At 36.3% G+C, this 288,358-nt stretch overlaps 1 protein-coding gene across 5 annotated transcripts; it reads right to left on the bottom strand.

The window, feature by feature from the left end:
* Window positions 1-79,143: 79,143 nt before the first annotated feature.
* Window positions 79,144-279,372, bottom strand: COL21A1 (collagen type XXI alpha 1 chain). Of its 5 annotated transcripts, XM_065543895.1 has the most exons (30): window positions 279,179-279,372; window positions 212,254-212,379; window positions 202,462-203,013; window positions 193,534-193,702; window positions 193,223-193,439; window positions 190,691-190,864; window positions 189,440-189,517; window positions 187,362-187,370; window positions 186,972-187,055; window positions 179,463-179,525; window positions 164,453-164,506; window positions 164,308-164,361; window positions 147,212-147,265; window positions 146,687-146,738; window positions 145,384-145,439; window positions 145,208-145,261; window positions 123,330-123,383; window positions 100,353-100,397; window positions 98,246-98,299; window positions 97,016-97,069; window positions 93,546-93,599; window positions 91,876-91,947; window positions 90,147-90,182; window positions 87,447-87,491; window positions 84,506-84,538; window positions 83,762-83,908; window positions 83,612-83,666; window positions 82,880-83,080; window positions 82,019-82,096; window positions 79,144-80,393 (listed from the first exon to the last, which is right to left on the bottom strand). In XM_065543895.1, exons 2-30 carry the CDS (start codon window positions 212,339-212,341, stop codon window positions 80,206-80,208), a joined length of 2,874 nt encoding a protein of 957 aa, XP_065399967.1. In that variant the 5' UTR covers window positions 212,342-212,379; window positions 279,179-279,372; the 3' UTR covers window positions 79,144-80,205. The 5 variants fall into 5 exon arrangements, with proteins under 5 accessions (XP_065399967.1, XP_065399966.1, XP_065399968.1 ...); XM_065543894.2 differs by lacking the exons at window positions 187,362-187,370; window positions 189,440-189,517; window positions 190,691-190,864; ... (3 more) ...; window positions 212,254-212,379; window positions 279,179-279,372 and having other exon boundaries at window positions 179,471-179,525; window positions 186,972-187,071; XM_065543896.2 differs by lacking the exons at window positions 146,687-146,738; window positions 147,212-147,265; window positions 164,308-164,361; ... (9 more) ...; window positions 212,254-212,379; window positions 279,179-279,372 and having other exon boundaries at window positions 83,762-83,906; window positions 145,384-145,437.
* Window positions 279,373-288,358: the final 8,986 nt, after the last annotated feature.

Raw genomic sequence — 288,358 nt, 5'->3', positions numbered from 1 at the left:
TCAAGGTCCTTGCTGCAATAAATAATCAATTTTGTACTAATAGGTTAATAAAATTATTTAGTGCCTTTTCTTTTTATGTACTTCAATTAAATACATTTTTATGTTCAGATACTTTGATGATTTCTTTGCTATCACCTTTGTAAGGACCTCATTTCACTTTCTACCACTTTGCTTCTTACCATTATTATTATTTATCTATTTTAGAGAGACCATGAGTCCTTAAGGCAGAGACTATATCCTACTCACTTTCCCTTCCTCATTACCTAAAAGTGTGTGGAATTTAGTAACAGTTCAATAAATATATCTCAAATAAATGCATGCATGGAAAATGCCTATACTAACAGAAATTTAAAAATATAAAGCATAATAAAAAAATCTTGGTCTACTGCTATATATGTCAAACCTCAATTCCAGAAGATTACACATTTTCCCTATATCAGGTATTTTTAATTTTGTAAAATACTATTACATTTTCAAATGTAACAACTTGATACATGGAAAATCACTAAACAGAGAAATAGGGTGATACATGAATTATTTGAAATCATCTGACTGAAGTGAACCTGATTAGAATTATAAACTGTAATTGAATTATTTTCCCAGGAAGCTACTGCAAAAAGCTGTGAATACTACACAAATACTCTTTATTTATTGCAAATTAAGCTTAACTGAAGTTTGTACATTTTCATTACTTCAGAACTCTGTTGCTATTGACAACCAACTATTGGTTCATTCTATAGGTAAATACAGAGATAAAATAACATACAGATAAATAATTTTTATAATTCATTCTAAAAATTGGTGAAATGTTAAAGGATAGGGAAATACTTATAGTACAGGGATGTAGAAGTAAATGCAGTACGCTAGGGTTTTGTTTTTGTAATGTCCATGCATCCAAGAAAACACTGTAGTTGTTAATCTTATATAAAAGAGAAAGCAGATTTAAGATTTATTTATTTAATGTTATAAAGAATAGTGATTTTTAAATAGCGACATGTAAAAAAGATTACTTTCCCTCTTGCTATAAAATAGTATTATGAGAAATAGTGCCTTTTTTAAAAGAGAAAGTGTTCAGCTTATAAATATGATTTGTTTTTATAGTTCTGTATCAACTAGATGCAGGTTCACTGGAATCAGGAACTATATCATTCACCTTTTTATCTCCACGATGTAGTGTAGTGTCAATAATTGACAAATGAATGAACAGATCCCCATCATTAACAAAAGCTACATTCATGATGTATTATACTAATCTATTATTTATTTATGATAGACTTATTCTTTACAAGAAATACTAAATCAATTTGTGTGTTAAAACATATTAAAATAAATCAGAATTGAATAAAGTAGGGTTTAAATATTTCCCTCCCAATCCTTCTTCCTCCCTCCCTAGAGTCATTAACAATTTCCAGAATGTATATGGTCCCATCTTTTTCTATGCTTAAATACATATACATATATTTAAACAAAATACAGATATTTAAACACATAGACATATATGTACTTTTAAACAAAAATTGAACCTTGTTACACATACTTTTTAAATTTTATTGAGAATTAATCCATATGCCATAACATTTACACATTTTTAAAATCATTGGTTCTTAGTGATTATACAGTTTTGTACAACCATTATCTCAAAGTTTAGAACATTTTTGTCCACTGAAAAAGAAACTTCAGCAGTCATTTCCTCTTCCACCAGCCCCCACCCCCAAGTCACAGGCAACCACTAATCTATTTCCTGTCTCTGTAGGTTTTCCTAGTCTGGACATTTTATATAAATGGAATCACACAATATGTGGTCTTTTGTGTCTGGCTTCTTTCACTTAGAATGTTTTGGAAGTTTATCCATGTTGCTGCATGTATCACTACTTCCTTTCATTTTATTGTCCAATATTATTTCATTACATGGGTATATTTTGTTCATTCATCAGTTAATGGATATTTGGGTAGTTTCCACTTTTTGTTTTGTATGAATAATGCTGCTATGAACATTTGTGCACAAGTCTTTCATGGACATTTGTTTTCATTTCTCTTGGATAGATACCTAGAAGTGGAATTGCTGGGCCATATGGTAACTTTATGTTTAACATTGACAAACTGCCAAACTATTTTCTAAAGTGGCTACACCATTTTACATTCCCAGCAAATGTAAGAGTTTTAATTTTTTCATATGCTAATCAATACTTGCTTTCATCTGTACTTATTATTACTGCCATTTTACTGGCTATAAAGAGGTATTTCATTATGGTTTTGATGTGCATTTCCCTAATGTCTAATGATGATGAATAACTAGTGTGCATATTGAATATTCTTTTATCTTCTTTGAAGAAATATCTATTTCAAATAGTCTATTTTTAATTGGATTATTTGCTTTCCAGTTATTCAGTTATAGGAATTCTTTATGTATTCCAGATACAAATTCCATATTAGATACATGATTTCCAAGTATTTTATCCTAGTCTGTAAGTTGTCTTTTCACTTCATGTAGATGGTGTTGTCTGAAGCAAAAATTTTTAATTGTAATGAAGTTCAACTTATTTTTCTTTTATCATTTGTGGTTTTGGTTTCATATATAAGACGTCCTTAGCTAATCCAAGGTCATGAAGATTTGTTCCTATGTTTTGTTTTTTTTCCCTAGGAGTTTTATGTTTTGACTCTTACATTTTGTTCATTTTGAGTACATTTTTGTGTATAAGGCTCCAAATTCATTCTTCTGAATGTGGATATCTAGTTGTCCCAACATCATTTGTGGAAAAGAATATTTCCCCCATTGAAGTGCTTTATTATCTTGATGAAAATCAATTGACTACTAAAATAACGGTTTATTTCTCGACCCTATGTTGATCTACATGTCTATATTTTTGCCATCACCACACTGTCTAGTTTATTAGAGCTTTGTAGTAAGTTTTTTTTTTTTTTTTTTTTTTTTTTTTTGAGACGGAGTCTTGCTCTGTCACCCAGGCTGGAGTGCAGTGGCGGGATCTCAGCTCACTGCAAGCTCCGCCTCCCGGGTTCACGCCATTCTCCTGCCTCAGCCTCCCGAATAGCCGGGACTACAGGCGCCCGCCACCTCGCCCGGCTAGTTTTTTTTTTTTTTTTGTATTTTTTAGTAGAGACGGGGTTTCACCGTGTTAACCAGGATGGTCTCGATCTCCTGACCTCGTGATCCGCCCGTCTCGGCCTCCCAAAGTGCTGGGATTACAGGCTTGAGCCACCGCGCCCGGCCTGTAGTAAGTTTTAAAATTAAATGGCAGGGTGCAGTGGCTCATGCCTGTAATCCTAGCACTTTGGGAGGCTGAGGCAGGTGGATCACCTGAGGTCAGCAGCTCAAGACCACCCTGGCTAACAGGACAAAACACCCATCTCTACTAAATATAGCAAAAAAAATTAACCAGGTGTGGTGGCACGTGCCTGTAATCCCAGCTTCTTGGGAGGCTGAGGCAGGAGAATCTCTTGAGCCTGGAAGTTGGAGGTTGCAGTGAGCTGAGATGGTGTCACTGCACTCCAGCCTGGGTAACAGAGCGAGACTCTGTCTCAAAAAAATAAAATAAAATAAGAAAGTGTGAGTTCTCCAATTTTATTTCAATTTTCAACAATTTTTTGGTTATTCTGGGTCCCTTACATTTCCGTATGAATTTTAGGATCAGCTTGTCAATTTCTGGGGAGAAAGAAGCCAAGTGGTATTTTGATAGGGATTGTATTGAATCTACAGATCAATTTGAAAAATGTTGCTATTTCAACAATATTAAGTCTTCTGACCTGATTCATGAACTTGAAATGCTTTTCCATTTATTTAGATCTTCTTCAACTTTTTCAACTGTGTTTTGTAGTTTTTATGGTATAAGTCTTGAAGTTTTATTGGTAAATTTATTCCCTAGTATGTTTATTCTTTTTGATGCTATTGTGAATGAAATTACTGTGGTAATTTTATTTTCAGATTGTTAGTTGTGACTGTATAAAAATGTGATTAATTTTTTATTAATTTTGTGTCCTGCAATGCTGCTCAATTCATTATGTCTAGAATTTCTTAATTAATATATATTTTCAAAATTCCTTTTTTTCACTTCACAATATTTGGATATGTCTATCTCTACAAGTTCATATATGCCTTTTTAATTTCCATTTTAATAGTTGTTTGGTATTTCACATTATAACAAAATATATTTATCCATTCTTCTATTGATAAGCCTTTACACTGATTTGTCTCATATTTTATTTTGCTATCACAAAAATACTAAAATAAACATTTTTAATTATACCTGTAACTACTCACTTGTCTTACCGTTTTATAGGTCAGACTCCTGAAAAAAGAATTGACTGGTCGTAGTATACGTTTATCTAAAATTTTAGCAATTATTCCAAAATTGTTCCTCGAAAGAATCCAGATTTTTCTCTCATCAAAAGACAAGATAGATTCATTAAGAATGAACATCAAGGCTGGGCGCGGTGGCTCATGCCTGTAATCCCAGCACTTTGGGAAGCCGAGGCAGGCGGATCACAAGGTCAGGAGATTGAGAACATCCTGGCCAACATGGAGAAACCCCGTCTCTACTAAAAAAAAAAAAAAAATTAGCCAGGCATGGTGGCAGGCACCTGTAGTCCCAGCTACTTGGGAGGTTGAGGCAGGAGAATGGCATGAACCCGGGAGGCGGAGCTTGCAGTGAGCCGAGATTGCGCCACTGCACTCCAGCCTGGGCAACCAAGCGAGACTCCATCTCAAAACAAAAGAATGACCATCAAAACAGTGAGCAATTCCTCATAATTGTCCTTTAACTGGGTTTAAATGGTCCTCTCCAAAAAAGCAGCAAGATCTCTCCTGTGATAGTCACATTAGAGTGTAAGTATAGATATTCAGTATTGCTGATGAAGGCATCTTTCTTTTCAGACACTTTTAACTAGAAATAACAGAGAGGAACTAACACGCTGAGAAACTTTCGGACACTTTTGCTAGCAGATTCTTAGGGGAATGTGGCTCACTAGGTCTCAAAATATAAAGTACATATTTGGAATTCAGAAACACTTGCAAACTGGGTAGAGCTGTATACTCAACAAGGACTTCTCAAAATAAATGATTACTCGAGTTTGTATATACCTACAAACAGATACATATGTCATGTATGTGAATTCTGGCGTAAAATGGTTAAATCCTCATGCTGCTGCCATATTCCAAATTCCAATATTTTATTTGGAATTCCATATTCCAAATTCCAATATTTTAACCATATTCCAAAGAAAGTATGATGGTGTCACCCACCAGGAAATGCCTGTTAGTTTACACCCCTGCCTCCAAAGAGAGTTTTGAAGTACTTCTCCACTGCCTCACCAAATTCCCATACTTTAGAGAATTGTGCAGAAAAAAATAAACAAGAATGGGAACAAAATGTTTGATAGGAGTTACTTAACAAAGACTATATGCTGAGTAAGTATATTAGCAAAAACTAAGATCTTTCTGCCTTATTAGTACGAAGCAAGAAGTGAACTAAACCCCACGTAAGACGACACTGGAAAATGAGAAATGCAGACCATCCCAGCTCAGAACTTAGAACCTTCGCCACCAGATTCAGGTTTATCAGTGATTTTGTTTTTATTGAGAAATAACTAACTAAAAGTAGAATTCAAGGTACAGGATTTCTAGTTGAAACGTATGTATTTGGGGCTAAATTAACACTAGAGTAAAATCTGAATTGCTTACAATTTGTCAAGATTTCTTTGTTCTTAATCCAAAACGTGTGTTTAGCTTTCATCTCAGCTCCAAAGCACGTAACTGCTAAACGATTTCCATATGGAAGCCATTGCATTATGAGTTCTGGACAAAACATTGATACATGGTTGCCTTAAAGGAGTTTACCACACAGTTGGAGAGATAGGCATACAGATACATAGATACAACACAAGATCCTATAAAAGTCTATAAATCATTGTTTACAGAGATTTTTCATGCATTATACATTTAATAGAATATCTATAAACAATATAAAGCTGTAATTAACCCTTTAAAGCTATTTGCCAAAGTAAGTGTAAGTAATTACACTGCTTTATTTAATTTTTAAAGTAGTAAAGTCTTCCAACTGAGCTTAAATGGATCCATCTTGTTCACTGTACCTCCATCATTTATCACAACGCTTGTTATAGTAAGTATTCACTGTTCCTCATAAATATATAAATATATACAGTAATGTACCACATAACAATGTTTTGGTCAACAATGAACCACATATGCAACAGTGGTCTCATGACATTATAATGAGGCTGAAAAATTACTATCACCTAGTGGGCTAGTTATTATAACATCATAGAGCATGACCTTTACTAAGTTTAGATATGTGTAGGTACACAAATTGTGTAGTAATTGCCTACAGTATTCAGTAACATACTGAACAGGTTTGTAGCCTAGAAGTAACATAATCCAGTTGTGTCTATGCCATCTAGGTTTATAAAGTAGTTACATAAAGCCTAGATGGCATAGCCTACTACATAGTACCCTAAAGTTTACATAAATACACTGTACTTACATAGCCTACTACACAGTGTACTTATAGTTTACAGTACTTAGTACACTGTACTTACTTACATACTATGCCTAAAGATACATAACCGCCTAAGGTTACATTTCTTAGAAGAAATCCCTGTCATTAGGTGACACATGACTAAAATTATTATTTGTCAATTCAATGAAAATTTTAAAAGATTAGTGGAAATAATTTCTAAAATTCAGACTAATGCATGAAAACATAAAATAGAAAATAAAGACGCAAAATTCCACCAGCTTTGTAAACAATCTGAAAGTACATAGTTTTGCTCAGATTTGTGATGGCATTCTTAGAAAATTATTGTAATTGGAATTGCTACGTTTGAAGTATATTTACATGTTGCATTTCAATACTACTGTCAAAAAAGCTGACATTGCTTTATACATCATTCAAAAGTATATGAAATTCCTATTTCCCCAAAATGACCCAGAACTTTGTCAATGCTTCCTTTTAGGTCAACCTGATATGTGACAAATAATCTTGCATTGCTGTTTTCACTTGCATTCCTGTGATTACAAAAGAAAGCACTTTCTGTTCATTTTCCTTTAATACTTCTTTATGAATTGGCTCTTCTTGAACCTTCTCTCATGAATATGTAAGTTCTTTATACAGCACTATTATAGAGTACCTTTTCCATCATATATTGCAATGTTTTCTGTTTTGTACATCTGCTTTTAATGCCATACACTATGTTACTTATTATCAATATATTATTTATGTAACAAACTAACAAAAATTTTCCTCTTAGTTTGTGACTTTGATGTCATTTCAAAGGCCATTAACAATCCAAAATAACAATTATTTCTCCATAATATTCCTAGTTTTATTTTTTCTTCAAACTTCAACATTTCAAGTGTTTTAATATAAGCTTGGATTATCAATTCAAATTTGTTTCCAAGCAGCACAGTTATTCCAATGTCATTTGATAAATAGGCTAATAACCTTGAAATGCTACATTTGTAAGACAAAAAAAAAATTGTAGTTTTTTTAGTTCTATGTTATTTATCATTATGTCTATTTTGACAATAGTACCACATTTTTCAGATTACGGTATCTTTATAATATCTTTTGTATTACAATACCTTTTATATTTGTATTTTGTTGAAAGCCTCCTCTTTTTCAGGTGAGCATTCCAGAGTTTCCGGACCAATCTTTCATGTTTATTTATTCTGATAAATCTTAAAATTTTTTAACAAGGTATTTCTCTCCAAATCTTAATAGAATTGTTTCTGCAATTCTCAGAATATTGTTTAAAATTCTCCATGAGGTAGTTATTTTGTTCAATTTTAACGTAATTTGAATAAGTATGGAAGTCTTTGCAAGAAAAAAAGGAATAAGTAGAAAAACAAATCTGAATGAGAAAATTCACAATGTCAACAATCTTGTCAACAAAGACCCCTAGATCTTTTCTTTCTAGGGAGCCTTGGGGAAAACTAACAAAAATGAAAACAGTGCTTTTTAAACCACCAGAGGGCAGTGCGCTCAAAATAATGGATATCGGCTATCATGAGCTAAAGCCTAAAGTTTCCCTTCTCTTGAAGATAAAATTTACGTTAACAATAGACTCTAAGTTCATTTTAAACTCTGAAATAATTACAATCCTTAAATCTGATATTAGCAATATGACATTTATAATACTTAGAGAATATACACAGAAATATAGTCACCACTGAATTTTTCCATATTAATATTATAGTCTCTGCCTGCCCAACCACATTGCTAAAGATCTACATAAAACCTTAAGGTGTTCTGTATGAATGAGAACTCCTTGAAAACAGGAATTGTGCTTTCTCACCAGTTGTTTCTTCTGTACATAGACAGAACTCAGTTTATTGTAAAAACTCAATATCTAATGAATAAAAAACAAAATAAATGATTTGTAGTCTCAGCCCTACTCAATTTCTGCATTAATTCAAATGAAACCTGCATTGCACTATGAGCTATTGCTACCCTTAGGCAAGTGGGTTCTCTGCCCTGAACCCTGCACTTCATCTGGGCCTCTTCCAGTAACAACCATTCTCCCTCTGGCCAGGATTACTCTCCTTCTCCTGGACAGTGCAATAGGGCTACCTTTCCCATCATACTCTGGGTGTCTCAGACACAGATTCACTGAAGCCTCTGTGTAGTTCTACTTCTCTAGGCCCATGTTACCCAGAGCAGATTATGTAATGGGTGTGCAAGACCCAAAGAGTGACTGAAGGGATGCTATTTCTTTGGACTATGGACAGAATTTTATTGTGCAGTCTGGGATTTATGGACCAGAGAGATTCAAGGAGAATTTTTTCTCTTTCTTCCTTATGTTTCTGGGTTGTATAATTTTTAACAATAATTACATATTACTTGTATTGTTTTTAAAACACAGAGAGAAAGATATGGAAGTAAAACCCACTTCACTTGGGGACAGATTGGATCTACAGAATAATGGGACAACTGACCTTGTATATCTTTCTGGCATGAGGACTGGTTAAACAGCACTATCATCAAATGAAATTTGGAATTCTAGAAAAGGAATGGGTTTATGCATATGGCATAAGAATGCTAAATTCTGTGAAGAACAAGTTGTATTGAAGACCTGTGTAATATCTATGTGCAACTATCTAGAAAGCAGTCAGAAATTTGTGTGGAGATCTCAGAGGAAGGTTTTGACTAGATCATGCATTTTTGAGAGGTGTCTAAGCATAGCTAACAATACAAGCAAAGAGTCTACTGAGGAAAAGTATAGAACATACAAAAAGAATAAGACCAAAGTCAGTACCATTTTACAGAGAGAAGAAAATGACATGTTAGAATAAGAGAAGAAAATGACAAAGAGTCATTACTCAGGAGAAGGATCAGAAAAGCAGAAACCAAGGAAAAGTTTCAACAAAAATAAAGACTTCTTGATGTCAAATAGAACAGAAAACTCATACACAATACATTCTTTCAAGCACTGTCTGGATTTGATCATCAGGAGGCCACATGTGACCTTGGAGACAGTCATGTTGGTAAGCTGTCAGAGTGAGGTCAGAGAGCTGCAGACAGAAAAAGGAAAGAGAGAGAAAGAAATAAAGCTAATGGCAGTATCTACCTTTTCAAGACTTCTTCCCTGGAGATGATAAGGAGAGAAAGAGCACAATACCTTCCAGCTTGATGGGAGAGGCTACTTTCAGAAGAAGCTGTAGGTTAATAATAAGCAAATCTGAAAAAATTGTCAACCGAAAAACTGCTCACATTGGAAACACAAATGCAACCTCTATCTCTGCTCTTTTTCTGTTCCTTCTTGACTCCCACCCACCAACATCCATCATCAAGTGGTATCAATTAGAAATCAAACATTAAATCAAAGAACTACTTCCCGTCAACAAGGTAGAGTTTCTCTTCCATGAAGATTAACAATAACGTTGGGCTTTTATTCATCATCTTTTGATCATTTTCTTGGAAGGTAACTCTAATAACTGAAATCTCTATTAACAAGACAATAGACAACAGGGTTCTAAGCAGTAAGGAGTAAATTGATAGGCAAATTTGCTAATGCAGAATCAGAAACTAGCATAAGAATCCTTAAGGAAGTCAAAAAAACATTTAGGCTGACCAAAGTGTTTTAGTTTCCTTTGGCATTTTCATCTTGGCTTTAACTTCTCTTCTTACAACTAAATTTGTAAGTAATGAAGATTTAGTATTGATTTGTGCCAGCATGGCTTTTCATGGATTTATTATTGGTCTAATTCATACACCACTTCTTACCTCTTACCAGAGTCACTTTCCTCTGGCATATACTGCAAACTTCACCTGCCCTGCTCCTCATTGCTCTCCTCTCACAGCCAGCTTGAACCATCAGCCGTTACTAATTGAGCAGTCTACATCCTGCCACTGAGCGGACACTGCTGTCTTTATGTAGATGAGCACAGGAAACAGGGCTGTGAACTAAATCTGATACATTTTAGAGCCCAAGAAAGGAACCCTAAGAAATTGAATCCCATTCCCTCCTTAAGTGTTTCAAGCACTCTCCAAAACAATGCCTTCTGAGCTCTTCTGTGAGACTCTCCATCCTACTTTTTGAAACTCCATGTGCTTCTCATGATACTCAACCACCCTCTCTACCCACTCCCATCCTTCTAGCACAGTGCCCTAAATCTGATTCATTCCATCCATTTAATACTCTGGGACTGGGGACCACGGGACAGTCAGCAATATGACTAATGAGGAACATGACCCTCCTTTCCCAAAGGAAATACTATGTGAGTTGGGGAAAAGGCAAGTGGGTACTACAAGCCTCGCAGGGCCTTTAGAAGGCTTTGGGTGCCCAGCTGCAGGAAGACCTCAAAGGACACACCTCTAGAGGACAAATAAAAATGGTCAGACAGTATAGCTTGAACCCATAAGGAAACATGAAATAGTTTCCCAGCTGCCTCCAAGCTGCTTCATAATTTGGGAGGCACCTCTGCTTCCTCTGACACAGTGAGTCACAAGATTAAATAGAGCAGTAATTCTACTTCTCAAGGGTGGTTCCCTTAAGAAAAAAGAAGTTTGGAGATAATTGTTCTACCAAGTCCTTAATAAACTTCTTTGCCAAATGCCCTTGTTCTCAATTTCCATCGGTGGGGGGTGGGGCAGAAGGGGGTGGTTTATGCTCCACTGACTTCTGCTTATTTCATTTAGAAAGAAAATCCAAAATTCATTGTCATGTGATGCCTAGGATACCAAATGACCCATTTGACAGTCTTGATGAGCCATCTGTTTTAGTTGTAGCCAAAATCTTCTCATCACAGCATCCTATGGTGAGCAAGTTTTTAGATGTTATCCTTGTGCATTTATACAGCACCTGTGAAATGATTCAAGGTATCCTAAAGGGATTACCAACACTTGTTCGGTTATTCATTTAACCAAACTATTTGACTGTCTTGCTGTAGTTGTGAGAATTGTGACTGATATTGGGAATATCACGTTGAATAAGACATGGGTTCCTGCCTAGGAGCTTACAGAAAGTAAACCATTAGCCCCAAAATAGTGTGACTAGTGCTGTGATGGAATGAGGCAAAAGGATCGATGGGGAAAGAAAGGAAACACACTTGAAGAAATCAGAGGTAGCTTCTAGGAGGAATGATCACTAAAGCTGGGCAGGCACAACAAAAAGGAGTAAGCATTATTGTAGCCCAGAAAAATCAAAAGTATATTCTGGTAGTGGGATCAGCCATATAAGATAAAAGCCTCAGATAACCCGGTTAGAGAATTTAAAAAGGCTTATAATGACTAGAATGCAAGGTTTAACGTAAGCAATTTTACTTTCATCAAACAAATTCAGAATGTGTGGTAGAGATGTTTATTTTGTTCAAGGAAGAAAGTCAGTGATGGAATCTTCAATAGAATTATTGTATTTGATCTGTTAAGTTCAGAAATTTTAGCATATATAGTGTATTTGTTTTCACACTGCTATAAAGACACTACCCAAGACTGGGTAATTTATAAAGAGAAGAGGTTTAGTTGACTCACAGTTCCACATGGCTGGTGAGGCCTCAGGAAACTTACAATCATGGAGGAAGGGAAGGCAGGCCCATCTTACATGGTAGCAGGCAAGAGAGAATGTCAAGGAGGAACTGTCAAACACTTATAAAACCATCAGATCTCATGAGAACTCACTATCATGAGAACAGCAGGGGGAAAACCACTCCTATGATCCAATCATTTCCCACCAGGTCCTTCCCTGAACACATGGGGATTATGGAGATTACAATTCAAGATGAGATTTGGGTGGGGACACAGAACCAATCATACAGTCTGGGGATTTTGGCTACTGGCACTCAGAAACCCTCAAAATACATTTTCTGAATTATGAAAACTTTTCTTTATAAACTTTTTTAGAATAGTTGTAGATTTACAGAAAAGCGCAAGATTGTAGAGAGTTCTCACATATGCTACACTCAGTTTTCCCTATCAACACCTTGCAGTAGTATCATACATTTGTTACAATTAAAGATCCCAAATTGATACTACTAAGTAAACTCCATACTTTATTCAGATTTCCTTAGTTTTTATCTGAGGTCCTTTTTCTGTTCCAGGATCTTGTCCAGGATACAACATTACATTTATTTGTCATGTGCTTCTAGTCTCTTGTCTCAGATTTTGCATGGTTTTGATGACGTCGACAGTTTTGAGAAGTAGTTGTCAGTTACTTTGTAAAATCTGCCACAGTTTGGGTTTGTCTGATGTTTTTCTCATGATTAGACTGAGGTGATGGGCTTGTGCGAGGATATATAAACTCTTAAGCAGAAAACTGCATGGGTGTAAGGGAAGAATGTCCTTAGGCAAAACTGAAAAGTGGGTACAGTTCCCACTAGACAACCATTTCCCCACTACATCCATGCACATTTTCTCTCCACTTCCCCAGCCCCCAACACGCGGTGCTGTCTCTTGTCCATTTCTCCACGCCGCTCAGGTTCTTCCCCAAAGAATGCTTCCTCTACCTTTCCCTCACTGTCTGCACTAGGGCTCACTAGCTCACTTAAGAGCCTATATTATGCCTTCCACAATCCCCAGAGCACATTCTACTCTCTACCCAGAAATTTCTCCAGAATATTACCTACACCTCTAAATGGCCACCCCATTCCATTCTACACCCCATTGACCTCCCTTTCATACTTCCTGTCTCAGACAAATATCACCTTCTTGAGGAAGACCATCTATCCCTTGGCCACACCTTGCCTCTTGGAAAGTCAGATCCTTCTACTTCTAGGGAAGCTTGAGCTGTATTTTCATAGTATTTGTCTCAGGTTGTGATCAGATGCTCATGTGATTCTGTGATTAATGCCTACTTTCTCCTATTATTTGTAAGCTGAATGAGAGCAGAAAATATTTCTATTTTCTCCAACACAATATTGTCGGTGCCTTGCACAAGGCCTGACAGCCATTAGACATGCACTGCATATCTGTTAGAGGGAGGAAAGGAGAGGTGAAGACAATAGAAAACACCAGCTTGGTTCTCTGACTTGATTAATCTGTGTTCTGGGATCTTGAAGACTGTAGCAGTGTAACTTCAGTTTTCTGTGAGCATGGTAAGAAGCATTCCAAGGTAAAGTATGAAGGGAATGCTTTACAAGCACAAAGTTACCACCCTATGAAACAAAATATGGGGTGATAACACCTGTAGTAATTAGAAAATGTTTTTGCATTAGCGCATGCCATTCCACTTTATGAGACACAGGACATCCTCAGACTAACATCAGCTCTATATCTTAAACTATCTCAAACACTAGGAGTTACCTCTCAGGATTCATGGAAATTGAAACACATTAAAGATGTCCATTGTGGTGAGTAACATGTTCTGATTATCAGAGGCCATTAGAACAACTCTGCCTATAGCCAGTAACTTCCAAATTGACCTTCCACTAAAAATCACAAATTTACACACACACATACACACACACACACACATATATATATAAAGCAGCAGAGGAACCAGCATTAAATCCTTTTTTGGAATCTTAAAGGATATAAGTAAATATTTAAATAGTGGGGAATATAAGTCATTTTTATGTATTAAAATGCTCAACAAGTAATAAAACATAAACAATGCTACCCAGAAAGAAATGAATAACATCCAAAATGGTTTTTAATTTTGTGGGTACTTAAGAGGTATATATATTTATGAGGTATATGGGAAATTTTGACACAGGAATACCTTGTCTGATAATCACATCAAGGTAATTAGGGTATCCATCACCTCAAACATTTATCATTTCTTTGTGTTAGAAACATTCCAAATATACTCTATTTTTAAATGTATATTTTTATTATTGACTACAGTCACCCTGTTATCAAATACTAGGCCTTAGTCATTCATATTTTTGTACCCGTTGATCATCCCCACTTCCCCCAAACCCCAAGTCATCTTTTCCAGCCTCTGGTAACTATCATTCTACTTTCTATCTCCATGAACTCAGTTGTTTGAATTTTTAGCTCCCATAACTGAGTGAGAAGATGCAATGTTTGTTTTTCTGTGCCTGGCTTATTTCACTTCACATAATGACCTCCAGTTCCTTCCATGTTGTTGCAAATAACAGGATTGCATTCTCTTTATGGCTGAATAGTACTCCCTTGTGTGTATGTACCACATTTTCTTTATCCATTTTTCTGCTAATGGACATTTAGCTTGCTTCCAAATCTTAGTTATTGTGAATAGTTAAACAGTAAATATGGAAGTACAGTTAGGTCTTCAATATACTGATGTGCTTAGTTTTGGATATATACCTAGCAGTGGGATTGGTGGATCATATGGCAGTTACACTTTTAGTTTTTTTGAGAAACATCCAAGCTATTCTCTATAGTGGTTATACTAATTTACTTTCCCCTCAACAGTGTACAAAGGTCCCCTTTTCTCCACATCTCACCAGTATTTGTCATTGCCCGTCTTTGGATAAAAGCCATTTTCACTGGGGTGAGATGATGTATCATTGTAGTTGTTATTTACATTTCTCTGATGATCAATGATGTTTAGCACCTTTTCATATACCTGTTTGCCATCTGTATGTCTTCTTTTGAGAAATGTCTATTCAAACATTTTGCCCGTTTTTTAAATTGGATTGGATTTGGTTAATTGAGTTGTTTGAGCTTCTTACATATCTGGTTATTAATCTCTTGTCAGCTGGACAGTCTGCAAATATTATCTCCCATTCCATGGGTTGTCTCTTAACTTTGTTGATTGTTTCCTTTGCTGTGCAGAAGATTTTAAGCTTTACCTGATCCCATTTGTCTATTTTCTCTTTGAGTGCCTATGCTTGTGGGATATTACTCAAGAAATCTTGCCCACTCCAATGGCCTGGAGAGTTCCCGCCCCCGCACCCCGCAAAATCTTCTAGTAGTTTCATAGTTTGAGGACTTAGATTTAAGTCCTTAGTCCATTTAGTTTCAATTCTTGTATATGGCAAGAGACAGGGGTCTAGTTTCATTCCTCTGGATATGGATATCCGGTTTTCCCAGCACCATTTCTTGAAGAGATTGTTCTTTCCCCGATGTATGTTATTGGCACCATTCTTGAAAATGAGGTCATTGTAGATGTATGGATTTGTTTCTAGGTTCTCTGTTCTGGTTTTTTAGTCCATGTGTCTGCTTCTATGCCAGTATCATGCAGTTTTGGTTACTTTCACTCTACAGCATAACTTGCAGTCAGTCAATGTGATTTCTCCACTTTCGATCTTTTTGCTCAGGATAGCTTTGGCTATTCTGGGCCTTTTGTGGTTCCATAGAAATTTGGGGATAGCTTTTTTTCTATTTCTGTAAAGAAGGTCATTGGTATTTTTGATAGAGATTGCACTGAATCTGTAGATCGTCTGGGATAGTACGAACATTTTAACAATATTTATTCTTCTAACCCATGAACATGGAATATCTTTTCTTTTTTTTTTTTTTTTTTTTTTTTTTGCATGTGCTCTTCACTTTCTTTAATCAATGTTTCATAATATTCACTGTAGAGATCCTTTACTTATTTGGTTAATTTTGGTTAATTTCTAGGTATTTAATTTTATTTGTAGCTGTTGTAAAAGCAATTATGTTCTTGATTTCTTTTTCAGATTGCTGTTGGCATTTAGAAATGTTATGGATTTTTGTATGTTGATTTTGTATCCGACAATTTTACTGAATTTGTTTATCAATTCTAATAGTTTTTTCATGGAGTCTTTAGGTTTTTCCAAATATAAGATTATATCATCTACAAAGGTGATTTGAATTATTCCTTTCCAATTTGGATGCCCTTTATTTCTTTCTCTTGACTGACTGCTCTAGCTAGCACTTCAGTACTGTGTTGAATAATATTGCTAAAAGTGGGCATCCCTCCCATATTTCAAATCTTAGAGGAAAGGCTTTCCATTTTCCCCTGTCCACTATGATACTAGCTGTTGGTCTGTCATATGTGGCTTTTATTATGCTGAGGCATGTTCCTTCTATACCCAGTTTTGTTTTGTTTTGTTTTGTTTTGAGGGTTTTATCACAAAGGAATGTTGAATTTTAGCAAATAGTTTTCAGCATCAATTGGATCACATGGATTTTGTCCTTCATTACGTTGATAGGATGTGTTGCATTATTTGATTTGCATATGTCCAGTCATGCTTGAATACCTGGGATAAAGCCTACTTGGTCATGATGAATGTTCTTTTTAATGTGTTGTTGAATTTGGTTTGCCAATGTTTTGTTGAGGGTTGTTACATCAACGTTCATCAGAGAACACTAGGTTTGTTTTTGTTTTTGTTTTTGATATGTCTTTGTCTGGTTTTGGCATCAGGATAATACTGACCTCATAGAAAGAGTTTAAAAGTAGTCCCTCCTCTATTTTTCAGAAGAGTTTGAGTAGGATTGGTATTAGTTCTTCTTCAAATGTTTGGTAGAATTTAGCAGTGAAGACATCAGGTCTTGGGCTTCGCCCCCACTCTCCAGGGAGACTTTTTATTATCGCTTTAATCTCATTATGTATTATTTGTCTGTTCAGCTTCTGGATTTCTTCATGATTTAATTGTGGCAGGTTGTATATATCCAGGAATTTTTTCTATTTGTTCTAGATTTCCCAATTGTCATATAGTTGCTCATACTAGCCTCTAACGATCCTTTGCATTCCTGTGGCATGAGTTGTCATGTCTTCTTTTTCATCTCTGATTTTATTTATTTAGGTATTCTCTTTTTGTCTTAGTCTAGCTAAATTTTGTCAGCTTTGTTTAGTTTTTCAAAAACTTTTTATTTCATTGATGATTTGTATTGTTTTCCTCAATTTCATTTATTTCTGCTCTGATCTTTATTATTTCTTTTCTTCTACTAATTTGAGGCTCAGTTTGCTCTTGATTTTCTATTCCTTTAAGAATAGAAGTTTTTGAAGTTTTTCTTCAAAACTTCAAAACTATTTTTTGAAGTATTTGAAGTTTTTCTACTCTTGCTGTAGGTGCTGATAGCTATAAAATTTCCTTTGGTAATACTTTTGATGTTTCCCATAGGTTTTGGTATGTTGTGTTTCCATTATCATTTGTTTCAGAAAATTTGTAAAGTTCCTTCTTAATATCTTCATTGACCCACTGATCATTCAGGAGGATACTGTTTAATTTCCATGTTTGTATAGTTTCTAAAATTCTTCTTTCATCGATTTCTAGTTGTATTCTGTTGTTGTCAGAGAAGATACTTGATATAATTTCAATTTTTTAAAATGTTTTAAGATTTGTTTTATGGCCTAATATATGGTCTACCTTGAGAATGATCAGCATGCTGGGGAGAAGAAGGTGTATTCTGCAGGCATTGGATGAATGTACTGTAAATATGTCTTAGGTCCATTTGGTCTATAGTGCAGGTTAAGTCTGATGTTTCTTTGTTGATTTTACATCCAGACAATCTAACACTGAAAATGCATCTTGAGGTTTCTAACTATGATTGTATTAGAGTCCATCTCTCTCATTAGCTCTAATAATATTTACTTTATATATCAGGATGTCCTAGTGTTGGGCACATATCTATTTTAAAATTGTTATATTCTGTTGATGAATTGACCCTTTTTCACTATATAATGACCTTCTTTGTTTCTTCTTATAGTTTTTTTCCTTGAAATCTATTTTGTCTGATATAAGCATACCTGTTCCTTCTCTTTTTTGGTTGCCACTGACATGACATATCTTTTTTTATACTTTTATTTTCAGCCTAGGTGTACCTACAAAGATACACCTAGGCTGAAAATAAAAGGAAAGTGTGATTTTTGTAGGCAACAGATCACTAGGTCTTGTTTATTCAGTCAGCCACTCTTTTTCTTTTGATGGGAGAGTTTAGTCCATTTATATTCAATGTTATTATTGGTAAGTAAAGACTTGCTCCCATCACTTTGTGGGTTTTTTTCTGGCGGGGAGGTTGTTTCGTGGTCTTTTCTCTCTTATTTCTTTCCTTCATGTCTACTTTCTAGTGAAGGTGTTTTCCTCTGGTGGCATGTTTTCTTTCTATTTTTTGTGTATCGATTGAGGCTTGCAAACAACAGCAATTATTATGGCCAATTATTTTAAGCTGAGGACAACTTAATATTGATGGCATAAACAAACTATGAAGGAGAAAGGTAATAAAAACTACACTTTAACTTTGTCCCCCTGCTTTTCAGCTTTTTATTGTTTCTATTTGTATCTTGTACTGACTTGAAAAGTTGTAGTAGTTATTTTTGAACTTATCTTTTAGTTTTTCTACTCAAGATATGAGTACTTTACACACCATAACTACAGGGTTATAATATTCTGTTTATCTGTGTACGCATTATTAACTGAGTTTCTCATATGATTTCTTTTTGTTTGTTAACATCCTTTCTGTTCAGATTGAAGAAATCCATTTAGCATTTCTTGTAGGACTGGTCTAGTGTTCATGAAATCCCTTAGCTTTTGCTTGTCTGGGAAAGTCTTTATTTTTCCTTCACATTTGAAGGATACCGTCCCTGGATATACTATTCTAGGATTAAAGGGGCTTTTTCAATCAGCACTTTGAATATGACATGCCACTCTCTCCTGGCCTTTGAGGTTTCCACTGAAAAGTCTGCTGCCAGGTGTGTTGAAGCTCCATTTTATGTTATTTACTTCTTTTATCTTGCTGCTTTTAGGATGCTTTCCTTATCTTGACCTTTGGCAGTTTGATTATTAAATGTCTTGAGGTATTCTTCTTTGGGTTAAATATGCTTGCTGTTTTTATTAGTCCATTATCATATTGCTATAAATAACTACCATAGACTGGGTAATTTGTGAGAAAAAGATGTTTAATTGACTTATAGTTCTGCAGGCTATACAGAAAGCCTGGCTGGGAGGCCTCAGGAGACATAATCATGGTGGAAAGTGAGAGGGAAGCAATCACATCTTACCATGGCAGAGCCAGAGAGAGAGAGAGTGAAGAGGGAAGTGCCACACACTTTTAAACCATCAGATCTCATGAGAACTCACTATCATAAGAACAGCAAAGGGGAAATTCACCCCCATGATCCAACCATCTCCCACCAGGTCCCTCCCCCAACATTTGGAATTACAGTTCAACATGAGATTTGGGTGGGGACACAGAGACAAACCATGTCATTTCTCCCCGGCCCCTCCCAAATCTCATGTTTTTCTCACATTTCAAAACACAATCATGCTTTCCCAACAGTCTCTCAAAGTCTTAACTCATTCCAGCATTAACCCAAAAGTCCAAGTCCAAAGTCTCATCTGAAACAAGGCAAGTCCCTTCTGCCTAAAAGCCTGTGAAATAAAAAATAAGCTCATTACTTCCAAGACACAATGGAGGTACAGGCATCAGGTAAACACCCCCATTCCAAAAGGGAGAAATTGGCCAAAACAAAGGGGTCGCAGGCCCCATGTAAGTCTGAAATCCAGCTGGGCAGTCATTAAATCTTAAAGCTCTGAAATCTCCTTTGACCCCATATCTCACATCCAGGGCACACCAATGTAAAAGGTGGGCTCCCAAGGCCTTGGGTAGTTCTGCCTCACAGAGTACAGCCCCCATGGTGACTTCCAGAGGCTGGCATTGAGTGCCTGTGGCTTTTCCAGGTACATGGTGCAAGCTGTCAGTGGATCTACCATTCTGGAATCTGGAGCACAATGGGGCTCTTCTCACAGCCCCACTAGGTAGTGCCCCAGCAGAGACCTGTGTGTAGGCTCCAGCCCCACATTTTTTCCTCTACACTGCCCTAGGAGAGGGACACCATGAGGGCTCCACTCCTGCAGCAGACTTCTGCCTAAACATCCACACATTTCCATACATCCTGTGAAATCGAGGCCAAGGTTCCAAAGTCTCAACTCTTCCCTTCTATGCACCCGCAGACCCAACACTACATGGAAGCCAACGACACTTGCAGTTTGCACCATCTGAAGTCACAACCTGAGCTGTATCTTGGCCCCTTTTAGCCACAGCTGGAGCTGGAGAGACTAGGACACAGTGTACCATGTCCCAAGGCTGAAAAGAGCAGATAAAAACTGGCATGGCCTATAAAATCATTTTTCCCTCCAAGGCATCTGGGCGTGTGATAGGAGGAGCTGCTGTGAAGGTCTCTGAAATGCCCTAGAGACATTTTCCCCTTCGCCTGGGCTATTAACAGTTGGCTCCTCTTTACTTACGCAAATTTCTGCAGCTGGTTTGAATTTCTCCTCAGAAAATGGGGTTTTCTTTTCTATTACACCATCAGGCTACAAATTTTCCGAACTTTATGCTCCGCTTCCCTTTTAGATGTGTTTCACTTTTGGATAATCTCTTTTTCATGCATATGAGTATACACTTTTAGAAACAGCCAGGTTAAATCTTGAATGCTTTGCTGCTTAAAAATATCTTCTGCAAGATACCCTAAATCATATCCCTCAAATTAACAGTTCCACAGATCTCTAGGGCAGGGGGAAAATGCCACGAGTCTCTTTGCTAAAGCATAACAAGAGTGATCTTTACTCTAGTTCCCAATAAGTTCCTTGTTTCCATCTGAGACCCTCCCTCTGCCTTGACTTCATTGTCCATAGTACGATCAGTATTTAGGTCAAAACAGTTCAATAATTCTCTAGGATTTTCTAAACTTTTCCTCATCTTCCTGTTTTCTTCAGAGCCCTCCAAACTGTTCCAACCTCACCCATTACGCAGTTCCAAATCTGCTTTCACATTTTTCAGGTAACTTTATATCAATTCCTCACTCCTGGTACCAATTTTCTGTATTATTTAATTCTTACACTGCTATAAAGAACTACTTGTGACTGGGTGATTTATGAAGAAAAGAGGTTTAAATTGGCTCCCAGTTCTGCAGGCTGTACAGGAAGTATGGCTGGGAGGCCACAGGAAACCTACAATTATGGCAGAAGGTGAAGGGGAAGCTATCACATCTTACCATGTTACAGCAGGAGAGAGAAAAAGAGCTAAAGGGGAAGTGTCACACACTTTTAAACCATCAGATCTCATGAGAACTCACTATCATAAGAACAGCAAGGGGGAGAGATCTGCCTCCATGATCCAATCACCTCACACCAGATCCCTCCCACAACATTGGGAATTACAATTCAACATGGGATTTGGGTGGAGACACAGAGACAAACTATGTCACTGTTCTTTAACCTTCTTGTATTTGAAAATGTATATGTTCCTCTAGATTTGGGAAGTTCTGTTATTTTTCCTTTGAATAAACATCCTACCCCTATCTCTCTCTCTCGACCTCCTCTTCAAAGCTAGTAACTCTTCAGTTTGCCCTTTTGAGACATTGTTTTCTACATCCTGTAGGTGTGTTTCATTCTTTTCCATTTTCTTCTTTTCTCTCCTCTGCATATTTTCAAATAGCTTACTTCAAAGCTCACTAACTCTTTTTTCTGTTTGATTCATTCTGCTCTTAAGACATTCCTGGGCATTCTTCAGTATATTAATTGCATTTATTAACTCCAGAATTTCTGCTTGATTCTTTTTAATTATTTGAATCTCTTTGTCAAATGTATCTCATAGGATTCTGAATACCTTATGGAATTTTATTGAGTTTCTTCAAAACAGTCTTTTTTTTTTTTTAATTCTGTGTCTAAAAGGTCACATATATCTGTCTCTCCAGCAGTGGATCCTGATGCTTTATTTAGTGTGTTTAGTGAGGTCATGTTTTTTCTGGATGGTCTTGATGATTGTGGACATTCTGGAGGTCTGGGCATAGAAAAGTTAGGCATTTATTATCATCTGTCACAGTCTAGGTTAGTTTTCACTTGTCCTTCTTGGGCAGGCTTTCCAGGTATTCAAAGACACTTAAGTGTTGTGCTCCATGTTTTTGGTCACTGCAGTTGTTATCTGCAGTATGAGACACTTCACTCTAGTAATACTGTGGGTCTTGCAGACTCATAGAGGTACTGCCTTGGTGGTCTTAGATAAGATCCAAAAGAATTATCTGTATTACTTGGCAGACTCTTGTTCTCTTCCCTTACTTTCTCCTCAAAATAATGGAGTCTCTCTCTCTGTGCTGAGCTGCCTGGAGCTGGGAGAGGGGTGACATATGGACTCCTGTGGCCACCAGCACTGGGACTCTGCTGTGTCAGACCTGGACCTTACAGAAGGCCCATGATAACCACTGCCTGGCTACTGCCTATGTTCACAGAAGGCCCTAGGACTCTATAATCAGCAGGTGGCAAAGCCAGCCAGGCTTATGTCCTTCACTTCAGGGTGACAAGCTCCCCTCAATGCCAGGGAGGTGCAGAGATGCATCTGGAAGCCAGAGTGCAGAGTCAGAAACCTTAGGAATCTCCATGGTGCTCTCTTCTACTGCAGCTGAGTTGGCACCCAAGCCACAAGTTTTTCTTACTCTTCCCTGCCCTTTTTACAAAGGGAGGCATCTCTTCCCTGTGGACCCCACCAGCCCAGGCCCATAATGAGCACTGCCTGGTTACTACCAATGTTCATTCAACGTCTAAAGGCTCTTAAATCAGCTTGTGGTGAATGCCCCCAGGCCTTGGACTCTCCTTTAAGGAAAGTGAGCTCCCCTTTGGCCCAGAAAAGGTCCAGAAATGCCATTTAAGAGCCAAGGCCTGGAATCAGGAACCCCAAGAGCCCGCTTGCTGCTCTATCCTACTGCGGCCAAGCTGGTACCTAAGCTGCAAGACAAGGCTCCCTTTATTCTTTCATCTCCTTTCCTGAAGCATAAGGAGTCCCTCCCTGTAGCCACCAGAACTTGGAATGTGCTGGGTCACACTTGAAGCCAGCATGTCTCAGAGCCTCAAAGGCCCACTATATAAGTATTGCATGGATATGCTGCTGATTATTCAGGGCCCAAGGGCTCTTTTGTCAGGAGATGATGAATCCTCCTAAGACTGGGTCCTTCCCTTTAAGACAGCATGTTTCCTTCTGGCCCATGGTGTATCTAGAAATGTCATCCAGTAGCTAGGGCCTAGAATGGGAGTCTCACGACTCTGCCTGGTACCCTATCCTATTGTGACTAAGCTAGTATACAAGTTGCAAAACAAAACTCTCTTCTTTTTTTTCCTTTTTTTTTTTTTTTTTTTTTTTTGAGACGGAGATTTACTCTGTTGCCCAGGCTGGAGTGCAGTGGCACAATCTTGGCTCACTGCAACTTCCACCTCCCAGGTTCCAGCAATCCTCCACCTCAGCCTCCCAAGTAGCTGGGATTACAGGTGAGTGCCACCACACCCAGCTAATTTTTGTATTTTTAGTACAGATGAGGTTTCACCACGTTGGCCAGGCTGGTCTCGAACTCCTGACCTCAAATGATCTGCCCGCCTTGGCCTCCCTAAGTGCTGGGAATACAGGCATGAGCCACCGCCTGTAGAAACAGCCAGGTTATATCTTGAATGCTTTGCTGCTTAAAAGTATCTTCTGCCAGACACCCTAATCATCTCCTGCAAATTAAAAGTTCCACAGATCTGGGCAGGGGAAAAATGCCACCAGTGTCTGCGCCCAACCGACAAAGCTGTCCTTTATCTTCCCTCTCTTCTTTTCAAGCAGAAAGAGGAAATCTCTCCTGGAGCTATGAGTGGTGCTGACTGGGGTTAGGTGGGTGGGGTGGTGTAGGCACTACCTTGGCAACCCTGGCTGGTGTTTGACTAGGTTGCATGCCCCCAGGGTTCACTGGCTCTGAGCCCAGAACAGGACCAGGACTTGCCCAGGAACTTCAGTCATTGTGACCTACATTACCTTTCAAGTTTATTTAGGACCCCAGAGCACTTTGACCCATGGTGGCAGAGGTAGCTGAAACTCAAGTTGCAACTACTAGAATGGACGATTCCTCTCTGGCTAGAGCTGGTCTAAATGCTCCGTCTATGGGCACCAGCTGAGTTCTGTCCACTGTTACTTTCTGCCTTGTCAAGGAAGCACTGAGTTCAATATAAAGTTCCACAAATGCTGCATTCTCCCTCCCCTAAGCATACAGATTCTTTCTCCATGCCATGCAGCTGCTGCCAGGGGGTGCAGGAGGGGTGGTATTGGCAATTCAAGACCATCTTTCCTACTCTCTGCAAAGTTCTTACTCTTCCCTCCCCTTTTGTGCAAACAGAGGTGTTTCCTCCTATGGCCACCACTGCCTCAGACCCACACAGGCACTGCCTGGCTAGTTAAAACCAAGTTCTGCGATGGCTCACCTTATTTTTTGGCTCTTATGAAGGTACTTTTCTGTGTGGACAGTTGATCATTTTGGTGTTCCTGCAAGGAGGCTGATTGGTGAAGTCTTCTGTTAGGCCATCTTGCTCTACTGGAATCCTCCAAAATATATTATAGATGAAACACTATAACCATACATTCCATTATGATTTCTGCCTAGAATAAATGCTAATGTAAGGACTACATATTCTAATTATATTTTTGAAACACTGGACCTAATTCCAGTAGCCTGAGTTAACCAAAAATCCACTGCCTCAAAAGCATGCAATGTTTCCTACACATACACACCTCCCTAATCCCAGAAAAACAAAGAGTGGTTTCTGGAACTGAATCACTTAGCCATTGCTTTTTTGTCTACAGCTGATAATCTTGGAAAATGTGATTCTACCTATAGAATGGAAGCCCATAAATTAGCCATAAGGTAACAATTCCGATAATTTCAGATTTGTCATGAAAAATTCACAAAGCAGTTCTCTTTTCTACTCATTAATAAAAGTTCTATTTTCTTTGTTCTCCAGTTCACCAGAATTGTTCTCAATTAGCTAAACTGACATTATTTTATCTTTTATCCCTCAGTCAGTCAACAAACATTGATTGAATGCCTGTTATGTCCTGCTCACATACCAGCACCAAGGACAGTCACATTTCTTGCTCTCATGGAATTACAGAGGCAGAAGACAAATAAATACACAAGTATACATCAGTTAGAGTTTAAATGAGAAAGGCCTCACTAAGTTGGACATGAGTTTTAAACAAGGAAAAATTCAGCCTTGAGACATTGTAAAGAAAATGTATTCCAGGTGGACAGATTTGCAAGGGCAAGGCCCCAAGACTGCAGCAAGCTGAGTATGTTTGAGAAACAAACCAAAACCCAGTGTAGATGGAGCATCCTGAGTGAGAACGACAATAAAAGATCAAGCTAGGAGGTAGTCAGGACCCAGAACTTGTAGCAGTTTTCAGGCAGCAATAAAGATGATGATCAGGTTTTACTCCAATGAAAATGAAAAACTATTGGAGATTTTTAAGCCAGAAAGTGGAATTAAGCCATAATTTACATTTTTGAAATAGTATTCCAGCTACAATGTGGTTAATGGATTATACTGTTCAAAGTAGACACAGAGAGGAAAATTAGGAAGTTATTACAGTAATCTAAATAAGAGGTTATTATGGCCTGATCGAGGATTCTAACAGTTGAAGAGGAATTAAATTTAATTTGGGAAGTCAGCTGAGAGGACCTGTTGATGGATTCAATGCAGGGGATGAGGAAGAGACAAATGAGGGGTAACAACAATGTTTTACACCACACTTCCAATAGGGTGGAAGATAATAATACCTATTAAGAAAGGGGGAAAACAGTTCGGAGCACAGGGAGGAGGGAGGAAGAAGCAATCAAGTGTTCCTTGTTAAGCATATTAAATTTGGAATGCCTAGTAAAGTGATAGTTTACAGACAAGGAACCCAAAAACAATTACATGTTCTAGCATTTAAAGTTCAGTCCTTATTCCAAAGTGAATCCAACTTTAGAAAGGACCACAGAAATTATCTTATTCATCTTGCATTCACAGCACAGAACTAGCCTACTTACTTATCAGAGTTAACCTTGTATGTATCATTCTGCATCCTTGCTGAGCATTATTATACAGTAATAACAAAAATAATGAAAGTGTTACCATACAGAGATCTTCCTCCAGTTTGCTTAATGTTAAGAATCACTTAGCACTTTTTATGTTCATGGGTGATTTAGTTAGGTGAAACTTGATTCTAAGAGTTTGTCTTCCGAGAGGAGTTAACAAGGATAAATGTTCTAAATATAATTGAATTGGCTTCCAGTACATAAAAAGGACATTACTGAAAATCTGTTGAAATCCAAATAGAGTCTATAGTTTAGTTAGTAGTATTTATTGTACCAATGTTCATTTCTTAGTTTGGATGACTGTATTATGGTTATGCAGGATGTTAATATTAAGGAAAGGAGAGTAAAGATATACATGAACTCTCTGTAATATATCTTTGCAACTTTTGTGCAAATCTAAAATTCTTCCAAATAAGAGGTTATATAAAAACAAACAAAAGGATACTGATATATGTCATGTAACCAAAATGGTTGAAGTATCTCACAAGGAACTAGAACCAAGAAAGAAGAATTAAATAGTGCTGATAATCATATGCAGAATATTCGCCTTTGAGAGCAACGGAAGAAACACAAATCAACATGAGATAGAATGTGCTGCTTATAAAATCACCCAATATATAATGATAACCAACACTGAGTAGAGTTTGGGAAAAAGATCCCTTTATACATTGCAGGGGATATTTATCATGTCAGTATCTTCATATTTAAGCTAATAGAAAACTTGCCCCACATTGGAATAGGAAGGAATTCTTTGGCTCAAGAATCTGAAAAGTTTAAAGTTAAGTAAAGTTTCAAGTAAGAACTGGCCCGGTATATAAAAATTGAGGTTCTTTTTGTCTCTCCTGACTGCTTGACCCTAATGTTATCTCCACATGTGCATGGGACTGTAGCAATTCCCACAGCTGTATTTTTCCTCTTTGCACCAGGAAGCCAAGAGAATGATTTTTCTAACAGTTCTGAAAAAGAAAACATTTCTCACCTCAATGGCTTAAGTTATGGGTCCATATCCCTGAGCCATTCACTCTGGCCTGAAGGGTAACTTCACAGGGGTCAATCCTTCTAACACCCTCTAGATGATACTGTGAGAGGGAAGGTCCATTGAAGGATAAAGGAGGTGGAGAACACTATTAATAGTTCCTTGAAGGAATGCTATAATATAATGTAACTTTTATGGAAGCCTTTTAAAAATCATGAATTTCAAACATTTCCAGCATTTGCATTTATCTCAAGTAATCAAAGCTGTACAAAGAAAGAAAACATGCACAGGAGATGTTCTGGTAATTTTATACATGTAAATTCTGAAATAAACTAAATGGTCAGCTATAGTAAGTTTGTTACTTGAGTTATAATGCATTGCTCAATGGACTATCATGCATCTGGTAAATGTGATGTTTTAAGAGACTATTTACTAGTAAATAAAGATCATTCTGTACTAGTAAGTTCAACAAGTGAGTACTGATCGTCTACTGGGATAGATCAATGAACACAAGAGAAAAAGATGTCTTCTGTCTTGGATTTAAATAAAAAATTAATATCACAAAGAACATGACAAGTTTTTTAAAAAGCAAGATTCTCAGTCGCATGCACACATGAATATCTGCAAAACATGCTTTCACACACAAATATTTACAAAGTTGTACATCAATGTTAGGAGTAGCTTTCTCTGGCTTGTGCTTTAAATGAGATTTGTTTTTTGTTTGGTTCTTTATTTTCCAAATTATCTAACATAAAAATGTACACTACTTCCTTTTAAATCAGAAAATAAGTAACAAGTGTTTTGGGTTTTTTTTGTTTTGTTTTGTTTTGAGACAGAGTCTCACTCCATTGCCCAGGCTGGAGAGTGCAGTGGCACTATCTCTGCTCACTGCAAGCTCCGTCTCCCAGGTTCATGCCATTCTCCTGTCTCAGTCTCCAGAGTAGCTGGGACTACAAGTGCCCGCCACCACGTCCAGCTAATTTTTTGTATTTTTAGTACAGAAGGGGTTTCATCCTGTTAGGATGGTCTCGATCTCCTGACCTCGTGATCCACCTGCCTTGGCCTCCCAAAGTGCTGGGATTACAGGCATGAGCCACCGCGTCCAGCCAAGTATGTTATTTTTTTAAAGAGTACATATTAACTTCTGCTGATAACTTGCCATTTGTAGAACACCTGCTACGTGCTTATCTTTTTTCTTTTCATTCTTACATACTTTGGGGTTAGGTGAGGAAAATGGGAGAAGAGAGGATGTTGAATCCTATTATTCTATACTGAGAACTAGTTCTACCTAATTTGCTCAAATCAAACACTTCTTATATCAAACCTCATTCATTTTAGTAAATGATAAATTTATATTCTATGAGAGATTTGCTATTTTTAGATCTGAGAGAAACTAAAATTGGATGCAAGGAATGGACATTAACTATTTTTATTATCTAAGACATGATTGCAGAATTACAATTTCACTATTACAGAATTCCCACAGCATGACTTCTGTCATAGATTAAAAATGATTCTCATACTGTCCAAGACATTTTGTATTAACCTTGGTGTGTAAATTCCAAAGCCATTCCCAGAGTAGAGATTTTTTAAAGAAATTTCCCATGAGAAAACAAAGCATCTGACTTTTAATAATATGAAAAAATGAGACATTCACTCAAATGACCAAACTTTTCTGAGTTAAATACTCACTACCATCATCAATGGTAAAAACTTCCTTTGCATGTATGGGCTAAAGTTTTTAAAGAAAGCTTGTCCTGTGGAATTAATTCCTATACACAGATCATATTATATATTAAACTGAATTTGATGAACTTTGAGTTCTTGGGGTTGAACAATCGGTCAAATAAGACCATAAAGATTCTTGGAATTTGTTGAATGAGTGATGAGTGACTCCATACTTATTCCCAGGAGCATTACGACTAAGTTTCTATTCCATCACGTATTGAACAAAAATCTCTGAAAGCCCTTTATAATCTGGAAAATTTAGAAAGGTCTTATGCATGTGAGGTGTTTTCTGAACATTCTGACATCCTAGTTTGAAAGATTAATGACTCCCTCCTAATTCCCAGAAGATTCTGTTGCAAAGCTGGCCTCAGATTTATCCCAGGAAGAAACAAGAATAGGCTCACTTGATCTTTTGACACTTTTTTGGTTATTTTTTGGACACCATCTAAAGAATCTTGATTCATCAGTAATAAATATCAGGTGCCTCAGTTATTTTCATGAACAGGATGCCCATTGAAGTTATACAAGTATTAATTCAAAATGTGTTTGCAGATATTGGGTAATAACAGATTTCCACTATATAACAGATCCATAATCATTTAGTATGGGGGACTGTTCAAAATACGTGGAATGAAACAATCGTTTCCAGAGTAGTGAAGCACCCATTTACAAAACAAATGAAGGCAGTCTAGGCTTTCCATAAGATATTTAACTTCCTCTGAAGTAAGAAACTATGAAGTAACAAAGGCCAATGACAAGCCCATATCTACTTAATAGATCTTTTCTGCAAAAAAGTTATTAGAAATAAGATCAGGGATAAGTAGATTAAAATAATTTATTAACTAGATTGTTTATAAATTTTATTATCAATATTTTTATGAATTTCTCGGACATGTGAAACTTTTTTTTTTTTTAAATTGAGGCAGAGTCTCACTCTGTTGCCCCAGCTAGAGTACACTGGCAGGATCTCGGCTCACCACAACCTCCACCTCCCGGGTTCAAGCGATTCTCCTGCCTCAGCCTCCCAAATAGCTGGGATTACAGGCATGCACCATCACACTCAACTAATTTTGTATTTTTAGTAGAGGCGGGGTTTCTTCATGTTGGCCAGGCTGCTCTTGAACTCCAGACCTCAGGTGATCCGCCCACCTTGGTCTCCCAAAGCGCTAGGATTACAGTCATGAGCCACCATGCCCAATCAATGTGAAACTTTTAATAATCTATAATCTCAAGAATTGGAGAACACATAGCCTTTTTAAAAAAATTTTTTAAAGACTCAAACACAGTCCAGAATCAAGGTCCACAGAACAATAGCAGTCAAAAAGTCTTAAGTGTAATTTTTAAATTTTTCTGCAAAACATTCTAACAATAACATCCAACCATTTAATCCAGTGGTTAAACATAGAAATACTCAGCTGACAATCATGATTCAATATTAAGAAACCCACTCAGCAGAAGTCCAAGAAGATGTTCTGATGCCTAATACAAATGACAGTGTACAAATGGTAATTAAAACTGAAAAAAAGTCTATTCTGGCAGTCAGAAATCACATATTGTCCTTCTACTGCTGTAACAGAATATGCTATTAGACAAAATGTATGGTGTATAATTGAGTGACTTTATAAATATAAATTATTTAAGATTAAAATGTAGAAGGAACTAATTAACAATCAAGTAATTAACTGCTTAGTATCCACAAAGATGAGTATCATTCCTGGCACTGTGAAAAACACATTAAATTGTCCTGGCCTTGCTCTTCAGGAGCTTACACTCTGGGCAGTTCAGGTTAATTTGGATTTTGCAACTGCAATCATCAAATTCTATTGTCTTCTACCCAAATTATATTTACTGTAACACTAGCAAAACTTGAACTTCAGAATCTTTCATGGGTATGGATTTCGTTCAAGGCCCTCGAAGGGGCCCCTAGCAGTGTATTCACATGGTGATATGTTTTTTATCATTTAACTGCAACCAGGTGAAACTCCCGTTTCTTTCCACAAGGATCTTTTCTCCATCATACTTTTCCTCATGTTGGGTAGTGCTGAAGTGACCATGAGCATTCAGGGGATCTGGCTAAGGGTATTTTCAGTTGTTGAATTCCTTTAGTTTTGATTTGGTGGGATATATTCATGCAGTTCGAAGTCATTCTCAGGTATTGTTAAATACTCGTTAACCACCTCTGTGTACACATGATGTTCAGGAACTATCATACTACGCCAACTTATCCAGCATCAAGGCACGATGATGCAAGACATAAAAGTCGTGATTCAAAAATGTTCTGTGGCATCTGGCACTGGAAATGTGTGGGTAATAAATGAGAAACAAAAGTATTCAGTTTACTTGTGACGACATGAATATCTTAGATGAATTCATGCATAATTGAATAAAATGGCAATGTGGCTTTAAACTGTTCCAAAATTTTAAATGTATTATCTTAATAACATCCATTAGATGTTTATAAAGTACATTGTGTGTTAATATTTGTAGCTAACATTTTCACTATACCATAGTTCTAACCACTTTGCATTTGCTTGACTCTCAAACAGAGGAGATATTATTCCATTTTACAAAAGTAGAAACTGAGTGACTTAGCCTGCCTGAAATCACATTTTTCTAATACAAAATGGAACTAAATTTGAACACAACTTTCTTACTAATATTCATTTACTAGTAACATTTGCTTTTCTCTTTTTCTTTCTGCCCTTTGCTACCATAGCACTTCTCACCTCCTGTAATAGCAAACAGGGGTAATAAATATAAGTGATAAAATCAGTAGAAAGTCTTCAAACATTCAAAAGGAAGCTATTTTTTAAATTAGATACCTAGAATTTAGACCAATGTAGAAAAACTTCTTTATCATCTTCCTTTCCCAGCAGGTGCATTTCTTTTAGCCTTCCAAAGGATTTGACTTTATACTGAGACTTCAGTTTCAACTCCATAATCTACATGGACCCAATCTCCTACCACCACATAGATATAACAACCCAAGTCCCTGGAATATTAAGACAGCACACCACTACCCATGGCCAGAGTACTTGGAGCATTCCATGCAGACCATCAAAACTTCATTTTCTTGCTGCTAAGTATTTCCCTAACTTTCTTTTGAGCTCTTCTGTCTATTTTAAGGAATACTGTGTCTCTAGCATTTCCGTGTTTTACCAGAAGGATTATCAGGGTTTTTAAATTTAGAAACTTGTAAGAAACCCCCTTCTCATTTCTGTTTTCCTTTTTCCTATCATCCACTGAGTCCCTGCAAACACATTACTACTTCCTCTTTTTATTTGTTCAGAGCATTTCTCATGTCTTATTCACTTTTACTCAGGCCATAGTTTTGTTTTTCCTTGCCTGGAGAAGGGCAGAATGGTTGGTGGGAAACATGAATTTGGAGAGAGAAGAATGAAAACATATTGATGAAAAATGTTAACATTTTTTCCTTGTAACAGAGACTGACTAGATCTTCCAATCGGGTTTCCTTTTCCTGGGCAGTCAGGAAAATGGTATTTCCCAGCCATCCTTTCCATTAGGCTGAAGCCATCAGAGTTGATTCCAACCAATGGGGTGTGAAAGGAGGAGGATGCTGCACTTTCAGGTCTGGCCCAAAAACCTCCAGTGATATCCTCCATACACTCTCTCTCCTTTTTCTCAAATGTGACAGCCACCATACTCTTTCTTTGGAAGAAGTTTTGACCCCTGAATTACTGACCAAGGGCAGCCAACAAAGGAGCTGCCTGACTGATACGGTTTGGCTCTGCATAGTCACCCCAATCGCATGTTGAATTGTAATCTCCAGTGTTAGAGGTGGGGCCTGGTGAAAGGTGATTGGATCATGGGGGTGGTTTCTCATGACTTAGCACCATTGCCCTAGCACTGTCTCATGATAGAATTCTCACGAGATCTGGTTTTTTAAACGTATGCAGCACCTCCCCCTTCACTCTCTCTTTCTTCTGCTCCTGCCATGTTGGACATGCTGACTTCCCCTTCACCCTCCACCATGACTGTAAGTTTCCTGAGGCCTCCCCAGCGGTACTTCCTACACAGGCTGTGGAATCATGTGCCAATTAATCTCTTCTCTTTATAATTACTCAGTCTCAGGTAGTTCTTTATAGCATTGTGAGAATGGACTAATACATTGACCCATTCTACAACTGGGTATGATGTCATTGATGAATTAATTCTTATTGTACTTAGCCACTGAATTTTCGGAGTTGCTGGCATTAATTATCCAGATGAAAATATTCCTACTACAGCTATATGAAAATCATAGTTTTAAGCTGAGATGCTCAAATATATGGTAAATAAAATAAGTGACCCCATCTGGAGTCAGATATGTTCATAATTTTACTTAAAAATGCATATGTAGAATCTCATTTGTAAATTTATGTATCAATAATTGTCTATTGAATGTGTATTCCAAGTAAGACATCAAATTTCAAGTGCCCTTAACTTTTAGACATTATCCATTTATTTTTGCCTTAAGTATTGATTACAACATTTCTAGCAGCTGTATATTTGTGCAGTAGCAATCCAAAATATCTTCACTGATTTAAAATAAAATTGATGACTTCTTGGAATGTGAAGTAAATGACAAAAATCTTGAGTTGATGTCAGAAAGAGCATAGAAGTAAATCCTCACCCATTCCCAGCACCAAGCTAGATTACAAACTGGCCAAGATACACAGATGTGTGGATACCTCTCTGTGTATTCTCTAGAGAAGAAAGAACACAAATACCATCAAATGCATACAGATTAATTCTTTATCCAACTAATGTTTCTAACTAATGTTTATTGTCTGTGCATGTGTGTCTATATATGTATTTTTAATAAAAAGCAAAATGTTTAAAACTGAACTTAGTAGCATTTTCATATATTACAATAGCTTAAATTGACTAGCTCCAGAAAAATCTGTTCCTGGATAAGTAAGAGTTTGAATTCAAAATGAAAACTACAGATTTATTTTGTTTTTCTCACATTTCACTGTATCATGGCAATTGTTTGAAAGCTTTGTAACATTTTGAAATTGATGGCAGCTGTATTTTATTTCTTTGGAAAGCTATCTTTTGTTTCATAACATTAGAGAATTTTATAGTGGGGCAAGACTTCCAAAATTTTCACTTTAAGAATGGGGAAACAACAAGGAGATACCATCTCACACCAATCAGAATGGTTACTAAATCAAAAAATAACAGATGCTGGCAAGGTTGAGGAGAAAACAGAATGCTTATACACTGCTGGTGGGACTGTAAATTAGGTCAGCCATTGTGGAAAGCAATGTGGCAATTCCTCAAAGAACGTAAAGCAGAATTACCGTTAGACCCAGCAGTCCCATTATTGAGTATACACCCAGAGTATAAATTGTTCTACCACAAAAATACGTGCACGCGTAAGTTTATTGCAGCACTATTCACAATATCAAAGACATGGAATCAACCTAAATGCCCATCAATAGAAAACTAGATAAAGAAAATGTGGTACACATACACCCTTAGAATACCACGCACGCAGCCATAAAAATGAATGAGATTATGTCCTTTCCAACAACATGGATGGAGCTAGAAGCTATTGTCCTATGCAAACTAATATAGGAACAGAAAAATCAAATAACACATGTTTTTACTTATAAGTGACAGCTAAGCAATAAGAACACAAGAACACAAAAAGGGGAACAGACACTGGGGCCTACTTGAGGGAATAGCGTGAGAGGAGGCAGGGAATCAAAGAAAATACCCATTGGAAGCCAGGTGTGGTGGCTCACACCTATAATCCCAGCACTTTGGGAGGCCAAGGCGGGTGGATCATGAGGTCAGGAGATTGAGACCATCCTGGCTAACACGGTGAAACCCAGTCTCAATTAATAAACCCAAACAATTAGCTGGGTGTGATGGCAGGCGCCTGTAGTCCCAGCTACTCGGGAGGCTGAGGCAGGAGAATGGCATTAACCTGGGAAGCAGAGTTTGCAGTGAGCCAAGATCGCGCCACTGCACTCCAGCCTGGGTGACAGAGTGAGACTGCGTCTCAAAAAAAAAAAAAAATCCTATTCAATACTATGCTTATACCTGGGTGATGAAATAACCTGTAAACCAAACCTTAATGACACACAGTTTACCTATTTAAGAAACCTGCACATGTACCCTTGAACCTAAAAGTTTAAAAAAAAAAAATGAAGAAAGAAAGGCAAAGCTTAATTACCTTGCTCGAAGTCCTAGAGACAGCTGCTAGTGTCAGATCTGCCTATAAAACCTCGTGTCTTGCTTCCCATTTCCCTCCTGCTTTATGTCTTATTAGAGAGATCCTCCTATTCCCAAATAAATCTCAAAAGCTTCAAAAATCATCTTACATTCTACTTTTTAAAACTTTCATATACATAATATTAATATTCGAGAGCAACTTTCCACATTCACAATGTCATGTATTTTCTACTTTTGTGATTTTTCTAAATAAAATTACCAACTAAAAATTTCCTCAAACGTATGCCTACAGAAAGCTATGACTATTATTTCCTAATGGAATCCCAGGGTCATAAAATCTTTAATTTCAATGAAGAGATTTTCAGTTGTTCTTAATCTTTTACAGCAAAAGTGTCATACTTTAACATTAGGATGAAATTTGAATTTCCAAAAGCAAGAAGAAACAAGCTGAATTTTGTAAGCCAACTCATGTGGAAGTTCTTTTAGATAAGACAGTCTCGAGTTTTTAAACATATTTTTAAATTTTAATTGACAAATAATAACGATGTATATTCATGGGGTACAATGTCATGTTTTGATCTATGTATACATTATACAAAGACTCAATTAAGCTAATTAACATATCCATCACTTCACCAATTTATCATTTTTTTTAATGGTAAGAATGTTAAAAATCTGTCTCAGCAATTTTGAAATAAGCAATGCATTATTAACAGTTGTCACCATGCAGTGCAATACACCACTAAAACTTATTCCTCAGTAGTCTAACTTAAACGTTGCACCTTTTATCAACATTTTCCCTTTCCCAACCCTTACCCTCTCCCTCATCCTCTAGTAATGACCTTCCTACTCTGTTTCCATGTGATCAACTTTTTAGATTACACACATAAGTGACATCATACAGTATTTGTCTTTCTATGCCTAGTTTATTTTTCTTAGTATAACGTTCTCCAGTTCCATCCATGTCCCACATGACAACATTTCTTCCTTTTTTAAGGCTGCATAGTATTCCATTGTGTATTTATATTCAATTTTATCTATCCATTCATCTACTGATGGACACTTAGGTGGCTTTCATATCTGGGCTATTGTGAATAAAGCTAAAATGAAAATGGGAGTGCAGATATCTCTTCAAAATACTAATTTAAAATCCTTTCAATAAACAGTCGTGCATCACTTAACAATGGGGATACGTTCTGAGAAACATTTTGTTAGGCCATTTCACCATTGTGCAACCATAGACTGTACTTACACAAACCTAGATGGCATAGCCTACTACACACCTAGGTTATATAGTATAACCTATGGTCCTAGGTTACAAACTTTTATAGCAGTTACTGTACTGAATACTATAAGCAATTATAAGACAAAGGTAAGTATTGCATATCTAAACATATTTAAACATAGGAAAAGTACAGTAAAAATATGATATTATAATCTTAGGAGACCACCATCATATATGTAACTCCACTGTTAACCAAACATTGTTATGTGGTGCATTACTGTATATCCAGGAGTGGGACTGCTGGATCATATGGCAATTCTAGTTATAGTTTTTTAAAACCCTCAAAGAGAACTCACAGAAGCTGTTTAATTGTCATCTGACTATAATTTTTCCTACAGTTTAATAAACCACAAATTGTTTGGCTGCAGAATAGATGACTTCAGCTATTTTAGCATTAAATCTACATATGTCTAAATGGCATTCTTGTTTCTGTTGGTGACGCTAGCCAAGCAATGAAAATACCTTCAATGTTAAAGAAAAAAAAAATGTTTCTGGATTTAAACTTACTATTTAATGGGCTACACTAATTTTCAACTTTAAATATTAGTAGGTTAATAAATCAGTTGAAGGATTTTTGTTAGGTAGGTTTCACATCATGTGTTTCTTGTCTCTCAGGGCCCACTCTCCTTTGTTGCCTAATGTCCAGTATCTTGAAAACATTTGTTTCATAAATTTTGTCTGTATTTTTCTTTTTCTTGCTATTGTTCCAGGAGGGGAGGTAGTTTCAGACTCTGTTACAACTTCTAGGTTGGAAGATGAAGTATTTAAACACATTTTAACAAGAAGGGATTCATGAAAAGTTTTTGAAAGAGGGAAAGCGTTGAGACGAAATTATGCATGATGACGTACTAGTCATTATGATATAGCACAGAAAATAAGAATGAAAATTTAACTGATTTATTATTTAACCCAGACACAAGAAGATTGGTTTAACCTACTTAGAAAATATGTGGAAATTGACCACCTTACCTATCAGTAAGCTTAGGGTAATTTTTTGCTGCAGACACAAAGCAATCCCTCAAAAGTTTATTTATTGCTCCATCATAGGACCCAGGATGATGGAGCAGCCTCTCTCTGGAATATAACTAGTTTGATGGCAGAGATAAATCAGAAAGTGCTGAAACTACAAAATGTCTTACAGCTTCTGCTCAAACAGGAAACAAATCGTGTTCACCCATCTTTTATTAACTGAAACTAATGACATACTTATCGTCATCTGGGGAGGATTCTGCAAGGAGGGCCCCATACGTAAGGTTTCGGAATATTGAGAACAATAACGAAATCTACCATGCTCAGTAAATATTAAACTAGTGTTTCTTACCCTCTTTTGGATTCTTAGGGAGGTTTGGACTCCCTTTTCAGAAAAGTCCAAATACATAACAAATGTAAATATTTCACACATAATATCCTGGGCTTTGTGAAACCCCTGTAATCTACCCAAGAACCAAAGGCAATTGGCTCTAGGTTAGGAACCCCTGATTAAATAGTTTTGATGTTTTATAGTTTCGGACCTGGAGAAATTTTAGACAAGTGTTAATAATATTTTGTGAAATTGAAAGGTGGTATTTTGAGAAAGCCAGAATATAATCCTGCTGACTATAAATCATAATCTGTTTGTACACACATCAAAATATTCCATGGACTAAATATAAAGGAATATATTAAACATTTGTGATACATAATAATTAAAAAGTTTTTTAATCTACCATTATTCTTCACTTTCAGAAATATTCATTGAGTCATCTTAACAAAAAAAAAAGTTTTGTCTAAAGCAAGTTTGCTAAACTTCATTTGAACTTTTAAGTCAGTCACTTGATTGAGCCTCTGAGAATAACAGAACACCTGTTGATCAAGCAATGTTACTTCTGCTTCTTTTAAGGAATCTTGCCAAATTTGTCGTGCTGTGAGACTACACATGCTCCATTAAAAGAGAAGACCATGATAATAATGAAATAAAAAAATAAAAGTATTTAATTTCTGTTTTGATGAATGGCAAAAAAAAAAAAAAAAAAAAAAAAAAACCAAACCAAGAACAAGAAGTACCAAAGAAGCTAAAGAGTAAATTATTTCTACTCAGGACACAATTTTATTAATCCCATTTTGATCTGTATTTTTGCAATTTATACTGATAATCATCATAAAGCATATGAAAACAGGTGAGAAAATATCTACTGGTTTAAGAAAAAATATTTTCTGGTTTTTAAATATTTAATTAGATTTATATAGTTTAAAATTAAAAATTTATATTTAATAACAAAAATATACTACATGAATTTTCTTAGATCTTTTCAGGACAAGTCAGAAAGCAAATAAATGAATAGAACATGATACCATAACTGAAAGGACATCGCAATAATCAGGTTCCCAAAATTCAAAATAGAAACAGTCTAGGAGAATTTTATTTACAAATATGGAGGAAGCGATCAATACCCTGACCTTACTCTCCAGACTCCATCTAATCTACTAGGGCTTCTCATTGGTAAAACCCAGCTTGAAGAAGCCAGAAGTCAAGAACACCATTTGATGTGAGGACTGGATTTGGAAGGACAAATGGGAGGTATACAACCCAAATTAATAAATACGGAATTAGATGATTTTGAGAATATTAACTAATATGATCATATGAGTGTATCATACTCTAGATATATATCTTTTAATTTCAAAATAGCATTAATTCCTATTTCATCATTATTTTCCTCTACTACTCCTATGAAGTAAAAGGAGGGGTGAAGAGAGGGAGCAGCTCCTCAAAGACTGTCTCAATGGTCTATAAATTCCTTGCAGCAGGATGGTACAATTTATGTATCTTTCGATCCTAAACTTAGCATGTATTTATCACACAACAAATATTTATTGAATCAATTGAATGGATAAGTGAACGAATTACATTTAAATGGGATGGGATGAATGTAAATAAATCCTAACAGCAAAAATGAAAATCAATGTAACACAGATTGTTAATCCTAAATGTAACTTCTTTGGTGGTTTCTCATAAATGTATGTGGAAGAGAAATACTTTAATTCTTTAGTACCTTGCCCTAGGTTTCAAAATTATTATCCCTTTAGGCAATCTCCTACAATTTTCTACATATCTAAATATACAACATACCCTATGTTTTCAATTTGTTTTATGGTAAGAAGGTTCTCAAAATATATCATTACTAATTCCTCCAGTTTTCTCTGGATATTATAACATATGAATCTGTAAATGAAAACAGGGTGATTTGTTGGAATGAATGAGTACTCACTTAGGCCACCTAGAGAAATAAATCTCAACACATTCATGAGAGCCATGGGAGCCTTGTTCTCTTGGCCGCAACTTGGCTCACCCAGAGAGCAATCATCTTTAAATAATGTAAATAAAAGTCAAGGTCCCTCAGACACCTAAAACGTGTAGCTAAACCCATTTGTAAGTAAGTTTTCACTTGACTGAAAACACTACTCCATATGTAATTTACACTGTGAAAGTGTGTATCCTCAGGCTAATTATGAAATCATTCTTCTCTGTCCTTTCCTTTTTCTCTCTCTTTTCTTCTATTCCAGGCAACACCAATAAAATATTCTCAAATAACATAGTCACTTATATGGAAAAGTAAGGAAGGCCACAAGTATATGTATAATTTGCCAACTCTATAGACTTTATCATGGAACCTGAGAATTTCTGGTTTCTGTGTGTGTGTGTGTGTGTGTGTGTGTGTGTGTGTTTTGTTTTTGTTGTTGTTGTTCGAAGTTTACGTATTCTACCTTAAGCATAGGTATGACAAAAATATCATGTATAGGATGAATGGTGAAGGGAGAAATTGAAGAAAGCTAAGAAGTGCAAGAGAAAAGAAAGAAGGGGGGAAATGTAGAGAATTTTCTTCTATCTTCTTATTCATTCATAATTCTTGGATCAGATTTTTTTATATTAAAGTAACAAGTGAAGAAAACATGCAAGGGAACTAATACATGTCACCCCAAATCTTCCAGAATCCTAAATAGATCATGGTTGTAGTTTGATGGACTCCAAACTAAAAATGAAAAGGAGCTTTTATAATGCAGGCATTTCTTATTAATTTGGATGAACTCTAAAGCAGAAACAAGGATTTAGGGGAAAATATGTAAACTCCACAGGAAAGAAAGACCGTGGACTTTGGAGTCAGATTATGTAAGTTTGAATTGTAGCTGTGACTTCAAAGAGGTCTTCTGACAAAGAAACAGAATTCTGATCAGTTTCACAATTCGTATCTGCAAGATGAGGTAAAGACAATGACTAAATAGAAGATTTTCTATTTAGAGAGTTTCTTCTGAGTTTCTCAGTAAGAAGACATTTGGTGATGCAGGAAGAAACAAAACAAACAAAATATTATCGGTGTATGTGACCTGTAAGAATACTTTCAACACTTCCACAGTGTTCCAAACATTTGAGGGCTAGTTACTTCTTTAAATCAAAACATTCATCTTTGGATGGTTGCTTTCAACAATCAACCAATGTAATTAACAATCTTAGAAAGCAATTCAATGCAGTTTATTACCAAACGGTATATTTTGATGACTAGTTTATCTAAGAGATTAGAGTATGAAATTATATTGTTTAAAGCTAGGCATTCTTTGGGTGACTGAGTTCTTAATGGTAGGAATTCAATTACATCACTTTGCTTTAAAACTTAAAAAAAATTTTCAAACATACACATATCCTAGGATATGAGAAGCTAATGTGGGTTGAGCATAGTAGAATACTGGGGAAAACACAAGATGAAAATGTCAAAGTAGGAAGGTATAAGATAACACAGAACCTGCTTAGCCATGGTAAGAAATTTTATTTTAATCTCAGAGCAACACAAAGCAGTTGAAAGGTTTTAAATAGAGAAATATATTTCTACATTAAATTTATGTTAAAATCTTATGCGCTAGACTACAATTTTATAAGGGCAAGGGAAGGAATCTTGTCTATTTATTTGATCCTTAAGCATCTAACTAGTGCCTGATATTTGGTACTTGTCAAGCTAATTTATAAAGGCCTTTACGGTTGATTAACAGTGCTTGTGGGGGATGTGGCAAGTATCACTCTTCAACTATCCTTGCCCCCTGGTATTCATTATCTTGTGTAATCTTCTCTCTGAGTGTAGACAGAAACCATGACTTGTTCTAACCAATAAAAGATGTCAAATGTGATAAAATATCATTTTCATGATTAGTTTAAATAATATTGTAACTTTCATCTTCCTAGCTGACTCTCTCAGTTGCTTTCTTTGCTTGTATGCTTTGATGAAGCAGGGTGCAATGTTGAAGAGAGCTACATAATCAAATATAGCCAACAGCCAGCTAAGAAATGATATTTTCAATCTATCGACCCTTGAAAAACTGAATTCTGGCCAATTTATCCAGTTAGAAGTAGATCTTTCTGCAGTAGAGCCTTCAGATGAGACCCCAGACCTGGTGAAAATCTTGAGGAATGCATCATAAAAGACCCTGAAGCAGAAGACCCAGTGAAGTCATACCCAGATTCTTGACGTAACCAAAGTATACTATAATAAATGTATGTTGTTTGAAGCCACTACGTTTATACTAATACGTTATATAGTAATGGATAACTAGTATGGAAGGGGTGAAGCTCAATTCATAGCAACTCATTCTTTTCTGGGAATGTCTTTAACATACAGATGTGGGTGTTCTGAAACCATTTTTGGGCTAAGAGACCAGACACCGTGACCATATTATCAATTCACAGGTAGTCTTCTGACCTGAACTGGGCCATTCAGAACCTGTCTTCCAAGAATTTAATGCTTGAGAGAGACAGATAATGGGGTAAAGGTAAGTCACATCACTAGGGTCACTCCAGAAAAAAAGGCTGAAGAACTTCTATTTCTGAGGGTATAATTTAGAAAGTAATATTTCTGCCACTGGCAGTGTAGGTCAATTTCAAAAAAAAAAAACCCTACAGATTTAGACAAAAGAAAAAGAAAAACCTAGAATCTATCCATAAAATCTTTTCAACCATAATTCAGGTATAAGATAATGATTGCAGAAATTTATGCCCCCATAATCAAATTTCTCTAACTCAAGGAATATGCCAGTTCTGGCTGAGCACAGTGGCTCATGCCTGTAATCCTAGCACTTTTATGACTCTACAAAGAACTCACAAGAAGAAAAAAGAAAACAGAAGTGAGAAAACACCATTATCTATGGTGCTGCCACTTGATTCTTCCACAGAAGAGGGCAGCACTAAGGAATAGGGATGGAAGACAGACATAATAAGCCTTTTAAGTTCCTGAAGACCCAGTTACACGAATATTGTAATTAAGCCAAGTTAAAAGAGATATTGGATCCAAGAAAACCTCAGATAAAACATTTAGAAATCTACTTTTTGACACAATACAGGGGGATAAACCTGGATTATAATTTACTATGACTTTTCATGAATCTTGAATCATCTATCAATACAGTTACTCATACACAAAAATCACCAACAGTCTAATAGAGAATGTGAAAGCTTCCTTTCTAGTTAAAAGAAGCAATAATTTTAGTTCATAGTTAGGCACTAAATGATACTCAAAACTTCAGTTTCTATCCAGGGCGCCAGAAGGCAGCAGTTACCCTGAACAGAGAGACTGTAATCTAATTAGCATGGCATTCTTTGCTGAATGGTGAGACCATGGAAATTTGAATAGCCACTTTCCTTCTCTTAAATGTGTATTCATTATCACAAGAAATGGAGAAACTGACTTGTAAAGCTGGAATGAGATGAAAGATTGGTTTTCTGTGTGGTCTTTCTTCTTGGAGTCTAATTCAAACTATTTACAAAGTCTACCAAAAGCATAACAAAGAACAATGGCCAGAACTCTGAATTATTTCAACCCCCTTCTTTTTTTATCCTTCAAGTTGTACACAGATACAACTATCAAAATCTAAATCTCCCCCTTCATTTTGGAGAGAATGTCTTACTGAAAATCTCGTGTGCAACGAGATTTTGGCCCAACATCCTGTCTTAAGGGCATTCTGTTTTGTCATATTTTTCTGGTTCAGCAGCCATTACTTTACCTGCTGTCTGTTAATGTATCTGTTAGTATATTCTGGAGAAGACTAAAATTATAGAATTTTAAGAATAGGAGAAATAATTTCATTTTTAACGAAATAATGTGCTTTGGAAAAATATGAATAATTGGCTGTTTAGACACCACAGAAGTTGAGATTTACATAAAATGTTGATAGAGTCCGGATGGAAATAAAACATCTAAATTATCTGTTTAACGGTGAAAATTATGCTATAATAAATATTAAAATGCTGACCTGGAATTCAAGAGACAAAGATCTAGACTAGAGATAACAAATAGCTTCAACTCAAGTATGAATTCCAAATAACAAGGCGTATCTGGAACACTTTGTTGAGAATGAGTTAGGTGCCACATCATGTTCAGTAAGAAAAACACTGATTAGCAATTTTTGCCATGGATAGGTATGGAAAGCAGTGTGCACTGGGTAGAGGGAGGAAGTGGTGAATGTGTGGCATCCCTGTCCTAACCAACATTGCCCACAACTAACCAGCTGTGTGATTTTTTCCAAGTCCTTTTTCAGCTTTGTTATTTGTAAAACAACAGGGTTGGATTTTGTCATATCTAAGATTGTTTTCAGTTCTATAATTATAAATGTGTGCAAATTACACTCATGCATTTTAGGAATAAGTACTTAAGATTACTGATTACCATATACATTGTAAATATATAACTCATCTTGGAAGTTTTTTCAGAAAAATTTAATGAAAAGAACTAATTCAGGATTAACTGTCACAAAATCTGATTCAAAAGCTTGTTAAGAGTTGTGTTTACTGAATATTACAATTATATGCCACACATGGTTTTACTAAAACAAAATGTCAAAGTGTTTCAAGAAGAAATCATTGTTTCTTTTCACACCAGTAGCTAAAATAATCCCATAAAGAAATCTCATGACATTAACATAAAACATCAAACACAGTTACGAGGTCTAAGAAGATTCTGTCTATTCCCTTCCCTATTAAGGATTATATGCCATGTGTAATAATTGGAAGGCACTTAATACATCATTTTTTAAAATCCAAATCTATCAATTTTTTGTTATATCCAATCTTACAAAGGAGAAAAAAGATGTAGTCTATTTAAGGAAGGGATACCAACATAAAATAGGAAAGAAAAACTATTGTGACTATAGCAAGGCAAGGCATCTTAACGGAGAGTGTTTTAAACCAAAACTGTGTTACATTCAACTAAATGTGGCCTGAGGATGCCTCTGTAGTTGCAGTCCTTACAGAAGGAATTACAACCTTAGTATGTAAACTAATCGAAAAATCTACTTTAGGAGGTTACTTTTGTAACAAATAGCTGAGTCTCAGCCAATCAAGCAGCCAAGCTTTAGTTGATCACAGGTTTCCTACTGATTGGATCATGTTCAAACAAGGCAAATGCCTGGCTGTAACCAATCAAGCTGTAACCAGTCAGACTGTTTCTGTACCTCACTTCTGTTCTCCATCCATTAAAGCTGCCTTCTCACATTGCTGAGGGGAGCTCTCTGAGCCTCTTCTAGTTCTAAGGACTGCCTATTCTTGAACTGTTCTTTGCTCAATTGAACACTGTTACATTTAATTCATCTGAAGTTTTATTTTTGTTTTTAACACCAATTGAATTCACAGTATCTCGTCATCTGTGTTAACCCAAAACTAAAATTATGACTCCAACTAAAGTCTCAAACCTACTGAAGCCCTGGCAGTGGAATGAGAGGGGAGTGCCTGTCACTTCGACCTCCTTTTATCTGGTATTTTTACAGCTGAAAAGAGTAGAATATTTTTTAAAAACATTTTTCTACCTAACAATTGTTTTATTTCAAGATGATTAAAAATATTCAAAAATAAAAAATATTCAGAGAAAATTTGTGCTGAATATACAAACTAATTAACAGAGCAGCTGAAATTCTGCTCAGAAAACCAGGGCTAAAAATTTCAGAATGAACAGGAATCAGGATTAGTTAGTTGGAGGGAATAATTTAGAAACACTGCTGCCAAGGTAACCTTTTCCTAATTTGAGGAAGATCATCACAAGTTCGAACACATACAAAGAAAATCATTCTCTTTATTCCTTGTTATGAGAAAACAACCAAGAATGTACAATTAAAAGGGGAGTTTAAAACTAAGCCAAGTAGAACAGAGAAAGATCTGTGTAGCAAACAACTAAGTTTCCTCATATGCGGCGTTGATAAATAGTGGCAAGAGATGGAGTGAGGCGGGTTATGAAAGTTCTTAGTTCTTTTCCTCTGAAGTCTTAAGTAGGTTGTTACATGAAGTCCTTGATCCCTCTATGAGGTAGATAGACAAGGTATTTTCTCTAGAGTTATTCTGACTCTAAGATATAGAATTTTCCCTCTGAAGTGAAATTAAAGGGTGACTGATAATATTAGATTTGTGAGCAGAGAAGAAAGTTGTACTCAGATTTTTTTATATCTTATTAAATCATTTTTGAATACAGCTTTCATAAAATCCCTTTGGAAGAAACTGCTGGTTTTCATCAAAATCCGCTTTTCCTTTCCTCCATGACAAAATGTTGTCGCTGGGCACATTGTCTAGCTGGGAAGACATTTCCCAGACTCTTTTGCAGCCCAGTTTGATCATGTACATAGAGTTCTCTCCACTGCAATGTAAACAGAGATGTGAGCCATTTCCTTGTCTTTGTTTTAACACTGCTATTTATTATTTTTTCTCCCTTCCTGTGCACTGGAATGCACATACCTGTTGAAAGACAGGACTAGCTGGATTTCCTAGGCCGACTAAGAATCCCTAAGCCTAGCTGGGAAGGTGACCACTTCCACCTTCAAACACGAGGCTTGCAATTAGCTCACATCTGACCAGATAGTAAAGAGAGCTCACTAAAATGCTAATTAGGCAAAAACAGGAGGTTAAGAAATAGCCAATCATCTATTGCCTGAGAGCATACCGGGAGGGACAATGATCGGGACATAAACCCAGGCATTCGAGCCAGCAACGGCAACCACCTTTGGGTACCCTCCCTTTGTTTGGGAGCTCTGTTTTCACTCTATTAAGTCTTGCAACTGCACTCTTCTGCTCCATGTTTGTTACGGCTTGAACTGGGCTTTTGCTCACCATCTACCACTGCAGCCGGCCACCGTCACAGACCCGCTGCTGACTTCTATCCCTCCAGATCTGGCAGGGTGTCCACCGTGCTCCTGATCCAGCAAGGCGCCCATTGCTGCTCCCAATCGGGCTAAAGGCTTGCCATTGTTACTGCACGGCTAAGTGCCCAGGTTGGTCCTAATCGAGCTGAACACTAGTCACTGGGTTCCATGGTTCTATTCTGTGACCCACAGCTTCTAATAGAACTGTAACACTCACCGCATGGCCCAAGATTCCATTCCTTGGAATCTGTGAGGCCAAGAGCCCCAGGTCAGAGAACAAGAGGTTTGCCACCATCTTGGAAGCAGCCTGCTGCCATCTTGGAAGTGGCTGCCACCATTTTGGGAGCTCTGGGAGTAAGGACCCTCAGTAAAACTGTGACCCAGTTTTTAGCATACAGATGAGGACAATGCCCTGGGGGAAGACAGAATAATAAGGTAAAAGAGACCTGGGTCCCTGAATCACTGTGTGGATCTGAGATTTCTCAACAGTCCGGTTTATCTAAGGATCATTATGTGAGGGAAGACTAAATTAATTTTTTCTTTAATTCAAAATATTTGGGAGCTTCTTTGTTGTAGCAGCTTTTATGCTGAAAGATTTTCTGCAGATATTTTTAAATTATTATAAAGTACATGTGTGTATGTTTAAGTTAGATGTATAGATATAAATGAAAAAACAGTGACTATCCCTGTTCCCTTCACTTATAATAAAACATTACCAACATGGCTATATCTGTTGCCTACTCTATATTCGTCCAAATTTTCCCTTCCCCCAACTTCCAAAGTTACCATCAAGCAATCCTGAATTCACTGTTTATTATTACCACACATATTTTCATAGTTTTACTAAATATGTACATTTCCAATATGTAATGTGTAGCTTTATTTGCATGTTTTAGAGTATTATTCAAATGTTATCTTTATCTGCTTGGGATCTTAGTTGCAAACACAAAAGAATCGACTTTAGCTACTTTAACTACAAAAGTAATTTATCATAGAATATTATGTAGTTCAGAGACTCTCTAAGATCCTAAGAAAGTTAGCATCTGAAAATACACAGTCCGACATATCACAAAATCTTATCTAATAAAAACACTCATGCTTCTAATCAGCAACCATGAAGCTATGGGATGTAGAGGAAATATTTTTGTTTCTGCACTGTCTGGGCTTTCTGAATAAATTTCCTGAAAACTCAGCATTTTGGGATAAAAGCCAGGCTTGGGAAGTTAATTTACAGTGGAGTAGATGGTAAGAGAAGTCCAGAGAGATTTAGCTAACTCTGGATAGTTTACAACATTTTAAGAGAAAATGAGTCCCAGGACCTTGGAGATATCCATAGCTTACAAAAAGCCAGAGAGATATGCAAGGCTTATGCAGCCTCTGGAAAGATGTATGTGCATTCCAGAAGGTGTGAGTGAGAACTCAGGATCCTTTAGCACTCCATCTCTGCAGGGCAAAGGTTTTCCTCCCTTTTTAAAGGGGGAAACAGCTGTCTCTTTCTCCTGTGTGTAAGAGAATTCATTTTTCTCTGCTCCTCACTGAGCAAGTATCTAGCTACTCATATACAAGATTTTTCCAACTGGTTTTCATCATATCACCCCAAAGGTAAGGACTGAAGTAAGGGAGAATTACATGTGTATTTATTGTAAGGTAATAAATAAATTAAAAAATCTCTCTGATCCAGAACACTTCAGGTGCACATTCAGAATAAAATTAATAAAGATGAATAAAACAAGCCCAACAACATCTGGGACCAGATGCTAGAAATTCTCACACTGCTTGTCCCTAAAAGCACTATATGTCACCTCTCTGCTAGTCAGATGTTTACGTCAGATTACTGGGGAAACCGGCTCTGAGGTAGAGATTTCTGTGCAAGGAGTTTATCAGGGAACACTCTTAGGAACAACACCTATAACAGAATGAAGGAAGTAACACTGGGTAGAGAGAGAAAACTGTACCAGAGGCTGTAGTAAAGCCCTTAGGGAGCTTTGGACATTGAGTTATCCCCAATTTAGACCAAAAGGTTGGACCCCCAGAATTTACCAGTCATTAGATACAAGCTGTCTGGAGAGGAGACAGAGGCCGTTTCCTTTGGCTGCCCTCCAGGAACAAGGCTCAGAGACAGACTAAGCTGAGTGCTATCAGCAGCAACCCTCACGGCAACTGCAAGATGAGTGCCTTAATCTTGAAAAGGGAATCTTGGCAGTCCCCTATGACATCAACCACAACAAATCACATCTTCCAAATGCAGCTATCTCCTCACACTGCTCACTTCTAAATCTAAGACCTGCATGGATGTATCTGATGGAAGGACTTTCAGAAGCATGGTAGTCAGAAAAGGTGTATCTAAATCCATGTGTGTATTCCAGTGAGAGCAAAGGGCTTTCCTGTCTACAATAGAAAGTGTCCATCATATTAATACGTTATCAATTGGCTGCCAATCCTCCAGAGTATCCAACTGTATTTTGAAAGATCAGGAAATGGGAAGTGGGGAGGGAGGTGGTGTCAGCACTGGATACTACCCCTAAAAACTTAGGTACTTAGCAGTGTCAGTAACCTTGTGAGCTCTTACGAAGGAACATCCATGTTGAGCTGGAAAGCCTTCATATTAGAAAAGATTTACAGTCATTTCAGACTCTCGGTTACAGTAGACATAGACATAAGTAAAATAAGGTTTACTTATCTAAGTAAGACTTTCTTATCCTACTATAGAAAAAAGTGCAATCAGAATATTGCAAAGGGATCAGGACAATTATCCTTTAATAAACGCTGTTAAAAATGTCCATGTTCCCCTAAAAAAGAGAATAACTGCAGGTGAAAAATCTGACTAAAACTTATGTCAAGGTTTCTGGAAGCCCAAATGTTCCTCTTCCACCCCAATGGAATATATTTAAACCTTGAGAAGTTCGTCACACAGACTAATCTGGATAAGCGCCAGTGACTATACTACCCAAACCAGATAGATTATATTAATATTGATGCTATATAACATAAAATGTAAGACTACAGTATAGTTCAATCTGCGATTCCATTATCAAGGATTCATTGATCACCCTTGGCATCTCTAGTTTTAGTGCCTTCCTGAAATCAGGGCTAAGAAACTGGAGCAATGATTGTATCTATTGAAGCTATTCCTGTTGACCCTGAAAGTGTACTGCTGTCTCTGCTGGTTGGAAGCAACTCTTTCAGAACCAGTTATTGAAATGAGGAGTGGGGATGGGAATGGTGAGATCAGAATTTTTCAGATCAATAACTCTCAATCAAGTATGAAGGATTGTGTTAATTTGATCTAGTAAAGACTGTATTAGTCTGGTCTCATGTTGCTATAAATAAATGCAGGAGACTGGGTAATTTATAAAGAAAAGAGGTTTGGCTCACAATTCCACAGGCTGTACAGGAATCATCGCTGGGGATGCTTCAGGGAGCTTTCACTCATGGCAGAAGGCAAAGCAAGAGCAGACATCTTCACATGGCTGAAGCAGAAGGAAGGGGAGGTGGTGTGGAGGTGCCACATACTTTTAAACAAACAGATCTCATGCAAACTATCACAAGACAACTAGACTATCACGAGACTAGAGGGATGGTGCTAAACGTTTAGAGACTACCTCCATGATTCAATCACCTCCCAGCAGGATCCACCTTTAATATCGGGGATTACAATTTTGGCATGAGATTTGGGCAGGAACACAGGTCCAAGCCATCTCAGAGACCACATCTACAATGGAGGTACCACTTTACTAAGCCTACATACATAACCCTTATTCTCCAAGACCCAAGTAAAACAGGTGAGCTAAATGAGCGTGTAATAAAGATAGCCACATCTGCATCTTAGTTTTTGATAGTGGAATGAGTCTCTATAGTTCCCTGGAGTTGTAGTACTTCTTACATTTTGGTAGGGAATTAGTATTGCAGAATCTACTGCTTGACTCTTCTTCCATAATAATCTTCATGTCATTTTGGAAATGTGCTGAGTATATCTAATCTAACAATAATTCTTAAATAGAAGATAAATTGTGGGAGGCTAAGTTTTCACACCTGATAACTTAGGCCCACTGTGACATGGTCTTGGGCCAAAAGTCCATTTATTTCCATTTACTAAACCCCAGATGTAGTTTTATTTTTATTTAATCTTAACAACTAGAAGTAGGCCCATATTGACTGGTCTGAAGTCAGAAAGTTGGAAAACCAGGGCCATAATTCAAGTTTCCTTATGCTTAGTTCTTTTCTCTTTCACTTTATCAAGCATTAGTGATGACTATTATGACTTTTGACCCTAGAGAAGGCCATTTACATGTAATATGATGTAGTCTTAAGTACCAGGAAAGCCAAAATAAGATTTACATCTTTTCTAACAAGTGCTTCAGTCAGAACACCATTTAGATGTCTTTATCGTCTTCCATTGAGGAGAGTAATAAGAATGGGAGACCTCCTGATCCATAAATGATGTTCAGCCTGAAGATTTTTCTGACTACAATTTCAAATGTGAGAATGAGTATCTCTAACTTTCATGGCAAGATGTTGACTTGGTGATGCCAACTGCAATTGTGTCTTTTTAGCCTGACCGGCAGCCTCTATCCAGTGCAAGTTCCTATAGCACAACTGGGATCTAAACAAGCCCCGTGCCAGAAATATTTACCCCAAAGGTTTCTCCATTGAGTGCAAAATAAGCTTGCATTTAAGCAGCTCTATTTCAGTTGCTGGCTAATGAAACATTTAACAACAACAAAATGCTTTCTTAGCAAATATGTCATAATATAGAAAGAACTATGGTACAGAAAGATACATCATTTATGAGAAGCATGGTGCAGATCAGGAGGTAAATGGGGCAGTGCTGAGAGCTTATAAAAATTATAAAGAACGTTAAATATCTTTAAAAAATACTTGAGCAACAGGAGTTTGCTAAGTTTGTATCTTTTATGAGAACAGAAAACTTAGTCAAATTTTAAGAGTGAAACACTCACCCAGGAAAATCTAGTAGAAGAGAAATGGAAAACTCATGTCTTTGAGTAAGAAAACTGATGTTACGAACATGTTCAAAAGCAAACTATCCTGGTAACAGAGCTTTATCATTTTGTATGCCTTTGAATATAGATATGATTCCATATTTCAGACTGGCCCATTCTCCACTTTGAAAAGGAAAGAAAAAAGGAATGGCAAACTGCTAGGTTGGCTGGGACAAATTACTTCTCAATAAAGAAGCTGCACTTTGGTGGCCTTTAACTCATGGCCTAAGGGAACATGATGAGAAATAAAAAAATTATCCTTCTTTAGCTGCTCCCTACTCCATTTCAAGAGACCACCACCCTCTTTTACAACAATGTGTCCATGAGTAGAAATTATAAAAAATGTCCAAAAGAGTTAAAAATCAATCCAAGGACAAAAAGGGCTTGCTTTCCTACAAAAGCTGCACTTCTCCTTGCTGCTGATGTGAAGGACATATTTGCTTCCCCTTCCACCATGATCATAAGTTTCCTGACACCTCCCTGCCATGCTGAACTGTGAGTCCTTTAAATCTATTTCCTTTATAAATAACCCAGTCTCAGCTATGTCTTTATTGGCAGCATGAGGATGGACTAATACACATGGTATGCCTTTTTTCTATCCATCTACTTTCAATCTATATGTGTGTTTATATTTCAAGTGGGTTTCCGGTAGACAACATATATTTGGGTCTTTTTTTAAATCCACTTTGATTATTTGTGTCTTTTAATTTAAAATCCAATTACTTTTTAAAAATGATTGAATTAGGCCAGGCACAGTGGCTCATGCCTGTAATCCCAGCACTGTGGGAGGCCGAGGCAGGCGGATCACCACGTCAGGAGATCAAGACCATCATGGCTAACACGGTGAAACCCCGTCTCTACCAAAAACACAAAAAATTTGCCAGGTGTGGTGGCCGGTGCCTGTAGTCCCAGCTACTTGGGAGGCTGAGGCAGGAGAATGGTGTGAACCCAGGAGGCGGAGGTTGCAGTGAACCGAGATTGTGCCACTGCACACCAGCCTGGGCAGCAGAGCAAGACTCTGTCTCAAAAACAAAAACAAAAAATGATTAAATTAATATCTACTATATATGTTATTGTTTTCTATTTATTGCACTTGATCTTTATTCCTGTTTTTGTCTTCTTTATGCCTTTGTGGTTTCCATTGAGCATTTTTTAATGACTGAATTGCCCTAAAGTTTGCATTACACATTTATAACTAATCCAAGTCCATAATCAAATAACACTATATCACTTCACAAGTACAGTGAGTACTTAACATTAACAAAATGGTCCAACTCCTCCCTTTTTTTCCCTTTATATTACTGCTGATCCTGTCATTTATTTTTACATTAAAAATGCATAAGAAAACATACTATACGTAAGTATAATCAAATACATTATTGCTATTATTTTGAACAAATTGTTATCTGTTAGATCAATTCAGAAGAAGAAAAATAAATGCTTTTATTTTACCTCCACCTCTTCCTTCTCTGCTATTCTCTGTGTAGATCTAAGTTTGTGACCTACATTATTTTTATTTTTTCTAAGGAACTTATTTTAACATAATTACAAAGCAGGTAATTTCCTAATAATAAGTTCCCTCAATTTTTATTTGAGTCTTTGACTTCATTTTGAAGGATAATTTTTCAGCGTGAAAAATTCTAAGTTGGTGTTTCTTTCAACAACTTAATTATTTCACCCTACTCTTACTTGTACGTTTTCTGAGAAGTCAGATGGATTTATTATCTTTGCTCTGTATAGTTAAGGTGTTTTATTCCCCCTCTGGCTTCTTTCAAGACTATTTCTTCATATTTGACATTTTCTAGTTTGAAAATGATATGCCTCGGTGTAGTCTGGGGTTTGTTTTTGATGTTGCTATTTTATTATTTATCCTGCTTGGTGTTCTCTGAGCTTTGTGGATCTTTGGTTTCCGACATTAATTTGTAAAAATTTTCTATTAATATTGCCTTAAATATTTCTTCTTTCTCCTTTTCCTTTGGTATTCCAATTATGCCTGTGTTAACTTTGCAGTTGTCCCACAGTTCTTTGAAATTTTGTTCTGTTTTCCCTCTATGCTATTCATTTTTAGAGATTTTTATTAAAATATACTCAAAGTCAGAGATTCTTTTCTCAGCCATGACCAGTCTATTAATAAGCTCATCAAAGGCATTCTTTGGTCTGTGTTTTTAAAGTATCTTTATTACTTCTTTTTAGCTCTTAGAACTTCATCTCTGCCTACATTACCCATGTCTTCCTGTATGCTGCCTACTTTATTCATTAGCTCCCTTAGTATCTTAATTGTTTTGAAAATTTTGATGTGATAATTCCAACATAACTGTCATATCTGAGTCTAATTCTGCTGCTTGTCTCTTCAAATTCTGTTGTCTGAATTTTAGTGTGGCTTATAATGCTCTTGATAGCCAAACACGGTATACTACTGGGTAGAAGAACCTAGTGTCAGCAGGCCTTTAGTAATGGGCTGGTAAGGTGTCAGTGAAGGAACGTTTTCTGTAGTCCTATGATTAGGTCCTAGTCTTTTAGTGAGCATATTCCCCTGGACTGGGAACTTCACAAGTGGCTGTCAGTCCCCGACTCCTCATCCCTTTAGGTGGAACTGGTTGGCTAGAGCTAGAGTTGGATATTGCCATCTCCCAGGTCAGTTAGACTCTGATAAAATCCCAGAAAATTAGGCCCCAGTTAAATACTTTCTTTTTTCAAGCAGATTTTGTTAAGGAGGACAGAATGTATGGTGGTTTTTAAATGGTTCCATTGCCCCTCCCTCTGCTGGAAGCATAAGAGGATTTTTCTGATATTCACTGTGAGAACCTTATAGAGCCTCAGGTGATCAAAATCACGTAAGTGTGGAGGCCTTTTAACGACACAGTCCCCTTAAGAGTTCTTATCTCTGACTTGTCCACACTGAGCCTCCAGCAATTCATCAGTTATAATAGTCCAAGTTTCTCCTGGCACTGGTTCCCACAGAGGTTTCTATTAGCAGGCTCTCAAGTAAGCTGTGATTCTCTGTATTCTCCTGTCATTTTCTCCAATTTGGGGAGCAGTGGTACGCCCTGTTACCTCCTTTCTCTTATGGATCTAAAAACAGTTGTTGATTTTTCACTTTGCTTAGCTTTTTACTTATTGTTAGAATAGAGTGGTGACTTCTAAGCTTCTTACAAGCCAGACTGGAAATCAAAAGTTCCAATAGTATTTTTTAAGAGGAAAAACATAGTAAATCATTTTGTTATGAGCAGAGCATACTAGAAGCATTTAGATGCACAATGGCTACTCAAGATCCTTGTGTATTGTGGTTTTACATTTTGAATTTAAATGTAAACTCAGAACTCATCAGAAGACTGATATCATCTTCATCCTTTACTTCTCTAAGCCAAAGTTTCTTCAGTGGTAGAAGTGGCGTGGCAGAAGAAGTGGCGTGGCAGAAGAAGTGGCGTGGCAGAAGAAGTGGCGTGGCAGAAGAAGTGGCGTGGCAGAAGAAGTGGCGTGGCAGAAGAAGTGGCGTGGCAGAAGAAGTGGCGTGGCAGAAGAAGTGGCGTGGCAGAAGAAGTGGCGTGGCAGAAGAAGTGGCGTGGCAGAAGAAGTGGCGTGGCAGAAGAAGTGGCGTGGCAGAAGAAGTGGCGTGGCAGAAGAAGTGGCGTGGCAGAAGAAGTGGCGTGGCAGAAGAAGTGGCGTGGCAGAAGAAGTGGCGTGGCAGAAGAAGTGGCGTGGCAGAAGAAGTGGCGTGGCAGAAGAAGTGGCGTGGCAGAAGAAGTGGCGTGGCAGAAGAAGTGGCGTGGCAGAAGAAGTGGCGTGGCAGAAGAAGTGGCGTGGCAGAAGAAGTGGCGTGGCAGAAGAAGTGGCGTGGCAGAAGAAGTGGCGTGGCAGAAGAAGTGGCGTGGCAGAAGAAGTGGCGTGGCAGAAGTGTTCTGTAGAAGGCAGCTACTGTGCTGTCATTAAGATGTTTTTTACACCAGTGCCCCTTCTGAGAAAATTGGGGACCCACTTCTCTGACAATAGCTAGATGAAATTTTTTGTCCTAAAGAACTGTCTCCCCTCCTGGACAAAGAAGAAAAAAGAGGGAGAAAGACAGGAAAGGAGAAGTGCCTCAAATGAAATACACTAGCGCAGTCACTGCTGTTTATCCTCCACTGCATAAAATCCTCTTGGCACACCACACCATGCATGCACAGCTGCACGTATTTGTTTCAGCTTGCACCGGCAGCTGTTTTCTTCCTGCATCTTGCTAATCAGGATGTATCTTCTTGGGCTCCAGGAGAAGCTCAAGATCTTTATACTACCAGTATGTACATCTTACCTCTAGAAATTCTTTCTGTTGAGTCTGGTCAATGAACTTTTTATTTCAATTACTTTTTTCTTAGATCTTGAGACCCAGCACATCCTGGCTAGGAAAAACGTAATTGAAAGACCTTGGCCATGATCTTGAGAAACTGGTAGCTGCCAATATGGGTCTCCTCCTTGGCAGAGCTGGCTGGCAAACAGGCTTTGCAGCATATTGGCCTTACTCCTGGCTTAGAGTTAAGCTGTCCCAGGATTAGCTTAAGATTGAGAAAAGGGGGTGAGAAACTTGGTCCAAATCACCTCAAAAGAAAGTCACTTCCAAAGTCTACCTGACAAACCAATCTTTATAATGGAATCAAAACATAATGCCTCCTAGCACTTTGGGAGGCTGAGGTGGGTGGATCATGAGGCAAGGAGATCAAGACCATCCTGGTCAACATGGTGAAACCCTGTCTCTATTAAAAATACAAAAATTAGCTGAGTGTAGTGGCACATGCCTGTAGTCCCAGCTACTCAGGAGGCTGAGGCAGGAGAATTGCTTGAACCTGGGAGGCAGAGGTTGCAGTGAGCTGAGGTCACGCCACTGCACTCCAGCCTGGGACAGAACAAGACTCCATTCTGGAAAGAAAAAAAAAAAAAAAAAAACTCTACAATGCCAGACAAAAAATTCAAAATTTTAAAATGAGAAAAAGGGAAAAAATAACAGAAAAACAGAGAAAATATTAAATAAAAAATGAAGAGAAAAAGAAAAAAATAGTAAAATGACAAGTTTAAAAAGAAATAATATCCCAGCAAGGTGGTTCATGCCTATAATTCCAGCACTTTGGGAGGCCAAAGCAGGTGGATTGCTCGAGCCCAGGAGTTCAAGACTAACGTGGGCAACATGGCAAAACCCTGTCTCTACCCAAAACACAAAAATTAGCCAGTCTTATAACCTAGTCTCAAAATAGATTTAACATTTTTTAAAAAAAGAAATAATAAAATAAACAAAACCTCCACAATGCCAAGAAAAAAATAAGCCAACTTTCCTCCTGAGGGTCAAACCTATTCCAGTCACTGAAAACCAGCTTCTTAAGCCATGGAAAGATTTGAATGGCAGGGTGGAATTTCACAACAATGGCACAACAATAAGCATGGATCCATCAAGTCTGGGGATAATCCACAGTGATGTCCTTGCATTTTAGTCCCAAGAACACTTTACTGTTTTAAAAAAAAACTATTATCACGTACCATGCTCATTACCTGGGTAACAAAATGATCTGTACACAAAACCCCCATGACACGCAAACTACCCATGGAACAAACCTGCTTATGTTCCCCCTGAACCTAAAATAAAAGTTGGAAAAAAAAACCCAAAAACTAAAGACTAAATAAAAACAAAATAAATTTATTGAAGACCCCAAGGAGCATTTTGTTTATATGGGTTATAGCTATCAATATTTACTTTATTGGAAATTAAAACCTGTAGGATGTTTTGGTGACATCTTCATTTCCAGTTTGAAAAGCTACTATAATTTTCTGGCTTTTAAAGAGCTCATAATGTCTATACTTAAAATATTCTATTTCTATTTAAACTGTTCCAAAACAATGCCAATGTTTAATTGACATTATAAAATTATACAAAAATGTTCTGTTGTGTAACACACAAGGTATATTACATCGAGGAAGCTGAGGGGAAGCTGGGTTTCATCATATTTTCATTTCTTATTAACTGTTTTCCTCAGTTTCTTTGGAGATTTCTCCTTCCCACAAGTCACTGAACTATCTACCTTTCAGCATCTTGAAATGCAGAGATAACAGCTGTAGGTTGACAAAGCAAGTCTTCTCCTCTTTCCTTTTGAAAACTAACAAAGTATTAAGCTGCATGCAGCCTGGGTAGCACAGTCTGGGTGCTAGATACGGTACTTCTACCTCAGAATATGGAAATAAAGATGCTCCCACAGGATTTTTTTAATTCTTCACAGAAGTAGTATAGGAAATATAGGAAAGTGCACAAATAATCAATGGACAGGTTGGTACATGTGGTGTTTGGTTTTCTGTCCTGGCATTAGTTTGCTGAGGATAACAGCTTCCAGCTCCATCCATGTCCCTGCAAAGGACATGATCTCATTCCTTTTTATGGCTAGTTTTCCATGATATATATGCACCACATTTTCTTCATCTAGTCTGTCATTGATACACATGCTTTTCTTTCGGATATATACCTAGATGTTACTTGCTGGCTTGTAAGATATGCGTATTTTTAATTTTAGTAGATATCACAGTTTATACTGGCTTATACACTAATTGTTTCCCTTCTAATACCCAGTACTGCTTGCCTTTAAAATTTCAACCTTTCTGTGTAGGGGTAGAGTATTGTAGTTTTAATTTGTATCTCTCTGGTATCTAATGAACTAGAGCACAGTTTCAAGTTTTTACTGGTCATTCATTTTATTTCTATGAAGCACTTTTTCAAGTATTTTGCCCATTTTTCTATTGGGTTGCCTGCTTTTCTTTCCAGCTTGGAGGTATGCTATTCTCTTTATTTTGGATATAAATTTATTGTCACATACGGTTCTGAATGCATTCCCTCTCCTCCCTACTCATCCATGTTAACTCTGCCTCCTATTATTTTACCTATTTCTCATTCTTCCCAGTGGTCAGTCTTCACATCCTTTGAACATGGTAGGTATACTCACACCTCAGGGCACTGCATTAGCTTCTACTTCTGCTTGGAATGTTCTTCCACAGAGATTCACATAGCTCTCTCTTATACGTACTTCAAATCTTTGCTGTAAATTCATCTTTTTAGTGGGGCCATCTCTAATATCACTATTTAGTCTTACAACATCTTTTACACATTCCATCTGCCACCCCGATTCATTGCTTTTTATTTTTTAAGAGTTTTGTATTTGGATATTTTCAAACATACACCAAGTTAGAAATAATAGTATAAAGACTTCCTCATCTATCATCCAAACAATAATTATTAATATTGTTACAATCTTATTATCTTATAAATACTTCAGTCTACACCTTTAAATCTGTAATTTTATGAAACACACACACCATGCTGTCAAATTTAACAAATTAACAGTACATCAGCTCATATTCAGATTTCCCAGCTGTCCCAAAAATATCTTGTTACAGCTGGTATGTTTGAATAAAGGTCCAAAGTTTTTTTTTTTTTTTTTAAGTGATAAAGAATTAACTTTTTACTTTTTATTCTAACCTTCAAGGTGTATTTATGGTATCTTTTAATTTTGTTTCAAAGACCCGAAGAATTATATACATTTCAGAGGAATTGTAAATGCATGTTCTGAAAAGCAGTAGCTAAAGTAAAATTAGTTCCAAATATGATCTTCCTTCAATGTCATGGTTATTCACTGTTTATTGGAAGACAGAGCTACAGCTGTGCCAAGACTCTCATATCTTGAAAAATCCAAGTAAAAAATGACTTGTAATCCCCTGAGTGAACAGCTTCAAAGTTCATACAAATGTGCTACATTGTCTAAAATATACCAATAAAAAAAATCAAATGTGTTCCAATCCTGGTATTTTTAAAAATTATATAGTGAAGTTCACAATTGGAAAAACTGTTTACTTCAAGAAGTCAGCAGGCATACCAGTCTATTAAAATAAATGTCAAATTCTTATTGTTCAAATGCAGGGTCTATAATATGTGCTATACCTATTCAAAGGCTAGCAAAACTATGTTTATTAATCTTAAGTTAAACTCCATGATTTCACTAGAATTTTTAAGAGCTATTTTGATATGAGCACAGAGTGAGGCAGTAGAGTTGACAAGAAAATATATTGCACTGGGAATTAGGAGATAAAAGTTACAGCATATTTTGTACTACTAACTGGATACTTAACGTTAGGAAAGTCAATGATTCTATGCCTATGCATCCTTCTCTAAAATGAGATAAGTATCTTAGTTCACAAATCCGTGAACTTTCTAAACTGAGATTTCTCTAATGATACCAATAACATTTTTCTTCCAAGCATACCATTGCTTTCACAGGCTGTTTTCAAGAAATACAAGTGTTTTATAACTTACTTGTTTTCCTTTCCTTCCTTTCTTTGCAAAAACTATAGACATACACAATTTCAAACTCAAACAATTCTATCTAAAGTTCTACATGATGTGTTTTCAATACATGTGTTTGGTGGCTATAAACATTGAGGGAGCTGTGGCCTTCTACAATGGGCTAAGGTCATTCTTTCCAGTCATAGCCACATCCAAGAGGATTTCACCACTCTCTCCACACACAGATTGAAATACAGTGTTGTGGTGCTTACAGCATTAGAGACACCCATTGTCCTCATTTCAAAGTTCAGCCAACTCCTGTACTCTTTACAGAAGTCCACAAAAAGTGTGGGACTTCACTCAACTTTTGAAAGTACTCTTGTATATACGTTACTCTCTTCCCCTTTTTCTCATAATCAACATAGTCTTTCTCTCTCTCCATCTCTCCCTACTCCCTCATTTATCTACTCCTCTACTTTGTTAATAGTTGTCAGGAAACATTGGCTTTTCTACAGTTGTCTCAGAAGTGGTCCTCAAGGACACTATTGGAGATGATTGCATCTGAATATTCTATTATCTCTTTACAACTTGATATGGTTTGGATCTGTGTCCTCACCCAATCATGTGTTGAACTGCGATCCCCAGTATTGGAGGTAGGGCCTGGTAGGAGGTAATTGGATTATAGGGTGGCGTTCTCATGAATGATTTAGCACCATCCCGCCTTGGTACTATATGGTGAGTTCTCACAAGATCTGGTTATTTAAAAGCGTGTAGCACCTCCCCTCTCTATTTCTTGCTCCTGCTTCCCCCATATACAATGACTCACTCCAACTTCACCTTCCACCATGACTCTAAGTTCCCAGAGGCCTCCCCAGAAGCTGACGCCACCAGGCTTCACGTACAGCCCGCAGAACCATGAGCCAGTTAAACCTCTTCTTTACAAATTACCCAGTGTTAGGTATTTCTTCATAGCATTGTGAGAATGGACTAAATACACAACTTATTCTGAACTTAAAGTCCCTCAAAGCTTTCTCTCAGATTTTGTTTACGCACTGTCATGTGGGATAATGAATCCTATAAGTTTATAACTTGCTATGTAACATGGTACTATATTTGCTTTCATCCAGCTTAAAACCACAGGAGGAGATAAGCTTTGCTGGAAGTAGACACAGATACCATCAGAGTATAGCTAGGCTGTGATTCAGGGAAGCTGAATTAGAAGCTGAGTTGGCATAGAATGCAAATTTAAAGGAGGACATTTAAATGTTCATATGCCAAGACTGGCTAATTTTGTAGGCGGCTGGCACGTGCTTTTACAACAAATCCAGGGTTCATTGAGTAAGAAAATTTCAGAGTTTTCCTTCATATCTTTCAAAAAAAATCAGACACAAAGGATAAATTGAGTCTTTAATTCTAACCGCCCATTTTACAAACATGATCAAAGAGACATACTGAGGTTTAGTATCAAATTTCACATTTTGATACATGTAAGGAAAGTTCTCATCATCCTTACACAATCTCTCAAACTTGTATTTGTTTATTTAAGATGGCAGTAGCCCTATGCATTGTGAGCCCCCTTCTCTTTCTTATGAATGTATTTGGTTAATCCTTTAAACAATACTTTAATTGCTTTTTTATTGTTGCTGTGCTATAGGTTTCACTTAACTGTTTGCTCAATATTCAATAATATCTTCAAACTGTATGTAAATTTGTTACTGGTTTTCTAATATCTACTTTTTATGCTTCCAAAGTCAAATTACTATATATGAGTGAGTTCACATGATACACCTTGTTTAAAATTAGCATTTCATGGAATACACTTTGGGAAATGGTAAACTAGTATCATTATCCCTAACAGCAAGGAAAACTTGAAAATACATTTTTCTCAGCTGCAGTTAGACTGTATATTGTAGAGCCAATTGTTTGTATACATAATTTACCCACTGATTTAGAAACAAGGTTAAAGGAGTGGAAGTTTCATCAGAAAGATGACTCATGATAAGTCTTCAAACTCCTTCCCACAAGTTGTATCAGTATCATTTAGCCCATATTTGAATATAATATAAACTAAGAGTGGCTTAAAACCTTGCAAAAGGACATCTGCCATCAAGTTAACAAGAAGTGTAGCAATAGGAAGTCCTAGAGATAGTTTAGTAGCTCAATAATGTTTATGGTTCTATCTTCCTAATCTTCCATCCTCACAGTGTTTCAGAAACACTTTCCCCTAGTGTATGTGGTTCTATCTTCCTAATCTTCCATCCTCAGTGTTTCAGAAACACTTTCCCCCAGTGTATGTAAGATGGCAGCTCCAGGTATTGTAGCACCATATGACAAAATTATAGCAGAAAAAAAGGAAGGAGCAATAAGAATTCCCCTGTGCTGCATTCTTTTCAGAGCAGAAAATTTTGATCAGAGACTCCCAGGAGTTTTTCCAGAGATAGCAAAATGGATTAGGACTGCAATGATCTACTTCTCATCCAAAACATTTCTCTTGGCTTAAATGCATTGCTGCCTGAACAAACTAGCAGCTGTCTTAGAAAGGAATGAAATAGAATGTCTTCCGGGGAGGAAATCAAGAGTGTCTGCCACATTCCTTCTTAAAAATTGTACATGTTCCAAATACTTATCTGTGGATACAAAGTTGCAATGCCAAGAAACCAAAGTTTGTGGTTTTGCCTCTACACATATTTTCAGAACTTGTCACATGTTACAAATGTTTCTGGTAACACTCATAGGAGTCATAATTAGCTGGCCAGTTATAGACAATATCTGGCATTCACATATTCTTCTACTTTTGCTCATGTTCCCTTGGGGCACAAAATATCTGATGTCTACAAATCTACTTGATCAGTTCTGGTCATTCCCATTTCTGAATGTGACATCATGAGCACACCAATGTCTGTGCCAAGGCTAAAGTCTCACAATACCATTAACAAACCCAGTCACCAATATGCTAAGGCATTGAGGGTTCTGCAAAAGTCAGGGAGAATGACCCTCCTCATTCTGAACCCCTTTGTGTCCCTGTGAAGAGTCAATAAAGCAATGAAACGGAAATGACATAGGTTATGAGTTCACCACTCAAGTATATTAAAATAGCTGTTGTGACTATGTTCAACTATATAAACGGAAGCATGTACCTAAAGCAGATCAAAAGATATAAAAAATACAATTCCTAGAGATGAAAAATACAGAAAAATACTGAAATAAAAATTTATTAGATGGAAATACCAGTGGATTAGATATTTCAGAAGAAACACTGAACTTGAGAACATAATAATAGGATCTATACAAAGTGAAGCATAGAGGGAGAAAAAAAAAATGCTGAGCATCATGATTAGCAGAACAAGATTACTTGTTCTAAGATAAGCCAAACTGGAGTCAACAAGGGGGAGACAATTGAAGTAAAGGTGAAAAATCATCCGAATTTAGTGAAAACTATAACATCACAAATCCAAGAATCTCTACAAATCCCGTGGAAGATAAACATAAAACGCATGCACTCACACACGTATGTAGACAAACAAGCAGCATAAAATTTCTTGAAACGATTGATAAAGGCATGCTTTTGAAAGCAGTCACAAAAGAGACACCTTATAAACAAAAGATCAAAGATAGAAATAACTGCGGACTTCTTTCCATAAATATGCAAGCCAAAATAGTCTCACCAGCAGAACAAATGTTAAAGGAAGCTCTCCTGAGAGAAAGAAAATGGTAACAGATGGAAATTTGAATCTATGCAACAGAATGAAGAGTTCCAGAAGTAGTAAATAGAAGGCTAAATACTCTTATCTCATTTTTAAGTTACTTAAAATAATACTGATCATATAAAGCAAAAACAATAAAAATGCACTGTGGGATTTACAGAACAGGTAGAAGCAAAATGTATGTCAATAGCATGTAGGATGAGCGGAGAAAGTATACTCATATCGTAAATGACATAATATTTTAATGTAGACGATAGCAAATTAAAAATGTATGCTACAAATGCTAGAGGTACTGCTACAAAAATAAAATGCGTAAGTGTAGCTAATAATCCAATAATGGTGATAAAAAGGAATACTAAAATATACCCATTGTATCAGAGGCACAAATAAGGGGGGAAAGATATAAAGAACAGATGAAACAAAAAAAATGGAAAGATGATAGCTATACACCTAACTAGATTAAAAATTACTTTAAATTTAAGTGGTCCAACCCCTAGTTGGTAAGCTTCAACATATGGGACAAATCCAGCCTGCCAACTGTTTTTGTAAATAGTGTTTTATTGGAACACAGCCATCCTTGTTTGTTTACCCATTGCCTATGACTGCTTTCACACTACAATGTTAAAGCTGAGTAGATTCAAGGAGAGACCATATGGCCTGCAAGGCTTAAGCTATTTACTATCTGGCTCTTTACAGAAAAGGTTTGCTGGCTCCTGGTCTAAACACTCCAAGTAAAAACAGAAATTACCAGACTGGATTAAAGGAAAGATCCAATGACTGCCTACAAGAAATATATCCTGGATATAAAGATACAGATAAGATAAAGTCAAAGGATGAAAAAAATTACTATGCAAACTCTTTTCAAAAGAATGCTGAGGTGTCTGTATTAATGTCAGATAGTATACTCCAGAAGGAGGACTTTATCCAGGATAAAAAGGGGGCATTTATAATGAAAATAGGTCAATTCATCAAAAAGACATAACATTCCTAAATGTGTGTGTGCATGCTGTAAAAGATCTAAAAAATGCAGGAAGCAAAAAACTGACAGAATTAAAAGGAACACAAATCCACAATTACAGGAGATTTCTGTACTCTTCTCTCAGGAACTGAGAACAAGTAGATACAAGATTATTAAGAACAGAGAAAGTATGAACAATACTATTAACCAATATGGCTTTATTTATAGAACTATCAATCTGATGACAGCAGAATACCCATCCTTTCCAAGTGCAAATGATATTTCCAAGGCAGACTATTTTATGCTTCATAAAACATCTCATTAAAAGTAGTGAGGGCCGGGCGTGGTGGCTGAAGCCTGTAATCCCAGCACTTTGGGAGGCCGAGAAGGGCGGATCATGAGGTCAGGAGATCGAGACCAGCCTGGCTAACACAGTGAAACCCCATCTCTACTAAAAAAATACAAAAAACTAGCCGGGCGTGGTGGCGGGCGCCTGTAGTCCCAGCTACTCGGGAGGCTGAGGCAGGAGAATGGCGTGAACCCGGGAGGCGGAGCTTGCAGTGTGAGCTGAGATCCGGCCACAGCACTCCAGCCTGGGTGACAGAGTGAGACTGTCTCCAAAAAAAAAAAAAAAGTAGTGATAGTTTGTTTTCTGACAACAAAATTAAAATAGAAATCAGTAGCAAAATACATCTAAAACATATCGAAATATATGAAAATCAAATACCACAGTTTTAAATAACCATCTGTTATGGTTGGTATGTGTCCTTCAAATATCATGTATTGGAAACTAAATGCCCAATGTGGCAGTACTGAAAAGTGGGGACTTTAAGAGGTGACTGGATGATGAAGGCACTGCTCTCATGAATGGATTAATCTATTCATGGACTAATGAATTAACAAGTTAATGAATTAAAGGGCTACCACGGGAGTACTGGTGGCTTTATAGGGAGAAAAAAACCTGACCAACCATGTTAGCACTCCCAGCCCGCTTGCTGTGCCATACCCTGTACCGCCTTGGGTCTGTGCAGAGTTCCCACCAGAAAGAATGCCCTCACCAGATGTACCCCTCAACCTTGGACTTTCCAGCCTCCATAACTGAGAAATAAATTATAAATTTTATAAATTTCCCAGTTTCACATATTGTTACAAGCAACAGGAAACTGACTAAGGCACCATCTGTCAAAGAAGGAATCACAAGAGGAATTAGAAAATATTTTGAGCTTTGTGAAAATAAAAAAACAGGATTATCAAAATTTTAAAATTTCACTAAAATGATGCTTACAGTAAAACTGATTTTCTTATTTCTTAAAATAAGAAAGATCTAAAGAAATTCAATTAAACAGTATCTACCTTAAGCAGCTAGAATAAAAGAGCAAATTAAATCCAAAGTCAGAGAGTAAAGCAATAAATACAAGAGCTGAAAGTAATGAAAGAAACTGTAGGAAAATGTAGAAAATTTATATAACTAATATCTTATCTGATTCTTTGAAATTCTACAAGAAGCTACCTGAACTAGTAATAACAAGTGCATTTATTAGCAAGGCCCAAGGATAAAAGTCAATATACAAAAGATCAACAGTATTTTGATAAACTAGCAAAGAACAAATGGAAACTGATGTCTAAAACACGGCATTTGTAATGGCATCCACAAACTATTTACAGATAAATTTTGTTAAATAATGTACTTGAACCTATACAATGAAAATTATAAAACATTTCTGAGAGAAATAAAATGGAGAGATAAGTAAATGAAGAGATATACCATGCTCAAGGAAGGAAAGACTAAATATTTTTTAAATGTCAATTCTCCTTAAAATGACCAATATATTTATTATATTCCCAATCAAAATTCCATTGGATAAGTTTCCATTGGACAATGCTATTCTAGCAGAAAACAAAGTAAATAATATTTACAATCTCTGGATAGGTAAAGATTTCTTAAGTAGAACATAAAGTACAAATTATAAAAGAAAAAATTGATAAAATTATACTTTATAAAAATCTTGTAACTTCTACTCTTTGAAGGACTACATTAATACAAAAGCCAGCCACAGACTTGAAAAAAAATATTTGCAATAAGTAACAGAGGACTTGTATCCAGAAAATACAGTTGCTGACAAAGTTTAGAATATACTTAGAATATATCCCAATAACTCCACTTAAGAAGAATGAAAACATATTTCCACACGAAGACTTGTAAATGAATGTTCACAACAGTGTTATCTGGAGTAGCCCCACACTGGACATAACCTGATTGTCCATAAACAGGTGAATAAATAATCAGATGGAAATACAGTCATACAAAGGAATATTACCAAGAAACAAAAGAGGAATAAACTATCCATACCACATCATAGATGAATCTCAAAAACATTATACTGAATGAAAGATGCCAACAAAACATTACATAAAGGGTAATTCCATTTTTATGTAACTCTAGGAGAGAAAATTATCTATGTGAAAAAGCAGACCAGGGATTGCCTGGACCTGGAGGAGGGGTAAATGACCTGGGGAAAGGCACAAGGAAATTTTTTAAGGGTGATGGAAATGTTTTGTATCTTAATTGTGGCGATGCTTTCATGGGTGCATGTGTTTGTCAAACCCCATCAAAATACAGACTTAAAAATGGATGCATTTTATTGTATGTAAATTTTATACCCCAATAAAAAATTTTAAGTTCCCTATTTATTAAATACACACAGTAAACAAAATTTTCAGTTTCTATTTGAAGCTTTTTATAAGCAAAAAGAAAAAAACGAGAAAAAAGAAAGGCAAGAGGCAGAAAAAATAGAATATAGGTCAATTTCAGGTTCTTTCAAAACTGTAAAATGGGGAGGTAGAATAGTTATTTGATTTATTTGGGTTGATCTATTTATTTTTATTTGACGTGTGTTTTGTGTAATCAAAACTACAAAACCATTGCAATTAGTTTTGCCCTCAGAATTTTCTTTCCTCTGAGTAACATTACGTACAAATTTCATTACACTGGTATTTGGATAGATTTTCATATAAATACATATTTGGGGAAGAGTTTCTTTGCCAATTTCCAATGTATAAATTAGATAAATACTAGGCATAAAAAGTTATGTAGTTGAATGCTTTTAATTTCCATGCCAGAAAGACCAGAATCTCTAATATTCAACAAACTCTTAATTTTATTAGCAGTTACTCTTGTGGAATACAGAATTTGGTGCCAGAAAATCACATTATTCCACTGACAATTAGATAACATGGCCATGTCTTTAGAGCGTCAATATTAAATTACTGGAACATCAGGAAAAAAATGCAACTGAATTATAATTTTCCTTAGCAATATATGTATTATTTTTCCTGTTTCCCACTTTTTCCCAAACTGGCTAATTTTCTATCTGATGTTCAATGTTTTTAGGGCATTAAATTAGCCCAAGTGCTTAAAATTTAAAGCCTTATTTTCCCATTTCCTATAAAGCAATATAGGGTTTTGCAATATTAACAGAAGGGACACCACATTGCTTATTGTTTTGCACAGATTTTAAAATGGAAAAAAGTTTGAATACGCCCTTTTTATATAGATGTAGTTTCATTGAAGTAATACAAATCTTTTTTTTCTCCAAAATCACAGAAGCAGCAAATACTTTCATTTTTCTCTATGAAGTTATTTAATGAGTTAATGAGTTACTACACAAAACAGGAATAGTAACTTACAAAGTATTCCCCAAAATGTCCTAAAAATTTGCAGTTAGCTGCAATTCTCAGCAACAGTGAGGCCTGATTCTAAACAATCCTAATCAAGTTGGATAGATTTATTCAGAAAAAAAAAAAAAAAAGTTATCACATATTTCAGGAAGCACAGGAACAGAGCAACAAGTTGTGGCAGTCAGGAAGCAGAGAAACAGAGCAACTAGTTGTGGCCCTGCCAATAGTGACCACAGAAGCCACAGCTAGATGGCAGGCAGCCTGTTAAGTCACTGTATAAAGAAAGCAGTGGGCCGGGCGCGGTGGCTCATGCCTGTAATCCCAGAACTTTGGGAGCCTGAGGTGAGTGGATCACCTGAGGTCAGGAGTTCGAGACCAGCCTGGCCAGCATGGTGAAAAACCGTCTCTACTAAAAATACAAAAAATAAGCCGTGTGTGGTGCTGCGTACCTGTAATTCCAGCTACTCGGGAGGCTGAGGCAGGAAAATCACTTGAACCTGGGAGGCGGAGGTTGCCTTCATCGCACCATTGCACTCCAGCCTGGGAAAAAAGAAACTCCATCACAAAAAAAAAAAAAAAGCAGTTCCCTGGCTAATCTAGGGTAATAGTGGTGCCATCAACAGTGACAACAGCATTTAAGTAGCAAGGGTGAAAATATTGAATTCTGCTTTCTACATTCACAGTTAAGTGATGGTAGGACATTCTGTGAGGAGACTGCATTAATTCTGTTATATGGAGGACTAGAGAGACGTTTAGGACCGAAGAGATGAGATCTGAAAACTGTGTGGCTCAAATTTGTTTCAATATGTATGCAATTAGCCACAAAGGACAATATAGAGGCTAATGTAAAACCGCTGTCTCCACTGGTAATCATGTAACAGCCTACTACTGTGTGTTGAACACCTGTTACGTATTTTTAGTTATCACATTTGAAAACAATCCCGAGATATTATTGCTATTCCCTTTCAAACATGAGGCTTATCACAACCAGTTTGGTTTATCACAACTATTCCCTTTCAAACACTGATGCTTATCGCAACTAATTTCAAGGCCACACAGCTAGGAAATGTTAGGTCTGTCCCAAACCTGGGATGTTAAATAACTTCTGGTTCCCATTTTGTGTTCTTCACATTACTGGGAGAACCTAATAGAATAAGCCAATCATCAGAAAGTTGTAGTAATAGGTAACAATAACAGCTAAACATTATTAGGTACTTATGTTCCAGCTACTCGTCTAAGAATTTTACTCTATTCACCCACATCCTAGCACTACAGGCACCATCATAATTCTCCTTTATGTGATCTTTACACTAAAATATGGTTCAAAAAGAATTTCAAATCAACCTTGGCAAAAGGTGTACTTCAAAACATATTTTTAAACACTGCATGAGGCTTGCCCTTAAGCTCACTGTCTCATAGGGATGGGCGACGAATAACAATTGCAATATAGGATTAAAAACAAATGTTATCATGGGGCATTATATAGGATATTAGTAAGAACACCTGGGAGAGTTCCAAAAAATGACCTGGAATAGTCACTCGGAATGAAACCTGCAAATAACATTCCAAAAGATAGAAAAAAATTCAGTGCAGTGAAAAATTCTGCTCAACACAGTGATGGATTAATTAATTGGCCTCCAATTGCCAACTAAGTATTGTATTGCAACAGGAACTAGAGAGAGAACACACTTTAGTTATAGTAAAACTGCAAACAGGAGCTTTGGAGCCTGGCAGATCTGAGTTTGCGTTCTAGATTCATCACTGCTTATTAGTGTGAAGCTCAGTGTTTTCCTTTATGAAATGAAAACATTACCTACTCCTAAGCAAGCTGTGAAGACTGAAGGTGGAATGTTTTTGAAATCACTGAATCAACAGCAGCTGTTGTGTCTGGGTTGTGCTTTCCTAATGTAACTGTTCTCCTTTAGAGAGCTCAGCACTAATTTCTTTTCCTCCAGGCTCTCAGGACTCTTAAAACCTGCAAGCGCCCATTAACATTTCATGGGGACAGGCAATAACATTCATCTCTTTTACTCTCGGTTTTATTGGAGATAGTGATCATTTCCTATGTGAGTTTATGCCTCTAAAATTTTACTAGTTTGCCTTAAAATGAACAACAGAATCATGGTATAATATGGCGTAAAACTAATCAGCGCCAGCTATCTTTTTTCCCCTTTTTCCTACGTAGGTGCTACTTATTCCTATAATGAGATCTTCCCCACTTCCCAAGTCTGCACAAGGTGTGAGAGAGTCCTTGTCAGTTAAATGAAAGCCAGAATAGCTGCTGTCACTTAAATTTAGAGAAGCTGAAAAGTTGGTTGTCTTAAGTGGAATTAAATATGTTATTATCAAAAGAACTCAGCACCCTCCTAGGATTACAGGCATCCTGATAATCCTGGTAAATGGGGAATAATTTTAGATGTTTCTAAACTTTTAAAGAAAAATTTTAGAAAATGTTTGCTTGGTTAACATTCTTCCACATTACTCTTTGGTAGAAACAAAATACTAATTAACCTTAAAATTCTGCAGCTAAAAATGAAAAAACTCACAAGATCTGTGATAAAAGTCATCTTCAGCCATTACACCCTGCTCTTTACTCTCCACTATTCTCTCAATTGTTTTTTTAACTAGGCCCTTTGTTTCCTTGGACTCATCGTCATAGAAATAAAACATAGGGAAATATGGACCTCTATTTGTCTTTCATTATGTTAGCATAAGGAAATTCATCTTTGAATACATGTAAGTTCACTGCTGTCATGAAAACCATACAAGCACCAATCACTATGTTCCTACTCATTTGTTTCTAAATAATATCTGAAGTCTATTAACTAGGGTTAAGCCTCTCCAAGTTAACCTAGAGGATGTTCTTTCTAGTGAGTCACTTCATACCAAACAAGCTTCCCCCTTCTCCTTTATACCCCCCAATTGTGAAAAAAAATCCTTTTCTTTTTCAAAACACTGAGCAATCCTCAAAGCTCAATTGTCCAGTGAATTCTTTCTAATACAAAAGTTTAATGAACCTTGAGACAATAAATCTTTGACAGCATTTCTGTAATTACATCTAATACTTCTGATTTTCTTAGTTTCTATCACTTCTTCACTTCTCATTTAGGATGAGTTATTAAATGTATTAATCTCTGGATCTAAAAATATTTTTGTTTTAGCTATTGCCAGACAGACATTTCCACTAAGACCCTTATAGAGCGACCACAAATGACTGACAAATGATCTGGACACTGTTGCACAAATTCTCCCCTTTTTAGTAATTTTTAAGGTGAGCTCAGCTTTAAGAATTTTTAAAAATCACTAAATTCACCATGAGAAGTAGGTGAAAACCGCTTAAGTAGAGATACAAAGCGTTTATGTTCTGGGGGAGACCAAAGTGTATCCTTTTATCAAACAGCTAATTGGACTAACAGAGAATTTCCATCCAAAATGACACTCATTACATAGACTTTCATTTCCTCATCCAATATAGTTCATTTTACTGTAGTGTTACGTCATAAAAAACAAAGCTCATTCATCACATTCTTACACCTGTGGTTTTGACACAAGCCACTGCACTTTAGCCATCAGATGTTCCAGAAAGATCCCAGCACCAGCAAAATACTCTCCTGAATCCTTAGGCATCAAAGAAAAACAGATAAATTTCACTGTTGTAATCAGTAAAACCTTGTTGTGTGTAAGATTTGGAAGTGCAGACTTCTGGTCACTATCAGAGGTAGAGTAAAAAAAACAGACTGGTGCATTTCGTCCCAGCTGAAATTGTAAGGAGTATTTCCGCATTCACATTTCAGACCACAGCCCTCACATTCTGACGCTGCCAACATTTCGAGAGGCCCCCAAGTTGAGGCCTTTATCCCTGCAAACAAGCTTATTCTATGTCCGACAAGATCCGAAGCCTAAAACATTTTGTTCAGGCATTTATTTCACACTATTGAATGGTAAAGCCTCCAACTTCCTCAAGTCACTGAGGGTGCTGTGTGCCTGTCACATCTCCTCCTGTTGTGTGTCCCTGGCCACCCTCCTGCAGCCAAGGTCGGGCGCTGGGCTGACCCTGTGTTTTGTCTCCTGAAAGCAGTGTGCCCTGGCAGCCCTCCGTGACACCATGATTATAGTAGAACTAATAAATTGATGTTTTTTTCCCTAAACCCTCTGCTTCTGTCTCATACTCTTATTTTCACCATCATCCTCAATATCCCTGATATAACTTTTAATTAGCTTCTTGCACTCTTGCTCAGTTTCATCAGCAGTCATCCCCTTACATCCAGTTTCAGTAGTCAAACTTTCAGTTACCCACCACCAACCTTGTGTGTCCAGAATTGGTGGGTTCTTGGTCTCGCTGACTACAAGAATGAAGCCGCAGACCCTCACGGTATTACAGTTCTTAAAGATGGTGGGTCCAGTTTCTTCCTTCTAGTGGGTTTGCGGTCTGGCTGACTTCAGGAATGAAGCTACAGATTACAGTTCATAAAGACAATGCGTCCGGAGTTGTTCATTCCTCCCCTCTCAAGTTGTTCACCCCTCCGGGTGGGTTCTGTGGTCTCGCTGGCCTCAGGAGCGAACCCTCGCTGCCAGTGTTACAGCTCATAAAGCAGCTGACACCCAAAAAGTGAACAGCATCAACACTTTCATGATAAGACAAAAACAACAAATCTTCCACTGCACCTGAAAAGACCACAAGCCAGTTGCCCCGACTGGGTTGGGTGGCCTACTTTTATTCCCTTATTTGGCCCCACCCACATCCTGCTGATTGGCCCATTTTACAGAGGGCTGATTGGTCCGTTCTGACAGAGTGCTAATTGGTGCATTTACAAACCTTTAGCCAGACACAGAGCACTGATTGGTACATTTACAATCCTTTAGCTAGACAGAAAAGTTTTCCAAGTCCCCACCAGATTAGCTAGACACAGAGCACTGATTGGTTTGTTTACAAACCTTTAACTAGACACAGAATGCTGATTGGTGCATTTACAATCCTTTAGCTAGACAGAAAAATTCTCCAAGTCCCCACCCCTCCCAGAAGCCCGGCCAGCTTCACCTCTCACTGGCACTCCACGCTGCACTTTGCTGCACTTAGCCCAGGCACTCAGGCAGCCCAGAGGGAGCTCATTCCAGACAATCAAGAGGAAAAGAGGGGAAGTGAGAAAGAGACAGAGACTTGCTATCATGACCAGCGATTCCGCGAAGAGGGAACGGTGGTCCACGCACAGTATTCAGCCTCTCATCAAGCCCAGCAGGTGTCGGTGGGCCGCGCGGAGTGCGAGGCTTGCCAAGCCCGTGCTCGCCTGGAACGCGCGCAGCAGCCCCGGCTCGCGCCCACGCTTCTCGCTTCATACTTCCGCGTGAGCAAAGGGAGCCGGCTGCGGCCTCGGCCCTCCCCAGAGGGGCCGTCATAGCGCAGCGGCGGACTGAAGGGCTCCTCTGGAACGGCCAGAGCAGACGCCAAGGCCGAGGAGGAGCGGACGCCGAGGCCTAGGAGGCGCGAAGAGTGAGCGAGGGCTGCTAGCAAGTTGTCACCTCTCACTTGGATGGAAAATTTTACATACAATACAATATTATGTGTGTGTGTGTTTGTAAGAGAGATACCACAGTCACATAACTTTTATTAGAGTATATTGTTATAAGTATTCTATTTTATTATGGGCTATTGTTAATCTCTTACGGTGCCTAATTTATAAATTAAATTTTATCTTAGGTATGTACTTACAGGAAAAAAACAGTGTATATAGGATTTAGTGCTGTATGTGGTTTCAGGCATCCACTGGGGGTCTTGGAACATAACCCAGTCAAATAAGGGGGAACTACTGTATTTTTTCTGCGACCAGAGTGATCTATTTCAAATGCAAATCTCTTCATGCTACTTCCTCCTCAAAATTTGCAAGATTTTTGATATCTCTTCCTTCCCTCTTCGTCCCTTTTCCTACTCCCAGTATCTCTACCCTTATCTTTTACCTCTCTCCACCATCAGTTTCCTGAAATCCCAAAATGTAGAATTACTTTCCCTCCCATTGAGCTATCTTCTCAGGCTCAAGGCCTTTATACAAGCTGTTTCCCCGCCTGGAAGCCAATCCAGTTACACTAGAACTTCTGGGTGGGGCACAAGCAAGGGTATTTTTTCGAAGCTCCCTAGGCGCTTCTAATGTACAGCCAGTATTGGAAAACATAGTAATTTAAACCCTTGCTTAATTAAAAAAACAAATTCAGGGAAGTTATCAAGTTTTTCCAAGATCACATGTCACAGGATTCTTTTTGCCTTTGTTTCCCCAAAATAATGTATGTCTTAATGATTCTTTGAATGTCAATCACAGCAATAGACACGTTCTAAATTTGATTTTTAAATATTTTGAAGTAGCAACTGAACAGGGGACCCAATGGAAAAACACGTGCGCTGCATGTCAGTTCTTGCCTTCTTCAAAATGATCCTACAGTCAGCTATTTCGGGTTATCATTTTTAGTTAAGATATCAGTATGGCTGCATAGTATTCCATGGTGTATATGCACCACATTTTCTTCATCCAGTCTATCATTGATGGACATTTAGGTTGATCCGATGTATTTGTTATTGTGAATAGTGCTGTAATGAACATAATGTGTGCATGCATCTTTATAATAGAAGAGTTTATATTTCTTTAGGTATATACCAAGTAATGGGATTGCTAGGTCAAATGGTATTTCTGGTTTTAGGTCTTTGAGAAATCATCATATTGTCTTCCACACTGAACTAATTTATATTCTCAGCAACAGTGTATAAACATTCGTTTTTCTTCACAATCTCACCAGCGAAATCATGTTCTTCACAGGGATGGATGGAGCTGGAGGCCATTATCCTTAGCAAACTAACCCAGGAACAGAAAATCAAATACTGCATGTTCTCACTTATAATGAGAGGGAGCTAAATGATGAGAACGCATAGACACATGGAGGGGAACAATACACACTGGGGCTTATTGGAAGGTGGAGGGTGGAAGGTGGAGGGTGGAGGTTGGGAGGAGGGAGAAGATCAGGAAAAATAACTAATGGGTACTAGACTTAATACCTGGGTGATGAAATGATCTGTACGACAAACCCGCATGACACAAGTTTATCTACGTAACAAACCGGTACAGGCACCCCTGAATTTAAAGTAAGTTAAAACAGATATTAATATGAGAATTTTGGAATCTTTAAAATTTCTCTGTGTAAACCTACTTTTGAGAAGACATAACCCAGGAATAACACAGTGGGTTATTATTTATGTTCCTTATTTCAAATGTGTTATTAGGGGCAAAATAAAACTTTGGTTAACATATTCCAAAGATAAATCTTTGCAGCTAAATGTAAACTATGAGTTGATTTCTGGTGTTTCGCCTTAAAACTACAAAAGTGACTCTGAATCTGAGGTGTCGCTCTGTGCTCCCCATTCTGCTTCCCAGTCCTCAAAGATGAGGCTCTCGGTGCTTTAGGCACAGAGGTGCTAACTTTTTGTGTTATTTCATACAACCTATTGTGCCTGGGTTATGGTGACATGTCCTTTGACTATTGATTGCAATCTCTAGATAAAAAGAGCAAGTTTCTGCTTCCCCAAGGTAAGGCACAGCCAATAGGCCAGATCTATAATTTAAGACTACCAGGAGTGAGCTTCAAACCTTGCCTTTGGTGATAATGTTATCAATCAGAAGAATTAACCAGACCTCCTAGCTGAGGACTTTAACAGATGGAACTATACAAAGGTAAAGCAGATAGGCAACACATTAAAATATAAATGGCTTCATTAATTGTGATTTAGATATTCAACTTATGAAAACTTTTTCTTCTTCTTTGGAATAATTAAGTTGTAAGAAAATAAATCTAGCCATACTTTAAAAAATGAGAAAATGTTCAGGCTAAAGATATATAGTGGTAACTTATAAGACTTATAAGATTAATATAATGAAGAAAAGATTATCCGCCGGGCGCGGTGGCTCAAGCCTGTAATCCCAGCACTTTGGGAGGCCGAGAAGGGCGGATTACGAGGTCAGGAGATCGAGACCATCCTGGCTAACACGGTGAAACCCCGTCTCTACTAAAAAATACAAAAAACTAGCCAGGCGAGGTGGCGGGCGCCTGTAGTCCCAGCTGCTCGGGAGGCTGAGGCAGGAGAATGGCGTGAACTCGGGAGGCAGAGCTTGCAGTGAGCTGAGATCCGGCCACTGCACTCCAGCCTGGGCGACAGAGCGAGACTCAGTCTCAAAAAAAAAAAAAGATTATCATAGTCTGTGGGTGTGGGGACGTGTGTGTGTGTGTGTGTGTGTGTGTGTGTGTGTGTGTGTGTGTGTGTGTGTGGACGTGTGTGTGTGTGTGTGTGTGTGTGTGTGTTGCTGCCCTCTACTGGGGATCAAAGGACGAGTTCTCATTAAGTTCTTACCAGCTCAATTCCAATTGAAAATCTCTTCATGATAAAAATTAAATCAAGCACCTTGCAAAGTTCTAAGTACCAGAAACAAAGTATAGTACCACAAGACTATAAACCCTAGGGTTTTTTTTTTTTTTTTTTCCTCAATTGTCCGTACTTTACATTTTAGAGGAAAATCGTTGAAATCATGCAAAGACAGCCTTTACTGAGAATGATTTTTACCTCTAAGACTGAGAGTTTCATTCAGAATTGACATTCAGGATGAATACCAATGAGTCAGATCGGCTTTATTCAGTATCAGTTACACGCATATAAAATGATTTTAGTACCCTTAAAAAATTTTTGGTAACCTTGGCTGGGTGCGGTGACTCATGCCTATAATCCCAACGCTCTGGCAGGCCAGGGTCAGACGGATCACTTGAGGCCAACATGGTGAAACCCCGTCTCTACTAAAAATACAAAACTCAGCCAGGCATGGTGGTGGGTGTCTGTAATCCCAGCTACTAGGGAGGCTGAGGCAGGAGAGTCCCTTGAACCCGGAAAGCGGAGGTTGCAGTGAGCCGAGATCGCGCCACTGCACTCCAGCCTGGGCGACAGAGCAAGATTTTATCTCAAAAAAAAAAAAAAAAGCTGGGCGTGATGGCTCACGTCTGTAATCCCAGCACTTTGGGAGGCCGAGGCGAGCAGATCACCCGAGGTTGTGAATTCAAGACCAGCCTGACCAACATGGAGAAACCCATCTCTACTAAAAAAACAAAATCAGCCGGGCATGGTGGCACATGTCTGTAATCCCAGCTACTCCACAGGCTGAGGCAGGAGAATCACTTAAACCCGGAGGCAGAGGTTGCAGTGAGCCGAGATCGCGCCATTGCACTCCAGCCTGGGCAACAAGAGTGAAATTCTGTCTCAAAAAAGAAAAAAAAAAAAAAAAAGATTTGGTAACCCCATATTTTCTGTAGAGTTCTGGTAAATTGTATGACTTGATTTCACTGATGAATTTCTTTTGTTTTGTCTCATTTAATCTTCTTACTACTATGAGGCAAGTATTATTAATATCCCCAACTTATCACATGAGAGAATTTAAGCACAAAGATGTAAATAAATATTCTGAAGCCTCACAGCTGGAAACAAAACGTAGGACTTTGAATGCAGGAAATCTCAGGACAGAAGCCATGCTCTCAGCAAACACACTAAAAGGCCTTGCATATAACATGGTGCTGAGCACATAACATGGTTATGCTGCAAAAAATGTACTTGCAGAGCGAGATTATTCACCTATTAATTCTTGAAAATCAATGTGTTATGAGTTAGTCTTAAGTTTCTCCAAGGCAAAACTATGACACAACATATGCCATGCTAAATTATGGAAATATTTCATCTTGAGATGCCAAATTTTAAAGCAGAAATACTGAAAGTAAATATAGTTTATATTCCATAGATTTTGTTGTTCCTGGAATTCTTCATGCTTTTTCTAACCCTCCACCCTTTGCTCATTTTCATTATCTTTACATGACTTAGTTATGCCAATGCCTCCTAGCCTACTATAATCTGCATTAGTCTGCTTGAAATGCCATAACAAAATATCATTGACTTGCTGGCTTAAGCAACAGAAATTTTTGTTCATACAGTTCTGAAGGCTGGAAGTTCGAAATTAGGGTGCCAGTATAGTCGGGTTCTGGTGAGGTCCCCCTTCCAGGTTGCAGAGAGTCACCTTTCACAATGTACTCACATAGTCTTCCCTGGCTGTGAGAGCTGGAAGGCCATGAGGTAGATGAAGGAGATGACGGGAGGGAGGGTAGTAGGGGAGAGCAACATCTTCCTCTTCTTATAAAGTCACCAATTCTATGGGATTTGGACTCCACCCTTATGACCTCATTTATCTTGGTTACCTCCTGAGAGCTCTGTATTCAAATATAGTCACACTGGGGGTAAGGGCTTCCATATATGAATTGGGGGCATACAATTCAGTCCATAACATCATCTTTTACATTTCAATTGCCCATTTTCTCCTTTCTTAGAATTAATGTCTTGCAATCACCTGTTTACTTACCTGTGTCTCGTTATACACGTGTTCCCTCAGGCCAAATTCTAACTATATCGCCACTGTATCCCAGGCATAGAACATATTCATGTGGTGAGTACTGTTGGATGAATAAATCAATGATACCAATGGCTTTATTCTGCTTCTTTACCAGCTTTTAGAAGCAAATGTCATCATTAAAGCAGGGGTAATAGGTTTGTTGGCTTAAGCAGATACCTGGGGCTTTACTGGAGATAAAACATCAAAACAAGCCTTATGCTCATTCAGCCACTAAACATCATGAATTTTAGTCTCCTCCAAAGTCCTCATCAAAATAGTAGAATTTGCATGACAATCAAGTTAAATTTTGGGCAACAGCCATGACTGTGCTAGGAAGTAAGTGTTGCAACTGTTCAGGTGTGCAGCACACCAATTCAATTTGTAATTTCTTATTTCAGGTGAACACATTTTTTAAGAATAGAGTGAATGATTTAATAAATTATATCCATTGAATAAGTGACCATATAATATACATACCATACTCAACAATTAGTTAAAATAAGTTATAAAAAAAGACATTGTAATCAGGCCTGTACACATTTTATTATACTCTGATTAACAAGCATGTAACAAAATTTTGAGCATGACAAGGAAGAAATATTTCAAATTGTTTCTTACAAAAGCATTAAGAACAATACACAAAGACTGTTCATAATATTTTATAGTCAGCTAAAAATAACAAGACATTCTAGGACTTTAGGAGTTTTCCTTTTCTTTCAACTAGAGCGTTTATTTCCATTAGCTTTGCTACAGTGAAAATTAACATATATGGACATACACATAGCAGTGAAATGGAAAATGAAGGCATACAACAAACATTCTGATTAATCAACAAGTATAAAATACAGCCTTTTAGTACTTCTGAACTTACATTTTCTTTGAATGTACAATGAAACTTTTTGTGTAAAATGTTTTTAATGTTAATTTTGACAGTTCCCAAAGTAATTAATACTTTTTCTTAGCACCACCATTAATCTAATTTTAGAATTTGAAATGAATTAAGAAACACACTAATCTCATTCAGAGGTGCTATTCACAACACTGAACAACAGGCAATCCACTGCCCCTTATCAAGGCAGAGACACTGTAGTAAATGAGTAGTTCACCAATACTGTCTATCCCAGGTGAATATCAGCCCTGATCTTACTTCCAATGACCAGATACATGTTTTGGCTTATTTGTAGTAGCATGAGCTATGAGATATGAAACATGAAAGTCACATAGACATGAAATTAAACTCAAATCTCTACTGCATGGAGGCTGAATGTGAAATATTTCACAGTGACTAAAACTGACTGGCTAACAGGCAATGGTGGATTTGTATATTCAACTTTGATTAACATAAATGGACTTTACAAGAAACCCTTGAGATTTAATTAATGCTGATAATCCAAGGGCTCCAAATGACTGAGGAGCCTTTAAAATCAGTATATGTGACCTTTTATATTTTTTTCCATAAGAAAAAAAAATAAAAACACCGAGGTACTTAAGTTTCTTTTCAAGGGATTACTGTTGGTTATCTTCCTGAGATGCAAAAGACCACAGAAAAAGCACCATGCCTAGGCTGCTGAATGAGGCATCAGACACTAATAGTTTGGTCCTTTCCTGAATGGATCTCTTCCAGCAATTACACTAAAACATAGTGATGGGTCACAGATGCCTGGGGGGCCTGGTTGCCCTTGGATTCCAGGTTTTCCATGATCTCCGTCTTTGCCAGGGAGACCTGGGTCTCCTGGAGGACCTTCTTTGCTTATTCCAGGAGGGCCCTCTGGACCTAAAATGGGACATTGGCAAGATGTAAACAGAGAACTTTAGTTTTTTATAGTGAAATAGCTGATTCTGCAAGAAACTTAAACTAAAAAAGAAAAAACCTCTTGAATATTTTATATATTTGCACTAATTATAAAGTAGAGGCGGCCGGGCGCAGTGGCTCAAGCCTGTAATCCCAGCACTTTGGGAGGCCGAGACGGGCGGATCACGAGTTCAGGAGATCGAGACCATCCTGGCTAACACGGTGAAACCCCGTCTCTACTAAAATACAAAATAAATTAGCCGGGCGAGGTGGCGGGCGCCTGTACTCCCAGCTACTCGGGAGGCTGAGGCAGGAGAATGGCGTGAACCCGGGAGGCGGGGCTTGCAGTGAGCTGAGATCCGGCCACTGCACTCCAGCCTGGGCAACAGAGCTAGACTCCGTCTCAAAAAAAAAAATAATAATAAAATAAAATAAAATAAAATAAAGTAGAGGCATTTTCATAATTCTACATATCTTCTGCTTTGAAAAGAGCCATCCAAAAGTTATCAGTACTTTTTGAAAACTAGCTATATTAACATAGCAACCATGCTACTGATTAAAACATTTAGCTAACATTATAATATTCCATTTTGTGTACTGTCCAATCTTATTTCTTCCTTTCAGCCTATCTTTTACCGATATTATTATAAATTGACAGGTGATATATAAGCCAAAGCTGAGTCATTTTTGTGCCATATTTATGACAAATAAATGACTGTTTCTATTATACATATTTTTAGTTTCCATATCTAAATGCATTATTCTTATTTTAGTATAATAGTCATCAATACACATAGGTATGAAAGCCCTAATTTGTCCAACATAGCCTGATTAGTTCAATTAGCATGCTCGAGGAAACAAAAGCTAGCTTAGGATATTGGCCTTTTAAAGTGGATTCAAAATAACAAAAACAAAATATTCAGATTTTGGGAAGGAGCACAGTGGTTTCGGTCTCTTCTTACTCCTCTATTCCCTGCTACTACTACTAATAAACATCTGTTTAGCACTTAACTGCAACTGTAAGTATTGTTCAAAGTATTTTACATAAACAAGTTTTAAGTCATTTGATCAACTCCAAAGCCTCTTAATAACATCTAATCATAGCAAACATTTATTGAAAACATAATTGTGATTGTCCTGCATTGTTCTGAAAGCTACATATGGAAACTATTTAATCTCCCAATAATGTCATGATGGAGATAACATTATCATCACCATCTTACCAGTGAGGAAACTGAGACATGACAGAGTTAAATAGCACAGCTAGCAGAGATTACTTAACCACTTCAGCATTTCTCTGCTTCTCAGAGGGTCATAAAGACTAAACAGTGTTATACACCAGATAAGCAGGGGTGCCAAACGATTCTAGAACTCTTCTAAGGAATAGATATTAAACTAAATGATAAGCAAGAGATAATATTGAAGGATTCATACATTGAGGATAATATATGAAAAATATTCTAGAAGTTGTACTTCAGTGTGTTAGATGTGAATCACTCAAAAAAGAAAACGGATGTCTTGGTTTCAATTTATTTCACATAGATCTATGATGACTTTTCTTAAAGCAAAATGAGCAGCAACACTTATGACCAGGCAGCAATTCTCACCCGGGGGACCAGGAGGACCTTGTTCTCCAGGATGCCCAAACCCTTGGCTCCCTTTTTCCCCATTTCTTCCTGGTAGGCCTGCAGGGTGTCAAACATCTGAGTAAGTTTACTTAAAATCACTGCCTTTTAGATTGTTTCTTTCAAAGCTGTTAATATACACATGAAATAAAAATGTCTTTTAAAAACCAGCTTGCCATCTATTTTTTCTTACTAATGGAAAACAATTTTTGAAGCAATCATTTCTAAAATGATCAGTGGTTTAGTTGCAAGACTTAATGGGAATCAAACATTTAGAAAAGAAAATGGTTTGGAATTATTAGCCCTTTGTGTTAATCATAGTTTTTTAAAAATTACTTTATGAAACATCTAAATTGTTTATATATTATTAAACAAAAACGAAAGAATTATCAATCAACATTTCACATAAACTTTCAAAGGCAAGGAGAAATTCTGGGCTATTAGGAAGTTTTATTGCAAAACTTATTTTTCCTATAATAGAAAAAAAATGAATAAGGTAACAGTGCAGAAAGTTACCAAAGTCAAAACAAAGGAAATGGCATCCATGATTTTCCATTTAAAAACTTTTCTAGACTCAAGCAAAATTTCTCAGTACATTGACAACATTTTCTAATTTGTAACTTCATGTGTTCATAAATTTGACTTCTCTATTTGATAATATTGCATTAAAAAATAATTTCTCTTTAATTCAGTTGGCAAATTATGTAAAGACTTGAGCATTTACAGATTTTTTTTTATCATGAAAACAAAGTTAATTCTTGACTATTAAATGGATATAGGATATGAATTTTTTTAAAAAACAACTTTTTAAAATTCATTTTCTTGTTCAAACTAACTGCATACCTTTTAATCCTCTGATACCTGGACGTCCAGGGACACCCATTAATCCAGGAACACCATCTCTTCCTGGCAAACCAGGTAATCCTCGGGGACCCTCTGGTCCTACAGGACCAGGTGGCCCAGGAATACCCGGGGAGCCATGTTGGGACTGGCAATGATCACAATTTCTAATTCTTCCACTCTGAAGTAAGACTGGTAGCTGGGCTTTTAAAAACAAAGAAACCCCATCCCTTATGTTTAAATGGTGAGTTGGTGTTAATTATATTTCTATTTTATTTTTTTCAGTTTACAGAGAAAACAACTATGAGCACTGAATATGTACATATTTCTTGGTCAATAATTTGACTTCTAGGAATGTGACTATGGAAATATTCACTGCTCTATGCAGTCATTTAATTACAGAAATTGCTTAAAATAGGGGAAAAAGTAAAAGTGCCCCCAAAAGAAATTGGTGGAATTATAGATATTCATATTGATGAACTAAATTATCAAAAAATATGCTACAAAAGAAAATTATAATAATGACAAATAATAAATTTCTTTAATAAAAAGATTATAAAAGAGTATGTATGATACATCTTTATAAAAATACTAGTTGAAGAAAAGTAGATGAGGCTTATAAATGTTATCTGTTTTATTCTTCACCTCACTTATATCCTCTACAATTTGTCCTAAGAATTTGTATTACTTTTGTAATTTGAAAAAAGTGATTAAAATGCTGTATTTGATACTTACCTCTTATTACATCCGTGCAAACTTGTCGAATAAATTGTTCTGAAAACTCTCTTCCCTATATCAAAGTATTAGGGGTTATGACATGCACATAAAGAACATGAGCAAAAATCAATGAAAATATAATAACTCTGGAAGAAGCAGAATACATACGGGCTTCCCATCCAAACCTGGGGGTCCCTGAGGACCTGGGTCCCCAGGTTGCCCCTTAGGACCTGCAGGCCCCATCAAGCCATCCACCCCAGATTCTCCTTTTGATCCAATGGCACCTCGGACACCAGGATCCCCCTTTTCACCTCTCTAAAAGCAAAAGAAATGTTTACAAGTTCTACTTAAATATTTCGGAAGGTGTAATTCCATTATGAAACTCCTTAAGGATGATGAATGTATACATATGTAAGCTACGTAAGGACTAGCTGGAAATACTATCATTGACCAGAAGGGAAATTTCATATCATATTAAACTGTCATTTATCCATCCATCCAATCAGCCAGACCTACAAACATCCACTACTGATTGAGTATATTGCGTAGGTAATATGCACACTGCCAGAGATATCACAATGGGCATAACACAGTCCTATTCACAAGGAGCTTGCATTTTAGTGGGTCCGACAGATACAGAAATGCACAATATTCTTATTCAAAAATATGGAGAAAAAATTCAGCTCCAAGTCTGGCAGAAAAACCAATAATAGTGACAATTCACATTTCATATCAAATTCAGTATAAATGTACATATTCTGAAAACTGCTAATTGGGAACTTCCACTGAAGAAGATGAAAAACGTTTCATTTTCTGGTTTTTACTCAAAAGCTAGATTTATATAGTATTGAAACCCAAGCAAAAAGGACTGAAGAACGAGAGCAAGAGAGCATAATACATGAAGAAACATACCTCTCCTTTTGCGCCATGATGGCCTTGAATTCCCTTTGAAAATCAATAGGAAAAAAACTATAATAAATGTGCAAGCTACAGTACTGTAACGTGGCATCCACCTTTTACCACATACTTAATCAAATTTAAAATTTCAATTTGGAAAATATTGATAGCATTAGTGACAAAATTACACATAAAAGAGACCCTTTTTGCCTTTTAGAGAAGGCTAATGACTAGGAAATATGTGAACCGAATAATATAAAAATTTTAATTTGCTTAACTGTTTCCTTCTTAGATATGAATATTTTCGAATGCTGCAGGTTGAACCACGTGGGTAAGAATGGGATTCTACTGAATTTAAAATATATCACTATTTTAATAAAAATCAAAACTCAAATCAGATTAAATATTAGGTATATTTATTGTTGTATTCAGTAATTAAGATAAATCATCTATTTTTCCAAGTTTATGTTCTTAAAATTAAATTTTGATTGGGTGCTATTGACAAAGGATGGGTTAAAACAAAGATACCATTAAAAGTGACTAGTAAGAGAGAAAACCCCCAGCTGTCCTGTGCTTAAACCATTCACTGCCAGTAATTAAGAGACCAGAGAAGCAATGTCATGTAAAAGATGGTATTTTTTCACAATGATATAAACACTGGGGAGCCCATGCATGAAGCCCATTCAACTATAATTACCAGCTACATCTGGATGGCTCCATTAAAGTCTTTCCCATTCCTCTTTTCCATATTTATTTCAGTGGTATATTATACAGGAAAAAACTCTCAGGAAAGGTATTAACATTTTCCATTTTTGAAATTCAATGTACACCTGGGCTCAAAAATCTCCTAATATTCACTCAGGTAAAAAGATAAAACTTTCATAACAGGTAGGTTTTCATTATTCAACTTTAAAATAAAAAATCAGTGTTCTGAAATTTAATATGAAATTTAATGTATAATGTTGCACACAATAAAGTCTGAGTTGGGGTATATCTTTTGATTCATTTTCAGGCTCCTCAAATATGGCGTCCAAATTTGACAAAGGAAAGAATTAGATAAAACTCATAAAACACCAAATATTTAGTTTTTGTATATAAATCTTTTAGTAAGTAAAACGAACTTTGTATGGCATACTTGAATTTTGTTTCTGAAGAAATGCAGGAGTGATCCTTACAAGATACAATCCAACAACTAGTCCCAACATAAGAAGGGAGACGAAATAGTTAAGTTCTCAATATGGGAACTGAATTAGAGCTAAAACTAAAAACAGCTGTCACCTGAGAACTCATTAAGACAATTCCGTGAGAGAAATATCCACTTTGATTCCATTCACAAAACCAGGGCCAAAAAAATAACATGTGCTGTGCTTGGTAGAGTGACAGGTAATTAAGACTGTTTACATGAAGAGTTTGGGATGACTCTTCAGCCGCTGAAAAGCAACAGCTGCTCTGGCCCTGGGTACTCCATGCAGGTTAACCTCCTGGTGGTGAGAAATGTGGCTTCCAATCAATCGAGGGCAGAGGCTTTCTAGAGAACCCAAATCCTGCCTTAGGAGAGCAGACACACTCTTTTCCTTGAGAAGTGAAAAAGTTAGTGAAACCTTAGAGAAAGAGTGATCCATACGCCAGTAAGCTAGCTAAGTTGTGAGTTCAAATTCTAAAGGAAATATCCTTTTCTGAGAGTTATTGTGAGTAACCTTTATTGATAAAAGGTCTGGGCTGTGGAGGTTAAATGGATGAAGGGGCGAAGGTCCTATGGGAACAGCGGTTTATAGATATTTTGTGATTAACTTAAGGAAACTCAGAGAGTTGATCTGTGTTGCCACGTTGGGGAATAGGGATGGAGTTGTTTGTGTCATCAGGTGGGTCTGAGTCAAGTGGAGGATCATAAAAACTGAAAGACATTTTATTGAATATAATTGTACTGAGGTGATTCCAATCATTCCTCCTCTTGGTTACTTTTGCTTTTACTTTTATTGTTACCTTCTAAATTCTCAATTCTTCTTAATACTGGCACTCACCTTCCATCCCATATTGCAGATAACCTTGGGGCCCTATGCTTACACTCTTCCCAATGGTCTCTCAGACTCCTCCAACTAAGGGACACAGAGACCCCTGTCCTTGGAAACATCACCACCCAGTTTTATCCCACTCTCTCCAGAGCTGGTATAATTGCAGAATCTTTCTCCCACTCACCCTCAGAGAAAGAGGTCCACCCCATGGGAGGACTCACATATCCAGCTTGCCCTTTCAGACCTGACGAAGTTGGAACCATGTCCAGCATTCTGCAGCTAGAAGCAAGACAGCAGCAAACATGCTACCCTAAGGACCAATCTCCTTTATGCCTTTGTCCATCCACTTTGGCTCTGACTGAACTTACAGTCACATGGCAATCTCACTGAAATACCACCTAACGAGAAGGGTTTAGTCAAGAGACAAGCAAAGCCATCTTACTGTGTGTGTCTGTTCTACAACACTGTCTCTCAGGATAGCATTTTAATATATCTCCAGAGCAGTAAATTGTCTCTCTGAACAAACTAAAGGGAAAAAAGTACATTTATCCACCACACGTGGCCCCAACTGATTTTCAAGAAGAAAAGCAAGACAAACCAGCAGGTATGAACAAGCTGTCATTGTGTGACTGACTCTCTCTAGCCAATAACTACCCCTAAGAAATGAGTGGAATTTTCTACCTTCAGTCATTTGCTAAGATACATTAAAAAACAAAATTCAGAGCCACCAATGCTATCATTATGAGAAAGTGAAAATATAAAACAAACAATTAAAGAAACTCATTATCACCACACTACCTACACGTTCAACCTTATACACTTAGAATGTATGTTATACTTATCCTTCTCCCCACCCATTTTTATTTGCAAGTAATCCTCTCTCAACATTGTCCAGTTATGTGACTTGTTATTTCATTTTTTATCAGAAGAAAACCAAAAAATACCTGTTGCCCTGGAATTCCCTGTCTTCCATTATCTCCCTTTTGACCCTTTAACATAAATAAACATTATTGATTAGTTTGCACACTTATGATGCAATCACATATACAATACAAACTATGTATTACCTTGAGTTCCAGAAGAAATGTAACAAAAGCAGTGATACAAATATATAAATTACGTGAGAGATGGGAAAGTCAGTCACTCAGAGGAAAAGAAGAAAAGTCATCCTAATCTTATAGTTAAACTGGCCAGAGATAAGGAACAAATTACTGATTTGGGCGAAACATGTAAATAATTCTAGACAATAAGGATGTTCTTCTAAGTCCATATTAACAGTGGGAAAATAGTTTAAAAATTCAATGGATATGGACATTTTGTTAATTTCAGTGGCAATTATGTTCATTGTTGACTATGGACATGTGAGGACAAGAAGACCTGTTGAAAATTTTATTTTTAAAAATTAAAATATACTGTCACATTTTAGTAAATAAGTCATTTAAATGAAGAGCTTTAAATCAGCATAAGAGAACAGAAAAATTAATAAAGGTATAAACACATTTATCTGTTCAATAAATATTTTTGGGTATCTACCATTCATGGGACATTGTGCTAGACTCTGAAGCACTACTTCATCCTTACATTTATTGTGCAAATTAATTAGCAGTTTCTAGGAAGACATATACCTAGATAAGGCAATCAATAAAAGATCTAGTGACTACAATTTTACATCACCCTTGCCTAGTAATGAATTCATCAATTTACATAAGTGAATTCCTAATATTTATTAAGCAGCGCCTATTTCCTGGCACTTAGGGACTGAAACAAAGATATCACTGTAGACTTTAAGTCACTTACTGTGTGGTAAGAGAGATAAATCTAGAATGATGAAAATACTGCTGATAAGTCTATAATGTATAAACATCTGGGTTGGATATTATTGGAACTTAGGAAGGGGCATCTGACAGAAAGAGTAGGGAATGTGACTCACCCTTTGTGTAGCCTTGAGGGATGAGTAAGAGGTAGCCAATTGGAGAAAGGATAGGAGGGTGTATCAGGGAGAGAAGACACAGGTGAAAGGCAGGTAGGTAGTTTCTTTTGGCTAAAGCAGCAGAGCAGGATTGGATAAGAATGGGTGGAGTGGCAAGAGAAAACACTAAAGAAGATTCAGTCAGCCCAGAAGGCACTTGATGGGACAGGCTTTATCTTAACATGTGTGGGGCACCATTAAAGGCTTGCTAAGCAGATACATAGCTTAGCTATTTTATGTATATAAAAGTGTGGAAGAAGGAAGTAGACTGGACTCAAGGAGACTGGTCAGGAAGATACTGCAGTAGCCCAGGACCCCGACAAGAAATAACTAGTACAGTTGGGAAAGGTAGAAGATGTCAAGTTCAAGAGATATTCAGCATTGATTATCATGACAGGAAATCTGTGAATACGAAGTGGTTTATGGAGAAAGATGACAAGTTCGGTTTTGGACATATTGAACCTGAGGTACCCATGAGTCATCTAAATGCAGTACCAAGAAGAAAATTAGAATATATGGATCTAGAGCTCACAGACACGTCCTTAACATTTACCTCACTCCCAACTTCAATATTAACTTAAAGGAAGCCTATTATCATAGTACTTGAAGATCTTCAATAAAAATTGTCTGAAAAACAACTGAATTTTGTCATACCACTCTAAAACATCTTATGTATGTTATTAAGAATAAGTTCATTAATATGAACTGTTATAACTGTGGATATAGCAAATATTGCCTATGACTATTTCAATCTGAAATTTTCTCTTACAATTCCAGAAATTCTAGAGCATTCAGAATTCTACATTTGTGAAAATGTTCAGAGTATTTTTCTTTATATTTTCAGCTTATTCTGCATAGCAAAGCTCAGACACTATAACTGAGACTTACAAACTTAAAAAACATCATTAAAATACTGTCTGAACACTTGATTGGTAATTTATGGTTGGAAAAGTTTTATATTTCTAAAACTTAAAAGGTTGAAAGACCATCGGATATAATTTATTCCAGATAACTATTTCATTGACTCAGTTAGTGGCATCCTATTCAAGGGTCAGTCTTCAGTGAATAAAAAAACCCATTCCATAGACACTTTAATTGAGGTGAAACTATCCTTGTCTCCTAAGGTAGTAACATAGTTCTCCTCTTTGCCTTTGCTGCTAAGACACCCAAAACTAAATGTCTCTAAATCACCCTAGATTTCCCTAGCCTTTATAATTTTCTGGTTTAATTTTCCTTTTACATATTGATTTGAATATGTTTTATATTTAGGGTTAAAGGTTTTTTATCAAATTTTTGCCATAAAACAATTTCAAATCATGTTTGGAAACTCTGTGTGTGTGTGTGTGTGTGTGTGTGTGTGTATACATATATGTGTGTGTGTGTATATGGTATATATATGTATATATGTACATAAATACATATTAGAAGTATATAATAAAATCTATGTTTTTATTTTGTTGAATCATTTTGTTTCTAAGTTTTCTACAACAGAAAAGTGGTGAGGAATTTTAAAGTCAGATCTGGTCTTGTCTGAGAAGCTCAATAGCAAAAGGAGAAAATAGGATTCAACAACTTTATATTAATGTTGAAACAAAGGAATTTAAAAGTAAAATAAGAATTTTTTAAAAGCTCTGATTTTATTGCTTAGCCTACTTAAAAAAAGCAAACAACATACCTGAATACCTTTTTCACCTTGATTTCCTTTGTCCCCCTACAAAAAGGCAGTTTGATCTGTATCATAATCTAGTATATTCTGTACAGTTTCAAATAAACATATATTTTTCTCTGCTGAAGAAAAATAACATCTCATGCAAATTCCACAAGCGCCTATATACACAGAAGTTGACTCCTAAGACAATATTTGGGAAGAGAGAAGAACCACATTATGTCAAAATTATATTGTAAAAGAACACTTTTGTATGCTCCTACATTTGAAAGAAAATTCACCACAATCTTTAATTTCCCAGAAAGGAGAAAAGTTCTACATGGGTCACAGTTTTAGGTTAGACAAACTAACAAGAGAGGACTTATTTTGACAAATGCTGTTTTATGAAATCAAACTGAAAATCTTTCATTAAGCTATTAGTAACCACAAGTTTATAGGAAACAATGACAAAGTAAAGCATAATATTTAAGTGATATTTTAGAAAACACACATTTCAAAAGTGAGCTTTTGAAAGAAAAATTATATTCCATAAAAATAAGTTTTATAGATTATCAGCTAGAAGGGTAATTAGAAACCAACTTATACAATGCCCTTGTTTTTATAGATCACGAAACAGACAGTTAAGCACCTGCCCAAAGTTAAACTTGGATACGGTTTCTGAATTTCCTTTCTATTAATACCTCACCGTGCTATCTAGAGTACAGTTTTGCATTTTCAACAAAATAACACACAGATTTTCTTTTAAGTGACAAGTTTTGAACAAGAAAATTCTCTTCATCCCAAACACATATTCATAGTAGATTTACTTAACATTTACTAAGAGTCACTTGATTGCTGCTCTGTGGGGACATTTCTGTCTCAGCTAGTGCTGCCTACCTATCATCAGAACAAAAAGCCCAAGGATCATACTGTGTATGATCTAGGCACCCTGTAGACAACACATGAGGGATAGAAAATAAGATGTTGAAAAATAAATAGCAGGGGACATGAAGATGGATATGGAGTTTGTGTCTTTTCCAGAATAAAAACCAATAGATTTACTTTTAACCTGAAATGTTTGTATTTGCGGTAGCTTGGATTTCTTAGGCACACAGGCATCAATTGTTGCTTAAAACCTCCAAACAAATAAAAGCATTTATTATTTATATACATACAAGTCAAGGTTCCCTTACTTGACCAAAATGAGAGAGAACCTAGTTTTGCTGTCTTTCCTCGCCAAAATACTTTAAATTAGTACATTTGACTTGTATTTCAAACTCCTTAAATTAATTTTAAATAAACTTCTATGTAACATAATTGTTTCATAGACAGGAACTTCATGGTCAAACATTTTGGGTATAAGTTTTATCCTTCCAGAATTTGATCCGGTTTTGGCAAGAGGGGTATTCATATTTTGATAGGAATGCCTGACATTGGATAATTTTCCTCAAAAAATTCTTAGCTCACCTGGACTGTGAAAAAACCTGAATTTACAGGATATTACTTAATTGTACATTCATATTTTCTGATTTGCATGCCTTCTCTAAGGTCTTCGTCTAGGAGACAATACCCATGCGGGTATATAAAAGATGCCACAGTTATTAGCATGGGGCTGAACACATTATATATACATGGAATATATAGGGTACCTTATTAAAAATATATTAATAAGAAGTCTTACTTTAAGAATTTCACAAAAGAAAAACTTGTATGCAAGTAACTGGTTAAAAGTGAACTGTAAATCTTAACCAATGTATACCTTTTTTCCTTGAATCCCTGGTAAACCCATGTATCCTGGTTCTCCTGGGGAACCCACTGCTCCTGGTTCTCCCTACATAACACAGAAATTCCACAAAGGTCACAGATCTACTGCTTATGGAAAAACACCACTGTTTTTAACTCTACATATCTCAATTTTAAAATGAATGGTTAAAAAAATTTATTGACAGTTATTACTACAGAAATAGTAAAGAATAAAATGTTTACTAGAATCCCAGTAAAATTTCTTGTATTTTTCTCTATCTTTTCCAGGTGAAAAATTCTCACAGCATTTCATATTTTAAAATTCTGTAAATATTTGTTATTTTTTATCATACTATAATTTCAATAAACTAAATTAAAAAGTTGTAAAAACAATAAACACAAGTATCTCTTTTTTGTTTACCTATTTACTAACACTTTTTCTCCTTGAAACTGCTTTTTCTCAAATTGCTACTTTTAAAAAAGCTTAGTTTCTTGTTACAAAATGATAATAGATAATAAAAATTATTAAAAATCTTATAACCCAATGTTTTTATTTTGTTACATATTTTTTCTCTAACTCTAATTCATAAACATACATAGTTACTAAAATATGCTCATATATATGCATACTTTTATATCTTTTAACCTCTAAATATATTAATATTATAAAGTTCTCATGCTATCATTTTTCATAGCATAATTTTTAATTATGGAAGAGCATTCATATTTATCAACTATATTTTATTTAATAAAATTCTTACTGTTAAACATTACAGTTTTCACAATTTTTATTTTTATAAACAATGTTGGAATGAACACCCTGGTAGTTAAATTTAATTATTTATATATATTTATTTATATATATGGAATATTATTTTGTTCGTCATAAATTCTGGAGCTATTTTTCAGTACAGGGTGTACCACATGAGCTATCTTAATTCCATTTCTCCACTCTCCATCATCCTATAGGAATTGTCCTTTCTGAAATAAAGTTTTTTGTTTTAAAGTCTTAAATAAATTATTTGCAAGCACATATTAATAATGCATTGACAATATTTGTAAGTGATGGAACATAATCCTGAACGTGCTTCATGGTTCTGTTTTGTTTTGTGTTTTAGCATTAGTCCAAAACTCTATAACATCAACTAAAGAGCACTCTCTTTTTTAAAAGAAAATGAGGCTTTGTTCTTTTTGCTTACTGTAGTTCCTCCCTAGCCATCTAATCATTCTCTAGATTTTTGAAGGTTGGAAGTGAATTAAAATACCCATTGAAATAAACATCAACCCATGTGGTTTGGAGGAAACTTGTAAAGGCCATTTTGAGTTCTATATTAAAGATGAAACTGCCATAAGCAAACAAAGAACAGTATCATTCGTGAGAACTACATACTCTTGTTTTCAACTGTTTAAGAAAAGTCTATTCTCTGGACCAGAAAGTAAGTTTATGTTTGCATACAATTTTATCATTTTTAGAAAAATTAAGCCAAAGTTTATGTCTTTATTATCCAATGACAAAGTATCTAAAAAACAGAAATGAAACTCTGTATTGACAATTTCATTTCATGATAAAGGTAATCCTTAATTTCATGTATCTCTTAAGGGATATAAAATGCTAATTTTCTTAAATGATGAGAAGAATTTACATTATAATTTCTTTGAAAATATTTTCAAATGCATCAAAATTACCTTGAGCCCAGAAGCCCCAGGCATCCCTTGAATTCCAGGTTCACCTTTGCTTCCCTGTCAACACATCAAAAACATTGGCGTTTTTTAAAAACAATTCTGTCATAATATATCTGATATAGACACTAAAGGGAATATATTTAAAATAATTTTTACATTTTTAACTTTCCAATTGTTTGATAGACTCTGTACATTAGACCTATTTATTAAGAAAAATTCTTTTAGGCAAGGAAGTGGTTCCACACATTCATAAGCCTCTCTAAACACCTGTGTTAAAGCTGGTAGCATCAAGTACAAGGGAGGAAAGTCAAATCTGTAGTGGTCAGCACTAATAAGTCCGGCCACCACACTGCACAGGTGGGAGCCATGTATTTTAACAGCATCCTCCAGGCTGAGACCCTCATCATTATCCTGTTTCACTTTCTCAGTAGGACTCATCTTCAGTATGCAACTGAAGGAAAGAAAAGTAGCTTCAAATGCACAATGGCTTCTTTTGACGAAGTGTGAATCAGAAAATGTTTAGCTTGTGCTTTTTCAGAATTCCAGTGCAGTTCTTTCTAACAGATGGAAACTTGGAGTACAAGACTAAGTTGACAGGGTAAAGAATGTAATACAGAAAAGGAAAAGTGGATAGAGAAAGAGAAAACAAGTCTTCTGGCCAATAAGGAGAGATTGTCAGATGTAGTTCTGGTTTTCGAATACTTTGATATCTGAAATCACAACCCAATGTCTGGCAAAAGCCCATAATTAAACAGGTTGGTGTGACACCTAGAAGGCGAACACAATAATTACCCACAGTCAACTCGGGTTTACTAATCAGTGAGACAAACCAATGCCATTTTCAGCTTTTAAAAAAGTTTTGTAGGCTGCTCACGGTAAGAAACACGTGAAGATCATATTAGATTTAATTAAAGCATTTAGCACATAACAGTGTTATTGAACCACAGAATAATGATTCCTTAAAATTTCTAATTTTATAAGGGTTTAAATTGAAACTCACAGACATGAGATTTGTTGAAAGTTACCTGACTTGATAAAGCTAACATATCCTAGTATTATTTAGAGAATTATTATTATCTTTTAAAGTTCTGGGTTACATGTGCAGGATGTGCAGGTTTGTTACATAGGTAAATGTGTGCCATGGTGGTTTGCTGCATCTATCAACCCATCACCTAGGTATTAAGCCCAGCATGCATTAGCTATTTTTTATGATACTCCTCCACTCTCAACACCCCCTGACCACTAACAGGCCCCAGTGTATGTTATTCCACTCCCTGTGTCCATGTGTTCTCACTGTTCAGCTCCCACTTCTAAGTGAGAACATGTGGTGTTTGGTTTTCTGTTCCTGCATTAGATTGCTGAGGATAATGGCTTCCACCTCCATCCATGTCCCTGTAAAGGACATGATCTCATTCTTTTTTATGGATGCATAATATTCCATGGTTCTTTTGCCAGTCTGATGGGCATTTGGGTTCATTCCATGCCTTTTCTATTGTGAACAGTGCTGCAGTGAAAATATGTGTGCTTGTATCTTTGTAACAGAATGATTTATATTCCTTTGGGTACATACCCAGTAAAGGGCAGATAATGTTTTTTAAAACCAAAACATAGTATAGTTAAATAGACTTATCAATGTTTCCACAGCGATTTTTAAGTATTATAATATACATTAGAGGTTTTCCAAAGATCTGCCTCAGTTTCAGCCTCATCTCTGCGCTACAGAATACGTTTTTGTCTCACCCTAGAACTTCTATCAGTCATATTGACAGCACAAGCCACAAACATAAGCTGACAAAACTAGCAGAAAGAAACTAATATAGAGGTCAGTAAACTATGACCCATGGGTTAAATCCAGTCCAATGCAAGTTCTTAAAGTTTAACCAGAACACAGCCGTACCCCATACCCATTTGATTAGGTATTGCCTGTGGCCACTTTTGCACTATAATGGCAAAACTGAGTAGTTACAACAAAGACTGTATGGCTCTCAAAGCCTGAATATTTACTTTCTGTCCCTTTTCAGAAAAAGTTTCCAACACCTAATATACTGCATGAAAAAAATTAAAATGTTTCACTGAGAAGATTATATTTAATATCTGCAACATTTTGGATCTATTTTTAACAAAGTAATTGTACAAGCACAAGAGGCAGAAAACCAACTTTAGAGTAAGTCATGTAAAAATAAACAAACTGTGATACTGGAAATGCTTACTGTCCTACCCAGCCAAATCAGCAGAATCTGCTTAAGTGGCAGACAGCACAAACACATTGTTCTAAAACCTTTTACGGAAAGTCCAACAGATACAATTGACCTTCAGCTCAGTGTGAGTCAACAGTGTGGTGTATCTAATAATAATTTTTTTAAAAAGCTGATGAAATTTTAGGCTTCATTCTTAAGAATTAGAGAATCCAAAAGACAATGAGAGAGCCCATTGTGCACCAGCTAATAAAGGGTATTTTCTTATGAAATGACCTTGAGAAACTGTGGAGACCTTCTGCTTAGCAAGCTCAGTCATTCCAGTGTATTAGACCAACTCTGTGTTTACCTATAGTTACTCCACAAGGGTCTACCACTGATGAAGAGCAGCTAATTTTTCTCATTATTGGGCTCCCATGTCTTTTTTTTTTTCCCCCCCTCTCTCTCTTTTCTAAATACTTTAGAAATTAAAAGTAAAATAGATTAAGTCATCTACTCATCTATACGCCAGGGTCTAGTCCCCTGAGGCAACGCCTAGTCAAAGGTTGAACGCTTCCAAAATAGCAATCCCATCACTTCCTTTTGGAAGGTTGTCCTAGAATCTATTTGCAAAATAGTTGGGAACAGTTTTCCGAGCGTTTTGTCTGATCCTCTGGTTAACCAAGGAAACAAAATAGTTCTCTCACCTCGGGATTATATATACCTAGAAAATGGTCAAATAATGACATTCAAAGAGTTTCAGTTCTACCTTGAGAATAACCTCATATCCTAAATATATTTGTCAAGCTTGCCTTACTTATTTAAAATATAAAAGTAAAGATAATATGCTCTTACTCACAGTACTAGTACAATCTACCACAAGGCACTTTATATTATATACATTTCACTAAATAAAAATACCAAAAAGAAGACTGTAAAATGGGTATTGTAAGAGATATTCTTATTCATAACTATGAATGCTCTAGACTGGTGGTTTTGGCACTGAGTTCCACAGAGCTCTAGTATTCCTGAATACTAGACACCAAGACACCAAAAAGGGAGAAGGGGGCTGAGTAGCAGAAGATTCTGGACCCTTTCCAACATAACAGGATGAGCTTTACTTTAGCCTGTTTCTTATGCTGAGCTTTTGCAGACTTAATTCTTACAAGTGATTTTTTTCATAGAATAAAAACCACATTTAAAATACAATCAAGGTAGTGGTTAAAATTTTCATCAAAGTTATAAATGTCAACTGTGATTACACAAAGTTCCCAATCTTGTTAATTTTATCATATTTACCTTAGATCCTGGTGTTCCAGGCTGACCTGGTGAGCCATTGCTTCCCATTAAACCCTACAATTTTAAAAAGGAATTTCAAGAGTAACTTAGACAAGATTATTAAAAAATATTAAATCAATTTCCAAGTTACACGTTCTCATTATGAGATCTGAAAATATAATACAGTATTTAGAAAATTACTCCCCCATATATTCATAAAGGATAATAAAAGTAAAAAATCAAACCATGTAAGACAGCATAAAGGCTAGCAGAGCACTTATAATTCTATTGCTTACAAAAACTACAAATAGAGAAAATGGAGAGCTAATAAAAGAAAATATAAAGAAAAATTTATTTTTTCTATACTTTTTCTTTTGTTATGATGGCTAAGAATTAGGTGTCTTCATAGATGTTACCCTGATTTACATTATTTAGAATTCTATTATCTTGAACAATATTTTAAAAGAGTTACATTCTAATAAACTTTCTGTATAATCTTTCTTCAAGGTACAAAATGGCTGTATCTTTAATCATATGATTCAAAATAAAAAAAAATGATGACTACTCTTTTAGTTAGGACTTGATTTCATTTATATTCTACTTTAAATACTATTATACATATTTAACACACTTGGCAAATGAAAAGGGATTAAAAAATCATTATATCATCAGAAAATATAATCGCAATATGAACCTATAACAGACAATTTGATTATAGGTGAAAATCAATATCACTTCTAGCAATAAACTTAAAATTTAGGGGGGAATTCTTGCACATATGATAGAACTTTCATAATTTTGAGTCAGTTTCATATGCCATCTTCACTCTCGAAAACCATAAAATAATTTACTCTGTTTTAGGATCTTCCCATACTATGTCTTCTGTACATATTCTTTCCCATTAGTGTAATATGTTTGTAAATGTAATTTAAAATAAAATTCACTGAGATTTAGACTTAGCCATACTTAGTATTTTTAAATTAATAGCTAGAATATATGTTTTCTAATTTATCTACAGTTAGGGTCCCTGATGTTTATTTGGGTGGCCGACTTTTTGAAAAACTGAAGAAATTTTTACTGTTTTAGAAAAATGCACATAGACATAATATTTTTCATACAACTGAATGGAATTCATGGACCTCAAGTATTTTATTGTTGTATCCCCTACATTTTTATGAACTCTTGAATATGAACTCCTAGTAGGTAAGTAGCAACATTGCAAACATTTTGATAATAATGACATCAACATACAGGCATCCCTGGGGCTCCTTTTTTTCCTTGTTGTCCTGGAGGCCCAATTTCTCCCTAAAAAATCAAACATTAAAAAAAATTGTAAATTGTAAATTATCAATTTAGTTCAAGAAAGTTTCTGCCAAAGCACAATGGAATGACAATTGAATATCAATCAGCTCAACTTTTTCTTTCTCTTCCACTACTGTAAGGAAGAAGCAAGGCAAGGCAAAAATTGGAACCTAACACCTTAAAGACCTTGGCATAGAGTCTGAGGATTTACTGTCAATATTTTTATTATGACATTTATAGTGACATTTGCCATTCTTTCAAAGGAAGACTTAGCAGCTTAGATGGAGTTGGTAAGGTAAATAACAGAAATAAAAATCAGGTGAAAAATTTTCCTATTTATCATAGAGTTTAAGAAATATGACAGTGAACATAAATTAATAAAGAAAAATAGAGTAAAAACATAACAGCATTAGACTTCAACTTCTGGGGTTGCAGCATTAGACTTCAACTTCTGGGGTTGCAGCTGACTAGGTTCTCTAAAGGGACCCTCTAAGTCCAGAATAAAAATCCTAGAAGGAACATCCTCTCTGAGAGAGCATTGGTCTTCCAAGAAGTAGGAGATGTATTCAAAGATCTTTCATTTTAATGAAGTATACTTTGAGTTGGGGCTATAATTATGAGGATTTGAACTATACAGAACCCATGCCAGAGACAGAATTGTAGGAGCCAAGTAAAGTGGGAGTATCTGAGGGTGGATCTTCAGCTCTCGGGAAACTGAATGCTGGCCAGCCATGGAAAGGAAGCAGGAATCTTCAATACCTATGATGACTCGGGACTTTCAAAGGGGACTGAAATGGTATCCATGGTGACCAGCAGAAGGCAGGTCTTCATTTCCCCGTTAGGCTGACAGGGCACCCTCTAAATTAAGATGAAGCAATAAGCTCATGATAAACAATATAGATACAAGAGACAGAAAGCTACAGGAATGAGAATAATAAATAATAAACTGCAGATGTTAGAATTGTTAGAATTTAGAACTAGATATGAGATTTTTTTTTAATTAAAAAAACAGAATCATGAAAGACTATTAGTACTGAAAACATAACAAGAGACTTCAAGAACAAAAAGTTGTGGTTTAAAAAATTATAAACTCTAAAAGTGAAAATTATGAGTATTTACAATTTAAAAAAAAATCAATTGATCATTCTAACAGATTAGACACAATAAAGAAAGAAAAAGTCAACTATGAGGCATATCTAAAACATTTAACCAGAATGTATGACAACCAAAAATATGGAAATATAGTAGGTAATGCTAAAAAGAGATGTGGAGTATACAATTAGAAGAAATTAAAAAATGTCTAACCAGAATTCCAGAAACAGAGAATGGAGCAGAGGTTATATGGAGATAATGGCTGATTCTTTCCAGAACTACTGGAAATAATTCCACAGAGCCAGGAAGCAAACCAAAGTCCCAGCAAGATGAATAAAGAGATATCCATATCAAGATATATTGTAGTGAATTTGAAGAACACTAAAAACAAATAAAATACCTTAAAAGGTTCCAAAAGGAAGAGACAGATCACTTACAAAAGAATGATAATTAGAATGACAGCAGATTTTTCACAGTTAACAATGAAAGCCAAAAAACCATAGAAGAAAATCTTCAATTTACTAAGAGAAAATAATTGTCAACCTTGAGTTGTATAGTCTACAAAATTGTCCTTCAAAACAAGAGCAAAATAAAGAAGTTTGTAATTAAACAAAAACTGAAAGCTTATTTACCAAGATACATATACTAAAAAGACATTCAAAAACATAGTTAAGTAAATTAACTTTAAAGAAGTAAATTATACCATGATTATCTTAGAGAACAAAGTTGAAAAGTAGCAAAGTAAAGGAGGAAGCATATAATGTAAATCTAAATTAAAATTATCTACATAAAACAACCATAAAACAATATATACAAATTTGTAAAGCCAGAACACCAGCTTCTAAAATTATATAATATTTGAAAAATTAACTGTTACCACAAATGTAAAAATGTATTTTTTCATAGACAACAATGCATTAAATGAGCAGATCCAGGCCCAAAGCTAACTCTCATGAATACTTACCTTTTGGCCCATTAATCCTCGGTTTCCAGGAAACCCTGGGATTCCCTAAAAACAAATAAAATAGATTTTTGACTTATAAAAAATTGAAGACTTTATCATTAAAGAAGAATCAGTCACAACTGGAATTTTAACTGGTAAATAACACATATTTTCAAATGTATACATATTATAATATTGCTATTTATAATAATCTAATATGGAAAAGACGATTTATGAGATATAGTATTATATGACTACTACTGATATTTAGAGCTTTAAATAAAGGTTTTTTGAAAAAGAAACTATGAGGAAATTAATCTCAGTTCTTGCACCCCAACACGAGTGATAAAATTAAAACAATGTTTCATTTGAACATAGTCTTGTATTACTTGTAATGAATCATGCAAGAAAATCTGTTAAATGATATAAGTTCTGATTTAGCGCAACAGTTCCTTTCCACAAGCCCTCAGTCTCACCACCTTAGTTAAAAATTAATTTAACTAAATGATTTCCTCCAACCTGAGCCTTGAAATACCCAAGAACCTAAATATTCATATAAAAAATGGCAATCTTTTCTCTTAATAACTCCCTTACTGATGCAATCATGAAGAATATGAAGACCACAGTTTGTGAAGAGACATAAAGAAGTACAAGTCACTCTTTCACATGGCTGAACCGATATGTACATGTCTCTGGCAGCATTCAGAAAAAATTAATGTTAATTCTATCAAATGAAGAATAAATTTAGCATATTCATTACTTGCAGAACAGTTCTATTTTCTGCCTTTTGATGCATTTACCCAAAATGATCATTTATCATGCAAAACACTGATTGTCCTAATCAATTTTTGCTTTTTATTCCATTTTCTTAGCACCTATTTTGGTGACATTTTAGCTGAAATTGTTAACAACATTTATATTTTTATATATATGTATTGAAACTGAAAGACAAGGAAATTGGGTCACATCTATATGACTTTGAAAACCCTCTGCACTAGCAGGCCTTCCAAAGGAAAGCAGTACTCTTCAGTAAATCACAGCAGGTGCTAGAGCTGCCATTGCCAATGAGATCAAGTATCTTCTTCTATTACAGGCAGAATCTGCCATTACATTTATTTTCACACCTGAAGTTTATAAATACAACCTTTATTGATCAATGTGCTAATCACAATTACAGGGCAAGACATAAGCACATAGTTCTAGTTTTAAAATCTGAACTTAAATCATACATTGGAATTCAGTTTGATTCTATGCAGCTCAATTCAGTTTGCCACTTCACTATACTCTTTGCAGGGAACAAAAGTGGTATGTGAGCAATGACTATCAACAAGGGACTCAATCTACTTGAAAAGACAAGCCTTTATAAACATAAGTAGAGAATAATATGAAAACAATAAAAAATACCTTAAAGTAACAATATAAAACACAATCACAGTACACCTAATAAGCACTCTAAAACATAAAGTAAAAATAAAGTCACTGAGTTACGAATATAAAATGAATTGTATCTTCTTAGGCAGAAAATGCATATTCTCAATGCAATCAATTAAGGTAAACATTATTCAAAATAAGAGCCTCCATTTCAATGAACCATAATTTGCTGTGAAACCACTCTGTGACTTCCTCCCGTTCAAATACCCACACACACATGAAAATTCACTAGAAGTTGAGATCAAGTTCTGAATTTAACTAAGACGTGTGTCAATTCTTCTCAGAAGCAAGGTGGCTATACACTGTTCTATGCTGGAAAACTGGTACAGTTCTGTCAATGTAATAATGTTGGCCCCGAGAATTCCTAACGGCCACATGAGATTACCAATGACAATGTCAGACCTGAGAAGCTGAATTTCTTACTAGTCTTTTATCATTTAAAGTTTTCATCACTATTCAAGCCTCTGTGCCCTTACACAGTCTGTGATGTTAGCAGAATTAGTTACAGATATCCCGAAGACAATCCCAGTGTTAGCAAGTTCACATCCTTTCCCTGGAGAAAACAGTTATACTTCCATGAATAGCACCTTGGCTTCCACCTCCTCAAAGCCCTTGAGAGTCCATTTCCCCACTGTTTACTCCATGGAGTTGATTTGACACCCTTTTGTTTTGTTTTGTTTTGTTTTTTGTTTTGTTTTTTGAGACGGAGTCTCGCTCTGTAGCCCAGGCTGGAGTGCAGTGGCGCGATCTGGGCTCATGTAAGCTCCGCCTCCCGGTTCACGCCATTCTCCTGCTTCAGCCTCCCTAGAAGCTGGGACTACAGGTGCCCACCACCACGCCCGGCTAATTTTTTTTGTATTTTTAGTAGAGACAGGGTTTCACCGTGTTCGCCAGGATGGTGTCGATCTCCTGACCTCGTGATCCGCCCGTCTCGGCCTCCCAAAGTGCTGGGATTACAGGCGTGAGCCACTGCGCCCGGCTGACACCCTTTTTTTCTGAGACATTCTAATACTGAACTTGGCCTGTAGAAGAACATAGCCACAAATCTTACATTATTTCAACATATCTGATATTAAGATTATTTTCGGGAGATTCCAGATTATAAAAAAATAGTCCTTTTCTTTTTGTTCATCCTCTCAAACTGGCCAAAAATTTACATACGTTTCATAGATATGTATATCTATGAAGTCCTAATAGATCTTCTATGTCCGATTATGCTAAGAATTATTACTTCTTCTACAAATACCAAATAAAAATATAAAAACTATACGATGTCAAAAACAAAATGTAGGCCTGATTTAGCTAAGGAATTCTTGACAAAACTAATATAATACCACAAGCATGCATAGAATACCAGCTTATTGAGGGCGAGGTTAACCAGGGAAACTGAAATCATTGAGCTATATTAGTTAATAAAATTCTCCAAGGTAATATTTTCCTAGGCTCCCAATATGTGTATTGAAATTGACTAATGTTATCCATTAGCATTTGAAAGTTAACAGTTTGTTGATCGCAAAGTATTCAGTGACAATTATTTTATAGAGTAAATGTGTTTCCAAGGAGACTATTTTCTATTTCGCTGTGGTTTTGGGTTCAGGCAACAGTGACAATGTCCAAGTAAAGACAGAAACAAGTAAGAGTAAGTGGACATATTTCCTCTACTTCTGTGATTTCAGTTTGGGTTTGAGGAAGAGCAGAAAGTCAACCAGAAAATCCTGCATAATGTTGTGGTTAAAGAATGTTGACATAAAAAATGTTCTAGAAGCTTCTCTGTAACCATTTAAACCACTGCTGTACAACAAACAAGTTGCTAAGAATAGAAATACATACTTGAGAATAAAGGGTTTGACTTCCATTTCCTAGAGAATACTTTGTAATGAAGGGAGTGTGTCTATGACAATATTACTTAGAAAAGATGAAATATCACATTATACTCCCCATATGTAATGAATGTATTCACTTATCTATGAAATTGGACCATCTTAGATCAAATTTGCTTTTAAGTAATGCAATATTTTCAATTCACTTAAAAAGATCTAAACTATTAATGGTACTTTTGTATCAAATTATCTACTTTCTACACAATGGTAGAGCTATTTAATATCATCCAGTTATCAAAATATCAGAAGTATATTACATGTTTTCTTCATTATATCAAGAAGTGATTTACTCATTCTTAAAGATTCAATGAAGGAAAAATTCACATGTTGAAAGTATCATTCTCATTAACTAAAAAGATTCCAATATAATTATCAGTAAAGTGCATAGTAGAAGTCATATGAAGCAGCTAAAAATATAGATGCTGGAGTCAGCCAGCCCATGTCCGGATCCACTCCAGGCCAGTTATTTAAATTGTAAAATCTCTGAATCCGTTTTCTTTGTGGGAAAAATAATAAAACCTATCTCACAGAGTTGGTACATTCTATCAATTAAGCTTTCACAAATATTTAGCTCAGTAATATTGAATAAATTTTTATAACTGTCTCTTCACAGCTCCTCCCTGACCTTTGAAAGTTGTGAAATACTTGAAGTCATTTTTTTTTCCATGTCTCTAAGTTTTCTCCTCTTTCTCCATTGTGAGGCTTTTTCTTTTTGCCTTTCTACCTTGCCTTTCCCTACTTTAATTTCCAAAAATGTCCATTATATGTAGGATGATGCTAGCAATCTAAAGTTCCCCACTCGGGGGCGCCAAAAGTCAGCATTGCCCCCCCTATTCCGTACCTTTCCTTTTCATGTTTGGTTGATCTTGATTACAGAATAGTACTATCATGACTTTTGCTTTTTAAATATTTTAAATAATTCATCACTGTTCAGAAAAAGATGACCAAGAGTATTAAATATATTTATATTTATATTTATATATAGTTGAACCCTGCAATGTTTTTCAATTTTTTTTTCCACAGTAACTGGCAGGCCATTATGAATGATTTACAACAGATTATTCTGTGGTAAGGTAACTATAGGGAGAAGTAAGTTACAATCGCAGTTGCCAGACCTAAAAGAAACCAATATACAAGTACTTGCAATAAACCCTTGATAAGGAAATGACCAATTTTCTATTCTCACATTATGCTGTCATTAATCTTCAAGGAAAAAAAAAATCTAAGAATGTTGGATGAACTTATTCACCCTGGCCTGTAGACAATGGCCCACTTGGGACTGGACCCAAGTTACCCAAAGATAAACAATTTAAGTAGAAAATACTTTAGCCAATGATTATAGGCTACTCATGTTTATAATAAAGCAGAAAGTGTCACGAGTTTCACCTTATAGGCAACAAAAAAAGAGAACAAAGATATCATAGGAAGGAAAAGCCATTTGGAGGCCATTTTCAAGGCTACTCCAGTAATTGGCATTTCTTTTCCACACCAAAAGGCATTTCTACATTTTTATAAACCAATAAAATAGTCTGAACAATGTTACTGTTGCAAAAGCATCCTTTTCCAGGACAAGACAAAAATCACAAATTCTTAGCAAATAACAAACCTGAAAACTCAGACAAGGAGGAAGACTATCTGGAGAGGAAGGGAAAGGATTAAGAGATCTGGTACCCCTGTCACGTGGTGGGAAATTCATGTAGCCACCAGAGCCCAACAGGTCCAGAAAAACCACCTGCCCCTTTATATCAGTTAAGTGAAATGCATATGAAATACATGGATGTGTTAAAAAACAAACAAACAAGCACGTATGTATAGACATATGTAAAACTTAAAATCAATTCCATTTTGAAAGAGAAAGTTACAAAACAATACTAGAGTTGTTCTAAAATGGGCTCTGATCCTCTGAAAGCCTGAAAAGTACCTACCACATTTTTCGGGTACATATTTTTTTTGTTACTACATAACTCAAAACAAATTATAGTCAATTTCTCATTAAGGAAAAAACTAAAAGTGAATTTTTCAAAGACCCCATTTAACTTTAAAAACTTTAACTTGGTGCTGAATTGAAGTTAAAATAGAAGTTAAATCTTTTCAAGAGAAACTTGAAAATTTTACTATTTTTTTGAAATTTTATATATAATAGAGGTAATCATACCAAAATATTTTAAAGCACCATTAACCATCCCCACCAAATAAAAAATGAAATTAGTTTGATAAAGAAAACACACTAATAAGTGAATTTTTAAACTTAGTTAATTTATATGATAAAAATAACTAGGTATTTAAAATTGTATCTAATCTAATATCTTCTATATCTCTTATTTATAACCTCATATTTTTGAAATATATATGCTATTCCATCTAAATCTCTATACTAGTTATTGCATAATACAGCCCATTGTAAATTTTATGTTTATATAATGTAAATCTCATTTTCTTATAAAAATAATCAAAAAATTGATAGACAAATAAGCATTGATTAAAGTAAAAAATTTAAATTTGTTTTCTATTGATCCATAACCAATTACTACACATTTAATGCATTAAAACAACATGAATTTATTATCTTAACAGTTCTGTGGGTCAGAAGTCCAGCATGGGTCTCACAGGGCTAAATTCCAAGAGTCATCAATGCTGCACTCCTTTCTGGAGTCTCTCGGGAAGAATCTGCTTCCTGTGCATTTAGGTTAATGGGAGAATTCCGTTTCTTGCAGCTGTAGGACCAAGGTAGCCATTTTCTTACTGGCTGTAAACTGAGGTCCATTTCCAGCTTCCAGGGGTGACTACATTCCTTGGTTTACAGCCCTAAGGAACCTATCATTCATTTTCTCTATCTTCAAATGGGTCAGTTCCTTCTCTAGTCACATCTTTTTGCCCCATTCCTGTTCTGTATTTTTCCACTTTCAATTATCATGATTACATTGGGCCTCCTTAGATAATCTGGAATAAAATTTCCATCTCAAGGTCATTAACTTTAATCACATATGCAAAATCCTTTTGCTGTGGAAAGTATCAGTTTCCAGGGATTCAAATATGGCTATCTTCGGGGAGAGGAGGGAGTTGTCATATTTTGTCTACCACAGAAATATTATTTAATATCTAAGGACCAGATAGTTTCTATGTAATTTAAATTCCTCCAAGGCATTAAAAGGATGATCATCTAAATTCAAATTATGAAGCCACTAATATTGTCAATAATAATACCTAAAAAAGAAATCTACAAGCTGATGTAATTTGTTAAAATAAATGCAAATGGACTTACTATAAGGCTACTAAGATAAATATAGCAGTGTGTCAGAACAAAAGTAGAGCATGGCTAAGTAGGGTTTGTCTCAGCACGCAAGAAATGTCTAATATAAAGAAATATATCTGTATAATATACTATACTAATGACATTCCCACATTTTCTTCTTTAGAAGAAAAACACACAAAAACATCTCAAAATATATCAAAAATTCATTATTAAAAATTTATCATGCAATATTTGTGAAAACTCCCAATAATCTAGGAATAGAACTAATATTTGAAACCAAAGTCTGAATCAATCAGAAACCCATTTTAAACATCAAACTTGGTGAAACACTAGACATTTCTACTTAAATTCAGGAATAAACCATAGTCTATATTTTAAACCAGTAGTCACACTTATAGGGATATATCCCGCAGGAAAAATATTGCCTAAGTAGGCAGAAAAATACATATATATATATAACATTAATAAGAGAGATTAGATTGATTTATAGCTATGCTATAAATGAAATGAGATAGATTTTATATTCTGTCTTATAATCTTATATGGTAAATGTTCATATTATAAAGTTAAATAAAAGTTTCAGTGGATCCAATTTGTTGTTTAAAAAAATTGTGTAGGCTCTTATGTATTTGTATTTGCAAAGAAAAAAACCAGACATAGTCTCATTAAATGAGTAACAACTGTTACTGCTGGGAATGGGAATGGAATTTGGGTAAGTGAAAGCATACTCAAATTTACAACACAACTTCTATACTTTTTGAGTACTTAAGATAAACTAAGTAAATAAATATATATAAGAAGTGATAAATAATGAATAAAAGGATTAGATACAACTAAAAAAATGTAATCAAATATACAATGCATAATAACAAACAAATGAAAAGTTGGCCCATACAAATTTCTTATCTTAAAAAATTCTCAAAACATGTCTAAGACGTTTTTTCCTCACATTTAAATCATTCAATAAATTACTGTCAAACATTGGTCTTTCAAAATAAAAAAGTAAAGATATTAAAGGTTGTGGCTATCATTTGGTAAGAGAACTAGAACAACCGGAAAGAATTATGTTGCAGACTCAGAAATCAATGCTGGGGGGATCTTAACACACCTCCCTGCTGTGACCTTCCTGTGTAATGCATTTGCTAAGTTTTCTTGCCTTGGGAAGTTATTCTTGCAGATAATTTTCACATATTGCTCAGTACACTGTGTTGGACACAGGCATTCATGTTGCTCAGGGAAGGATAATGCTGTGTTTAAAGAGCGCTTTCTTTCACAGAAGAGCTAGGAATTCGACATTTGGCAAAATGGGCTTTCCCAGGCAGCATTTCCCCCATTTTCCCACAGTCATAGAACTTTTCTAAAACAAAAAATGATAATATATCAGGTTTATAACTTTAGATTGTTATTTTTGACTATTACATACAATTTCTTAAATCTGGAAAAATTAATAACCAAAAAATTTCATTAAAATTCAAGGTATAATAAAACTCATAAATTTAAATTATCTAATTTCTATCTTTGTGAGGATTTACCTCTCTTTCATATACGCAAGTTTAGTCCTCTTCAATTGCATATAGATGTGTTTTTGCTTTACAAAATAGATTTGTTTTTGTTATTTTTGTCAATAAATAAAACACAAAATATTTTAAATAAGCAAAGGAAACCGAACCCATTTGGAAACATAATTTCATATTATCATTTATGACAACATAAAAGCTTATTTAACCAGAGAAATACATATTAAAGCATGTGTGGTCTAAAAAATATTAAAATGTCAGAATTACTTTCTTGTACCAGTATCATTAAAACTAATTGTTCTCCTCCAGTAGGTAACTTCTGTCTTCCTACCACGTTCATAGTCCTCTTTTTGATCTACCTGTCTCAAAGTGTATCAGTTTTTATATACAGTTGACCCTTGAACTGATATAATATCAGTAGTTATTAAATTTTACATCAGACTCACATGCAGTTGCCACTAAAAATGTAGTTTCCTGGGCTTTGACCCCAAATTTTGATTCATTAGGAGCAGAATGGCCCCCAGAAAACTGAATTTTAATAGGCATTTCTGGTAATTTTGAGGTACTCTGTGAATCAGAGCTTGAGAAATAGTGTTCTTTATATAGTTTTTCAAAAGAGAAATGTACAGATCATTTTCAAGAGAGTATCATTTGTATATATATTTATATTCATAATACAGATAATTTTCAAGACTTCAATTTACATAGTCTCACTTATATAGTCTACTATATATTACATATAAAAATATTTAAATTATTTATATATAAATGAGACTCTTGAAAACTATCTGTATTATAGGTGTTAAGCTTGGATCAATCAGGGGTTTTAAATTTGATTACCAATTAAATTTTAAAATAATCCATTTTATGCCTCTCTGCTTAAAAACCATTACATATAGATTATTTTTCCACCAATCTATAACCCTTGAACAAAATCTTAACACTCTGCCTGTCACAATTACATTTGCTTATCTTTAATGGATTTTAGGAGTTTTAACCCACCACACAATTTTTATATACAGTTGACCCTTGAACTACACAGGGGTGAGTGGTGCCAAACCGTTGCACAGTTGAAAATCCACGGTTAAATTTTGACTCCCCCAAAATGTAACTACTAATAGCCTAGTTTTGGCTGAAAGCATTACTAATAACATAACAGTCAATTAACACATATTTTGCATGTTATATGTATTTTATACTATATTATTACAATAAATAAACTAGAGAAAAGCAAATGTTATTAAGATAATACGGAAGAGAAAATGTATCTACTATTCATTAAGTGGAAGTGGATCGTCATAAAGGTCTTCACCCTTATCATCTTCATGTTAAGTAGGCTGAGGAGGAAGAAGAGGAGGGGTTGGTCTTGCTGTCTCGGGGGTGACAGAGACAGGTGTGGAAGAGGTAACAGGGAAGCAGGAAAGGCCGGCACGCTGGGTGTAATTTTGTGGAAGCACACTGTAATTTCTGCCTGGCTTTTTGCTTTTCGTTTATCTAAAAACGTTTCTATAAGGCACCAATCCTTCTTCCACCATTTGCTTCAGTGTCAGTACCCATATCATAGAAGTGTCCGTGCTGTAAAAGAAGTCAAAAGCAGTCTCGAATAATCCGAACCATTCTGCCAGCTTGTCTAATGTCAATTTGTTTTCTGGCACTGCTTCTTCTCCATCTTCTTCCTATAGTCTAGCACTGGTTTGGAGGCACTCATCACCATCAAGTTGTCCTCTGTTAATTCCTCTGATTTGGTGTCGTCACCTCTTGAATCTCTCCATGATCCGTATCTTGGGACCCTTGTCCCTTCACCTTTTTTGTTTTGTTTTGCCGTATCCACAGTCTCTTTTGTGATTTCCTTGATTGGTTGTGTCATAAGATCATGTACAACATTTGGACACAGTTTTCTCCAGTAGAATTTTATGTTTCAGGCTTCGTGGCTCTTTCTACAACAATGATAGCATTTTCAGTGGTGTAATTCCAGACTTTCATGACATTCTCTCCCCTGGGGTTCTCTTCCATAGCATGGACAACCTTTCCATACAGTACCATGTGTAATGAGCTTTAAAGGTCCTCCTTATGATACAGTCTAGAGGCTGAATTAGATACATTGTCTTAGGGGGCAAGTACACCATTCAGATGTCTTTAGTGTTGAACTCATGGGGTTCTGGGTGGCTGGAGGTATTGTCTAATATCAAAAGAACTTTAAAATGCAGTCCCTTACTAGCAACGTACTTCCTGATTTCAGGGACAAAGCATTGATGGAACCAATCCAGAAACAGCATTCTCTCATCCAGGCTTTCTTGCTATACAACCAAAAGACTACCAGCTGGTGTTTATAGTTTCCCTTCAAGGCTTGGGAGTTAACAGCTCTATAGATAAAGGAAGTCCTGATTATAAACCCTACTGCATTTGTACAAAACAGTAAAGTTAGCCTATCCTTTCCTGACTTAAATCCTGGGGTTTGTTTCTCTTCCTAACATGTGTCTTTTGTGGCATTTCTTTCTTCCAGAATAGGACAATTCTATCTGCATTAAAAATCTGTTCAGGAAGATATCCATTTCTCCTCAATGAGATTCTTAGTGGCATCTGGAAATGCTTGTGGTGCTGCTTTGTTGGCAGAAGCTGCTTCTCCTGTGTTTGACAATTTTTAAGCCAAATCTGTTTTTAAAATTATCAAACCATCCTTTGCTGACATTAAATTCTCCAGCTTTTGGATTCTTCATCTTTGTTTTGCTTTAATTTGTCATAGAATAATTTTGCTTTTTAGGCCGGGCACGGTGACTCACACCTGTAATCCTAGCACTTTGGGAGACCAAAGTGGGTGGAGCACCTGAGGTCAGGACTTCAAGACCAGCCTGGCCAACATGGTGAAACCCCATCTCTACTAAAAATACAAAAATTAGCCAGGCATGGTGGCACATGCCTATAATCTCAGCTACTCAGGAGGCTGAGGCAGGAGAATTGCTTGAACCCGGGAGGCGGAGGTTGCAGTGAGCTGAGATTGAGCCACTGCACTCCAGCCTGGGAAACAGATCGAGACTCCATCTCAAAAGGAAAAATAATTTTGCTTTTTAAAAACCATATTTGTGTCTATTAGTATGCCTTTCTTATAGCGATCCTGCATTCACCTAAAAGCTGAATTTTCAATATGAGACAAAAAGGAATTTTGCAAAAAGTGCAAGGTTTTGCACCTGCCAGCATAGCTGCAGCAACAGTTTCACAAATTTCCTTTTCTTTTTTTTGTTTTACAATGGTCCTTACACTGTATTATCTCAACATGGTGGGCAATAGCAGCAGCAGACCTCAATCTATGGTTACATATCAAGCAATAAGACCTTTTCTTAAAATGTCACAACTTTTTTTCTGCTTTTTGGGAGCACTTCCAGAATCACTAGTGGTACTTTCTATGTACTATTTTTTCATAATGTTATTCAAAGTTTACAGTGTTGCACTAAACAATGAAAAATATGCAAAACCACGAGAGATCTTTTTCTTTGAGACAGAGTCTCACTCTATCACCCAGGCTGGAGTATAATGATGTGATCTCTGCTCAATGGGGCCTCGACCTCCCAGGCTCAAGTGATCCCTCCCACCTCAGCCTCCTGAGTAGCTGGGACTAGGCACACACACATCACCACATCTGGCTAATTTTTTGTATGTTTTGTAGAGATGGGGTTTTGCCATGCTACCAGGCTAGTGTCAAACTCCTGGGCTTGGTCAAGTGGTCCGCCCACCCTGAACTCCCAAAATGCTGGGATTACAGCATGAGCCACCACACCCAGCTGAGATCACTTTCTACTGTAATACACAATTTATTTGAAAGATAAACTGCTCCCGTGGAGATGATTAGCATCACATGGCATTTTAAGCTGATACCTGCAACAGTTGAGCTCACCACAATAGCAACAGGAGGTGGTTATGAAATTATTACAGTAATACAATATGCACTACAGTTAATTTTAGGCAATTATGATTTAATATTACATCTTTACATTGGTTTACATTTATCTCAACTGCAAATGGCACTATGTATGCTCTGTAAATGTTTGTATATGTAAGTTTTGAAATTTTCATTATAGTAAATAATACAGAGTAATATCTATATATATTTTTTGCACTTGTGGCATAACTTTTTATTTTAAAAAATATTTCTATGTGACATGGTTCATCCACAAGTTTTTAAAATTGTCAAAACTCTCCAAAAAAATTTTCACTATATGTATTGAAAAAAAGCACAGATAAGTGGACCCATACAGTTCAAATCCATATTGTTAAAGTCAAAGTCTGTTTACATGATATCAACCCATAAAATCTAGACTTGATATCCTATATACATGGTAAGTTTCCTTTCACCCATTCTCTTCAAATCAGAGATCAATTTAATCAGTCCCCATACCAGTGAGACTACTGAGCCTACATAAGCAACAATGAGATTCTATTTACTTAGAGGATATGTTATCCATTCTAAGAATTAATCATACATCATCTCATATTTGCAATAGCATTTATTCCTCTTGAAATTTCAGGGCTCAATAAAGCCTCTTTCAAATTATAAAGAGATGGATAGAAAAGGGGAAAAAAATCAAATAAAATACTTTAATACTTATCGGTGGTTCTTACAATAACAATAATTTAAAAGACTTCTTGCCGGGCACAGTGGCTAACGCCTGTAATCCCAGCACTTTGGGAGGCTGAGGAGGGCGGATTACGAGGTCAAGAGATCGAGACCATCCTGGTCAACATAGTGAAACCCCGTCGCTACTAAAAATACAAAAATTAGCTCGGCGTGGTGGCATGTGCCTGGAGTCCCAGCTACTCAGAAGGCTGAGGCAGGAGAATCGCTTGAACTCGGAAGGCAGGGCTTGCAGTGAGCTGAGATCGCTCCACTGCACTCCAGCCTGGCAACAGAGCGAGACTCCATCAAAAAAAAAAAAAAAAAAAAAAAAAAAAGAAGATGAAGATTTCTTAGAAAACCACAAAAAAATGATCAGTGCCATAGACACAGAGCTTCTAAATTTAAAATCAACAATGTTACTTTATGTTGTTGTTTGATGGTAGTCCAGTTTTACTATGTCAATGATATTTATGTCATTTATAATAGGAAAGAATAAAACAGATCTGTGATTAAACCTGGTGGGACTTTATTAACTAACTTATACAGATAATGAGCCAACATTTGCTTTGTGAGGTCAAAATAAATGACACAATATTTTCACAGTCACTACATTGCCAAATGTCATATTGTAGAAGACCAAACAGCTACAGATATTGCTTACAAATTTAGTCAATCCTATAGATAAACTGAGCATTTACATTATTTTAGATAAAGCCTATTTCAAAATGCATTGTAAGAGTTATTCTCAATCATATTTTAAAGCATAATTACTATGACAATATATTATTGTAATAGTGTTTTATACAGTAATATTGTTTTATAATTATATACATAACTACATTATTACAAAAATAAATACAATTGAATTTTCAAATTGTACTATCCAAATTGTTACATGTGGATTGCCTTCACACTAAGAACTGCTGTGTGAAATTTGTAACAGCAGATATATGAGTTTAAAGTTAAAGTTGGTCTATTTGGCACATACTTGGTATGTGCCACTCCTGGAGCCTGAAAAAGGGGTGAGAAAAAGTATTACAAACCTGTACAAAAGACTGAAACATCTTACCATATGATTGCAGACCAAGTAAAAACAATAATAGAACTAGTTGGTTTTTCTCTTCTTTCTTTTCAATCTAAATAAAAACATACCATCAAGCGGGCAAATAAAGATACCTCCACTTTACTAGCATCACAAAGTAGATTGGTAATTCCACATGGGAAATTATCACAGCAATTCATCATTAATATTCCCCAATAATTTTATGTATGTCTTCTGTGTACATGCATAAAACTGATATGCCAAATAATCACAGTGCAGAAAAGATGATTAAACAAAAGATCTACTTGTCTCTTAAGTACATGGTAACTTGGACTGGCTCAGCAGTAAACATTACATCATAAAGACAAGCATAACATGTGGTTAAGCAAGAATTCGAAAGGCATGAGGAAAGGAAACAATAAAAGCCTCTATGAGCCAGTGTTTCAACCACACTACTGTGATCTCCATGTCTTTATTCCTGGAAAAATGAGACAGCAAACATTTCCAAAATAAAACTGCTAAGGCCATCCTTCATTAAGAAACATGCGCTCACCTCCATAGATCCAGGAAACATGGCATTCTTTTTCTCCTTTTCATGGAGCTCCAGGGATCTCAGCTCACAGCAGAACCCAGTCCCTGCCTACAAATTTTCACTGTGAGCCATAAGGCTCCCTGTACACAGTGGACCTGGCCGGTGAGCAGAGAACTAGAAAGCAAATGATTTAGATTGCCTGATGAAAACGTTAACATCAAAAACAACATGCCATCAGGATTGAGCACCAGGACAAAAATAGCTATGACAAAGCAGCAGTGGAAACAATTCTGCAGGTAACTTGGTTGGCAAGAATTGGCCAAAGAAGACTAACTGGTCAACATGATAACTTGGGTCTAAAAGTGAATTCAATTGAAAATGAATATTTTCTGTTACTGTTTTTTCAACTACTAGTAAATTTAGTCTACTGTTGCCCTCATATTGCTCTGTCCTCACCATCCACCTAGCTGTCCAAGATAAAATCAGAGTGATTTTTGGAAAAGAAAATTCCAAAATATTAAGTTAGGAAAAGAAATTTCCAAAACATTAAGGATTCTTTGAAACAATCTTGTCCTTTAGTCTTAGCATAAAAACTAAAATGTAGTCTAGCAAAGTTGGCATCTTTTAAAAGAAAAAAACACTAAAAAGCACTCAAAATCTAGGCCTCAATTTTTGTTATAGTACAAAAACAATATATGCTCATGGGAGAAAATAAAATAATGGCAAGAAAAATGCAACATAACAGACATCAAAAACACATCTGGGGAAAAATAAGCAAAGTAATTGAAACATAATTAAACCATATGATTTGTATCCATGCAGATCCTTTTTTACGCATATATATTTATATATTTTTTAACTATTATATATAGCACATTAAATATCATCCATTTAATTGTTTCAAATTTACAATACAATAATACAGAGAAGAAATATGGGCTAAAAGTTACTAATACAATAATGAAAAATGTAGGAAAATGAGAAATTAGACAAATTAAATTTTTAAAAATACATGAGAATTTAACAAAATTGATAGTACAGAAAATATTGACTGAAGAGTCTTGCTTTCAAATTCTCATTGAAACCAACTTGTTTATTGACTTGCTGAAAGCCCAAATATTTTTGATCAACACATATGCTACCAACAGTTTGCAACATACACCAATATGTACTCACATACATTTTTATATAGGTTCATTACATAAAATGATTAAGAATTAGACTAAACGAAAAGTCTAGTGTACTAGTTTCCAATAGCTACTGTAACAAATTACCACAAACTTGGTTTACACAACAGAATTTTATTCCCTCACGGTTCTGGAATGCAGAAGTCTGAAGGCGAAGTCTTTTCAGGGCTGTGTGTCCTCCAGAAACTCAAGGGAGATTCCATTGCTTGCCTCTCTCAATTTTTGGTGGGTGCCAGCATTCTTTGGCTTGTGGATACATCACTCCAATCTTAGTCACCATGGTCTCATTACTCCCTCCTCTTCTCTGTATGAAATTTTCCTCTGCTTCTGTCTCTTCTGTCTTACAAGGGCACTAGTGTGACATTTAGGATCCACTGGGATAAACCAAGATAATCTCCCTGTGACAAGATACTCATTCATATGTACAGAAGACCTTTTTTTCAAATAAGGTAATATTTACAGATTTCGGGGATTAAGAGGTGATGTCTCAGAGGAGGGTAATTTTCAACCTAACACAGTCTACCCTCTGGACTTCAAGATTCACATTCATCCCACATAAAGTATACATCCACCCCAACCCAATGTCCACAAAAGTCTCAACTTATTACAGTGAAGTTCAAATTCTTATCTAAATAATAAATCGCTCAAAAGTCCCAAATCTTGTTATCTAAATCAGCTATGGGTGTGATCCATCCTGGGACAAAATCCCTTTCCATCTATCAACCTGTAGACTACAGAGCAAGTTATCTATTTCCCAATTATGATGTTAAGACAGGCAAAGGATAAGTTATCAACATACCTATTCAAAGAGAAGAAAAGAGTCACTGATCCCCTGCAATATTGAATCCAGCAGAAAAAAATTCCATCAGGTTTCATGACCTAGGAATACCCTCTGGACTTGGGACCCTGCCCTCTGGGTGAGAAGCTCCGGCCTCTGTGCCCACGATTCCAGCCTTGGAATCACTATTCCTTTTTACTTGAAAGATAGTACATAATTGAAGTTGAGTAGTTTTATCAGCCTGCTTCCTACCTATAAAATTTTGAGTGTCCAACAGCCTTCCCTCACTTTGTCTTGTCTCTGTACCTTTCGTTCCAAACTGGCAGAGTTTCTGCTGATATAACATTATCGAAACCTTGTAAGTTTCCTGTATATATAACGAGGATTTACACAATTATACAAGAGGCTCCTCCCCAGGTTTCTCCTGGATAATCTCATATCTTTATTTGTGGCTTCCACTGGGCTGGTTGAATGGATTCATGAGTCCCATATCTAATCTCTTTTGCACTAGCAAACTTTGTCTAGCCACAACCTTAACCTTGTTTCCAGCATGCATGTGTAACAGTGAAGCTGCTAATTTTAACATCTTTTGCAATCTGTATAAGCAGGATATTTCCCAAATCATCAAATGCTGGTTCCTTTTTGCTTAACAGTTCTTTCCTCAAATACCTTTTTCTCCTCACACTTTACTATAAGCAGTAAAAAAAAAAAAAAAAAATCATGCTCTATCTTTAGCACTTTGCTTGGCAATCTTGTCAGCTAAATATACAAGTTCATCACTTAGAAGTCTTACTTTCCGCATAACTACAGGATATCATTTAGCTAAATTTTCTGCCACTTTATGACAAGGTGTCACCATTCTTCCAGTTTCCTATAGCATGTTCCTCTTTCCTCCTTTATCAACAGTGCCTTTAATGGCCATTCATCTAGCAACAGTGTCTTGATGATGCTATACATATTTTCTGAGATGAGAAAGGCTTTCTCCACATGACTTCCACTTCTTCACTGAGCCCTCACTATCAATCTTTAACATTCATTTTTCTACCAATAGTCTGTTCAAGGCAATATAGACTACTTCTACCATGTGCCTCAAAATTCTTACAGCCTCTAAACATTACCCAGTTCCCAAGTCACTCTACATTTTAGGTACTTAGGTAGTTTACTCCTGGAAACAAAATCTGCATCAGTCAGGGTTCCACCAGAGAAACAGAACCAGCTGAGATATATCAATGTATGTATACACACATATACACGGCAGAGACTTGTTGCAAAATATTGGTTTATGCAAGAGTGGGGACTGGTTAGGCAAACACCAATCCATAAGACAGACAATTAGGAGGTGTAAGCTGGAAACTCTCATGCAGGAGCTGACACTGTAATCCATGGGAAGAATTTCTTTTTTCTCTAGGAAACTTCAGTTTTGCTCTGAACTTTCAACTGACTGGTTCATGCCCACCAGAAAATCCAAGATCTCCCCATCAGAAGATCTTTAACTTAATCATTTCTGCACAGACCTTTTTATCCAAATAAAACCACATTTACAGGTTTCAGAAGTTAAGATCTGATGTTTTTTAGGGGGAGGCATTTTTTAACCTACTACCACTAGTATTTAAAGAAATTCATCTAAAATTTCCTTGGATCTGACCCACAATTTTTTATTGCAATTTTATTAATTTCTATTTTTTCAAGCCTATTATTTTCTAATTATACCAAAATACAGACCTTCTCTTTAAATACCTTTGTTATTATTTCGATACGTTCCATTTAAAAATATTTTAGGATCACTTGCACTAGCCCAAACTGGTTCTTTGTGTTCTGTTCCCTGCTTACTGTTTGGTGTTCCTCTGTATCCATCCATGCAGTAAGACTTTGGAGAGTCATCTCTTATCTTACCCACATCCAGTGGATCCTCAAGCCCTGCTAGTACCTGTTTAGTTCATTTCAAATCCATCCCACTCTCCTCCTCCCAACTCTGACCATTCTTGCTTTAGTTGTTACTAGAGGTGACAGAGCTCACTAACTGCTTCCAGTCAAAGGTTTTAAGTAGGGAAGTAGGGCTCCCATTACTCTCAGAATTAAGTGCAAACAGCACAGACATCTAAAGTCCTTCCTGGTTTGGCCACTATCTATCCCTAAAACCTTACCTACTGTTTCTATCACTTTCCTTTCATGTACCACATGGCAGCCTGAACTACTGTCAGTTCTTCTCAGAATATGTTTTCTTCTGCTTCTATATTTTGGAACATGCATGCTGCATACTCCTGCCTTGCCAGGCCAAACAACTTTGATGAGCCCACTCATATTTATCATCCAGAATTTGGCCAAGAGAGTTGTGTTTATAAGAAGGCATCCCTATACATTTTAAATAGGTAAACTGTATGTGAATTCTATCTCATAATATCGGGTTTTTTTGTTTTTGTTTCTTTTGAGACAGAGTCTCCCTCTGTCACCCAGGCTGGAGTGCAGTGGCATGATCTTGGCTCACTGCAGCCTCCACCTTCCAGGTTTAAGCGATTCTCCTGCCACAGCCTCCCGAGTAGCTGGGATTACAGGCGCCCACCACCACACCTGGCTAATTTTTGTATTTTCAGTAGAGGTGGGATTTCACCATGTTTGCCAGGCTGGTCTAAAACTCCTGACCTCAAGTAATCCACCTGCCTTGGCCTCCCAAAATGCTGGGATTACACACATGGGCCACCACGTCCGGCATGCAATTTTTTTTTTAAAAGAACGCATAACTTTTGGCAACGCCTGTAGACTCATGTAAGGTTATACACATCTTCCACGGCCTTTCAGGCTCCCTACATACCTACATTCATAACATTCATACTGTGTTGCCATCTATTGGCTCATCTGACTCCTTGATGGCCAGACCACGATTCATTAATCTTCACATTCTCCTCAATTAGTATGATGCCTGGCACAAAGTAGATGCTCAGTAAATACTGTTGAATAAATAATTGAAAGAATATAATCTTTAAACACAGCAATTCGTGGTTGAAACAAGTTATAATAAATCTATCCATTGTTAGACCTGAGTTTACAGTTTCCTGAATTGAAGTTAATTAGGTATAATTTACCACTTAGAAAGTAAATTACTTTTAGGATTGGATTACTTTTAGGATTGACACATACTAGCTTTCAAATTCAAAGTATTGACAGGTGAATGTACTTGTACTTTGAAGCAATATAATCATTTCCTAATAAATTATAGCGCTAGCCATTAATTTTAATTCTGGGAGTTAGTGTTCATATGTATCAATCTGCTTACAGGGATGAATCACCATTAGACTGACATAAGCTGTGTTCAATTAGCTTTAAAGCATTTTTCCAAGAGCTTCTGTCCTTCCATCTGAAGCTCCATTAATTTTCTTGGCTGCCACATTATAGAATAAAGTGAATATGCCCTTTATAGTAGAGCCAAGTCATTTATTACAACTACTTAAAACCATTATTCCCACACAATGGAAGAATGTTTATTTCTTTGTGTCACAAAATATATAAACTTTATGGATTTTTTTCTATTTTCAAAGCTTTTCCACAAATGATAAGAATCCATTTGCAGAGCATAATAAAAACCAAATTTTCATTAATTGTAAAAATAAAAAAAAATAGCTTGTAACGCTATCTGTTCTTATTTGGAAGAAAATACAGACCAGAAGAATTGTTTCCAGACATCAGCAAATTTGAGACACTTAACCTATGAATTGCTTTCCTAACAGGGTGCATTTCCTGGCATAGGAAACTTGGCTTCCTCTTCGCCATTCAACAAGAAAGAGAGGGGAATGGAGGAAAAGAAGTAAAGGGGCCCCTCCTGTCTTCTCCAGTCTATTGGGCTGGAGTAGGAGAGTCTCACTCAGTAACTCCCAGTTTTCTACCCACTAGATTTAGGAGGAAAAATTTCATCTCAATAAGCTCTACTACCCTATTTACATTAATCTTTGCCTCAGCACCTTGTTTGTCTATCTTTTCGAACTTGGTAATTTAGTTTTTGCTTGTTTATCCTTTTACCATCTATCTCCCCAACTAGGCTGTAAGCCTCCATGAGGCAGCCACTGCGTTTCCCTCACCACTGAAGCTAAACGTTACAGGGATGTAAGGAGTATTGGGAGGAAAGAAGGAAACGGTTAAAATCTAAAGGACCACACTTCCTGGAATGGTAAATTATTCTAGTGCAACAACTCTAGACAGGAATAAGTCTTGAACAAAGTGGGAGCAGGCAGGGCAAAAACAAACCCAAACCAGTGTCTTTTCGGGGATAAAAGTGAGAAACAAGCAGCCTTGGGAAAGGAAAGCATCTTCTAAGCACTCCTCATTTTGTATTTAATATTTCTTTTCTTTTTCTTTTTCTTTTTTTTTTGAGATGGGGTCTTGCTCCGTCACCCAGGCTGGAGTACAGTAGTTCAATCTCGGCTCACTGCAACCCCTACCTCCCAGGTTCAAGTGATTCTCCTGCCTCAGCCTCCCGAGTAGCTGGGATTACAGGCACGTGCTACCATGCCCGGCTAAATTTTTTTATTTTTAGTAGAGACAGGGTTTCATCATGTTAGCCAGGATGGTCTCGATCTCCTGCCCTCGTGATCCACCCTCCTTGGCCTCCCAAAATGTTGGGATTACAGGCGTGAGCCACCACATCAGCCTATGTTTAATATTTCTTTTCTCTTTTTAGGTTTTATTAAGAGATTTCAATAGCATCATGTTCAAAGTAAATATGTGCTCCTCACATTGAATTATGGTCTACACAGACCTGCCAGTCAGTCTGCCCTTTCTAACATTGTTTCTACAGGAGAATGAGTTACAGATTCCAAATAACTGACTCACAAACATTTAGAACACAGTCACATCCTAAATTATACCCAAGCTCTCACGTCTGTTGCCTCTTATTTCCCTCTTCCTCTTTTTCCTTCTCTTCTACCCATTCACCTTTCTTTCTCTCACCTCTCTTTGTGTTTCTTATTCTCTCTCCCTCATACACACACACCCACACACACATACACTTTATACTCTGAAACAATACCATAAACAAATAATCACACTAAGTCTTACATCCAGTTACCAATGCTCACAATTTTTCTTAAATAGCATCAATTATGGCTCAGATATGTTGAGCTGATGCTACCCTATTGAACTCGCTCCATGCTTATTAATGCCCTAGTCGAGGCCTTCTACTTCATGCCTGGTCTGTCAAAACAGCCTGCTAACTAGTGCCCTGTTTCCAGTTTCTTCTCCTTTCCAATCATTCCACACACACCAGAAGTTCATACACTGCCTCTAAAACCGTTCTTTTTACTATGTTATCTTTTTTTCTCACAAAAGTTCAATGACAAATGAGTAAGGTTTACTTTTCAAGCTTGCAGTCAAGGCTCTCCATTTCATGGCCCTAGCCAAGTTTCAACCTTTACTTTCTAACACCCAAGAGAGACCATTCTGTGCAGATTCAGGAACTTATTAAGATCATTTCATTATTTCCTGGGCACACTTTTAACCATCTCACATATGTGTCTTCATTCAGATGAGTTCTCTCTCTCCCATCTTCCTTTAATTCCCAGTCATCCTTTCATGAACAAAACCTGGCCCAAACCCTTGGTAAAAATTTTTTCAAGCACCTCAATAACAGGATTACCTTCCTATACTCTTCCAGCACTTAGAATAGCCCCATGCATTTGTGCAATGTTCTTACAATTTTTAAAAATTTCCTACGTAAGCTTCACAACAACCCTATGTAGTAAGCATTATAAGCATCTGCACTATTCATACTTAGAGAAAGATATTCAGGGATTTGAGGTGACTTCTCCAAGCTCACACTGATGAAATGTAGCAGTAATCATCTCCAAACCCTGGCTTTCTGACTCCATATCAGATTCATATTTGGCCCATACTATAAACAGTTGGTAATTATTTGCATCAATTTTTTCAGTCTTCCAAATTAAATTATAAGCTTCTGGAAGGCAATAGCATTATATAGAACTTGCCCCAGTACATAATCATACACAAGATGAAATTCAATGAAAATTTTATTAAGTAACTTTAAGAGCAGTTTAATCCCTCTACCCTATTTAAGAAGCTTTGGTGGTACCTCTCTCCCTCTTACGTACACTATTTAAATTCTGAAATCTCAACTGAACACTTTGTGCTAAATGTGATAAAAAATACATCTCAACTATTACTTCACTTCTTAACCTAGCTCCCCACAAAGCAAATTTCAAATTTCTTGAGGGTAGGTACCTTTGATGAATAAAATAAGATCTGCTGGTATTTAAATGTTGGCCATGAGCTGTAGGAATAAAACGTGGGGGCAAACTATATTTTTAAAACTCACCTGAAGTTCAGAATCACCTGGGACACTTGCTAAAAATGTAGATATCTAGATTTCAGATTCAGTACTTTCTTAGTCATGTTTCTCTACCCCTGATTTTTATTGAACACAAGATCCCAAAGACCATACTATGAAACAATAGATGAGTGGTAAAGTGACATTGACTAAAGGCTCAGCAACAGACCATGATGTTTGTGTTAACCATGCATTTGTTTGGGCATGAGTGCTTGTGGTTTGTGACTCACCCTGTTTGCAAAATTCTTCCTGGTTTCTAAAAGAGGATTCAACATTTCAATATTTTATGGTGTTTCACAAGGAGCTTCTACAACATCTAAAATCTGGAAGTCACTGAACAAATAATAGGGCATCTGAGAGAAGAATTTAAATAACCGAAAGGATTTCAAAACAGGAAAAGAACTTCATCTTTTAGAACTGAAATGAGAAGGTACTCACAGGCTCTCCCCGTGTTCCATCCTGCCCTGGAGCTCCAGGGGATCCTGCTTCTCCCTTTTAATGATTTGATAAAAAGAAATAGAGAATTCAGTTTTGAGGTCTGCTTACCAAAATAACAACATATAACATTACATATTAAAGAACATTAGATACAAATAGACAAATTAAAATTACTTCTGGACTATTGATATTAACTTTTCCCAACATCAAATAACTTTTTCAGAAATTCATAAAGTGACTATATAAACAACAAAAATGTGTACATAATGGCAGATAATTGAGTTAAGTTATAAAATAACTGTGGTACCGTATAGTCATTCTTATGAGAATAGACCATCTTATCTCCGAGGTAAATGTGACCAATATTCTATATCAGTCCTATTCATATTCACTTTTTCATTTTTACTTTAAAACTGATCATTTTGTTGGACCTAATTTGACCTTGCCTTCAAAGAGTTACATTTTAAAGTAAAAACAAAACTTGCATTAGGAATGGAGCTATTTATAGGTTATTAGTTGAAATTATCTGGCACGTTAGTATACACCTATTTAAAATAAACATCTAAAATGCATATTTTAGGTAGCTGTTAAAATTATAATTGTTTTTAGTTATATATATCTTTACATTACTATGTTCAAGTTAAGCATCTTATTTTACATCTACCTTTTGGAAGCTAACTTTTTTTCCCAAATGAATCAATTGCTAGTGAATACAAATGTATCTGACACTTTATCTACTAAAACAATAAATATTAGCGGAAAATAATCCTAAAATGTATAATATCTGCAGATTAGTACAACTATTAAACTGTCCGAACAAAATAAAGGATAGCAAGGAAGAGCCTGTTGACACATATACACACATGTACACACCCCAGACTTTTTGAAATCTAACAGTCATTATGAGCCATGCGTTTGTTTCTGTCCAGCAAAATGCTACATCACAACAAGCAAAGTTCTCTGCAAGCAATTTACCACACTTGATTCATACCAGAAAGAACATTTTATCCTAGATGAAAGCAAGATAGGAAGTAAAACAAAAGCATTTTTTCCTGTAAATGTCTCAAATACCTGAGTTGAAATAAGTTTAAGGGAGAAAGAGTCTCAGAATGCAATGCACTGAAGCATCTTACAACACTGTCATCCATAATTTCATATTCTAATAAATTTCCCAAAATTATAGAAAATAAAGCACAGAAGAGCCTCTAAAATTTGGCAAACATAATCAGCACTTAGAAAAAATTCAACCATATTACATTATCTAAACAACAATTCTCCCACTTGTGTGAATTCCTGCATTTTATTAGACTGTGAAATGCCGACTAAAGCCAAATATTTCATCTATAACAGTTTTATTTACAAACACTAGATGACAATTGAGGATAAAAGGAGCAAAGATTAATGCTTTCCTAAAAATTAGCCAAATTAGAGGGAGAGAAGTTATTGCTAATCCAGTAGTTCTACAGAAAAGCATATAAAAATATTGGAGGAAAAAATGTTGGATCTACTTAGTTTGAAAGCTACAGTTTAAAAAGCCTAAAAAATTCAAGACAAGGATATGTTGGATCCTAATACTATGGAGAAACAATGCAATATTTTTATCTGAACTCAATACTTGTATCAATAGTCAGAAGGAATCTCTCATATTAGTAGTTCTCAAATATGGTCCTCAGACCAGGCAAGATCAACTTCTTCATTTAACATGGCAACTTCTTCAGAATGTAAAATTTCAGGCCATACTGCAGCATACTAAGCCAGAATCTCTGGGTGGGGGTCAGCAGTCTGTGTTAATAATTTTTCCAGGTGATTCTAATGCAGCCATTTGAGAACCCGCACTGCTGTAAGTCATTAGATCATTTAACTTCTCCTACTTCCAGGTACTGTCATATGTGACTTATAAAACAATCTGTAGTTTATATCTTCTGTATATAAAATAAAGAGGGTAAGGCAGTTGCCAAATAGTAGAAACAATTAATTTGAAATTATTAGGTTGGTGTAAAAGTAATTGCAGTTTTTGCCATTAAAAGTAATGGTAAAATACATGATTAGATGACTACTTTGATTTATAAAATCATGACTACTTTGATTTATAAAATCTCTACTTTTTTCTACCTGTCTAATGACCTAATATCATTTTATTTTAATTACTAGGAGTTTAAAAAACATAAGTAGCCATCAGCAAAGTTCATCAATAATGAAGTTCCACAATTATTTGAAGATTTAACTGACTGTGTTCTTCCTACTTTATATTAGACACTTAACATATTAACTGAATAAAATATCACATTCTTTATTATCTATAGCAGTGATTCTCAAAATTTAGCTTCATCTGAATCACCTGGAAGGTTTGTTAAACTGCAGATTGTGGGTCCCAACCCAGAGTTCCTGATATGGTAGGTCTGGGGCAAACCCCTGAAAACTGCATTTCTAATAAGTTTACAGAAGGTGCTGAGACCGCTAGTCTTAGGACAACACTTTGAGAAACATTACTCTAGCCCAGATCTCAAAATAGACTTACAGACTCTTTCTGCATTTATGAATCCCTCTCTTCTATGAACTTCTATAGCATTGTATAGCTTTTCACTTAGTACTGAATTTTATTATGCTAAGTTGTTTAGCAGGTGTCTTGTTTATATGTGTTATTTGTTTGACTTAAGCATTCTTTTAAAGGTAGAAAACATAACTTATATGAGTTTTTTAAATCACCTACAATACTTAGACTAGTGCCAAACATAATATAAAACTACAGGTACCCTTCTTTACAATCATTGGGGTATATCAAGGAAGGAGGAACAGACTACTTATTCTTCAATGTTCAGTTTCAAGGGGATAAAGGAAAAGAGAACAGCATTTGTGGATAAAGCTCTAGCATTTACTGTTGGACAATTATGCAGTTAGTTATTACAAGATAATGGCCAGTCATCTTTACCTAAGAACACTCTCTTCATTTTTAAATAATGGATTTTAATAATGTTTCATCAAGAAATGAAAGGATAATTTCTACTTGGCATTTCCTCGAAATAATCAAATGCAAGACACAACCAGCTTGTGAACTTTAGTATTGTTACCAGAACTTAACCTGATCACTTGATTACTTTTACAACCTGGATAACCCGGTGCAGACCAGTTTGTTTGGCATTTGAAAAAGTATAAAACACAGCCCCATCTCCAATTTATTGTTTTTCTATTCTGTTATTAACTCCCTTCTTGATATAACATAATTGAGAAAATGTCATGCTTAACATTATTCCTCCATCTAATTTCTGCAGCTAACGTCAAAAATGATTTATTCCACAACAAAACAGTTATTTTAAAAAAGGAAATTTAACTAAAACCAGGCATGTGAAACTTGCACTCCATGTGTATTTCCTTTCATGCTGTGACCCACAAAAAATAAAAGGATGGAAAGTAATTTAGTTTGCTTATAGCAATCTTCAAAATCAAGTGGAAGGTATGGTTTACTGATCATGAAAATATAGTTTAATTTTAAGGAAGATCCTTGCTTTGTTAAGGAAACACTTTATTTTGACTTTGATCTTATGGCATAGTTTATTCTTCGTTTGTAAACAAATCTCTAGCATGCCTGCGGATGTACTGAAGATGCAAGGCTGAGGAAGCTTCTCCTGGCTGACCGAGTAGACAAACATTTGGAAGGTATCATGCACAGCAGTGAGCATACAAACTAGACCCAGAACCCTCACTCTACCATGGAACTAGCTGTGCATGTTTAACTAAATCCCTTCATCTCTTTGAACCTGATGTTATGCATAAAATGACATTAATACTCCAAACTTCATATATTTTGTTTTTTAAGAAAACAAGAGCCTTGTGAAAATGCCTTATGCAACTCTTGGCACAGAAAGGGAGATCCACTGCCACCAAAAAGTTGCGGTTTTAACAATCCTTTATTCATGATGTATTTTTGGCTATATTATTTTCATACTTGAATTGCTATAGTTTGTCATTATAATTTTTGCAAAATGAGTATTTTTAAATGTAAAGCCAATCCTTCTTTATTCTAGTTAAGATATCATTAAAAGGCCGGGCACGGTGGCTCATGCCCGTAATCCCAGCACTTTGGGAGGCTGAGACAGGTGGATCACAAGGTCAGGAGATCAAGAGCATCCTGACTAAAAAGGTGAAACCCCGTCTCTACAAAAAATACAAAAAGTTAGCCGGGCATGGTGGCGGGCACCTGTAGTCCCAGCTGCTTGGGAGGCTGAAACAGGAGAATGGCTTGAACCCAGGAGGTGGAGCTTGCACTGATCCGAGATCGTGCCACTGCACTCCAGCCTGGGTGACAGAGCGAGACTCCATCTCAAAAAGAAAAACAATAGATAGATAGATAGATATAGATAGATAGATATTATTAAAAGCAGTAGGTTCAACAGTTTCATCATTATTTTCTATAACTACGAGAGAATATTTGGGTATAACATGATTTCTAACCAGTTGGTGAGCAGAATTTTCATTGGTTGTTAAGTTATGGCTATGTCACCTTGGACATTACTCTAGTTCTTTGTTTCTTCATCTGTGAAAGGGTAAATTTTTTCCACTTACAACTCATAATGATTTATGAGATTAATGAGAAAATGCATGTACAGTACTGTAAAAAGAGCCAAGCTCTTGGAAAATATCCAATGAGTTACGCCTTTTGTTATAATTTGTCCTTTTCTGTCTTTGGTTCTTTGCATATCCAGCTTAAATGCTACATTTAATTATTTCAACCACTTTCTAACTAAAATTCTTCCCCTTTACCTCACTCTGCATCCACCATACTGGCTTATGCAAATTCCAATGCTGAGTAAACCAAACTGAAAACAGCCTCAGCCTATGCTTATGTTCTAAGTATGGCCATGGAGGAAAAATACTATAGTAATCATACAGATTATAACTTCCAGCTTCAACTGGACTTCAATGCAACTTCTATATTTCCTGTATCTCCTCTCTACCACATTTTTCATGTATATAGAAAGTTTCTGCTATATAAAATATCCTCCAAACAACAAACGCTTTTTTCTCCTTGTCCCAACATTCTAAGAAAAAATGGGATACAAACATTCTGCCACCAAACCAACACACTTACCTGCATTTGCACCCATCCATTCCTCTTTCATTTTATTACAGTAAACAGGGGTCTTTCATTCAATCTAAGATAATTCCTTATAACTCTGTTCTATATCCCATTCTTTCTCCTTCTCTAAATAAGATGGAGCTTCTTCTCTGTGTATAACTGCTTACTCAACATCTTCCCGTGGATGTGCCACAAGAATCTAAAATCAACACATTATGTTTCTCACTCCTCCACATCCCCAGCAGTAAACACACCAAGTCCTACCCAGTAATCTCATTAGCTAAAGAAACTTCTAACTTCATTATATATAAAAGAAGAGACAATCTGCAACTAAGAAGTCCAGCAAGCTACCCAAACATGTACAACCCTGCTTATTATTGCAGGTCAAAATACATGCAGGATATTTCAAATTTGAAAAGAATTGTCAGATAGCGTCCAAAAAAAAAAAAAGAATAAAAAGAAAAACATAATAAAAACTTTTCATATTTTCCTCACACAAAAATAAACATAAAGAAAACTGAAACAAAATGCTGTAACCTGGATTAACAAACATTATACAAGTATTTTTATTAGTTAAAAAATTCAGACAGATGATATATAAAAGGAATACATGAAATCAGAATTTACTCAGGAATCAAAAAGACAAAATCATCTCAGATGAGACCAATGATTAAATTACTAGAAACCCAGGGAGAATAGATTTAACTTAAAATTATAAACGACAATGAGGAGAAAACAAGCATAGCCAATAAAAATAGACTTTTCAAACACATTAAAAGGATCAGAAATGATAGAAGACAAATAAAGTTCAACATATCTATAATTGGAGTCCTTGAGCTATAAACCAAAAAAAATAAATAAATAAATAACATAATTTATATTTAAAACTATAATTCAAAAGAACATTCCAGAAAAGAAAAAAAAAAAAAAAAAAAAAACCCTGCATCTTCCTTTCTAAAGTTTTTTGGAGTAACTGGGATTTTAAATTCTGAAACATATGCTATTAGACTTTAAATGCAAAATTGTTTTAAACTCTCATCTTCATATGAAAAAGAGTCACAAAGGCAAGACAATTAGATTGACATCAGCAACATACATGTTGGCAGTGTAAGCAGTATTTCTAAGAAATTCAGAAAAAAAAAAAAACAGTGAAGAACAGTGAGACAAGGGTTTTATAGTTAGGCAAGCTGTCATTCAAATAATAAAAGTGTAGAAAAACATACTAAAATATCAAGAATTCAGAGTACTGTATTCACAAGTCCTTCCAAAGGAGGAAAACCTTTATTAAACCCAAATGTGACTGTGGAATACTGGTAAAGGTGCTGGTGACAAACACCGAGTATATTTAATTGCAGATCTGAAACAAAGGTAAAATGTAAAGAGTATTTTATAAATATTATATAATCTGATAAGGTAGAAATAATATAATTAAACAAGAAGAAAAGCATAAGGAAAAGGAGAAAATAGAATAAATTCATTAATTTCCACATAGATAATAAGGTATAATTTAAATTTAACACAACAAAGAGTTGATGCTCAAGGTATGTAAAGGGAGAATAACAGAATTCTGAAATGGATATTTACAAGGAATAGTAAATGTAGTATAAAGACCACTAAAATAAAAATATAAATTTCCCTAAATCCCAAAGAAATTAAAAGCAGACTAGGAAAAGGCAACAAATCACACTGAGAAAGAAACATAATCAGTAGAGCAGAATTTACATAATAAGATAACAAAATTACAACAGAGTATTTTGACAGAGATAAGACCAAACCTATCAGACAATGGGTGAAAATAGACTTAATCTATTAAAATAAAAATATTCAGATTGCTTTAAGAAGCAAAGAACAACTCTACACTTGATACAAGAGACACAACTACAACAAAATGGCTCAAAAAGCTAAAGCTAGACAATAGAAGGATGGGCGAAGGTACAGCAAGCAAATAAAAAGAATCAAAAAGAAAACGTGTAATCCTGATACCGGACAAGGTAGAATTCAAGTGAAAAATTATTAAAGGAAACAAAAAATGTATTTTATAATGCCAAAGCCACAATTCAAAATGAAGATGTAGTAGTGAAAATATCTATACAATGAATAACGTAGAAACTACATTCGTGAAACAGAAAGTGAAAGAAAAAATAGACAAAAATGCACAAATAATAGACACTAATACACCACTCTCTGTTCAAGACAGGCCAAACAAAGAATTAAGTTACAGAAGATCCAAATAAGATATTCAATAAGGTAGTTCTTATGAATGTATATGGAGTTTTACACTCTGAAAATAGAGATTTACCTTCTCATATGCACAGGGAACATTCCTGAAAATTAAACATACAATAAGTCAAAGAAAAAATTCACTAGAACTTATAAAGAAGATTATACAAACATTCTCTGATACAGTGCAATAATATCAGAAATTAGCAACAAAATCTAAATAAAATGATTTTCACCCTAAAAAGACTTTTAACTCTTTAAACAACTCTTAGGAAATAGAGAAAAACTAGAATTACAAAATTTCTTTTTAAAAAAGTTAATGAAAACATTGCATATCAGAATCAAGAGGATACAACTGAAACAATGATGAGAAAAATATTCATAGTTTAACTACTTAGATAAAAAAATAACAAAAAATGAATGTAAATGAATTCAATTCTCAATTGTAAAAGCTAGAAAAAATGTAGGAAAAAAGAATAAAGAAATAGGATAAAAGTAAAAAACAAAAATTTAATGAAGTCAAAAAATAAATTACAATGTTAGATCTTCGAAAAAATCCAACACAGGAGGGAAACCAGAAACATATAAAAGTAAAAAAAATAAAAATAAAAATACAAAAAGTAGAGAGTGAAAGCATAAATATTCAAAGTAAGAAATGATGACCAAGGGAGAATAATCATTAAAACAGAGAAAACTTTTTAAAAATCATGAGAGGAACTGGCACAATTTTATACAAGTCACTTGAAAAATACAAATGAAATATTAGTTTCCTAGGAGAGTGAAGCTTATTATTATTGACCCTATAAGAGAAAGAAAGCTTAAACAGACAAATCCCCATAGAAAAAATAAGAGAAAGTTATCCAAGAACAAAAAAGAACCAGGCTCAAATGACAGAGGGGAAGAGTAGGAAAAATTCTGCAGTGCTTGATTTCAATTGTAAAGTATCAATAAGAAATTATCGTTACAATACATATAATACCAGGAATGAAATAAAGGACATTACTACAAACCTACAGACATTAAAAGGACAAGAATAAGGCAATATTGTGAACAAAATATGCCAAGAAATTTGCAAGTTAAATGATATGGACAAATTCATTGAAATGTACAAATTGCTGAAGGTAGCTCAAGAAGAAAGATAAAATCTAAATAGGTGTATTATTAATGAAAATGTTCCTTAGACATACAACACACCTACAAAGCTCAGGCCCAGAGGGTTTCACTGGCAAATTCTACCAAACATATAAGGAAGAAATGACACCAATGCTATACAAACGCTTTCAGAAAATAAATGCCAGTATTGCTTTGATATTGAAGCCAGACAAAAATATCACAAAAAAGAAAACTGCTGATCAATATAATCCATGGACATAGACATAAATTATATGAAATAAAACTTTTGTTAATTGAATCCAGTAATATATAAAAAGAATATTATAAGATAATCAATTGTGGTTTATCCCAATAATGCAAAATAGAACAGAAAACCAAACACCGCATGTTCTCACTCATAGGTGGGAACTGAACAATGAGATCACTTGGACTCAGGAAGGGGAACATCACACACAGGGGCCTGTCATGGGGAGGGGGGAGGGGGGAGGGATTGCATTGGGAGTTATACCTGATGTAAATGACAAGTTGATGGGTGCAGCACACCAACATGGCACAAGTATACATATGTAACAAACCTGCACGTTATGCACATGTACCCTACAACTTAAAGTATAATAATAATAAATAAATTAAAAAAAAATCAATGTTGTATATTAAGAAAATATGAGAGGAAAATTATATAATCAAGTCAGTGAAGGCAGAAAAAGCTTTTTTTTTTTTTTTTTTTTTTTTTTTTTTTGCAAAATTCAACATGTAATCATGATATTTTACAAGAAAACTCTCAATAGACTAGGAATAAAAGGGAATTTTCTCATCCTGAGGCAGGGCTTCTATGTAAAACCAACTAACATTCAGTGTTAAAAGACTGATGGTTTCTACCTAAGATCAGAAGTAAGGCAAAAATGTGTGCTTTTACCCCTTTTATTCATTATTGTATTAAGGGCTTGTTTAGTAAATAAAAATATTAAAATAAATAAATTTCATATAAATTAGTATAGAAGAAGAAAACTGTCTTTATTTGTAATCAACATAATCATCTATGTAGAAAAACCTAAGAAATCAACAAAAAAGGCTGCAGGAACTAATAAGTGAATTTAACAAGATTGTAGGATAGACAATCAATATACTGAAACTAATAATATTTCCATATGTTAGCCACAAACAAACTGAAAATAAACTTTTCAAAGTCTACTTATGAGTATGAAGAAATATAATAAAATACTTAGATATGAACTTAACACAAGACTTACAAGATCTGAAAATGACAAAACTTTGCTGAGTTAAAATAAACTCACATGAATGAAACAAAATACCATGTTCATGGATTGAAAAATTCAATATTGTTAAGAGAGCAACTCTCCTCAAATAAATTTAGAGACATGAAGATATTCTTCCCTCTAAGATTTGGAGCTTAAGTCTACACTCCACCTAGCGTAGGCCTTGAATTTGGTGACTTGCTTCCGAAGAACAGATATGGGATGAAAAAGTAGCAAGAAAGCTTGTAAATACTATAAAACAGGTGATCATCATTAATGTCACCAGTGAATATTCATCTGGATAGCATGTACATTCTGATTTGATAAATAGGACACTTGAACCCTCTGTTATCCTTTTCCAAAACAGAAAAAAACCCAACCATAATCCGAATCTAATCATGAGGAAAGCATGAAACAAACTCAAACTGAGTGATATTCTACAAAATACCTGGTCAATATTCTTCAAAACCATCAATGTCATGACAGACAAGAAATGACTGATAAACTATCACAGATCAGTGCAAAATAGGAAGGCACAACAAATAAATGTAATGTGATATCCTGGACTGGATCCTGGCACAGAAAAATTACATGAGTAGAAAAACTAATGAAACCCAAATAAAGTATGGAGTCCAGTTGACAGTAATGTGCCAATATTGGTTTCTTAGTTTTGACAAATATACCATAGTAATATAAAATGTTAACTTCAACAGAAGTCGGATAAAGGGTATGAGGAATTCTCTACTATATTTGCAACTTTTCTGTAAATTTACAATTATTTCACACTAAAAACTTTGGCGAGGCATGGTGGCTCATGCCTGTAATCCTAGCACTTTGGGAAGCTGAGGTGGGTGGATCACCTGAGGTCAGGAGTTCAAGACCAACCTGGCCAACATGATGAAACCCCGTCTCTACTAAAAATACAAAAAAAAAAAAATTAGCCAGGCATGGTGGTGGGTGCCTGTAATCCCAGCTACTCAGGAGGCTGAGGCAGGAGAATGGCTTGAACCTGGAAGGCAGAGGTTGCAGTGAGCCAAGATCATGCCATTGCACTTCAGCCTGGGTGACAAGGGTGAGACTTTGTCTCAGAAAAAAAGAAAAAGAGAAAGAAAAAACTTTAACACAACATCTCAGGCTCTCTTGGTAAAAATTTTTAAGCTGATACTAAAAATAATATGGAATTTATGTAAATCTATAATATCCATTACAATTTCTTAAAAAAAAAATTAGAGTGTTTAACATCACATAATTTCAAGGTTTATTTTAAAGCTATAATAATTAAGACTGTGTTGTTGAGGAAAGAATATGGGTAGAAATTAGTGGAATGCACATATTGATCAATTCATATTTGGCAAAAGCGTTAATGCAATTCAAAGGGAAATGATCGTCTCCAATAAATGGTGCTAGAATAACTGAATCTCCATATGGGGAAAAAATGAGCCTTGATTTTTATCTCATACCATACATAGAAATTAATTCAAAATAAATCAGGAGGGAGACAAGCAAGATGGAGTAGAAAGCTCCACCCATTGTCACCCCGTCCCAGCAAGAACACTGAGTTAACAATTATCTACAAAGAAAAAACACCTTCAAAGAACCAAAAATCAGGTGAGCACTCACAGTACCTGGTTTTAATTCCATATTGCTGAAAGAGGCACTGAAGAGAGAGAAAAAACAATCCTGAATTACCGACGCCACCCCTTCCCCATCCCCAGCAGAGGCAGCATGGAGTGGAAAGGATTTCTGGGTGCTGACGAAGGTAGAACACAGCAAGTGTAAAGCACTGAAAGCAGTGCTGTCCTGTTAAAGCAGAAAGGAAAACCAGACCAAACTCAACTGATGCCTGCCCACAGAAGCAGCCTTTTTTTTTTTTTTTTTTGAGACGGAGTCTCGCTCTGTCACCCAGGCTGGAGTGCAGTGGTATGATCTCGGCTCACCGCAACCTCCGCCTCCCAGGTTCAAGCGATTCTCCTGCTTCAGCCTCCCGAGTAGCTGGGATTACAGACACGTGCCGCCACGCCCAGCTAATTTTGTATTTTTAGTAGAGACTGGGTTTCTCCATGTTGGTCAGGCTGGTCTCGAACTCCTGACCTCAGGTGATCTGCCCGCCTTGGCCTCTAAAGTGCTGGGATTACAGGCGTGAGTCACAGCACCCAGCCCAGAGGAAGCATTTAAACCAGCCCCAACCAAAGGAGAATCACCTATCCCAGTGGTCTGAACTTGAGTGCCTGCAAACCTCACCACCAAGGGCCAAAGTGCTTCAGTCTCCAAGCAAACTTAAAAGGGAGCCTAGGCCATAATGTCTGTAACTCATAAGAGAGTCCTAAGGCTGAACTAGGCCCAGAGACAGTGGACTGGGGAGGCACACAACATACTGAGACACACACTGCAGCAGCCAAGAGAGTGTTGGCAGCATCCTTCTCCTGACCCCAGACTGCAAAGCTCATGGCTCCAAAAGAGACCCCTTCCTTCTATAATCCTTAAGGAGAGGAGAGGGAAAAGTGAGGAGGACTTTGTCTTGCATCTTGGATATCAGCTCAGCCACAGCAGGATAGGGCACTGGCTAGAGTCAAGAGGCCCCCTTTCCAGGCCCCAGCTCCCAGATGACATTTCTAGACACACCCTGGGCCAGAAGTAAACTTACTGCCTTGAAGGAAAGGATGCAGTCCTGCCAGCATTCATCACCTGTTAACTGAAGAGCCCTTGGGCCCCGAATAACTAGCAGCGATACCTAGGTACTACACCAAGGGCCTTGGTGAACCTCTGAGACTTGTTGGCTTCATGTGAGACTCAGCCTCAAGCTGTGGTGGCTATGGGGTAAAACTCCTTCTGCTTGAGAAAAGCAAAGGGAAAAGTAAAGGAAACTCTGTCTTTTATGCCTTAGGTACCAACACTGCCACGGGGAAGTAGAGCACCAAACAGAGTCTTGGGGTCTCCAATTCCAGCACCTGAGTCTTAGACAGCATTTCTGGACCTTTCCTGGGCCACGGGGGATCCCACTACCCTAAAGAGTGAGTCCCAGGTCAGGTAGCGTTCACCACAAGCTGACTTATGAGACCTTGGGGCTCAAGGAAACATCAGTGGTCATCTGGCAGTACTCCTCATGGCTGGGGTGGTGGAAGATATGAGGTGAGGCTCCTCTGCCTTTGAAAGGAGAGAAAAAAGTGAGAAGGACTACATCTTGTGGTTTGAGTGCCAGCTCAGCTGCAATACAACAGTATACCAGGTAGACATCTAAGGCTTTTGACTCTAGTCCCTGACTCCCAGATGGAACTTCTGGACCCATTTGGGGGTTGGTGGACCTCACCACCCTGAAGGGAAGGACACAGACCTGGCTGGCTTTGCCACCTGCTGATTGTAGGGTCCTAGGGCCTTGAACATAGGCAGTAGCCAGAGAGTGGTCAGAGTAGACAGTGGGTGAGACCCAGCGCTGTGCTGGCTTCAGATATGACCCAGAGCATAGTGGTGGTGGTTACAGGGGTGGTTGTATCACTCTATCCCCAGCTTTAGGTGTATCCAAACAGAGACAAAGACTCTATATGTTTGGGATAAAGTAAGGGAAGAGAACAAGCATCTCTGCCTGGTAATCCAGAGAATTCTCCCAGACCTTGTTCAAGACAATCAAGGTGGTACCTCTACAAGTCTGCAAGAATCAGTGTTACTGGACTTGGGGTATACCCTAAAGCAGAAACAGCTTAGATCACAACACTGAAGTCCTTTCAAATAACTTGAAAAGCTTCCCAAGAAGGATGACTACAAATAAGCCCAGACAGTGAACACTACAGTAAAGAGCTAACTCTTCAATGCCCAGACACTGAAGAACATCTACTAGCATCAACACCATTCAGGAAAACACGACCTCACCAAATGAACTAAGTAAGGTACCAGGAATCAATTCTAGAGAAACAGAGATATGTGATCTTTAAGACAAAGAATTCAGAATAGGTGTGTTGAGAAAACTTTAACAAATTCAAGTTATGCAGAGAAGGAACTAGATAAATTTCACAAAGAAATTGAAATAATTACAAAGAATCAAGCAGAAATTCTGGAGCTGAAAAATGCAATTGGCATACTGAAGAATGTATCAGAGTCCCTCAATAGCAGAATGAATCAAGCAGAAGAAAGAATTGGTGAGCTTGAAGAGAGACTTTGGAGATAAAGTCAGAGGAGACAAAAGATAATAATAATAAATGATAGAGCATGCCTATAGGATCTAGAAAACAGTCTCAAAAGGGCAAATCTAAGAGTTATTGGCCTTAAAGATGAGGTAGAGAAAGAGATGGGGGGTAGAAACTTTATTCAAAGGGTTAACAGAGAACTTCCCAAACCTAGAGAAGATATTAATATCCAAATACTTAAAGGCTATAGAACACTGAGCAGATTTAACCCAAAGAGGACAACCTGAAGACGTTTAATAATCAAACGCTACAAGGTCAAGGATAAAGAAAGGATCCTAAAAGCAGAAGAGACAAAAATAAATAAATAACATACAATGGAGCTCCAATATGTCTGGTAGCAGACTTTCAGTAGAACGCTTACAGGTCAGGAGAGAGTAGCATGACATTTTTCAAGTGCTGAAGCTTAAAAAAAAAAAAAACTTTACCCTAGTATAGTATATCCAGCAAAAAATATCCTTAAAACATGAAGGAGAAAGATGTTCCCAGAAAAACAACAGCCGAGTGATTTCATCAATACCAGACCCATCGTACAAGAAATGCTAAAGGGAATACTTCAAACAGAAAGAAAAGAACATTAATGAGCAATAAATAATCACCCGAAGGTACAAAACTTACTGGTAATAATAAGCACACAGAAAAATGCAGAATATTATACACTGTTACTGTGGTGTGTAAACTACTCTTATCCTAAATAGAAAGACTAAATAATGAACCAATCAAAAATAGTAACTATAACAACTTTAAAAGACATAATCAGTACAATAAGATATAAATTGAAATAATAAAACGTTAAAAAGCAGGGTGATAAAGTTAAGGCAAATTTTTATTAGTTTTCTTTTTGCTTGTTTGTTTATGCAAATAGCATTAAGTTGTTATCAGTTTAAAATAATGGGTTATAAGATAGTATCTGTAAGCCTCATAAATACATACAATGAATACATAAAAAATAAAAAGCAAGAAACTAAGTTATATATACCAGAGAAAATCATCTTCACTAGAGGACAATAGGAATGAAAGAAAGAAGGAAAGGAAGACCAAAATACAACCAGAAAACAAATAACAAAATGGCAGGAGTAGGTCCTTACTTATAAATAATAACATCTAATGTAAATGAACTGAACTCTCCAATCAAAAGACATAGACTGGCTGACTGGATGAACAAACAAGACCCGTTGATCTATTGTTTACAATAAATACACTTCACCTATAAAGACACACATAGACTAAAAATAAAGGGATGGAAAAAGGTACTTCATGCCAATAGAAACCAAAAAAAGAACAACAGTAGCTATAATTATATCAGACACAATGGATTTCAAGACAAAAACTATGAGAAGAGAAAGGGTCACTATAAAATGATAAAGGGGTTAATTCAGTGGAGGATATAACAATTTTAAATGTACCTAACACCCGAGCATCCAGATATATAAAGGAAATATTATTAGAGCTAAAGAGAGTGATAGACCCCAATACAATAATAGCTGTAGACTTCATCATTCCATTTTCAGCATTGGACAGATTTTCTAGATAGAAAATGAACAAAGAAACATTAGACTTAATCTGCACTACATACCAAACAAATCAAATAGATATTGCAGAATACAAATTCTTTTCTTAGCATGTGGATTATTCTCAAAGACAGACCATAGATTAGGTCACAAAAAAGTCTTCAAACATTCCAAAAATGGAATAATATCAAGTATCTTCTCTGACGATAATATAATAAAGCTAGAAATCAATAACGAGGAATTTTGGAAACTATACAAATACATGGAAATTAAACAATATGCTCCTGAATGACCAGTGAGTCAATGAAGAAATTAAGAAGAAAATTGAAAAACTTCTTGAAGCAAGTAACAATGGAAACACAGCATACCAAAATCTATGGGATATGGCAAAAACAGTAGTAAGAGGGAGGTTTATTGCTGTAAGTACCTACATCAAAAAAGAGAAAAACTTCAAATACGCAATCTAACAATTCATCTTAAAGAACTAGAAAAGCAAGGGCAAACCAAACCCAAAATTAGTAGAAGAAAAGAAATAATGAAGATCAGAGCAGAAATCAATGAAATTGAAATTCAAAAACACAAAGATCAGGGCCGGGCGCAGTGGCTCACGCCTGTAATCCTAGCACTTTGGGAGGCCAAGGCGGGTGTATCACGAAGTCAGGAGATTGAGACCATCCTGGCTAACACGGTGAAACCCCATCTCTACTAAAAATACAAAAAATTAGCCGGGCAAGGTGTTGGGTGCCTGTAGTCCCAGCTACTCCAGCTACTCCGGAGGCTGAGGCAGGAGAATGGTGTGAACCAAGGAGGTGGAGCTTGAAGTGAGCTAAGACTACACTACTGCACTCCAGCCCGGGGCGACAGAGCGAGACTGTCACAAAACAAACAAACAAACAAATCCACAAAGATCAATGAAACAAAAAGTTGTTTTTTCTTTTTTTTTTTTTGAAAAGACAAACAAAATTGACAAATTTTTAGCCAGTGTAACCAAGAAAGTAAGAAAGGATACCCAAATAAAATACAGTCAGAAAAGAGAAAGGAGACATTACAACTGACACTCAGAAATTCAAAGGATCATTAGTGGCTACTATAAGCAACTATATGCCAATAAATTGGAAAATACACATGAAATGGACAAACTCCTAGACACAAACAACCTACTGAGATTAAAGCAGGAAGAAATCCAAAACCTGAAAAGACCAATAACAAGTAATAAGATCCAAGCTGTCATAAAAGTCTTCCAGTAAAGAAAAGCCTGGGATCTAATGGCTTCGCTGCTGTATTTGACCAAACATTTAAAGAACTAATACCAATCCTACTCAAACTATTCTGAAAAATAGAGGAAGAAGGACTACTTCCAAACTCTTTCTATAAGGCCAGTATTACCCTAACACCAAACCAGACAAAAACATACCACAAAACAAAACTACAGGCCAATATCTCTGATGAATATTGATGCAAAAATCTTCAACGAAATACTAGCAAACCAAATTCAACAATACATTAGAAAGATCATTTATCACAACCAAGTGGGATTCATCGCTGGGATGAAAGAATGGCTAAATGTATGCAAATCAATCAATATGATACATCATATCAACAGAATGAAAGCTAACCATATGATCATTTCAATTGATCCTGACAAAGCATTTGATAAAATTAAATATCTGTTCATGATAAAAACTCTCAAACATGTAGATATAGAAGGAACATACCTCAACATAATAAAGGCCATCTATGACAAACCCACAGCTAATATAATACTGAATAGGGAAAAAAAAATAAAAGCCTTTCCTGTAAGATCTGAAACATGATACTACGTCCCCTGTCACCACTGTTATTCAACATAGTACTGGAAGTCCTAGCTAGAGCATTCAGACAAGAGAAAGTTATAAAGGGCATCCAAATTGGAAAGGGAGAAGTAAAATTATCCTTGTTTGCTGATGATATAATCTTATATTTAGAAAAACCTAGACTCCACCAACAAACTATTAAACTGATAAACAAATTTGGTAAAGTTGCAGGATAAAAGTCAACATACAAAAATCAGTAGCATTTCTATACGCCAATGGTGAACAATCTGGAAAAGAAATTTAAAAAGTAATCCCATTTACAATAGTCACAAATAAAATTAAATATCTAAGAATTAACCAAAGAATTGAAAGATCTCTACAATGAAAATTATAAAACACTAATGAAAGAAATTGAAGAGGACACCAAAAAATAAAAAAATTCATGTTCATGGGTTTGAAGAATCAATATTCTTTAAATGTCCATACTACCAAAGCAATTTACAGATTCAATGCATTTCCTATCAAAATACCAATGACATTCTTCAGAAACATACAAAAACCAATCCTATAATTTATATGTAATCACAAAAGACCCAGAATAGCCAAAGCTATCCTAAGCATAACGAATAAAAGTAGAGGAATTACATTACCTGACATCAAATTATAGTACAGAGCTATATTAACCAAAACAACATGGTACTGGCATACAAACAGATACATAGACTAATGGAACAAAACAGAGAACCCAGAAACGAATGTACACACCTACAGTGAACTCATTTTTGACAAAACTTCTAAGAACATACACTAGGGAAAAGACAGTTTCTTCAAGAAATAGTGCTAGGAACATTGGATGTTCCTATGCAGAATAATGAAACTAGGCCCCTATCTCTTGGCATACACAAAAATCAAATCAAAATTGACTAAAGACTTAAATCTAGGACCTCAAACTATGAAACTACTACAGAAAAACATTGGGGAAAATCTCCAGGACATTGACCTTGGAAAAGATTTCTTGAGCAATACCTTACAAACACAGGTAACCCAAGTAAACATGGACAAATCATGCTGAAAAGCTTCTGCACAGCAAAGTATACAATCAACCAAGTTAAGAGATAATCCACGAAATGGGAGAAAATATTTGCAAACTACCCATCTGATAAGAGATTAGGAACCAGAAAATATAAAAAGTAGAAAAAAAATCCAATAATCTTATCAAAAGATGGGCAAAATATTTGAATACACATTACTCAAAAGAAGACATACAAATGGCAAATAGGCATATGAAAAGATGTTCGTCATTGATAATCAGATATGTGCAAATCAAAACTAAAATAAAATATCATCTTACTCCAGTTAAAATGGCTTTTATCCAAAAGGCAAACAATAACAAATGCTGGTGGGGAGGATGTGAAGAAAAGGGAACCCTTGTACACTGTTGGTGGGAATATAAATTAGTACAACTACTATGAAGGACAGTTTGAAGATTCCTCAAAAAACCTGAAAATGGGTTGGGCGCAGTGGCTCACGCCTGTAATCCCAGCACTTCGGGAGGCCAAGGAGGGTGGATCTCCTGAGGTCAGAAGTTCAAGACCAGCCTTGCCAACATGACGAGACCCTGTCTTGACTAAAAATACAAAAATTAGTCAGGCATGGTGGCGGGTGCCTGTAATCCCAGCTACTTGGGAGGCTGAGGCAGGAGAATTGCTTGAACCCGGTAGGCAGAGGTTGCAGTGAGCCGAGATCATGCCATTGCACTGCAGCCTGGGCAACAAGAGCGAAACTCTATGTCAATTAAAAAAAAAAAAAAAAAAAAAAACCTAAAAATGGAGCTACCACATGATCCAGCAATCCCACTGCTGGGTGTGTACCCAAAAGAAGAAAGGAAATCAGCATATCAAAGGGATATCTGCACTTCTATGTTCCTTGCAGCACTTACAATGGCTAAGATTTGGAAGTCACTGAAGTAACCATCAACAGATGAATGGATAAAGAAAATGTGGCACATATACACAATGGAGTACCATTCAGCCATAAAAATCAATTAGATCCAGTCATTTGCAACAACATGGATCAAACTGGAGATCATTATGTTAAGTGAAATAAGCCAGAAACAGAAAGACAAACATCGCATATTCTCATGTATTTGTGGGAACCAATAATCAAAACAATTGAACTCATGGCATAGAGGGTAGAAGGATGGTTACCAGATGCTGGGAAGGGTAGCCATCAAACAATGAAAAGACATGGGGGAACTTTAAATGCATATTATTAAGAGCAAGAAACCAATCTGAAAAGGTCACATAATGTATGATTCCAACTATATGATATCCTGAAAAAGGAAAAACTCTGGAGAGAGTAAAAAGATCAATGGTTGTGAGTGGTTAAAGAGAAGAAAGGATCAAAAGGTGGAGCTCACAGGATTTTTAGAGGAGCGAAACTATTCTCTATGATACTACAATGTTATTTTTGTCAAATATATGTATTTGTCAAGTGTACAATACCAAGAGTTAACTCTAACATAAACTATGAACCTTGGGTAATAGTGATGTGTCAACTGTAACAAACGTACTACTCTGGTGGAGATGTTGAACATGGGAGAGCCTGCATAGGGTTGGGAAGTGGCAGGGGGTGTGTGGGAATACACTGCACTTTCCATTCAATTTTGCTATAAACCTAAAACTGTTTTTATAAATAAAGTAATTTAAACAAAAAAAGTAAATAGCTTTTTTTTTTCAATTCGTGAATGATTTCTATAAAAAAATTACAAACAGACAAGACAGAAAAACTTCATTGTTTTTAGGAGACCCACACTAATTAGAAAACAGGAGACATAACCAAGCTCAAATATGAAGGATGGTATGAACCTATAAGGAAGGCAAATATCAAGAGTGAACTGAACTCAAAATGTTGAACATAGTGATATATCCCTACAGTAAAATACTATTAGCATTAAAAAGGAATGAAGTACTACCAATACAAGCCAAAGCATAGATGACCCACAAAAATGTCATGGTAATTGAAAGAACAAAAGATCATATATTACATGTTTCCATTTATATGAAATGTCCAGAATACACAAATCTGCAGAGACCGAAAACAGAGTAATGGTTGTCAAGGGTTTAATGTATGGAATAGTAGCTTGGTGAGAAATGGGGAGTGACCACTATACTACATGGGCATGGTGTTTCTTTTTAGGATAATGAAAATGTTCTAAAAGTGGACTCTAATGAGGTTTCATAACTCTGTAAATACACAAAAACTGTTGAATTTTACACATTAAATGGGTGAATTTTATGGTATTCAATTATATATCAATATAGATGCTAGAAAACAGTGACCTGATGTTTATATTTGCAGGTACATGAATGCACATACTACTCAGATTAAGACTAAAAAGGAATCTTAAAGCTGTGTTCAAATCAGGAAATGAATAAAAGAACTAATTCCTTATTCGACACTTATTCTTTGCCAGGAACTGTGCTGGGTGCTTTGTCTTACTCAAGTCCCTTTCATACCATTCTAGATAGGTAACATTTACTCTATTTTTGAAATAGAAACTGTCAAAATATTTGCCAGAGAACATACAACTAGTTAGAGAAAGTCACTGCAAGCTGGAAATCCAACTCCATTCTATTCTCTAAGCTCTCCTGTCTCCCAAAAAGAACAGTCCCATTTCTTGAGGCATATGAATTTATGCTAGCAGAGGACAAAAATTAATTAAAATGAATGCTTAGGTTGTAGGCAAAGAAAAAAAATCCATATTCTCTCACATAGTCTAGATTATAAACCCTGTAAGAGGAGATGCCATGATGGCTTTATTCTCCTCTATATGTCTAGCTTCTAATAAATATCAATAAAATCTGTTCAATTAAATAAGTGAGAAAATACAAAACCACTGAAGCATAATTAACAAGAAGGGACCAAGGACTTTAAAATGGGTTCCCATATTTTACAGTCAGGTTACTACTGTCCTAGGAAGTGTTGTTTCAAAGTATACTCTGAAGAATCATGGATATTTGAAAACCCTTCATAGAACTTGAAGCAAATAAATGAATAATTTTTCCTTTGGAAAACACCCACAGACCAAGAAAATTTGGACTGAATTTCTGAGCAACTCTGGGATTCAAAGAACTGACCATTAGAAAACAAGATAACATCCCTATGTCCAATGCTTGACCAAATGGCCTCTTCAGCTCTGATGGCTTATACAAATCTTCTCCTTAGGTATCCTAATCAGCTAAATCCTAACTGTAAGAATATGATGGTGCTAACAGGCCACCCCAAGAGCATGTCCCTTTGAGTTTTTTCCTAGATAGTGAATTATTGACACTTTGCAGTTCTCCACTTACTCTAATGCTTTCATGCCCATACCACACAACTGATAAAGAAGCCAGAGTTAAGAAGACAGTTTCCCAGCCCACTGAAACCTTAATCTTTGGGAGACAGAGCCAAGAACCTCTGCTTCTAATCTGCCAAATGAACCAATCTGAAGGGCTTATCGAAGAAGCTCAACCTTGTAATATCCTATGATTTCACTTCTGACACTTAAGAGTCCACAATAAAGTCAAAAGAAATTCAGTATCATTTTTAAATTACATGTAAAAACCCTTTTAGCTCATGAATTTTATCCCAATGCCACATATTAAAAAATTTTAATATTGGTAAATTTTTTCTTATGTTTCCTCACAAGATACAAAAATCTTTTTGTTTCGTCCTTTGTTTTTTGTAAATACCTTGAAACCGGGACTACCCATTAATCCATCCTTTCCATGTCTTCCTGGTTCTCCCTAAAAAATAAATACATGTGCTTTAATGTACTTTTGCACTAATTTTTCTCTTTAAAGACAGATACTATAAGATCTTTTTTATTTAAAGCAAAATACTAAGAGCTTTTTTCTATCAAACTCACAGCAGGTCCAGGGAGGCCAGGGAAGCCAGCATTCCCCTTTTCACCTTTTGCACCCTGTATCGAAAACAAACACTTACAACACAATCTTTACAATAATGTTTTCAAGTTCTAACCAAAACTTAAACAGAAAAGCTACTAAGTTAACAACATTATGTAGTAAAAATTCATGGGACTACAACTCATGTTGACTCTGCAAAGTACTATTTTACCAAACCAGTGGATACAATATCAAGACATTAAAAATGTTGATAGATGCACAATTATCATTACAAGCATCTAAACACAGAAATAACATCTTGGCAAAATTAAAAAGCAATGGGTATTTTAAATATTCTTCCCTCAGTGTGAGGAACTAGAAAGGCCCATAACATCAAATTTCAGTGGACATGTTTTTTTTGTTTGTTTTTGTTTTTTTGAGATGGGGTCGCGTTCTGTCACCCAGGTTGGAGTGCAGTGGTGCAATCTCGGCTCACTGCAACCTCCACCTCCTGGGTCCATGCCATTCTCCTGCCTCAGCCTCCCAAGTAGCTGGGACTGCAGGTACCCGCCACCATGCCTGGCTAATTTTTTTGTATTTTTAGTAGAGACGGGGTTTCACCGTGTTAGTCATGATGGTCTCGATCTCCCAACCTCATGATCTGCCCGTCTTGGCCTCCCAAAGTGTTGGGATTACAGGCGTGAGCCACCGTGCCCAGCCTTCAGTGGACACATTTTTAAGCAACTACTACTGCTCCCTAAGGAATGTCTCACTGTAAATCTTTTTTTTTTTTTTTTTTTAAATGAGACAGAGTCTTGTTCTGTCACCCAGGCTGGAGTGCAGTCGTGCGATCTCAGCTCACTGCAACCTCTGCCTCCCGGGTTCAAGTGATTCTCCCGCCTCAGCCTCCTGAGCAGCCGGGATTACAGGCGCCCGCCACTATGCCCAGTTACTTTTTGTATTTTTTAGTAGAGACGGGGTTTCACCATGTTGGCCAGGCTGGTCTCGAACTGCTGACTTCATGATCCACCCACCTCAGCCTCCCAAAGTGCTGGGATTACATGCGTGAGCCACCGCGCCCAGCCTGTAAATCTTTTAAAAGCTCAGAATGGTCAACAATACAACATAGTCTTATAGGATACCATACGTAGCAGTCTGCAGTCACCAGTTCTTTTTTTTTCCCCCCATTGTTCTGAATTAATCCCCTAAGAAGGGTGAACAAAGCTAACTGCTCTAACATTGGGCTAGAACTGCAATTCAAGTTTTCTGTTTCCATTACATTAAAAGTTCAATATGAATACTTTGTTGTATGATCTACACTTCCCTTTTTGCCATAAAATCCAGGTGATCCTTTGTCTCCTTTGGCACCCATTTCACCCTAAAAGACAAAATATAAATAGCAAATATTAAAGAAATATCAATATTGTTCTCATAAAGAAAAAATACAGATTATAAGCAACAGAGTTTAATATGCCAAAAGCAAAACAAAATAGAAAAAAAAAATTTAAAGTTTGCTTTAAAAAGCCCTCATTTCCAGGCTTTATAAAGAAACTTTTAAAAAATAACATTTAGTGTTATAACAGGGCTTATAGTTTAAGGCTTATATTTAAGAAAACGTGCATACAGTATAAGATCAATTTTTAAATACTATAAAATCATACATTTATAACGAGACTTTAAAGGGAATTTTGTAAAGTTTCGTATAAACTAATATAAATCTTAGCCCATTGTTTACTTTATCTTTAATTATACATGAGCATTTATTTATAACACATTTGTAATATAAAGGTACTTTACATTTGAATTTTTTAAATGGCATTGCTATATTTAAAAGAAACAGATTTCTTCAACCTTTGATCCTGGCATGCCATGAAGCCCAGGAAAACCAGGAAGTCCACGATCACCCTGAAAATAAAACTGAAATTAATTAAAGAAAAACATTCCAGCCTAAACAATATCATCATATATTCTTCAACCTCACCCTTGTCAAAATCCACTTCAAATATATCTGCAAACAGTTAAATTCATATCAGCATTAAATCCTATCTCTATGAAAAATTATCCTCACTTTTCAGGGTTTCATTTATAATCAGAGAAGAAAAGTATTTTGGAGTTAAGAAAATCTCACTAGCAATCCTGACTCCACCCTTAGTTAGCAACCATCTATTCTAAAAAAGTCTTAGGCTTTTACAGGGGAAAGACACATGAATTAATTGAAATGATCTAGACCCAACACACTCAGGAAACAGTTAACCTCTAATGTCCTATTCAGCTCAGTAATGAAAGACCCTAAACATAAAGTCTCAACACAGACTAGGACTCTGTGGAATTTTTAAAATTGCTTATCTTACTAATTACTCACAGAAGGTATCTGTTCATATGTGTCTATAAACATGAAGGCCCTAAGTTTTCTCCAAAAGAGAAAAGATGAAGAAAAGTCATAACAACTTGATATTTAGTAGATATAGGTTTAGTATGTAGTTCAGCGGGATATGTTGGATGGTATTGCTTTAGTTTCAAAATCTTTATTGTGAAGACACAGTAAATAAAGAACCAATGACTTTCATGGCAAAATTTGGGTCAGATTCACTTTTATCTAGACAAATTAAGATATTACACACAAGCAATTAATTATACTCCTAGCTTGTCTGGCAGACATATTAAAGATTATATCATCTGTGACTGATGTAATTTTTATAAAAGTTATTCATTCACATGATTTAAAGAGTGATATATTTATTCAAGGCTTATAGAACCCTCCAAAGGCAACATTTTTTATTCCAAAGTTCCTCATCTCTTTGAGTTCAAATCACCAAACCATATGGTTATAGCTACATTTTCCGTTTTCTGCATTATCTACTGACTTCCCACCATAAACGCAGAGGATTAATCTCTCATAGCATCCAACACCTCCTCCCTATCTCCACTTCTAGCAGACACGAATCCCCTTAACCCTCAATTACAGCTTTGGTTAAATCAGTAGTCAGGGTTTATTTTGTTAAGATTTGCAGATAAGCTATAAATATATTCTCATTCCTTGCCTTTTCTTGCCCAAGTGTTTCTATTTCTTGGAGTCAAATATTGCCATTTTAATCGTTTAGTTTCCTATAAACTTATTGTTATATTGAACTCCAAAATCTTTCCAACTTTCCAACAATCACTTCTGATTGTATTCATCTGCACTGAAAATTTCATTTTATTTAATAAATATCTCCTAGACCTGTCTCATTTCAGTATGAATTTGATGTTCTTTATCTCTGAGTTCATTATCTCGTTTAGGGGAATATACTATCCAATGGCTTCCTGAGAAGGAATACATGGGAGATTACTTTCTGATACTTTAAATCTCTGAAAATGTCCTTATTCTATTCATTTATATAATTGATTATAATTTCAAATTTTTAAATCAGACTTTTGAAGGCTCTGCTTCATTCAGTTCTTGAGTTCAATGTCACTAATGAGATGTGTGAAGCCTCTCTGATTCCTGATCATTTGTATGTAGCCTTTTGTTTCTTGTGTGGTTTTGGGGGCCAGGAGTGGGAGGGTAGGGGTGGTAGGACTGGCGCAGTTTTTTCCCTGAAGAAGCTTGCAGATCTTCCTCTTGTTTCCAGTGTCTTGAAATATTATACTATTATACACTGGTGTGGTCTATAACCATCCATTATGCTAGGCACTCTATAGGTCTTTTCATCTATAGAGAACTAATGCCCATACACGTGGACATGCCGGACTACACTTCCAAGCTCCATCCCCATCCATACATCACATAAACAGGCTCCTCTCAGCCACCTGTAAGCATAGGGGTAGACATACAATTGTGCTGGAAGGTCTTTAGGAAGACAAAGGCAGGAAAGGGGACAGCAAATCCTGGAAATGGCATTGGGCTAGATTGTTCAGGGACTGCCAGAATCTAAGATCCAGAATATGTTTTTTGTTTGTTTGTTTTTGGTTAAAGTTCAATGGTGTGATGGAATGTGTTCTTCAGGTTCTGAAAACTCCTCACTCAACACTGAGGAACACAGCTGAAGCAGGGTCTAGCAGGGGTTCTGCCTCCCTGAGAGCATCAGCGACAGGGTTTTTTCAAGTCTTCCTCTCACTGTCTTGCATCAGTTTCTTCCAAGACTTTTTGTTTGTTGATCTTTAATGTTCCTGTGATATCTGGTGATTCTTTATTGTCAGCTCATATGGAAGTTGATAGGAGAATCTCTCAGTGGGTAGAGTTCAATTACTCTGAACTTCACTATAATGTGGCCTGGTTGTGCCATTTCATTGGATGCTGTTCTAGATGTCAGGAGATTTCCCATAGAAGGATCTTCTATGTCTCTAGTTTATAGGACTGGCTGACAGCATTCCAGAGGCCAGATAGAGGAAGAGGAGAAGGAGGTTGCCACATGAGTAACTATCGCCAACTCCCATTGTTTTAGTTTTGTTATGTATTGTTTTTCGAGATGGAGTTTTGCTCCTTTGCCCAGGCTGGAGTGAAGTGGCGTGATCTTGGCTCACTGCAACCTCTGCCCACCAGGTTCAAGTGATTCTCCCACCTCAACCTCCTGAGTAGCTGGGATTACAGGTACCCACCACAATGCCTGGCTAATTTTTGTATTTCTAGTAGAGACAGGGTTTCACCATGTTGGCAAGTCTGGTCTCAAACTGCTGACCTCAGGTGATCTACCTGCCTCAGCCTCCTGAAGTGCTAGGATTACAGGCGTGAGCCACCATGCTCAGCCTACTCCCATTGTTTTAATTTTAGTATAACTCTCCCTCTTCTCCCCAGGCTAGAGACCTTCAGCTTTCTCTTCTCCAGAAAATAAACTTTTGTGTTTCTGCTACAGTGGAAGAGAGATTCACTTAGCTACACAGAGTTGAGGAAGGGATAGTGGGATTTAACTGTTCTTAAATGGACATTCAGTCATGTTTGCATTTTTAACTCTGCTTTCACCTCCATTTTAGAAACATTGATATTATCATTTCCTGAACCTGTGGAGTATCTGTGCATATGTGTACATATGAGTGTGTGTGTATACTGGCAAAAAGGGGAGCCTCTGTTATGTAAATCAGATCACTTCTAATTTTAGGATTCAGCTTCCCAGTATCCTAGAATGCAGATAATATAGTGACTGGTGATATAACCTTGACTTTATAAACGAGAGCAACACTCAGAGAGACTAGAACAACAAGAGGGAAAAACACAAGTCCCCGAATGAGTTTGTAGACAAGCAATTACACGAGAAAAATAAACTTCTTTCTCATTTAAACTACTGCATTTGGTCTATTTGTTATAGATCTTTGCCATCCACCTAACAAATACAAAGAATAACTATGTTTCCAGTCTAAAAGGAACCATATTTTTTAGCTTATACTAAATGCCTTTCTCAAGAATAACAGCTTCCTCTGTCTTGTGTGTGTGTATGTGAGAGAGAGAGAGACAGAAAGACTGAGAGAGAGGTAGGGAGAGAAAAGACTCAATAAAAGCCTATAACACCCTAGAACTAACTATTCCCCAAATTCAACAATTTATGCAAATAGGACAAAAGAAAAAATAAATTTTAGGGGAAGACCAAACAACACAAGAAAACTGGATGTTCTTTCCCCTACCATGTGAACTCCTAATACAAGAACCTAACCCAAAATACCTTTTGAATATATATATATTCAAAGTGTGTGTGTGTGTGTGTCATTCAAAGGGGGTGTGTGTGTGTGTATATATATATATGTATAATTTTAAATTATATATTTATAATCTAAGATTTGAAATTAAAATTTCAAATTTTATATGTGTATATTATATATATATATTTTTTTTTTCCCTTCTGCTTGGAGCAGAAGGAGCAGGCAGAGTTCTGAGAGATAGAAAGAGGACTGAAGTTAAGAGAATAATCTGAGTTGGCTCTTTAGAAAACTCTAAATTGAGATAACCAGTTAAAGGCCGAGCTAGACTAAGATATACTATCAATAAGATGGAATTTAGCTGGGTAATGAATGCTTAATAAAACTACAGGAGAAACAGGTAAGCTGGGATTCCCTATTAAAGCTGAACAAAGTCCAAGCTATGACTTCCATTCTCTGGCTACAGGTTATAAAAGACATAATATCCAAACTTTCCTTTACTAGAGATGGCAAACAGATCTCAGATGAAGTAGGAAGACTAGGAACATCCACTTACGTTGGGACAGAAAAAATACAAGGTCTGGACAAAGCTACTCTTACATACAGAAGGAAGGTTTTTAAGTATAGTAAAAAGGTATAGTATCCATGTTAACATAAATTAGTGTGAGAGAGAAAGAAAGGAGGAGAGAGAGAGCAAGCAGCAGCAAGTTGTCAGCAAAACTGTTGGGGAATGTTGAAACAATATGTACAAAATATGGAACACAAAAAAGTATGGCTCAAACACATTATACTCAATCAAGTTATTTATAAGGTTTAATAGCAATAGATAGCAAAGAAGAGATAAAGTTGGGCCAAAGCCTATCCAGGATGGGCATATAACATAAAAGATAAATGTCTGCCGTGTTGGCCTCTGAGCCACTGGGTCATCTGTTACTATAATGCAGCTTAGCCTAAGTTAATTAGTACAGTTAGAATATTAAAAATAGGGGACTGCCAAAACAACAATATTAAAACGTATATCTGTCATTGGCTTTGGGGACAGGTAGTGACGAATGAAAAACAATTATTGAAGACTGAAAAAATGGTGTCTTATGTAAAATAGTGGTGAAATAATTGATAAAAAGCCTGGCTTGTAATAACTTGCAAAGGCAAATAATGTATCAAATGAACTTACAGCTAGAGGTAAAGAACTGAGAAAACAGAATGTAAATATATATTATGAATTGACTGTTATTGGCAGTATTTGACAAGGTACTATTTTAAAAAATATATGAGCTCAGAAAATAATTGGCCAGGTTGCAAGTAGTAATTAAAAGAAACAGACCAAGTGTAAAAACACTGGGATTGAGAGACACAATTGTTTTTCTCATCTCTAATGTAATGGGGAATACTTTTAAAAAATAAAAGTCCAGTTAAAACTCAGCCTCTGGGAGGGATGAAATCAAAGATATGGCTATAAATGCTGCCCTTAAAATCTCTGATTCCATTAAGGGGAGGTTCAATAAATTCTGTCAAGCCAGACAGTATGGCTCATGAAAAGTAAACAAAGGGTGTAGTGGATGCCTGATTAATTTAGGTAACCTATTATTAAGTGTAGAGAAGGAGATGTGATTGAAACAAGATTGTGGATGCTGCTATTGGCTGGAATCAAAAGTCAAAAACATAAAATTGCAAATACACACACTCATATACATATACTATATGCTGTTGAGAGAGTTATTATATAATACCAAAGGAACCACCACCCTGAACTAAAAGAGACTCTGCCTGTTTGAGATTTAAAATGAAAACAAAGTTACCCTGTATTTGCACTATTTTTAATAGTGTTTCTGGACTACCAACAAATTTAGACAAATATAGAAATAAGGCTAAAAATAAAAGGAAGAAAAATTATTTTTAAGATTACACCTCTAATGTGTCAATAGATCTTATAACCTAAATGAGTAAAAGAAATGAATTCACTTGGTGCTTTAAAAATATAAAAAATAAATAGCTTTTTATATATAAAATATAGCCAATATAAAAAATATTTTTAAAGGGCTCCATTTATAATAAAAATGAAAAAGAGATAAAAAAATTTTAGGTTAAAATAAAATTGGGTAATGCTCAGGACTAATACCAAAAAACTCAAGATTGAAGTAAAAAGAAAAATAAGCCATAATCTTGAATAGCAATTGGAGAGATGTCAGTGCTTCTAAAACTAATCCATATGTGCAAAGGAATCCTAATTGAAATGTGAATAGCAATTTCTAAAAAACTGAAGGAAAGATGCTGAGCTTTATCTGGAAAAATAAGTATTCAAAAATAGCCAGGAAAATTTTGATTGTAAAGAATAATGAGGAAGGATTAGCCCTGCCAATATTAAGTCAGATCATGAAGTGACAATAATTAAAACAATTCTGCAGTGGAGAAGATGTAGACAGGTCAATGGAATAGAGTGAAAAGCCAAAACACCAGGCCCAAATGAAAATGGAAATTTAATGGAAATAAATGTAGAAAAAAGTGGTATTCCATGAATACTATGGCAACTGGCTATCTATTTAGGAAAATGATTTTATAAAATAAGCGTGCTGATATGGTTTTGGCTGTGTCCCCACCCAAATCTCATCTTGAATTGTACCTCCCACAATTCCCACTTGTTGTGGGAGGAACCCAGTGGGAGGTAATTGAATCATGGGGGCGCATCTTTCTTGTGCTGCTCTCATAATAGTGAATGTCTCACTAGATCTGATGGTTTTAAAACTGAGAGTTTCCCTCTACAAGCTGTCTCTTTGCCTGCTGCCATCCATGTAAGACTTGACTTGCTCCTCCTTGCCCCCCACCATGATTGTGAGGCCTCCCCAGCCACATTAAACTGTAAGTCCATTAAACCTCTTTCTTTTGTAAATTGCCCAGTCTCAGTTATGTCTTTACCAGCAGTGTGAAAATGAACTAATCCATTAATTGGTACCAGTAGAGTGGGGTGCTGCTGAAAAGATACCCAAAAATATGGAAGCAACTTTGGAACTGGGTAACCAGCAGAGGTTGGAACAGTTTGGAAGACTCAGAATAACACAGGAAAATGTGAGAAAGTTTTGAACTCCCTAGAGACTTGTTGAATGGCTTTGACCAAAATGCTGACAATGACATAAGACAATGAAACCCAGGTTCAGGTGATCTCAGATGGAGACGAGAAACTTGTTGGGAACTGGAGTAAAAGCAACTCTTGTTATGTTTTAGCAAAGAGGCTGGTGGCATTTTTCCCCTGCCCTAAAAATTCGTGGAATTTTGAATTTGAGAGAGATTATTTAGGGTATCTGGCGGAAGAAATTTCTAAGGAGCTAGGCATTCAAGAGGTAACTTGGGTGCTGTTAAAGGTATTCAGTTTTATAAATGAAGTAGAGTATAAAAGTTTGGAAAATTTGCAGCCTGATAATGTGATAGAAAGAAAATCTCATTTTCTGAGGAGAAATTTAAGCTGGCTGCAGGAATTTGCATAAGTAACAAGCAGCTGAATGTTAATCTCCAAGAAAATGGCAAAAATGTCTTCAGGTCATGTCGGAGGTCTTCATGGCAGCCCCTCCCATCACAGGCCTGGAGGCCTATGAGGAAAAAATGGTTTCATGGGCTAGGGTCAGGGCCCCTTGCTCTGTGTAGCCTAGGGACTTGGTGCCCTGTGTTCCAGCCACTCCAGCCATGGCTAAAAGGGACCAAGGTACAGCATAAGCCATTGCTTCAGAAGGTGCAGGCTCCAAGCCTTGGCAGCTTCCACGTGGTGTTGACACTGCAGATGCACAGAAGTCAAGAATTGAGGTTTGGGAACCTCCACCTAGACTTCAGAGGATGTATGGAAATGCCTGAATGCCCATGCAGAAGTTTGCTGCAGGGGCAGGGTCCTGATGGAAAACCTCTGCTTGGGCAGTGAGGAAGAGAAATGTGGGGTTGGAGCCCCCATACAGAGTCCCTACTGGGGCACTGCCTAGTGGAGCTGTGAGAAGAAGGTCACCATCCTCCAAATCCCAGAATGGTATATCTACCGACAGCTTGCACCACACACCTGGAAAAGCCACAGACACTCAACGCCAGCCTGTGAAAGCAATTGGGAGGGAGGCTGTACCCTGCAAAGCTACAGAGGCAGAGCTGCCCGAGACCATGGGAACCCACTTCTTGCATCAGCGTGACCTGGATGTAAGACAAGGAGCAAAGGAGAGCATTATTTTGGAGCTTTAAAATATGACTGCACCACTGGATTTCAGACTTGCATAGGGCCTTTAGCCCCTTCGTTTTGGTCAATTTCTCCCATTTGGAATGGGAGTATTTATCCAATGCCTGTACCCCTATTTTATCTAGGAAGTAACTAACTTGCTTTTGATTTTACTGACTCATAGGTGGAAAGGACTTGCCTTGTCTCAAATGAGACTTTGGACTATGGACTTTTGAGATAATGCTGAAATGAGTTAAGACTTTGGGGTACTGTTGGGAAGGCATGACTGGTTTTGAAATGTGAGGACATAAGATTTGGGAGGCAACAGGAGTGGAATGATATGGTTTGGCTATGTCCCCACCCAAATCTCATATTGAATTGTAACTTCCATAATTCCCACTTGTTGTGGGAGGAACCCAGCAGGAGGTAATTGAATCACAGGGGCAGGTCTTTCTTGTGCTGTTCTCGTGATAGTGAATAAGTCTCACGAGATCTGATCATTTAAAAAACAAGAGTTTCCCTGCATAAACTCTTTCTCTTTGCCTGCTGCCACCCATGTAAGATGTGACTTGCTCCTCCTTTCCTTCCACCATGACTATGAGGCCTCCCCAGTCACATGGAACTTTAAGTCCATTAAACCTCTTTCTTTTGTAAATTGCCCAGTCTCAGGTACGTCTTTATTAGCAGTGTGGAAACAGACTAATACAAATGCTCATCTGACTTTACTCCAAAAACCAAAAATTACATGGTTAAAAATAAAATAATAAAATTACAAAAATAAAATCATCGGTAATTATAATCAACATGCTAGAATGTGCAATCTTTCTATTTATATACAAAGATAGGAGAAAAAAAGAAGAAAAAACTACTTTACATGAAAATGGAAATTTTCTCTATGGTTAAAATTTCAAAAACCAAGTCAAAACACATAATACAACCCAGAAAAAATATTTTCACCCACACAAACAACAACTTACGAAATGCATATAAAAATCAATTTTTAAAAGGATCACAGCCCAGTAGAAAAATAAAAGATATGAGAAAATCAGCAAATTACAGAGAAGTAACACAATGCCCCCAAAGTGCAGGTCAAGATATCTTACCCAACTCACTAATAAAGCAATGAAAATCAAGCCAGTATCATCTCTAAATTATACTGGTGAAAAATAAAATTAAAAAAAAAAAAAGCACGGCTGATAAGAATGTGAGGAAGGATATTTTCACACACTTGTTGAAAGAGAATCAACTTTCTGGGAACTCAATAAGCAATTTAAATCAAAGTTTAACTATGAAATTAACACTTTGATCCAATAATCAATTTCACTTCTGAGAATTTTTCCTGTTGATAAACTCATGAAAAACTACTGAGAAATATATTCAGAGATGTTTCTTACAGTCTTATTGGTAATACCAAAATAATAAAAATAAAGAACAAAGGCAATCTTTCTTAGAGATTTCTTAAATTTTATAAAAACAGTCCCTACATTGTATAGCTAAGATTAACCTTTTCTTTACACTTTCTCTCATGAAGTCTTTCCAGTTTTTAACTTTCCTTTAAACTTCTAGAGAATTTTATTTGACTTTCTTCTTTGGCACTTAACATTAACCATCTTGAAATACAGTTACTTTATGTTATATCCTTTACCAGACTCCAACGTCTTTGAGGAAACAATTCATCCATAACTCATTCCTGTTTTTTTCTTGGTACAACTACTATTTACCAATATCCAGATTCCTCTCCACTGTCTGGCATATGGGAAGTCATACTTCCCTAATCTGTTAAAATCCATGTGGTTTGCACAATTTGCTCTAGTTAATTAAACATGAATGGTAGTGATTTAAAAGCCAATGTTTGATTCTCTCTACACCTGCCACCATTAATTAGTCATGATCTAGATGGTGAAATTTATATTAATCTGAGTCTCCCTGTGAAGACATGGGAAGCTCCTCACTGCTGCTGATAAATATGTAGTTTGATGAGCAATAAATCTTTGATGCTTTAAGCTGCAAGCATTTGGGGTTTGATTGTTATTGTAGCATAAGCTACTGTAGCCTACCTATTGTCTTGCTTGTGATTAATAATAATTTGCTGAATATACAGAATGTTTTCATTTCCCAAAACACAGTCAACACTCCTGATTGCTCAAAGAAAATTTCAATAAAACAAATATTTGGGGTAGTCACACTTTTGGTCCTATCAGAGTTTACAAGTGATTAAAGTCAAAGAGAATCCAAGATAGTAAGAAAATTCCACTTCCCAGAGGCTGCTTTCCAAACTTTTCATGCCTAATATAACTTTGATGAGCCTGTCTATCTTTTGAGTCAATCTAGAGTCATAGTCTTCAGTCAGGTTAAGATTATTTTTGGGGCCAGCAAAAGAACATGAGAACTACTATTTTTTAAATTCATTTTAAAAAGTCTTTGTGTGTGTGTGTTTCAAATTCACAGAATACTTTGCTCAGTAGCACAGATAAATAATTTTTATATATGAGGCTACATGTCTAAAAGTCTTTTACTGCAATACATTTTGCAATTTAAAGGTTTGATGACCTATGATATAAAATGAACTATCCCTCTTCCCTAGAGAGAAACGTAGACCATGAACACTCTCATGGCCCAGTCAGCATGACTGTGGGTACTCATCCATCTGCTCCCTCCCCTGCCTATCTTCTTGGCTCCTGACAGGCATTCAGGGATTCTTCTCACAGTGCAGGCAGTAGACTAAAAGAGACACAAGTCACACAGTGAAAAACTACTCTGGCCAAAGCAGAAAAATACAGGAAAAAGAAAGCCAGATTGGGATCAAGGTATTTTATTTCAACCCCCTTGATTGTTGAGTAACTTTACACAAATGACTTAAGCTCTTCATTTTTCAGTTCTCCAAAATGTAAAATAAGGATAATTTACTTCACAATTAATATAAAACGAGCACAATATGACTTACTGTACTAACCCCACAGGACTTTTTATGAGGATTTAATGTGAAGGGGAATGCATATGGACAAAATTGATGCAAAACATATCCAGGAATAAAATAGAAAAAGGTACACACCACAGTAAAAACCCTGCAAGCACCCAATACACAAAGTTTTGTACAGATCTGCTGCTTCTTTTCCACTCAGGAAAAATAAAAGCAAAAACAACAACAACAAAAACACAAATCCTAAGTCTTACATAAGCTCAGGCAATAATGACTTATGGGAAACTATTTTACTCTACTAAAATAATTCCTCTCTTTAACACAGTGATGGGGATTCCATTTGGGGTTGGGATTACCATTGAACTACTCATGCCTACAAAAGAAATAGATTTCCGAACTTCTACTACTGAGTCTCTGCAGTAGTTTCTCAATGACCATACAACAGAAGATATCTAAAGAGAAGATAAAAATCAAGTTTAGAACCAACAAAATATAAAGCATTCTATAAAAGTTCCATAAAAGTTTTAAGTTTCCTTAATAATACCAGTAGAAAAAAGAGAAAAAAGGACAGAAGAGGAATAACAGCCAATAAATAAGGCAAGACATGGAATTAATGGTTATCCATAATAAACTAAGATGTTAAATCCATTATATAGCTTTAAAAGAAAAAAGGTTGAAAGATCAGGAGATAATCAAGATTGCAAAAACAGTCACAGAATTAGTTAAAACCTGAGCACACATAAGTCAGCACCATGTGTACAGGAAGGACACTCAACAACGCCTAATATCAGAGAATACTTAGGGAGGGCAGAGCTACTGCTGCTTGGGGAGAAAATCCTCTGATGAAAGGATTTTTTTTAAAAGGAAATTGCAGTTTTTGCCATTGAAAGTAATGGCAAAAATCGCAATTACTTTTGCACCAACCTAATAGTACCACCACTTCTACAAAAAGTAGAGATACTTGTTTTCTGATTGTAACAACTCCAAGTTTCTCCAGATTCAGATGAAGCCAAATATTTTTTAGAAAAGAGATCGTGCATATGTGTATGTCTGTATTTAATATTCTTATTATTTACTATAGTAATTAATCATATCAATAATTATTACTGCAATTATAAAATATATGCATATATATTTTATATATACATTTATACCCATATATGTTTATACTTCTTAATATTACAATAATAAAATCTCTTAATGAGGAAGGGGAAGAGGACAGGGCTGAATCCTGGAGGCACCCAACATTTACAAAATATGTGGAAGAGGAAGAGAAAGAGCCAATGAGAAAATATGAAAAGGTAACTAGTGATGGCAAGGAAAAATCTAGGAGCATATAGTATCCCAGAAGCCAAGAGAAGAAATTGTCCCAAGAAGGAAGGAATAGTCAACAATGTCAAATGCTATGGAGACATACAACAAGACAAGAAGAAACAATTGAAAAATACTGACTACTGGATTTCAAAGATGGAAGACTGGTGATCTAAATATGCAGCAGAAGGTTGGGATGGAAGTCCTATTAGAGTGGGTCAGAGAGAGAAATGGAAGTGAAAATGTGCAGGGAATAAAGGCAAACCTTTTGGAGCACTTGTACTACAATGAGAAACAGGGAAATGGCCTGGTAGCTAAAGGAAGCTGTGTGGTAGAGGAAGTGGGGGAGGTTTGGGTGTTTTCAAATGGATCATCCTTTAGGCTATGGGGAAAATTTAACTAGAAAAGAAAATGACTAATGACACAGAAGAGAAGGGCTAGTTAATAACACAGAGCAATGGAGAAAGATGGGATCCAGAGTGCAAAAGGAGGCCTGTGGATTCCACATGGACACTTCGCCCACAATAAGAGAAGGAAAGGCAGAATATAGGTATATATATATGGGTAGGAGGGTAGACATAGTGGGAAGACATTTAGGGAATTTCTGTCTGATTGTTTCAGATGCAGCACTTCAACAGAGAGAGGAAGGATAAAGGATAACTCAAAGATATTTCCAAAAATTTTGCCTTAATTAATCAGCAGAATGGCAACCCTAATAATAAATCATGATCATCATCACTATCATCACCAATTTATAGCAGTTAATTTAGGCCAACCACATGCATGCCCTCATTTAATCTTTACAAAAAGCCTATGCAGTAAGTAATACTATGGCTTCCACTTTCTAGATGAAAACCAGATTTAAAGAGATTAAGAAGTGTGACTTGGGAGGCAAGCAGTCTGAATTCAGAACTAAGTCTATAATCTATGGTCTGTAACTGATTTAAGCCCCCAAATCTCATACACATGCACACGTGCACACGTGCACGCACACACACACACATGTTTGGGCATGGTATTATCAGAAAATCATATTGGAGCGTAGACTCTCCCTGTTTTGGTAATTTTTGTTTGTTTGGTCTTCAGGAACACTGAAAGAAGTAACACCACTAACATACTAAGTTTTAACTTGTTATCTCTAACATTTTTAAGCTTTTTGACCCGTGTTCTCTCAAAATGCATATTGGAGTTCCTCGGTTATGACTGACTCTATAACAGAAATCACTGTAAAACCACTTAGTTTTTTGATGCTGGAGGCCCAGAAGTAAGGAACTTTATTCAGGTAGGGAACTCTTACCCATCATATGAGGCTCCAGTCTGGATGCTGAGGACAATGGGAAAGTGAGGCTTTGAAGGGACCACTTAAAAGTTGAATGTACTAACAAAGAAAATCCATAGTTTTTCCAGTAATACCCTAGATACAATTATGATATTTTATTTCTTAAGCCCAGAAAAGTCAAGTAATGAATTTGTACAGAGCCTGGATAGGTTAAAAAATAAATTACTCATACTTCCTACATCTGTAAACTTGAATTTGCCATAGAAAAGTTTCATACTCAATTTGAAAATTCACAAATACATATCAATTAACCAGCATAGCCTAATGTGAGTTTTAACAAAAAATAGTTCTCCATTCAATTTAAATATATTAGTTTTTTAATATTGAGGAAGTATTGTAAAGCATTTAAAGTATTTTTTAGATTTCAAAGAATAGCTTTAAAGCATGTAATAAAATGAGTCACCAGCTGAAGACTATTTGCTGAGTAAGTATTCCTTTTGATTTTGTAAATTCAGGAAAAAACATCCTGCAAAATCTGTATATATTCTATTGTGTGATATGTGAAGAACAAATGTTAAAGTCAGCAAGAAAGCACATCTAATTTCAATTATCTTAAGTGGAAATTCCTACTGTAGGAGTCTTCGGAGAAAATCCACAAAATGGAAATTATTCTGGGAAAATCTCCTAATGGGGAACAGTATTGTGTGGAACAATCTTCCAAAGGCCACTGTGTGATGCCCAGAAAATTATCCTGCACTGCCACAAGTCAAAGTCACCTCAGGGATATGTTTTTTAACCCTTCATTTCCAAAAATCAAGGAACCATGTTATAAAGGAATAATCAAGGGAAAACCTTCAACTAACTTACTAAATTATTTTAGCTCTGGGCAAAAAACTCTCGGAAGCCACATGGAATGTGAGGTGGAAACTTGGAAGGTAGCACGTGGTGATTTTAGACCCACAATGACTATATCAAATCAGAGTTTAACCCCAACAATTAACTTCAGAAAACAGTCAACTCTGAATAAAATCCATGACTGGTCTGAAAACAGAGATCTTGCATAAATATATGTCTTATTTATCTTATCCAGTAGAATGTATGACATTGTAAAATTTACAGACCTATATTTAAAAGATAACACAATGACCCAAAACAATAAAGCAGTTAGCATAAGATGCCACTAGTAGAATTATTGTTATTCTTTTATTTTAAAATAAGGAACATTTATTCCCACAAAAATTTAGTTCAATTATTTTAAGATGTACAAATGAAATCCCCCTTTTTATGTTAAGTGTGTAAAACTCAACTAAAGAATGAAATCAGTATGTTGGAGAGATACCTGCACTCCCATTTTATTGCAGCACTATTCACAGTAGCCTGGACATGGCCTCAACCTAAGTTCTGCCAATGGATGAATGGATAAAAGAAATTGTGGTATTTACACACAATGGAATACTATTCAGCTATAAGAAAAGAAGGAAATCCTGTCATTTTCAACAACATGAATGAACCTGGAAGACATTATTGTTAAGCAAAATAAGTCATGCACAGAAAGACAAATACCATAACATCTCACTTATATGTGGAATCTAAAAAACGTGATCTCATAGAAATAGAAAGTAGAGGGGTAATTACCAGAGGCTGGGGTGGATGGGAGGATGGGGACTGGGAAGACATTGATCAAAGGATACAAAATTGAAGTTTGATATGAGGAATAAGTTCAAGAGAACTTTTGTACAATATGGTGACTATGGTTAATTATTGTGTTATATATTATTTTATTATGATTACTGTATTATTGAAAAATGCTAAGAGAGTGGATGTAGAGTGTTCTCACCACCAAAATGATAACCACTATGTGAAGTTATATATATGTTAATTGGCTAGATTTAGTCATTCCACAATGTATATATACTTTAAAAAAGTGTTGTACATGGAAAATATATACTTTTTTTCTGTCAAATATAAATTAAAACACTCAACTAAAGGGGAAAATAATATATTATTCATTCATTCAAACATATATATTTCATACATTTTTCCCCAAATCAGGCTATTTCTGAGAAGATAGATAACCATGATCCAGTAGACCAGAAGGCAGGTGAGGTGGCTGGCACGTGGTCTCCTTAGAACATGTGTCCCCGCCCTGCCAGTGCAATCAATCTCCCTTCACCTGAAGAAGGTCAGACTGTTTCCTGTGATATTTCCAGAGCATGACTCTATAAGATACGTCCCATGCCTGTGGCCTGGCCTCCTCCCTACTCTTTCTATAGATTCCTCTATCATTTAAAACTGGCAGAGATTGTTTAGTGGCTAAAAGTCTCATAGAGGCCCAGGGCCACTTAGTAGAAAAGAGGATTTTACACTTCTTCTTTGGTATTTATACCAACTATTGCTTCTGCTTTACCTCCTCTAATTCTCCCTATAACTCTGCCTTTACCCATACCATTTTTTCTCTGCCTCTTTTCCAGTAACTAACTGTTCTATCTGCCCTGATGACTGCTCTCACCCATGACTTGCTCATGACCCAATGCCAGCCCAACCTATGCTACATCCCAACTACAACCATGCTAACTGATGAGTAAAACAGAACCACAAAAAGAACCACTTATTTAAAAGAAACCCTGTTCCAGAAACCATACTGTGTAGTTTTCATGTATTATCTCATTTAACCCGCACAATAAACCTATTAAAAATCCCCATTATGTAAATGAAGAAAATAAGATTCAGAGACATTAAGTAACTTGCTCCACATCAAACAGTTTGAAAGGAACAGATCCATCAGACTTGAGATGGTACTTTTAACAGCTATAATTTTATGTAACCAACATAAGCAGCCATGCGCTCATAAAATGGATACAGTCTAGATCACTGTTTCAGATGTGAACACTGTGCACATTATTAACACTTGTGTAAATTCTAACAAAGCAAGAATTTTGCAAGGATGACAGAAATCACTGTAGGTTTTTATCATGGGCAAACGGCAAACTGCCTTCAAAGACTTTGAAAATAAGATTGTACTTTAAGAATTAACCTAACAAATCAGCATGGGGATCTGAGCAAATACAACTGGGCATCTTGGTCATGGACCAGCCACCAGAACCAGTAGGTGCTGACTGGATCCATAGGAAAGTACTAGCATATTTAATCAACATATACTTCATAGGAAGCTTGGCGAATCTCAGAGTTGTAAAGAGTCAATAATAGAAATGTTATCTGTATTCACTGAAGCCTTAAGGATGAAGTCCATTAAGGCTGAGCCAATAGGCCACATGCCACATAGATACTTATTGTGGAGATGGTCCCTTGGGTATTGGGCTATCTGAAGTTAACATAGTAACACATTTCGTTCACATAACTCACTCTTCTAAGAAGGTAACTCCCTGTGGAGCTTAATCACAGAGAGAGAACATGGCATAGGGCAATGCCAATGTCTGTTTCATTTGATAGTAGTCAGTGATAACTTCTTTTATCCAGTGATAAAGCCTTCTCTAAGCTTTATTGGCTAATAGCCACTGACAAACTTCTGAGCCCACAAATCTTAGAATTCACCAAGATGAAGACTACTGAATGGAAACCGTCATAGCTAACATCCTTTATCTTTGAGGGACTAACACCGTTGACTTCATTTTTGTGTGTGTGTTTACCTTGTCACCATCTCGCCCTGGTTCTCCTTTATAACCCGGTAGTCCTTGAGCTCCCTAAATTAACCACAAAATAAAATTTTGTTAATTATTGGTTTTAGTTTACTAAAAATAAAATTTATAAGATGCATATAAGTGGATCACATACTTGTATTCCTGGAGATCCTGGAACACCTGGTGTCCCTGCAATTCCCTGATATCCCTAAAGAAAAATTAAAAAAGAAAAAAATTAATATTTCATATTTACCAAGAGAAGTTCTTCATTTCAGAATTCACTCTTATCTCGTTTCTCATGCCTAAAACTTCGCTTACAGACAACTCCAAAATAATAAAGTGTTAAATGCTTAATAAGGAATTCATACCCTTCGATCTTTACGAAATCCTTTAAAAAGTATATAGGGTCCTAAATATTTATAAATTAATAAAAATATTTAGAAAATCTTAAATTAAGAGGAGAGTTAATGTTCACAATTTCTTAAGAAATGTACTGGATTTATTTGAAATATATTCAACATATCCAAGAGAGAAACACTTCAAGAGACTGGAGGATTAGACAAATGTTTATTTATAAACCACCTAATTAATGACCATCTCAGTTAATCCCTAGAATAAATTAACCCTTGATTAATATTATTCTTCAATCTTTACTCATTTTAGAAAGCTGCTGATGTTAAATGTAAGAAGGTGGTTATGACAAATCCCCCATGGTCCCCCAAGGCTGGGCTGTTTGCTTAGGGGAGGGGGATGAGAGAAATCATTCTCATCCCCACTGCTTCTTAGATATCCCTCCTCAAACACTGGAACTTTGGTAAAATAGCACATTTTTTTTTAGAAAGAGTTGAACTATTTATTGTTCATTTAGCACATGGCAGCTAAAGTCTCCAAATTAACTTGTAGGTCCTAAACATTTATCTAGGTTTCTTAGGGCTGATTGTCAGATTAATGGACCACCTGGCACCTACAAACATAATAACCACTATCAAATTGCATCTTTCTCATATTCTCTATTCAGATTCCATTTTTCTTAGTTCTTATTGTTTGGGTACCACTCTCCGTTGTCAACTATGTTAACACAGATCTCATTAATGTTTCCAATTACATCTTCATTCATAAATCTAAAAGCTTCATTTCTATATGGCTATTCATGGGTGTCTGCACTGGTCGTTCATATTCATCCACTCACCTGTCAATACATTTTTAACTGTAATTTTAGAGACATCATAATTCCCTGTTTTTCTATTCACATTTTCGAATACCCTTTCTAATATTCTTTGCTACCTCTAGTAATGAGTTGTCTCTGAAAGATCAGTCTTACTTTTTTCTCCTTTTACATGCCTTTACATTTTCTATTGTGTAAATTGCCTTCTCAGTTACTTCCAGAATGACAATGACTATACAATTTTTTGTTTGTTTGTTTGTTTTTTGAGATGGAGTCTCACTCTATCACCCAGGCTAGAGTGCCGTGGCGCGATCTCGGCTCACTGCAAGCTCCGCCTCCCAGGTTCACGCCATTCTCCTGCCTCAGCCTCCCCTGTAGTTGGGACTACAGGCACCCGCCACCACACCCAGTTAATTTTTTGTATTTTTAGTAGAGATGGGGTTTCAACATGTTAGCCAGGATGGTGTCAATCTCCTGACCTCATGATCCACCCGCCTCAGCCTCCCAAAGTGCTGGGATTACAGGCCTGAGCCACCGCGCCCCGCTGACTATACAATTTTTTTATCACCAACCATCATCTCTCCTTCATACTCTATTCAGTTCTTCATAGAATATATTGTTATGATTTCTCCATGACTTCTCAGATTCAAACTATTTTCTTGAGTCTCTTTGCCCAATCCTTAACCATTGCACTTCACCAGGAAACAATGAGTCTGATTATCAACCTCTCCATACTCCAGACAAAACAACGTGCATTTTTCCAACCCATCATCTACTCTCTAGACTAGCACTGTCTCCGTCACTGGATTATGAGCCCCCTTGAGATCAAAGACCGGGTTTAATTCATTTCTGTATTTTTGGCATTGAACACATTGTTTGGCACAATTCTGTTGAAAAAACATTGGAATAATTTAAAGTGACCAACTCTATACACGAATGTGTTAAAAAAAAAAAAAAAAAAAAAAAAACCTCCTTCTCCAAGGAATCATGTTATGTTTGTGCATCCTTCAGTAGAAAATGCAAACGTTTAGTAATCGCATGTTTCCTGTTCTCGAGATTACTCAAAAGAAAGAAGAAATTCAATCTACGTAGAATTTGCTCAGCCCTATATGTCTACTACTCTAGTTATCACTGAATCTCCTTCCCTCAGCCACTTTGGAATCAGATAGGCCTGGAATTCACTCTCAACTCTGTCACTGCTAGCAATTTACAAATCTAGAATTCACTTTCCTCCTTACAACCAGTCTTTAATGTAGGTTCTAAATTATCTTTTTTTCAGATGAGGAAACTAAGGCACGGAAGTTAAGTAATATGCCCAAAGTTACAAAGCTAGTAAGTTGACAGAGCCAGCGGGAACATTCTCTATTAGAAAGTGCTTCATGGTGGGTCAGATCTGATCCTTGTAGATTGACTCATCTGATTCAAAGAAATCCATTTTGCAAGACTATTTTTAAATTGCTTAGAATTCTGAGTGCCCAGAGGAAAGGAATGTTCATAAAATTCCTCAAAAGAAAGTTACCATGGAAACTGGCTATTGATAAAAATGGTTGATCTGCAAAGTTCACATTTAACAAATTATTTTTCTTTTATAGTTTTTTGAAAGTTAAGCCAAATGTCATATCTGCCTTACTACTTTTTTAGGAAAATTAATCTTTCATAAAAGATCAAATGCTGCTGTGCTGCCTCTCCTCTATGAAGAAGTTGATGTGGTGTTTGTTATAGAGGACACATTGCACTTTAACAGATTAAAACAACATGGAGATGCTCTAACTGTGTTCCCAGCTTACCTCTGACTCATTATGTGACCTCAGGCAGAGTCATCAATCCCCAAATCCTGGGAGGCAACACAGTGAAGTGGAAAGACGATGAATTTGAAATTGGAAAAGAACTTGCGCTGAATTTTTGCTCTTCCTTTTACTTTCTATGAGATGTTGGCTAAGTCACTTTGCCTAGTAAAGGCTTAGTGTCTTACCATAAACTGGTATTATTATCCACTTCACTTTTGAAAAGAAACAAATAGAGTCACAGGTGAAAATTCTGGCAGGCATTAGGAACTCAATAAATGTGAGTTTCTTTCTTTTCTTCAGACTCAATGACTATTGTACAAAACCACAAGAACACTTCTGCAGAATGTTACCCGACAGCCTTATCAGCCACCATTAGTACATTGGGAATGGCAGGTCCAGTCATCATCTTTATGATTTGACTCTTTTCCAACATTAGACAGACTTAACGCTAAACATGTAAACAAGGCCTCAGTGTATTTTATAATGGCTCTCTTCGTTATTTCTTTGGAGGAATTACAATATAGGAATAATAAGTGCTTCTCACAATTTGAGAATGTTGTGACATGTATATTTTTAAGGTTACAATTAGACGCATTCTTAAAATACTACTTGCAGAAAGAACTTCAAATGTTGTTTTAGAAGCTACAGGAAACATGCTTAGTAACAAAATAAAGAAAACCAAATGACATCCAAACTGGGGGAATCCTAGGGCAAAACACCAGAAAAAATAGAATGAAATTCAGAAAAACAAATTTTGGACTAAAAACCAGGAAAATAAAGGTTAAAAGAGGGAATATTACAACACAGAACAATTTCCAAGAGGAAAAAGAAATAAAACATTGGTTGACTCATAGCAGCGTCAACCTTAAAGAAAGGAAAATGCCTTAAAACAGGAAAAAATAATCTTTTTATATACCTTACTGAGTTCTTATTTTTCAGAACACACATTTCATGTCTCATTTTAGAACTGTAACTTTCCTATGATCTTTGACTAGTTAATACTGTTCAACATGAATTTTGCCATTTTGCATTTATTAGCAGGTCCAAATATCCACCCTACCCCCATCTGCAAGATATCTGACAGTATTTAAGTCTTTTCCATGTTCACAGAAAACTTCTTTATAAATGAGTCATTTTTTTTTTTAGGAAAAAAATATTCTCACTGCCAAATTGTAGGGTTGAAGAAAAGAATACAGAATCAATTTAATTTTCCTCCATGATTCATAGTTACAAAGCTCCAGGAAAGATGTATAGCATTGAAATGGAAATTAAGGAAATAAAATCACCAAATGTGCAAGGGTCACCAACTCTTCTGTGCCCCATTCTAATCATGTCATAAAATATTCTGCCAATCTAAATATATACATTTTTTCAAAGTAGTGAGGAGGGTAGAGATATTAGTTTCCTTGAAACATTCTAAACTTAAAAATAAGAATACATTCCAAAGAAATAATTTTGGATGTCACCCTCCTTTTAAAAATATAAGAATGTGATTTAAAGTTTATTCCATTAAATAATTTTCTTCAAAGATTTCCAAAATTCCAACAGATACTCTTGGGTACACAGCCAACGTAACTAGGTAACCAAAACCAAGTGTGTACTTTTAATGTCCACTGTGGAATCTTCTAGTTGTTGGCAAGCTCTATAGCTCTATGCAGTTAAATTTCAAGAAAATTCATAAATCTCTGCCATTCTACGTATAACTAATATATAAACTAGTTTGCTACCTAACCCAACTATTAGTCAAGTGGTTTACATACTTTTACTGATTGCTCGGATTACTTCATTAACACTTCCCATTAACATATGTAAAATTACACCTGAGCTAAGTGCTATGCAAGAACTACACTGCTATGGGAGGTGAAGGGCAAGCAGTTGGGAGTTTTTCTAAGAGACAAAGGTATACTAAAGAAAGCACAATGCCTGAGAGGAATTCTTCTATATGCCATGCATCAGGAAAAGAGGTACCATATCCACAGAGCCAAAGGAGAGAGAATAAGGGGAACCAGGCTGAAAAGCATATCAGAATGGTAGACTGGAGGTTATCTGCCCAGCTCATGGGTCTTACAAAGGACTCTGACCTTTATCCAAGCCACTAAAGTCATATAAACCAGGGAGTCACACAATTAGAGTGTACTCTGAAAAGATCACTTGCTGCCCTGTGGAGGATGGATTAGAAGAGGCAGGAGAAAACATGAAGACCAGGTGGGAGGTTCCTGAAGGGGATAGAGAATGGTAGGTACAACCAACTCCACTCAAAGTATATTTAATCTAACCTAATGATGGGTTATGGGAGGTGAGTAATTAGGAGTTGTGGAATGATGCTGAGGTAGGTTTCTGGCTTGTGCAGTGAGGGTGGCTGATGATACCACTGACTAAGAGGGGACTCTAGAGGAAAGTAGAGTTTAATTGGTTGCAAAATGTTAAGTTGCACAAAAATAAAAAAACTAAATAAATAAAATTTTAAAATAAAAAATATTAAAAAATAAAAAAAATTATGGATTAACATAAGTAACTTCTACTGGACAATGAGAAGTTATATGCTACTGTGAAGTAAACAATATTTCTACTTCAAATTAAAGAAAACTACATTAACTATTAATGAGATTTAGCCTAAATCTAATCCTCCTTCATATAGAGAAAGGTAAGTAGGGGATAGATAAATATAGAGCAACATCATCCAGTTTCCGTTGAGCTAAGCACATAAATGAAAAACATTGCCTACCTTTGACAAATAATTTCTGCAGATAGAGCTAGGTCCTTAAATTCAAAGAATTTAATTAACTTTGGTAAACTGCCTCATTCCCTGAGTTAGGTTACACTTAAACTTATACTAAGTTTATTTCAAAAGGAGAATGTGCAACTTTTTAAGGTAACTTAAACCATGTTTATTAATTCTTACTTCCCAATATAAATCTCTAGTAATTGTGCTTTTCATACTCAGAAAGAGGCAATCAATAACTAACCTCATTTCCTCTCTTGCTGTCCTGCTACATTTTTTCCATAGTACTTAACACCATCTGATGTTGTGTGTGTGTATTTATTACCTATTTTTCCCCAATAGAATGTGAGCTTCAAAATGACAAGGTTGGGGGTTGTTTTTGCTTTTTTTTTTTCTGTTCTGTTCATTGCTATATATCCTTAGCCTAGAAGAGTGCCAGGAATACAGTAAGCACCCAGCAAGTATAGGTATATGACTGAGTGGAGGACAGAATAAATAAGCAAACAAATCAATAATTACTGAGTTCAACCAGTCATCACTAACTGAGAACTCTAATAGTAGAAACAGCCCTACATTCACATGCACAAACCTGTCTTAAAAATCACAGATGTTAGATGTGTCACTGATCAATTCTTTGAAGAATTTAGTATACCAATAACATTAGTGTATATATATATACATGTCTACACACATTATTGTATATACTACCTATAATATATATGTAATCTATTTAAGAGACATGTGAGACAAACATGGAATAATCTACATATGATTTTCACAAAGGAGAATGTTGAAGAAAAATGAATTAGCTAGTCAGGCTCATCTCATGGGTCCTACTTGTTTTACTAACCATTCACCCTCTGCCAAGCCTACCTCCCTGTCCTCTTTCTCTCTAGCATCATTCTTGAATATTTGAAAATAGTATCTCTTGTTTGTATTATACTCAAAGTTCAGTAAACCCTCCCTCATAGGCTGTCTTCTGAGTTTTAAATGCTCCCAGTTATACTTTTCTGAATGAATTTCAGTTTCTGCATGCCCCTCAAGTGTGGACTCCTAAACCAAATCCAACATCTCTTTCAATACAGATGTCATATATCTACTAACTACGCCAAAATTTTTATCAGCCTCTTAGGCAGCCACATTTCATACAGCAATGCCTTTTCACCAGGGTTAAAGCTTTCTCTTGGAAAGCCGTATGAAGGCATAGTTTTAAATAACTAAAAAAGCGATAAACTGCCCAAGTGTAGGATAGTTCATTTGTAGTAAATGGTTCATATTTTAGCTTATTAGTGAGACAAGAGACAGAGAGAGAGAGAAAGACAGAGAGAGAGAGAGAGAACACATAAAGTAAACAAATAAATCTATTTGCCAAGGAGTTCAAACTGAAGTGAGAGTTCAGGTAGACACCGTTCTATCTAGAATGTATTTCATACACTTTGTAACTAAGCCATCTCTTGTAATTCTCTCCTCCAAGCTAAATAATAGCCATTGCTTTGGCCTTTAACCAGCTGTATCCTATTTTCCAATTCTTTAATCTTCATGGCACTCAGCCCCAAATTCCCAACAGCTCTTAAACTGTTGAGTCCACAACTGGCACCATATTCAGTTAAGGGTCTGGAAAAAGGAAAGCATAACAAACAAGCTTATCTCATAGTTCTTACTTGTTTTTTTAATTATTCACCCTCAACAAGTGTACTCTGCAAACCTAAGGGCTGCTTGTCCACCCTGTCTTCCTATTCTCTATCATTATTCTTGAATATTTGAAAGTAGCATCTCTTGTTTGGATTATACCTGGAGTTCAGTGAACCTTCACTCACAGGCTGTCTTCTGAGTTCTTGCCCACTCCAAGTCATACTCTTCTGAATGAATTCCAGTTCCTTCATGTCCCTCATGTGTAGAATTCTAAACCAAATCTAACACTCCAGAGGCAGGGCTGTCATCTCTCTCAATGCAGATGTTATGCATTTACAAACTATGCCAAATAATTGCATCAGCCTTTTAGGCAGCCCTATTAAATACATTAATCCCTTTTTCATCAAGCTTAAATAACATCTCAAAGACAAGTAAGACCCATACATTTACTCCAATTGAATTTCACTGTAAATAGTTCATTTTCTAAGTTCTCCAAATCTTTTTGGATCTTCATGTTACCTCAAATGGAAAAATAAATTCCCAATGAAATCAAGATTTAATAGACATTAAAAATCATAATAAGCTAAATTAACATACATAGGTATCTAAGGCTAAAGAAAAATAACACTGGAACTAATAAAAAGAAAACATTACATTCTGGGGAAATTTTACATTTCTAAAACTTAAAAACAGAATTATAAACCAAATTAGTAGTCAGAAGAAACATTTACACCATATATAGCAAAGAATTCTCTTAATGCATAAGATCTTATTTGTCCATATGAAATATACCCTCACTCCTATAGAAAATAGGCAAAGGACAAGAAAAGATACTTCACAAGAAGAGCATTCACCCTAAATGTCAGACTTCTATATTCAGCTGCCTACCTAAAATTTCTACTTGAATGTCTAATATATAAATTTAAACATTGCCAAAACCACACTCTTGATTTTACTCACCTAATACTATCTCCTCCATTCTCCCATGAATCCATAATCTCCTTTGGCTTCTCTCTTTCTCTCAAACCCATATCCAATAGATCAGCAAGTCCTGTTAGCTCTAATTTCAAAATACCCCCAAAATGTAAGCAGTTCTCTTCATCTCACCACTATCACTCTGGCCCTAGCTGCTATCTTCTCACCCCTGGATTATTACAAGAACCTCCTGACTTCTCCTTCTGTGTTTGCCCTCATCTCCCTAAAATCTACTCTCAACACAGAAGTCAAAGTAATTTCTTTTAAAAATAAGTTAGATCACATCAGTCTTCTATTCCAGCTACTCCATCGCTCATTCCAACTGAAAGCCAAACTCATAACAATGGCCTAAAGAACTCTATGCCATCTTCCCTTCCTTCTCCTTCCTCTATTACCAAATTCATTTCCTATTAACCTTCCCCCAACTAGTACTTTATATTTTTGTGGTTTGATCAATCATGTAACTTTGAAATTCCCCATCTGTGATGACTGTTATTTCTACCAGGTTTAATAGAAGGCTGGCCCCTGTTTGCATCTTTAGTTCACTCAGTGGCACATTAAAGAGTGGGGGGAACTGAATCACGAACTGTGACCCAGTGACCAACCCACTCTTTTGTCTATTGGTAGCAGTGAGCTATCAGTTTTCCCAACTCACTTCCTGAGCCTATTAATATAGAAAATCATCTCTAGAATTCTACAGCTTAGTCTACTTCTCTCTTAGCCAATATGATGGTCTTCACAGAATCCTAAAATATCAGATTAGAGAGAACCTGGGCCTCATCTGGAACCATCTTCTCATTTTCCAGACAAAGAAACTGAGGCCCATAGAAGCAAAGCAGCCTATGTTCAGCAAAGAGAAACAATCTCAGATCTCTCTAATGACCAGCTTGGGCTTTTGCTTTAGTAAAGTACTTTACTTCATAAAGAGTAACTAGGCTGGGTGCGGAGGCTCACGCCTGTAATCCCAGCATTTTGGGAGGCCGAGGCAGGTGGATCACAAGGTCAGGAGATCGAGACCATCCTGGATAACATGGTGAAACCCCATCTCTACTAAAAATGCAAAAAAATTAGCCAGGTGTGGTGGTGGGCACCTCTAGTCCCAACTACTCGGGAGGCTGAGGCAGGAGAATGGCATGAACCCAGAACACAGAACTTGCAGTGAGCCAAGATTGTGCCAGGGCACTCTAGCCTGGGCGACAGTGAGACTCTGTCTCAACAAAAAAAAAAAAAAAAAAAGAGTAACTAATGATAACAGAAAACAGAAATGAGCACTGTAAAAGTATAAACTTCTATAAACTCATAAGCTAGGGCTATTTCCACATATGGCCTTCTTTAACAAATCAATGCCATATCTCTATAATGCCTTCAGTAGTTGTACTCCTCTGAATTACCTGGCAGGATATATAAATATTTCCCCTACCTCTTTTGTAATGTTAAAATAGTAAAGCAATAACATGTTCAGACACTGTGATAATAGAACTTATTTAACTGACAGAGAACTGAGAAAGAAATAGAAGAATCCGAAACAGCTCTTTAATTTTGGTTGAAGGCACTTTTCTTATGAAAATTAGTATTTCTCCAGAGTGAAATAATTTCCTATTTAAAGTTTCAGTTGGCTTGGCCTGGTTATAATGTGTGAAAGAGATTCAAATTGCTTATTGAGGGGGGTTGCACAGAAACAAGTCCAAACAAAGCAGAATTCCCTTCAAATTGTTCCATCCAAGTTTCCTTGGTCCAGATGGCTCCAATAGCCAGCCAGAGGCCCCACCCACACCTTTCCACTCCCACTGGGTACTGGCCTTGAACACATACTAATGACCCTCAGCTGTTTTGGCTCCCAGGCTTGCTTGTTCTTCCTGCCTGACCACCCAACCTCACATCCCCTGCAGAGGAAAAGAAATGTGGGGGAGGTAGGGAGACTGGGGGGAGGGGCTGGATATTTAAGAAAAAGTCATACCTTTGGGAAGACAGGATTTGGGCTGATGTGTCAGTTTCCTACTGCTGCTATAACAAATTACCCCAAACATAGTGGCTTAAAATAACACCAATTCATTACCTTACAGTTTCAGAGGTCAGAAACTGAAAGGAATCTTATATACAACTAAGGTGCCAGCCAGACTGCATTCCTTCTGGAGGCTCCAGGGGAGCTTCCATTTTCCAACTTCTAGAGGCTCCCATCGTTCCTGGGCTCACGGTTACCTCACTGTGCTCTCTGCTTCCATCATGGACTCTCTTTCTCTGACTCTGACACTCCTGCCTCCCTTTTATAAAGACTTTTGTGATTATATCTGGCTACCTAGATAATCCAGGACAATCTCCCATCTCAAGATCATTGAATTAATGGTATCTGCAAAGCCCCTTTTGCGTGTAAAATAACACATTTACAGGAGTTAAAGATTAAGACATGGACATCTTTGAGGGACCATTATTCTTCCTACCACAGTTGTGTTTTTCTTTGAGACTACTATCAGATACTACCATAGTTACCTACACATAAAATCATACACACAGACACCAAAACACATACATGTACTAAATGAGATGAGACAATAAATAAGTCTATTATAACTTAGAGTCATAGAGTAATATCCATGAGTATTTTATCAGGCTAACAATAATTCACCTCCAGTGCTTCATGCATGGGAAGAGTTTTTTTTAAACAAAGAAAACCAAGGGCTGATAGCCTGTGGAAGGCCTGCTCAGCACTCACTTCCAAACATTACCCAGGATTTTTCTGTCACTAAAAAGAAGACCTAACTCATTTAGCAGTGCAGTCTGAGAGCTCTGTGTCATTTTGAGGCATCAGCAGATGACATCAGTGTGTGAACTGCATTGGCTCTGGAGTCAGTACAGCACTTCAGCTGCCAGTCTCAGAAAAAAGTAGGTCCCAGGAAAGGGGTCTGCAGGCCAACGAGGCTCACATTTATAAAACTCAGCTCACTCAGTGTAATTAGGGCAAAACTCACATGGGACCTCAGGGAAGTATCTTCAGTGAGATTAAGGAATTGACGTGAGGAAATGCAGTAAAGTCATATGACCTCTTAAGTAAAAGTGAGAAACGAATGGGCTATAAGAGAAATTATAAGGCAAATGTTGGCATATAATGGGGGTTGAAGATAAATACAAAAGAGGAGAGGTTAGGTTTGGAGTCTATTCCCTCAATTCAATTTCGTTCAAAAAGAAGCTGTCTTATGATAATTCCCTCAATTTATTCCCCCAAAATAGCCCACATTTTAAAGTGCCATCAGCTTGACCTATGTCTCATATATTTAATTGCCCACACTCTCCATCCAGGCCAAGCTCTACTTTTGTAACTAGAATCAACGCCCTCCAACCTACCTATGGATTTTCCTCCTGAAAATATCCCCTATCTTCCAAACTTTGATTTTTTCCTTTGCCTCATTTTCATCATTATAAAAACATGCTACAATATCTCCCATTTTTAAAAAACCCTGCCTTTAAAACATTGTGCCAATTCTACTGCTCTGTGTCTCTGCTTCCTTTTATATCTCTCAGAAAAAAAAAGCATCTATATTCACTGTCACCCTTTTTCTTATCTCCCACTCTGTGCTTAATTCATTTCAATCTGTTGTTTGTACTATCCTCCCTGAAATCCTACTCATCAAGGTCCTCAAATACTCTCCTATAGCAAATCCATGGTCTAGTCATAGGCCTCATTCTTCTGGATCTCTTGACAGCAATAACACGCCTAATAGAACGACACTCCCCTGGTTTTCCTCCCATCTCACTGATCAGTCTTTCCCAAATTCCTGGGCTGGACCCACTTCCTCTTTTTCCCCTGTAAGAGAGCCCTGTGGTCAATCCCCTGCCACCTTCTCTTCTCTATTTATCTGTATTCATTTCTTAAGTGATCTCATCCACTCTCATGGTTTTGCATACATCTGCATGAAAATAAGTCCCAATTGGCCACCTCCAACCTGTCCAAAAATATAGTTCCAATTCCCACCTGCTATGGTTTGAATGTTTGCCCCTTCAAAAATTCACATTGAGATGTAATTGTTATTGTAACAGTAATAATATGTGGAGTCTTTAAGAGGTAGTTAGGTCATAGAGACATTTCCCTCATGAATAGATTAAGGTCATTATTGTGGGGAGTGGGTTAGTTACCAAGGGATTGAATTCTTGATAAAAAGGATGATTTTGACTGACTCCCTTGTTCTCCTGCTCTCTCCCACTCCACTACTTCTCACTCACACTCTCATCATGTGATGATTTCTGCCATGACCTTGCCAAATACTAGTGTCATGCTCTAGGACTTCCCAGCCTGCAGAATCATGAGCCAAATAAACCTTTCTCTATAAATTACTTAGTCTGTGGTATTCTGTTATAGCAACAGAAAACGGACTAAGACATGTCTATAAAACTTCTATCTCCCCGAGTCTCGCACAGCACAGTAAATGGCACCACAATTCACCCAGTTGCTCAAGCTATACTCCTTTGATTCTTCTTTGATTCCTCTCTGCCTTTCATACCCTATATCTAAATTTGCTAGCAACTGTAGTCAGCTTTCCATTAAGAATAACCCAGAATCTGACTTCTCCATTCTCCCATCATATCACCCTATTACAAACTACTCTTACCACTTACAATCATGAAACAACCTCCTGCGTAGTCTCCTTTCTTCTACTCTTGACCCCATATAATCTACTCTCCAAATAGCATTTATATTTATCCTTCTAAATCATAAAACAGATCAAATCACTGTCTTTATCAAAGTCTGTAACTCGATTGCCCTCACACTCTGAATCCCTGTGAGTCAGCTGAAAAAATGCTGCCCCAGCAACCACACAACATCACCTTAGCTCTCTGCATCTCCAGGTGGCTACCACTTTTGTTTACCCCTTCAGCCTCCCTACTTTTTAAGAAAAACAAATTTCCCCAAGTTTGCTTTCTTTTTTCTTTTTTGAGTTCAGGGGTACACGTGCAGGTTTGTTACACAGGTAAACTTGTGTTATGGGGATTTGTTGCACAGATAATTTCATCACGCAGGTATTAAGCCTAGTACCCATTAGTTATTATTCCTGATCCTCTCCCTCCTCTCACCCTCCACCTTCCAACAGGCTCCAGGGGGTGTTGTTCTCCTCTATGCGTCCATATGTCTTCATCATTTAGCTCCCACTTATAAGTGAGAAGATGCGGTATCTCGTTTTCTGTGTTAGTTTGCTAAGGATAATTACCTCCCTTTTTTGATAATCTTTCTCTAGAGAGGTTTACCTGTTTATCCATCCTCTTCCCATGCAACACTAGTATAAAAAGTCTTAGCACATTACTACTTCTTCAAAATCTGGCTAGTTGTTTTTTTTGTTTGTTTGTTTGTTTTGTTTTTTGTTTTTTAATTTCTTAGGAAATCTCTCAGGAACTTAAGCAACTCTTTCATCCTCATGGTTAAGGTATTGATGATTTTGCATTTTATCTATGGTTCTTTCATTCCTTGAACAATTTTGATTCACAATGCAAACATTCTCACTCTTTCATGGTAAGAATTAATGCCTCATGATAAAGAAAATCTCAGTAAATGCTTCATTTTGGTGACAATTATAATTTGACATTCAAACATTCAAAAGCTAATTCCTCTTCATTTTATTTTGAGACAGAGTCTTGTGCTGTCACTCAGACTGGCATGATCTCAGCTCATGCAGCCTCCGCCTCTCGTGTTCAAGTGATTCTTGTGCCTCAGCCTCTTAAGTAGCTGGGACTATAGGTGTGTGCCACCACACCCAGCTAATTTTTGTATTTTTTTTTTTTAATAGAGATGGGGTTTCACCAAGTTGGCCAGGCTGGTCTCAAACTCCTGGTCTCAAGTGACCCACCCACATAAGCCACGTGAATTGCTGGAATTATAGGCATGAGCCACAGTGCCCAGCCAAAAGCTAATTCTTAATGTTTACTCTTATATACATGCTGATAGTGACTTAACTGTAAATATTTGCCTAAAGTGCTTTAAAGTTTATTTATGTTCCCTTTACATCTCTAAAGTTTCCTTGAGCCTTAGAGGATATTGTATTTTTTAGTCAGACTATAAATATATTCCAGTGTATACATTATTAGGAAAATAACATTACCTTTAAAAGGGTTTTTAACTTGAAAGCTTCCACAGATGTGTAGAGAAAAGACAACAGAATTTCTAAAACCAGCCCTTCATGATACTGAGAATTCACTGGACAGTATTTTTTTTTTTCTGTAGCAAAGATGTATGCAATTTTGAAGTAAGATAACTAAAAGCTAACTAGGACACTAACTCTATTCCCGAGCTGGCCTTAACATTCTCTTCAGCTTGACTAAACTTAGGCAGCTTTCTTCCTGACTGTGGATCCTGGACCTCCCTTTTCCTTAGAGCATTTGCTTTAGAGAACTTACAATTGTAAATTCCTTCTCTGCACCTTTGAAATGTAAATACTCTAAAAAGCTCTAAAAGCTACTTGTCAATTTTATAACCCAGAAATGTCTTTCTCAAGGACCTAAGAGCCACTCCTTTGAAATGTAATCATCAAGGAAGATAGTGTCCCCACTATCTTCCAGTCTCTGAGGGAGGGTATGTATGTAACTTTGATGACCACCAATTAGCAAAGGGAGATGGCCTAATCACAGAGGAAAACATTTGCAAACTGTGGAATAACTCAATGTGCTTAAGTCTATTGATCAATCTCCCATCTAAAGTCCTCTACTACTTGTCCATTAACTTGTCCTAATGCTTACACACCCCAGCTCCTTTTGTTCCAACGAAGTTGAGTTCAGTCTCTCCTTCCTATGGCAGCAGTCGTGAATAAAGCTTTCCTTGTCTGTTTAACTTTGCTCAGCAAAACTTTTACTTTGACACTACAATCCCAGATATACCGGAGATGACTAAGCTTTCAGTACTCACAGGCTTACCATCTTGACCAGGTTGTCCAGGGTAGCCAGGGTTCCCAGGCAGTCCAGGGTCACCCTAAGCAGGAAGCAAACAAACTTTTGAGTACAAAACAAACAGGCACATTGGTGCAGTCAGGATCAATAAAAGTTCAAAACCAATTCCATTATTTGAGGCTTTTTGTATGTTAAAAACAAAAGTAAAAAAAAAAAAAAAAAAAAAAAAGCCCAAAAAGCCATATTTTAAATGCTTAGTATTTTTCACTGATGCAAAATGTGCATATTTATGGTAGGATATATTTTTAGAATTCTGAACAAACTGTAAAGTATCATAGCAAATATGGTCTCCATGATAGCAATATTTGACTCATAAGACCTTTTTTTTTTTTTTTTTTTTTTTTTGAGATGGAGTCTTGCTCTGTCACCCAGGCTGCAGTTCAGTGTTGCGATCTCAGCTCACTGCAATCTCCACCTCTCAGGTTAAAGAGATTCTCCTGTCTCAGCCTCTCAAGTCGCTAGGACTACAGGCATGTGCCACCACATTTGGCTAATTTTTATATTTTTGGTAGAGATGGGGTTTCACCATGTTGGCCAGTCTGGTCTCAAACTCCTGACCTCAAGTGATCTGTCTGCCTCAGCTTCCCAAAGTGCTAGGTGAGCTACCGCGCCCAGCATATAGACTTCATTATATCCTATAGGTTCTATATATACGGATATTGATGTCCTACAATACAACTTAACTCATATTTATTTTAAAAATAGTCTGTAGACCATGTGATCTCTCATGTAGAATTCAATTTTAAAGCTGCGTAACTATCATTTCTTTCAATCCTGTAAGTGTGTTGCTGTGTTACTTTGTCTATACTTGCAATCTCAAATTAATATAGTATTACTATGAGAGCAAGGCCCAGGCCAAACAACTCTATTCCAAGTCCCATAATCCTTGAATACATGTAATATTTGCATGAAGAAAAAAAACCTTTATCCTCAAAAACCTAAGATCTTTAAAGAACACTGTTTAATATCACATGGCAATGAGCTCAGTCACACTCTACGGAACTCTTCCATGTTGTCCAATGGCCAGTACTGACCATTCAGGTGGCCACCATCCATGTAAAAACAACATGAAAGCAACACTTTTTGTGAGGTAAGGATGTTTTATAATTTAATTCTAAGAAACACCAAAAAATATCATAGGTATCGATCTATGAATTCGTGAAATCTAAATGGAGCATCCTGCTGAAAAATAGGAAGTCGCTGCCATAAGTATCAGGGTGTCCCCTCTAGAGAGGCACATGATTTCTATTAATTCTTCACTTTTGGGGTTTTTTTGTTTTGTTTTGTTTTTTGAGATGGGGTCTTGCTTTGTCACCCAGACTGGAGTGCCGTGGTGTGATCACAGCTCACTGTAGCTTCAACCTCCCAGGCTCAAGTGATCCTTCCACCCTCAGCCTCTCAAGTAGCTGAGGTTACAGGTACAAGCCATCATGCCCAGCTAATTTTCATATTTTTTGTAGGGGTGAGGTCTCACTATGTTGCCCAGACTGGTCTTGAACGCCTGGGCTCAAGTGATCCTCCTGCCTCAGCCTCCCAAAGTGGTGGTATTACAGGTATGAACTACTGAGCCTGACCTCTTTACTATTTTTTATCAAGAAATCATTCACATAGAAATCAATCACCTACGCTGTGATTAAGGTATTATTATAGAGCCAAATTTCATGGAAATACTACTTCAGACTCCTGGCTAGGGAGATTTGTTCCTGAAACAACAGGAGAAAAAAAAAATGGAAAGAACTAAGTGAACTCTAATAAGGAACCAATAAAGCAGGGATGAGCTGTTCACTTAGCAGCTGCCCCCCAAGAGGCTTAGCTTGAGGAAAGGCTGAGAAGAAGGCAAATGTCATTTTTAAAAGACAGAAAGAAGAGTTGTAAATTCAAGGGGGGGAAATAATGCTGAACCATGTAATGTCTCGCTGAATAAATATAATTTGTATTTCTAATCCAAGGACTTGCAATGCTGGCTGGGCATTAGGAAACAACTTTGTCTCTAGGGAGTTAGAATTTCTCTCTTATTTTTGAGAAGGTGCACATTCATCTCCAGCCTCCCTGCCATCCCTCCTTATCCATGTGCTGACTGGACTGGCCACCTTTCAAGAAATTCCAACTTTTTCTTCTCCTTGGAATAAATTTTTTTCTCTTTTTCCACTCTAGAGCTAACACAAGAAAATTCTCCTCACTGTACCTTTCTTGTTACTCCATTTTTTCCTGGTGTCTTTTTCTACTGAAAATCTATGACAGCTCATAAATCACTTATTCATAACTAGTGTTTTCTCAAAGTTATCTTTTAGTTAGTCTTCATTTATCATTTGGATTGAGACTGTAGCGAAGTCTGAATTACTTTTTTTTTTTTTTTTTTTTTTTTTGAGACGGAGTCTCGCTCTGTCACCCAGGTTGGAGTGCAATAGCATGATATTGGCTCACTGCAACTCCACCCCCCAGGTTCAAGTGATTCTCCTGCCTCACCCTCCCAATTAGCTGGGATTACAGGCATGCACCACCATGCTCAGCTAATTTTTGTAATTTTAGTAGAGACGGGGTTTCACCATGTTGGCCAGGCTGGTCTCAAACTCATACCCTCATGATCCGCCCACTTCCGCCTCCCAAAGTGTTGGGATTACAGGTGTAAGCCACCATGCCTGGCCTTACTTTTTTTTTTCTTTTTTTTTTTTTTTTGCTACAATGCTGGGTATCAAGTAGAGATTCAATAACTACTTTTTGTCTGATGTGCTTCAAATACAATCTGTCATTGACCCACTCATTTGTAGAATATTAATTATCAGCAAAACCTAAGATATCAAAAGGATTTGAGAGGGTTTAATCTCTATCATCATCAGGCTGAAATAAAAATTTGGCACAGAAAAAGGACTTGTGCTTTTTATGCTGCATAAAATTATGAAAAATATATTTAATAATAATGTTTCCAGTTAATCAAAATTAAGTTCCCGAATGAAAAAATTACCCACAAGATAAATCCAATGTGACTTCATAAAGACCATAACACTGGTCAACAGCCCCAAGAAGAAAATAATTTCTTGTAGGTTCTGCTATTGCTGTTAGATTTTACTGGTTATTTTGACTATTGCTGTCACTAAGTTATTTGCAAAAACTCAGGTAGGTTTGGTATTGTTCCTAAAAAACTGGAAGGATAAAGTAAAATCCTAATTAATATAGCTGACTGGAGAGAAGGCTAATTTTATTACTCTTAATAAAAGCTGACACTCAACTTTTATTGACTGTTATGCACTAAGCTCTGGTCCAACAGATTTGCATATACTGAGTTACCAAATTCTCATAATAATCCTATGAAGCAGATACTTTTATTATTCCCATTTTCTATGTAGGAAAACTGAGGGCCGGGAAAGTTAGGGAACTTGCCCAAGGTCACACAGCAGTGATAGAGATGGGATTCAAACCCAATCAGTTCAGCTCCAGGGTCCAAGCTCTTAAACACTACCATTCCTGTCTACAATAATACACTGATCAGAACCAGACTGAGGAATGCTAGAAAATTTAATATGGAAAAAATTCCCCAATACATTAAATTAGACACATGACTTATTATTATAAAACTGTGACTAAGTTCCCAATCCACCTTATTCTAATTTAGTTGAAACATTTGTACATTTTGAGTTTTCAAAAATATGTACTCAGCTGAAAAGCAGTATCTATTTATGTTTATTTGAATTTGTGCCACTGGATTTTTAAGTTGTTGACAGGAGTGGAAATGTCATGGACTAAACTAAAACATCTCTGAATATGGTCTCTTAAGTAATGTAAATATAAAGTATGAAACAGTTGTGCTTATAAAAATAAGCTAATATTTTAAGTTGTTCATCCAAGGCAAAACTTTGGAATTCTTCATATAGGCCCAAATATGATGTTTATAAGCCTTCATTTCAAAAACCTTATGCCTTCATGCTACCCCTCTGGTCTCCACAAGAACATCTGACCTAAGACTTATTACATTCTCCAAAGCCAACCTCTTTCCTCCCTCAGAACCCAAGTACCACGCCCTGAATCTAGAAGGACTCTACTCAGTCTGAAAACTTTTAACATAAAAATGTAAATACCCTTGGCCCTTGAAATTTTCCAAAGGCTTTTGTGATTTAGACAGAGGGTACCTTGATAGTCCCAATGAATCTCTAATTGGCAAAATTATTAGGGTGTAACAAAGGGTATCAACAGAGATTGGCTATAGTAAAAGTGGTATCTTGGAGCAAAGAAGTTATTAAAAAATTGTCCTAACCTAAAAAAAACAAAAATGTCTTCTTTCCACTTCTGATATTTAAGACTAGAGCAAATGCAGGAGTTTGTTCCCACAAATGTTCCTCTGACTACTGAAGTAGGGGAAGAAGCTGTCATTTGCATACATGGGTCATTTGAAAGGAAGTTATTTGCAAGCTGGGATTGAGCTGGATTTTTCTTGCAGAACAGAAGCGCATTCCACATAGGTTAAATGGGGGGAGGGGTGGATCTTATTGTTTTGACAATTTCACAATTCCTTTAACAAAAATTATTCCTGTTAAGCACTGTGCCAGACTAGAGTGTCAAAGGAGAATTTTCTTTTTATTAACCTTTATTGTGAACAAAAGAAGGGCTTGCATATACAAATGATTCCAACGAATTCATTAATCATTCCCTATGTTTGTCATTAGGGATAAAAAATAAGCTATTCTTCCAGGGGCTCACAGTCTAGTGACAGATAATTTTTTGATGCCTGATAAAAAGTCAATGACATGATAAGTCTAAGTGTGGTGTACCTGGTCATTTTGACCTGGTTTTGCCACAGTGTTGTCACATTTTCCAGAAATCTAAAGAACTTTAAAAAAAAAAAAAAACTATCTTAGAATCAGCACTTCCCCATTTATCGATAAAAAAATTTCTGCTCTGTTTCAGTCTCGACCCCACACTTATCTCCTAAAAGTCTATTTCTGGCTAACAGAAAAGCTAGATCTGTTCTTTACAGGTCACTCTATTTGATGGACTTCTGCAAAACTTTCCAGAAAGCATATAACAAAAATGGCCAATAAGCCTCAGTGGAACCTAAAGTAAACTTGTCTCATCTGTTTTAATTCAGGTTCTGTTGAACTAATTAAAACTCTATCAACTTTCAAAGCCAGGAAAGAAGTGCAACTTAAGAGAGTTGCTAGGGATTCTGTTTTTTACATACAGGTCCGTGTTCTGGGTAAGGAACCACTTCCAGGATAAAGAGCCCTAAATGGATGGAAGAGTGTGTGTGTGTTCCTGTCCTCCTGCCAGATTTTCTGAAGAAAATGGAAAGCAGATCAAAAAGGCACGCCAACTTGAAGATTGGTGGAAAACTGCAATTTTACTTAGAGTAGTAGGTGGCAATAGGGCTAGATTATGACTAAGAAACGAAAATGAAAATGAGAAACACATGAAACTTGAAAATATTAAACATTAGAGGCTTCATCAGATAAGACAATGGGTGTGCTAAAAATTTAGTGTAGAAAGTACATGAGTAAAAATAGGTGACACTACAAGACATCTATTGGACCACAAATGACAATCAGAAAACATCAGAGGCTTCAGGTGCCTCCCAAAAGCGAACAGCCTCTTGGAGACCCTGGATATGGTGGAGGTGGCTTGAATCTCACTGAGAGTCAGAAAAGCACTGTAGGCTTTGATAGGTCAGATAGCATGGGTCTCTGATTTCTACATTATATCTAATGCAGGTCAAATTATTTTTATGTATAATATTCCAAGGTGAATAAATTATATGAATATATATTTTTAAAAGAATCTACTGGTAGGACACACCAAGGTGTCTTCCAGGTTATAGTCTCCCAGGAGTATTTTATAGGTATTTCTCCTTTATGTCAAGATATCTTAAATAATAGGTGGTTACTTTAAAGATGATTTGGATTAACTTTTCTAAATGCTATCTAAAAATAATTTACAATAATACATTGATTATCATGTATTGCATTCAAATTTAAAGTCAGACAGAGATTTACTTTGAATGACAGATCAAATGTATACTTCTTAAATTCCATATCTTTCTTTATTTTAATGGTTAGGCCTGAAATGAATAGAGAAATATACATAAAAGAAAGAATTAAATTATCTTGGACCAGCAGTCCAAAAAATAAAACTTTTTCAGTTTTGACGATTGAAACACTAATTACAAACTGACTTTGGCAGCATATATACTAAAATTGAAACACTAATCAGAAAATTCAGTCTAAATGAACATTATAATTCATATTTAACAAAAATGATTATGGTTACTTCAAGTAAGAGGTGATCAATACACGTAAACATTATCTTTTTGCTTAGGGAAACATACCTGCTTTCAAGTTACACATTATTTTATTTAGGTGATATTTTAATATAATGTTAAGTAAACAAGATTTACCTATCATGGACAAACCACTACACTTCTGAGTGTCTTACTTAGGCTGTGTCTAAGTGATGCCACAAGTAACACAACTTACTTAAAAATTTAGCCATTAGGCCGGGCGCAGTGGCTCACACCTGTAATCCTAGAACTTTGGGAGGCAGAGGTGGGCGGATCACAAGGTCAGGAGATCGAGACCATCCTTGCCAACATGGTGAAACCCCATCTCCACTAAAATACAAAAAACTAGCCGGGCGCGGTGGTGCATGCCTGTAATCCCAGCTACTCGGGAGGCCGAGGCAGGGAAATAGCTTGAACCCACCAGGCGGAGCTTGTAGTGAACCAAGATTGTGCCACTGCACTCCAGCCTGGCAACAGAGCAAGATTCCATCTCAAAAAAAAAAAAAATTAGTCATTAATATTAAATTGCATAGAAAAATATTCAGAACATATTATGTATAAAACAACCAGTTATAAAGTAGTATGCACACAATGGCTCCAATCATATAAAAATGTATATGTACATTTGTATACAAATCAATATGTAAATGTAACTGGAACAAGTGCATATATGGAAATATGGAAATGACTAAAAGAATATACTCCCCAAAAGTACATGATTAAGTGAAATAAATGTACGTGGCTCTAACTTCAAATCAAACTTACAATAATAAAATCAATTTTAAATTTCTTACTTCATTTTTTCCATCCAAAAATTATTTTGACAAATTATGAATTCAGACATTTAAGAATTCAGACCATGTCTTAACAAATGCTCTTTCTTCATTTTTTACCAGATTCTAAGGAAGTATTGTTCTTGGGATCTAGCAGCAGTATTTGGAGAAAGAAAACAACCAAACAAATAATACTGTCTCAGTTTAATGTGGATGACAGATATCAGTTTTAGGTTCAAAAGTCTAATCTAGACTAGATTAGAATACACTTGTTTTTCTAGATAAAAAAATGACTAAAACTGAGGTTTTAAACTATATAAGACATCAGATAGAAATTTCTCAGCAGGATCAATGGTGATTAGGAATTGTATGGTTTACCCAGCTCTTGTTTGTGTGTCTTAACAAAAACAGCAAGTTAGGCGTTACTCACTTTGGGGCCTTGAAGTCCTGGTTTTCCCGGAGGACAAATACAGGGAGCTGGAGTTGAACCTACATCACTGGGACCATTAAGGCACTACAAGGACAAAAATGGAAACAGACAACAAGCATGGAAAGACATATAGGTGCATGCACACATATGTTTATGCATTTCGATATTTGTGTAAAATGGTAAAAATATCCTACATTTACTTTCAAATTTCATTTAGCCCAATCCAATAGGAAATTCCAAATCACAAAATCTATAAATATTAAATACATTGAAGTTACATAAAAATGGGTTCTATTTGTCTAATATTCATACTTACAGTTGTTGGAAAAGAGCTAAACGGTCCCACAATACAAATATTACCTTAAGGGGAACAATAGTATCCAAGCCTACCTCTCCATTCTGAAAGAAAAACAACAAATGTGTATTAAAATGTTTTCAATAAAATTTATAAATTATCAGCCTAATTTACAGATATTTCACCATCCACATTAGAGATATATGAAGTATGAAAACCAACAAGAACCAAAATATTTCCCTGTATTTATCCTAAAAAGTCACTTATCTATACATGCTACTACTCCATTCATATAGGAGAATACAGAAAGGATATATTTTTTTAAGGTGAGTAGAAGAAGAAAATTAAAACACCAGAGCTGCTTGATATAATAGCCGTGCAAGATAAAAAATATTTCCAGATGAGATTTATATGTTGTCTTGAAATTTCAGGAAATCATTTAAGAACCAGAAAAAAAAAATGTCGAAACACATCTTAGCAAGTCACAAACTGCATGCATTAAAATCTTGCACTTTAGGAGAGCTTCTCCTAAAATAGTCTGTGTTTTATTAAATAACACACAATTTTAAAAGGACAATCATCTTTCCAAACAATAAAAATTAGTTCAAAAATGAGAAGGTTGGATTGAAGGTACAAAAGGCAAACAGGCCACAGAAAGTCACACCTGAGAGTAGGGAAGGAGACATTAAAACATAAAGTGGAAGTGAGCATTCAAAATCAGCTATCTAAAGCTGTGCTTCATCATATGGGAGGATAATGGTAATTATCATATGTCAATGCAGAGACATCAATAAATGAAGTATCCACAGTGAATTCTCAAATGCCATGACTTATTAACACTTTTAAAAGAGGTTTATATTTCAAGTTATAAATATCTAAAACTATAGTGCTTAAACAGTTATTTATCTAGAAAACCCAGAATAAATCCTTTCTAGAAAATTCTGTTTGATTACAGAATTTTTCAATGTGCTGTTCTGTGCTTCAAGGTTTTAGAATATGTGGATCCATACATTATTCCATTTGATAGGAAAAAAGAAGATGATGACAACATAACTACACACATTTTAAAAACTATGGTTGACCCAAATATCCCTGGGAATTCACATTGTCAAAAAGTTGTACAACATTCTACCATATTTCCACTAGCAGTAATACACCAATTTTTGCCCAGGGGAAAGGGGATTGATTACACACACATGCACACACACACACACGCACGCGCGCACACACACACACACACACACCATGAGATGCTATAACATTGTAGCTTATAATCTTTTTCCTCCTAACACATTAATGAAAATAGCTAAATAACTAGAAACACTGCTTACATTCTAGAACTATAATAAATTTTTACTTAGGTATCAACAAGAAAAGTATCTATTCATTATTTCACTAAGGAAAAATAATTATTTCTTGCTCTTCAGAACTGTGCTGTTTGGGGTGTTCTGTCCACATGTTTAATAGACATTATTATATTGTCATATTATATTATACATGATTACATTAAGTATAATAATGCATTTCACACACTGGCATTCAGACAAAGCATCTTACATTTTTCTGGAGCAGGTCTCATCTTGCTTTACCTGAGCACTGGAATAGTCATAGTCATAGATGATGGGAAAAACATTACTGGCTGGGCACAGTGGCTCATGCTTGTAATCCCAGTACTTTAGAGGGCTGAGGCCAGCGAATCACCCGCGGTCAGGAGTTCGAGACCAGCCTGAACAACATGGTGAAACCCCGTCTCTACTAAAAATACAAAATTTAGCTGAGTGTGGTGGTGGGCATCTGTAATCCCAGCTACTCGGGAGGCTGAGGCAGGAGAATTGCTTGAACCCAGGAGGCGGAGGTTGCAGTGAGCCGAAATCGCGCCACTGCACTCCAGCCGGGGTGACAAGACTGAGACTCCAACTCAAAACAAAACAAAACAAAACAAGAAAACATTTTCTTGTGGTCTTTCATTCACACTTGCACAATGACATATAACAACTTCATTTCAACTATAACCTCAAAATACGTTTTCTTCATGCAACTTCACTTCCACTAGCATTAAAAAATAAAATTAATTCTACATATTAAATTAATACTCAGATATTATCTGTTTTTTATTTATTGCTTTGAAAGTACTAAAGCAACATCTTGGAAAAAAACAATCCCTCCTACTTACAAATCCAGGAATCTCACATGCTGTCTCCCGGTTGTTCTGTTCTGGATCACAGTAGATTCGCAACTTTTGGACATCAAACTAAAAACATAAACCCAGTAGAATTAAAGTTGAGGCACAAGCAACTTGTTTTATAAGAGCAACTCAGATACATAGAAACATCCACTATGGTTAGTAATTGTGTAAGGTTTACATCACAGCATTTAACTAAAACAATAAAAATACAAAATTTTAATACTTAACATACACTATGAAGATGTGATGCGACATAACCACTGAAGAAAAATTCCCTAGCACCGAGAGCAAATCTCCAATTTTCTCCCGGAATTCAGTGAGGCTTTTTTAGTACTCCTGTATTAAAAGCTAATCTAAAGAGCATTTTGTAGGACACTTAAAAGTTTTCCCAGTTTTCTGTGTTTATCCTAATCTCTACAACATTCCTGATGGTATAGGGTGGACTCAAGAAACCATCTTTGGTCTTCGCTATTTAGTTGCCAGCATGGAGCGTTGTGTGATTAGTAGGCCCAGCACCTGTTAATGTTTAACTATTTACTACAATTTGACATGTAGGATTAATTCATAGAGACCACATGTGTAAACACACGTATGAAAATGACAGAATCTTCCTTTAATAGAAACAGTGCAGGAGGGACATACCTTTTCAAATAAAGGATTTTTCTAGAAATGGCGTTTACAGACACATTTCTCCATCCAAAAATAGATACTCCAGTTTAAGAAGGTATCAAAAAGTCAAAACAAAACTTGTACGTATAATTTGAACATACCACAATTGCTTTATTTTTAAGGAACAGTTTTGTTTGTGAAGAACCCTGACATGAATTAATCTAATTTTATCCTTGCAGCTACAAAGACATTTTTACAGCCCCACTTACAGATGAAACTATATTCTCTTTTCCAAATTCATTACTTAAACTATGTTTCTCTTGGGAAACATGAAATTAACGTTTCCTAGAAATGTAGAATTCTATCCTGAACCCAGGGGAACATTTTTCTAAATATTCTTATAAAATAGAATAATTTTAATTCTGTATTAAAATGCAGAATTAAGTCCAATTCTGCATTTTAATACATATACATACACAAAATTTCACTAACGAACTGACCACATTTTGGTGAACAACTTAAGGGAATTCATAATTAAGTTAAATATGATTAAATGTGGTGAAAACTATTACAAAAGAGAGCAAAAGTTTCATTCTATATAATTCAAAGAGTGAATCATTATTTATCTACCTGAACAGTTTCTTCTTTTCCAGAATATTTTCCAATTTGAGTTTGCCCATTGATCAGGATCCCTAAAGCTGGATGTAAGGGCTTGTTTTCAATTTGCTGGTCATCAATATACAGAGTTACATCTTGCTCTGTTACTAAGAGACGAATTTGGTGCCAGCCTTCATCAAACAACGTCTACAAAAAGAAAGTGTGGAAGATTCATCAATAAAGCCCCTAACAATATTTTACTTTCTTTGTTCTTACTGCCTTGCTCCTAACCATTGCTGAGAAACTTCATCCCACAAAGACTGACTGTATTATACATTAATTCATCCTAACCCAAGCTGGACCTCATATGCTATCCACCAATTCTTTCATTAATCCTTATCTGAGTTCCTATTACATATTTCAAAGAAACTGTGTCAAATAACTTACTAAAGCAACTTCCTCAAAATCATAAATAGTTTAATAATCTCTGAATCCAAATGGCTTCTCTCCTGCCTCATCTTGTTTATTTCATTGCAACTTTGGGCCCCATAACTAATCAATCTTCTTTTATATTCTCACTCAACTTCTGGGATTCAAACCATCTTGATCATTTTCATTTCTTCCTCTCTAGTTGCTGATTCTCTCTCTCTGTCTCTAAGTGTTCTTCTCCCTCAACCTACCCTTTAATGAGGGCATTCCTCATAGGTCTGTTCTGGACATTTTTCACTCTCTCTTTTTGACTCAGTCATTCCTCCAGGCCAATTATCACTGCTATGTAATAACTCCCATGTCTACACTAACAGCCTGTACCTCTCCTACGCATGGGTCCTGTAATTCTAATACTAGGTGGAATAATTTTTCAGGATGTTTCACAATTAGCCCAACAAGGTATGTAACAAAATAAACTTGAACTACTCCCCAGAAATTTTATTCCTGACCCTATTTCCCTACATAATAGCATCCTCTAAACATAAGTTTCTTTCTTTGAGTTGCAGTAACTAACCAGATGCAGAGTTCTACCCAATATATTTCTTCAACATGACTCAAATTCATTTCTTCATTTTCATTGTCACCACCATAATTTAGGCTTATGGAACTCTTGTTTTACTTCAATAACTTTCAAATCTATCTCGATCTCTGACCCTTTCATTTCCAAGCCATCCTTCAGATCACCACTAGAATTAATCTCTCTCCCTACAGTTCTGTTAGGGGAGATGTTCCATCTTATTAATTTCTGTATCCCAAGGATCTGGCCTAATTTTAGGATAAAGTTGAAAGTATTATTTATGGACAAATGAAGAAAAAGAAGTAGAGAAGATTGCCTTGACCCTGACACATTTATGGTCAAGACCTTTTGATGAAACATTCACTGAATAAAGTCCAAACCACATTATATGGCTTTCCAGGCCCCTCATAAATTGGGCTTGCACCTAGATAGCCTTTTCTTCCATGCATCTTATACTCTAAACACCAGAGAGTCACTTTGCATTCTCTAAATAAAAACCCTGCATTTTATTAGACACATGATGACTCAATACTGAATCATTTATTTAATGTGCTCTTATATCCATCTCCATCAAAATGCTATACATCCTGAATGGTCCAGTTCAAAAATTATTTCATTTGTGCAGATTTCCTCTTACTTTATGTTAGAACACATTTTCTCATCCACACTCCACTAACATTTTGTACTTCTATTTGATACCAGTTGCCTTGAATATCCTATTATAAATAAGCTCCTTGAAGGTAAAAAACATGCCTTATTTATTTGTCATTTCTTACAGAATCTGGCACATTGGCTTTAATGAAGATAGCAGACAACAAATATTTTTAATGTAATATACTTACTAAATGAAGAAATTGCATACTTTATGTTACCATATATATTTCCTAAACTGTGTAATATGCCTTTAGACTATCATAATTATAATAATGAGCAAAACTTAATTACTTTTATTATTGTATCTGGATTCTGAAAACATGATTTTGAAAATAAACTTTTTAAAGTTTATATATTCTATTAAATATGTATTCCATTTGGGGAAATAAAATGTCCTCCTAAATTAAGGTAAATTTCATGTCTATTATCTACCCAGTATTTAATATCCTAATAGATATATCTTTATGTAAATATCCTGTAGAACATGGCAGTGTAAAACAGACCAATATGGACTTTGAAGTCATCTAGACCCAAAATTTAATTCCTGATGTCATCACTTATTAGCTGTTCTACTTTGAGGGAGAACTTAACATACTTGAATATTAGTTTGTCTGCAAAATGGGAGCAATGGTTTCTTTATTGGATGGCTATTATAATTAAATGTGCCTGGTACCTAGTAGCAGGCACTCAGAATATGTCAGTTCCCCTCAGCATTTGTCCCCATATTGATCAAGAAACAATTTTCCTTTGTTTGTTAGTTTTCCTCAATACAGAAACATTAAAATTTAAGGTAAAAATATTTCCAGTCATGTTAAAATTACAGCCCTCTTTTTCCCAACACACATAAACCCAATGGTGCTTCCCCATTAATATCATAATCATGGTATTATCCCAGGCATCTTTACCTTAACTTGAGGGCTAGCAAAGGTAACCACTTGTGAGCCATTAATTATGCTGGTTGTTGTAAATAGTAAGATTTTGTCCACACCATTTAAGGTAACTGCTATTTGCGGCCTTCCATCAATAGTTAATATTCTCCATAAATCCCATATTTTCTTGACCTTAAATCTTTGGGTAGACACAAATACATATGATGGAGGAAGACCTTCTGGGAAAACATTGCTACAAAAAGAAGAGCAAGTGTAAGCTTAAAGAATTCTTGACATGTCCATAGACATATGCCCCCCAAAAAGTTGTGTCAACATACAATATATACCTTGTGAGTTCTGATAAATCAACTTTTGATGTTACTTCATATCCTTTTATCTTTTTTGGTGAAAGCTGTATTCTTTTCTTAACCTTTTTATTTACATCTAAACCTAAAAGAATATCAAATCCCCTTTCATCACGAGCTGCCACTGGAATTCGTGTTGGACAGACAGATTCTATAAAGCAAAAGCAATAAAAGTTGATTAATCATGGACAACTCAAACAAGAAAAGAAAAATCAAGGGAGAAATACTAAACAATATAGTATTCTATAATTGGAATTATAAAATCTACACACGTATACAAATGTATAGTATATAAATGTACATGAATACATTTTCTGAGAAAATGTAGAAGTATTTTACACATTTAAGAGTGAGATCTTAATATGCTTTTTTTCTCTAAAAATGGGGAATAAATGTAAAACAAAAATATAAGATAAATATTTGTTAATGTATTGTCTTTAGCAAAAATTTGAGACAATAGCAATATGAGACAATCTAACACCTATGGAAAAGAAAAACAATGGAACGGGATTTGTGATTCTCATCCAGGATTTCCTATCAACTAGTCATACAACTTTGGATAATGCTCTTAATTTGTTGAATTCAAAAATGAACACTGAAATTCTTTTCTTGCATTCTTAGCATTTCAGGGGTAAAAATTATTTTCTGTTCTTGATTTTCTTTCCAGTTCAAGCAGTTTATATTTCTACAGTTCAAATATCATTAGTCTATCTCTCTGGAAAAAACTTAACCTGGGTCCCATCTAGTCATGAAAGTTCTTCAACTGGACATATTATCTCTTCTATAATTAATTATATATTAATCATACTTATAAAGAGTATTTTCTGAAGAACAATCGTTAGCATTACATAGTCAGCTATATAAGTAATAAGTATGATATATTTTAGCTGAAGAATACCATAACTGAAAAAATTTACTAAAGATGATTAATAGCAGACTTTAACAAGCAGAGGGAAAAGAATCAGCAAACTCAATAATTAGGCATTTGAAATTATCCAGTTAGAGAAACAAAAAGAAACAAAAAGAAAAAGGAATGAGAAAGAGTGAAGAAAGCCTAAGAGATTTATGCAACACCATCAAGCACACCAATATATGCATTTTGGGAGTTCCAGGGAAAAAAAAAAAAGAAGAGGGTGAAAGGGGGACAAAAAGCTTATTTAAAGAAATGAGGCTGGCCGGGCGCGATGGCTCACGCCTGTAATCCCAGCACTTTGGGAGGCCGAGGCGGGCGGATCACAAGGTCAGGAGATCGAGACCACGGTGAAACCCCATCTCTACTAAAATTACAAAAAATTAGCCAGGCGCGGTGGCAGGCAACTGTAGTCCCAGCTACTCAGGAGGCTGAGGCAGGAGAATGGTGTGAACCTGGGAGGTGGAGCTTGCAGTGAGCCGAGATGGCACCACTGCACTCCAGCCTGGGCAACAGAGCGAGACTCTGTCTCAAAAAAAAAAAAAAAAGAAGAAAGAAATGAGGCCAACAACTTCCCAAATCTGGAAAAGGATATGGACACTCGAATTCAAGAAGCCTAATATATGCTAAGTTAAACCCAAAGAAATCCACATTGAGACATATTATAATCCAACTGTCAAAAGTTAAAGGTGAAGATCACATTTTGAAAGCAGCAAGAAAAAAAAAGAGACTTTTTATGTACAAGGGAACCTTGATAAGACTATCAGCAGATTTCTCAATAGCACCATTGCAGGCCAGGAGTGGGATGACATATTCAAAGTGCTGAAAGGAAAAAAAGAAAAAAAAACCTGCCAACCAAGAATGCTATGATTGGCAAAACTGTTCTTCAAAAATGAAGGAGAAATAAAGACTTTTCTAGATAAATATAAGCTGAGGAAGTTCATCACCAAGGACCTGCCTTATAAGAAATTCTCAAGGAGTCCTTCAAGATCAAACAAAAGTATACTAAACAGCAACATAAAAGCATAAGATAGTATAAATTTTTCTGGCCGGGCGCGGTGGCTCAAGCCTGTAATCCCAGCACTTTGGGAGGCCGAGGCGGGCGGATCACAAGGTCAGGAGATCGAGACCACAGTGAAACCCCGTCTCTACTAAAAATACAAAAAATTAGCCGGGCGCGGTGGCGGGCGCCTGTAGTCCCAGCTACTCAGGAGGCTGAGGCAGGAGAATGGCGGGAACCCGGGAGGCGGAGCTTGCAGTGAGCCGAGATTGCGCCACTGCACTCCAGCCTGGGCAACAGCGTGAGACTCCGTCTCAAAAAAAAAAAAAAAAAAAAAAAAAAAAAGAAAAGATAGTATAAATTTTTCTGATAAAAGTAAATATATAGACAGAATACTGTAATACTGTAATAGTGGTACATAAATGACTTTTAATTCTGTTGTAAAAGTTAAAAGACAAAAGCATTTTTAAAAACTGTAACTTAAAAATATGTTAACAGATATAAAATATAAAAAGATGCAATTTGTGGCATCAGTAACAAAGGAGAGGTAGTAAAAATATAGAATATTTATATGTAATTTAATTTCACACCAACTTAAAATATAGTTGTTATAATTACATGTTTCATATAACCCCTATGATAACCTCAAAGAAAATATTTGTGGAAGATAAATAAAATGATAAAGGACATCACCATAAAAAAAGCAATAAAACACAAAGGAAGACAGTAAACAAAAAAAAGGGACAAAAAGCTACAGGAAAGATAGAAAATAATTACCAAAATGACAATAATAATTTTTCCTATCAGTAATTACCTTAAATGTAAGTGATTATATTCCTTAATCAAAGTACATAGAGAGGCTGAATGGTTTAGAGCTATAAATCCAACTATGTACTATCTATAAAAGATTCTAGCCTGGGCAACATGGCAAAACTCCATCTCTACAAAAACAAAAACAAAAGTAAACAAACAAAAACAACAAAGTTAGCCAGGCATGTTGGCATGTGCCTGTAGTCCCAGCTACTCAGGAGGCTGAGGTGGGAGGATTGACTGAGTCTGGGAGGTTGAAGCTGCAGTGAGCTATGATCATGCCACTGCACTCCAGCCTGGGCAACAGAATGAGACAAAGGAAAGGAAAAGGGAAAGGGAAAGGGAAAGGGAAAGGGGAAGCAGAAGGGGAGGGAAGGGAAAGGAAGGGAAGGGAAGGGGGAAGGGGAAAAGGGAAAGGAAAAGAAAAGAGAAAGAAAGAAAGGAGAAAAGAAATGAAAAGGAATCACTTTAAATTTAAGGACACACATAGGCTGTAAGTGAAAAAATGAAAAAAGATATTCCATGCAAATGGTAGCCAAAAGACATCAGAGATGTCTATACTTATATCACACAGTACAAAACAATAACAACAGACAAAGAAAGATATCCTATTATGATAAAAGGGTCAATTCACCAGGAAGATATAATAATTATGATTCTATATGCAGCCAACACCATGGTAACAAAAATATAAGGCAGACATTTACAGAACTAAAGGGAGAAATAGACAGAAACACAATAATACTAAAGGATTTTGATAATGATTAGAACGTTCAAACAGAAGATCAATAAAGAAATAGAAGACTTGAACATAGACCAAATGAACCTAGCAGACACACACACAGAATATTTCACCAAACAGCAGCAGAATACATATTCCCTTCAACTGCACATGAAACATTCTCCAGGACAGACCATATGTTAAATCACAAAACATGTCTTATTTAAGAAGACTGAAATCAACACCAGTGTATTTTTCAACCACAGTGGAATAAAACTAAAAATTAACAACAGGAGGAAAATTGAAAAATTCACAAATATGTAAAAATTAAATAGCACACTTTTGAACAACCATTAGGTCAAAGAAGAAATCAGAGACAAAGTTAGAAAATATCTGATGAAAACAAAAACACAACATCCAAAATTTATGAGATGCAGGAAAACAGTACTAAGAGAGAAGTTTATAGCAATAAATGCCTACATTAAACAGAAAAAGGATATCAAATAAACAACTTTACACCTCAAGGACCTATTAAAAAAAAAAAAAAGACAAACTAAGCCCGAAGTTAGCAGAAAGAAAAAAATAATTTTGATTTAAGCAGAAATAAATAAAATAGAAAATAGAAAGAAATCAACAAAGCCAAGAGTTGCTTTTTTGGAAAAAAATCAACAAAATAACAAATCTTTAACTAGATTAAGTGAAAAGAGAGAAGACTCAAATAAAACAAGAAGTAAAAGAAGAGATGTTACAATTGATGCCACAGAAATAAAAAGGATTTTAAGTGACCACTATGAACAACTATATATCAACAATTTGGTAACCTAGAAGAAACGGATAAATTCCTAGAACACAAAACCTACCAAAATTGAAACATGAATAAATAGAATATATGAACAGACCTATAACTAGAGATTAAAGGAAATTTAAATCAGTAATCAAAACACCCCAACAATAAAAGCCTAGTACCAGGTGGCTTCAGTGGTGAATTCTACCAGACATTTAAAGAAGAATTAATACCTATCTTTCTTAAGATCTTTCTAAAAATTGAAGAGGAGTGAATAAGGCCAGCATTAACCTGATACTAAGGCCAGAAAAAGATACCATAATAAAATAAAACTACAAGCCAATATCACTGATGAATACAGATGTAAATATCCCCAATGAAATACTAACAAACTGAATTTAACAGCACATCAAAAACATTATACACCATGACCAAATGGAAATTATCCACAGGATGAAAGAGTTTGACATATAAAATCAATAAATGTGTCTTTGACAGAATGAAGGATAAAGACATATGATTATCTCAATGGAGGCAGAAAAAATTGACAAAAATTAGCACTATTTTATGATTAAAGCACACAACAAGTAAGGAATAGAAGGAAACTACTTTAACATAATAAAGACCATATTTGAAAAGTTCACAGCCACCATCATACTCAATGGTAAAATGATAAAACTTTTTCCTCTAAGACAAGGAACAAGATAAAGATGCCTAATTTCACCACTTCTATTCAACATTGTACTAGCCAGAGGAATTAGGCAAGAAAATAAATAAAAGGGATTCAAATCACGAAAGAAAATTATCTCTGTTCACAGATAGCATGAATAAATATAGAAAACCCTAATGATTATACATAAAAGATTCCATGCCAAAAAAAAATGGTTAGAATAAACCAATTAAGCAAAGTTGGAGAATACAAATTCAACATATAAAAATCAGTTGCGTTCCTATACAATAACAACAATTTAAAAAGCACATTAAGAAAATAATCCCATTTACAAAGCATAAAAATAATAAAATACTTAGAAATAAACTTAACCAAAGAATCAAAAAAACTTGTACATTGAAAACTACAAAACATTGATAAAAGAAACTGAAGAAGGAATAAATGGAGATATATCTTGTGTTCATGGATTGGCAGACAATATTACTTAAAAACTCCACACTGCCTAATGTGATCTACAGATTCAATGCAATCCCTATAAAAATCCCAATGACATTTTTTATAGAAATAGAAAAAGCATTCCTAAAATTTATATGAATCCTCAAAAGACCTAAAACAGTCAAAACAATCTTGTGAAACAAAAATTAAGTTGGAGGCCTCACACTTCCTGATTTCAAAATATATTGCAAAGCTGGAGTAATCAAAACAGTACGGTAAAGGCATAAAAACAAACATATAGACAAATGGAACACAATAGAGAGCCCAGAAAACACTCTTGCATGCATCAATGAACTTATCTTTGACAAGGGTGGTAAGGCTGCCTGATGGGGAAAGGATCTCTTCAATCAATGGTGCTGGGAAAACCAGATATCCACACGCAAAAGAATAATATTGGACCTTTATTTCACACCACATACAAAAAACAACTCAAAGATTTAAACATAAGACCTGAAACTATAACATTTCTAATAGAAAACTAGGGAAAAGCTTCATAACATCAGTCTGGTAATGATTTCTTGAATTTATTCCAAAGTTACCGGCAACAAAAAAAGCAAAAATAGACAACTGAGATTATAGCAAACTAAAAAGCTTCTGTGCAGCAAAGGAGAAAAAAACACTGTAAAAAGGCAATCTATGAAGTGGGATAAAGTATTTGCAAACCATATATCTGATAAGGGGTTAACATTCAAAATAAATAAAAAACTCCAACTCAGCAACAGAAAAAAACTGTTTAAGGAATGGACAGAGGACTTAAATAAACATTTCTCCAAAAATGATATGCAAATGGCCTCAGGTATATGAAAAAAATGTCCAACATCACTAATGATTAGAAAAATTCTAATCAATACTACAATGAAATGTTACCTCATACATGTTAGGCTGGCCATTATCAAAAAAAAAAAAAAAGAAAGAGGAAGGAAAAGAGGGAGGAAGGGAGGGAGGGAGGGAGGGAGGGAGGGAGGGAGGAAGGAAGGAAGGAAGGAAGGAAGGAAGGAAGGAAGGAAGGAAGGAAGGAAGGAAGGAAGGGAGAGAAGGAGGGAGGGAAGGAAGTATGGAGGTTGCAGTCAAGCAAGATGAAAAAGTTCCAAAGATATGCTGCACAACATTGTGCTTATAATTCACAATACTGTACATTAAAAAATGTTAGGAGACTAGGTTTCATGTTAATGTCTTTTATATGAGGGGGAAAGAGAAATGAAGAAGAAGGAAGGGGGAGGAAGGGGGAAAAGGAAGGAGGAGGAGGAAGGAAGGAGGCAGGAAGGAGAAGGAGGAAGAAAAAGAAGTAGCAGTAGTAGTAGTAGCAGTAGTAGTAAGAGTAGAAGTAGTAGTAGTAGCAGTAGTAGTAGTAGTAGTAGTAGTAGTAGTAGTGGTAGTGGTAGCAGCAGCAGCAGCAGCAGAAGTCTTTCACACAGATAAAGGAATCATCACCCATCAGAGAAAGGAAAGTATTAGATACAACTCTTCCAGAGAAATCATAGGTCCACAAAGATGAAATAAACTGCGGTAAATATTACTTAACTCAATAATATTTTGTTCATTGTGATTTAACTACAGCAGAGTGTAAAAATAAACAGTATTAGGAAATGGTCATCCTACATGTTAACACTTCAAAGTAGAAGTTAAGTATGTATCAAAGAAAAAGCATTTGTGAATTTGTCAGATGATTCAAACACAGATTACATGGTTTGTGGCTGTTGTAATATAGCAATGTTTTAGTTTACTGCATTAATCATACTCTAATCAAGTATAAAAAGTCAAGTGCAGAACACCCATATAAATTCCATAAGTGCAATTTCAAAAACATTTTAAAAGATGGCTATTGTGCAGCAGATACGTGCTGATTAGTCACAGAAATTATTTACATCTTTTCGAGTGTGAATGAAAATATATTTGGCAAGATTGCAATTTTGATTGTTTATAGATGATACATCTTAGCTAAAAGAATGTTTAACTCTTTTAAGCACACCTACTCTTTCATGTGTAGTTAGAATCATTAAAATAGAATGCATCTACCAAAATACAGATCCACAGAAAAAGTCTCTGAAGCAAATATTGAACAAACATTGTATCAGTTACATTTACATTTAAAGATAAAAATGAATGATAAATGAAATTTCTCCAGGAAAAGTCTGTTTTAAGAATGAAAAAATACCTGGCTTCAAAACCAAAGAATTCTAACTAATATGACCACATATTAAAAATTTAAATCCTATTTGCCTGTTCAGGATGATAAACGTCAACAAAATCTTACCACTAGAGATTCATAAAAAGAACTGTAGTGGCGATTTGTAGTTATAGTACCTTTACTTAAAGTTTCATGGAAGAAGATGTTTAATTTTTTATAGTCTCTTAAATACGAAAATTTAAAAATGTTTTCCTCTACCATATCCCACAAGCAAATGTGAAGAAAACAGAGGAATGAATGATATAATTTGTTTCCTAACCCAGAAACACACAGGATTTTTTTGTCAACTGTGAAGCCACCCACTTTGGGAGCTTTTGTAGACAAACTAATATTCACTTTATATGAATATTACTTTAATACGGTACACTAAATACCTATATTATTAAAAAATAAGAGATATAAAAAATTACTCTCCCCTAAAATAATGTGAACATTAGCATGTCTATGCCTTAATAGGATTAATATTTACCAAAACTGGGACCTTCCCATACCATGCAATTATCATGAACATGAAGTTAGATTTTATGAAACAACATAAACATAATTAATAAACTGTTATTTTATTTTCAAATGTTGTGCGAAAGGGAAATTAAGCTTTTTTAAAGTGCAATTTTAACATGTTTCTCCCTAACTTTAAATATGTCAGTAATTTGAAGCTTTTTTTCTGAAGAAATAATGAAATTCTAGCTCAGAACTATGTACAAGAATATTCATTTTTGTCGTTTATATTAGCAAAACAATAAACTAAATGTACAAAAACAGGAAAAATTTAAAATAAATTACAGTAGGAACTTGCCTGCTATCATGTGAATAGAGTATAAAAATTTTATACACAAGAGTATATACTACAAAAACAAAGTAGGAAACTATATATGCAATAGTATCTTGATTTAGGCAGAAGAGTAAAATAAAACATACCAGGGAAAAAAGGAAAAAAACTAGAATGTAAAATATAGAAAAACTCATTAATGGGGTGATACAATTATGTGTGATTTATATATATTTTTATTCTTTGTGCCTTTTTTCTACAATCTCTACCATAGACATGTTATAATTGAAAGGAAAAATAATAAATGTTACAAAATATTGTATTTTCCATATGTAGATTTGTAAATTATTTTTTAAAACCAAAATTTATCCTAAATACATATAACACAAAAAATTTGTGCTCACAGTGTAAATATAACATTTATAACATTATAAATGTTGTAACATTATAATTGACATTAAATACAACGATCTACACCAGTGTTAATGCAGAGGTTATATCAAAATGTAAAAAGCACAATTATTAATTGTTTCCAAATTATATTAAGGCATTTTAAGGCTTACCTTCACAAAGTTTCTGCTTTATCACTTCCCTTATTTTGGATATTGCAATATAGTCTTCCACATAAAACACATAAGTAGACGAAGGCTTGTTGGCAATAGCTCTAAGTTCGGCATCTTCTGTTTCTGAACCAACACCAATGGCAAATAATGTTATCTTACTATCTCTTGCTGCTTCAGCTGCATCCTTGACGTCATCCTGGGATTTGCCATCCGTAAGTACCACTGCTATCTTAGTCAGAAATCGTGAGGACTTGGCAAAAAGGTAATCGAGGGCAAACTGGATAGCCTTCCCTGTCCTTGTGTTTCCTCCTAAGTAGAGTATGGATTCCACTGCTGCTGTTAAATGTTCTCCTGAATCATAGCTTCCAAGAGGAATCTCCAGCACAGGGTAGTCACTATATTGAACCACTCCAACTTGAATAAACTTTGGCCCTATGTCAAAGTTTTTTGTGATATTGACAAGCCACTTTTTCACTATTTCAAAGTTTTCTGGGCCAACACTATAAGAGCCATCTAAGATGAAAACTAAATCTGTCGGAGCAGTACGACAACCTAAGTGCAAAAGAAAACCATCATAGCACATCTTTTATATAAAAAGCAAAAAGGGAGAGATTTTAAATTTATGAGTTTCAGCTATACACTAACATCATTGCTTATTTTAAATTGTCAATGAAATATGGGTAGCTTAATGCTAACCTGAAATATTTACAAAAATATAAGCCAGTCAATAGGGAGAAAAAAATTAAAAACAGATTTTCTACCAACTTCAGGACTTAGCTAGCCAATAAAATTTCATCTTTGATATATTAATAGTTGATAAAAGTTAAATGAACCAAGATCACCCAATGAATCAACTCTTGCATTATATCCAAGATGAGTTTCTAAAGGTCTGATGTCTCATATTCAGTGAATGATATAGTCAGAGCATCAAATTGTCCTAACAATCTATGATTAAAGGTATAAAGCTATTCCTTGCTTAGTAGAGATAGAGATTCTTGTTTCGAGTTACCAGGAAACACATGTGGTCAGCACATCCTAAGGTCCTTTTTGGGGGAAAAAATACCATATTTGGTGCAAGTTACATTTGAACAAGTTATAAGCAGTTGTGGAAAGAAAAAGACTTTCCCGGGGGGTGCGAGCAAGATGGCCAAATAGGAACAGCTCCAGCCTCCAGCTCCCAGTGTGGGCGACACAGAAGAGGGGTGATTTCTGCATTTTCAACTAAGGTACCAGGTTCATCTCAGTGGGGAGTGCCAGACAATCGGCGCTGGTCAGCTGATGCAGCCCAACCAGCGAGAGCTGAAGCAGGGCAAGGCATCACCTCACCTGGGAAGTGCAAGGGGGAAGGGAATCCCTTTAGAAACTGAGAAACACAACAACTGGAGAATCGGGTAACTCCCACCCTAATACTGTGCTTTACCAAGGGTCTTAGCAAATGGCACACTAGGAGATTATATCCCACACCTTGCTGGGAGGGTCCCACGCCCACGGAGCCTCCCTCATTGCTAGCACAGCAGTCTGAGATCTAACTGCAAGGCAGCAGCGAGGCTGGGGGAGGGGCGCCTGCCATTGCTGAGACTTAAGTAGGTAAACAAAGCCTCCAGGAAGCTCGAACTGGGCGGAGCCCACCACAGCTCAAGGAGGCCTGCCTGTTTCTGTAGACTCCACCTCGTGGGACAGGGCATAGCAAAAAAAAAAAAAAAAAAAAGGGCAGCAGAAACCTCTGCAGATGTTAATGACCCTGTCTGACAGCTTTGAAGAGAGCAGTGGATCTCCCAGCATGGAGGCTGAGATCTGAGAACAGACAGTCTGCCTGCTCAAGTGGGTCCCTGACCCCTGAGTAGCCTAACTGGGGGACATCCCCCACTAGGTGCAGAACAACACCTCACATCTCACACAGCGGGGTACACCCCTGAGATGAAGCTTGCAGAGCAAGAATCAGAGAGCAGCACTCACTGTTCAGCAATATTTTATCTTCTGCAGCCTCCGCTGCTGATACCCAGGCAAACAGGGTCTGGAATGGACCTCAAGCAATCTCCAACAGACCTACAGCTGAAGGTCCTGACTGTCAGAAGGAAAACTAACAAACAGAAAGGACACCCACACCAAAACTCCATCAGTACGTCACCATCATCAAAGACCAAAGGCAGATAAAACCACAAAGATGGGGAAAAAGCAGGGCAGAAAAGCTGGAAATTCAAACAATTCAAAAAATCAGAGCGCATCTCTCCCTCCAAAGGAACGCAGCTCATCACCAGCAACGGATCAAAGCTGGACGGAGAATGACTTTGACGAGTAGAGAGAAGAAGGCTTCAGTCAATCAAACTTAACAGAGCCAAAGGAGGAACTACGTAACCAGTGCAAAGAAACCAAAAATCTTGAAAAAAGAATGGAAGAATGGATAACTAGAATAATCAATGCAGAGAAGGCCATAAACGAACTGACAAAGACCATGACACGAGAAATACGAGACAAATGCACAAGCTTCAGTAACCGACTCAATCTACTAGAAGAAAGAGTTTCAGGCCGGGCGCGGTGGCTCAAGCCTGTAATCCCAGCACTTTGGGAGGCCGAGACGGGCGGATCACGAGGTCAGGAGTTCGAGATCATCCTGGCTAACACGGTGAAACCCCGTCTCTACTAAAAAATACAAAAAAAAACTAGCCGGGCGAGGTGGCGGCGCCTGTAATCCCAGCTACTCGGGAGGCTGAGGCAGGAGAATGGCGGGAACCCGGGAGGCAGAGCTTGCAGTGAACTGAGATCCGGCCACTGCGCTCCAGCCTGGGAGACAGAGCGAGACTCCGTCTCAAAAAAAAAAAAAAAAAAAAGAGTTTCAATGATTGAAGATCAAATGAATGAAATGAAGCGAGAAGAGAAGTCTAGAGTAAAAAAAAGGAAAAAGAAATGAACAAAGCCTCCAAGAAATATAGGATTATGTGAAAAGACCAAATCTATGTCTGACTGGTGTGCCTGAAAGTGAGGGGGAAAATGGAACCAAGTTGGAAAACATGCTTCAGGATATCATCCAGGAGAACTTCCCCAACCTAGTAAGGCAGGCCAACATTCAAATTCAGGAAATACAAAGAACGCCACAAAGATACTCCTCGAGAAGAGCAACTCTAAGACACATAATTGTCAGATTCACCAAAGTTGAAATGAAGGAAAAAATGTTAAGGGCAGCCAGAGAGAAAGGTTGGGTTACCCACAAAGGGAAGCCCATCAGACTAACAGCAGATCCCTCGGCAGAAACTCTACAAGCCAGAGAAGAGTGGGGGCCAATATTCAACATTCTTAAAGAAAAGAATTTTCAACCCAGAATTTCATATCCAGCCAAACTAAGTTTCATCAGCAAAGGAGAAATAAAGTCCTTTACAGACAAGCAAATGCTTAGAGATTTTGTCACCACCAGGCCTGCCCTACAAGAGACCCTGAAGGAAGCACTAAACATGGAAAGGAACAACAGGTACCAGCCATTGCAAAAACATGCCAATATGTAAAGTCCATCGATGCTAGGAAGAAACTGCATCAACTAACGAGCAAAATAACCAGCTAATATCATAATGACAGGATCAAGTTCACACATAACAATATTAACCTTAAACGTAAATGGACTAAATGGTCCAATTAAAAGACACAGACTGGCAAATTGGATGAAGAGTCAAAACCCATCAGTTTGCTGTATTCAGGAGACCCATCTCACATGCAGAGATACATATAGGCTCAAAATAAAGGGATGGAGGAAGATCTACCAAGCAAATGGAGAACAAAAAAAAGCAGGGGTTGCAATCCTAGTCTCTGATAAAACAGACTTTAAACCATCAAAGATCAAAAGAGACAAAGAAGGCCATTACATAATGGTAAAGGGATCAATTCAACAGGAAGCGCTAACTATCCTAAATATATATGCACCCAATACAGGAGCACCCAGATTCATAAAGCAAGTCCTTAGAGACTTACAAAGAGACTTAGACTCCCATACAATAATAATGGGAGACATCAACACCCCACTGTCAACATTAGACAGATCAATGAGACAGAAAGTTCACAAGGATATCCAGGAATTGAACTCAACTCTGCAGATCTAATAGACATCTAAGCGGACCTAATAGACATCTACAGAACTCTCCACCCTAAATCGACAGAATACACATTCTTCTCAGTACCACATCTCACTTATTCAAAAATTGACCACATAGTTGGAAGTAAAGCACTCCTCAGCAAATGTACAAGAACAGAAATTATAACAAACTGTCTCTCAGACCACAGTGCAATCAAACTAGAACTCAGGACTAAGAAAATCAATCAAAATCGCTCAACTACGTGGAAACTGAACAACCTGCTCCTGAATGACTACTGGGTACATAACGAAATGAAGGCAGAAATAAAGATGTTCTTTGAAACCAATGAGAACAAAGATACAACACACCAGAATCTCTCGGACACATTTAAAACATAGTGTAGAGTGAAATTTATAGCACTAAATGCCCACAAGAGAAAGCAGGAAAGATCTAAAACTGACACTCTAACATCACAATTAAAAGAACTAGAGAAGCAAGAGGAAACACATTCAAAAGCTAGCAGAAGGCAAGAAATAACTAAGATCAGAGCAGAACTGAAGGAGATAGAGACACAAAAAACCCTCCAAAAAAATCAATAAATCCAGGAGCTGGTTTTTTGAAAAGATCAACAAAATTGATAGACCGCTAGCAAGACTAATAAAGAAGAAAAGAGAGAAGAATCAAATAGACGCAATAAAAAATGATAAAGGGGATATCACCAACGACCCCACAGAAATACAAACTAGCATCAGAGAATACTATAAACACCTCTATGCAAATAAACTAGAAAACCTAGAAGAAATGGATAATTTCCTGGACACTTACACTTTCCCAAGACTAAACTAGGAAGAAGTTGAATCCCTGAATAGACCAATAACAGGCTCTGAAATTGAGGCAATAATTAATAGCCTACCAACGAAAAAAAGTCCAGGACCAGATGGATTCACAGCCAATTTCTAACAGAGGTACAAGGAGGAGCGGGTACCATTCCTTCTGAAACTACTCCAATCAATAGAAAAAGAGGGAATCCTCCCTAACTCATTTTATGAGGCCAACATCATCCTGATGCCAAAGCCTGGCAGAGACACAACAAAAAAAGAGAATTTCAGACCAATATCCCTGATGAACATCAATGCAAAAATCCTCAATAAAATATTGGCAAACCGAATTCAACAGCACATCAAAAAGCTTATCCACCATGATCAAGTGGGCTTCATCCCTGGGATGCAACGCTGGTTCAACATATGCAAGTCAATAAACGTAATCCAGCATATAAACAGAACCAAAGACAAAAACCACATGATTATCTCAATAGATGCAGAAAAGGCCTTTGACAAAATTCAACCGCCCTTCATGCTAAAAACGCTCAATAAATTCGGTATTGATGGAACGTATCTCAAAATCATAAGAGCTATTTATGACAAACCCACAGCCAATATCATACTGAATGGGCAAAAACTAGAAGCATTCCCTTTGAAAACTGGCACAAGACAGGGATGTCCTCTCTCACCACTCCTATTCAACATAGTGTTGGAAGTTCTGGCTAGAGCAATCAGGCAAGAGAAAGAAATCAAGTGTATTCAGTTAGGAAAAGAAGAAGTCAAATTGTCCCTCTTTGCAGATGACATGATTGTATATTTAGAAAATCCCATCGTCTCAGCCCCAAATCTCCTTAAGCTGATAAGCAACTTCAGCAAAGTCTCAGGATACAAAATCGATGTGCAAAAATCACAAGCATTCTTATACACCAGTAACAAACAGAGAGCTAAATCACGAATGAACTTCCATTCACAATTGCTTCAAAGAGAATAAAATACCTAGGAATCCAACTTACAAGGGATGTAAAGGACCTCTTCAAGGAGAACTACAAACCACTGCTCAGTGAAATAAAAGAGGACACAAACAAATGGAAGAACATACCATGCTCATGGATAGGAAGAATCAAAATCATGAAAATGGCCATACTGCTCAAGGTAATTTAGAGATTCAATGCCATCCCCATCAAGCTACCAATGAGTTTCTTCACAGAATTCGAAAAAACTGCTTTAAAGTTCATATGGAACCAAAAAAGAGCCCGCATTGCCAAGACAATCATAAGTCAAAAGAATAAAGCTGGAGGCATCATGCTACCTGACTTCAAACTGTACCACAAGTCTACAGTAACCAAAACAGCATGGTACTGGTACCAAAACAGAGATATAGACCAATGGAACAGAACAGAGTCCTCAGAAATAATACCATACATCTACAGCCATCTGATCTTTGACAAACCTGAGAAAAACAAGAAATGGGGAAAGGATTCCCTATTTAATAAATGGTGCTGGGAAAATTGTCTAGCCATCAGTAGAAAGCTGAAACTGGATCCTTTCCTTATTCCTTATACGAAAATTAATTCAAGATGGATTGGAGACTTAAATGTTAGACCTAAAACCATCAAAACCCTAGAAGAAAACCTAGGTAATACCATGCAGGACATACACATGGGCAAGGACTTCATGTCTAAAATACCAAAAGCAACAGCAACAAAAGCCAAAATTGACATATGGGATCTAATTAAACTAAAGAGCTGCTGCACAGCAAAAGAAACTACCATCAGAGTGAACAGGCAACCTCCAGAATGGGAGACAATTTTTGCAATCTACTCATCTGACAAAGGGCTAATATCCACAACCTACAAAGAACTCAAACAAATTTATGAGAAAAAAACAAACAACGCCATCATAAAGTGGGCAAAGGATATGAATAGACACTTCTCAAAAGAAGACATGCATACAGCCAACAGACACATGAAAAAATGCTCGTCATCACTGGCCATCAGAGAAATGCAAATCAAAACCACAATGAGATACCATCTCACACCAGTTAGAATGGCAATCATTAAAAAATCAGGAAACAACAGGTACTGGAGAGGATGAGGAGAAATAGGAACACTTTTACACTGTTGGTGGGATTGTAAACTAGTTCAACCATTGTGGAAAACAGTATGGCGATTCCTCAAGGATCTAGATCTAGAAATACCATATGACCCAGCCATCCCATTACTGGGTATATACCCAAAGGATTATAAATCATGGTGCTATAAAGACACATGCACATGTATGTTTATTGCGGCACTATTCACAATAGCAAAGACTTGGAATCAACCCAAATGTCCATCAGTGACAGACTGGATTAAGAAAATGGGGCACATATACACCATAGAATACTATGCAGTCATAAAAAAAGATGAGTTCGTGTCCTTTGTAGGGACATGGATGCAGCTGGAAACCATCATTCTCAGCAAACTATCACAAGAACAGAAAACCAAACACCGCATGTTCTGAATCGTAGGTGGGAACTGAACAATGAGATCACTTGGACTCTGGAAGGTGAACATCACACACTAGGGCCTATTTTGGGGGCGGGGGGGAGGGATGGCATTGGGAGATATACCTGATGCAAATGATGAGTTGATGGGTGCTGACGAGTTGATGGGTGCAGCACACCAACATGGCACAAGTATACATATGTAACAAACATGCACGTTGTGCACATGTACCCTAGAACTTAAAGTATAATTTTAAAAATTGTCAAAAAAAAAAAAAAAGAAAAAGACTTTCCCTGTGATAAATGCTAGCATGCTAAATGTAAAACGAAGCATGAATATAAAATTATCTCATTATCATATGGGCTATAAATAATAGCTATTATTGCTGATTTGAGTACAGAAGTTACAGAAGAAGACAAATATAGCTGTTCTTTTCTGTGCATTTTGTTAGCCATTCCAAACTATCGGAATTGCCCCAACAAACCAGTTTATCTTTTAGTCTGTGTTAGTCTCCCAACTCTGGGCCTTTGCAGTTGCCCTTCCCTTTTATTAGAATGTCTTCCTCTTTACCTGACTAATACTCTTGTTTCAGATCCCTGATTGCCTGTCAGCTTTACCATAAAACCTTTTCTGACCTTCCACAGTTAGGTTGCCACCCCCTCCTAAATTTGTAACAGTCAAGAAGTTCAAAAAATAAAAAGAATTGCCAAAATAGGGATTTGTCTCAAAAATGTATCTGTGATTATGACATTATTCCTAAAGTGCTCTACTACAGGTGGTAGTATCCTCAGAAGGTGTAAGGGACACAATTCCAACAAGCTCTGCCATGGTGGCCACTGCCAGAGGTCAAGGAAGGGACAGCAGAAATGGAGTTCTGCCCAGAGGCAAACTTGCTAACCCAAGGGAATGCAATTTTTCTGTTATTTTTGGAAGCTCGGAAGCTGGATGGACTGGGATTAAAGGTTTATGCTTTTATTGTTTTGTTTGTTTGTTTTTTTGTTTTTTGTGTGGGGAGACGAAAGGATAGAAGAGTTTGTTGGCAGAGCTTTTCAATGTTGGCCCTTCCTAAATACTGAGACTCATTGTTGTCTGAAGCTGCTAGTGTCTGTGTGCCACCTGATTCACTCTTAGAGGGTTATTCTTGGCCCTTCCTACCCTTCTCCCTGTCACAGAGCCACAGAACATGTATTTCATAACTGCAAAGTTAGTCAAGAGCATGGGCACACAAGCAAATAATGCCATTAATAAGCCCTAGACATAATATCCGTCCTGAGAACCTCTTCCTTAGAGAGATGAATGACATTATAGAAAAGGAAGGTGATTGAAGAGCGAAAACATGGTTCGAATACTACTTACTGCCCTCACAAGCTGTATTTTACTAGGTAAGCCCCTTAACTTTTTAAAATCCCTTTTCCCACCCAAGAAAAAAAAAAAACAAAGGAAAGGGTATACACATTATAGAGTGATTGCATGAATTAAACTATAAAAGTGTTAAGCAAGCTTTAAATATCATTGTATTAATAAATTTTAAGCCAAGTTGAATCAAATTATCAAACCATCTCATTTAACTTTTATAGAGACCATAGTTAATTTAAAGTAGAATGTTTATGAGTTTTAAAATGTGAATATAAGCAAACTTTTTTTTAAAAAAGTATGCTATCTCTAAACGATAGTCTGGGTAAGAGAACTATAATTACTATAGCTCTTTATCTCTATATGCAAGCTTTCTTACAAGCAATAACAACATTCATTGAGATGTACTGTGCTAAACCATTAACATGCATTATCTCATTCAGTCCTGATAACCAATCTACAAGGCTTTCTTTTTTTTTTTTTTTTTTTTTTTTTTTTTTTTTTTTTTTTTTTTTTGAGACGGAGTCTCGCTCTGCCGCCCAGGCTGGAGTGCAGTGGCCGGATCTCAGCTCACTGCAAGCTCCGCCTCCCGGGTTCACGCCATTCTCCTGCCTCAGCCTCCCGAGTAGCTGGGACTACAGGCGCCCGCCACCGCGCCCGGCTAGTTTTTTTGTATTTTTTTAGTAGAGATGGGGTTTCACCGTGTTAGCCAGGATGGTCTCGATCTCCTGACCTCGTGATCCGCCCGTCTCGGCCTCCCAAAGTGCAAGGCTTTCTTTATCTTCCTATTATGCAGCTCAAAAGTGGCTGAACATGGACTCAATACCAGACTGTTTGTTCCAAAGCTTGATGTGTTAGTTGAATAAACTATTGCCATAGAGCCCTCTCAAAATTATCTCTGAGGGAAGCTTTTCTTCTCAGTTAATGAGTAACATAGCAATTCATTTATTTTAGGGAGTTACAGAATCAAAAACAGTAAGAATGAGACCCTTAAAACCATTACTTGAACTCCCCTAGTTTAATTTCCAGATTAATTTATTGATAACAAAAAAGGACAATGCTGATAGTTCTTACTTGATCTTACTTCCCCATCTTCAGCTAACACAGAATTCTGAAGAAGCAGCACCAAAACCGTGCAGAGAAATGCAATATAGTGAGCCATGTTTCTGTTTTCGTTCTAAAATTTTGGTTTTAGGATTCCTAGGGAGAAAAAAAAGGCAAGTTAAATATATTAATTAAAGTCAACATCTGGCCATTATACATTTACATTTTGAAATTACAAGACCCAGTTGAAATACAGTTAATTTTGTGACTATTAGAATTAACTTAAATCTGTTTAAAATAGCCAAATTTTAAATATATTATTGCAGGAGGACAATGAATAGCGGCTGAAGAGCATGATAAATCTTAATTCATAATTGTCTTATACACATTTTCTAAAATTTGAGCTTTTTGCAAAATATTTACTAGAATTTATCCTTTGGGCATAGCCTGTAGAACCTTATCTCATTCTTTTCACTATCTGAATATTAGCAAACATTTTTCTTTTAAATATGGCTTGCATTTAAGGGACACTCAAAGAGTATTTAGTGAAAATATTTCTAAGATACAGCTGATAGAATTTAATTTTTAAAATAAGATAAAATTGTAAACATTAAGACCTCTCTTATTTAATTCATAAACACTCAGTTTCATAGTTTTCATACACCATCTAAAATAAGTCCTAGAACTTCATTTCTGGTTAGAATGCAGAAAGTTGCAAGAGACTGTCATTCACAGCGAGGACATACCAGATAAAGTACAAATTCATATGCTTTTTAAGCTCAGCAGAAATGAAATAATTTAAAGAAACCCAAAAGAACTAAATTCCAGAAGTTATTAACCTTTCATCATATAGAAGTGATTCACAACTGCTTTAATCTCTGGCAGAAAGGGAATACTGATGAGAAGGAATTTGCCATAGCATGTAAAAAATCACTCAAAGCTGGTGTAACAGATTGGAAATCTGAGGAGTTTCTGCCACAAAACAAGCATTCCTTCATTCAGCAGTTTCTTCTGGTGAGCCTTAACTAAATACACAGAGTAGATAAGTAGTACATAGAAAGTTGGAAACAGTATAGAACAGCCTAGAGAGAGTCTGCCCCTCTTCCTATCCAGGTAGCCAGAGACTTTCTCAAATATAAAACGGTGGCCATGACTTGAAAAGAAGCAAGAAATTTTTATACCTGATCAGGAGAAAAACAGCATAAGCAGATTCAAAGATTACCTAAATCCTAAATATCAGAAGTAGCAAAAAGTGTTTGTAAAATGGCAATGATAAGTACGTTAAAGAATCTAGTAAATAAGATGGAAAACATGTACAATGATGTGGAAAATTTCAGAAGGAAGATGAAAACTATACATAAAGATACAAAGAAAAATTCTAGGAATTAAATATACATCAGAAAATGGTTTATACAATGGGTTTACCTGCATCCATTGGAGGAAAAGATAAGTAAACTTGAAGATAAGTGAATAGAAATTATCAAAAAATGAAACCCCAAGGCATAAAAACATGATAAAAGGAATAGAGCATCTAGAATTTATGGAACAATATCAAGTGATCTTGATTTAGCATATAAGTAAATTTTTCTCATGAAAAAGGAGAGAATGAAGAAATATTTGAAAAGACATGCCAAAAAATTTCCAAATTAATGAAAGCCGCCAATTCTCAGATCAAAGAACTTCAGCAAACCCCAAGTGAGACACAAAGTTAATCATACCTGCATACATCATGTACAATCAACTGAAATCAAAATAAAATATAAAATTCCTAAAACTGGGCTGGGCGCGGTGGCTCACGCCTGTAATACCAGCACTTTGGGAGGCTGAGGCGGGTGGATCACGAGGTCAGGATATCAAGACCATTCTGGCTAACAAGGTGAAACCCCGTCTCTACTAAAATTACAAAACAAATGAGCCGGGCGTGGTGGCGGGCGCCTATAGTCCCAGCTACTCGGGAGGCTGAGGCAGGAGAATGGCGTGAACCCGGGAGGCGGAGCTTGCAGTGAGCCGAGATCGGGCCACTGCACTCCAGCCTAGGCGACTGGGCAAGACTCCATCTCAAAAAAAAAAAAAAATTCCTAAAACTGGCCATAGGAAAAATGATACATTACCTACAGAGGGAGCGCAGTAAGAATTTTAGACAGAAATTTTCTAGTAATAAACTGAGCACTCAATCAGAAAGAGATAAAAATCCTAAATGTGTGGACATCTAATATTAAAGCTTCTAAATATATGAAACAAAAAAATGAAAAAAAAATAAGCAGAGACACATTAAAAATAATGAGGTTTTAATATCTAGCACTCAGTATTATTTAATTAGACCAGAAAAAATTAGTGGAACAGAAGGTTTGGACAACACTATTATTAACCAACTTCACCTAGTTAATATTTACAAAACACTCCAACTAACAACAGAAGAAAACATATCATTTTGTAATGCATATGAAACAGTCACCAAAAAGACAATATGCTGGAGAGAAAACAAGTCTCAGACTTCAAAAAATTGAAACCATACTGATTGTGTTCCTTGACCAAAGGGCATCTGGATATGAAGTTTTCTTTGTTGAAAAGCGTTTTATTAAAAATGTAACTTATTAGTAGATAATTGGACGAGCTTCAATAAATAGTATTTTTCTAGGACTTTGGCTATTTCACCTCTCCACTCATCATCTTTCTGTTATCTATAGGATCTGTAGTTGTCCTACAGACTTTCAGAAGTGAAAGTCCTAAAATACTTTGAAATTAAGCAACATACTTCTAAATAATCCATGAGTTTTTAAAAGCCAAAGAAGTTTTTAAATATTTCAAACTCAATAATTTTTTAAATCAAATATTTTTTGATACAGCTAAAGCAGCACTTAGAGAGAAATTTTAGCTTTAAAAGCATATATTAAACAAAAACGAAACCAATATCTAAGCTTCCACCTTAAGAAGCTAGAAATAGTACAATAAATTAAACCCAAAAAGTAAAAAAGCTATGAAATATAAATTTGAAAGACAATTTAAAAAATAAATAATTAAAAAGTTAATTATTTGGACAAATAAATATACTGCTATGCCTTAGTAATTATAACCAAGAAAAAACAGAGAAAACATAAATAATTGCCTGAGTCAGTATTCAAATAGAAAGCACCACTTTAGATCCTACAAACATTAAAAGGGTAACTGGACAGGCGAAATGAACAAAGTCTTTGAAAAACACTATTTATTGAAATTGGTCCAATTATTTAATAAAGAAGTTAAATTATTAATCAAAAACATTCCCACAAAGAAAACTCCTGGTCCAGATAGCTTCAACAGTAATTTCTTCCAACAATTTCTACAAAACAGTCAAGGGAAAAAAATAAAATAAAACTATTTGTTTCAGTGGAATTAAATGAAAATAAAGAAGAAGTGAACTCCCCCCAATTTTTATTATGAGGCCAACACAACCCTAGTTAAAAAAAAAAAAAAACCTAGACAAAGATATTACAAAAAATTATAGTCCATTGATTTAGCATATAAGTAAATTTTCCATTATTCTTTATGAACAAGGATATAAAAATCTATGACAAAATATTAGCTAATTAAATATAACAATATATTTTAAAATATCATGACCATGTGGGATTTATTAGAGAGATGCAAGATGGGTTTAACACTCAAAATTCAACTTATATAAAGTAAGAGACTAGAAAAAAAAAATCACATGAACATCTCAATTTATGCATCAAAAGTTCTTAACAAAATTTAACACTCATTTATGATAAAACTTTCAGCAAACTAAGAGTAGGACTTAACCCATGAATGTGAATGCTGTCTATAAAAAAATGTACATATAACATCACACTGAGTTGTAAAATACTAAATTCTTTCCTTCTCAAATCAGTAAGTAGCTAAGGATACATTCTCATACCACTTCTATTCAAAAATGTACAAGGAGTTCTAGCGACCGCCATGTGCACAAATGAGAAATAAAACATGAAAAGATTATAAAGGAAAAAAAAACTGTCATTATTTATGGAAAACATAATAATCTACATAGAAAGTGGAATCTACAAAAACAATAGTGGAACAAAGTGAATTTAGCAAGGTCACAAGACACAAGATTAATGGTTTCTTTATTGGGAAAAAAATACCATTTTCAATAGTATCAAAAGTATTATAAATGTGGAAATAAAGCTAATGAAATACGGAAAGACCTCTGTACTGAAACATTGCAAAATTAAAGAAACCAAATAAATGGAGAGATCCATATTCAGAATTAAAAGACTCAATATTATTAACATCTCCACCCTTCCCAAATGGTCTATAGATTCAACAAAATCCCAATTTTTAAAATTAACAAATATTCTAAAGCATGAATAAAATGCAAATGATTTTGAATTGGAACAATCTTGAAAAAGAACTCTCTTAATAACAAAGTTGGAGAACTGATATTATTTGATACTGACTTATGTCAGTCTGCTTTCTGTTATTATAACTGAATACCCAAGATGCAGTGATTTATAAAGAAAATACATTTATTTCTTACAGTTCTGAAGGCTGGAAAGCCCAAGGTCTAAGGGTGAAATCTGGTGAGGGCCTTACAGCTGGTGGGGGTTTTCTGCAGAGTCTCTGTGTGGTACAGGGTACCACATGGTGAGGGGCCTCAGGAGAGAGAACCTACCCGGCTTTTTATAACAGAACTACTTTCCTGATAACTAACCCACTCCCATGGTAACCCATTAATCAACTAACCCGTGGAAAGGATGTATCTATCCATGACAACAGAACCCTCATGACCCAATCACCTCTTAAAGGACACACCTCCTAGTACCTTTGCACTGGAGATTAAGTTTCAACATGAGTTTCAGAGGCGGCAAACATTCAAACCATAGCAGCTTGCTACAGAAATCAAGAAAGTATGGTACTATATTGACATAAAGATAGGCATAGAACAGAACACAAAAGAGTTTTGGTAACAGACCCACACTTACATGGTCAACTGATTGATTGTCAACAAAAATGTCAAAGTAGTTGGATAGGAAAGGAAAGTCTTTTCAACAAACATTGCTGAATCAACTGAAAAAACACATGGAAAAAAATGAACCTGGACTCCTACCTCATTTCACATAAGAAAATTAAATGGAACATAGATCTAAATGTAAAAGCTAAAACTATAAGTCTTCAAAGAAAAAACATAAGAGAATATCTTCACCACTTTAGGATTAAGGTGAATATTTCTTAGGACACAAAAACCACTAGCAGTTTTAAAATAACTACATCAGATTTAATCAAAATTAAACATTTCCATTCCTTAAAAGACACCATTTAAGAATGCAAGCCAATGTTCGCATTAAAATATTTCTGACAAATGACTCATATCAGAAAACATACATAATAAAAAGAAAAACAACACAATTTTTTAAATGAGTAAAAGGTCTTGAACAGACACATTACAAAAGAAGATACAGAAATGGCCAATAAGCACATGAAATAGTACTCATCATCACTAGTCATCAGGGAAATGCACAGTAAAACAACAGTAAGATATGATATGGTTTCTTTTTTTTTTTTTTCTGAGACGGAGTCTTGCTCTATCACCCAGGCTAGTGCAGTGGTGCGATCTCAGCTCATTGCAAGCTCCACCTCCCGGATTCATGCTATTCTCCTGCCTCAGCCTCCCGAGTAGCTGGGACTTCGGGCGTCCGCCACCACGCCCGGCTAATTTTTTGTATTTTTAGTAGAGACGGGGTATCCCCATGTTGTCCAGGATGGTCTTGATCTCCTGACCTCATGATCCACCCGCCTTGGCCTCTCAAAGTGCTGAGATTACAGGCGTGAGCCACCATGCCTGGCCAATATGATTTCACACCTACAAAAATAGCTAAAATTAAAAGACTGATAATATCAAATGTTTACAAGTATATGTGAAGAAACTGGAATTCATACATTGTTGGCGAGATTGAAAATGGATGTAATCACTTTTGAGAACTGTTAGGTAAAGTTTCTTATAAACTATGGCCAGTGATTTTTCTGCTAGGTATGTAGCCTAGAGAAATGAAATTGTGTGTCCATAGCAAAAGACTTTAGCAATGTTTACAGTAGTTTTATTCATAATAATTCCAAACTAAAAATAACCCAAGTGCTATCAACAGGACAATAAATACACAAGTCGTGTGATATAATTCAAACAATGAAATACTACTCAGCAGCTCTGGGCAGGGAATCTCTGAAAATAAGGAATCAGCCCGAGTCAGGAACTTATAGATAAAACTTCCATCTCCCTGGACAGAGCACCTGGGGGAAGGGCGGCTGTGGGTATAGCTTCAGCAGACTTAAACATCCCTGCCTGATGGCTCTGAAGAGACCAGTGGACCTCCCAGCACAGCGTTCGAGCTCTGCTAAGGGTCGGACTGCCTCCTCAAGTGGGTCCCTGTATCCTGACTGGGAGATACCTACCAGTAGGGACCAACAGACATCTCGTACAGGAGAACTCTGGCTGGCATCTGGCAGGTGTCCCTCTGGGACAAAGCTTCCCTGGAAAGGGGAAAGAACAGGCAGCAATCTTTGCTGTTCTGCAGTCTCCACTGGTGATACCCAGGCAAACAGGATGTGGAATGGACCTCCAGCAAACTCCAGCAGACCTGCAGCAGACAGGCCTGACTGTTAGAATGAAAACAAACAAACAAAAAGGAATAGCACGTCCACTCAAGGACCCCATCTGAAGGTCACCAACATCAAAGACCATGTTGGTAGATAAATTCACAGAGATGGGGAGAAACCAGTGCAAAAATGTTGAAAATTCCAAAAACCAGAACACCTCTTGTCCTCCAAGGGATCACAACTCCTCACCAGCAAGGGAACAAAACTGGACAGAGAATGAGTTTGACGAATTGACAAAAGTAGGCTTCAGAAGGTGGATAATAACAAACTCCTCCAAGCTAAAGGACCATGTTCTAATCTGATGTAAGGAAGATAAGAACCTTGAAAAAAGATTAGATGAATTGATAACTAGAATAACCAGTTTAGAGAAGAACACAAATGACCTGATGGAGCTGAAAAACACAACAAGAGAACTTCGTGAAGCATACACAAGTATCAATAGCTGAATCAATGAAGCAGAAGAAAGGATATCAGAGATTGAAGATCAACTTAATGATATAAAGTGAGAAGACAAGATTAGAGAAAAAAGAATAAAAAGGAATGAACAAAGCCTCCAAGAAATATGGGACTATGTGAAAAGATCAAATCTATATTTGACTGGTGTACCTGAAAGTGACGGGGAGAATGGAACCAAATTGGAAAACACTCTTCGGGATATTTTCCAGGAGAACTTCTCCAACCTGGAAAGACAGGCCAACATTCAAATTCAGGAAATACAGAGAACACCACAAAGATACTCCTCGAGAAGAGCAACCCCAAGACACATAATTGTCAGATTCACCAAGGTTGAAAGGAAGGAAAAAACATTAAGGGCACCAGAAAGAAAAGTTGGGTTACCCATAAATGGAAGCCCATCAGACTAATAGCAGATCTCTCAGCAGAAACCCTACAAGCCAGAAGAGAGTGGGGGCCAATATTCTACATTCTTAAAGAAAAGAATTTTCAACCCAGAATTTCATATCCAGTTAACCTAAGCTTCATAAGCTAAGAAGAAATAAAATCCTCTAGAGACAAGCAAATGTTGAGAAATTTTATCTCACCACCAGGCCTGCCTTACAAGAGCTCCCGAAGGAAGCGCTAAACATGGCCAGGAAAAACTAGTAGCAGCCACTGCAAAAACATACCAAATTGTAAAGACAATCGACACTACAAAGAAACAAATTCAAAAGCTAGCAGAAGACAAGAAATAACTAAGATCAGAGCAGAAGTGAAAGAGATAGAAACACGAAAACCCTTCAAAAAAAATCATCAAATCCAGGAGTTGGTTTTCTGAAAAGATCAACAAAATAGATACACTGCTATGAAGACTAATAAAGAAGAAAAGAGAGAAGAATCAAATAGACACAATAAAAAATGATATAGGGGATCCCACAGAAATACAAACTACCATCAAATAATACTATAAACATGTCTATGCAAATAAACTAGAAAACTAGAATAAATGGATAAATTCCTGGACACATACACCCTCCCACATCTAAATCAGGAAAAAGTCAAATCCCTGAATAGACCAATAACAAGTTCTGAAATTGAGGCAGTAATTAATAGCCTACCAACAAAAAAAGTCCAGGACCAGACGGATTCACAGCCGAATTCTACCAGAGGTACAAAGAGGAGCTGGTACCATTCCTTCTGAAACTATTCCAATCAATAGAAAAAGAGGGAATCCTCCCTAGCTCATTTTATGAGGCCAGCATCATCCTGATATCAAAACCTGGCAGAGACACAACAAAAAAAGAAAACTGCAGGCAAATATCCCTGATGAGCATCAATGCAAAAATCCTCAATAAAATACTGGCAAATCGAATCTGGTAGCACATCAAAAACTTTATCTACCACAATCAAGTCAGGTACATCCCTGGGATGCAAGGCTGGTTCAACATATGCAAATCAATAAATGTAATTCATCACATAAACAGCACCAATGTCAAAAACCACATGATTATCTCAATAGATGCAGAAAAGGCCTTCGACAAAATTCAACACCCCTTCATGCTAAAAACTCTCCATAAGCTAGGTATCGATGGAACATATCTCAAAATAATAAGAGCTATTTATGACAAACCCACAGACAGCCAATATCATACTGAATGGGCAAAAACTGGAAGCATTCCCTTTGAAAACCAGCACGAGACAAGGATGTCCTCTCTCACCATTCCTATTCAACATAGTATTGTAAGTTCTGGCCATGGCAGTCAGGCAAGAGAAAGAAATAATGGGTATTCAAATAGGAAGAGAGGAAGTCAAATTGTCTCAGTTTGCAGATGACAAGACTGTATATTTAGAAAACCCCATCATCTCAGCTCAAAATCTTCTTAAGCCGGTAAGCACTTCACCAAACTCTCAGGATACAAAATCAATATGCAAAAAGCACAAGCATTCCTATACATCAATAACAGACAAACAGACAGTCAATAATCCTAGCACTCTGGGAGGTGGAGGTGGGCAGATCACAAGGTCAGGAGCTCTAGACCAGCCTGAACAACATGGTGAAACCTCTCTCTAATAAAAATACCAAAAAAAACAACAAATAGTTGGTTGTGGTGGCAGTTGCCTGTAGTCTCAGCTACTGAGGAGGCTAAGGCAGGAGAGATGCCTGAACCAGGGAAGCAGAGGTTGCAGTGAGCTGAGATCACACCACTGCACTCCAGATTGGACAACAGGGCAAGACTCCATCTCAAAAAAAAAAAAAAAAACTACCAGAGAGCCAAATCAAGAGTGAACTCCCATTTACTATTGCTACAAAGAGAATAAAATACCTAGGAATACAACTTACAAGGGAAGGACCTCTTTAAGAAGTACTACAAACCACTGCTCAAGGAAGTAAGAGAGGACACAAACAAGTGGAAAAACAGTCCATGCTTATGGAAAGGAAGAATCAATATCGTGAAAATGGCCATACTGCCCATTGCTTTTCTTCACAGAATTGGAAAAAACTACTTTAAAATTCATATAGAACCAAAAAAGAGCCCGCATAACCAAGACAATCCTAAGCAAAAAGAAGAAAGCTGGAGGCATCATGCTACCTGACTTCAAACTATACTACAAGGCTACAGTAACCGAACCAGCATGGTACTGGTACCAAAACAGATATATAGACCAATGGAGGCCTTGGAAATAAAACCACACATCTACAAACATCTTATCTTTGACAAACCTGACACAAACAAGCAATGGGGAAAAGATTCCCTATTTAATAAATGGTGTTGGGAAAACTAGCTAGCCATAAGCAGAAAAGTGAAACTGGACCCCTTCCTTACACCTTATACAAAAATCAACTCAAGATAGATTAAAGACTTAAACAAAAGACCTTAAACCATAAAAATCCTAGAAGAAAACCTAGGCAATACCATTCAGGACATAGGCATGGGCAAAGACTTCATGTCTAAAATACCAAAAGCAATGACAACAAACGCTAAAATTGACAAATGGGATCGAATTAAACTAAAGAGCTTCTGCATAGCAAAATAAACTACCATGAGAATGGGAGAAAAATGTTGCAATCTATCTATGCAACTGACAAAGAGCTAATATCCAGAATCCACAAAGAACTTAAACAAATTTACAAGAAAAAACAACCCCATCAAAAAGTGGGCAAAGGATTAGAACAGACATTTCTCAAAAGAAGACATTTATGCAGCCGACAATCATATGAAAAAAGCTCATCATCACTGATCGTTAGAGAAATGCAAACCAAAACCACAATGAGATACCATCTCATGCCAGTTAGAATGATGATCATTAAAAAGTCAGGAAACAACAGATGCTGGAGAGGATTAGGAGAAATAGGAATGCTTTTACACTGTTGGTGGGAGTGTAAATTAGTTCAACCACTGGGGAAGACAGTGTGGTGATTCCTCAAGGATCTAGAACTAGAAATATCATTTGACCCAGCAATCCCATTACTGGGTATATACCCAAAGGATTATAAATCATTCTAATATAGGGATATATGCACAGGTATGTTTATTGTGGCACTATTCACAATAGCAAAGACTTGGAACCAACCCAAATGTCCATCAATGATAGACTGGATTAAGAAAATGTGGCACATATATACCATGGAATACTATGCAGTCATAAAAAAGGATGAGTTCATGTCCTTTGCAGGGACATGGATGAAGCTGGGAATCATCATTCTCGGCAAACTATTCCAAGAACAGAAAACCAAACACCGCATGTTCTCACTCATAAGTGGGAGTTGAACAATGAGAACACATGGACACAGGGAGGGGAACATCACACACTGGGGCCTGTCGGGGGGTGGGGGCCTAGGGATAACATTAGGAGAAATTCCCAATGTAGGTGACAGATTGATGAGTGCAGCAAACCACCCTGGCATGTGTATACCTATGTAACAAAACTGTACATTCTGTTGATGTATCCCAGAACTTAAAGTATAGTAAAAAATAATAATTTAATAATTTAAAAAAAGAAATACTAACCAGCAGTCAAAAAACCATGAACTGTTACAGGAAACAACATGAATAAATTTAAAATACATTATATTTAATAAAAGAAGCCAGACACAAAAGAATACATACAGTATGTTTCTAGTTGTGGGAAGCCCCACAACAGGCAAAACTAATCTATGGTGTTAGAAACCAGGAAACCTTTGCCTGAAAGTGGCACAAGTAAACTTCCCTGGTAACAGAAACAGGCTATGTTTGCAAAGTCAGTGTTCGGATATATGAACTCATCTAAGGCAATTAAACCAGATGTGTTATATCTGTATAATTTATTTTATATATAAATGAAAAAAATCAGTCCATTACTATCAATTTCCAAATTAGGCCAGCCCCTCTGCATAAAGAGTTATAAAGGACCAAAAAGAGGCTTTTTAATTTTTTTTGAGAAGGAGTCTCACTCTGTCACCAGGCTGGACTATAGTGGTGCTGTCTCAGCTCACTGCAGCCTCTACCTCCCAGGCTCAAGTGATTCTCCTCCCTCAGCCTCCTGATTAGCTGGGACTACAGGCACACGACACCATGCCCAGCTAACTTTTGTATTTTCAGTAGAGACTGGGTTTCACCATCTTGGCCAGGATGGTCTTGATTTCTTGACCTCATGATCCCAAAGTGCTGGGATTATAGGCGTGAGCCACCATGCCCAGCCGAGAGGCATTTTTGATGAGTCATCACCAGGATGTGCTGTTTTATGGTAACAACATGTCCTAAGAAATTATCACCAACTTCCTTCCCAAAAGCCTCAAAATTATTAAGTTCCTCTACCAAAAAATCTCAGTATTTCTATGTATATGTAATTCATTCAGATTTCTTGGGTAAAGTTAATTCCCTAATGTTATTATAATTTAAATTGACAATCATTAAAGTAGAAGATACAAAAGGACACTAAATGCATATTATTGCCATGTTATTTAATCATTAAAACTGGTGTGGTTCATAAATATTTAATTATACATGTTTATGTACTCTTCAAATGAAGTTAGGCTTATCAAGTTTTAACACTTAGTTGAATAGGGAATGTGTTAAACATATGGATGCCCTAAACCTAATCCAGTAGCTTCAGACTGTAGGGGAAGGGACCAACTACTCTTTAAAAATAAATAAATGAATCTCCTCATATGCTAACGTGCACCAAAGTTTTATAAATTCTAGTAGGGGGCAATGCAAAATGATAAATAAGAAAAAAAAGTCCCTATTTCCTTGGTAGAGAAGTACATTAGCAACCCTAAATAGGGTACTATAACTGAGAATTGCTACAAGCAAAAAATTGTAAAGCTTTGATACTCAGAGTAATCAGGTGACCGTTAGCATTCCCATTTCTCAAATGTTAAGGTATACAAAAATCATTTAGAGATCTTACTAAAATGTAGATACTGATTACACAGCTTTAGTTTGTAGATGAAGGGTCTTCATTTTGGCTGCGGTTTGAATGTTTGCCCCCTCCAAGTTTCATGTTAAAACTTAATCATTAATGCAGCAGTACTGAGAGGCAGGGCTTTTATAAGATGATTGGGTCATGAGGGCTCTGCCCTTTCGAATGGATTAACCCATTCACAGATTAGTGGATTAATAAATGAATAAATTAATGGACTAGCATAGGAATGGGACTGGTGGCTTTATGAAAAAAGGAAGAGAGACCTCAGCTAGCATGCTCAGTCCCCTCATCATGTTATGCCCTCTGCAGCCTTGTAACTCTGCAGAGAGTCACCACAAGCATGGAGGCCTCACCAGATGTGGCCTCTTGACCTTGGATTTCTCAGCCTTTATAAGAAATGATTTTTTTTCATTAAAATTATGCAGTTTTGAGTATTCTCTTACAAGCAATAGAAAAGGTACTAAAACAACTAGCAAGCTGCCAGGTGATGCTGATTCTTCTGGACCACAGACCACACTTTGTGTATTTTGGTGCTAAAGGCTTTTGTCTTTTGTTGTTCTTTTCCCAAAAGTAAAAATAGTGTTGAAATTTCTAAAATATCAGGAATAGTATCTCCCTGGTTTTAAGAATCTGAACCCCAGTCTGTCTGTCTTCCTGAAACAAATGTGGTGGGGGAGGAAAAGAGGGGCAGAACTGTGACCCCAGTAGCATGAACCAAGAGTATATTAGTATCTATTTCAGTTCACTTAGAATAGTAAGAAAAAAAAAAGAGTGACAACTCGAATAAATAAAATTATAAAGAGGAGCCATTACAAATGATACTTCAGAGACACAAAAATATTATGAGACTACTATAATAATTATATGCTAACAAACTGCATAACATAAATTTCTAGAAACTTAAAACTTACTAAAACTGAATGATGATGAAATACGAAATCGTAACAGATTTTGTATATATACAAATCTCTTTACTATATATAATATATATAATCTCTTTACTATAACTAGTAAAGAGATCAAATCAGTAAACAAAACTTCCCAACAAAGAAAGGTCCAGAACCAGACAGCTTCATGATGAATTCTATTAGACTTTAAAAGGAGAATTAATGCCAATTCTCCCCAAACTCTTCCAAAATATTAAAGAAAAGAAAATACTTCAAACTCAATTTATGAGGCTGGCTTTACCCTAATAACAAAGTCAGACAAGAACGCTACAAGAAAAAAAAAAAAATCACAGGCCAATATCCCTGATGAACATGGATGTAAAATTTCTCAATAACCTACTAGTAAACTAAATTCAACAGTACATTCAAAGTGTCATATGCATGACCTAGTGGGATTTATCCCTGAGATGCAAGGATGGTCCAATATAGGTAAATCAATAAACACGATATACCACATTAAAAACAAAGAATAAAATTATACGATCATCTAAATACACGCCAAAACAAAAGCATCTGACAAAATTCACCTTCATTTTATAATTTTAAAAAACTCAATAAATTAGGCATGGAACGAATGAACTTCAACATAATAAAGGCCGTATATGACAAATCCACAGCTAACATTATACTAATGGTTAAAAGCTGAAAGCTTTTCCTCTAAGATCAGGAAAAAAACAAGGGTGCCCAGTCTCACTACTTCTCTACAACATAGTACCAGAAGTCCTAGCCAAACCAATTAGGCAAGAAAAAGAAACAAAGGCATCCAAATTGGAAAGGAAGAACTAAGATTGTTTCTATTAGCATGTGGCATAATCTTATTATCTTAATATCTTATTATTTAATATCTTAATATCTCTTATTATCTATAAGCTTAAAGACTCTACCAAGAAAGTATTAAAACAAATAAATTCAATAAACTTGTGGGATACAAAATCAACATATAAAAGTCAGTTGCCATTTCTATGTCTTAATAATGAACAATCCTAAAACAAATTAGGAAAGCAATATAATTTACAATAGCATCAAAAGGAATAAAATACTCAGGAATATATTCGACCAAGGAGATGAGATATCTGTATATTGAACACTCTAAAACATTGATGAAAGAAATTGAAGAAGACACAAATACAATTCTTCACACTGATAAATGGAAAGATATCCACATTCATGAATTGGAGGAATTAATATTGTTCAAATGTCCATACCACCCAAAGGGATCCATAGATTTAGTTCAATCATTATCAATATCCCAATGGCATTTTTTACAAAAATCAAAAAATTAAGTCCTAAAATTTGTATGGAACCACAAAAAAACCAAATATCTAAAGCAATCTTGAACAAGAAGAACAAAGCTGGAGGCATCACACTTCCTGATTCAAGTTATATTATAAAGCTATAGTAATTAAAACAATATGGTACTGGCATAAAAACAGTTGCACAAACCACTGGAACAGAATAGAGGGCCAAGAAATAAATCCATGCATATACAGTTAACTAATTTTCCACAAAATGTCAAGAAAGGATAGTCTCTTCAACAAATAGTGCTGGGAAAACTAGATATCCATATGTAAAAGAACGAAATTGGACCATTATAGCATACACAAAAACTAACTCAAAATGGATTAAAGACAAACAAAAGACATGAAATCACAAAACTTCTAGAAGAAAACACAGGGGAAAAGCTTAATAACACTGGTCTTGGCAATGACTTTTTGGATTTGACAACAAAAGCACAGACAACAAAGATAAAAATAAACAAGTGGGACTACATCAAACTAATAAGTTTATGCACAGCAAAGGAAACAATTGATGAAATAAAAAGGCAATCTACAGAATGGAAGAAAATATCTGCAAACCATATATCTGATAAAGAATTAGTATCTAAAATACAAAAGAAACTCATACAATTCAATAGCAAATAAAAAAACTGATTAAAGAATGGGCAAACAACATGAATAGACGATTTTCCAAAGAAGACATACAAATGGTCAACAAGTATATAAGATGTTCAACATCACTACATCACTAGTTATCAGGGAAATGCAAATCAAAATGGCACCACTTCATACCTGTTAGCAAGGCTATCATCAAAAAGCCAAAAGATAGCAAGCATGGGTGAAGATTGGAGAAAAGGGAATACTTGTACACTGTTGGTGGAACTTTAAATTGGTACAGCCATTATGAAAAATAGTATAGAGGTTCCTCAAAAAATTAAAAGTAGAACTACTATATGAACCAGTAATTTTACTACTGGATATGTTTCCAGTGGAAATAAAATCACTATCTCAAATAGGTATCTGCTGTCTCATATTCATTGCAGCATTAAGACGACCATATGAACCAGCAATCCTACTACTGGATATATTTCCAAAGGAAATAAAATCACTATCTCAAAGAGGTATCTACAGTCCCATATTCAATGCAGCATTATTTACAGTAGCCAAGCTACGGAAACAACCTAAGTGTTCATCAACTGAAGAATGAATAAAGAAACTGGGGTGTGTGTACACATACACACACTCTCACACAGAAGAGAATACTATCTAGACTTACAAAAAAAAGAAATCCTACCATTTGCAACAACATGGATGAAACTGGAGGACAGTGAGCTAAGTGAAATAAGCCATACACAGAAAGACAAATACTGCATGATCGCATGTTGAAATCTAAAAAATTAAAGTCAAACTCAGAAACAGAGAGTAGAATGTTGATTAACCCAGGCTGGGGAGGAGGCAGAGAGGAGATGTTGGTCAAAGGGTGCAAATTTTGAGATATATAATGAATACATTCTGGAGACCTAATGTACAGCATGGTAACTATAGTTAATAATTTATTTTATACTTAAAATTTGCTGAGGGAATAGATTTCAAGTTTCCTTACCACAAAAAAAAAAAATGATAACTAATGAGGTAATTGATATGCTAGTTAGCTTGATTGTGGTAATCATTTCATAATGTATACTTATATCACATCATATTATCAACCTAAAATATATACAATTTTTATTTGTCAGTCATACCTCAAAAAGCTGGGGTAAAACTGTTTAACCTCACGTAAATAACAATTAAAATAAGAAAAAAGGAATACAGGCCAACAAGGCCTGCAGCACAATCTGTAGACCAATGAACGGCATACTAAGTAAACAAAGTCTTTTATGTTCAGAAACAAAAAGTGAAAGGCGGAGTAAGGAGGCCATGCTTTCAGGTCTATTTCACATGTCATTTGGAAATACTATATCTCCTTCCTTCTCAGTAAGAAATTAAATGGGTCATTAGACACTTTGCCTAAATTGTATTTTTCCAAAAGCTTTAGAATATGTATGCTTAATATTTGTCTTGATAGGAATTTGGAGTAACTATGGTGTCAGGAGTGAGCTAAGATGGAAAATAATGGTTTCCCTCAAGAATGAGACTACTAATGAAAACAGGAGTTTTCTTTTTTATTAACTGAAAGTGGCTCTACAGATGTAGAAGGACTGGGATGATATTTGGAGTCAGAGATCCTGGGCATAGATATTGAATCTTTCCCTTCCCAGATCTTCCCACGAAACCTTGTGAGAAATGCTACCACAGAGACAGAGGTACAGTGCTGCAATTCACCTGCAGAATTGGGTCTAACTTGTACCCAGAACTGCTTAAAGCCTGCTTGTGATGGTAACTATTACAGTTTCAGGGTCTCCACTACACGATGCTTACATCCTTAGCAGCAGAAAGTCCCTAGTTACTTGCCTCACTTCTAGTGAATTAGACTGTAAAGAATATTGATATATATGCTACCTTCTCAAACATGGAATTCTGTTTTTTTAAATCAACCTTTCAATGGTACATAAATCATTCTTAATGGGTGACAGAAAAAGAAGAAATTATTTTTACCAGAATGTAGGAATTTAAACTGAGCTCACCTGTTAATATGGAATATATAGAAGGCTAAATAGACATCAAGAAATCCAGGTTATAGAGTTAACACTGCCATTAACTAACTATAATTTAAAGAACATCCTTCTTAGTGGTTTTCTAATGCTTAGGAAAAAGAGAGGTAAACTTGGTCATCTGTATCTGCCTTTCAGCTATGAAAACAATGATTCATATTATCTGTCATCAAAGGATTGTTGTGATAATTAAAATTTATACTTTTATTTATTTATTTATTTATTATTATTATTTTTTTTTTTTTTTTTTTTTTTTTTTTTGAGACGGAGTCTCGCTCTGTCGCCCAGGCTGGAGTGCAGTGGCCAGATCTCAGCTCACTGCAAGCTCCGCCTCCCGGGTTCCCGCCATTCTCCTGCCTCAGCCTCCCGAGTAGCTGGGACCACAGGCGCCGCCACCTCGCCCGGCTAATTTTTTGTGTTTTTAGTAGAGACGGGGTTTCGCCGTGTTAGCCAGGATGGTCTCGATCTCCTGACCTTGTGATCCGCCCGTCTCGGCCTCCCAAAGTGCTGGGATTACAGGCTTGAGCCACCGCGCCCGGCCTAAAATTTATACTTTTAAAACTGCCTTGCAAAAACTTTGGTTTATTTAATCTTGAGAATGTTGAGAGAATAAGGCCTGATGGGGTCATATGGTTTGCCTCCTGCATGTACTCAAAAGCAACAGACTCAAAAACCAAGTTTGCTGACTCCAGAGTCCTTTCCATTACATTCATTCAACAACAAACATTTATTAAGTGCCAACTATGTGACAGATACTCTCTAGGTGCTGGGAATTCAGAGGTGATAAAACTAAATAAGGAATCTGCTTCCATGCAGTTTTTGCCACAGACTAAAAAAATACATAAGATAATTTCAGATACTGGTAAGTGTATAATGAAAACAGTAATGTTTTCACTTGAGGCCAGGAGGAGAGGAAGGGCTCCATTAGATTTGGAGATCAAAGAAGGCCTCTCTGAAAAGGTAACACTTGAGCTGACACTTAAGCAACATGAAGGAGCCACACTTGACTGTACTTCGGGACAAGCTTTCCATTCCTTTGATGGAATAAGTTTGGTTTGTTCCAGGAACAGAAAGGTCGGTAAGTCATGCGTGTGAGAGCAAGAGGAAGAATGACAGGGACTAAAGTAAAGTAGCACAATTCACAAGCATTATGTTCAGTTTAGAATTGTTTTTCCTAAATGCAAAGCTTGTCTATTAAAGGGTTTTAAGCATGGGTGCATCAAGATCTGTTTTTCATATTAAGTAGGTCATCTCACTTTGAAAACTAAAGTGCTCCATAAAAATGTAAGAATTATTTCATTTTGGCCGGGTGCGGTGGCTCACACCTGTCATCCCAGCATTTTGGGAGGCCGAGTTGGGCGGATCACCTGAGGTTGGGAGTTTGAGACCAGCCTGACCAACATGGAGAAACCCCGTCTCTACTAAAAATAGAAAAAATTAGCCAGGCGTGGTGGCGCATGCCTGTAATCCCAGCTACTCAGGACGCTGAGGCAGGAGAATCGCTTGAACCCTGGAGGTGGAGGTTGTGGTGAACCAAAATTGCGCCATTGCACTGCAGCCTGGGCAACAAGAATGAAACATGGTCTCAAAAAATAATTATTATTATTATTTCATTTTAAGATGTAGAAAATCAAGAGTGCAATTGATCTATTAATGTCCTCTTTTGCCTTTCACATCTCTTCCATTTTGTTATATGTTATATTCCAGTGTCATCATTGCTATATTATATTTATAAATAAATAAATATTTGTGAGCAAATTTCTCAGAATAGTGGACACAAATGAGAACAAGTTCCTTGTCCCCTCACAATGAATGTATCTTTCAATGGATCACCAGAGAGTCATGGGAATTAGCATGAGGAGCCACCAGGAATGTAATAAAAGCTTTCAAAATGAAGGACTGTCAGGAAAGATGCCCTCTCAAAATTTGCTTACTATGCTTGGTTATGAAACTTTCAATAAAAGTAAAGACTAAATACAGTCCACTCTTGAGATACTAACTCATGCTTATTTAAAGGTTCTGTCTTTGAACTAAATTGTAAAACAGGAAAAGGTGGAGAGGCTGAAATTCTGGTCCCTGCTCTTTTACACAGACCTCTATAGTGTTCTATATTCTGACATTAAGGTATTAGGAGGAAGTATCAATTGGAACAGAATAGAATTTAGAAGGGCAAAATGCTGGAAAACTTGTAAAAAATTTAAGAATTCATTTTTATGTGTCTTTATATGTATTAATTTCTCATAAGGCTATGACAAGTAAGTTAAAGTATGGAAACCACAAAGAAAGGGGTCTGACAATTAGTGAGCTCTTAATAAATAGAAACTATTATCATAATTATAGACAAAAATACATTTCAATTTTTTAAATGACAATAAATGCTTGAATAAGAAGCATAAAGACTTATAGCCAACCCACTATTTAATATAACTGTCACATTTTAGTCTACTAAAAATTAATGAGAAACTAAAGCATTCATTTTTAAACTTGTTTCATAAAAATGTTTACTCTTTCCTCAGTTACCGAATATTATTTAATATTACTTGAATACCTGGCTTGAAGGACAAGAACAGAATAATCCATTTCCAATTGAAAAAGTTCAGGATCAAAAGAAATCCCCTAAAAGACTGATTTTGATTAACCCTAATCAAGGATAGTACAGATGAAAGATTAAACTATCTTTCAATCGAGATGATCAAGACTGAAGTTTTCACTCTTTCCAAAGAAAGTTATATTTTTTAAAAAATGTGGTGTGAAAAGGTAACTAAAGAGTACACCCCCAAAAATGCAGGGAGAAAGGCATCATAGATGTGGCAATTAATTAATAAAACCGTGTATTGTTTTTCTGGAGAAAAAGGGGGAAATCAGCATTTCCTATCACTATAGTAATGACGTGGCTTCTAGCCATTTTTGAAGCCAAAAACCTAAGACCACACATCAATCTTCCTTATCTCCCCTATATTTAATGGATAACTCATAAGGAGGATCACTTTGCCATTCTCTTTCATCACTGCATGATTAGTGCCTCAAATCATACTTGGCAAATCACTGACCCTCAATAAATGTTGGTTTAATTAGATCTTTTTCTACCTCCAGCATCTCTTCTATCATCCCCTTATTTAATACCACTGATAATGCCGTCCTCATCTCACACTTAGTCTACAGTGGTATCCACCTAAGTGATCTCTTAACTACTATCACATCCCCATCTAATTTAAACTACTAGTTTCAGAGTTTGTTTTCACACTGCAGAGTGGGTGAATTATTTCTTGATTGGGTTGTACACTATATTACATAATATCCATCAAAACCACATAGGAAAGAGAGAATTGTAGTAACTTGCTTGTCTGGAGTTTGTAGGAATAGTTTAAAAATCTAATCTGGCCATAGCAACTTCTAAATATTCAAGCAACAATAGAATACACATGTCTATATAATGAGACCACTACAAGCCAAGAAATGGTGTACAGTGTATTTTATTTGCCTGTGCCAGCAAATGCACTGAAAACAGGCCACAGGATTCTATCAGTGATTTTAAACTGTGCTTATAAATGCTGCCTTTTTCTCTAGCTCTAAATCCCTCTTACATTATATTAATTAGCCTAATTTCTAACTTATTTTTCTTGACTCAGCTTTAATTTTGACAGTAAAATATTAGAAAAGTAAAGACACTGGTTTCCAAGTGGAAAACTAATAAAACTTTACATTTCTAACTCAGGTCGAAATTTTTCTCCAAATATCTAACCTTCCAATTCATTCATGATACACCAAAAAGAATTCTGGATAGCAAGTCAAGTGATGTGAGTTCCAGTCCTTGATGTGCCTGATTTGCCTACTTAGAAAATACAGTGTTGGCATATCCAAGGTTTCATAATACAGGATAGTAAATCATAATAAATGGCATAGACAAAAGAGGAGTCAGTGAAAGGAAATGAATGGAAATGAGCACTTTTTGAGACATTAAGTGATATGAATAAAATCATCAATAAGTAACTCTAGCACCCCAATTGTGGTTTCTAAATATCATTTTCTATTAAAAGGAGCCAAAACTCTTTGGAAAAATAGCAGATTCCAGATCTGGGGCATGTGAGACATAAGACAGATATCTTGTCATTCTGAAAACAAGAAAACTCTCAAAATCTACTGGGATTAGATCAATGGGACCCAAGAGCCAATTTGAAAGGCTTCCATTGACTAAAGATGAAATCATTTGATTATTTAATTTGCTGGCAAGATGGCCGAATAGGAACAGCTCCAGTCTGCAGCTCCCAGCAAGATCAACACAGAAGGTGGGTGATTTCTGCATTTCCAACTGAGGTACCCAGTTCATCTCATTCAGACTGGTTAGACAGTGGGTACAGCCTACAGAGGGTGAGCTAAAGCAGGGTAGGGCATCACCTCACCTGGGAAGTACAAAGAGTTGGGGGATCTCCCTCCCCGAGCCAAGGGAAGTCGTGAGAGACTGTACTGGGAGGAACAGTGCACTCTGGCCCAGACACTGCACTTTTCCCACAGTCTTTGCAACCAGCAAACCATGAGATTCCCTCTGATGCCTATGCCACCAGGGCCCTGGGTTTCAAGCACAAAACTGGGTGGCCATTTGGGCAGACACCCAGCCAGCTGCGGAGTTTGTATTTTTTTTTAATACCCCAGTGGCACCTGGAACACCAGCGAGACAGAATCATTCACTCCCCCGGAAAGGGGGCGGAAACCAGGGAACCAAGAGGTCTGGTTCAGCGGGTTGCACCCTGGTGGAGCCCATCAAACTCAGATTCACTGACTTGAAATTCTTGCTGCTAGGACAGCAGTCTGAGGTTGACCTGAGACACTTGAGCTTGGTCGGGGGAGGGACGTGCAACATTGCTGAGACTTGAGTAGGCGGTTTAACACACACAGTGTAAACAAAGCCACAGGGAAGTTCAAACCCCACCGCAGCTCAGCAAGGCCATTGCTGCCAGACTGCCTCTCTAGATTCCTCTTCTCTGGGCAGGGCATCTCTGAAAAAAAAAAAGGCAGCAACCCCAGCCAGGGTCTGACAGATAAAACTCCCATCTCCCTGGGTACCATGGGGAAGGGGTGGCTGTGGGCGTAACTTCAACAGACATAAACGCCCCTACCTGACAGCTCTGAAGACAGCAGCAAATCTCCCAGCACAGCGTACAAGCTCTGATAAAGAACAGACTACCTCCACAGTGGGTCCCTGATCTCCGTATCTCCTGACTGGAAGATATCTCCCAGTAGGGGCCGACAGACACATCATATAGTAGAACTCTGGCTGGTATCTGGCAGATGCCGCTATGGGATGAAACTTCCAGAGGAAGGAACAGGCAGCAATTTTTGCTGTTCTGTAGCATCCACTGGTGATACCCAGGCAAACAGGGTCTGAGTGAACCTACAGCAAACTCCAGCAGACCTACAGCAGAGGGACCTGACTGTTAGAAGGAAAACTAACAAGCAGAAAGGAATAGTATCAACATCAACAAAAAGGATGCCCATTCAGGGATCTCCTCCAAACGTCACCAACATCAAAGACCAAAGGTAGATCAATCCATGAAGATGGGGAGAAACTAGTGCAAAAGGGCTGAAAATTCCAAAAACCAGAATGCTTCTTCTCCTCCAAAGGATCACAACTCCTCACCAGCCAGGGAACAAAACTAGACAGAGAATGAGTTTGACGAATTGCCAGAAGTAGGCTTCAGAAGGTGGGTAATAACCTCCTCAGAGCTAAAGGAGCATGTTCTAACCCAATGTGAGGAAGCTAAGAACCTTGAAAAAATGTTAGATGAATTGATAACTAGAATAACCAGTTTAGAGAAAAACATAAATGACTTGATGGACCTGAAAAACACAGGACAAGAACTTCGTGAAGCATACACAAGTATCGATAGCCAAATTCATCAAGAGGAAGAAAGGATATCAGAGACTGAAGATCAACTTAATGAAATGAAGCGAGAAGACAAGATTAGAGAAAAAAGAATGAAAAGAAATGAACAAAGCCTCCAAGAAATATGGGAATATGTGTAAAGACCAAATCTATGTTTGATTGGCATACCTGAAAGTGACAGGGAGAATGGAACCAAGTTGGAAAACACTCTTCAGGATATTTTCCAGGAGAACGTTCCCAACCTAGCAAAACAGGCCAACATTCAAATTCAGAAAATACAGAGAACACCACAGAGATACTCCTTGAGAAGAGCAACCCCAAGACACATAATCATCAGATTCACCAAGGTTGAAATGAAGGGAAAAATGTTAAGGGCAGTCGGAGAAAAAGGTCGGGTTACCCACAAATGGAAGCCCATCAGACTAACAGTGGATCTGTTGGCAGAAACCCCAAAAGCCAGAAGAGAGTAGGGGCCAATATTCTACATTCTAAAAGAAAAGAATTTTCAACCCAGAATTTCATATCCAGCCAAACTAAGCTTCATAAGTGAAGGAGAAATAAAATCCTTTACAGACAAGCAAATGCTGAGAGATTTTACCACCACCAGGCCTGCCTTACAAGAGCTCCAGAAGGAAACACTAAACATGGAGAGGAAAAACTGGTAGCAGCCACTGCAAAAACAAATCAAATTGTAAAGATGATCATCACTATGAAGAAACTGCATCAACTAAAAGGCAAAATAAGCAGCCAGCATTATAATGACCGGATCAAATTAACACATCAGAGTATGAACCTTCAATGTAAATGGGCTAAATGCCCCAATTAAAAGACACAGACTGGCAAATTGGATAAAGAGTCAAGACCCATCAGTGTGCTGTATTCAGGAGACCCAACTAATGTGCAAATACACACATAGGCTCAAAATAAAAGGATGGGGGAATATTTACCAAGCAAGTGGAAAGCAAAAAAAAAAAGCAGGGGTTGCAATCCTAGTCTTTGATGAAACAGACTTTAAACCAACAAAGATCAAAGAGATAAAGAAGGGCATTACATAATGATAAAGGAATCGATGCAACAAGAAGAGCTAACTACCCTAAATATATATGCACCTAATACAGGAGCACCCAGATTCATAAAGCAAGTTCTTGGAGACCTACCAAGAGACTTAGACTCCCACACAGTAATAATCAGAGACTTTAAAATCCCACTGTCAATATTAGACAGATCAACAAGACAGAAAATTAACAAGGATATTCAGGACTTGAACTCAGCTCTGAACCAAGTGGACCTAATAGACATCTACAGAAATCTCCACCCCAACTCAATAAAATACGTATATTTACAGACAAGCAAATGCTCAGAGATTTTACCACCACCAGGCCTGCCTTAAAAGAGCTCCTGAAGGAAGCACTAAACATGGAGAGGAAAAACTGGTAGCAGCCACTGCAAAAACAGTTCTAGAATAAGTGTGATGTGGTGTTGATTAGGATATATATGTATTCTATATATATATATAAAATTCTATAGATCCTAATATATATATTAGATTTATATTCTATATATAGATTCTAATATATATATATTCTGATCAGCACCACATCACACTTATTCTAGAATTGACCACATAATCGAAAATAAAACACTCCTCAGCAAATGCAAAAGAACAAAAATCATAAAAACAGTCTCTCAGACCAGAGTGGAATCAAAATGGAACTCAGGATTAAGAAACTCACTCAAAACTGCACAACTACATGGAAACTGAACAACCTACTCCTGAATGACTACTGGGTACATAACGAAATGAAGGCAGAAATAAAGACGTTCTTTGAAACCAATGACAACAAAGACACAACATAGCAAAATCTCTGGGACACATTTAAATCAGTGTGTAGAGGGAAATTTATAGCACTAAATGCCCACAAGAGAAAGCAGGAAAGATCTAAAACTGACACCCTAACATCAAAATTAAAAGAACTAGAGAAGCAACAGCAAACAAATTCAAAAGCTAGCAGAAGATAAGAAATAACTAAAATCAGAGCAAAACTGAAGGAGACAGAGATAGGAAAAACCCTTCAAAAAATGCATGAATCCAGGAGCTGTATTTTTGAAAAGATCAACAAAATAGATAGACTGCTAACCAGACTAATAAAGAAGAAAAGAGAGAAGAATCGAATAGATGCAATAAAATGTGATATAGGTTATATCACCACTGATCCCACAGAAATACAAACTACCATCAGAGAATACTATAAACACCTCTACACAAATAAACTAGAAAGTGTAGAATAAATGATAAATTCCTGGACACTAACACCTTCCCAATTCTAAACCAGGAAGAAGTCGAGTCCCCGAATAGACCAATAACAAGTTCTGAAATTGAGGCAATAATTAATAGCCTACCAACAAGAAAAGTCCAGGACCAGATGGATTCACAACTGAATTCTGCCAGAGGTACAAAGAGGAGCAGGTAGCATTCCTTCTGAAATTATTCCAATCAATAGAAAAAGAGGGATTCCTCCCTAACTCATTTTATGAGGCCAGCATCATCCTGATACCAAAACCTGGCAGAGACACAACAAAAAAAGAAAATTTCAGGCAAATATCCCTGATGACCATCGATGCAAAAATCCTCAATAAAATACTGGCAAATCGAATCCAACAGCACATCAAAAAGCTTGTCCACCATGTTCAAGTCAGGTTCATCCCTGGGATGCAAGGCTGGTTCAACATATGCAAATCAACAAACATAATCCATCACATAAATAGATAGCATTAATGACAAAAATCACATGATTATCTCAATAGATGCAGAAAAGCCCTTCGACAAAATTCAACACCCCTTCATGCTAAAAACTCTCCATAAGCTAGGTATCAATGGAACATATCTCAAAATAATAAGAGCTATTTATGACAAACCCACAGCCAATGTTATACTGAATGGGTAAAAACTGGAAGCATTCCCTCTGAAAACCGGCACAAGACAAGGATGCCCTCTCTCACCACTCGTATTCAACATAGTAATGGAAGTTCTGGTCAGGGCAATCAGGCAAGAGAAAAAAATAAAGGGTATTCAAATAGATGACATGATTGTATATTTAGAAAGATGACATGATTGTATATTTAGAAAACCCCATTGTCCCAGCCCAAAATCTCCTTAAGCTGATAAGCAACTTCAACAGTCTCAGGATACAAAATCTATGTGCAAAAACCACAAGCATTCCTGTACACCAATAATAGACAAACAGAGAGCCAAATCATGAGTGAATTCCCATTCACAATTGCTACAAAGAGAATAAAACACCTAGGAATACATCTTACAAGGGATGTGAAGGATTCTTCAAGGAGAACTACAAACCACTGCTCAAGGAAATAAAAGAGGACACAACAAATGGAAAAACATTCCCTGCTCATGGATAGGAAGAATCAATATCGTGAAAATGGCCATACTGCCCAAAGTAATTTATAGATTCAATGCTATCCCCACCAAGCTACCACTGACTTTCTTCACAGAATTAGAATCCATTTATTCTACACTTTCTAGTTTATTTGTGTAGAGGTGTTTATAGTATTCTCTGATGGTAGTTTGTATTTCTGTGGGATCAGTGGTGATATCCCCTATATCATATTTTATTGCACCTGTTTGATTCATCTCTCTTTCCTTCTTTATTAGTCTGGTTAGCAGTCTATCTATTTTGCTATTTTGTTGATCTTTTCAAAAAACCAGCTCCTGGATTCCATTTCTAATTGGAAAACACAATTTGGTTTCATATGGAAACCAAAAAACAGCCTGCATAGCCAAGACAATCCTAAGTAAAAAGAACAAAGCTGGAGGCATCATGCTACCTGACTTCAAATTACACTACAAGGCTACAGTAATCAAAACAGCATGGTACTGGTACCAAAACAGGTATGCAGACCAATGGAACAGAACAGAGGCCTCAGAAATAACACCACACATCTACAACCATCTTATCTTTGACAAACCTGACACAAACAAGCAATGGGGAAAGGATTCCTTGTTTAATAAATGGTGTTCAGAAAACTGGCTAGCCATATGCAGAAAGCTGAAACTGGATCCATTCCTTACACCTAATACAAAAATTAACCCAAGATGGATTAAAGACTTAAAAGTAAGACCTAAAACAATAAAAACCCTAGAAGAAAACCTTGGCAATACCATTCAGGACATAGGCATGGGCAAAGCCTTTATGACTAAAACACTAAAAGCAACGGCAACAATAGCCCAAATTGACAAATGGGATCTAATTAAACTAAAGAGCTTCTGCACAGCAGAAGAAACTATCATTAGAATGAACATGCAGCCTACAGAATGGGAGAAAATTTTTGCAATCTATCCATCTGACAAAGGGCTAATATCCAGAATCTACAAAGAACATAAACGAATTTACAAGAAAAAAACAAGCAACCCCATCAAAAAGTGGGCAAAGGATGTGACCAGACACTTCTCAAAAGAAGACACTTATGCAACCAACAACCATATGAAAAAAGCTCATCATCACATTATCATCTTTAGAGAAATGTAAATCAAAGCCACAACGTGATACCCTCACACTCCAGTTAGAATGACAATCATTAAAAAGTCAGGAAACAACAGATGCTGGAGAGGATGTAGAGAAATAGGAACACTTTTACACTGTTGGTGGGAGTGTAAATTAGTTCAACCATTGGGGAAGACAGTGTGGTGATTCCTCAAGGATCTAGAACTAGAAATACCATTTGACCCAGCAATCCCATTACTGGGTATATACCCAAAGGATTATAAATCATTCTACTATAAGGACTCATCCACACATATGTTTATTGTGGCACTGTTCACAACAGCAAAGACTTGGAATCAACCTAAATGTCCATCAATGATAGACTGGATTAAGCAAATGTGGCACATATACACCATGGAATACTATGCAGCCATAAAAAAGGATGAGTTCGTATCCTATGCAGGGACATGGATGAAGCTGGAAACCATCATTCTCAGCAAACTAACACAAGAACAGAAAATCAAACACCGCATGTTCTCACTTACAAGTAGGAGTTGAACAATGACAGCATGTGGACACAGGTGGGAGGCATCACACACTGGGGCCTGTTGGGCGGTGGGGGACTGGAGGAGGGGTAGCATTAGGAGGAATACCTAATGCAGATGAAGGTTTGATGGGTGCAGCAAACCACCATGGCATGTGTAAACCTATGCAACAAACCTGCACATTCTGCACATGTACCCCCGAACTTAAAGTATAATTATAAAAAAAAAGAATAATTTAAATAGCTTGAACTACATATGAGCTTACAATGACAAATATAAGAAAACGTGACGGGTCACCTTTGAAGGTTGCTAATAAATGGGTACAAGTAAGAGAATAAACATTTATCCTACTTTTCCTACATGTATGATATTTCAAGGTAATAAAACATGATAGAGAAACAATAAATTATAGAGTAACAGAATTCAAAATTCATGTTTTTCAACCCCTAATGAATAATAAATCTAGGCAAGGGCTACCAGTGGCTGCTAATATTATTAGTTGGAAGGTTAGAGAGAAAATTTATGACAGATGCATTAGGCTGTACTACATATGAACCCACTAATCTTCCTTAACATCATTAAAGTAGAATAAGACATATATCCTCCAACAAGATATAATAGGAGGAGCACATGACCCTCTTCCGTGAATTGTTTTTGCCAATAAAAAGTAAAACTTGGGGCCGGGCGCGGTGGCTCAAGCCTGTAATCCCAGCACTTTGGGAGGCCGAGACGGGCGGATCACAAGGTCAGGAGATCGAGACCATCCTGGCTAACATGGTGAAACCCCGTCTCTACTAAAAAATACAAAAAAATAGCTGGGCGAGGTGGCGGGCGCCTGTAGTCCCAGCTACTCGGGAGGCTGAGGCAGGAGAATGGCGTAAACCCGGGAGGCGGAGCTTGCAGTGAGCTGAGATCCGGCCACTGCACTCCAGCCTGGGCGACAGAACGAGACTCCATCTCAAAAAAAAAAAAAAAAAAAAAAAAAAAAAAGTAAAACTTGAATCTACTCAAGTCTCTATAGCTACCTAAATAAAAGAAATTCAGTACTGTGTTATATGATACCAAGAGGACAAAATCAGTGAAATCTAGAAATTCTAAAATTATTCAATAAATGAATGGTATGACAAGGGTGTGGAAACAAGAGACATCGATCACATGCAATTGTGGACTTTGTTGAAATCCTAATTTAAACCACTGAATGTAAATAGATATTTTTGAGTCAATCAGAGAAAACTGAACATGGACAGGACATTAGATAATATTCACCATTTTAAAAAATGCATTTTTTAAAAATGTGACAGTAGCAAGGTGGTTGTGTTTCCTTTAAGTCCTTAAGTATTCAAATGGATATATAAGCTTTATGTAGAGAGAATTCTATATATACATTTTTATTTATAAATATATATATAATCTTTATAAAGTGAGAGCAAATTCTGTATATGTGTAAATTTTATGTGTGTGTGTGTGTGTGTATATATATATATATAAAATGAAGGGATAGGCCACCCAGTGGGAGAAAATATTTGTAAAGCACATAGTCACCAAGGAATTTGTATTCCAAATACAAATTTTCATTTATTTCTAGTTTGTTTCAAAAATGAGTTAGAAAAAATTAACCCAGTTAGTCCCGTTTTTCTTTTAGACCTTTTTAATAGTTCGAGTTACTAAAAAAATACGTCAGAAATATTCTAACCTGTTCTTAGGTGTGGTCAATAGCAGCATTATTCTCACAGAGCATGCAGGGTAGTAATGTAAACAGCCGTGGCAGGCAGGAAAGTCCTATATTGAATTATTTACCTCAATTCAAAACAGGGCAAAACGAAAGGCAAAAACAAAACAAAAAACTCATCTGATTTGCAGTGTTTCTAGAATAATTACCAAACTGGGGGAGGGAGGAAGATATCACTCAAATGTATGACACACATAATTGAATTACTGTGATTGCCACCATTTTTTTAAACAAATGCTATTTCACTGGGTCAGGCTCTAAAAATTCAAACTACTTATTTTTTAATTGTCCCTTCTCCTAGTCCCTAGTTTCCAGTTGAATTTAAGCCAGGCTAATTAATAAAATACGTCAATCTATAACACTTTTATCAAAACCCAATGAATATTTGTGCATTGCATATGTCAGCAATTCTAAGGAAGAGTTGAGTAATTATTTTTCAAATTTTTCTAACCAAGTTTGATGAGTTTGAAAGATTGTAAAATTGTGACATAGGCACTGGAGAAAAAGATGGTATCAACTCAAATTTCCTGGAAAGTTTAAGAAATTTGGTCTAACCTGAATCATTTGCTCCTAAATTATTCTTAATTATAAGAAGGACGGCCGGGCGCAGTGGGATTACATGCCTGTAATCCCAACGCTTTGGGAGGCCGAGGCGGGCGGATCACGAGGTCAGGAGATCGACACCATCCAGGCTAACACGGTGAAACCCCGCCTCTACTAAAAATACAAAAATAATGAGCCGGGCGTGGGGGCGGACACCCGTAGTCCCAGCCGCTTGGGAGGCTGAGGCAGAAGAATGTCCTGAACCCGGGAGGCGGAGCTTGCAGTGAGCCGAGATCGCGCCACTGCACTCCAGCCTGGGCTAGAGAGTGCGAGACTCCGTCTCCAAAAAAAAAATTAAAAATAAAAAAATTTAAAGAAATAAAAAAAAGAAGACGAAGGGCAAGTAAGATTAGTGCTAAGTACTTCATTAACATTTCTTATATTCAAATTGTATATGTAATACACTAGAGGGTTTCCTAGAAATGCATTATGGTTCGTTGGAGCCTTGTACAATTGATTTGTACTCTCTAATTTGGTTCATTTTTAAAGTTTGCATCATTATTTTTCTATTTTGAATTATCCTGGTTCTATGATTGCTATTCTGAGATCACCATTGATACATATTATTTAATGTTAATTGCTAATCAGGAACACAGCCCCCTCCCCAAAGAATATTATTCTAACTGTGAATATATACTACTTAATACTACTTAATAAGAAATTTTATAGCATAGGTTTGCTACCAATAAAATACCTATTCCTATTCTGAGGGATTCTAGGTTTATAGGAGAAATTCTAGTGTTAGAATAACGACATATTGACAAGGACTTAGCATTTAAGAATGTTTACAATTATCTTTCTAAACTTGAAACTTTTCCCTTTCAAGGAAAACAACTAAACATGAAAAACAAAAGTGCGTAACACTTACATGGAACCCAAGAGAAAACCTAGGAAAAAACTATAGCTTGGAGTCAGCAAAGAAACAAAATATAACCAAGGAAAAGGCACAGAAAAATCGATAATGAATTGATATGGAGCATCATTTTCACCTCACTTAATAGAGCACTTAACATCTCAGTGATCTCTAAGAATATTTTGCACAAGGATGTGAAATGCATGGTTTTCACCACAACATGTTTATATAATAATTTATTGGAGTATGAAAAAAATGAATGATAAATACTCAAAATTCTTATAATTATTTTTATTCATTAACATGTACCTATGCTACAAATGAAAGAGTGAAAGCATTACACAGCTTAAAGGATATTAGACTGGATGTTGGAAGACTGAGTTTTGCCTGATTCTGCCACCATATGAATTTAAGCAAGAGAGAAAGAAAAAATTAGGTGTGACTGCTATCTTAGACTCAGTTTTCTTTTCTATTAAAAAGTAGAGGACTGACCAATCTGATATTCTGTGACTCTATGATAAATCAATTTGCACATATTCCTTTGGTTGTTTCTATGACAAAAGTATCTTTATGCCATTTCATAGTCTTCTTTTAAAAAAAAAATTGTACACATTTAATAAACAAATCCAAAAGCCAAGACATTTTATTTCAATAGATAAAATACAAATATGTAGTATTGATTAGTATATGGTATAGAGCTCATTATGTAGTGACATTTTCATTTACATTATCCATGATTACCCTCATCCACATAACCTTTCCTTGTCTGAACTCCTCACAGACAATAATACCTCCTAGTTCACTAATTGCTTTGTGTGGAGGGACTTGTCTCTCCAACTAGCAAGTGTACTTGCCAATGTTGGGCTGGTATTGAAACCTTGGCCCAACAATCACTCTCATGGGCGACTTACCTAGCCTTGCTTAGCCACAGTATCTTCATCTGAAAACGTCAGTATAATTCACTGGCCCTTCAATGATTGTTGTAAAGATTAAACGAAATAGTAAACTCTGGCATATATGAGGTTAAATAGTAAGTATCAAGCACACACATTTCATTATTTTCCCTCTGTAGAGCGCTCCTTTACAGAAAAAATAGTATATTATATAAATTTGTGTGTGTGTGTACTACAGATCCCTTAACAGTGCTAAGCCCACAGAGGGCACACAAATGTCAGATGCATCATTTATTCAATGAATATTTACTGAGAACCTATTTGCACCAGGCATGGGAGAAAGTAAAAATGAAGAATGTCACAGCTCTTTCACTGAAGATTTCTAAATCAGCTAAACACCAAATAATAGGGATATTAGAAGTATGAATTTAACATAGCTTAGAACAATTGCAACTGGAGGGTGACCGAAGTATTTAAAAATAAAAACAAAAATAACAAAAACACAAAGTGGTACCTAAATAGGAAAGACTTTAGGCTATATCCATTGTCTATCTCTCTAAATTAAAATGTCCCTTGGAGTTAGACTTTAATAAGCTAAATGTGAATATTTGTATAATTGGAAACCTGTTTTCTTTTTCTTGGAGCAGGAATCACAGGAAAAACATTGCAGAATTTCAAGTTCCATGATAAAGGAGAAAACACAAAATGGTTTTCATAGATGGGATGAAATCATGTTTCCATGGAAACCCTGAACTGGTTTGTTGCAATCCAACTTAAGTTGGCAATTTGGGCTAATTTCAACTATAAAAATAAATTTGGCAACTTAAAATATTTATCCATCCTATCATGAATGTAATTTCTAAATGATAGCTAAATATGTGAAAAGCATCTCACTGAATTAAATACATATTTTAAAATTCCTTTTCATTACCAACTTCACCTGGCAAAAATATCATTTAAATTGGAAACAAATCCAATGAACTAAGTTGTGCCAGAATAAATAGAATCTAGAGTATGGTTATCCTCTGATTCCAATGTTGGAGAAAGAACAGGGACAAGGATTTCCTCTATTACAGACTAGCAGAGTCTGTGGGTTTAATAGCTTTTACTGAACCATGATAACCAAAATAGACTCAACATTCTACCCTAAACAGTCAAGGCCACTTTTTTTTTTTTTTTCATTTAGAACATTTTTTCCAAATTAGAAATCCGTTTGATCATGGCATATGGTTCTTAGGCAAAACAAAAATAAGAACCAAAATGGTTATATTTTATATTAATGATTTTTAAAATATTTTTGTCTTATGTTTTCCATTTATTAAACATTTTTACCCTTATTTAAGCACTTCATTGTTAACCCAGGATTGGCTCCAGTCTTTGACTTTACTTCATGTAAGTTTATTTTATGTGACTCAATGATTTTAGGCACAACAAATAAAAAGAGTCAAAGGGCAGGTTAATATATAGCTGAACAGTCAACTTGAAATTAAAACTGTCCAGTCACGTAACCTTGGTCAGCTCTTCATCACATCCAATAACTATCTCTCAACCATGTTCACAAATGCTTAACCTCCTATGTTATATATGTGTGACAGGCAATTTCAAAACTGAGAAATTTGACACTTAATCTTAAAGTATTGTTCTTCCCTTGATTCTTTTATTTGCATGTTCCTTTCTTTCCTTCCCCTCATGGCAAAGCCTGATGAGATAGAAGTCGTCATTTGATTCCTTCCATTTCCTCACCTCCTGCTGAATCTTCAACCTATTGCAATAAAATCTCTGAGAGTATGGGTAGCATCTCTCTCCTTCTGTATCCTTACTTACCACAAATATCCGCTTTTCAAAGACTGGTGTAGGACACCTAATCTTGCAGCTGTGTTCTCTTTGGACACCTTCCCCACTCCAGACTCACTCCCTCTACTTGCAGAAGGGTCTGTCATCCTCACCTGGCAGTGCAACTATGGATCAAGATGGAAATGTTTCTGGAGATTTGCGCTAATCTAGGCACTTTTGCGTTTTCCTGCACATACTGCTAGAAACTACAGCATAGTTGAAATAGTACTGGTTTTCAGTTAAAACATGCTTAAATTCTCACTCCCTGTGTGACTAAAGCAAGTTTCTTAATTATCTCTGAATCTTACTATCCTCCTCTCTCAAAGCAAGGATAAATCTACCCCATCTACCTTGAAGGGTTGTTAAGTAAAATGCTAAGTAAAATGGCATATAAAAGCACTTTCCACAGTCTCTAACCAACTGTAAGAGCTAACTAAATATTTTTCTTCCCTTCCTTTAAATTTTTAACAGCAGAATTTGCAAAAGCATGAGTGGAAAAACAAGTGATTGTTATGGTTGAAAGGAATCCCCTTTTCCTGAATACTTATAATGCATTATCTGCTAATTTCAGGCAGTCATCTGTCATTTTCCTATAAGGTATTACAAATTCATGTGTATATGTGTATATATTCCAATTGCTTGACTAGTTGCCTGTGAGTTCCTTGAGGGCAGTGTTTAAAGCCAATAATTCTCTAACCTCACAATTCCTCACATGTTACAGGCAATCAATTAAAGATTTTAATGGTTCACCTGTCACTGGTAAGGTATTTTGTTTCATTTTTTCACAATGGTGATAGATATATGCTAATCCACCTACACTTTCTGTGATGACTTCTCTTGGAGCCACATATCAGTGGAATGACTGGCTAGGACAAAGTGTACAGAATACATGTGCAACACTATATAGTTCACTGCGATGTGGGACCTATTGCTGCATTAGTGGCCATGTTCCAACCAACCAAGCCAACTCAGATACATCCAACCCTACAGAGAGGAGCAACATTATTATTTTTGGATAATTTATTTTTAGGAAATTCATATTTTAGCTTTGAAAGTATGAACCAAGTAGAGCCAAAAGTTGATACAACCAAATATACAAACAGCAAAAATTTGTCCCTTTTCTGCTCGCATGCATCTAACTTTCCTTTTTGACCAAATAAGTCTTTTAAAGCCCAATTCATACTAGGATAACTTTTAAATGTGCTGAAAATTCTGCCCCATCTCTTTTTACTCTGTTATCCAAATAATTCCCATGGGAATCATCAAAAGAAATTCTTGACAAGGGTCAACATCATACAGATGTGAGACTCACGAGTTGTACACAGCCAATGCTAGGTCAACATTATTCGCAGCCTCTGACCATGAGAAGATTCCAGTTCAATTATTTTCTCTAACCACCTGTAGAATATTGAAGCGATATTTTCTTGACATATCTTTTTACTCAGGCCAAAACTTCTTAACACATGGGCACTAAGCTGGATTTTTCCATACCTGCTCACATTTTTAAACAATGAAACATCTTATGAGATCATCTACCTCAGTATAATTTTTATTTCTAAAATAACAAGATAACAGAATAATTTCTTTCTGGAAATTAAAAACATGAGAATATATATTTAGAAGGTAAGACCTGATTATATGTTCCAAAGCAACATACAGTATTTTCAGAATACAGTATTTTCTGTATTAAGCAAACTCATTCAGTTGTGCACATATTATTCCAATGTTAAAATCATTATAAAAATATGGCCAATCCATATTTTTAAGACAATTTTAAGGTATAGAGTTTGGGTACTAATTATAAAATATATTAAGTTTAGAAATAAAAAGAAATAATGTTGGAGAGTAATACTCTCAAGTGTAATAAAAGTATATTGCTAGCTTTTTAAATAAAATTTCTGTAAATGGACACTATATGAGTTCCAGTGAATGGTGTCCTCTGTCTAAACAACTGGACCAGTAAATAAGGAGGACTCAACTTGGTGGGTTCCCACTCCTGGGTCATCTGAAACAAAACCACCAATTAAATCAATGCTTTATCTCAGATAACTACCTGTCTGAACAGAACTCCATCCCAAATGGGGCTCTCACCCTCCACAGCACTGTCAACCATGAATTTTCTCAGAAATTCAGAAGAGTGTGCATTAAATACATTTCAATAAGAAACTCCCTATAAATAGAAAAATAAAGAGAATTTTCCTCAAGATAAACAAACCCAATGACTGAAAGGTACCAGAAAGTCCTTCCAACCCGATTTCATTGTTTAGCCAATAGAATCTGAAGCACAATAAGGTTAAATATTCTAACCAATATTAATTATAATGACAGACCAATATCAGAACTTGAGTGCCTTGACTCCCCAAACTGTGTTCTCTCCAATCTACCACACTGTCTCCCTTAAAATGGGAAAAGGCATAATGTTATTGCTCTAGAAACAACCTATAGGAGTCAGTGTGTGGCTTAAACATGAAGAAGGCGTCCACCCACATGTGGTATCCTAGCAACATCAAGAAAACTTCACTCACTCCTCAACACAGAGCAAAACCATCCCAACTCCAGTCAACTCCAGTCCTAACTGCAAAGCACGAGGTATGTGATCCTCCTGATCACTTAAGCACCTCTGAGAGCTGGAGGTTGCATATATAAAAGGGGATGCAAGCCAATTCTAATCCATCTCATATGAGAATGACATGTAATGATGAAACCTCAAGAGCTTCACGTGTTATGACATGCTATGCAAAGTATTTAAAATTCTGTGTCTCCAAATGAGAAGATTGCTTAATCTGCAGTATAAAATTGTCTAAATACAATTTAGTACCCTCTTTTAAGAGGAATACACTAAAAATATTTATAGATCACAAATTTGGTATGAAATATTAGGGGGATAGTCAAACTTTGCTGAATTACCTTGTTTTCAAAGTGTAAAGAAAATGCACTTGATGAATATTCAATACTCAGAACTGTCCTCTAACATTATTTCCTAGCATAAAAGTATATGGCTTTGTAAAAAAATAAATAAATAAATAAGAAAAACAACAGAATAAATTCATTAAAGTTGTTAGCCATACCATTGTTTTGTTCTTAGTACATTTCCCAACACTTCCTAGAATCAAAAGCTGCTCTTTAACTGTATAATAAAATCACCACATGGCTTATTATTGTTATAAATCTATAAAACAACAGCTCCCTCTTAGATGGAAATAGGTTGGTGCAAACGTTATTGTGTATTTTTTGCCTTGTTGAAATTTGCCATTTCATACTGGAATACATTCTTAAATAAATGCGGTTATGTTATATACTATTGTAATGCACATTTCTTGCTTTATGTTTTTTTTTACTAATGTCTTATTACTGCTCATTTTATATTTATTTTAGGCTATGGAAATGATGTTAGACAAAAAGCAAATTTGAACTATTTTCTTATTCGAGTTCAAAATTAGTCTTAAAGCAGCAGAGACAACTTGTAACATCAACAATGCATTTGGCCCAGGAACTGCTAACGAATATACAGTGCAGTGGCAGTTCAAGTTTTGCAAAGGAGACAAGAGCCTTGAATATGAGAAGCACAGTGGCCAGCCATCAGAAGTTGACAATGACCAGTTGAGAGCAATCATTGAAGTTGATCCTCTTACAACTGCATGAGAAGTTGCTGAAGAACTCAGCGTCAACCATTCTACAATCATTCAGCATTTGAAGCAAATTGGAAAGGTGAAAAATCTCAATAAGTGGGTGCCTCATGAGCTGAGTGAAAATCAAAAATATCATTGTTTTGAAGCGTCATCTCTTATTCTATGCAACAACAATGAACCAGTTCGCGATCAAATTGTAACATGCAATGAAAAGTGGATTGTATACAACAACCACTGACTGCTAGCTCAGTGGTTGAGCCGAGCTCAAAAAAATCTCCAAAGCACTTCCCAAAGCCAAACTTGCACCAAAACAGGAAAAAAAAAAAAAAAAAAAAGGTCATGATCACTGTTTGGTGGTCCATGATCGCTGTTTGGTGGTCTGTCAGTGTGATCCACTACAGCTTTCTGAATCCCAGCAAAACCATTACATCTGAGAAGTATGCTCAGTAAATTGATGACGTGCACTGAAAACTGCAATGCCTGCAGCCAGCATTGATCAACAGAAAGGGCCCAATTCTTATCCACAGCAATGCCCAACTGCACATCAAATAACCAACACTTCAAAAGTTGAAGGCATTGGGCTACAAAATTTTGCTTCATTCGCCTTATTCACCTGACCTTTTGCCAACCAACTACCATTTCTTCAAGAGTCTCGACTTTTTGCAAATTCAAATTATTTAAAATAAATAAACATGATCTGGTTTACAAAACTGTAATTAACAAAAGTATTGCAATAAAACATCTACTGCATAACTGAAGCATATTACTGTATCCTGATGATGGATGTGATGACATGCTTCAATTATCCTTTGTGATATCATCAGGATACATTTCATTTTATTACCCAATTAAGATAGCATTTTGTCAAGAAGCTGACTTGTTGCAATGAATATTTTTGCCCATCTATCCACTGACTTACACTTTATTCATTTTTCAAGCAAATATGTATTGAGTGCCTGATTTACTGAATACCTCTATTTATTAAATGCCTGATAAACACTGTGGTGTTATGAAGATATAATAATCACAATTCTTCCAATCAAGGCACTTAACTGTGTACAGGAAGTTTATTATAAATTATCCTGTTTCTTAAAAAAAGAAAAAAAAAGAGTTTTTGTAGGGTGGGCTCAAGGTGTATTTTATCTTTTTTTCAATTTTCAATAATAGACTGTATTGGTACGTAATGCATTGAAGCGTAATCATATTGCATTTATGCTTAACATATTTATTCATTGAATTAACATTCATTGCCTGCTTATCAAATGGCATAATACATATACAGCACATTGCACAGTACTGGCATACAAAGAGTGCACAATTAATGTCATGTTATATGGAGAGATAAATGGCACGCCAGCCACGACTTGTAACAGGCAATAATACAAAAAAGATGTACAAAGAATTCTGGTGCTACAGAAGCAGAGAAAATAACCTGGGGGAATCCAACCAAATAACTGACACTGATTAGTAGAAGGAACAAACGGAATATGTTTTCAAAAAGTTAGTCAACATTTGGTATTAACACACCAAGGAAGTTTAAAATTGCTGAACAATATCAGTGTTGTCTATGCTTATTTGGTGTCATTCTTACCTAAAATTTCTTAACTGCTTAAGACTTGTGAAAAACCTTTATGTTTCGCAAAAACTTTATGTTTTTTTTTTAATTTATTTTTTATTATTATTATACTTTAAGTTCTAGGGTACATGTGCATAACGTGCAGGTTTGTTACATATGTATACTTGTGCCATGTTGGTGTGCTGCACCCATCAACTCGTCAGCACCCATCAACTCATCATTTACATCAGGTATAACTCCCAATGCAATCCTTCCCCCCTCCCCCCACCCCATGATAGGCCCCGGTGTGTGATGTTCCCCTTCCCAAGTCCAGGTGATCTCATTGTTCAGTTCCCACCTATGAGTGAGAACATGCGGTGTTTAGTTTTCTGTTCTTGTGATAGTTTGCTAAGAATGATGGTTTCCAGCTGCATCCATGTCCCTACAAAGGACACAAACTCATCCTTTTTGATGGCTGCATAGTATTCCATAGTGTATATGTGCCACATTTTCTTAATCCAGTCTGTCACTGATGGACATTTGGGTTGATTCCAAGTCTTTGCTATTGTGAATAGTGCCGCAATAAACATACGTGTGCATGTGTCTTTATAGCACCATGATTTATAATCCTTTGGGTATATACCCAGTAATGGGATGGCTGGGTCATATGGTACATCTAGTTCTAGATCCTTGAGGAATCACCATACTGTTTTCCATAATGGTTGAACTAGTTTACAATCCCACCAACAGTGTAAAAGTGTTCCTATTTCTCCACATCCTCTCCAGCACCTGTTGTTTCCTGACTTTTTAATGATCGCCATTCTAACTGGTGTGAGATGGTATCTCATTGTGGTTTTGATTTGCATTTCTCTGATGGCCAGTGATGATGAGCATTTTTTCATGTGTCTGTTGGCTGTATGAATGTCTTCTTTTAAGAAATGTCTGTTCATATCCTTTGCCCACTTTTTGATGGGGCTGTTTGTTTTTTTCTTGTAAATTTGTTTGAGTTCTTTGTAGGTTCTGGATTTTAGCCCTTTGTCAGATGAGTAGATTGCAAAAATTTTCTCCCATTCTGTAGGTTGCCTGTTCACTCTGATGGTAGTTTCTTTTGCTGTGCAGAAGCTCTTTAGTTTAATGAGATCCCATTTGTCAATTTTGGCTTTTGCTGCCGTTGCTTTTGGTGTTTTAGACATGAAGTCTTTGCCCATGCCTATGTCCTGAATGGTACTACCTAGGTTTTCCTCTAGGATTTTTATGGTTTTAGGTCTAACATTTAAGTCTCTAATCCATCTTGAATTAATTTTCGTATAAGGAGTAAGGAAAGGATCCAGTTTCAGCTTTCTACTTATGGCTAGCCAATTTTCCCAGCACCATTTATTAAATAGGGAATCCTTTCCCCATTTCTTGTTTCTCTCAGGTTTGTCAAAGATCAGACGGCTGTAGATGTGTGGTATTATTTCTGAGGACTCTGTTCTATTCCATTGGTCTATATCTCTGTTTTGGTACCAGTACCATGCTGTTTTGGTTACTGTAGCCTTGTAGTATAGTTTGAAGTCAGGTAGCGTGATGCCTCCAGCTTTGTTCTTTTGACTTAGGATTGTCTTGGAGATGTGGGCTCTTTTTTGGTTCCATATGAACTTTAAAGCAGTTTTTTCCAATTCTGTGAAGAAACTCATTGGTAGCTTGATGGGGATGGCATTGAATCTATAAATAACCTTAGGCAGTATGGCCATTTTCACAATATTGATTCTTCCTATCCATGAGCATGGTATGTTCTTTCATTTGTTTGTGTCCTCTTTGATTTCACTGAGCAGTGGTTTGTAGTTCTCCTTGAAGAGGTCCTTTACATCCCTTGTAAGTTGGATTCCTAGGTATTTTATTCTCTTTGAAGCAATTGTGAATGGAAGTTCATTCCTGATTTGGCTCTCTGTTTGTCTGTTACTGGTGTATAAGAATGCTTGTGATTTTTGCACATTAATTTTGTATCCTGAGACTTTGCTGAAGTTGCTTATCAGCTTAAGGAGATTTTGGGCTGAGACAATGGGATTTTCTAAATATACAATCATGTCACCTGCAAAGAGGGACAATTTGACTTCTTCTTTTCCTAACTGAATACCCTTGATTTCTTTCCCTTGCCTGACTGCCCTAGCCAGAACTTCCAACACTATGTTGAATAGGAGTGGTGAGAGAGGACATCCCTGTCTTGTGCCAGTTTTCAAAGGGAATTTTTCCAGTTTTTGCCCATTCAGTATGATATTGGCTGTGGGTTTGTCATAAATACCTCTTATTATTTTGAGGTACGTTCCATCAATACCGAATTTATTGAGCGTTTTTAGCATGAACGGCTGTTGAATTTTGTCAAAAGCCTTTTCTGCATCTATTGAGATAATCATGTGGTTCTTGTCTTTGGTTCTGTTTATATGCTGGATTATGTTTATTGATTTGCGAATGTTGAACCAACCTTGCATCCCAGGGATGAAGCCCACTTGATCATGGTGGATAAGCTTTTTGATGTGCTGCTGAATCCAGTTTGCCAGTATTTTATTGAGGATTTTTGCATCGATGTTCATCAGGGATATTGGTCTAAAATTCTCTTTTTTTGTTTTGTCTCTGCCAGGCTTTGGTATCAGAATGATGTTGGCCTCATAAAATGAGTTAGGGAGGATTCCCTCTTTTTCTATTGATTGGAATAATTTCAGAAGGAATGGTACCAGTTCCTCCTTGTACCTCTGGTAGAATTCAGCTGTGAATCCATCTGGTCCTGGACTTTCTTTGGTTGGTAGGCTATTAATTATTGCCTCAATTTCAGAGCCTGCTATTGGTCTATTCAGGGATTCAACTTCTTCCTGGTTTAGTCTTGGAAGAGTTTAAGTGTCCAGGAAATTATCCATTTCTTCTAGGTTTTCCAGTTTATTTGCGTAGAGGTGTTTATAGTATTCTCTGATGGTAGTTTGTATTTCTGTGGGGTCGGTGGTGATATCCCCTTTATCATTTTTTATTGCGTCTATTTGATTCTTCTCTCTTTTCTTCTTTATTAGTCTTGCTAGTGGTCTGTCAATTTTGTTGATCTTTTCAAAAAACCAACTCCTGGATTCATTGATTTTTTGGAGGGTTTTTTGTGTCTCTATCTCCTTCAGTTCTGCTCTGATCTTAGTTATTTCTTGCCTTCTGCTAGCTTTCGAATGCGTTTGCTCTTGCTTCTCTAGTTCTTTTAATTGTGATGTTAGGGTGTCAGTTTTAGATCTTTCCTGCTTTCTCTTGTGGGCATTTAGTGCTATAAATTTCCCTCTACACACTGCTTTAAATGTGTCCCAGAGATTCTGGTATGTTGTATCTTTGTTCTCATTGGTTTCAAAGAACATCTTTATTTCTGCCTTCATTTCGTTATGTACCCAGTAGTCATTCAGGAGCAGGTTGTTCAGTTTCCATGTAGTTGAGCGGTTTTGACTGAGTTTCTTAGTCCTGAGTTCTAGTTTGATTGCACTGTGGTCTGAGAGACAGTTTGTTATAATTTCTGTTCTTGTACATTTGCTGAGGAGTGCTTTACTTCCAATTACGTGGTCGATTTTGGAGTAAGTACGATGTGGTGCTGAGAAGAATGTATATTCTGTTGATTTGGGGTGGAGAGTTCTATAGATGTCTATTAGGTCTGCTTGCTGCAGAGATGAGTTCAATTCCTGGATATCCTTGTTAACTTTCTGTCTCGTTGATCTGTCTAATGTTGACAGTGGAGTGTTGAAGTCTCCCATTATTATTGTATGGGAGTCTAAGTCTCTTTGTAAGTCTCTAAGGACTTGCTTTATGAATCTGGGTGCTCCTGTATTGGGTGCATATATATTTAGGATAGTTAGTTCTTCCTGTTGAATTGATCCTTTTACCATTATGTAATGGCCTTCTTTGTCTCTTTTGATCTTTGATGGTTTAAAGTCTGTCTTATCAGAGACTAGTATTGCAACCCGTGCTTTTTTTTGTTCTCCATTTGCTTGGTAAATCTTCCTCCATCCCTTTATTTTGAGCCTATGTATGTCTCTGCGTATGAGATGGGTCTCCTGAATACAGCAGACTGATGGGTCTTGACTCTTTATCCAGTTTGCCAGTCTGTGTCTTTTAATTGGACCATTTAGTCCATTAACATTTAAGGTTAATATTGTTATGTGTGAACTTGATCCTGCCATTATGATATTAACTGGTTATTTTGCTCATTAGTTGATGCAGTTTCTTCCTAGCCTCGATGGTCTTTACATATTGGCATGTTTTTGCAATGGCTGGTACCGGTTGTTCCTTTCCATGTTTAGTGCTTCCTTCAGGGTCTCTTGTATGGCAGGCCTCGTGGTGACAAAATCTCTAAGCATTTGCTTATCTGTAAAGGATTTTATTTCTCCTTCACTTATGAAACCTAGTTTGGCTGGATATGAAATTCTGGGTTTAAAATTCTTTTCTTTAGGCAAACAGGGTCTGGAGTGGACCTCAAGCAATCTCCAACAGACCTACAGCTGAGGGTCCTGACTGTTAGAAGGAAAACTATCAAACAGGAAGGACACCTACACCAAAACCCCATCAGTACGTCACCATCATCATCAAAGACCAGCGGCAGATAAAACCACAAAGATGGGGAAAAAGCAGGGCAGAAAAGCTGGAAATTCAAAAAATAAGAGCGCATCTCCCCCGGCAAAGGAGCGCAGCTCATCGCCAGCAACGGATCAAAGCTTGATGGAGAATGACTTTGACGAGATGACAGAAGAAGGCTTCAGTCCATCAAACTTCTCAGAGCTAAAGGAGGAATTATGTACCCAGCGCAAAGAAACTAAAAATCTTGAAAAAAAAGTGGAAGAATTGATGGCTAGTGTAATTAATGCAGAGAAGGTCATAAATGAAATGAAAGAGATGAAAACCATGACATGAGAAATACGTGACAAATGCACAAGCTTTCAGTAACCAACTCGATCAACTGGAAGAAAGAGTATCAGCGACTGAGGATCAAATGAACGAAATGAAGCGAGAAGAGAAACCAAAAGAAAAAAGAAGAAAAAGAAATGAACAAAGCCTGCAAGAAGTATGGGATTATGTAAAAAGACCAAATCTACGTCTGATTGGGGTGCCTGGTGGCTCACGCCTGTAATCCCAGCACTTTGGGAGGCCGAGGCAGATGGATTACCTGAGGTCAGGAATTCGAGACCAGCCTGACCAACATGGTGAAACCCCATCTCTACTAAAAATACAAAAATTAGCCAGGTACGGTGGTGCATGCCTGTAATCCCACCTACTTGGGAGGCTGAGGCAAGAAAATCACTTGAACCTGGGAGGTGGAGGTTGCAGTGAGCTGAGATCGTGCTATTGCACTACAGCCTCGGCAAGAAGACTGAAATTTCGTCTCAACAACAAAAAAAGTGTTATCCTTTTATTTTATTTTATTTTAGCTTTACAGGCAACTAACTGTAAAATAGGAGGTTAATAATGTTGTCTATGAGGATTTTTATTATACTTTACTCATTCACACGATAATTGTGGTTATATTTTTCATGTTTCTCCATCCATACATCTGAAAAGCTGTAATATTTCATGCCTATAATAAGATTGTTACATAAGTCTTCAGTACATTCAAAGAATATAATACAAAAGAGGCATTGCTTCTCTAGGGAGTAATTAAATTTAAGACATGTAATCCATTTCTATGATGAAACGCAGATTTCTCATTAGAAGACAAATCATTCATTTAAATCAGTTGAGTAGGATAGTATTAAAAGAAAATACATCTGGTTACATTTAAGGTTCAGAAAAAAATCATGTACACAAAGATCCTTTGGCTTTCAGCCTAGAGGATTTTCATGAGGTTGTCAATCAGATATCTTTTTATTCAGTTTAAGCTCCTATTCTTTAAAAAAAAAAGGGGGGGGGGACTCCCAGGGAATGTTTGCAAGAATTTCAAAGTGAGTCACACAGATTAGTACTCACAGTTTCCAAAAAAACTAAAGCCGACTTGGTGGCTCTGGCAATGGAGGGTGAGTGGGTTAATCTATGTCCTTGACTTTTACCATCCTTTTACATTTTTTGCTCTCATACCAGTGAGTATCATGTGACTCACTCAGTATTTATTTTTGTATTAAGTGCTGACAAAGTGTATATTAAAGGAAGAGATATCCATGTTCTATTCAGAATTTTAAACAATTGGAATCCCTGGATAAGCTTTTATTGCTGTTACTCTACCAGTCACTGCTGGGATAAACTGTGTTCTTCCAACATTATTTTCTGGGATAATCAGTTCACGTATTTGTTGTCTTTTCATTTGAAGACAGGCTTACCATGACTGACGGTAACATGAGCAGATGAAAGGACAGTAGCATGTTATCTTTTTTCTATATTATTTTCCTCTTTATTGTCTTGAGTTTATTTTTGTCTTCCCACTGAGAAACAAAAGTGTCCCTCTAATATGAAGGGAAACACTGTACTTTCTTATTTCATATTTTATTCAGGCTTCGTTTGGATGCCATAAGTAATATCCTTCATTCTATAACATGGACTGAAACACCTATTTATTTGCTTTTCCAAGTAACGAATCATTAAATTTAAAAACTATATTAAATTTTTCTAAAACTTCAGGTATTAAGTTTATGCAATTTTCTTTACATGCTTAGCACATTTGTTTAATGTGCCAAACAAAGCACATTAAAATTTTCTGGCAGTCACCAGTAAATGTTTCTTATGATAATTACAGCTATTACATTGGGGTTTTGGGTAAGGGGATAATATTAATTTTAAAAAAAACATAAAAATTGTAAGCAATTTAGAATGATATTTGCATGATGCATTCGTGGTAAACTACCTTTAAATCAAAGATGCTCAGTTGCGTAACATCGTTAGATATTGCCAAAATAACAAAACGTACCATGATTCATCTTGATAGTCACCAAAAGACTTTCACCTTATGAGAACTAAATTAATTGATACATGCATTAAGATTTTACATTTTGTTTGATTTTTTAAACTGTAAAATGTTGGAAGATACTCATGGAGTTTTCTGTGCATCTTATTTCCACCTATTTTCCCAAAGATGTTGAGACACATCCCCTACAGCCTTGGGAGACAGGGTCTCTCTCCTGGGATAAGGACAAATTTGTTTCCTGACTGGAATAATAAAGGTAATTTTTTCCAGTACAAACATTGGAGAGATTTACAAGTATCCTTTTTATAAGACTGGGGATTTATTGAGCTTGGAGTTCTTCGGCCATGACACACACCCACTATGCACACAATGTCTATCTGGGTCCTTCCATATCACCCCACAGGGCTTAGGGGAAAAAGCAACCAATGCAAACATGAAATTGAGAGCAATAAAGTCTTTTGTCCCTGACTCAACAGTCTCCTCTCTGCCAACACCTATAAAACTGTACCAGAATAGTTAGCTTGCAAGTAGGGTAAAATCTCAGGCTCATAGTTCTTGACATAAAAATAGTAGATAGACAATAATTACTTCTTAAATAAAGAGCACAAATAGCCATGTATAGCTGAATTCCATTACTTAATGTGGAGGCTTACAATTTTCTTTAGCAAAAGTGTGTCATTGTCTATACTTTATTTTATATGTAATTAAAACAAAAATACTATTTTAATGCTTCTCATTCTGAAACCCATATACCTTATGTCAATAAGTGATACTACTTAATAATTCACAGTCTTTTTGGAACATGGGAGACATAAACAAATTTTTAAAAAATCATATTTAATACCAAAAAAGGATTGGGTTTCTAAAAATCAGCAGATGTAACTAAATCAAAACAAAAACATTGACATTATGGGCTGTTCTTTCTCTGATATTGCTCTGTTTTACCAAGTCCCTTAATGGAAAAAGCACATCAATATGAGCCATTAAATGAAAATAATGACATATTGGATTTAATTTGGACAAATATGCTGAAATATTGTAGTTAAATTAAACTCTATTATTTAACAAAAAGTACTACTTAACCTATCACAACTAGTGAACCAAATCACACCAACCGCTTTTCCTACCTCTCTCTAAATTGACGGTGATAAAGAACAGCAATGCTCTTGAGCAAGATACCATGCATGCAGTGTAAATTGTAACATAAAACTAAAGCGTAATAAACAGGGAAAGAAAAACAAAATTCTGACCCTCCAGGAAAAAAAAAGTCAGAAAAGATTTCCCTTTTCTCAAATTCTAAAAAATGATCACTTTAACCACTAAATTAGTTTAAACACCACTGACTCCTCCAAAGCCACAAATTTAAAATTTTTCCCCACAAAGCCTTAAAACATTTCATTTTCCTTTAACATTATGCAAGTTACAATAAGATTTCTACTAAAGCAAACAACTGCTCCTGTACTAAACAATCATTTCTTTAAAACATTTTGAGAACCCCCAAGCTATCAAGAAACTAACCACTAGGTCAACTGGTTTTCATTGATTCCAACACCTGCTGCTGAGTAATAGAATGACTCAAAATTTCTGAACTCTTTTAAAAAGAGCTTCACTTTGAGTGGGCTACTACTCACTCCTCAGTAAGGAAACTTGAAAGCCTGAAGTAGCTAAATGCTCTACTCTAGCCCAGATGGAATCTACAGTATCTGGTGGAATGAAGGCAACAAAAATGTACTTGACAGCAGAGACCTGGTGTTCGTCTGCCTACAGGTTGCCACTTGGGCAAATTTTCAGCTTGTTCCTGTCAAAAGGATGTACTATTTTCAGGTACTCAATGAAAAATAATCTATATCAGAAAATAATCAGGTGAGAACTTTGGCATAAAAACAAAAGGATTCCAAATTTTAAACATATTAATGGCCTTTAATATTTTTAGTCTTTTAAAAATTTAATTACTTTAAAAAGACAAGAAACACAATAATTATGGGAACAAAAAAATATTTTGAAATTAAGTTTGAATAATTCTAGAATGGCAGAAGGTAAAATTATACACAGCTAGTCATCCCAGCGCCTGTGATGTTTTACCATTCCTATGTGATGGTCTTCCTGTGGGCTTTGTTTCCTGGGTAGGAGATCCCTGGAAGCATACAGTGTTTAAATAGATTAATCACAGAGCATCCTGTCTTTATTGTGGTGTACATGTTTCTGGAAGTTACAAAGAGTATTATGCCTCCTATTTCGTGATGTCCTTTTTTCACCTTATTTCAAATATTCTTCCCAAGAGTACAAATAGTAAAGAGAATTGTTTAAAGAATCCAAATATATTGAATTTTTCTTTTCAAATCTAACATTAGAAATGTTACCAATTGTTAATTCATCTAACATCAGGGAGAAAAATAAGTATAGGGCATAGCTGAATTACCCACAGGGTAGTTTTTACAGTCAGGTGTATACGAACAAAAGTCACTTTGCTTTCTTCACCTGAAAATATAGGAATGCTATATCATTCCTTTCTAGAAAGAAGAGCAAAGTAACTTTTTACAAAATGTTCCTCATCATTTAATGTATATGAACACATCTACTAATGATTCTACTGTAACTTTCAAGAGATAGGTATTTGTCCCTCTTCTTCATAATCCCAGAGGGAAATAACTATCATGAAACATTTTTAAAAGCTTTATAAATTATATCAATATAAAATAAACCAGTTCCTCCATTATATTAATGGTATCTGGCTTTTCAAGACAGAATTCACTGAGGATGTTGAAAACATAAACCACACACCAAAATGTTAGACTTCCATTTGGAGGCAAAAGCTAACTGGCAAGCCTAGTTTGAGTCACACTGTGAAACCCCATTTTCCTACCTTAATTTACCTTGAACTGTTTGTGTGATGGTGTTGTTTGGTTTGCTTTTATAGTACAATGCACTGGTATCTTCAGCACTGCAGTTTATATGAAAATCAAATGTTCCTCACTTCCATAAAAAAAAAACAGTGCAAGGTGATAAAACTAAATTAGGGAGGAGTTACATTGGTATGACAATGAAACTTTTGATGAGACTATCAAACTTTGAAAACAGGTCACTGAGAAGAATTAACAAATACTTTCTTTGGATTTTTTTTTTAAGTAGATAAGATTCCCATCTCTGTGCGATGGCTTGCGTAGGGGGAGGCCACAAATGGTATGATGGGCTTTGAATCGCCCAAGTTATTTTCCAAACTTAAAATGGTGCCATGACAGGTCCTCAAAGGAACTGAGAGAGTAACTTTCTCAATAAGTAAAAGCAGGATACAGTTCCAGATCACCAAAACTCTGCAATGCTGGTTTTGTGACCTTGACTCAGCGTCACTGGGATGTTACCAAGAAACCACAATTCTTGGCAGCTGCACATTCAATGTGCAAATGTTTACCAGATGTGAAGTTCATATGATCTATGCTGTATAATAGAAACAAAAATGATTGTGCTGTGTAATACGACATGCTAGTTCATTCTGTGAGCCAGCAAGCAAGAGAATTGGTCTCACATTTAGACAAAGCCTATGGGCCATTAAGAGAACTTCTAAGTCCCACGTGCAATCCCCAATTAAAATTAATCTCATATGCTTGTTAAGCCTCTGGGAAATTCTACTAAGTAAGGTTCCTTTCTTTAGATTAAGCATTCCATCCTTGTTAAATAAAAACTCCCCTGGGAGACATAAACTTTTATCAGTTATTACACTTCAGAGTAGATGAACTTCAGATCCTGCCTTGACAGTTGGTTCTGATATGAAAAATACATGAAGCTTGGTTGTTTAGATTGTAAAAGAAAGAGAAAGAATCATCATGAGATAAAATTTAATACACAAATATTTTCCCACTATTATTTGTCTGTTTATCTATCATTCAACAATATGTATAGTCATCTACTATTATCCGCGCAATGTGCTAAGCACTGAAGATACACAGATGAGAAAGTCTAGTGATGGCCTCAGCAAGTATAGGGTTTTATTGTGAAAGATATCAAATATGTAACTACAGTACAATAATAGAGATGTTAATGGAGGTACGTACAAGGTATTGGGAGCTTGGTGGAGTGAATACCTACTTCCTGGCTGGCTGAGAGGAAATGGGTAAATTCTCTGAGAGGAAGTAAAGTTGATCTGTGAATTAAAGGCAAACCAGGAATTTGCTAGATGACCTTAAAAAGACAGGAAGATAGTACCTGAAAATGCTTAAAAACACTAAAGAACAAGATGTGCTCATTGAAAAGGTATTTATGGAGTGAACTGCTCATGGAGAGTGGGAATGGGGTGAGGAGTGAAGGAAATGAATGATGGGACAGGTACTCAGGAAACAGCATGAACACGGCCTTTTGCATTCAGTGAAGAGGAGTGGACTTTGTCTTTGAAGTTTACTATAGGAGGGAGTTTTAGCAGAAACATATTCTGGTTCACATTTTAGAAAGCTCACAATGGCAGCAATAGGGAGAATGGTGTACAGGAAGATGGAAAGTTCATGGCAGCAGTCAAATGAGAGGCAGTAAGGGCCTGAAGGATGGTGAGGGCAGAAATTAATTTGAGAGGCATTCAGGAGTTAAAACGGGCCAGGTCCTATGACTATTTGATTGGAGTGGACAGGAGAAAGAGAAGGACCACAGCCTCTGGCTTGAACATCTTGTAGATGGTGATGTCTTTCCCTGAAAAAATTCAGGAAAAAGAAAACCAAATTTTCTTGCTAGAAGGTAGAGTAGAAGAAATATAAAGCATCTTAGCTTTTAGAAAATTAAGCGTAAATTTCATGTATGGACATGAAATGGTTCATACATGAAATTTACGCTTAATTTTCTAAAAAAGTATGGACAGATGAAAACGCTTACTTGACAGGCGAATATATGGACCCACTGTGTGCCAGGATTTGAGTAATGGGGAGACGCAACTGATGCTAAGCAGAGTGAGTGGACATGGATCCTGGTCTGGCTTACTGTTTGCTTTTGAGTATCAAGGGCTGAGATTTTTAGTCCATTAAAACTCCTTGTATGGAATAAAACAAATGACTAAAATATAAGAATAAGTAATTGCTGGTTCATCCATATGATGGAGTACTACAGAGGCATAAAATTCAAATGTTCCAAGAATGCTTAATGACAATTTAAAAAATATCAATCAAAGAAAAAAATGCAAAAAATGCAAAACTATATAGTAAGCTAATTACGTGATATTATATCTTTCATAGAAATGTCAAAAATTATTATTTTCAGATAATAGCATTATGGATATGTAATTTTTATTTTTTGATGTTTTCCAACTTTTCTATAAAAAATATGCATTATTTTGGCTGGGTATGGTGGCTCATACCTGGAATCTCAGCACTTTAGAAGGCTGAGAGGCAAGAGAATTGCTTGAGGTCGGGAGTTCGAGCCCAGCCTGGGCAATACAGAGAAACACTGTCTCTACAAAAAAAAAAATTAATTAGCTGAGCATGGTGGCTCATGCCTGTAGTCCTGGATACTCAGGAGCCTGAGGCGACAGAACCATTGAGCCCAGGAGTTTGAATTGTACTGTGGCACTCTAGCCTGGGCAATAGAGAGAGACCCTGTCTCAAAAACAACAACAGAATATGCATTATTTTAAAATCAGAAATAATAAACATATTTTTAAACTTACATGTGTTTTAGATAAAGCTAATATCTCAAAAGGAGATTGCTCTACCAGCAAAACACATAATTGAATTATCCTACACTAACCATAAAAGGTTGGATTATGCTGAGTAACAAATATATCCAAAAATTGTTGTGCCTTATAATAACAAACATTTATTTTTTGCCTATACTCTATGTCCACTGTGAGCTGTCTAGTGGCTCTGCTCCACATTCCTTATTTTAGGATTGAGTCTGAGGAGTATGGTCATTTTCCAAGGCAAGGGTAAAGGCCACTCTACCCTCTAGCAAGAAAATTTGGTTTTCTTTTTCTTGAATTTTTTCAGGGAAAGACATCACCATCTACAAGATGTTCAAGCCAGAGGCTGGGGTCATTCTCTTTCTCCTGTCCACTCCAATCAAATAGTCATAGGACCTGACCCGTTTTAACTCCTGAATGCCTCTGGAGGTTCTCACACTGAAAATGAAATGTTCCAGTGCAGAAATATATGTTAACTTTCACTCAACTCATTGGCCATGAGTATCATGAGGCCAGAAAATATAATCTGACTGTGTACCTGAAATTTATTTGACAAACAGAACTAATAAGGATCTCCTATAACTACAAATTCATCCCCTCCAACACCACCACCACCAGCAGCGACAAAAAACTGAAGGGATTTTTATGGTAGTGCTTTTTAAAAGGCAAATAATGATCTGTTGGTTGATCTTGAAATCAACTCAGTGGTCTATGATCAATAGTGTTGAATAGAATGGAAGGGAAAAGAAAATGTCAGAGCACACTGCATGTACAAAAGGTAAATATTATAATATATTTGATACACATATTTCAAATAAATACAGATGTGTCACAGTGTAAAATGTATTTCTTTCTGTGGGTCCTATAAAAAAAATTGAAAGTCATTTTCCTATGGGAGTCCCAACTAAGCCACATATATGGAAACACAACAATTTGCATACTAGGTTTTTCTAGTCCAGTGCCCTGTGACTCTGAAAGGCTGGGGAAATCTTGTATCAATCTCAAAGAACTCAGTCAAAGTTTTACTCTTTCTTTAACAGTATGGTCTCTCAATGATAAATCAGTTGAGAAATATCATAAAGCAAACTCAATTTTTAGCATCCTTTAAGTGCTAAGAGTATAATTACATTTTATTTACCCTAAAATAAAAAAGTCAAGTTTCCAAAGTTTTTCTTATTTCTGTATAGCCTCATTTTATTTTTTTAAGGAATAGATATACTTTTTATATTAATTCAAATGGTATCCTTGACCAGGATGAATTGTAATATAATTTTTTTTAGTTTGTATTGCTATTAACATAAAGTATTGTCATGTTTTATAAGGTGATGATTTTTATCAGGCTTACTTATTTTTTGATGTTTAAGGGAAGAAAGCACAACTCAAAACCATAATCAATTGCAAAATACCTTTTGTATAAGTATCTAACTCCTTATCACATGCTTAATATGCACAATTTTAAATCTTTTATTTCTTATTTTCAACTGAGAAAACACAAATTTGAAATACACTAGCTGTATATGTTTATGGGAAACACGGCATTTATCAATTTTGTTTCAAAGTTTTCATTTCCAAAATAAATTCATCTTAACTCTTAGTTTCTATCACCCATGTGAAAGGTTTATAATTGCTTACTTAAATATATGAGCTCCAATCAATGTTTTCTACCCTTCCCTCAAATAAACTGCCATGCTTTTTCCTACCTTCCCTTCATAGCACCACCAGTTCAAAAGCCAATCTTTTGTTTCTACAGGAAAAATGCTTGCTGACCAGCCAAGAATAAAACACATCTCACATGGTACAATCTTCTTTTACCTCCCAGATGACTCTAATGCCACTTACTAAGGATGCCAGAAGAGGTTTCCTGAGGAAGTAACAATCAATGTGAATTAATACCATCCTGACATTCAGCAGACCCAAATAAAACACGACTATATTTAAAAGAATGGAAAATAAAAAGATTATCCTCAAAAATAACTTAGTGTGCAATTTCTTGCCATATAAAAGGAAGCTCTGGTATGGAAAAATGATAAACATCCTGCATTTGTTAATAAAGGAAGCATTACATTCAGTTTGGTAACAGCAACTTTTTTAAAAGTGATGAGTCACAATATTCAGTTCCTTCCTGGCGTTACTCAGCTACGTGTGGGTAAAAGAGGATAGTACTGGGAACTAGGCTCTCTGTATCCCAACCAAGGCCACTAAGACATTGCAGGGATTTGAGCAAGAAAACAAGCCTGGCTAGACTTCAGTAACTCCTCTGTAAAACCAGGGGGTGAGAAGATAAGCGAATTTGAGAATCTCTTCCATTTCCAATTGGCTACAGTTCCATTGTCTTAAATATTTTACTGATTATGTATACTAGTAAATACATGGTTAATAATCATCTTTCTAAAGCTGCAAAAAAGTCATTTCTTTTCATTATTCAAACTGAATACACTAGAACTAATATGTTATGAATTTTCTATAATTAACATTTTATGATCAAAATTATAATACCTATCCTAGTTCTATTACTTTTAAAGAGCTCCAAAAGACATACACAGTAACATTCAGATCATTCTCTTTTCATAAGTTTTTTGATTGCTAAGCTATCAAGATGAAAAATAATCCCATGAAAATGTGCTTTCTTTTAAATGAGTAATAAGCACTACAAAAATCCAGCTGAATTCTTGCAGTATATGGTTTAGGACTCCAACATACGAGATTTCTTAAACTATTTGACATTGTTTTCAACACACACAAAAAAAGTTAGCAAATGAATACCACAGTCAAATGTTAACTATCTGCTAAGTGGGATGGCAAGAGAGAACTAGTACACATAACCTTAAATTGTGGAGAGTTGGGGAAGACATATAATTGGGCACTGGAATGTGTCTTATTCTTATATTTGAATAAAACTATATCTGACGTTCTAAAAACTGACAATACTGTACTTTCAACTGAGTAAACAATGAAAACATCCTAGGAAAAAGCAACTCAAGAGAACTAAAAAACATTCTAGTTAGTAAATATTTTGGCTCACATCTTAGAAAACAAGAACAATATGCAATGTTTAAAAAGACATTTTAAACTCTGCTATGTTAGACTAGTGTGACAAAGTGAATTACAAACATTAATACTGTCATTAAATATTTAGAAAAATTCTTGCAGAATAGATCTCTAAAAGGGGTCATGTTGTATAAACTCAAGACAGTATTGTTATCAAGTTTGCTTCCTACAAAGCAGGAGATTCATGAGGTGGGAAACTCTCCTATCTCATTGTGCACTCCAAAGTCAGTTGGTTACGTTCTGGACTTTCAGATGCAATGGTGTAAAGCAGAAACAGCTGCACTGGACTTCGTTCATCCTGAAAACCAGACATTTCTCAAGCATCTGCCAAGTGCAGTCTCAGAATTACAATATGTCAGACTTTATCCAAAAGGAGATGCTCTTATTTTACTACATCATCCAAATGCTTTTCAGAAGAAACTGCACACAAGATCCCCAGAGCCACATATTGCTTGGTCCAAAATGTTCACTACATGGTAGAAGTAATAAAGCAGATATCAAAATGACTCTTGTTCCTTTCTATAATTACAGGTGCTTTAGAATATTGTCAGATTAACACTGAATGCGATACCTCTATAACTCCATAGCCTACATTGCTGGGAAGACTAGAAGAACAATAATACTCAGAGCTGGAAGAAAAAGAATTCTCAGAGCAGGAGGAAGAAAAGAGCTCTGACAGAAGTAGGTGGCTTTCAGAGAAGGATATACTTTACACAAATGAGGAAGAGTGGCCTCTTGAACACTGTGCAACTCTTTCTATTTGTATCCACAGTAATCTATGAGTTTGGGCACTTAGACTAGATTGACAAGACAGGCCCCAGGTAGCTTCCCCACTAGCAAAATCCAAGAGAAGCAGTAAGCAGCCATATCCAATAAATAAGACACTAATACATTGCCCAACTTTATAATTATTGGGGGCAAGCTCCAGATAGTTTTAAATACAAAATTGCAAACACAAAAACAGGCATACAAATAAGAGTGAACAAATATCAATAAAAACCAGCAACACGAAGAAAAACCATGAACTCTATGAATACATTAACAGCCATAGAAACAGTTAATAACAGTAAAATGACTCATTTAAATCTAATTGAGATATTCAAATATATATGTAAGAATATTAGTGAATAAAAAGAAAAAGAATCAATTAGCATCTCAGAAAATTAAAAACTTAATAATGGATACAGTTGAAGATGGAAATAGCTAGATGGAAAATCAAGTTGAAGACTTCTACCAGATTACAATGCAAAAGAACACAGATTTTACAAAACATTTCAAAAGAATATTCAGAAGAAAAAACTATAAAGAGGCATATGGAGAAATATAGGAGAGAAATGGTAAAGGAAAAAATTTCAGTGCTAAATTAACATTTGAATCTTCAAACTGAAAAAGCGTTACAAACATCAAGCTGCTTGAAAAGGCAAAAAAAAGACCTATTTCATATTTTTGTGAAAAGTTAGAATTCAAAGAATAGAGCAAAAAAACCTAAGGGTTTGGGGAATGGGCAGGATGCCTAAAAAGAAATAAAATTTAGATTGTCTAGAGACTTCTTATCATAAAAGTGAAGCTAAAAACAATGAGGGGATAATCGATACCAATCAGCCATTAATAGGAATATATGTTTTAGTTAATACATAGAAATATAATTATAAAAATTATGATATAAATAGGATTATAACTTCCAGAGGTAACTGGTAGGAAAAAAAAAAAAAGTCAAAAAAAAAAAAAACTGAAATCCATTCTTACAGTTTTTGATGAGAGCAAAATCTGCCTTTTCCTCCCCGTTTTTACTTGAGAACCTATCAATAGATGGCTCTGAGAATACAGAAATCCCAGGAAAAGAAAAAATTCGAAAGGAAAAAAAGCCAAATTTTAAAATTCTCTAGAGTCTACAGTAATAGACAGTAGCAAAGTATTGCACTCTAAAGAACCAGGGCTACATGTCTTCTTCATTGCAACTTGAAAAGTCTGCAGCTCTATACTGTCCTGATTACCTGAGAACACTCCCTTAAGTAAAACAGGTTTGCCCTGTCTAAGCATTGGCAATACTAAAACAATGAAATTTTTAAAAAGGAAAATGTTTTCCTCAGTTAACTTTATGATAAATGCTAATCCTTAGGGATAAAACGAAAGAGTAGATAAAATAGAAAGCATAAACACATTTAGGTTTTAAATTAAGTCATTAGTGTTCAAATCAAGTTTGAAAATGTAAAAATACAATTGCTTCTCTAATCCCACTTAGGCTGTTTAGGCCAAAGGCTCAAAAATATGACAGATTACTAGAAAGGAGATTTGGAATTTAACTTAGCAACCATATCTAAAATGGCATAGAATCATTTAAAATGTACACCTAATAAATTAGTCAACCTTAGCATTTAATAATGTCATAAGTCTGGCCAAAAATGTCCAATGTGAAATCACACTCTCCACCTGAAAATTAAAAACATTTAGAGGCACAGTTAAGGAAACACACATATATAAATGGCTCTAACTATTCTACAGAGGCAACTGGACATTCATTTAATTAATTTAGAATGACTTAGAGGTCAAATATTCACATTTTTTCCAGTATTCTGAGATATGTATCCTAAAAGTAATTGATTCTGATTCTCCCAGTGCCTCCATGGCTTTCTTCTATAAAGCCTCAGTTCATTCAATTCAATTATGGTTTTTTTGTTTTATTTTTAGCTTAATAGACTACATGGTTAGTCTAAATACCATGAAAAAATTTATGTACATTACATACACAGACTTCACCACAGTTTTGAGGAGAACATGGATCTGACAACATATTCCAATTATAAGCCTTCACATTACTGGATATGGAACAATCAACAACCTGCTCAAAGTACTCTACTATAAGCAGCAACTGATTAGGGCTGGGAGCCTTGTAATATGACAACCAACCATGGCATCCAGAGAATCTAAGGGGAAACTGACCAACAAACTGAGTGCTCGAGGACAGGAATCATGTCATATTTAGGGCTGCATCCCTAGCACCTCGTCAAATCTTTGGAAAAAGCTGAATAAATATTTGTTGAATGGATAAATTAATGCATAGCTATACTGATACAGCAAATCTGGACTGCAGAAACATGAAGGCACCTGCTGAGGAGGCAGTGGATGCTGAAACTCAGGGCAGTCTTCTAAAAAAAAAAAGCCTCCACAATCGCTAAATCCAGGAGCTCACCACAAACCACTTGCAGTTACCAGCAAGATCTGACAATACCCTTAATCTCACCCAACCACCACAGTGCCTGCAACTGTGCCATTATGGAAAAGGCTGACAGCCTCATGGACCCTAGAATCAACACCTACAGCCACAAAGCTTTAGCTCAAAAGCTTTTGTCAGAGCTGCCACTGCCCTGCCACCTTCAGCGGACACCTTTCTCCCACATTCTCACTTCCCTCTCCCAAGTACAAGGTGGATAATGGCTAAAATCTGGATTTGCATCTGCTCCAGGTCCTCAGTTATGTGAAGAATATTCTCACCTCAAGAAGCAACAAGCTTTCCAAAACAGAGAAATTCAAATATAAGTGTGAAAAAGCTTAGGAGAATATTACTTATGATAATAACTAATTTGAACTAATCTGAGTGCTTTGTATCTGCCAGCCCTTATACTAAAGGTTTATGTGCATTGTTTTATTTAACCCTTCTGACCATACTATGAAGTAGGTCCTCTGAATACCCACTTGACAGATAGCAAATTAAGCTTTAAAAGGTCAAGCACCATGCACAAAGTCACACAAGTGATAAATGTCAGAGTCACAAGCATACAACACTCATAATCTTAGCTATTACTCTATATGGCCTCAATGTATTAGAGCATGTAACTTTTTTTGGCATTCACAAGGAGTAATAATATTTTCTACTTTTTAGAAATAATTATTTCATTCTCCCCAGATGTTGCCATCTCTATTTAGTGTCTGGTATTTAAAAGTACACCTGGTACAATATGTACTTTATGAATTATAGGAACATGAATTAATCACATTCTAACAATCATTATCTCTCACTTTTATGGGAATGAAATTATAATTCCAAATGTTTCCATATACAAAGCATGTATCTAAGTATTCATTTTTGCATTATAAAAATAATACATGTATTTAAAAATACACATGAGAAAACAAAAGAAAAGCATAAAAAAGTCTATCATCTCACAACCCAAACACAACTGTTAACATTTTGGGAAACATATAATTTAGAGCTCGAAAATATAATTTGATTACTCATATAAACATGATTTCCAACAAAAAGCCATAATTCAAATTTAAAATTTTTTTCAAGTGTTGGAAAGACCAATGAAAAAAATTTTTATATAGTTTCCACATAGAAGTCAAAGATAAATTTGTTTAGTCATCATGAAAAAGAATTTACAATTTGTTTGGAAGAAAAAGCTGTTATTATTCACCATTCACAGTAACATCCATCTTCAGTGAACATTCAAGTATGTTCCTATGGTTTCAATGTGTCCCCTCCAAAATTTACATGATGCCAATGTAATTGTATTAAGGGGTGAGGCCTTTAGGAGGTGATTAGGCCATAAGGGCTCCTCCAATATGAAGGGATTAAAGCCTGATATGGTTTGCCTGTGTCCCACCCAAATCTCATCTTGAATTATAGATCCCATAATTCCAATGTGTTGTGAGAGGGACCTGGTGGGAGATCATTGAATCATGGGGATGATTTCCCCGATACTGTCCTCATGGTGGTGAATAAGCCTAACGAATCTGATGGTATTATAATGGGAAAATCCTTCCACTTAGCTCTCATTTCCTCTGTCTGCCACCAGGCAAGATGTGTCATTTGCCTTCCACCATGATTATCAGGCCTCCCCAGCCACGGGGAACTGTGAAAAGCTATTATAAAAGAGGTTTCAGGCAGCTTTCAGCTGGCTTGCCCTTAGCCTTCCACCAGGTGAGGATGCAGTGTTTCTCTCCTCTGGAGGGTGCAGCCATGAGGCGCCACCCTGGAAGCAGCTTCCACCTGACAACACAACTGCCGGTGCCTTGATCTTAGATTCCAGACTCTAGAACTGTGAGGAAATAAATTTCTGTTCTTTATAAATTACCCAGTCTCAAGTATTTTGTTACAGCAGCATAAAATGAACTAAGATGTACCTCAATAGGAATCTTAGGAATAAATAAACTCTACGTTTCTCAGTAGACCGATTTCTTAAAGGATCCAATGACTTCATGTTGACTTAAACTCTATAAAAAGATGCTCTCAGATGCAACCCTTTAGATGTTCCATGATGGCCTCTAATGGTTCCTTTAACTAAGAAAAACATACAAATAGCAAAATGAAAGATAACTTTGCAAGCACTCTCCTTACTGTAGGCTTTTCTAAGCTTCCAGCATCTCAGTAAGTTGGTGGCAGGCTGGATGAGAAGCCAATTCCCGGTCCAGGGTCTTCTTGGTCTTTATTTAGTATTTGACACGTCAATATTAATATTATCTAAATAGTAGTATAGAAATGACACATAATTTAGATTATAGGTACCTATTATTCACACTTCACACTCACATCTTTGCTGTCGTCACACTCACATATTTGCTGTCGTTACAAAAATACAAGAGTTTCAATTAAGTTCCATGTGCCTCTGCTTCCATTAAGAGCTCTGCATCTTACTTTCCCCTTTCAACCCTGCTCCCTCCTCATTCCATAGGCACCCAAGTAGGAACTCTGCCCATTCCTATACCACTCTGCTTAAAACAATTATCATGTTGCTATGAACCGAAAGCTGCTCTCTCAAAAATCATGTGTGGAAGCCTCAACTCCCAACGTGGTGAGATTTGAAGACCAGGCCTTTGGGAGGTAATTAGATCACAAGAGTGGTGCCCTCAGGATGGGTAGGCCCTTATAAATAGACAGAGAGTTTGTTTTCCTTCTCTTCATCATGAGAAAAGAACAAAAAGATCACTCTCTGTAAGCCAGAAATAGAGGCCTTTCAAAAGCCAAATTGACCAGCACCTTAATCTTCGACTCCCTAGCCTCCAGAAACATGAGAAATAAATTTCTGTTGTTTAAGCCACCTGCTATATGGAATTTCATTTTAGCAGCCTGGGCTAACTAAGACACATATCATCCCTCTTCCCCAGTTGATATTTCTCTTTATGTCATTTCAAAACTTAGCCCAGTGTTGCTAGCTAACAAGGAACCTGAACAGGGAGAAAAAAGTAAAGGAACTGTAAAATGATCCAAAGGTAAACTGCCAAAGAGAACAGGTGATGATCAACAGGGAAACGGTGGAGAGCAGCCTGATTCTCAGCACCCTGGGTATTTACCTTCTCCACAATGCTTCTCTCTGGGATAATCTCGCCACTTGTTGCCAAGACATTACTGCAAACCACATTGAACACTTTCTAAAGATTAATAAACATTATGTCAAACGACAATCAAAAATGGTTTAAGAAATCCAGTGATACATCACGCTATGCTTGTTGAGGTTTTTAAATTTAATTTAGAAGCATTTTTGCCTTCTACATTGTTCAAGGTATTTACAAAATATTATTTTTTAATAATAAATTAAAGGGAGTTTTTCATTTTTAAAAAAGAAACGGCAGATTGGCTATTAACAGACTATCTAAAACAGACCTTAGCAACTTTTTGTCTGAATCCCCTTTACCTAAGATAGCCAAGCACTTGGTAGACACTTAATAGCTATGTAATGAATGGCTGAACATTAACAAGGAATGTTCCTCCATGTTTTATCTTTAATATTCCATCTTCCGAATACTGCTGGAAAACACGTGCCTAGACACACCCTATAAGTGGAACCAAACTCTCTCTTCCTAATAAAGTTGCAAAATACATATACAACAAGGTCTAAAAATGTTAAAGTATATTAATTTAGTATTTTAATAAGTTGTTACCATTGAATCACCTATGAATTTAAAGGTTCTCATAAAAATATAATACATAAGTTTTGAGTGCTTTTATTTACCCATCACATAATTAATGTAAAACACTAAAATTCCAAAGAATCTTTTTAAAAGAACTTTCTAAAAAGCTCAAACTTCACTAGAACATTTTACTTTGAATTTAAAAAAAAAAAAAAAAAAAAAAAAAAAACCTTTTTTCTTGGTCCTTAGTCTTTTCTTCTTGACACCAGTGAGTATACAAACAAACAGTTAAGAGGTAGCATAACACTGTAATCATGGCTAAATTGACCTAGATGAAAACAAGACAAGTCCAAACAAAAACTAAGCACTGAATCAAACACAAGCATCTGGCAGGATTCCCAGAAGGTCACTAAGCTTGGACTTCAGAAAACTGTCAATGTTTCCCGAAATTTTCAAAGATCTCTCTGAGTATTTCATGGGTAAAAACCAAAATGCCCAAGAAAAAACATGGAGAAAAAATTATATTGAATTATTTGAAGTGGCACAGGTGAAAAAATTATCCTTTTCACAACCGGTAACTTCAGATTTATTTTCTTAGCATTGTAAACATATTGCTTTCAATGCTCTTTAATTAAAGAAATATTTTAAGTAAATGTCCCTGAAATTTAACTGGGATAAGTGCAACAGGTATAACTACAGTATTCCAATGGTATTCTGTAAGCTGGATTATGTACCTCTTTGTCAACATTATCTGATTTTTCAGAATGCAAGACAGTTGAATGAAAAATGTACTAAGTAGAATACAAAAAATATGAATTGTTATCCAGTGCCACCACTAACTCTTCATGAGCCCTGAGAGTGACATATCCAAACCTGTTCCCTCATTTATATTAAGCAAATTCTAACATCCCTAACCATTCTAAAAATTCTATGAGTACATGAGAATCCTATGGAAATAGTGTGTAGATAAGTTCCAGGGACTCTCTTTATAAATGACATGATTACTCTTTTCACAATAAATTTCAAACATTCTAACACAGAACACGTCTAAAAAACTGTTCTCAGGTGATTCAAATGTCCAGTCAAGTTTGGGAACCAGTGGGTTAAAGCAGTGATTCCCTAGGTGTGGTCTCTGACCAGCCATAGCAGTATCAATTGGGACCTTATAAAAATGTTGTTCTTTATATATTATTTTCTGAGAAACTTTAAGTACTTCACTTATTCTGAGACAAATTATCCCACTAAATAAAACAGAAAAATCATAAAATGAACACCACATTAATAACCCAAATTACTATTTCCTTTTAGGATCTCACTTTCAGAGGTGAAAACAGAAGAGAGAGCTCAGCTTAAAGCATTCATTAAGGCCCAAAGTAAAATAATAGCACTTACTATGAACCAGGCAGTTTTAAGAACTTTACATATGTTAACTCATTTACTCCTCACAACAGCCCTACTGAGGTAGGCTCTACTACCCCAATTTTACCAATGAGGAAACAGAAGCAAAAAGTGATTATGTAACTTGTCCAAGTTCAAACAACTAGACAGTAATGAGGTCAGGATTCAGGGCAAGGCAGTCTGGCTGCAGAGCACATTGTCTTTAACCAAGAGTCTATGCAGAAAGTTGAGGAATTTGGTCTCATGGTTCATTTTCTTCCTATGAGACTGGACCACTTACCAGAAATAAACGTTTCAACTTTGTTTCTCACAAGAATAGTAATGAAGCAAACTAAAGAATTACCATTGCATGCTGAGAAATATAATCCAACGATAATAAATACAAAATAAAAACACATATCCATTTCCTGTGATAGGTTTTACTCATAACAGTTTCAAGATTGACCTTAATAGTAAAACCATCCACTATGGAACAAAGAGGGGCCTGAAAATGAACCTAAATGAATGCCAGGTAACCCTCATCAAAATATTTCTAAGTGAGCCAGGTTATGTAAACCAAGCACAACTTCTTTATGATCATATCTGCTCTGGACCCTACGCCTATGAGAGGAGAATCATAAAGTCACTGTGGGGCATTGCGATATTGATCATTCCTAGTTGGCCATTCACTGCAAGCAGTGCTGCCACATCTGTCACTCTGAATTGCAACATCATAGACTCTCTTAGCTTTTCAGTTAAGTTATCCAGAACACATCATTTGATTACTGAGAGTCTGAATTTGCTCCCATATATCTCCATTTTTCCCATCAAGAGGTGTGCCTCTGACCTTTTTCATCCCCACAGCTACTCCTCTTTGCACAGTAAGTCAAATAGAAAACCCTAGTTATTATAAATTGTAATTACATTTAGTTTAATAACATTAAATTCTAATTCTAATCATTTTAATAACATTAAATTATAATTTTTAAAGTATTCTAATGAAGATCTGATTTCCTGGAGGACTTACATGCTTAGATGCTGGAACTTGCTTTATGTTTAGTCTTATAGAAGTCATATAAGATTGGTAATAGGCAGGTTACAACCTCTTGCATTTAAAGATGCCAGATGAGTCATAAAAGGCATTCTCAGTAATACACTATTCAACTTATCACTAAAATAAAAGAGAATGGAAATTAATCTCAAAGTACGGAATAATTTGGCATCTTTTTTGGCATTAATACCATAAATATTTTTCACTAGATCTACTTGGTCCTAAGAGGATAATAGAGATCAGTTCCAATCAAATAATGTGAAAGGAATTGATTGTACGCGTGTGTGACTTGAAGCATTTTGAAATTATTGCAGCTAAGAAAGAAAAGGACTCATTACCTCACCTACCCCTTTTGCCAGTTTAGGCTTGTCCATGCTCTGCGTCCTCATTTTGCTTTCTCTTATATTTTCTTGAACAAACCATGATGTAACTGGATAGGGTTTCCTTTATTCTCTTGTTAAGAACCTACGAAACACCAGATAGTACTTCTAAACTAGCTCTCCTGAAGACTACACCATGCCACTTTTAGATGCTCTCTCATTATTTGGATTTCCTTTTATAAAGAAAAGTATTCTGAGGAACCAGATTTTATGGCTATTTAAATATGAATGTTAATACATTATAAAGGCTACCAGAAGGTGAAATCCTTCACCGCAGTGACTAAAGAAAAACTAGGCTATTGATTTGAAGCTAATCTAAAACTTTTTTCCAGAAAGTTCCATAAAGTATGTAATAAAATTATAAGGATAATCTGAGGATGTCCATATAGCCACCTTCTAAGGGTGCAGTTGGTATTTAAATACAAAATCTAATCATATATCAACACAGATATTATTTTAAGGTGTTTGAGGATTATGTGGTTTATGGTATGTATACATGAGTTTGTATTTTAAGCTAACAAATACTTAACTTACTATGCTAGGCACTTTGGAAGCATTATTTCATTTAACTCTGACAACAATGTGAATTATGAGGTAAGTGTACTAGTATGCCCCACATTTCACAGATGAGGAAAGTGAGGCTCGGAGAAGCTATGCAACTATCCAAGAGCACAGAGAAGCAGAAGAGCAGGTCTTGAACCCAGGTCTGCCTCAGACCAAAGTTCCTGTTCCTAAGCACTATCTAAATTTCCCCCAATTCTTTAAATGCAAGCTTAGTACCTAACCCTTAACAAGTCTATATACCTCAGTCACAAATTGGCACAGAAAAAAAGCAGTTTGGAAAATAAATGTTCTCTGTACAGAAAATCTTGGTAGAGTTAGCACTGTGTTCATTGCAGCACACATGTGCTGGGATTGGAGTCATGCCTATTCCAGATTTTCTTATCCAATGTCAGATTTCTAATCCATTTAAGCCCATTTGCAAAGTCATTCTATTTTTGTACTAATGGCTTAGAAACAGCTGGAACTATTTTAGCCAAAATTTTGAAATCTCAGATATCTATAAAAAGAAAAAAAAAATGGTCCACTTCAATAATCCAGAGGCCTGCAACACTGAATTCCCTTTGACTAAAGAGAATTGGCATGAATCCCTTAAACCCTCAACTGCTTTAGGAAAAGAAAAAATACTGCATATGAGTTCTGTAACCTGCACTGATGACAGTGATGATCCAGGAACATCTCATCAGGGGTCAAAGATTCCTGTTATTACAGCTGGAAGACTCATGTATATTTCTTCCTTGGCTTCATTTCAACTTTTAGAAAAGGAAAAATTCCTATTCTCTCCTAAAGCAAGTATTCAAATTCTACTGCTTAAAAATTATTCGGTGATGGTTAAGTCTCCCCTTTATAAGATCTTTTAAAGTGCCCAGTATGCTTTTTTTTAAAATATGGGCAAAACTCTACTAATAAATAACTACAGTTTTTCTGAAAAGTGGTCTGTTGCCTCCTCCCTTGGTGGAGGGAAATTTGCAGGTGTCTTCCCTGATTAAATAAGATCCAACCCAACAGTTTTCAAACTTCAGCAAGCACTAGCGTCACCTGGAGGGCTCATTAAAACACAGGTTTCTGGGCCCCAACCTCAGGTTTTAAGTTCAGTGGGTCTAGGGCGGAGCTAGAGCCCTAGATTTTGTTTGTATTTCTCAAAGTTACCAGGTGCTTGCGGCTGCTGGCCAGATGCCACACAGCGAATCACTGCCGTAGTTCGCTGCTTTCTATAGTCAACTGCACGTTGGAATCACCTGAGAAAAGTTTAAAATATGTTAATGCTCAAAGTCCCACCCCCAGAGATTCTGAGTGATTGGTCTGGGTTGCTGCTCAAGCATCGATTTTTTTTAAAGGTCCCGGAATAAGTCCATAATGCAGCAACCGTAAGGAACCTCTGGTCCACCCAACACAGCCCCAGACCCACAGCTCTGCGCGCTCAGCGCCACGTGTGGACGGATGCTGGAGACCCTGCCAAGAAGCTAAAAGCAGAGGGTGGGGTTGAGCTCAGGGGAGTAAATCAACGCACGTTATCGTACTCAGAGGCCAAACACTCCAAGGCAGGAATCTGCACCCAGAGAACCTCCCAAGATTCATTAACATGAAGTAACTTTGCAAGACAAATCCTGACTTCTCAGCCTCCAGCCTGGGCGCGGAATTCACCGGACGCTTCACCAACTGCTTTGGCGCAGGGAGAAGACGGCACCCCCGGGAAACCCAAAATGCCAAATTGCAGCCACTGGAGGGCCAGCCCTGAGGCCCCCCGAGATGTCATTCTGGCAGCGAGAGGGGAGTAGGAGGTGTCTCCTTACCTGGCGCGGTATCCAGGCTCGGGGTTGCCGTCGCTGCCAGCTGAGCGTTGCACCAGGGGGACAGGTATGTTTCAGGCAGTGGCAAGCCCAACCCGAGCAAGACCTGAGCTGAAACGGATTGGCAGCCCTCCGCCCGGAGTCCGTTCTCCCTGCAGCGGCCAGTGCAGAGCGCAGAGGCTCAGAAACTCGCTCTCAGCCCCCTGGAGGCGGAGCCCGGGAGATAAGGTTCGCGGTCCCTACCCGCCCCCTTTCCTTGGCCGAGGACCAGAGGGTGGATTTTGGATCTGGATCTTGAAGGGCGAACTGCTAGTGTCGCCCTGGTGGAAACACTCAGTTCAAATCCTGCTAGCATCAGAAAATGCACGATTGAGGATTGAAAACGAGGGTGGAGGAGGACCAGGGAAGCGCGAGGAGAGAGGCAGAATAAGGGACTGCCAGGAAAGCAGGAAAGGCAACTCATTGAAAGGGCAAGCACCAAAGGAAGTAAACACGGGGAAAACCAGAGCATCGCCTGCACTGATCGAAGGAGGCCTGCCTCCCTCGCCCAAGGAGAACTCCCCTCTGGGGCATCAAGGTCCGTTTGCAGCGGACTGATGTTCCTTGCTTTTAACCAAAAGTAATAGCTGCTCCAAAACCTGAGGGAAGTTCACTTTCAAATGGCCAAGTGGGCAGTGACCTTTGAGGACTTAGCGATTACAAGGGAAGCCTCGGAATAAGGTGACAGCCTTATGACAAGATATAGATGCTGTCTGCTCTGCCCCTTTGAGTCCATTCTTCACAGAGCAGCCAGAAAGTTCTTTAACACTCATGTGCTTTCCCTATTACCTGTCACTCTTCTTTTCCACCCCCACCCCTCCTACCTCAACACAAACAAGACCTGTTTGCCCTTTCTTATACACACCAGTGTGTTCTCATCTCACTAGGCGTTTCTTCTGCCTCCAAAACTTTGTCCCAGACCTTATCATAGTTGCCTGCTTCTGTCCATCAAGTTCTCCACTCAAATGACACTTTGAGTGAGTCCTTCCTGCACATCCCATCCAAATGGAATGCCCAGCCCCACTTTGGTTTCAACAGATCACTTATTGCTATCTGAATTTTTTTATACGTTTGTTGCTTGTGTGTTTCCTACCCAACTCAAGGTATGCTCTATGAGGGCAGGAAATTGGTCTTGTTCCCAGCTGTGTTGCCTGAGCCTAGAACAATACCTGGAATACACAAGGTGCTCAATAAATATTGGCTAAATGAATGTGTGAATTAATTTCTCCCCGTGGGAATAGGTTCACAAAGAAATGCCTTCTTCAATAACTAAATCTCACTTAATTCAGGTGTGATAGAAACATCTTTGAATTATCATTTCCTGAATTTCCTTATTCATTCATGTTGGATTCTACTGTTATGAAAATATGATAGGAGAACATTGCTTTGGATTTGGTAACATCTTATTAGATATGACACCAAAAGCAGAAGCAATTCAAGAAAAAGTTAGACTTCATCAAAATTTAAAATGTTGTGCTTCAAACCACACTATCTAGAAAGTAAACAGCCCACAGACTAAGAAAATATTTGCACACCATATATACAATTAGATTCTTGTGGCCAGATATATAAAAATCTTACAACTCAAGAGTAAAAAGACAATTTAAAAATGCACAAAATACTCAGACGTTTCTCCAAAGAAGATCTGCTATGGCCAATAAGAACATGAATGAATGCTAAACATAATTAGCCACTGGGGAAATGAAAATTAAAACCACAAGCAGATACACTTTATATCACTAGGATGGCTAAAATAAGAAAGACAAACAATAAGTGTTAGGGAGGATGTGGAGAAATTGGAACACCCATGTATTCCTAGTGGGCTTGTAAAAATGATTCAGCCACTTTGGAAAACAGTTTGCCATTCTCTAAAATGTTCAATGTAGAGTTAACATATGACCTGACAAATTTATTCTTCAGTAGATAGCCAAGAAAATCAAAAATGTATATCCACATCAACACTTGTATATGAATATTCATAGGAAAGTTACTCATAAAGCCAAAGGTGGTAACAACCCAAATGTCTATCAGCAGATGAATGGATAAGAAAAGTGTGTTATATCCCTACAATGGAATATTATTCTGCCATAAAAAGGAATGAAACGCTACATGCTAAAGCATGGTTGAACCTAAGCATGTTAACTAAAGAAGCCAGTCACAAAAAAAAAAAAAAAAGAAACACTTACTGTATGATTCCGTCAATATAAAATGTTCAGAATAAGCACATCCATTAGAATAAGCACATTAAATCAAAAAGCCTAATACACAATAACTGTATTCTATCTAAGAGGATATGACCTATGTATTCTAAGAAAATATAACAATCCCAGTTTCCAGACTTCTCTTAAAAGTGATATGTTCATTACAACAATTATTCTCTTAGCAACCTCTGATATTTCTTTAAGTGCTGCACAGGTCATGAATTCATAGCCCTACCCTGAAAATAACTGGGAAATATTTCAAATGCTCACTGCTGAACTATAGACCTTGGGCTGCTGTTTCTAGAAACATCACAGCCCAGAGGCCCATGATTTTACAGGAGTGATTGTAGTAGTCCTTGGTTTGGGTTCATATGATAACATCACTGGGACATTCAACCTGCCAGTGTCCACATGCACTGGTTTACACATGAAACTTTGAACCAATGGGGCCAGTTAGAGGTCTCTCCAGGACTTTGGAAGGAAAGAGAGTTAGTTGTTTTCTTAGATTGTGAACTCCAAGTACCATGTAAGCCTAGATCTTCCTAGGAGAGACACTGACTGAGAATGAAGCCAACACAGAGAAAAGTAGAACTCAAGAAAGACAGAAAACAAGCTACTGACATCATTAGAGTAGCTACATCCAGCCATTACTGAAACTAGGCCTACTTCTATATTTTTTCCTAGTGAGCCTTTTCTGTTTAAGCTCATTTGAATTGAGTCTCTGTTGCTCTCAACCAGAAGAACTCTAAACTGAACACCCAAACCCAATTCAGATACTGAAAGACTCTTAAGAAAACAGAAGGTCCATATAAAATCCTTTTGTATCTTAAATTCTGCTCAGACATTTTGCTTTAAATGTTAAATATCAATGCTTAAAAATGCTTAAAGAGCTTGGCAAAAATAATAACTATTTTAATAAGTTCTCTTAAAAGTCCAAAACCCCAAGGAAATTTGACTGATTCTAATTTGGTTGAGTAACCTGCAAGTCTTACTTCTGAAGGCATGTTCTTAGATCCAGATATAACACCCCAAATTGACAGGTAAAGATGAAAAAAAATCACAAATATACACTGAAGTGTAGTCACAGACTACTTGGAGATAATTCTTCTACTTTATCATCCTCAATTTCAGAGTCCCAAAATCTTCTGGCCAAGAGAACATTGAGTGAAATCATATTTTCTAGGGTTTAGCTCACATTTCTTATATTTTTATCTTAGGGCTGAAAGTCCAATTCAACTTTCCTCACATTAAACCATAAGTAAAAATAAGAAACTACTTTATTTCTAACTAGCTATAGAGATGATTTCCTATTAGGCCTCTTCTTACAGAAACTCTTCAAGAGATGATTCTTTGTGGTAACCCAGTGAAGAGGGAGGACAAGAGGTGGTTGGCCTCTGTGTTGAAATTGTTTATATACAAGCATCCTCAAAGCAGAGGGAAGATACATTATTTGTTAGTTAATTTATTTTGATTGAAATGTATCTAAAGTGAAAGCACACAGTAAGTACTGGTTTCCCCTTGAATTATGGTTAAACCTTGAAAATAGAGGTTTATCAATAAGGATTCTATAAACACTTGAATTCTTTACAGACATGGTTAGTAATAGGCTGGGATCAACAACAGAATTAAATTTCTATTAATTTTGAAGTTAACTTATGAGTATATATCAAAATAATTATTTATAAAGCTACCTTGGTTGGATGTGTATGAGCACGTGTAAAAAAATGGGAAATATTTGAGAATACTGAAGTTATTTGGTGTGTTTTTCTAAAAGCTATAAATATCCCAGCTCCTTAACTTTTCTTAAAGGCCTTAGAAAAGTTAAGGCCTCCTTAACTTCTCTTGTTTTTATTACTCCAGCCATTCTCTTAGCAGTCCTCGATTTCTTCAAGTGCTGCAAAGGTCTCCAGCTAATTTTTCATGCAGAAAATCAGTGACGACTACTTAAAGAAGACATCCCACAGTATGCTGCTTGCTTTAGAAAAGAAAAAGAATCCTGTACTATTTAGTTTCACAAATTCTCATTAATTATCCCTAGATTTTTACCTGATGTAAATGACGAGTTGATGGGTGCTGACGAGTTGATGGGAGCAGCACACCAACACGGCACAAGTATACACATGTAACAAACCTGCACATTGTGCACATGTACCCTAGAACTTAAAGTATAATAGGCCGGGCGCGGTGGCTCAAGCCTGTAATCCCAGCACTTTGGGAGGCCGAGACGGGCGGATCACTAGGTCAGGAGATCGAGACCATCCTGGCGAACACGGTGAAACCCCGTCTCTACTAAAAAATACAAAAAACTAGCCGGGCGAGGCGGCGGGCGCCTGTAGTCCCAGCTACTCGGGAGGCTGAGGCAGGAGAATGGCGTGAACCCGGGAGGCGGAGCTTGCAGTGAGCTGAGATCCGGCCACTGCACTCCAGCCCGGGCGACAGAGCCAGACTCCGTCTCAAAAAAAAAAAAAAAAGTATAATAAAAAAATTATCCCTAGATTTTTTTTCTGTCATGATAAGCCATTTATGATCCAACTCACATTATTTTCTTCAGGTAAATGACTCAGCACTCATTCCCTTAAATTTCAGTTCTGTTTAATTTCAAATACTCTACTATACAGGTCACTTTGATTAGATTTAAGAGATATTTCATTATATGTCATATGAAAAATTAGGATGATGGATGAAATGATGTCTATGGCTCTTTCCAGCTCTAAATGCTATGGGGTCGGTCAAGTCATAATCATAATCATACATTACAAGCTGCATTTTTTATTTCTCGTGTTCTATAAGCCATAGGTAATTGAATAAATGGTCTTCTAAATTCATACCTTTCTTTTTCAATTCTGGGTATAAAATCTTTTTTTCCTAACCTTATAGAGTGATCATTGTTGTTAAGAGGGTGTGTGTGTATGTGAGTGTGTGTGTTTAGTGTTTGTATGGATTTTGCCTCAGTCTAATTGCATAGAGCGCTGTGAAGCGAGTCTTTTCTTAATTATAAGAATGCCTTTTTTATCAGATGTTATGTCTAGAACTTGTCTTCAGAAATTAGGCCACCTGCCTGCATTACATCCTGTTGTAAGGAACAGAGAGGGAAATATCTCCTTCCTGCTCTGCCAACGATTTCTCTGGCTACAAGCATACTTAGGAAGCCTTATTAGCAGCAATGGGTGGGCATGAATGCCTTGGCTCTCTGTGCATCGTATTTACAAGGATGCCAAGTTATTAAAACAGAGCAGTCCCTCTGCTGTGGCAGAGTCATATTCTGGATCCTGTATATCTGGAAGACGTGGCTTCACCCTCAATGCTTCTAAAAGCTCATGTCTGATAAGCTTTTGGGGGCTGAATCCAAGAAAGCCACAATGTACCTGGTAAGGTCCAAAAGGAACCCATGCCTGCTTCTCACCACAGCTGCTGTCTGAGAGGAGGGGACGGCACAGGATGGGCTCCATAGGGTTCTTCTAAACTTGAACCGCAACAATTCTAGGAGGTCTGCTTGACTTCGCTGGAAGAAAGGCCCTCACCCAAGGTTCTCAGTGATTGCTGAAGTCTAAGGATGTAAGAGGATACTTCCAGAGTCTCCCTATGAATTATTCTGATGTTTTCCTAAGGAGAAGTTAAGAAGCTTTTGAACAGTTTTAGTTGAGACTTTAGACCATCAAATAGTTGCTGAACAAAGAAATAAGGTTCTCTTAGATGACAACGAGGTTACAGACCAGGCTAAAATTACTAAAGTCAATTCAATGGTCTCATAACACTTAGCTCCAGCTGCTCTCACTGTGTTCTTTACAAACCTGGAAAACTTAATCTGAAGATGATCTTATAGGGCTCCTGATGTGACACCTTTATTTCTGGTGGATATAAGGTTATGAACAGAGATGAAAAGTACTCATCTCATAAACAACACTGTGTTTTCCTTTCAAATCCTAACAGAATGTATCTTAATTCCAGCATTTTCATTCTAGGTGAAAATTTGTTTTGTGACAGTTTCTTACTTTTTAAAAAAGTTCCCCATGGATGGAAAAAAAATTGAATTCGCATCAAATTAGATTGTTGAAAACTTGATAAGCAAATACTCAAAATCAGCATAACTTACGTGCAGTATCGAAAGTAAAGCTTCCAAAAAGAAGCGAGTCAAAGCTGTACTCTATACAATATAGCTCACATTAAAAAGGGTAAAATATAGACTGAAGATTTTGAAGCCTAATTATCTGTTCTCTCACTTCTCTGGCCAAATAATATTTAAATAAAAAAAAAAAAGGGTTATGAGGCCCCTTTCATGGTCACTGCTAAACTCTTCGCAGTCCCACATGTAAGTGAAACTAACATGTTCAATGTTAGTTGAACAATGCTTCATTGTTCAAGAGGCCAATAAATTTATCAGTTAAAGGAGAAATGAGCATGGGCAGGTTCAGTTAGAATTTGTCCATAATCAATCATTCAAAATATAAGTAAATTCATGTCATTGCACAGAGGAGCTCTAAATTTAAATTTATACAAAATCAGATACAGACTCTGATGAATCTTATATTTTCCATAATATAAAGAAAGATTTCTCCATTAAACACTGATTTACAATGTCTGGGGAGTAAGCAAGTTCTATGAGATCTCACAACACGATATGTCAAAAGCAGAAGCTGAATAAATGTAGGGCTGTGTTGAAAAAAGAGATAAAAATCATAAAGCATGTGAATCTTATTCCCCCAGAAAATTCCCCCTACTAGCAAGTTTGGACATGATTAACACTTTGTTTTATTATTGAACTTAAAATAGTTTAAGGCAGGGTACTATGGAGCTTATTTTGCCAAAGGAAAATGTTTGTAGCTCTCATATGGTTCTAGTGAGAGTATAACTTAGTTTGAGCTTTTTGGAAATAAATTTGGCATTATGCAGCAGGAGCCTTAAAATATTCATACCCTTTAACAAAGCAATTCTGTTTTTAGGAAAATATCCAATAGAACAATCAGAAAAGTAGGTAAATATTTGTATACAAGATATAACTATATTAACACACAAATATGATATTAATACATTCTTTATAATGGGCAAGAAAAAATGAAGAAAGAAACCCAGAAGCACCCAGATTGTGGATAGGTTAAATCAGGGGTTAGCAACCATTTTCTGTAAAGACCCAAATAATAAATATTGTAGGCTATGCTGTCAATTTTACAATCACTACTCTGTCAATGTTCTGTGAAAGCAGCCACAGAAAATAGTAAATAAGTGGATATCACCATATTCCAATAAAACTTTATTAATGAACAGTGAAATTTAAATTCATGTAATTTTCAAATATCATAAAATATGTATTTAATTTTTTTCAACAATTTAAAAATGTAAAAACCATTTTTAGCTTATGGGCTTTACAAAAACAGGTGGCAGGTCAGATTTGTCAACCCCTGCATTAAATTATAGTGTTATCATTAAAATTTATGTTTATTATTTCATCAGTCAGAAATTATACAATGAGAGAGAGGAAAACTAGAAGATAATACACAGGTATTTATGGATTGAGATTATGGATAATATGGGTAATTTTTCTTTTATTCTTTATGTTTCATATTCTTGAAGTTTTTTACAATAAGTACCTCTTATTTTGTGATAAAAATGATATTCTTAAGGGGTGCCTTTTTGACAAAAAATATTCATTTCTTTCTCATTCTTTAAACATTACTCAGAAATTTTGGACTTTCTGAAATTCTTGACAACATTCACAATGTATTTTTAGCAATAACTTTTAAACAACACCATTTTTTTAAGCAGTAGCTAATTATTTATTTTCAGGAGTACATCCTTCTTAAAATTAAATACTTAGATTTTAGCCCTAAAGTCAGAGTCTGCCCTGTGCTCTTTTTTGAGGTACCCTTCAGCCTCTGCCCAGCTACTTAGCAAATGCATACTGCCAAGCTCCCCTGAAATTGCACTAAAACTCCTCCAACTACTCCACTCTACCTGCATCCAGTGGAGGACCTCAAATGCATCCCTCTAACCTTAGGTGCTCACCAGTCAAAGCCCACACACATGTACTCTATTACAAGGGAAGCCCGGGATAAGGTGACAGCCTTAAGACAAGATAAAGATGCTGTCTGCTCTGCCCCTCTAACCTTAAGTGCTCACCAGTCAAAGCCCACACACATGCGCTCTATTTGCGCATCTCTAGAGCTGTTACTAGCTCACAGGTAACATGCTACCTGTCACTTGTTGAGTCAGTGCTGGCAAGTTTTTAACTGATAATGGCTCACTTTGTAGGACCTCCAGAAATATTTTTATATTTATTTTAAAGAAGCTTTGGAATCTTCATATCTTAACTCAGTTGAATAATTAGCTGATAGGCAATTTTCAGGCATCCAAGCCAGCATTTCTCAAATGTGTTTCACAAACATGTGTCCTGTGAAATATTTCAAGAAAAAAAAAAACAGATCTGTATTCGGATTATTTCGAGAGCTGCTGCATACAATATCTCATCTCCTAAGGTTTACAATTCATTATTAACATATTAAGGGCTCTGCAAAATCCAAAACTAAAAATACCCGTTTAACTTTTATTCCTTGTATCCCAAACTTATTTGCACCCCCGCTTTGTTTTAATAGGAACACATAGACATTCAGGAGAAGCAGTGTTCTCAAGGAACTCTTGGAGATACCCTGACATGGTCAGTAGAAGAAATGATCTGGGAAGGGGAGAATAGAATAACGAGTTCTAGCATCCCTCAAAGCATTCTGCATTGGATTGTGGTGGTCGCAGACAGTGAGACAGAACCATCCTGGCCTGGAGTTTACTGCATTCCCCCATTGCTTCTTCAATGCTGCCATTTGCATTTCTACTTAGACTACTGAGTGCCTTCCACTCCCCCCATCTCCATTTGTTGCTTTTCCTTCCATTCATCTCTCTGACTCTACACCACTGGCGCTGTCATTCTACTACATTCCCATCATTGCTGAGTGCT

The sequence above is a fragment of the Macaca fascicularis genome, chromosome 4 (genome assembly GCF_037993035.2).
Source record: "Macaca fascicularis isolate 582-1 chromosome 4, T2T-MFA8v1.1".
Classification (NCBI taxonomy): Eukaryota; Metazoa; Chordata; class Mammalia; order Primates; family Cercopithecidae; genus Macaca; species Macaca fascicularis.
The sequence above is the reverse complement of the archived record's forward strand: the minus strand, read 5'-3'. Positions and strand labels throughout refer to the sequence as shown.

Excerpts from the sequence above, each read along its gene's own strand:
- COL21A1 (XM_065543895.1), bottom strand. The coding sequence starts at position 212,341 with ATGGCTCACTATATTGCATTTCTCTGCACGGTTTTGGTGCTGCTTCTT. Across the intron at positions 193,703-202,461 it reads AAAGCAGAAACTTTGTGAAG|AATCTGTCTGTCCAACACGA; the intron begins GTAAGCCTTAAA and ends TTTGCTTTATAG. Across the intron at positions 83,667-83,761 it reads CAGGTTTGGATGGGAAGCCC|GGAAGAGAGTTTTCAGAACA; the intron begins GTATGTATTCTG and ends ACTTTGATATAG.